This window comes from Gambusia affinis, linkage group LG04 (genome assembly GCF_019740435.1).
Source record: "Gambusia affinis linkage group LG04, SWU_Gaff_1.0, whole genome shotgun sequence".
NCBI classification, from domain to species: Eukaryota; Metazoa; Chordata; class Actinopteri; order Cyprinodontiformes; family Poeciliidae; genus Gambusia; species Gambusia affinis.
The window spans coordinates 30,714,871-30,951,168 of record NC_057871.1 but is presented as its reverse complement, the minus strand read 5'-3'; the positions used below and the strand labels follow the sequence as shown (position 1 = coordinate 30,951,168).

Genomic DNA, 236,298 nt, shown 5'->3' with positions numbered 1-236,298 from the left:
GCATTGTTTTTTTTTTTTTTTTTTTTTTTATGATTTCTGCAAAGAACATTTTCCTTTCCCTTTAGTGTAGAGTGATAACTTTCTGTGTAGATTGTTAAATAAACGTTAAATTGAGTTTTAGATAATTTATGTTTGGCTCTATGAGAACGTTTTCTTGCAGATGCAACTATTTCCACATATCTCCACAGAGACATGTACCTACCGGACACAACCTGAATGAAAATGATTTACCAACACATCTACTGGGTCACAACATGCAGGCAAAGTGGAAGAATAAATTTGATTAAAAGTTTTGGCTGTGTTGTCTGTGAAAGAATGCTTTCTAATAGTAGCTGTTTTGCCAAATGAGTACATTAAAAGAGATTGTACTTTTAAAGATTGTACTTTACAATGTAAAGTACATGATCAGACAGAGCAACTTCAGACCTTGGAAGTATTCACACCCTTATTGATAATTGAATCCAGAATGTGTCCTTGATTGTGGGTTGGCTGTGTAACATGTTGAAAGAAACTACCTGAGGCAGTCAGTCATGATTATCAATGTGAAGTTAGTTGGCCATGCAAAGTCAAAAGACATTCAAGAATTTTTAATAATGTATGAATAAATATTTAGGTTAATTTTTGTATGTTTTTGACCTGTTATATAAAATATGAAAAGAGTGGATAAGCAAAAAGTTATCAAAAAGTCAAATTTGAGCACCATTTAATTGTAGCCCTTACAATTCACAATGTCCTATTTTGTCATGCAATCCTTCAAAACATGAAAACTAGACCAGCAAGATACTTATTTCATTTAATCTCTAATGATATCTAAAATACTGAACACAACTAAAACCATAACCTCAAACCTATATGGTGGAATAGAATGAAATATAAATGAAAAGCTGTAAAATTCTTGTAAAAAGCTGTTCATACACAGAGACACACACTAGTTTTGGCCCACTTCTACAGCAATCATTTATTAAACGCATGTTATGTCCAGCATAAGGTTTTAATATAAGCAGTGAAGCAGCTCTCTGTGGTTAAAGCGTGTAAAAGCTGCTTTAAGCATTCAGCTCACATTGAGCTCTTTTAAAAATACAAATAGAACTCATTGAGTACCATTTGCAGACCTGAGGTTAGCCCCTCCGATAGAGCAACAAATCAAATGAGCCAGCAAAATGCCTCAGGGAGACTACACACATTGTTGGAACAGAACTGATGGTTTTACTTTGTGTATAAAGAAATACTTGAATAAAATACAGCCGAAAAGCTTTTTGTAATGTAGAAGCAGATTCCTTCATGTCTATAGGAACGTTGGTGTACAGCTCAGCTCACACGATCTTCAAATTCTTCATAGCAGACTCCAGGCTCTGGAAAGATATCAGTGAGGATGCAAATGTGTCAGATAATCAGAAATTAAATCTGACAATATGGCTGAGGCTTGAATGTGTGTTACCTTGACATCCCAGATGCCCATTCCTCCATCCATGCCAGTGGTACAGAATTTGGTGCACTGGTTTCTTCCTCCCTCCAGCACTGAGATTTGGCTGAAATGGAGGTTTAGAAAAATCTAAGTCTGTACACTAAAACATGATGTGATCACAACCTGCAATTTCAATCAAAGAGTTTTTAAACAGCCTCATTAGAGCAAATCACTTTGTGAATAAGACATTGAGAATGAGAAGAAGGAGGGTGCAAAATGTTATTTAATTAGGAACTCCGTGTTTTACTTTATTTGCAGTTCCCTTGCTTATTAAGGGAACTGCAAGCAAGGGAAAAGCCTGGAGGGGTTTTTACGTTTGGCTTGTAAAAACCCCTCCAGGTTTTCCCTTATCTCAGAATTTGAACACTTGGGTCTTCTGACCTGATGCTGTTCTTGTGGAGCGTGTTCAGGTCCTTGTCAGTGCTCTGAGTCTCAGAGGCTCGACGGTCCAGGTTCTTAAAGCGTTCCCTGGCACTGATGTCCTTCGAAGCTGCCTGCTTGGGAACATCCAACTTGCCACCAAATGTCAAGCTGGCATTCGCACCATCATATACATACAGCATCGGGTAACAGTCATGACCCTGAAGAAACAAAAGAATGCAAGTTTTGAAAGACAACAGACACATGAGCAGATACTATTATATTGTGACATGCTGGTTGTTTTAAGTAAACAGAAGATGAAGAATTCCAGATACAAGCAAAATTCTAAGAGGGACTTTAGCTGTTGGTTGTAACATGACAAAGTGCGGAAAAATTCAAGACATATGAATACTTTTTTGAGGTGCTGTAACCCAATTTAAATTGAGATCATGAGCTGTGCTTAAAACAAGTGCAAGGTGTGTATTGTGTTGAATACTCACAGCAGCAACTAAGCTGTTCTCAGTGATGAAGGTAACACACAGGAGAGGAAGAGTTTCCGAGCTCAGGCTGCTCACCCTATGAAAGTCAGAAAGAAGGTTAAAAGTCTAACACTGAAACAAGTGCTAGCTCCCCAGGTATACTGTCCCTCCATCTCTTACGTGCCCGTCTTTCCTCCCTCAGCTACTGACACTGTGGAATCGTGGGACGTCCAGGCCAAACGGTTGCCAGAATGAGAAAAGCACACGCTGTGCACCCAGCCGCCACCTCCACCTGATGAAGGAGCAGCACCTCCAGAACCTCCAGACTCAAACAGCACCTCCCCAAATGGCATCTTGCTGCCCCAAGGAGTGGGGCCAGGCTTCTCCTCCACCTCCTTTATGTAGGCTGAGAACACCCTGCAGAAGACAAGTTGCATTGCTCCCATCAACTCCTACAGTGCCTTCCACATTTCATGGCATCCCTGGTGAAGGTGTGTAAAGGCCTTACAAAACAATATCTACTATTACAGTACCATAAACTGTGAATTAATTGTTGATTTTTTTTATTCTAAAAGATTCAGGCATTAATTTGAATATTTTTTGCAGCTCCCTTGTGTGTCTATGGCATATTATGTGCCTATGTTGTGCTCAGACAGCCATCATGTGAGCACGAAGAGCAGCAGAAGCACAAGTCATTAAATTAGTGACTAGGAGAGGCTCAGCTTTCTGAACGTCATTGGTGAAATAAGTGAGATGAAGTCACAATAATGCAGATCATATAATATTGATGAGATGCAGCATATATTAGTGCACTTCACAGCTAATGAATAAAAAAATTTTTTATGAATATATATATATATATATATATATATATATATATATATATATATATATATATATATATATATATATATATATATATATATATATATATATATATATATAATAATATAAAATAAGATCCATAAAAGTTTTTTATATATAAGGATTGGGTCTGAGTTCCTGAGCATGAATAAACTTAAGCAACTCTGATTGAGACATCCCTGTTAGCTTTATTTAAATATAGTTTAGCTCGTTTTACATTTGGCTTGTAGAATCATGAGAAAAGCTAGCAATACCTGCATTTGAAGTCACAGGATCCAGCAGCCAGCAGCACGTTATTAGGATGCCAGTCCAGACTCAGAATAGTAGAACGGATCGGCTTCTTGATGTGCTTGCACACCCACCTAATGTAGAGACACTTAGTCCTATGTTATGCTGACTTGTATTTTTCAGATAGAATAGAGATTAATTCCATGCAACCTCACCAGTCATTTTCCTGCTCAAAATAACAGATTGAAATGAGCCTCGAACTGCTGCCAACGGCAAACTTGTTCTCCTTTGGTGACCACTTCACACAGCGAGCGGCACGGTTGATCCTCAAGATAACCAAAGTGGGCTTCCACGATCCCTCCTTCAGGGTCCATACGTAAGCGTTACGGTCAGCACCACAAGTGACGATGCGATTACTGTCTGGAGCCCAGTCAATACCTTGAAGGAAAAGAAACTATTCACATTCTGCACTTATGATAAGGTGTGCAGTTCTAATCAGAAGTAAATCAGCACAAATATATTCATTCTGAGATGGTAAGGATGTACGTGAACCTTGCAGCCAGGTTTGAATTTGAATTTAGAATGTAGAATTTAGAATTTTTACAGACCACACAGCAGCACACATGCAAATACTCTCCACCAATAATTTGTTAGTGTTATTTTTAGTGAGATATTCAATGTTTATATGTTAAAGACATCTTTAAAAGATGATGGTGATAATGAGTTGAGGTGTATGTGAAAGATTTAGTTTGGTACATGAGGAACACAGATGGTCTCACCTGTTACCTGTCCATTGTGCTCCTTCAGCTCATGGATTTTGGTCCACTTGGTTCCATCTTTCTTGTAGATGTGGACTTCATGGTTATTGGGGCACAGGGCAATCTCTAGAACACAAAACAAAGCATTTAAATGAACTATGACAACATATACTCACTGGCCATTTTATTAGGTATACCTGTTTACTTGTGTGCTAACACAGCTAGATAACTGGTTAATTGTGTGTATGCAATTGATGGCAGTTTTGCATCTAGATGTGGTGAAAATGACTTATTGAAGTTTAAACTAAGCATCAAAATTGGGAGGAAATATGGTTCAAGTGACTGAAAGTGGCACGATTGTTGCTAGATGGTCTTGTCTGAGTACTCCTAAATCTCTTCTCTTTCCAATATACACCACCTCACTGGCTCAGTTTATCTGATCACATGGCATCTCATACCATCACTATACTGACAATACTCAGCTTTATTAATCATTTTCACCTGATGACCACATGGCCCCAGGACTGTCTCCCTGGCATATTGACATGAATAAAAGCCCATCGTCTTCAACTAAAACTCTCTAAAACTACGTGCTTGTCTTCCCAGGCAAGCACATCACATACCAAAATATCAGCAACAAAAATGAATCCCTTTCACTTGCTCAATCAAAGGTGCCAAGAAACCAGTTGTCCTGATCAGTGACCAGCTTGATCTTTAAAGATCATGTTACCGCCATTGATCAGTCATGCTGTTTCACATTGTTAAACCTAAGAGAAGTCTGTCTGCGTCTAATATAACATATCAGTTAACTTGTGTCATTCCATGATGGTGAAATGACTTGCTGAGCGCTACTACAACAGCTACCTTGTTTGTCTTCAAGGACCCATTGATGACCCAGCTCTTCAGAGATCATTTTCTATTCCAGTATCTACCCTGTACGTCTCTACGATCTTTACTGCATTTTTTCCTCTTTCTGCATTCCTCCCTATGTTTTCACTATTTTTACACAGTCACCTCTGACAGAACCTGGGCTCGTCCTACTAGTAGCTTATTGTTAGCTTTGATATTAACTACACTGCTATGCAAATATTCATTTGAAAGTTTCTTTGGATAAAAGTGTTAGCCAAGATGCATAAACATAAAGAACGAGAGGATGTGCAGTGGAATAATAAATGAGCAGCTGACTGAATGCCTACAACAGAAAAACTACAGAAACACAGTGTGTCTCTTCCTGGGGGCAGCCTACACGGCAGCTTGTGAGAACACAATGTCTTTTCCTATAAACTGTGGCAAACCCCACATGTTTTAGTCTGCAGATGAGTCAGAAGTTTTTGTCTCAGAAGAAGAGTATGAGTGCTTTGTGTGCATTTTTCTTCTCTAGATGAACCAGTCCCAGGGTTAATTTTTGCAAGGTGTGTGTAAAACTAAATATACACAAGTATGACTCGATCACAGATGTCTGTTACATCCGCTTTGCTCAGAAAGCAAAACACTGGTCAAAATAGCCAAATAAGGCTTTGGTTTCCTCTAGCTAACGGTGCACAAAAGCCTCTCAGAAGTTCTCTGGCGCCACCCTCACTGCTACAGGAAACAGGAAATACCTTCTCCCACCTGGGAGCCAATCACAGGCTGTGGCTGATAGCACCAGGAGACTTTAGTGAGAGGAAGATGTACCGTTGGGTTTAATCAGTTGAACAATGAGATATATAGTTTTTAAAGCAGTCTTACGGGTCCAATCTTTGTTCCACGCATGGCAGCTAATTGGTTCCAGAAGGAAGCTATGGTACGCCATGGCCAATCAGATGCCAGAATCAGATCAGGAAGTGGGGAGAGGAACCTTGTGAACTGAAAGATTAACAGAAAAAGAGAAGTGACAATATACTCGCCTAAAAGAGGAAGCAAAGTAGTGGGAGAAAAATGTTTAAATGTCAATAATTAACAGGGATATTTGTAGTCTCCTGCAACAGACTGGTGACCTGTCCAGGGTGACACCACCTCTCGCCCAAAATGTTAGCTGGAGATAGACACCAGCACCCCTCCTGACCCCTCTAAGGGACAAGGGTGTTAGAAAATGGATGGATAGATGGATTTGTAGTCTCACACCATGTGATGATCCAAAATGGAAAATAAATAAAACTAATCCAGGTTATTATCATGGTATTGAAAACTTAGCTTGATAACCTGTTTTAATAAAATCCAGACTTTCAGAGGAATCTAAAGAACTGTACAGGTCAAGGGTATCATACGTCCCTATAGCAGATCACTCAACTCTGAGTAGAAAAAACACTAAAACAGCAATAAGACAATTCAAAATGCAACCATTTCTTTACAAGCAACAGCAGAAAGATAATGTTACATAATATAATTTCTCTGAGTACACTTATTTTTTCTTAATCTGTGCTGTCCTTGCAAAATTTGCATGGGAGTTTGTGAGTGTATGAAATGGAAAAAAGAAAAAAAGAAAATCACAGCTTACTTACCCAGAGGGAAGGACGGTGATGAATAGAGTTGCAGAGATGGTAGACAGAGGGTGAAAAAGGCAGAGGGTGCTCAGCTCGCGGACTCTGGCCAGTCAACGCGAACGCCAACGACAGAGTGAGCTCAGGAAGAGCAGAGCAGAAGCTGAAGAGAGGGGTGGAGAAGTTCAGAGGGGGAAGTGGAGGACGGTGCAGTCAAACTCAGACATGCAGGAAGTTTGTAATTTCGGGTTTTGGGTTCAACGATCTGAAGAAAAGAGAGGGTTTAATGGGAGTAAACTTCTTTTCCTTTGAAAGAATGAAGTTGAAACAGCTAATGTGGAAGCCAAAAGTAAAAAGTAAAGGCAGGAGCATGAAAACAGTTTAATTTGACACAAAATGGAGGAGGTGCAGAATGAAATGAGAGGCAAACAGCATGAAGAAAAGGGGAGGGGCGTGTAGGCATGCTACATAAAGAATTTGAAAAGGAGGAGGACTTCAATATAGAAGAAAAGAAGAAAGCATGGGGTCATTCCAACAAATAGACCGAATCAGCACACTTTGATCACCATTTTAAATTTATGCAGATACCCAAGAACTTTCTCTATCCCACCTGAATGAAGCTGTTATACATTATAAAATATATAAAAATGTATATATGTTTATATATAGATATTCATCACTTGGACACAATTATTTGTTTTACAATGACAAAAAATATCAACAATGAAATCATTTGAAACTGACAAAGAATAATATTAAATAAAACTTTACTGGAAATGCTTTTATAATGTAGTTCAACAGAATCATTTTTAAAGAACCAACAAATGAAACAGTTCTATACAAACATGATGGTACCTTTAGAAAAAAGTGAAAATAATTTGACCATAGCAATATGTTATTCTAAGGTGTGTCTTCCAATTAACATTAAAGGTGTTTTCATGCTCTGTCAGACTGTCAGCTAAAAGCAGCGGGGTTCTGGTTCAGCACAACTGTCTGCCTGACTTGTTAGGCAGACCCGTGAAGACACTATCACAGAAAAACAAAATATATCATTTGCATTATGAAAAAAAAAACAGAACACATTCCAATTAGTTAAACATTTATAGCTATGAGGCAAATTGCACTGATCTGTCACTAATATGTCAGAAATTACAGCAAGCATTTACAATACACAAGAAATAGAAAAAAGAAACACTTTAAATGTTTCAAATACTAGACAAGATGTGAAGTTTTCACTTGATGAAGGTTACCATAACTCACAAACTGAGTCACAGTTCTTAGTTTACAGCACAGATAAAATGAAACTCATTATGATCAGACTTGATGAACCAGAGATGATCTCCTTCTTTCTCCGTTGCTCCACTGGTGTCACAGTTGAAATCCCCCAGCAGAATAAATGTTGCAAGAAGTTGGGCTTCGATCAGGAATAAATAAGGGGAAACGGGGCAAACCTGTCTCACTCCTCTGGATACTGGAAATCTGGGACAGGTGCCATGCTTCAGTTTAATACAGCAGTTACCTTTCTTGTAGAGAGTCTGAAAAGATTTTCTAAAATATTGCCCAAAACCAAATTTTTCTAAGGCCCGATACATAAAGCCATGCTCTAGAGAGTCAAAAGCCTTATAAAAGTCTAAAAAGAAAATAAAGCTGTTATCATTTATTAATTCTGAAAGATTTAATAGATCCAGCACAAGCCTTAGGTTGTTTGTGATGTGTCGGTGGGAAATAAAGCCTGATTAAGATTCATCAATATTTTGTTATCAGCCTGAAATAAAACTTTACAATGTTTAATAGAGTCAATTAGTAAAGAAGCTTTTTCATCTGAGTATTTAGAGGAATAGAGATAGTTGTAAAAATTGGAAAAAAATGAACCATGGGTTTTATGGTCTGATACAATCTTGTCATTAACTTTAAGTGCATCTAAAGTATTATGAAGTTTAGATTTTTCTAAACCAAAAAAGTAGGAAGAACACTGTTCCCCTTCCTCCAACCATCTAGCTCTAGACCTGACAAATGCTTTGTATATTTCATCAAGTTTAGTTTGACATTCGGAGAGATAGGTCATCCTCATTAAGGTTACAGTTAACTCCCGCTCTCCGGGTCCGTGCCGCTCCTCGACTGAGATTTTTAGAGAATCACATAGAGGTTCTCATCAACATGATGATGTCAAACAACCTGTGTCAGGTTTTTGTTTTAGTTGCTATGGAAGCACAAGGAGTTATGTGTATGATAAGATTACTGTAAATATCAAAAGTCAATAAATGTGCATAAATTTAAGTTTAGAATTTGTCCTGTTTTCCAACTCATACATACATGTAATCTGAGCTATTACCTATGAGAATACTTGTAAACAATTAAATTAATAAAAGTATTTTTGATAAGTTTTATAAAGAGAGAAAGTACTTTTTCCAGAAGTAAGAGAACACATGAATCACATTTATAAACTGGCTCTAAGCCATCTGCTTGATCAATTTTGAACTTTGGGTGAGGAGGATCCTCTTAACCTCCTGATAAGTGGGTCTTTTTTGACCCAGTAACATTCCTCTTTAGGTCCAAAGATAATAACTTGAGTTTTGTTTTTGTTCAGCTGAAGAACGCTATGGCACTTCCTTGCACTGATTTGTTCTAAGCAACTATTCGGTGCTTGGATTGGTTCAGAGGGACCTGCTGATGGCACTCAGCTGTATAAACCCTGATGAATCCAATCTGCTATGTAGACTACAAGCACATCTTGAGGACATTAAAATCTCTATGACACTAAACTTCCTTCTTTTAGATTCTGAGACGACAGACGTTAAAAAAGTACTTGCTTAGTCAATCACTTCATCTGGATGGTATGGAAGGCCGTTTCCGCCACTTCACCATTTTATATAAAAAATAAATAAAATAAATTTTCTCATAATGAGATAGCATCTAATTATATTGAGATAGTACCTCAAAATAATGATACTATCTCAATATAATGAGATAGTATCTCAAAATAATAAGATACTGGAAATGATAAGATAATCTGGAAATAGCAAGATACTATCTCATTATTTTGAGATGAGTTAATATGTCAATATAATGAGATTGTAATATTGAGATACACCCCCTTAACTCCTCCCTGCCCCCTTTCAAACCTGTTCAGTGTTCTTTATTTCCCAAAGGTATGAAGGGATGGGGGTGGGAGGATGAATATTTCAGCTGCCTGAAATGATCTGTTCCCCTTCCATAACCAGCAAGTCTTTAACTATATTTTTTCCTCAACAATAAATCCTGAAAGTTTGAAAACATTTGCTATTATTTGCCAAAGTTAAGAGGGGGAAACCAAATTAACCACCTAAGATAATCTGTTCCCCCTTCAAACAGCATTGAACAGGGGAAGATTATTTCAGACAGGAAATAACATGATTTGTTGTTCAGACAGGAATAAACACAGTTAAAGAGTTTGTGAAAAAATAATTAGCTCCCATGTTATAGATGGAGAACAGATTTTCAGGCAGCTATAATATTTGGTTCCCCTCATAACTTTGGCAAATAAGGAGGAAATGTTACCACAATCACAGGATTTGTTGTTGATGAAGACAGGAATAAACAGTTAAATACTTGCTGGTAAAGTAATTTGTCCCTAATCAGGAACAGATTACTTCAGGTGGCTGAAATATCCATTCATCGCCTCCATGCGCTGCCCCATAACTTTGGGAAATAACTGTTTCCAAATTCTCAAAGATTGTTATGTGTGATAGCATGCAGTATGAAAAAAAGACTGATTCTCTTGGCAATTAAAAACCAACACAGGACAGTGTAATAAGTATACGTAGCCCTTTAGGGGACATGGGGACATTTGTTTCTTTTGCATTACCTCGCAAAACGTTTGCATTCCTTTACAATACTTTTGTTACCTCGCAACATTTGCTGGTCTACTATACTGTCACAAAACTAAATTTCAAATTTCAAATCTATACACATTTAAAGAGTCTCTGGTGCAAATAAACTGATTGAGAATCGATTTATTCACTGAATGTCTATTTGTGTAAGGTGGCGACGGAACTGCACATGAAAACATCCCTTAAACCATTCAGACTACCAACACAAGAGACACAATCAAAACCATCAGGTGTCACATATTATTTTTGTTAAAGGATGATCAGTTTGTTTCCAGATGTTATGAAATAAAACTTCTAAAAAAAGTTTTTAAAAATTGTTTTAGAACATCTGGCTTCAAGTCGTTACACCGTGCCCAGTACAGGGGGCGCTCATTCCGTTCTCTTAACATGCCAAGAAGCGTCACTTGTTTTAACTGACACGAATGTTTTGAGTTTATTGAGCCCCAATATTCTACATACTTTCAAGTAACAAAGTGAGAATACACAAAAAGTACCTGCTGTCAGAAAATGTACACAAATAAAGAGTGCAGTCACTTAGTTGTGTAGTGTAAATGTACTTCATCTTTATTTCATGTCAACCTCATGATCAGTTACATAGAAATCCTCCATTGATGGTTTTAGTGTGGTAGTTCAGAGCGTAGTGCTGGCCAGGCGTGACACTGCAGCTTCAACAGCTGCTCCCCTCAATCCTCCAACATCAGATCTTGTACAGGTTTTGATCAGACAACGATCAACATTTGCTCAGCATTTTAATAACCCCTGGCCTGAAGTCTAAATTGTTTTACCAACTCAGTGAGGACAAACACCTGTACAGGAGATCATGTTCAGATTGGAGTGAGATAAAATACAGTCTGGGATTTTTGGATAAAACATACCTTTTAGCGTTCATCTTTTGGTACTGGAGGTTAGAGAACATAAAAACACACATTTCACATCACGTTTAGTACGTGTCAGAGGACCTTCCCCCTTTTACACCTGGTTAACCTTTATTTAAAAGCAAAGAAAAAGAAAAAAAAAATCAGTGATCTCACACCACAGCTCAGTGTGTGTAGTGCGTGTGTGTTTGTGAGTATGTGAAGGACACGCCCAACAAGAGTGTTTAATGGTCTGATCAGTGCTTCAGCAAACACTCAATAGGGTGGTCAGTTATGTACTTTGCTGGCTGCGCCACACAGGTGGGGGAGGGGGACAGGGTTGATGACTGGGGCAGAGGGGGCAATAGGGGTGAAGCTGCAGCGACTTCATTCATTCAAAACATTTCTTCACATGATGCGGAGACCCTGGATAGAAGCTTCTAGGCTCTGAGGAGGAAAAACACAGGAGGTGGTGAGTGCTGCGTCATGAGTGGACCCACACTCAATACAGGAACGATTTTACCTTGAAGTCCCAAATTGTCATTGCTCCATCAATGCCCGTGGTGCAGAACTTGCGACAGTCCCTTTTGTCCCCCTCATAGATAGACACTTGGCTAAACAAGAACAAAGATGAAGACATGTTAAATGAGAAGAATGCTAAAGAAATGCTGTAAAAGTTCAGACCACTGAAACAGAATCGGGTTCTGTGGAGCTGTCATTACACCAGAGTTGTGGTGCGCCAGCATCGGTGGCCTACCTACTGACATGAGGGTGGCAGCCAGTTTCAGCAGTTCTCACCATTAAATAAATTCTAATAGCATTGTCATTCTCAATAAATGCTCACTTCTGACTTGATCTTCTATTCTAAATAAATGCGGAAAAGTGAAAAAGAAATGCAAAAAACAATCTTCTAGTTGTTTCCAATTTTACAATCACGGTACTAATCACTGCTATCAGGCTAAAAGTATCTCCTAAAACTGCACTTTTTCAGAAATGGAAGGGAAAAAAAGGGCTTTATTGTAGATTTATATTTATAAAATTTGGTCAGTCACATGATGTTTTTAATACTTTCAAATGAATATGTTCAATGAATGTACATAGATTTGATTTTCACAACATACAAAAAAGGAAAAGAATGAAGAAATCAGGGGTCTGCAGGAGACTGACAAATAGCTAAATTTGTTTAAAAATGAAAATCAACATATTTGCATACATTCATCATTCTAGCCTTCATTTATTTGCTAATTGTTTTGACATCTTACAAAAAACTAATTTTGTTTTCTTACCAATACCATATATTGTGCTGAATTTGTGAAATTTTTCTGCCTCTTACCTCAGGTTTCTCCTGTTTGACCGCAGTTCATTGAAATAAAATATGCAAGTGCTGAATTTGACTACAAACTTAGCATGTTGTGTGTGTGTTTAGTTGCAGACGTACGTGATGCTGTTCTGGTGCAGTGTGTCCAGGGTAGTATTGCGGTCCTCGGTGGTGGCCCTCTTGTCCATGTTCCTGAAGCGTTCCATGGCAGACATGTTCCTCTGGATGCTCTGCTTGGGGAGGTCAAGCTTCGACACAAAAGCCAGTGCTCCGCTATCATCACAGCGGAAGAGCATGGGGCAACAGTCATGCCCCTGAAGACACACACAATGCATTTTAATATTATGGCTCATGTCTGGATGGTTAAAGTGTGAATGTTTGTTTTAAACTCACCGCAGCTACTAGACAGTTCTCAGAAACAAAAATGACGCTGAGTAGAGGCAGGAACTCTGTCTTCTGCTGTGAGGGACTAAACACACACAAATTTACTTACATTCATTTTATTCTATCAAAAGAAATAATGTACTGCCATAAAAAGGAGACATCTCTGCTTTCATGATTGACATATGCATTTTTATACCTAACTCAATATTTTACACTGACCTGCATTAGCGTAGATAAATCCTCATGATTTATTAGCAACGAACACATTTTTCTCAAGACTACATTACCTGGAATAATGTTGGCTGATGCATCAAATATACTTGAAGTAAAGTAATGCAGGTTTCTCTATATGAGATGTCTCACATGTAATCTTTTTACGCTTACTCTATTCTGCCTAAAGATTTTCTGCAAATCATATCTCTCCCACCACCATCATTGGAAAGACTGCAAAACGTGTAGAAGGTTGATACCAGGTGAGAGAGAGCATGGCGACAGTCAATAAAGAAAAAAAAAAAAAAAAAAAACACTAAACAGACTCACGAGAATATTGAAGTGTTCACAAAAAGTAAATCAATCAACAAAGAACTTGCTTGTGAAAGAAGACAGATACAAAACAAGGCTAGATCAGGACTAAATGACAAAGTAACCTTTTCCAACTAATCCTGGATTGCTCTTGTTGCAATCAAAACTGCTTAAGATGTGCAAAAGCTAAGGTCTCACAGTAACATTTCAAGATAAAAAATGTTTGATATAGTTTTAAAAACTGCAGATCAGAGCTCAGCTTGAGAGACTCACAGAGACGTCAACGCGCCTTCCGCAGCATGCTACAACAAGCTAGCAGAGTCGGTCTTTATCTACATACAAATTTACTTCATGATGAACTGTTACAATTAATACAGTTGTCCAAAAGCACATAACTTGGCTTCTGTGTTCTTATCTCATAACAGGGACCAGGGGCCTCATCTATAAAGCGTGCAAACACACAAAAAATGCATGGCACCATATTTTACGCGCAAGTTGGCATGTGTAAAAATTAACGTGGCGTGAAAGTTTGCGTTAATATACGCAAACTTTTGACCTGCCGTGAAAATGTGCGGCAGCCACGCAGACTTTTTCTGTGGACAATAACAAACTACAAAGTGACAAAACTCACCTAAATACACTGAAATCTGACGACATTCAGTGTTATCTAGACCAAGAAACATCAAACCCAATGATTTCTCATTATTTTAATATTTTATTGTTTAAACGTAAACTATGAAACTGAACATTTCTCCTCAGACAATAACCTAACACACACACAAAATAAAGAAAAGAAAAGAAAAGATGTGAAAACCTCACCCGAATGCAAATAGTACATTTCCTCAGTTTTTGCCTCATAAATATATAATTGTTCTGTGTGCTGAAGCGCATGAAATGCATCTGTGGAGTAATTTCATTTTCACTAAAAATAGAAAACAGGGTTAGATCAGCAGATTAACTCCCAACAGGTTCGATTATTTTTAAGGCGATTAAAGTGTGTATAATCACAAGCTGCTGCGCAAAGGTGAGCTGCGTAATTGAGGAGCGCTTTGGCCCTGATGGGGAACATCAGCAGTGGACAGATTCAGAGGGAGCCTGTGTTCAGAGGTCATATTGATCTGCTGGGAATGTTGATGATTTATTAGCGTTTAGATTAACCCAGACTGATCATCCTGGAGCTCAGAGGAAAACTTTCAGAAAGAGCCGTTGGTTACCGGTGCAACTGCAGTCATCCTTCAGTCAGTTATTTACTCATGGGGCTTAATCAACAAATGGGATTATTAAAAAAATAATTTAACCTACTGATGGTATACATTCAGTTTTTTAATGTATTTTACATTTCAAAACTACTTTTCTAAATTATTTAGATATTTTGGGAGTTTTAGAGAAACTCCCATTTCATGGCATTGTGAAATTCTTTAGGTACAGAAACCAACAAACCTGGCAGTCTTAGAGCTGTCTACCACAGTGACAGTGCTGTCATGGCTGACCCAGGCCAGACGGTTCCCAGAGGCAGAGAAAGAGACTGAGTGGACCCATCCCCCTCCACCTGCAGGATAAGAATGCATAAAAACCTGCTGGTGTGTTTTCAGTTCAACAAACAACTGAATTAGCCTGAAGTAGGACATAGATACTGACCTGCTCCTCCAAACTCTGCTAGCACGGCCCCAAATGGCATTTTGCTGCCCCAGGGCGTGGGGCCCGGCTTTTCTTCTACCTCCTTAATGTAGGCTGAGAAGACCCTGAGGCCCGAGACGGAGCACAGAAAAGACAGTTGAGAGGAAAAAACACTTAAAAAAAGCAAAAAAGGCTGGACAGTTTTTACTTACTACAGCTTTATTTCTTAATACATTTTTTTATTTACACATATTGTACCTGCATTTGAAGTCACATGAGCCAGCAGCCAGGAGGATATTGTTGGGATGCCAATCTAGACTGAGGATGGTGGAGCGGATTGGCTTCTTTATGTGTTTGCTCACCCACCTGAGAGGAAGACAGTGATTTAAAGCAGGATTGGTAGCACTGTGCAACAGAACCCAAGTAAATGTTGGTTCATTACTGTTATTGCTCAGGAAATGTCACATTAAACAGTCACACTGTTGCTCACAGGGACCCTAAACCTTTTTCATTTTAAAATTCAATACTTTTCCCTCCTCAATTATGTTTTGCCATTTTTAAAATACTCTTAAAATTTATATGCAAATATTTTACATCAAGTTCTAGAAGTCATAAAACGATAAATGATTATCAACAATTTGCCAGTGTGATGGATATTTCATGGAGTTATTCTGACCAAGTTGGAGCAGCTGTCTAAAAATCTCAAAAACTCAAAATATGGCCTAAAATAAATGTTTTAAGTCTAGCCAATTGGTGACAACTTTAATCTTAAATTCAAAGTGATAAAAAAAATTTATTAAGTGAATGTGACCTGGTATAAGAATCCCAAATTCATCATAAAATATTGATCTAATAGAATCTGAAGGCTTAATTTTGAACTTTTAATTTTTCACCTAAGTAAGCATTTCAGCGTTTTCTGTTTTTTTTTTGTTAAACTGAAGCAGTCAGTGAAAATGGACAGAATCTCCAGTTGTCATGCAGCAAATCAATGACAATGGAAATAAGTTTAATACTAATCATTTTAAAAGTTCACTTTTGAAAAAAGGTAAAGAAAGAAGAAAGCATTTTCTAGAAACATAAGTTTCTATGCTCCTATTTTAAAAGTATCCAAACATGAAAATAATCAAATTCCATATTTTCTAGGTTGCATAGGCATGGTAGGCAAATTTATTCATATATTAAAAAACGCATTTGGAGAATGTGAAAGGTGCTGCACTGCTACTTCATTCTCACCAGTCATTCTCAGACTCAAAGTAGCAGACAGAGATGAGTCGAGCTCCACTGCCGACTGCGAACTTGTTCTCCAGCGGAGACCACTTGACGAAGGTGGCCGCCCGGTTGATCCTGAGAATGACCAGGGTGGGTTTCCAAACTCCTTCCTTCTGAGACCACACATAGGCATTTCGGTCTGCTCCACACGTCACTATACGGTCACTTTTGGGAGCCCAATCAATACCTAAGGAATAACCAATCAATGACAAATGTAAAAAAAAAAAAAAAATAAAAAACTAACAAAAACCCCCCAAAAACTTTCAAACTGCTGGTTTTGGAAAAGGGTTATATGTAAATTAAAAAAAGATTGGTAATTTATTTAAGAATACATTATGACAGTAGATATAACCAAAACAAATGCATAGTTCATTTTGTTAATTTGCATCTTCCAGAATGCATCTATGACTATTAAGGATGAATTTGAGAAATTGTCTAAAAATCAACAAATTAAATTAGTCTATTCATAATTTACTAAAACGTGAACATTATTTGCAGGCACCAATAAATTGGTCAGCTGGTAAATCTGCTCTGGTTTCCCAATTTTGGAAGCTGGGTGATCAGCTAATACCTACATGTGAAGCCAATCTTATCCACTGATCTTATTGACCACATCAAAGGTCTAAAAATCAGCCACTGTCCTCTTTAGTCTACTGTGAGAGTCTGACAGACGCACCCACCAGGTCATGTCTGCACATTCGGTATTAATAATTGTCACCACTGTTACCAACCCTGAAACTTTCTTGCTTCATTATATCTATATATTCAGACAAAAAGAAAATTGTATCAGCCAAAATCGGAATTGAAAGGTCAGGCATTTTTAAAGATCAGTGATCGGTGCAATCAATGGAAACCTAATGCTGCTGTTGAAAACAACACAAAGTCAATTGCAAAGATTAACTCTGGACTGTCAACAAGGTGTTCAATCACCCTCCAAATGTGCTTATGTATCAAATAAGAAATGATAAAAACAACAATTAAAATCATAATAGTTGATGTGTTATATTAGTTTAGCAGCCAGAAAAACTGGCTGCTTTTCTCTTAAATAAAAGCAATTTCTTGATTTCATAATTTGACATGACCAACAATATCATCTCATATGTTAAATCCATGGCAGGAAAAACTTTGATTTAAACTACTTCAAGAAATTGACATTTCTATTAAGAAAGTCCACAAGGAAAAACTCTAAAATGCCCTTTTTAATAAAATGCAGACACTGAAAGTAAAATGTTATATCTCCCTTACTGCATTGATGCCCTGAATATATTCAGAAAGGAATCAAATATAAGTCAAAAATCTCTATCAAACTAAATACAAGTTAAAGAATGTGTAAAAGAACCTACCTGTAATGTGTCCATTGTGTTCCTTCAGTTCATGAGTCTTCAACCACTGGTTGCCACTTTTCTTGTAGATATGAACTTCGTGGTTATTTGGACTGATAGCAATTTCTGAAAACAAAACAATGGAAAATTAAATAAGAACTAAAAAACCAACAGGTTACCTTGATGAAAATATATAAACCCAACCAGTTAGACCAGATTCCATTGACTACTGAAGACTGAAACCAAGCTTGTCCTAACACCTATTGTTTACCTGCAGTTACTCATTCATGCATGAAGAGCTTTTATAATGTGGAATTTGATACACAACCTAAGACAGGTGTTGGAACAAACCAAAACTTCTTTGTTAGTATTTGCTATTTTTTTAATTCGATTATATTTTCAGCCTTACGTGTCCTGTCGCGATTCCACGCGTGGCAGGTGATGGGTTCCAACAGAAACTGATGAAGTGACATCTTGTCTGGGTGTGGTCCTTAAGTGCAACTCTGCACAGTCACAAAGCAAAAACTTAGTTAGCACCTAGCGACATGGATTTCCAAGCGAACAGTTGTCCTGAACTTTGCCTTTTGGTAACACAACTCATATAAAGCTAAAAAGCTGTTATGAAATTATTATCTGTGGTTTACTTTGATTATACTTACTAGCACTTAGCTTGTATTCATTGGCTAGACATAACTTGGAGCATTGGAACGACTGTACTTAAAAAACGCAGAGTAACGTTAGCATTCAAAATTTTCCTCATATATATATAATAAGTGTTAAAGGGTAAGAGTTAGACCAAATACATTTTAACACCAGAAGCCCTGAACCCGGTTAGCTAGCCACGGCAGGGTTCGCTGGTTCTGTCCAGCCATTGCCATTAACGTTACTATACGTTACAGTTTACTATAAGCTTAGCTCAAAATTCCCTTGTTCTATTAAACCTCGCTGGGCAGTCGAAGCTTGTTTAGGTCGAGGCTTGTTTCAGTTCGCTCTCTTGTACACATTTACTGTTAGGCCTACCTTCTATGGGTTTTCAAGCACCGGTGTTTCCTTAAAGCGAGCCGCCCGCTACAACATCACATCTCGCAAGCGCGGAGGCTAACTTACCTCGTCGGTCCGGTTCTGCCTGAGTGTGCAGTTTCGATAGCCAGTGAGCTAAGTCACATAAGCTAAGGGGTAAAGGAACTAGGTTAAATCAGGAGTGGACTTGAATTCGCGGACTCTGGGCAGTCGACACGAATTCGTCCAGGAATGTTGAGGGAATGTCAAGAAGGTACAACTGGGAGCATCCGGTAGCTAACTCAGCAGCAAAACCCCTGGATACCTGGCTGACAGCTAGGTTAGCATCGTCACGCTAATGGTTACATTCAAAGTGAACAAACCCGTTTACGACGAACGTCTTTACAACACCGAGTACAGCTAACACGAAAGAGCTCCTCTTGTGGCTCGAACGGAAACATGCAAAGCGACTTTTGAGATTACCCTACACCTGAGGGCAATTTTCCTTGTATATTTTCCCAAGATAGATGGATATATAGATAAAACCACAAGGATGTGGTTTAAAAGCAGAAAGTCAAAAGTTAGGCCGCACAATATGTTGAAAATTTACAGTCAAAGCAGCATCCGTGCATGCGGTATTGATATCACAAAGAATTCCTTTATCATTATCAACCAGCCTTATGGAATATCATATTTCCCTGTGACGATTTCTGACGGATGTTTAAAGACAACTTGTTGCAAACTTTGGGAGCTATAACTTAAAATAAAACATCTCATAAGAATCTTAATTACGCAGCCCGTGAGGGACAAAGGACTGGAAATATTAACAGATAAACTTCAGTCACTCAAGAATAAAATCAGTCAATTGCTGTGCAAGGATTATAAATGTACTTTAAGTAAACTGAGCCTAGAAAATCTCTTTGTTGCAGTAGCAAATAGAAAAGCCTGCGTGGAATGGGATTATGGGTATAAAATTTGCTTAATTATACTAAACTATTAGATGTGTTGTAATTTGTCAATAAAGAAAAGCATTAAATCACTGAGGAAATGCAATAATTTTTGATGTGCCAATGTGCCACAAAATAAATATTTTAACTTGAAGTTCATTCACTTGTATATAGCCGACTTGTAAAGTATATTTTAACAACAAGGCAATCCAAACTACTTTACATGATAAAAACATAACACATCCATCTATTTTCTAACACCCTTGTCTCTAGTGGGGTAAGGAGGGGTGCTGGAGCTCATCTCCAGCAAACATTTCAGGCAACCCTGGACAGGTTGCCAGTCTGTCGCATGGCAACACAGAGACAGACAGGACAAATAACCATGCACACACACACTCACACCTAAGGAGTATTTAGAGAATACTGGAGTACTCGGAGAGAACCCATGCATGCACAGGGAGAACATGCAAACTCCATGTACATAGACCCCGGGCTGGGAATCAAACCCAGGATCTACCAACTGCACCCCCATAACACATAAAAAATTAAATAAGATAATCAAATGTGAAAAAAAACAACATGCTTTATTAAAAGATTACTTATACTGGTAGGTTGACACGTTTTTACTGGTTTGTGAATAACAAAGAAATTTGCAAGAAACTGAACAGTTACAGTCCGATGATCATTTGTTAGGATACTGATGACAATAGATCAGTTTATTTTCCATTGCTTATGATTTTATTAGCTAATGAAAAATCCAAGGAAACAATTGTGAGCTACGAGGTCGAGCTGTGTCGCACGCCAGGCCTGACCACATGCAGCTGCTGTCAAACTCAGGTCACCACAGAAGTCACTTTCAAGTGGGGACATTAGCTTTGCTCATGTGTTTTCGTTTGTGCTTTGTGGGTAAAAAAGATTCACTCAGAGCCCTAAACTTGCTGATCTCAGAAGTTTAGATAATTTTTTTAATAATCCCATTTGTTGATCAAACTCTGTCTCTCAGGTTGATTCTTGGTTGCTGTTTGATTCCTCTTTTTGTGAACCACTTGTGTAGGAATTTTTTTTAATTTTGAGTATGTGTATATATATCTATATCTATATCTATATATATATATATATATATATATATATATATATATATATATATATATATATATATATAGGAGAGAAGGCGAACAAGCTACTGCTGCTGTGCACATAAGATACAAACGAACATACATCAGTTAGTGCAGCAGGTTCTGGTCCGCTAAGGGGAAAAGAAACCAACCCTGGCCTGATCCCCAGAACCAAACATGGAGAAGCAGCATTCAGCTTCTATGCACCACACATCTGCAACAAATTACTGCAAATCACCCGAAACACTGAGTGCCTTTAACAAAAGACTAAAAACCCACCTGTTGACAGTTCCTTTTGATTTGTAGTAAATGGAACATTGATCAATATATTTGATGTGTACTGATGATTTTGATGGTATTTGACAAAATGTCACATTTGTTTGGTGACTGTACTTTGAAACCTAGGTATAAATTCAAACTAGAAAACTCTTCAGCTCACCTGCCCAGACAGTCACCTCATCATGCTCCGCCTTTACGTGATGAGAAGTTTGATGGCATCAGTCTTCTCATCTCCTCCAATCGTCAGGCTTCGCTTCCTTCATAAAGTCTGGCATCCTCTTTACACCTGCTCCTTGGTCAAGCTTCGACCCACCTCCATCCCTTCTCCACCTTCAACTCTCAAATTCTTCTGTACCTTTGACATCCTCTCCATCACCAGTGTCCAGGTAGACGTCTCTAATCCTCAACCTCTCTGACAGCGGTTACCAGCGCCACTTCTTCTGCCAGCGACCTGAGTGCCAAAGATTATTTGTCAAATAAGGTTTCTAATGCCTACTGTCTCTGTGTGTCTTTCCAGGTTGAAATATTTTTATGATGTGAAGCTCTTTGAACTACTTTGTTGCTAAAATATGCTATATAAATAAACTTGATTTGACCTGCCTCTATAAATATGCCCTCTGAAATTCTGTTGAGAAAAAAACCCCTTCGAGTCACCCTGGGTTAATGCCTACATGTGCACTGTGTGTTGTAAATGTGCTCTCCCCGACCAGACTGGAGGATTACAACTGCAGGTTTATTTTAGATCCCTGAGCCTGACAGTAATAAGACGTTTTTCTCCTTTACCTCCTCTGAGGCCATGCTCATCCCAGGAAGCGTGCAGCGCCACGCCCTCTGTGCTGCTCAGATGTAAAATGCCAGGATGTTTTTGTTGTCAGGTAGATGAGCACTGGCTGATCCCAACACTGATGCACTAGTTGCCAACTTAGCCCTGCATGGCTGAGGATGTTTCAAGATATCCTGCTTTCTTCAGTGAGCTGGTTTCCTCCTTGGTGCCCTCGTTCTTTTTCCACCAGCAGTTTTACAGCAAATCCGAGCTTCTGTCCTACTTGCTTCTGTGTGTTGCCAAAATGCCGTTCATTCCACAAGTTTCAATCACACGCTCTGTGTCAGGGCTGACTGGAGATGCATCATCTAGAAGCAGTGGAGCCACGACAAAAGTTGCAAGAGAAGGGAAAGGGAGTTCAGTCAAGGAGAGACTGGCTTTAAATTTGAAACAACTGGGCAGAAAGAGTCCTCCAAAGAGTCATCTGACCACAGCCAGAAGAATTTCTTCAGGGGAGCTGCAGACAAACAAAAGAGATCAATTGTTGCAGTCGTCTCAAACTGATAGCCCTCTTACATCAAGCTCAGGGGAGTCTCTTTCAAAGATGGAGAAGCACAAGCTTGTGAACCAAAGCTCAAAAAAGAGTGAATCGGTGGTGAAGACCAGATCTAGGAATAATGAAGAGGTGCATTTTACTCTAACACTCGCACCTGAAGCTGTTCTGCTGCTGCAGCGGAGAAACAGTGAGAGATACCATCGTTCTGCTGCCAGAAATGCTGCAGGTGGTTTCAGTGCTTCTGGAAGCACCACCGATTCTAGAAGACGGAGGCAGCAGTCAGTACCTCAGAGGAACAGCAGAGCAGCCGGTAAGAACAATCCTGATGCTCCACTGGGAGACATAAGCTCAATTGTAAAAATCTCCCTCCTTAATGAGAAACACAAGTACGACGATGTGGAGTATGAGGTCGTGGAGGACTTGGGCATTGATGAGCAGGTGGTGCTGAAGTGCACCGAATGGCTGCGTGGGTTGGAAAACACACCGTAACGGTGGCAAAGAGCTTAAACAGGACTATGAGCAGTTTGAAAAGCTTCTAAAGAGGAATTTAAATAGAAGTCTTCAAATCTATAAATCATCTCTGTGTTGGTAAATATCTGTTAAATGGTTGTATTTTTTTTTACTTTTTGCACTTATATAACATATTTAATTTACTGGAGGCAAAATTTTATGTCTGTTAGAAATTAATATCCTGTGGCAGAGGTCAGCAACCTGTACAATCCAAGAGATATTTCTGCTTTCAAACAATAGAATAGTAAAAATATTTGTACAATCTCAGTAGACATTAAAGTATCAAATTGTAAAAATACATGACATCTAAACATACTTAGTTTAATAATAATAACATAAATAATAAAAAAAAAAACTATGTTTGACAGTAACAAGAAGGAATTAATTTACTTGAACCATTGTTGTCTCTTCCTGTAAAAGTCTCATTTCTCTAATAAAAACGTTGATCATTTCTGGATTTATTTTGATAAAGTTCTAAGGACCCTAAGAGAAGGTTGCTTACATCTGTCCTATTGGTTGCCTGGAAACTGAGCTGAAATTAAGTTATGATTTTAAAATTATAGCAGGTTCTTGGAATAAAAGTTGTGGGTTATTGAAGTATGTTATTGCGTTTAATGCAGGTTTTGGGCCTTAGCAGAAATATGGCATTAAGACTAGAAAGGACTGTTCCATGGAAACCAAATAATTTCCTGTAAATACTTGATACCTTCTGTGTTTATATGAGCCAGTTACCACTACAAGCCACAGTTCTCTGAGAAAATAATCAGGCAAAATGTATGTACAGTGTAGTTTGTGATTTATCAGGTCATCTTTTCTATTTGTTTAGTTATTTTGTTGTAAAGTAGTTTGTAAACAAAATAAAATCTATCCTTCACAATGATATGCCTTTGGTGTCATCATACAAGGCAGCTGTCAGTTTGAGTATCTTTTTTCTTTGCTGTCTATTGAAATACTCTCAATCAAATTCAACTTCAAATGCCTTTACTTGTTTTCTTCCCATGACGTTTACCAATGCCAGCTGATCAAGTTGATTCATGCACCTCTTGTGATATCAGTGACCTAAACATACACAATGGAAAAGGTTTTTTTCACTGCACTATTTAAAAACATTGTATTTTGTAAAATTCATTCTCCATGGCCCCTCTGCATTTTTCTGACAATGTAAATAATAAAAAAAAAACTAATTACAAGTTCAAAGATAAGTGTTAGGGTCAACAATGCTCTCAAAGGGATGCTGTGGTGTCCTTAGTCCTTGATGTGGCTGTCACAGGTTCGATTCCTGGCCTGGTGACCTTTGCCTCATGTCTTCCCCCTTCTCTCATTACCCACTTTTCTGTCAATTCTCTATCAAATAAGGGCCACTAGAGCCAATGAAACCTTAAAAATGCTCTCAAAAGTAGTGGAGGAGTAAAGGCAAAAGAAAATGTCTAGTTTTTGTACAGATTGGATAAAAAGTTATTATGTGTAAATCAATACAAACAACACAAAAACTTTTGCATTTAATGGCAGTATAAATATAATAACAGGTTTCAAACAGAGATTTCAGACAAGGCAAAGAGAAAAAGATAATTATTGTAATTATTTAAATTGCAACTGTTGTGCGGCTCCCTTTTCTCCTTACTCCAGAATTGGCAATAAGGAATTTCAAAATACAGACCACAATATTTCATGGAGTAGAATCTTGGAAAGGAAGGTTCCACATGATTAATGAATCTCGGAAGTCATAAAAATGCAGTGATGTTGGCTTTTCAAATGAAAGTTTCAGAATAAACATTAAAATAAATGTGTCCATATTTCATTGAATAGATTGTAGATGTATTCAGAAATAGAGCTGCACCAATTATGAAAATTGTCATCCTTTCAAAATAAAGCTTAGACAATCCTTTAACAAATAGGAAGTTTCAGTATTTCATTGTTTAGAATAGATTATTCACATTGTAGGTCACAAAGTTAATTGAGCCAGTGACGAAAAGGAGATTAAATAAATTCATACAAAGTTTTTCACATAAAAATTACCAAAGAACTTCAACCAGGTATGGAAAGATATTCTATGTACCTTAAAAAAAGGCAGCAAATATTTTTCAGTCATTTTCCAGAGAAGTTCCAGCTGAAAATAGGTTTCAATCATCCAAACAAATCCAAACAAGACAGACAAAAAAATATTCATTATGCTTTTGGGCATAGTGAATGTTCCTCAATTATTAGTTTCTAGTATTTAAATTTTTACTGAAACCCATAAACATGAAATGTTTTTTCAAGACAGCGGAAGTTATTCAATTACAGTCATATTCTGATTTTTAAGACATTTGAAAAACATTCAAACTTTCTCAAAAGGTTTTTCTGAATATATATGCAAATAATACCATTTTTAAATCTGTTCTGTGTGAATTCAAGTTTTTGTGGGATCCCAAAGCTGGAAGCAAGTTCTAAGAAACCAATATAGTTTGTTTGTACCTTAGGTCGGCCATGTGTTTCACTAAAATTTGCAAATAGCTCATCACATGGATTTCCAAACTATAATTTTAAAGAGCTTTATGCAGTTTTCATATTAAAAAGGAAAGCAGGGAAAGTGTGGATTATGCACATATTTTCTTCTTTGCTGCTAATGTTAGCTCACTCCCTGTAATCAGCTTTGTGAGGAATTAGATGCTGGCTTGCCTCTTGTCAGACACTCCCTCATTCCCCTATAAGGTGTGCTAAGAATCAGCTTATCAGCTAAAGAGTCAAATGTTACAACACGTGTGTTTGTTGTGAGTGCGTCACTCAGTGTGAAATACCACGTGAGCTGTTAAACAAATGTTTTTTTCCCTTTCCAAATCTTTAACAACTAAAGACACAAGAAATAAATATATTATAGAATAAACTGAAAACATTTTTCTCTATCTGGTAAAATACCCAATAAATATAAACGAACAGACAGGTTGGCATCACTTCCATCGGTTGATTCGCAGCAGCTGCACATATGCCAGCGTCATGCAGACAGTAATGATTCCCAGCAGAGCCACCTGGTTCTGCCAGAAGCCCCACACAGAGTAGTCAATGTCCATGCTTTTCAGAAATGCCTCTCCTGGGATTCTGCAGCACAGGGAAGAGAATATTGTTTTCACTGAGAGGATGTAACTGTGGGTTGCAATCGAATCATTGCATTCACACTCACATGGTATTGTTGCTGTAGAAAATCTGGCCTTTCATCTCATTGATGTATACAGCCTAGGAAAGAAAAAATGGTTGGGCTGAATTATTACATCACCTGTCCATCTTCCCTTAAACACCTTTGATTTGTTTAGTATCTTTATTGCATACGGTTAAAGTGTGATTTTTCACATTTTCAGACATTGTAAGAACAAGCTTCAAAGTATTTTGTTGTTATTTAGTGATATAGACCTACAGAAAGTAATGCATCATTGTAAAGTCAAAGGAAATGGATGGATTTTTAACTGCTGTATGCATCTGTCCTCTGCCCCATTCCCATTTAGGAAGCTGCCTGATTAGTAAGTTGAGTTGTTTGTACATAGTTCACTCTCAGATTCTGTTTAACTATAGACTGCCTGAAGTCTTGCAGAGTATTTATGTCAGTGGTTCGGTGGAGAAAGTAGCTGTTTCGTAATTGGAAAGTTGTGGTTTCGATTCCCGCTTTCTCCCGTCATGTCACGGTGTCTGTGGGCAAGACACTTCACTCTAAGATATCCACAGCTCTCTGTATCACTGTAGGAATGTGTGTGTTTGTGAGAGTGACTGGGTAAATGGAGCTCTACAATTGAGCTTTGAGCTGTCAACGTGAGCAGAAAAGTGGTTAGACTTGCAAAGAAGGATGCTTTTTGTTCACAACATGTGAACAAGAAAAGAGCCCCTCTACACTGCTAAGGCTAATCATTTGGCACCTTCATCCTGAACAATCTCCACTGTAAAACATGGTGGTGGCAGCTTCACATATCATATTCATTTGATTAAAAGCCTAGGTATATATCAAATTGATAATTTGGGACAAGATTGGAAATTTTTGCTTTGACTGAGTTTTTGAATGTCAGTATTTAAGCTGGTAGAGATTCATTCTAAATGCTGTACTTGCAGGAAAACGTGATTCTACTAAGTATTGACTGGGTGGGGTGCTACTATGCATATGCGGGGCACACTTTTCAGATTTTCTATTTGTAAAAACAGTTTGAAACAATTTGTTTTTCTTATGTGTCACAGCTATGCATTATTTGGTGCTAGTCTAATACATTAAATCAATAAAATACAACAAAGTCTGTAGCTGTAACAAGTGAAAAATGTTAAATAGTAGGAATACTTTTGAAAAGCACCATATCTTACATTTAGTCCATAACTGAAAATACTGATCCATTTCAACCAAGACAACCAACTCAGCATGGAGTTGAGATTGACGAGAAAACCACCAAAGACCTACAACAGAAAAAGGACAAGATAAGATCAGGAGTGCCAAAGAAGAGAAATCAATCGTACTATATTCAGAAATCAATGTTAAAATGTATCCTGAACGTTTCAGTGCATATGTCCTGGAATCTTACCATCATGAAGACAAACGGGAGGGCAATCAGGATATTAGCCATTGCGAATGTAGATACACTGGCAGAGACCAGGAAAGCGAGGCCAACTCCTGCCAAGCTGACCAGAGACATGGTCAGGGCAAAGCAGAGGAAGGCCACAAAATCTGGCTTCAATCCTGAAAACAGACGAGAGCAGGTAAACAGGCAGGTTCTGCTACAAACCAACCTGAATTTTAGAAATGACAGCAAAACGTAATCAGATCCATTTATTGTAAAGAACTATAACTAAGCATCTTATCTCATATAAAAAAAATCTTTTTACCGTGGTTCAAAATGAACAGTTAATTGCATTTTCATGTAGTCGTATTAAATGTATGGGTGACTCTGTGACAGAGTCCAGTGAAGTCATACAAAATGAAAATTGTAGTCAAGGAGGGACATGTGCTTACATCACTCTTCTTGTGTTAATGGGGGTTACATTGACAGAAAGATGCCTGCAACAAACAGGTCCATGTCTATTCTGTTCAACACAATGTGAGAAGTTTAGATGCAATGAAAAGATCTCAAGACACTCAAAATTGTCCAGCAGATCCTGGAGCATGTCCCTCTGAGGACTGTTTCAGAGTTCCCACCAGCACAGGGCTGAACGTTTTGAAAGCAGGTGAGTGAGATGATCTCCAGGAACAGAGGCTTTTAGCACACCGGCCTCTAAAAGGAAAGACAACAAAGAATCCACTTCTCTGCTAGACAGACACTTAAAGGACAAACTGAAATTCTCCAGGAACAGAAGGAAGAGTCAACAGATGACTGGTGAAATGTAAATTCTCCAATGATCTCTTCTTCTAGTCTTTTAGACACCTGGAGAATCATTTTGTTTGAAGAAAAGAAAATGAACACTGCTAAAAGTTTTGAACAAGAATGATCTACAGTAAAACACTAAGTATTTTGATCATTTTCTTATAAAACGCTTTTTTTAAATAAACATAAATGCTAAAACAATAGCACAAAACATTTACATTGGTAAAACGCTTTGCTATGTCTTTGAATCCATATAAATAAGAATTTAAATGTAGAAAAAACAACTACATTTAATGACCCTAAACATTTGCAGAAGTAGATTTTTAACACAAATTCTTACTCTGAATATTCACGATTTCAAGAAAGTGGACAGATTAATAACTGGTGTATGTACTCTGTGTGTATACTTGCTCAGAAGTGAATACGTTACCCATCATGTAGTAGGCGATGGCTGAAAACACAAAGATGGGGATGATGCGGTTGGGGATGAGATCAGCAAAGATCTTGGACAGGAAGTAGACAGAGGTTCTGTAATATCCACTGGAGTTCTCATGACTGTAGATTAATAATAATAAAAATAAATATAAAATAAAATAAAGAGTTTGATTAAAATGACCTAATCTTTTTTCCAAATCTTTTGTAAACTAAAGTGTGAGTTTGTTTGTATTTTTAGTTTGCTTTGTCAATGAATGAGAATGTTAACGATAATAAAATTGTTTGTAGATGTGGTAACTAGACAGCATATTTTATAAAACTACTGATTGAGTGAATGGAATCTTCATTCTTAGCATTATAAACAACAAAAGTCTGAAGAAGAAAATAAACAGAATAACTAAAAATAAAATGAAACCTTCATACTGAGTTGGAAAAGGAGCAGGAAGAAGCCAATGCTCATCAAATCCTGCCCCCATGTGACTCACCCAGGATACACACATTATGCATTTCAGTCTAAAATATTACAGACACACCACTGTCGCCCTGGAGAATATCACTGGGCAGCATCAACTAATTGTTTGGCAAAAAGAAGAGAAAAAAAAAGCTACAAATAATACCCCTAAGCATTACTAAGGCATAGCAGCTTTACTTTGAAGAACATGTTTTTATGCTGTGGCTTCAGTGGGAAACCAGAATGGGAAGAAAATTATACCCCGATCTCAATGTCCTGAAACAATTCACATTAAACATTTTATTGCTGCTTACATGAAGATTGCTCTTTCGTTGATAAAGAGTTCGACAGCAGAAAGATTCCCAAAGACCATGTTTATGATGAGGAAGAAGAACGCACCACTCCTGATTAACGAGAGAGATGTAAAAAAACTTCACAGTGACACATCATTTCAACATGATGGCTTATTATTTATTCAATTAAATATTTAATTTTCTAGTTCGTGTTCATAATCCTTAAACTATGCAATTTTACTTCATAAACCTGTGAGGCCTTATCTCAATTTGATTATGTCCTGTTTATTTATTTACTACCAATGCCCAAAACATGCATGAAACTCATTTCATAGTCACAATAAAATCAATAAAAACCCCCCGCCATGTTTATTTTCATACCAATGAAAATAAAATTAAAATGGATCCTTCATAGTTCAGTTTACACATTGTTTACCTGTTCTGCAAACCCTCTGGCAGCGTCAGAGGCATCTGGTAGTAAATAAGTCCCACCAGAATGGCAAAAAAGATATTGAGAGCCAGCTGGGCGTACGAGGTCTGGGGATTCCTGAGAAGGTTCAGCACGGTTCTTCCACACACCACACGCATCTGTCTCACGCACACAACAGTGTTATCTTTTTATAGCCATGACTGGGTTCAATCACTAGTTATATGATAACCTCTTATCATATAACAGGTGAATGATATGTGTCATAACTTTGTTTTCATAACATCTTAATTGGTCAGAACAGAACATCGGTCGATTATTAAACTGAAGTTGTGGGTCTTTTGAATAGAAAGAAAGATGCTGTTGTGCATCAGTGAATTTCTCAAACACAGATCTGCTGACCTGATATAGGAAGGATGTGTTGTAGTTGGCTGCCTCTTCTTTTCTGTTGTCCATATCAGTAATGCTCTGGTTCATCTGATCCAGTTCCTGCATTACATTCTGGTACAGGCCAGACTCACGATGCTTCATTGCCAACCAGTTCTTGTCCTCCTCTTTGAAATTAAAGACATGAGTGCCAAGTTAAAGACAAAGTTTACATACATCCACTAATTTACAAGGAATGTCATATTTAGAGTCAATTTATCTTTTGCAACAGAGTCTTCTTAAGAAAAACAACACCAGATGAGACGAGGCTCATGTGGCAGCCACATCGAGGACTAAGGAATCCATATGTGAGTTGTGTTTTAATCTCTGTGCCATCACTGCACCCCAACTTTTAACATTTTATAACACAAAAACACAGTGGAGCAACTGGTGGTTTAAAATACGGTAATTAGTTTGACTTGTCTATTTTCTTGTTCACAATAAGATATGCTTTGAGCATAATATGACTTTGCTGTTTGGAATAAACTACCTGCAGTCTGTGGTTGCTTTATGGATGTTGCCTCTCCATTTGTGATGTCCATGAAGAAATCAGCAGGGTTGTTAAAAGGCTCAATTTGATACCCTGTCCACAAACAAGGCAGGTTTTTTAAATTATATGATATTCTCGTGCAACTTTGTTTTTTCTTTTTGCGCAGCATGTTTGTGTTTATGTTACGTACCGATGTCTGTAAAATATTCCAGGGCATGACCTGCTGCCCCTGCGTACACAATCTCCCCTTTATGCATCAGAGTGAGGTGGTCAAACTGCTTGAAGATGGAGTAGCGTGGTTGGTGGATGGAGAAGATTACAGTTTTACCTCTTCTGGACAGTCTGAAGTGTTGCCACAAAATCAAAACAGGAGACGTATGGACATTTGCTTTGTAGCAGGTGCAAATAGCAGAAAATGGTTTCTGCACTTTATCATACTGCTACATGCTGCTTCAGAATCTCATTGGTTTTATAGCATGAGAAGATGTGTTGTCAATGGGTTGATGTGTTATAACTGAGTCATACTTGTGCAGCAGACCGATGATGCAGTTTGCAGTGTTGGAATCCAGCCCTGTTGTTGGTTCATCCAGAAACAACAGAGAGGGAGAAGTTATGAGCTCCATTCCGATGCTGCACCTTTTCCTCTCCCCTCCTGACACGCCTCGCAGAAACTCAGTTCCTATCTGTGCTCATACACACAAATGCACACACTCAAAAATTGTCAGTAGATAAGGAACAACATAAAATATTTTCATGATCTTTATTTTTTTTATTTTTTGTCAAACTTTAACTTATTTGGATTTTATGTGTCAGACTTCCATAACTAAGAATCAGTTAGTTTACAAAGCTACAAATGGTGAAGTACCACATAAACTCTGGAGCATTAGAATGGTCATATTAGCAACATATGAGTTTTTCAGCCAGTGCAAAAAAAAAAGGTCAAGGGGAGACAAAATTAACACACAAATGGATTCAACTTCTCTACAGAAAATCTTAAAAATTCTCAAACTGAATAAAATGGTTTGCTCATTAGCAGGACTTTTTTCCAGAGTTTGACCATTTGCTGAAAAGATCATTTGGCCATTTAATTTGCATTGATATTTTTTCAACAAAAGCGTTTTAACATTTTCAGATAAGATCCATAGCACCCATAGAGATGCTTCGCAAAGCAATACAAATTGTGTTGTTTTTACCTAACAATTTTAGCATGATTCCATTGTATTGAAAACTGAATAAAGGTCACTGACACGCACAACTGATTAAAGTACTGTTACTAGATAGCTAAACAACTTTTGCAAGAGCTGTATTCTGGTTTCATGGCCTCATTAAAAATCACAAATCATAGACAAATCATGTTAAATGTCAAACAACACCTAGGTTAGAAAGTGCCTAAGAACATTGTTTATTCACTCATAAAGATATGTGACTTCTGGCAGTTTATTACAGCATTCTGCATAAATCTGCATAAATCATTTCATTGCTATTAAAGCCTTCAGGGAGATGTTGAAGTATTATTTCAAATGTTATTTTAAAGAAAGCTATATGTTACAAAATTTGCTTGTGCATAGAGCTCAGTACCTTAGTTTCAGCACAGTCCATAAGGCCCAGGTCTTGCAGGATGGAGTTCACTCTTTCCTGTTTATCAGCAGAGGAGTAATGCTTTGGGTTGAGACGCAGGTTGGCACTGAAGAGGAGGTTCTCCCTCACACTTAGAGTGCCCATCAGGATGTCATCCTAAAACAAAATCAAAAAGGTAACATAGGAAAACAAGCATTATTAGGTATGGAACTTTGCATGTGTCTTTTCCTACCTGTACCACATAAGCAGAGCTGAGCCTGAGTTCAGAAGTGACAGCTTTGCCGTTCACTTGGACTGCTCCTTGGCGCAGTCCAGCTGGATCTTTTCTACCTGCTATCACATCTAGAAGTCTGTGCATAGAACATAAAACTTATTTTTAGAATTTATGCTCAACTGAATTTGTAACAATGTACTTGAATGAAAACTTCTTACGATGTTTTACCACTTCCTGTGGCTCCCATGATAGCATTCATCCCTGGTCTCATGATGCCACTACAAAAACATATGCAAGTTTTATGTTTTTAAGGTGCACTTTATTAATATTATTACAATTTCACAGACAACAATATTACCCAGTTTTATATAATACATATGAATGTAACCAAACCATTTTACACCTTCCTTGAAAATATTTAACACATCAAGTGAACAGAAATAGAATATAATATATTTTTAACTCATTTAAAAAAAATAAAAGGCGACATGATAATGTTTAAATATTAATTAATTAATTAATTAATAATTTTGTGATTATCTTCTTGTATTTCTTAAAAAATACATTTCAGGCCAATAAATCAATAAAAATGAGCAACATAGACATTTTGTTATTTATTTTATAGATAGGAATAAAAAGAGCACTATAATCAACAATGTTATATAACACTGTATTATAATAATATAATATAATATAATATAATATAATATAATATAATATAATATAATATAATATAATATAATATAATATAATATAATATAATATAATATAATATAATATAATATAATATAATATAATATAATATAATATAATATAATATAATATAATATAATATAATATAAAATGTTTTTCCTCTGCCTCTCGCCCGGTGACCACTGGAGATATAGACACCACTACCCGCCTGACCCAATGGGTTAAGGGTGTAAGAAAATGGAAGGATGGATAGTATAATTTTCATATATTTACCTACTTGCTCCGTATCTGTTTTAGATGTGGGTGGAATAGAAAGCTGACTGACAGCAATGAATGTTGCTGGATTTAACCTGGACCTCATTTTTATGCAGATGGCCTAAGGATGATATTTGTTGTGATTTAAACTAGATTAAATAAATAAGATATGCAGTAAAACCAGCAAGCAAGCAAGAATAAATAGAAAAAAATAGATATAGAAATGTAAAAACAAGGATAAATTCAAATACATGAGTGACGATGCTACTAGCTTGTAAATTAACATTCTCAAATGTGAAAGATCTGGTCTTACCTTACATCTTTGAGAATATGTTTTTCAGGACCTGTCTTTCGGCAGAACTTCTTCTCTTGAACACTGTAATGCAGCCTGGTGAAAGTAACAGTCGGCCCAGGTTCCTGGAAGCAAGCTTCAATATCAGAAACTGCCTGCTCGCCCTTGGTCATCTTCACACTGCAAAGTTATCAGACAAATATGAAGGAAAAGTGCAAAATGTAGACTTAGGTTTGAAAAAGCAGCTGAAGACCAGCCTGATACAGATACTCATGCAGGATGACAAAAAGACTGTTGAGGCAGCTTGTTAAAATGTGTTACTGAGGGAGACTTTTGGACTTCCCCTTTCTTCAACCTATAGATCTGAGGCCAAACAGGGACTTGGCATCGAACTTTTCCCTCCACCTCTCAATAGTAATTACATCTAGAAGGCAATAAAGGCTGTCAGTAAAACAGTTAATGATTACAATTCTCAGTGACTGTACCTCGCTGTTTAGAAAACTAGAAACTAGAAAAGCCTTTCTAACACATTAAGATATTTCATTGATGATAGAAACTAGTGGAAAATCATAATTGAAGCTGCTCGCAAAAACACAAAGTGCCATTATGAAGAAAATATAATAAAAAAAAATATATTAAAAATTGCATAGCAAAAATCACACAAGAACAAAGAAACAAAACTGGAGTTGGTTGAACAAAAGACCTGCATATTTGGACAGAATATAACAGATAACAATCTGTGGCCATTACTGGTTAAAAATGTCTTGTATTATAATGTATTGCAATGTATTGTAAAGGTATGTGCAATCTTTTAAAGTTTTTTTATATGTACATTTGATTTGTGATGAATTAATGTGATAGAAAATAAATTTGTGTGATAGAAAAATCTAATGTACATGTGAAGTGATAAAGATAATCATAACTTTCAAAATGTTTTTAAAACTGAAAAAGCCTGACATGCTTTTGTATTCAGCCCCATTTATGCCTTAATTAATTACAATTTTAAACAATTGTTGGTGATTTTTCAAAAATATTTTCATAATGGATATTTAACAAGTCATATAAGAGATTACTTATTCATTTATCTTCATCCAGCCATCCATTTTCTAATGTCCCTAGTGGGATCAGGAGGGGTGCTGGTGCCTAAAGTTCCGGGCGAGAGGTACACCCTGGACAGGTTGCCAGCCACAGGTCAACACAGAGACAGACAGCACAAACAACCATGCACACACACACACTCACACCTAGGGAGAATTTAGAGAGACCAATTAACCTGACAGTCATGTTTTTGGACTGTGGTAGGAAGCCAGAGTACCTGGAGAGAAGCCATGCATGCAGGGAGTACTCAATGCAGAAAGTTCCCAGGCCGGGAATTGAACCCAGGACCTTCTTGCTGCAAGCCAACAGTACTACCAACTGCACTACTGTGCAGCCCTCATTTATCTCCAATTATTATTAATTTTCTATACATTGATGTTAACTATTTCTTTTATTTATGAAATATTATCTCTTCAATTAGTAAAGTGAGTACTTGAATTAACTCTCATGAAACAGTAGGTTGGCAAAAATTTTTTGAGGTAAAATATTTAAACAGATGTTATTTTAGAATATTGATGTAAAACTTTGAATAATGTTTTCCATATTAACTGGATATTTATGGATTATTGCTCTAATAATAAAAGCATGAATTTACTTGGATTTGATTTTAACTTGAAGTAGCTAATTTAAGAACTTATTTTCGGTTTTACTAAAATTATGTTATATCAGTAGTTATCTGATAAATCGTTCATTACTGGACTTTGGCATTTGAACCCCTATAGAAATCGGTCTAAAACCTTGTGTCCTGAATTTTAGTGGTTAGAGTGCCCTCTACCGTACAAAATGCTGATTGGCAGGTTATATGGCTTCTCTTGAGTAAGATCAACTTTGTTTTTCTCTGACCTTTTCGCGTTTTTGTCAGTATCCAATCAGAATTCGTCTTAGGCATAAAAGACCCGCCCGTACCACCCAATTCAGCCAATCGACTTCAGTACAGTGAGAAATGGGAGGAGCTATTTTCAGAAATTCTAAGGTGTTGTCATCCGCTTTCTTGGGTTTGGTGTTCAACGTTGGGTAGATAATATTGACAATGCGGCTCTAACAGCATTACTATTCATTGGTTTCTGTAGGTGGTGGAGGGGTGTATTATCTATTTCTCTGATACAACGTCAAAGAGAGATAGCTAAGTCATCCATAAGTCCGAGAAAACTCCACTTTGAACAGAAAGCTAACCTGTTAGCTATGGAGGAGAGGAAGGAAGAGGGAGAAGCTGAAATCCAAGAACACGGCCCCGAGCACTGGTTCTCAAAATGGGAACGACAGTGCTTGGCAGAAGCTGAACAGGACAATCCTAATGAAGAGGAAAGGGAGCAAAGTCAACAGAAACTGTGGCACCTCTTTCAGAACTCTGCTACCGCCGTCGCACAGCTTTACAAAGGTGGGCTTCACACTTACCGAAGTTCTGCTTTGGAGCTAATGCTAATCAAAGCTAATCCTAACGGTGTCTTTTGGCTGATAAGACACAAAGGGTGCTCTTAATACTAATCGCGGAATCAAATTAATTTTAACATAATATTCTTTCATGTTTTGTTTTGTGGCAATGTATTAGGTTGTTTGCCTAAATGAAGTTTAACCGTCAATATTCTGTGGTAATGTTCTCAATATCGTGACCCTGAGGATGACTGAACAGCTGCTAACGCTAGCCGCTAACAGCCGGTCACCGTGTCAGACCGTCAGACAGCCTCGATAAAATGTGTATCACAGTGACCTCGGCTGGCAGAGCTCCTAAGCGTAACGATTCTAATCCAATTATGTTTTATGTAAAAACAACGTTTAACTTAGAATTTCTAAGGCGTTCGGTCTCTCAGTTCGGACAAATGTTTTAGTCTTCGCGTCAAGTTATCTAGATTGTCAAAATGGCGATACTAAGGGAGAGGGTTGAAAACAACAGCTGTGTTGACGATCAAATGCTAAGAAAATTGTTGCAGGTTAGGTGGTGGATATTTGTCAGTTGTGACAGAGAGAGGGATTATTCTAAGGGACCAAAATGCAAATCTCCAAACAGTGCAATCAGGTTGTCTAATGACCCCCCTTGTTATTCATTGCTACCACAAAATGGCGAAGGGATTAACATAAATGTTTCCGTATTTAAGTTTATGTACATGTGAAAGTTGTGTTTCTGTCTGAATTAACTGTCGGGTTTCCCGCACAAGTGACAAATAAAGGAATAATTGAAGTAGGTATTTTAGTATAATTTTCAGAGTAGGATGATTTGAAAGAGTATTAAAAATGCTCATATCAAGATTGTGGTTTTAGATAAAAAATAGACATCAACATAATTTAAAACCAAAGTTTCTGCAGTAATTTATGTCCCTGAATTATACAGATTAAAAGCTAAGGCCAAAGACAGAATATTCACCACAAAAGTGAAGTTATATATTTTTATGAAACTTAGTTTAATTCTGTGAATGACTCTTAAAAGGGAAATGGACAGATGTAAAAACAATTTCTTAGCCAGATGTGATTAGAATTTCTCACTTAAAATGTGGAAAAGCTGATTACTGTCACCCGTAACAGCCAAGCTAAAAAATTATAATACATAAATATAAAAAGAAATTTGACTATGCATTTACGTTGCAATATTTCGAACAAATATTTTCTATTTGGTTGAAAATAAGTTTTCTATAAGAATTTTGACTACAACCCCACTCTTTCATCACCTATTTGACCACAGTGTATAAATGTGTTTGTGTTGTGATTAGAAAAGTGTGTTCTCTCATATCAAATTAATAACATTTGTCTAGAAGAGCATGAAAATATTACATAGTAGACTTAAAAAAACCCAAAAAAAACAAGTCTGCCCACTTTCTGATAAATGGAACATGGTTTTAATTACCCAAAATCTTATGAAAATCTCAGTTGTGTCCCAAACTAGACTGAAATCGAGACAAAACAAAATTCTGTTTATTAATAATTGTCAAAACTTTATCCCACAAAAAAAAATTGAAAAGCCCTTAATTCCAAATCTAAAACGCAGTGACCTGAACATCCAGTTGATTTGACAAGCTTATGTACCTGTTTACATTTATTCATTTTTATCTCTTCCAAAACTGGCTTGATCCTTTGATTATTTTGTATTGAACAAATCTTCTGGCTGAAGAGCTCAACACAACATCTAATTGCTCTTTTCTGTAACATTGTTTTAAGGTTCCCATTTGACTCCTGCATTCTTATATTATGTCTTGATTTTTATGGTAGAAAATGTTCCACACGTAGAATTTGAGTTTAAAAATCAGATGAAACTTTTTAAAGTGTGTAAATATTTAGTTTATCCATCTCATAGAATAGTTAGAATAGTTTTATTTGCATATCACATTTCACCAGCAGGGCAATTCAGTGTGTGCCAGGTAAAAACAATATGGAGGTGCAGTGGTGCTTAGCGGTGGCTCTTAATTTTGCTTCGTTGTTGACATGCTCCTTGTCAAGTGGTGAAGTCATTTGAAGCTTGTTATCTTTTGTTGTGACTACACATGGTGGAAGAACTTTTCAGTATAAGTTTACGGACTTTTATTGAGGGTGAGGGGCTTCTGGAGGCAGATGCGTTTACACCTGAAAACATGGGCCAGATAAGTTTGAAATTAATTATGTAACATCAGTCCTGTGCAAGAATGACAGCAGAATTCTGGCAAGTTGTACGGAATATATTTAGAAAGTAGAGATTTATTTGATGTCATATAAAAGTACTCAGAAATAATTTTTAATATTTTAATGGTAAAATCATACCTCTCTTGGACATCATCTGTTAAAGGGGCAGTATTATGTCAAATTGACTTTTTTGGGCTTTATGTTATATTGTTATTCGCTCATCAAAGACATACCTTGAGTGTTGCCTTGATTTTTATTTTTTATGCATGTTTCATAAATCATTTAATCTATATGGCAACTATTCAGTTGTGCAAAACACTTGGGTGGACCTAGCCCCGCCTTTAAGACGCAGCCCTCCCTCGCAAATCCCTCACTGAGCTCCATCAGACAGCAGCAATTAGCAAAAAGATAACTGGTAGCAATAACTGGTAAAAAGTGTTAAAGGATCCATGTCGTGATGACCACCCGAAGGAAGAGTTTCAGAAAGGGCAGGAGTTTTTAAAGAGACAGAGGACCAATTTCACTGCATTCTTGAAGAGTAATTTTTTGTTGATGTTTCAGGAACATGTATCAGAAAATGGGTCTTTGTTTTTTGAATGTTGATCTTCAGAACCCTTGATTATTTTTGAAAGAATTACAAGCAATAAGTCAGTGACTTGAATTGAAACTCAAGCCAATCATGCTTCTATATTTTCAATTTGTTTCTCAGGGCCGTTGGATTTATACTTTCCCTAGATGATAATTGTAATAAATGGATTTGAGGGAAGGTGAAAAGAAAAATCAGCATAAGATACTTGGTGACTCTTTTGAAATGCTCTTCACAGATCGTGTGTGCCAGCAGCAAGGTCTGTCCCTCTGGGTGCCCTTCCAGAATGCAGCCACAGCTGTCACTAACCTGTACAAAGGCAAGTAACAAATGTCTTCTTTTTTAAATTGCCTATCGTGTGTATCATGTCCAGATTTAATAAAAGCAGTAACTGTTTAATTCCATTAGAGAGTGTGGAGGCCCACCAGCGGAGCTACGACCTGGGTGTTCATTTAGGCCACCAGCGCAGGAATAAGGAGGTGATTGCATGGGTTAAAAAGCGACGAAGAACTATTAGACGGGAAGATCTCATCAGCTTCCTCTGTGGTAAAGTTCCACCTCCGCGGACAGCCCGCGCACCGCCAATAGTTGCTATGGTGTCTGCAAGTCGGCCATCACCGCCAGAGACAGACAGCTCTGTGGAAGCAGATCTGCAGCCTTTCAGAGAGGCTATAGCCCTGCATGGTGAGCGAAAATGTCACGCTCAGTGGGAAACTGTTGCTGTATGAAGTCATGTAGAGTTCTGTCTGACATTGTTGTATATATTTATTTTTCCAGGTCTGAGTGGTGCTATGGCCAGCATTTCTGTGCGCTCCGGTCCTCCAGGTTCCCCGACACACCCTGCCCAGTCTCTCAGTCGACGTAGGAATGGTCTCCACGACATGGACCTGAACACCTTCATAGCTGAGGAGATGGCGCTTCATTTAGATTCTGCTGCCACTCGTAAACGAGGCTCTGCACCCCACAGTGACGTCATCACAGACTCACCCACTCATAAACGGAACAGAATGCTGTGAACTGATCGTCCAATCCTCAGCTGTCCTCTCCTTGGTGGCCGGTCGGACAGACGATGAGGACTGATGCCTTGGCTGACCATCAAACTCTTCCTCTTTAGTTGCAATGTTACGAATAAAGAAAAGCTTGGATATTATCAGTCTGCATATTTATCTCCTTCCTTATTTTCCCACCCCATTTTCTTTTTTGTAAGAAATGTCACTCATTCTCTCCATTGTAAAGTTCATTTTATGATTTGTTTTGCCCTCAGTATTCTGATACAAGCACTCATTGCTCCTTATATCCTTAAAGTGCAGAATGTTGCATTTAAATATTTCTCATGCTTATTTTTTCTCCAAATCAGATGAACCCAATTTATGCCTTCTGTTTTCAGCTTGCATCCAACCTCTTCCTCATTCATAATCTTTTCTGCAGTGCAGGTCAGCATCGGGGTCTTCAGGAGTCTGAACTGCTGCTGCTGTTTGGCTTGACTTGAAAACGACACATAGATTTTACTCTGCTGCTGTTTTGTGTTAGCCTATTTGACAGCAGAACTGCCACTCTTACTGTATCGTACATGTCTCTGCCTTTAAGAAAGCTGCTAGAGTATCTGGTTGTGGTGCAACAGTGAGCGCGTGTGCGCACTTGTTTCCTCTGTTATTGGCAACACCCTACTGTTTACCCTTCATTTACTTACTGAAACAAGGGTTTATTGCAGCACATCGGTTGAATTCACACAAACCAGTGGGCTGATGGGATTGATGTGTTCTTAACAAAACATTCTTTGACAAAATCCCCTCATTCTCTGTTATTAGCAGTTCTACACATTAACTGCAATACCATCCATAAACAGAAATGGCCATTCAGAGTTTTTAATTCCATATGGATGCATCTTGGTTCTTGTTGCATTACAAGCAGTAACAGTGGTCAAGACTTGCATTTGACCTGCTAAATGTTTACACTTAACCCATAGATAGATCATAGTATTGTCATTATTTTTTGTTCCTTAATTTTCATGATGTGCAACACTTTCACACTCGTGATTTCAGCTTTAAACCTAGAAGGGGCCGGTGGCTGTGAGATTATATTTTGTTTAGCCAGCTCATGGAATAATGGCTGTGTTAGTTTGGCAAAAACGCTTGTTTTTTGCTGATTTCACACGCTGTTTTGTGATACAATCTTGTGTAAGCATGTAAATATGTAGGTGCAGCTATGTGGTACATATTGTAAAAAGAAGTGCTAATCCATTGGGAAGTCCTTGTACAATGATTCTAAAATAAAAGAGAATACAAATGTTTTTGTTTGTCTATTATTATAATTATTATTTCTCATCCGTTCAAAATAGACTTTGAAATTAATTTCTTAATCTTTTTTCTTAGAAAAGGCAGAAGGAGAAACTGGCTACAAAAGTGATTGCAGCTTTTAATCAATTACAGACATTTTTAAACTAATACCTTCTTTATAAACGTGGCTACTTTATTTCCCAGTTACTCTAAACAAGAACGTTTAAATAAATTTGATTACTACAGCGTTGTACAAAAAAAGTTGTAAACTGTAGTTCAGCTTTTAAACACATGATGGCGACACATACTTTATTTTAGGAAGGCAAGTATATCTGTAAAACCACTTACATATATGGTAACTGGTGTTTACTGCTGTATATTAGTCCCAGATCCCATATGTTTTTAAAAATGTTGCTTCGGAGAGGGAAATCCTAATGAAGTTAAAGTTTCAGTTTTTTAAATCTTTTTTTTTATTTATTTTTTTAATCAATTTAATTTTTATCTCATGTTCCTTTCCATTATGCTTTGTATTTTTTCAGTTGTTTAAGAGTTTCTTATGACTCATTTTGGGCATAAAAGGACACTCAAATAATAGAACTTTATTCTACCTTTTCACAGCTGACAAATTTAAACAAAGCAAAAATTCAATTTTTTCTTTAGACATATTCTTAGTGGCAATGTGTATTGAAAATAACTGTTTCTTTAGTTGAATCCACAATTATTTTGGCACATACAGTGTTGTTGCACCAATGTAATGATTTCCAGAAAGCCAGCAAAAAAACATCCATCCATCCATCCATCCATTTTCTTTACACCCTTCTTCCCTAAACGGGGTCGGGAGGGTTGCTGGTGTCTATCTCCAGCTGCGTCCCGGGCGAGAGGCGGGGTTCACCCTGGACAGGTCGCCAGTCTGTCGCAGGGCAACACAAAGACATACAAGACAAACAACACACTCACACCTAGGGAGAATTTAGAGAGCCCAATTAACCTGACAGTCATGTTTTTGGACTGTGGGAGGAAGCCGGAGAACCCGGAGAGAACCCACCATGCACAGGGAGAACATGCAAACTCCATGCAGAAAGATCCCCGGCCGGGAATCGAACCCAGGAACTTCTTGCTGCAAGGCAACAGCTCTACCAACTGCGCCACTGTGCAGCCAGCAAAAAAACATGAATAAATGAAATGCTTTATTTTCTGCTATTATACTTTTTCCTGAAGAATATCATTTTCAGATATACTTTTCAGATATAGTTTTCTAATGTCCATTTCAATTACAGTCTTTCCAGTATTGCCAAACCCTCTCCCGACAAAAAACAGCAAAAAAAAGGCATTTTTATGCCTGTCAAATAAAATATAATCTACATGTTTAAATAGGAAAAACTAATATTAACCACAACTTAAAAGAGAAAAATAAAATGGGTTATTTAGGTTGTATATTTTGCCAAGACATCACTTTATTTGTTTTATGCTCCTTTTTTATGGGTCAATACAATTCCCATTATTATACAGTTTTACACAAAAAGAAGTTGAATTAAAAATAACCAAAAGTTACTTAAGGCTAAATTCTTCATCTAAAAATTTTGTTCAAAGTACACAAAAAACTAAATAAAGATTGCTGTATATACATGCTGTATACCCGATAAAAAAGGTACCTGGCCGCATTCATCAAAGATTAGAAAAAATCTTTTTCATGAGATATTTATTTGCTACTTATTTTATTTCTTTTGTCTTTTCTAAATGTGTTGGGATTTTAATTTCTCAGTTTGGAATTAGCTCAATAATTTGTATTTTCATTCTCTTTCCTGCCAATTGCACATGCTGGGATTATTTATACACCTGTTGGCAAATCTTCAAGAATAGAAAAAATATGCAAGTGTGAAATACTATGAGATATTAATTTGAACTTAAAAAAAAAACGTTTTTAAATGCTGTGGGGGAAAAAAAACTATTACCAAGCACTGTCAGGTGAAATCACTCAATCAGGTTTATTCATATATTGTGCACAATATAGAGAGCTTGTGGGATAATCAATAATGAAGACGTTCTGGGTGAAGTGCTCTGCTAGTCTGTCCCTCCAAAACATGCGAGAGACAGACTGGTTCCCTTGCAGCTGCAGCAAAACAACTCCCAACCTTGTGTGTGTAGCCCAAATAGGTTCTTTTGGTGAGAGTTCACAAGGATTTAATATAATATGATCAGCAGATGTTAACATATAGCAATTTTCCACCACAATGCTCTAATAGCAATATTCCCAGATGCCGTTTGATGTTACCCCGTTCAGTGACTTGCACCTGACATAGTGATAACACGGCTGATGAGTAAACAGAGGTAGTATATGCTAACATCACCTAGAAAGAGTCACCAGTGAACACAGAAAAAAAATGTAATTGAGCCATTACTCCTGCTGAGGTATCCCCAGCCATTCCCAGACTAGGACCTGTGGTTTGAGAAACCATTGAGTAATGTTCCTCTTGGACTTACATCAGTGGAGAAGTAGATAATTTCTTTACTGTTGTTATTTTTATTGTGGGCTTTTGTTCTTTGTTTACAATGAGTGTTGGTGTATTGCGTGGCACAGTTGTTAGAGGCCAGACGACATACGGAGGGCAAAGACCTTGACTTGAGGTCTGAGTCCCTCCTCGGTTCATCTGCCTCATGTCTTTACCCCCTTCTTTCTACTGACCTTCAGTCAGATTACTGTAAATTTTACAGTGTAAAATAAAGGCCATTAGTGCCAAAAAAAGTTGTTTAAAAAAGATAGGTATGCATATTTACTTCAGTCTTATTGCACACTCAATATGAAACTCTAAAACCGTAACACTATTTGAATTATTTTGTGGATTTGTGTGAGCACCCTCGAGCCAGAAAAGTGGCTTGTATTCTTGACTCCTTTCTTGGTATGGTATTCTCCAAAGGCCAGGCCTCATAAAGGATTCAAATAAATACCAGTACAGGTGAACCTTCTCTGCAAGAACAACTTCCAAGTTGCCCAGTTTGAGTGAAAGGTGACACACAGTTCCACGATAAGGTAAAACTTTAGAGGTGTATAAAAAGACAGGAGTCTAACATGCGGGGGCGTGGAAGGTGCCCCCAGTTCAATGCTTCAACTATAGCTCCGTTGTTGCTGTCGTGGTTAGTGGAAAAAAAACCTTTTTTAAAAAAATAAACAAACAAGCCATATGACACTATAATTTTTTTGGCCAAAAGAGAAAAATAAATGTTTTCCCATTTCATTGTCAGCCTTTGCAGACTTTTGATCAGATCTCTGATCTGATAGCTCGTCCATTGCACACACTTTAAAAGCCCCACTCTTCGAACCTAACTGTGGTTTGACACTAAATCACAACGAGCTACCAGCAGGAACTTCAGTCAAGAAGCAAGTACAACACACTCAAAATGTCAGAGTAGAGAACATTCAGATCAACAGCCACATTTGACTCTACAAATTTTGGGTTCACCAAAGTAAAATACCCAGTTTGATCTGCCCGTCCATCACCATATAGTCGAATTGAGAGCAGCAAAATCATACAAAAGTATCTGCTCTGTCTTTTGGCTTCTAACACAGAACAGTTTTCTCTTTTGGTTTCAGACTCGAAAGGCTCCTGTTTGACGGAACGATTGAAGAGAAATAGAGTTGACCACAAGCTGCTTCACACTTCAAAAGAAGAGCTGCGTTTTTAAGCGCATGCATGTGTGTGAGGGAGGGAGAATGTGGGATAGAGTGAAAGAAAGAAGGAGACATGATGAGAAGCAACAAGTGTCTGAATGTTCCAGAAAACCCCTCGAAGATGGCCATCTGGACTGCATTCACACACACTCACAAACACAGAGACATATAGGTGTCTCCACAGACGCCGTCTGGTCTGAGGGACAGAGCTGATGGTGCAGCTTGTGAACCATTGCATGCAACATATCTATATTTCTGTTCTTATTAGGACCTTGTAATGCTTTCATTCATTCAAATATGCTATTTTGTGTCTAACCCTGAAAATGATCAATACATGTAGTGATGGGAATTACTTTCCCCTTGAAAAGTTATTCTGTTTCTATTATTTTAAGTTTAGATCAAACAAATTTTAATAGACAAGACCACCTGGAAATACAAAAAGCAGTTTACAAATGATGTTGAACTTAATAGTTTGTGCCGCCGATGGCAGCAACAACTGGCGTAAAACCGACACTAATTGTTTCACATTTTTGTGTAGCACTTTTTGATCCACTCTTCTTTGCAGAATTGGTTTAATTCAAAACCAGTTGTAGGTTTTCAAACATTAACTGGTTGTTTAATATCTTGGTGCAGCATCTTGATTGAATTTAAGACCAGACTTTGACTTGACCACTGGGAAAATTCAGTTGTGCATTTGTTTTATTCTTCAGCCCAAGTTTCTGAAATTTTATGAAGTAGCTTTCAGGATTTTCTGCTACAGAGCAGAGAATCCTGAAAGATAATGAATAGCTACTTTCAACTGATTTTAGCTTGTTCAGATTCTGAAGTTGTAAAACAACCCCAGGCCATCACACTACCACTACCATGCTCAACTGTAGGTGTGATACAGTGTCAGTTTTACCTGAATTAAAACAGTTTTTATGAACTTTATGAAGTTCAGCTTTTATCCCACTAGTCCACAGCACAGCTCTTAACTGAGACAGTGATATAATGCATGGTGCTTGAAGGGCTCTGCATGTTCAAGCCAAACGGCTGAAATCAATTCTCAGTGTCCCAGTTGCATGACAAAAATTGCATAATTTTCTTTTCACCCTAATGTCATCTGCCTCTTCTTGTCACAACCCCCCCCTGCTGAACTTTTCGACCCACTTTGCTTACAGATCTTTTGTGTGATTGGTCAGAATTATGTGGAAATATTTGTCAATACAGTAAACATCTCCTCAACTTCCAGAAGCCAGTTTTTCAGCCAGAGAGCAGAATATACAATTGTCCGAGGCTATGAGGAATTATTTAGTGTTGGACCACAACACTAAACTCTACTTGGTACTCTTCTTAATATTCCACCAACATTTTCAGTTTTTTAATAACATGGAAAATAAAATTCAATGTTGCAGCTCCTCATTTTATTTACCCTTCCTCTGAACTTGTGAACTTGTAATAGTCGGTCCAATTAACCTGATAATCATGTATTTTGGATTGTGGGAGGAACCCGGAGAGAACCCACCATGCACAGGGAGAACATGCAAACTCCATGCAGAAAGACCCTGGGCCGGGAATCGAACCCAGGACCTTCGTGCTGCAAGGCAACAGCTCTACCAACTGCACCACTGTGCATCCCACTTAGTTGGACCATGCTGGGCCATTTAGAACTGCTCCATGGGTTGTTGATTGACTCTTGCGGTAATTTTAGTATGCCAGCCATTACTACAATGATTCACCACTGTTCCATGTTTTCTTTTTTCCTACACTTGTCAAAAACTCCATTTTGTATTATTTCTAGTTTGCTTGGTTAGATATTAAATTTGTTTGACATTTAGGTGCAGCAAAAAAAAGAAGAAAACATCAGAAATTATAAGGCATAAAACTTTTTGCCATAGTTTGCCGCCCACATACAGTGGGGTAAATCATAGTTTTTGGGGTCAAAGCTATGTTTTACCGCTCCAGGACATTCTCCTTAATCCCTTAGTCTTAATTATACCAGGAGAGGTCCTAATGCATAACGATACATAAACAAGTAAATACACCACACACACGCATAATATGTCATTATTGACATTGACTTCCATTCATTATTCAGTGATTTCTAGACCCTAATGCTGACCCTAACAAAAACCTAACCTTTACCAGTACATGGTTAACCCTAAACCTAAACTAAACTTAATTCACACCTTAGTTCTAAGTCTAAAACAGCTCTTCTTCTTCTGGGATCTTTTTAGCCCCATAAGAAAAAATGGGTCCTCACCCACAGTGAAGAGTAATGGACCTTTCAAGGTGAGAGCCCCCCCCACACACATATACACAAATGTGTATTCCATCATTAAAATTGTGAGTCTGTATGAGTTTGACTGTCAGGGAGTCTTCAGTGGCAGACAGCTGCCTTTCAGTGATGCACTACTTAACTCCGATGTGCATGTGTGTCCACAAAAACGGCATAAACACAATGGGCAATGGTAATTGCTGCAGCAGCCTGTGCTAATTGATTGAGGACAGCATGCTTATGTACTAACATGCAGATTAACACATTAGCACATTAGCACATGCACGTACACAGAGGCCAATCAGGCCTCCTCATGGTGTGTCCCTGGAGAGAGAATTAGACAGGGACAGAGCAGTCAGAGATCAGGGAAGGAGATGGAGGATGAAGAGGTGCTGGAATAAAGAGGAAGAAAGGTGAAATGCTCTCTGGAGAATGGTGCTGGTTGGGGCTCTGATTTTGGTGCACACATGCTATGGTAGGTGAGCGGTGTGTAGTGTGCATAAAAACAAGGTCTGAGGGATAGTCTCTTATTTTTCTGATGTGTTTTCTTGAATTCTGCATCCTCCTTGGAAAGAGCTCCTCATCTCCTTTCTCTCAAACACACACAAACACACACAGCAGATTCTCAGAGCTCTCTGTGCACCATCGTGTATCCATCTTTCACAAAAAAAAATAAAAAATACTCACAAGCTGATCACCATAGCAACACGTTATGTTTCTTCCAGCACTATTTATCCCACCCAGAGGGGAGGGGTTGTGTGAGTAGTGTAGCTGGAGACGGGAAGCAGAGGTGGTGTGTGATGAAGGGGGTTGTGATGCAATTCCTCCCCCTCCCCTAAAAAAAGATTCAAATGGTCATAACATGAGAGGTGGCCTGCAGCTCACGTTTTTAACCACAAGGCGGCAGCAGTGCTTAGTGTAAATCAATCACAAGCAGCACAAATATGACGAGCTGTACCCCTCTGCAACTAAACACCCCACCAGCTAATTCACCTTCTCATTATAAGGTGTGCAAGCGAAAGAGTTTAGCAAAGTTTGCTAGCATCAATTTTTGTGGCAAGTGTGTGACAACCCCTGGACTGGATGTGAAAGGTTCAAAAGAGGCGTCTTCCAAAGCAATGTCAACCAGTGGGATGCTGGGTACACTTTAAAGGATGTAGGGAAAACTGATTGAAAAGGGCAAAAAAATAAAATTAATGGTAGAACAGAAAAGAGCAGGAATAATTACAAGAGTCCCTCCCCTCCCCCAAGCATAAGGATTAGATACTGTGCTGCTGGCTGCACATGAGTTTGGTCTTGATCCTGTATGCTTGTGCACAGTGTGTAATACAGTTACTGTATATGTGTGCTTTTTGGAGGGTGCTCTGGAAGCAGGTTAAGTGAGGAGTGAGTGGAAAAATGAGAGAAGTGTAGGAAGAATAGAGAATGGGATGAAAGGATGTAGGTGAGACCAGGAAGAGGGAAGGGCCTAAATCCTCTGAGCTTTAGGGACAGAACAAGAAGAAGCACAAAGAGACTAATAATGTGGGGAAGGAGAAATGTAGAGGAGAAAAACAGAAAGATGCTGTTGGCTGTGTAGGAGACATGCAGAAAGGAAGGACAGCAAAAAGATAAGTGGAGCTGAGGAGTCAAACAAGAGCGACTACTATCTGTTAGTCTGAAAACTCTGTCAACTCTTCAACTTTATTCTCCCTCACTCCACACACACCTACACACCCCAACTCACACATACACTTTCACAGTACTACTTGACCCTCTCTTCTGCACTGCTTTGTTTGTCGATTATTCTCCAGCTGAAGTGAGTTTTAGTTTTTGGCACATTATAAAATTTTCAGGAGGCTTTACCTGGCGTGACACTGTGAACTATTAGGTTTTAACAGTGGCTGACCTGTTCAGTGGCGCTCTGAGTTTGCTCTGAGTCATATGTAGCCTCTGCACGCCACTTTGCCAAGCACAAAAAGTGATTGTTTTGCGTTTGTCAAAGCAATATGAAAGTATAAATCTGACATCCCCTTCCATCAGGTTTCCATTGTGTTTTTTTAGAAATTGGAAAAATTAAACATAATTTAATAGATTCAAACATAATGTGTGAATCTATTGATTTTTTCATAATTGGTAAAGATAATGAAACATATTTAACATGGCTACAAGTACTGCCTGACAGGACTTACTTGTTTAACTATTCTTTCTTTTTTTATTTATCATATTTTGTTCATTACTTTGCATTATTCCATTTTTGTTTTTAGTGTCAAAAATATCAGTGTTTTGCTAAATGTTTTGTGTGAAAATTATTCATGTTCACAAAAGATAAATTTGATGAAAATTTAACTTTTTCTGCATCCAGGTCATGTCTGGAAACTGGGTGCACAGACACAGAAAAGAATGAACTCCAACAGCATTGACTTCCAATCATTTTTCATTCATTTCTGACTTTACTCTAAACCTAACCATTACCAGTACATGTCTAACTCTAATCTTAACTTTATACTAAACTCAGTTCACAACTTAGTCCTAAACTTAACCCCTAACTCAAAAACAGCACCTCTTGTTATGGGGCTGGGCTTTGGGACCCATAAGGAGCAGAGGGTCCCTGCAATGCAGTATTTGTTAAGAAAATTGTTCTTACACTGTATCAAATACAAAATCACATAAACCCCCGCCCCCACACACACACGCACCCACACACACGCACCCACGCACACGTACACACACACAAGAAAATAAAGGGGATTGGAAACATGTCTTTGCGACTGTCATTCTTTTAGTTCAGTTATTTTATTTTTGTGAAATTCATGCACTTCATTGTCATAAGTATTGGATTGTCTGTTTTATAAGCCCACTGTATTAACATCACATTTTTTATAAAGGTCTTTTTCTGACTCTACTGACCTTTATTTGAGAATGGTCAGACAGGAAAGTAGGTTGTGAGAGAGGGGGAAGACATGTGACAAAGGTCATCAGACTGAGGCCTCCGCACAGGGGCTGCGTGCTCCACCCCTGCTCCACTGCCGAACCTGATACCACATTCTTAATTTAAGGATATAAGTATGGGATGCGCCCACTCTTTGCAGCTACAACGATACAGCTATTCTGGAAAGGTTATCTACAGTGTTTGGAAACCTGACCGTTTTTCTTGGAGAACATTTGTGAGGTCAGGGCCTGATGTTTGATGAGAAGATCGGACTATCAGTCTTTGAAGTCTTTGTATTATTCTCTGGCAGACAGCCAGTCATGGTGGAACAGAAAGGTCAATTACAAACTTTCCAACACAAACCAGGGCATGAAATTGGCGAAAATGTCTTGTTAAGATGCAGTGTTAAATGTTTATTCCACTGGGAGAAAGGGAACAAGCCCAATTTATGAAAAACTCCGTAATTCTCTCTCCACCAAACTTGACACAATGCAGCTAGGCAAATGTTCTGGCAAGTGCCCAATACAGTCTTATTCACTGGATTTCAAGACAGAGAGGAACGATTTGTCTCTTCAGAGAACAAGTCATCAGTGTGTCAGTCCACTGGCACTTGGTGGTGTGAGGTTGGATGCAGCTGATCTGCCATGGAAAAATGTGTCATTCGTATCTCTATGCACTGTTCTTGAGCTAATATGAAGGTCACTCGACACCTGCATGTCTGTAGCCACTAGCTGAAGAATACTACACACCTCAACATCTGCTGCCTCTGCTCTGCGACTACAGCTGAGTTGCTGTTGTACTTTGTTGTGATATCACTAACAGCTGCCAAGCTAATATTTATTGAACCAGAGATATCCTATCACAATATACTGGAAGTGATTGGAACAACTAATTTTAATAATTTGGACAGGTAACAGAAAACTCTTAGTAATTCAGTAATATTTAAAACCTCTGTTTGAAAAATACAGTGAAGGTTAATGATAAGCTGCCTTGCATAGACAATAAAAGTTCAATGTAAATAAACCACTATAAACTTTAGGACAGTATCTGTTTTCACAGAGTTGCAATATTTATTTACTTGTTGATACTAATTAAAAATGTATTTATTCAGTGTAGCCACATTTTAAGACTTTCTCAAGGTGCCTGTTTTTGTCTTGATTCATACATGACAAGTAATACTTTCTTAAACTTCATTATCAATTTGTTAAAATGTAAAGTTTCCCAAGCCACTGCTGCTTACAAGAATAAGTGAAGAGTAAATGGGAACTTTAAAGCTGATAAACATTATACAATCTGCTGCTGTGATCTGGATAACCAACTAGAGGCCCCTCCTCTACTTGAATGTGTAAAAAATGAACTCCATTGGTCCACTGGTTACACTAGCTTTTTTCTAGTAAGTGTAGTTTTCCACCAGAGTCAAAATGACTCCATTAAAAAGACATTTCTGAATTTTGTAGAATGTCCCATGAAGTTATCTTTAATAACAGTTTTCTTACTGTTTTCAGAAAAACCAAGTTCCTCACAGGTTGGAAGGTTGTTTCAGTAGTTTTCCACTAATTCCTGAGATTCTTGCTTTTTACCATTGTGAAAATTTTACCACTTACCATTTTACATGGGTCAATTCCTCCATCCCCATATAAAGTAAAAAAAAAAAAATAGTAATCTAAGGAATTTCTAGATTTTAATTTAAAATAATTTACCTCCTGGGACTAATAAATATTCTTTAGCTCATTACTATTTCCACAAGTTAGATGATCTTTCAATACAAAGTTGCTCAACCTTATGCAGTGCACTGGAGAGATCTGAGCTTCCAGATGAATTAAATAGTCAAACACAGAGTTCAGGTTGGCAATAATATTCTAGATTTGATCAGAAACACAGAATCAATTTTAGAAACACATAATCAATGTGTTATATAGTGTGCTGCATGACAACTTCTCAAACAGAACTAATTATTTACCTCCTTCAGTCACAGACAGATGTGAGACAATAATTACTTAAATATGGCTAAATATGGGCATCTGTTGCTGTGGGTTTGTCAAAATGTAATAAATTGATAACATGACTGCCTTGAGTTTTATTTCTTGGTCCACTACCCTCAAATAATAAATTATTGCTGCAGCAGCCCAAGAATCACCTGGTGAACATGAATGCTCAATAAGGCTGTCCAGCTGGCATGGGAGGTATGTTAAGCTGATTTGAAATGAGGAGAATTTAGGAGTGGTGTGAGCTGAAAAGGTCCTGTTACGAAGGACCCATGGGACGTGCTCTGGGAAGCCTTAAAGGAATACTTAGAAATTCCTTTGGTAACTCAAACAGAGAAGCAAAATCATTGACATGCTTGGGCTGTTCAGGTACTACAGGGACACACACATCTTAAGCCAGATTACTGACTGAAGGAGGGGACAGAACAAATTTTATAGAGATTTCAGGGCTGCAAGTTATATAAACTTGGAGGTACTACTTAGATTTTCATGAAGCTCTGTTTTTGTCAGTGGAGGTCAGAAAGTAAGTTTATTATCAGAGAGAGGAGTTTTACCTGAAGCTTACCTTGAAATACAGATCATACAGCTCACTGGGAATCAAAAGGAATTTTTTTGTTTGGAACCACAAACAAGAAATTTCTTTTGTTTGGAAAAAATAAATCTGTTAAACACAGCTTCAAATGAGATTTCAATACCGCCTCAAAATTTTGCCTAAATATTCCAGTTCTCTTTCAGTCGGACTTTAGCAAATTCTTACACAAAGTTTTAGAGGCTTAAGGGGATTTCTGTCTTCTAGATTGAATGTGTGTCCATCTGGAAGAAAGAGATTTTGTCTTTCAATGAGACAAGACCCTTACCTTCACCCACAGCAAATTTGATGCCTAAGTGTGGAGAACATGAAATATTTTTTAAAGCAACCAGGGAATATCTCTTTAACTTATATCTAACTCTGTAGGATCCTGATAATCACTTTCATTAATCTTCATGTTTTGTGATTTGTGTGTTGCACTATTTACAATAATAGCTGTCTGAAAAAGTACTTACATACTATGATATTGTATCAAACGTAGTGTGAAATAGGTTAAAATAGTGAATGGAAATTACACTCAAAAAATGATTTACTCACAAATGTTGTGTCAAGTGGCTCCACATACCTTTTTTAAGTTATAGTGCTTAATAAACATAAATGAATTTTGCAAATAGTTGCCTTAATTTTTGAAAGTAGATAGGGCAGAATATTTTTATTAGTGTATTTTTAATGTTTTCATTTGCAAAATGGAAATACAAATGCAAATTTAACAATGTTTTCCCAGGCGAAAGAGCTTTGGCCATAACTTTTTTTGGGGGTGGTAAACTTGACCCATCAGCATCTGTTGCAACAATTGATCGTTCCTCTCCAAAACCCACAATATTCTCTCACCACGCCAAACATCAGAGGAGTTTGGGGAATTTGTTAATCCAGTGTAAATGTATTTTGTGGATTTGTAACAGCTTATCCCTGTTTTCCCTGAAGTGCCCTGTCAGAGGTGCCAGGGTCACAGCTTTGAGCTGTTTACCCTCAGTAAAACTGTGTTCCTTCACCCGGAATCAAATCAACCCAAATCCCATGGGAAGAAGTTACAGAAATGCTTCCAAAGAAAGTAACAGGGAGAAGTCATCCGGTCTTGGCTTTGATAAATATCACTAAAGTGGATGGGTAGAGGCATGGAAAATTACTTTGTACATATTTTTAGGCAGCTATCACTTCAAATGAGTCAGGGTTCTTCTTGGATTAATTCTGCATTTTTTTTTAGCTCGTATTCCTTAAACACTGTTATTTAATTTTTTTTACATTTCAGTGTTTTACTCAAAGTTGCAACTCTGATGATGAAAGATCTTTTTCCTGCTGTAAATTGTGCAGCATTTTGCACAAATTTATACCCACTTCAGATCTAAAATCCAAAAAGCCCAAATGATCTGTAATTCTTTTCCAAAAGTATTCACACCCCTTAAGCTTTTCTACATTTGCACAACAAAAATGTAGTAAATATCTGCTTTCTTTTTTGTTTGATAAGCATCAGTTGTGTGGAATATGTTCTGTGGTTTTATACCCAAGCAGTCACACTTAAATCATTTTAATTGGTGAGAACTACACAATATTTATTAAAACATATACATATACAGTATACTTTACTTTTAACCACAACTGCGGTAGCCTGCACATTCCCTTCCTATGTAATTTCATTCCATTCTATTGCTCTCCACTCCTCCACCTGGACTTTCTCCCAGTTAAGTGGATTTCTATGGTAGATTTTCTACTGGACCAATCAGCGAACAGAAGTAAAAGGTTGTGAACCATGACGTTGATCTTCTGAGGTGCTTTGGAATTGTCTGCTTGTAGTTCTAGCAATGGCAGCGGAGGAAGTGAATGAAGCCATTCAGTCTGTGTTGGTCACAATTCCAAATATTGAATCAACATTAACAGCTGCCTGGCTCAGCTTGCTACTTCTCTCTTTGCAGTGGAGGTTGGTTGTTTACAGCACAGGCAATATCCAGTAAGCTTCATAGCATCAAACTGGCTCATTACTACATACATCATGGACAAACATTAACAGCTAGGTAAAATTTAAACTTCATCACAGTCCACACCTACAGGAAGCAATGGTTTGTCAAAAGCTCAATAGCTGAAGGCTGGTTTTTTACCAGGCTACAACTGTAGTAAAATTCATAACATGTATTTACAATCTCACAACAGTAAGTCATCTACCTTGATGCTATTTGACCATTAAAGCAGCAGTACTTCTTTGAAATATCTAAAGTACAACAGGTCCTCCATATATTATGATTTAACACATCCCATAAATCATGATAAGCAACCTTGTAGCATCCTTGGTGAAAGCCATATTAATATGTTGTTGACCAGCAACAAGAGTGGAAGAAGTCACTGAACCCTCTATGCATGTAAACTACTACGGTGGATATATCAAAGCTTTTGGTTTAGCCCTGAGTTCATTTTGTTGTTGGTATCTTTAATGACTTGGTGGGGTTAGTGCCCAGTGGTAAAACAAAGCATTTTTTGTGCTGCATGAATCCACGGTACGTAAGCAAGAGTAAATTAGTGTGACATTCTTAACTCAAATATCTTCTGACCTCAAAACTCGCCAGTCGTCTGAAGGAAAGCTAACTGAAAGAGACTGGTTTTTCAGTGGCTATCGTGTTCTGATGAAAATGATCCGGAACGTAGTGCAACACTTTAACATAAGTGTTCGTGACTTATCTGTAATTCATGCATTAATAAGAGCAAGACTTGGCATGAATAAATGCATGAATTAATGCACGACATACAAAGTCATGAGGGTCCATGCTAATGAAGGAGCTTGATGTGTTAACTCTATACTTGGCACATAAAAAAGTCTTAGTTAAGATCATTAAACACAAGGGCGATACATTAATTAGCTTGTGAGGTCAAGTGAGCCCCCAGCCTTGTTTCATCAAGATACAGAAAAGAGAAGCTAACCAGTGAGACATTTTGTTCAGTTAAGTCATCATTTCTGTGATTTTGGTCAGAACTACATCTTCTCTCTGCAGGTTAAATCTATCTTAGATGTTTCTCTTTTCAGCACCGGGGAATTCCTCTACTATCAGACACCTTTTCACTTATTGATCCGTAAAGATTCCATTCTACAAATTGTAAAGCTCAAGGGATTATACAAAAATTGCCTCAGGGAATATAATGTCAAGGGTTCATTTTCAACTATGTGCCACCTCAAAGCTACTGCTTTAATGTTTTGATTTTTTAATGAACGACTGTTGAAATGTAATCTATGCTGCTCAAGCTGTTTTATTCACAAAATGGCTTTGCATGCAGAAGATTCAAACACATAGAACTTTTTCACATATTTCACAAACTTTAATGTATTTTAATTGAATTTTTATCTAACATGTTAACAAAAAGCAGTATATATCAATGCAATGTGGCAGTACAAGTTATGATTGTTGTATTAAAGGTTATGCCCTCTACAAGTTAATTAGAAGTCATCTTTCTTCCTCTACCTGGCCAAGCTGGCCAGGTAGAGGAAAAAAGATTAGCAGTTCTTCTTTGAATTCCAATTATGACTTCCATTGGTTCACTTCCTACTAAAGAGCCCCCTGTCGGTTGAAGAAAAATCCAAAGAAAAGCCGCATCGGTTCAACGCTTAGGAAAAAAGTAGCGGCTTATAGTCCAAAAAATATGGTACTAGTAACTAGTAACTTACTAGTTACTAATATAACTAGTAACTTTTATTACTAGTTGTTTTTTATTTAAAGGTTTAGTGTTCTCACCCCAGAGAGGAGGAACTTGTTCAACTGTGTGTAAGACATAACTAACCTTTCCTTGACCTCAAGCATGTTTTCACAGTTGCTTCTTTAGGAGAACTTCCTGAGGTACTCCTTAGTTGCCTCTAATTGTCTGTGTGTAGAATTTAGTTTCTGTTTCCCTTCCTTGCTATCAGGATACTCTCCCCCCTTTTGTTAAGATCACTCTCCCACATTCCATTCACTTCTTTTCCCTGCTAATAAAAGGACAAGTTCTGCAGCAGAATGGCAGAACGCAAGGAGATTGACTGTAGGAGCTGATCCTCTGTGCCTTCTCAATTCTTGCAAGAATTTGCTTGAAAACTAAGTAATGTTGTCTGTGGTTCTTTTGATATAGGTTGAGAAATACACCTGTCAATAATACTGCCCCTTTAAAAGAAAAATAAGGATAAAAGATATTACTAGGGTAGTTCCATTTCTGTTATATTTTGTGGTACAAAAGGACCCAAATGCAGACCAAATTGTAGCTGAAATTGGAGTGCTTTAATGAAATGAGAGAACTTACAGGAAAAATGTTGAAAGAGCAAGTCATCTTTCAATACTACCTTTGAGGTAGCTATATCCATAAGGGCTTCTACAAAACTATAATATTGCAAGATGAAAGTTGATCATTTTAAATTTTGATCTGTCAATTTGTTCTGCATCATTTGCAAGCCAGTTTTGTGGATGCAGCCAACACCCACTCAAACATCTGTTAAGGAGAAGCAAGCATTTATAGGTTGGCCTTTCAGAATGTTTTCCTCAAAAAATCCTAAACTTTGGGACTCAAGATTAACTCATGGGAAAAGTGATGTTTGTATTTTGTCAGTGATGATGTAAACTGATTTTCTACAGATAGGATGACAGTCTAAATTCATTCCTGGGTGACCCAAAATACCAACAGGTAATTTAACAAAATCATCACAATGTCACATTGGCAATGTCTCTGGTTAATGCTTGCTCAGAAAACTATGTGTATTTTGAAGAAAAGCTTGCCTCTGTAAACACAAATAAATCAAGCAGTTATCTGTCAGTGACAGACCACTAGCCACAAAGCATTTTGTTGCCAATAATTTCTTTAACTATAATTTATCAAAGAATACCAGATGAAACAATGGCATTGGTGATGCTTTAACTTTGGAACTGTCTTGACAGGCTTTGGTTTTGGAATTGGTTACCAGCTGGACAAATTTTTGCCAGCTAGCAACCAATAACAATCTTCTTAAAATCTGAAAACTGACCTCATTTCTCATCCCTACCCATCATCTCTAACTCTATCATCTCTACCACCTTCAAACATTATCACCTGTTTCTACATCCCTTCCATATCCAGAAACTCAGAATCATCAAGCAATCATTCAAATAAAAAGCAATACTACTCTACTGCTGCACAGGATGCTGGTATAATTATACTCAACTACTAACTAAGAAGTACGTTTTTAAATAATTGGTTGTGGTTAACTGGTTTTCATTCAGATACTATAATATAATGACAACACCTGATGAGATACACTGTAATGATTGCCAGCCTGGGCTCTTTGTGTATGGAAGTTGCATGTGTTCCCTGTTCATGTCTGTATTTTTTCCCCAAATACTCCAGCTTCCTAATTCAGTCCAAAACCATATCTGTTAGGTTAACTGTTTTAGAAGTGACCGACCACACAACCCATCAAAAACCATCAAAACAAGACAAGCCAAAAATGAGCCAGCTGAGGGACAACAGAGTCGTTGATTTATACCTGACTGGGAATCCTCTGAGTTGCTCACTGCGAACCTTCTGAATTAACAAAGACTTTGAAAAAACCCTGAGCAAAGGTCCAGTTTCTTTCAATTTTGTTGGTTGTAGCAGACATGACCTGGATGACTGAGGATATACACAGGCATGCTGTGGTATATTTTAGGGACATTAATAAACTTCCTTATTTGGTGAAAGTATTCACAGTTTACTCATAAACACTGAAGTAGTAGTGAGTTTGCAAAGGCTTCTACATTTGCATTTTGTATGTACTTACTCATGCAAAGCTAATGTAACCTAACATTAAGTTAATTTTTTCTCCACTTTTGCTCAAGGCTAAAAATATGTGTGTTCTCACTGTGGTATCATATTATCTTACTTCCTGTGACTCTGTGTGTATGAAGCTGTGTATGTGTAGGTGCACAAGGATTATGATGCAGAGTTCACTAGGGTGCTTACCTCTTATTTTGGCTTTTTTTAGGAACAGCCGTAACAGCTCTCTCTCTCTTGAATGCACACACACACGCACACGCCGAAGAGATACACACAACGTGATTACACTTCAGTGGGTAGAGAACCCTTTTAAGCAGTGCTTCCCTCTCTGTCTCCATGCTGTAGATCACTAAGATGGCGGTTGTCAGTGTCAGCAACATGAGCTGAGTGCATGTGGGCTGATGTCAGTGTTTCTGCAGCTCTTACAGGTATGATGTTATGACTCGACTGTGATGAAACAAGACTTGACGGGTCTGAAAAAGGAGGTGGGCAGCCATGGAGCTCAGAGGCCATAGAAGTCAAGTTTGTTTTTTCCTTCTGTCACACTTTGGCCCAACTATGATCTTATTATTCTAATTTGATGACTGTCACCATTCGGTCTCCCTCTTGTTCTTTTCCTGATTCTCCTTTGCGATGTTTGGCAGCCTCTCTCTGGCTTTCTTCTGCTCTCTGTATCTCTGTCTCTGTCCTCCTCCTACTGCACATGCCCCCTCACCTCTTTCCTCCTGTGGTTTGATCAGTGGGAGCAAAATCTCAGCAGGAGTATTTAAGGAAAGAGATGACCCCCCCTCTTTTAGTTTCCCTTTCTTTCCCCACTTTCTCACATTTCTCTGTGCTCGCTTTTCCTCTTCTTCCTCTTATTTTATTCTCACCTTAATATTTCTCCTTTGCTTCTCTTTCTAACAGTTTCATGCGATTTTCATGCAAAATTCCTCACAGTGTAGAGATTTTATTCAGTAACCACGCATGTATGCAGGTCTGTGCGGGGAACTTAAAGTGTTTGAAGCAAGAGCGTACAGTAGTACTGTTCACTTACACACCCGGAGAGTTGCTTCTGAATCACTCAGACTAATCTGGCCTGAAGGTGCAGCTCCAGAGACCAACCACGTCTGTGAGTAATTCTTGTGCGTTTTCTCAGAGAAATTTGAATCTGCAAAGGAAAGTAAATGCAGAAAGTAATTATTATCTATATTCTAGTTATTTGAGATCCCATGCATTAAGCAGCCTCACATTTAAAGGGACAGTTCACCATTTTTGAAATTTTTTGTTGAAATATATATTCAGTCCACTTCAGCTTATCTTCAGTGCAAATATCAATACGGCTAAAATTCAACTCATGAGAGGACCAAACTGTGTCTACGCAGTTTAATGGTTTCCTCTGACAAGTTGAGATTTTTCCAAACAATAAAGTAAAACTGAGACTGACTGAGAAAGATCAAAATTAACAGTTCAAGACGAGTTCATGCACTTTACAAGTTCTGTTTCTTACCTGCTATTTCTACAAAGTTGGTGGCCTTAACTCATCATTTTCTTTGTTGCAACATCGCCTCCTTCTCTCTTTAGGAAGGAAGGAGGCTAAAGGCTAGGGATGTCATAGAACGTCACCAGCCATGTACCATGCATTTCTATTTTTACTATCCCTCATAACAAACAGTCAACACATTTAACACATTTAAATGTTATAACAAGTTTACTGTAACATTTCTCTCTAAATGTTTGTACCTGCATTATAATCTTTGCTTTTTCTGGTGGTTTGTAAGATTTGTTGCAATTATTAGTTTTTAAAGGAAACTATGTTTGGGAAAATGACAAGCTTGATAAACATGCCTTGCTCTGAGTGATTGACAACCAGTTAAGAATTCAGAAAAACAATTCATTGGTGGAATTTCAGTCAAAAGCACATAGTTTTGATTCTTTTTTTTTTTTAAAGAAAACATCATTCAAATTAAATTCAAATTCAAAAATACTTTGTTGATAACAAAGAAAAATTAATGTTGTAACTCATTTATTTAAAGAGTTACAGTAGACAGTGATGGTTGTTGGCAGGAAAGATCTCTTGCAGCAGTCTGTATAACTGTGAATTTGAACAAGCCTCTGACTGAAGACATTCTGTTTGCCCAAGACAGTCTCATAAAGAGGATGGTCAGGGTCGTCCATAATTGTCTTGATTTTATGAAGAATCCTTCTTTGAATTATCATTTCCAGAGGTTCTACAGTTGTCCTCAGAACAGAACCAGAACAGAACCAGCCTTCTTTATCAGGGTGTTGAGCCTTTTTAGGTCTCTGACTCTGATGCTGCTGCTCCAACAGATGACAGCAGCAGAGATGACGCTCTCAACAACAGACTGATAGAAGATCTGCAGCATCTTGATGCAAACTTTGAAGGATCTTAACTTCCTCAGGAAGTCCAGTCTGCTCTGTCCCTTATTATAGACAGTTCACTGTTGCGTCTCCAGTCCAGTCTGTTGTCTAGATGAACACTGAGGTATTTATATGCCTCAACTACCTTCACTTCTTCTCCCATGATGGAAATAGGATTTGATCTAATCCTGTTGAAATCGACAATAATCTCCTTTGTTGTGTTTAGATTTAAGATGAGATGATGGTTCCCCTGGGACAGACTGGCCACCTGTCCAGGGTGAACCCCACCTCTCGCCCGGAACGTTAGCTGGGGATAGGCACCAGCAACCCTCCCGACCCCATTAGGGACAAAGGGTGGTTAGAAAATGGATGGATGGATGGATGATGGTTCCCTCCATGACACAAAGCAGTCCACCTCTCTGTACTCAGCCTATTGTCCATCTCTGATTCACCCGACAGGTGCAGAGTCATGGAGATGACAGAAGTTGGACTTGTGCTGGAAGTCTGAAGCGTACATTACTTTACCTTAAAATCAAATTTTATACCTTTCAGCAATGTTCTATTGGAGTTAGAAATTGTAGACATCATTGGACAATGTAATTCTGTTTTGAAGGAGATCTGAAGGAGATTTGAAGGAGATGATAAAAGTGTTCATAACAATCTAAAAGAGAAAGCATCGTCCTTTTGTTGTTTGGAATACTGTCATTTAATTTCTTTGCATAGCCAAGTTTTTCTACCTTGAACCACTTTTGTATTGGTACAATGGTAGAAAATATTAATTAGGTAACATTTTGCTCACTGTACCAGCAAACCCATTTTGTGGATATATTTTAAAATGTTTCAACCCAGTGCTGTAAACAGTGTAGATAAATATGTGAATAAGGGTAAACAAGGTAAGAATTTTGCTGGTTTCTGAGCGCATGGACGGTTGAAGCATTTCGTTGAAGAACTTGGAGCGTGTGGGTGTAAACAAAGGCCAAACTTCAGCCTCAGGCCTGTTTACTCCGTTCTGTTTATATCTCATGCCATTTAAAGTACACCTTCAAATGTTTCTAAAACTTATTAAATGTGTTTTTCTGTATGATTAGCTAAACTTATTGTGTTCCACATCAGCTACACTGAAATATTTCTAGTGAAGATGTTATGTCGTTGTTACATGTCACTGTGGTCTGCAAAGTAACATATTTAAACATATTATTAGAACTGAGCGTCGTTTCCCTATGCTGAGGCTCAGAACACATTACAAGACAAAATTGCTCATTAAATCTGACAAGTATTCTCATCGAGCTGCAGAATGATGCCTGACAGCTTCACACACTTCATCAAGTATTTAATGCATACTCCGTTTTATGCATGGCTGTCTGTGTGCGATGTGGATCTGTGTGTCTGTGTCTGGGTGTTAGTGCAAAGGAAGAGCTCTTGATAAAACCACCGCAATGACAGAAAACAGCAGTGCATCCTCTCAGTCTCCTCTCACTCATGCACACAGAAGAGGCCTCTGGAGTTCAGTTTGCTCTGTTGCTGAGGGCACTGAGCCTTTGTGGGGCAGTCCATTGTGGGAATGCGTAAGACCATGAAGAGCACAGAACAATGTGTAAAGGGATAAGAGGCAGAAATTGCATAAAAAAATTTGTGGAGAAGAATAAATGTGCTGTAATTTCTTAGTAGATGAATTTAGTCTAAAGAATCAATATTGTTGTAGCTAAAATTGCTTAATATGGATGAATAAAATTTGAACCAGGGGTTTCATTAGAGGACATCTGACTTACTTGGGCCATATTTGTTTTTGTGTGCGTGTGTGTGTGTGTGTGTGTGGGGTTGTTATTTTGTATCTCATATCAACCAGTCACAATTAAAACTAGCCCTTTGGATCTAGTTCAGAAAGAAACAAGAAGTAAAAGCTACCAGATCTATCAGATCAGCATACATTGTAAGATTATCATAAGAGTAGCACAAACAGCTATATCTGTCAGACAGGTATACACTGAGATTACAACATGCTTTTATTTAATCAGCAACACAACATCATGACATAGAAGTTAGATCATCATAAACTTCATGCAAACTCCATCCAGAAAGACCCCAGGTAGAGATTTGAACCCAAGACCTTCTTGCTACAAGGCAGTAGTGCTACCAACTGCAGCACTGTGGAAGTTATAGGTAAAAAGCAGAGCTCTTTGATGCTAAAAGAAACATAAGGAGCAATTTTAGGTTCCTTTACTTACATTTTGTTTCCAATTTTGGCCGTATTCCTTATGCTGCTGTTCTTGTGGGATTAACATTAGTTTCCTGTTATTCCTTTAAAAACATTGAGACTCAGTGGAGTATAGTATGTAAAGTAAAATATATGTATATATCCTAAAAATATTTTAGGAGCTGGGCTCTGGGGAACCTTTTTGTCGGTTTTTTTTTCTCATCCTTTTGTTTCTCCACCTTTTCCCATCTGTCCCTGCTTGTTTTCTTCTCTTTTTATTTGCTCATCCTAACAAGTTAGATTCACACCAATGAGGTTATAGTGGACTACAGGAGATCCAGGAGGACAATGCACCCACCTCTTACAACTCAAGAGGAGGTGGTAGAGGGATGTGGATGTCCACGATTATCACCTCAGACCTGATCTGGTCACTGAACATCGCTTTTCTGATGAGGAAGGCCAAACAAAGACTCTTCTTTCCGAGGAAGCTGAAAAGGTCTGGACTTTCTGCTCATGTTACTCAGCAACCTTGGATGGGCACAAGCTAAGAACAGGGGGCCAAACATCATTCACATTGGTCCTCAATGCAGGTACACCACAGGGCTGTCTGCTTAGTCTATTTTTACTCTGTCCACCCATGACTGTGAAGCTATCCACTCTTCTAACAAGGTTCTAAAGTTTGCTATCAGATCCACTACGGTGGTATAATCTGCAAATAATAAGACCCTGTCCAGAGAGGAGATCCAACACCTGTCCCAGTGGTGTTCACTGAACAACCTAGTGCTCAACAATTTCCCTGTCTACTGCTGGTCTCACAACCCTTCCTCTGCATTAGTAATAATCACAACAGAACAACCTGACGAAGAAGGCTGCTTCTGTTGTGGTTCTGTTCTGGATACGACGGTGGAACCTCTGAAGATGACGGTGCAAAGAAGGTGTAGCTGCTAAAATTCTGTGTTTTAGGCTACTGGTTGCTGCTGTTACTGGTAAAATTTGGTTTTCCGTGCGCTCAATCAAGATTTCTTTTGCCAATCTTCAGTTTGACTTACAATCATGAAGTCATTTATTTTCTGTAGAATGTCAATTGTCTTGCCATTTCAATTTAGAACCACATAAACCAATCAAAACCAAGCACAGTAGAAAGCGTTTGCCTCTTCCCATTAGCAACACCTGAACAGAATCCCACTTGACCTTAAATAAGTCCATCCCTTTGAGACATACTCAGAACTCAAAATGAAATACGTCCCTTGGTGCCGATAAACACAGGTAAAGATAAATAAATCCTTCCACAATGGCAATTACAAGGCTTGTTTAAATGGAGAACCATTCTCTTGGCTGAAGTGGAAGATTTTTTGTGGTCTGAATGTTTCCAGCTGAACTGGATGTCAGCCTAAATGGCAAACATAATCAATCCCTCCAGGTGGTCTCATGACTCACACTTACTTCAGTTTTTATTCAGCCCTCAATAATGTTTTTTGATTCCTCTGCGCTCCGATAAGGTTTGTAAACAAAGTACTTAAGTAGTTGTATTTTTTTAAATGTTTTTTTTTTTTTTTTTTCCAACTTACTGGGCCTGAAAACCTTAACTTTCTGGTTGTCACATTTGGAACAAACTCAGCTGTGATTACAATGGCAACTAACAACAGTGTGAAGCGTATTTAAGAAAACGGTGTTGACATACTGACTTGTTTTTTTCGAGTGGTGACCCAACATTGTTCAATAGTGTTAAGGAAGCAGACAGCCGGGTAGAATCTGAAATCTGTTCATTTATCATTATCAGTTACACCGGCGCTTTTTATGCAGTGACAAGCCAAGATATCTGCTGTGAATGAGTCTATTGAATCTGGCAAACAGCTGCTGAACCATGTTGCTCAACTCCCTTATTGTTTCTTCTGTTACTGAAAAACTCTGTACCTCTCCGACAGATGTCAGTGTGGGAGGCTGACGTCTCTCAGCAAGTCGACCCTTGTTCTTTATGCAAATCAAGCAAAGACAAAGGCTTGAAAACTGTTTGCATGAAGGATTAGCTAAAAGACTCAGACAACTGAAATCCTGTCATCCTCTTTACTGGATATTGGGGGTGGTAGCAGCCGCCCAGTTATTGCAGATAGAGCAACACAGACACTAGCTGCTTCTAATCATCAAAGCTGTGTATGCTGCAAAGCTGAGCTTTTTTACACCAATCATATTTGGTTGGCAGATCAATTAAATTGAAAATCAAAGGTGACACAGACAGGAAAGGATAAGACCATAAAGGCTTAGATTAGAGTTTTTTGATGTGGAGTCACTGCTAAAAACTGTATTCATCGTGATTAGATATTAGCTTCATTTTTGCTCAGATCACTTAACAAACCTCAACCTGCTCATGGGACAATTTGATGATTCAGAATACCAACAGCAGCAACAACGAGACCAACAACAGAACCATAGTGTAGCTGTGATGAAAATGTACATTTACTCATAATGCCCCCCCCAAAAAAATTAAAAACTGTAAAAGAGCAGTTCAGATGAGTCATCAGAAGTCCAAAATTAATATTTATAAAATCTCAGAACTCAAATTCTGTATATTCTCGTAAAGAAATGATGTTGTGTCTATGATAAAGTCAGAAAGCTATGACTCAACATCACCAGACCTACAGTCAGCATGAAGTGTCTCAAATGCCTTGGACAGTGGCAGCTTGGCTGGCTGCCCCATAATCAGCACTGTGGACAGAGACATGGAGCTACAAATGAACAAAAATCAAAAAAGATATGCAGACTTTAAGCTTATCTAGCAACATAAACGTCAGAAATTTGTTTCTTTAAATGAGATAATGGGTGCTGAATAGATGGAAGACTTCAATTGGTAATCCATACCCAGCTTGAGAAGCCAGCAGGAAACATCTATCTAGCCCAATGGATTTTTTTCTTTTATTTTTTTTACAAAAAGAAATACTTTGTGCTCCCTGCCTCCTGTTGTGCCGCCCAGTTTGCCCTTTTCTCCTAGTGTGAGACTAATTCAATACTATTTTGTACAAAGATTTTTCTTGTACACTGAACTTCCAGGCTTTTTTCCTGGCCATGTCACACTCTAAAAAGCGAGGCAGTGATGGTTAAAGAGCAGCAAAGCTCACCCCAACAAAAAAACATGAGGTTGGAACATCTTTGTGGTCAAAGCTCAATAATTCATGGCTCGGGTTAACGTGGCTGAAAGTTTGAAGCCACGTTAACTGAAAATCCTGTTTAACTGTGACAAGGGTTTAAATAAAGTGCTATTTCAATTTCATTTTCACACTTGGGAAAATGAGTTAAAAAGGGAGTTTTGGATGCAGTTCCATGAATACTAAATAAATCAAATTAGTTTCCTAAAGAAAATCAAGCTGTTTTTTATTAATTACTTTTTTAAAATCATTATCTTACTACATCCATCCATCCATCCATCCATCCATCCATCCCTCCATCCATCCATCCATCCATCCATCCATCCATCCATTTTCAAACACCCTTGTCCCTAGTGGGATCAGGAGGGTTGCTGGTGCCTATCTCCAGCTAACATTCCGGGCGAGAGGCGGGGTCACCCTGGACAGATCGCCACTCTGTTGCAGGGCTATCTTACTCAAAATACAATAATTTTATTTGCTATAACTAGTATATATTGGGTCCTAAATACAAAACAACATAAAAAATATAGCATTTTCATCATTCTTTTGACTCCTTTTTGATGGAAGAACTAGTTTTCTCATGAAAGTGAAAAGTAGAGATTATTGGTGTCATTTATATTTGGAATAATGAATTATATTGAAAACTGTTGAGAATTTATTTCTTGATCTATTCACAGATGAACCTGTAAGTATAACTTACACCATAAAATCCCTAGCGTCAAAATATCAGTGTCAGAGCATGTCAACTGTAAAAGAGTTCATCTCATAGAGTAGCATGAGATTAGAAAAATGTAACACTTGCAAAAAAAGTTAAGAGTGGCATCGCCACACAGAATATGTGGTATTGAGGTGCTCGTGGCACAGGAATCTTTTGACATGTAGATGAAATATGTCTTCTTGTGTTTTTTTTAAGGAAAAAATAACATGAGGAAAATAAGAAATGAAACTGATAGCTCTCAGCATTAATGACCAATAACTTTACTTCAAAGAATTTATATTCTATGTTTTAGTCCAATTTACCAATAAATATTAGAAATTAGGCACCAACACCACAAAAAGCTCAATTTAAACACATAATAAAAATCCTCTAAGCAGTGAAGTAACTGGCACAAATAAACTAAAACAAGACCCAAATCCAAAAATGAGACTTGAAGCGACTATAAAGAGATGCAAATTGGCTCAAATGAGACACAAACAGCATTAATTACACCCAAAATGTATAATGAGGCATAAAATGACCTAAATGAGACAGAAGAACTATAATAGTACACAAAAAGACATTCAAATTTAGTGTTACGACACAGATGAATGTAAAACAGTCAAAAAGTGACACATAGAATGAAAAGAGCAGACGTGGGTGATTAGAAGTGTAGTTTGTAGCTATTTTGTGTCACAACTGTTCTGGGTGTTTTGTTTGTGTGTGGACATGAATGTGCCTGAATTCCCGCTGTTTAAAAATCCACACATGATTACAGGATGAATAAATGAAGTAAGCTTTGAAGAGGCAAATCTGAACCCTCTAATCAGTTTCTTGGGACTTGCTTTAAAAGAAGGTAGATAGTTACGCCACTGGAAGATTCATGGTAACCATTTCATCTTAGCCTTATTACACAGTGATCCTCGGTCAACACCTCAACACAGTTACAACACAGTTACTACATGAGAAGTTAGTGTAAACCGTCCAAGTTATTGTTTGCATGATGGTGTAAATGTGCTTCTACCTTGAAGTCTGTGAAGGCCGGAGGTACCGTGGTGCTATGAGGATACTTTTGTTTAGAAGAGATGGCGATGCAGGTGAATAAGACTTTTGAGGGCTCATCATTCTAAACATACAGCTGGAACTACGGAATGGATGAGATCAAAGGTTTCCTTATGTATTTGAATGGCCCAATTAAAGTTCAGACCCAAATGCAACTTTGAATTCATGGCGAAAGTTGAACATTTCCGATCCAACTCGACTAAATTTGAGCTAGTTTGCAAAGAAGAATGGGCAAATTTTTCCATTCCAGGTATTGGAACGCTGCACAGTTACTACCCAAAAGATGTACACCACATTTCTCAGATTTATATATATATATATATATATATATATATATATATAGATTTACAATCTTCTTCCTCTTCCAATTATTCACACTTTTGTTTTTGTTTGTTACAAAAAAATGTACCAAAATGGAGAGATGTTAAAGAGCATTTGGCATTGTTCTGAGGTTTTGTTTCATACCTGAAAGAAATTATTGTAAGAAATTATTTGGATTTGAACTGTACACCACATCCAAAATATATTTGTATTCCAATAAAACTTATGTCAATCTATTCCCTTTCGGGTGAAAACAAAAATAAATTCAACATCAATGAAGAAAATTACAATAGCTATCACATTCACTTCTTTTTTTTGTTTTGCTTTTCTTTTGAACATTTTTTGAGTATTGAAAATTGTGTCCTACCTCTTTCTCAGAAGAGGCAACCTAAATTTTTTAATTATTTTTTTCTGGACTATAAAATATTTTGAAGATTTTCTTACAATGCAAGCTCATGATGAAATAGAATCGCGTTCAGAAGTGACTAAAATGTTCTTTTATAGGTTCCTGGGATGTTCTGTCAAATTTCTGTCAATTCAAAGCAATAAACAAATGAATAAATAATGTCATTACTGTCCACAATAAAGAAAGAACTAGCAAAATCATTTTTTAACCTCTAACCATAAATAACACATCAGCAATACAGAACACAGTGGATCCTTTAGAATGCCAGGACATGTCATCTCTCCTTTCAGGCACACACACATGAAGGAGCTGGCCTAGTTTGTCTGTCATGGGACCTCTATGGTTGAGGGGGAGGTGGCGAGTGGCGAGGGGACGTTGCCCGCCGGCGAGCACTTCCCTCCTGGTTAGGGCTGAGTGCTTCCTTCTCTCCTGCCTGGAGCTTCATCATTTATAGACGAGACAAAATAAAACAAACACAACAAAACGACTTGAAGTCTGAGAGCTGCGGTTCTCACATATATGGGCGCTCAACATAGAGAGGCCAACCGAGATGCAGACAGGGCAGAGTTTGTGTAAGTCCTTGTTTCTGCCTCCCAGTATTCCTCAGCAGGCAGCAGTCAGGTGGAAAGCCTCTGTTAGAACACCAACGCTGTGTCACTATTTGTAAACGGGTGGGTGGGGCGTTGGGGTTGTGATTATAAAGGTTATTAAACCTAAATTTACTCTAAATGTTTGACATCTATTCTCACAACCAGAAGTCCCCTGATTGTCATACAGCCATCATCATAACTGTGGAGCTGTTTATGTGTGCAAGTGAGAGACAGAGACTAGTTGTCATTAATCAAGTGAAAGAGTTCCACTCGATGCTCATATATGATTTATGGTTGACTATCAGAGAGGCCATGATGCTTTTGTTGCTCAAGCTGAGCTGAGTGACAGACTGCAGTGTCACACATCATCTGTCAGCCTTTACTAAAGCCAATAGAAAGGCCACCCTCAAATGAGGGGAAATGTGGATGTCCTGGGTGGTTTCTACAGCAAGACTCAAAGCCTTGCTTGTTTTACAGTTAAAATTGTTGGTTAAAATATGATTGCTGATATTATTAAATTTGGGGTATGTGAGCTAAAGACTGTCATTGTATCACCTTATGAATATGTTTCATTGTATTTTGTTGGGATGTTGTGGGAGAGGCCAACAGAAATCCCTGCACAGCTGTAAAGGTCAAGTAAAGGATACAATGTTTTCCATTTTCTTAACAAATAAAAATCAACTGGGTGTGTTATTCATATGCATTTAGCCGCTGTGAGTTAAAGGTTTTCTGAAACATTTGATCTGTAATAGCATTAGTGTGCACTACCAGTTTCATACATAATGAAACTGATTTTTTGTCTATTCAAAATAGCTCTGTCAGATTGGATGCACATGAAACATAATCATCTGATGCGAACTACAACCAATGAGCTGTTTCTGTCAGAGTCACTGAAATGTTTTATTGACAAACTAAATACAAAAATGCCAGAGCAAAAATAATGAGCACTAAGACAGTTTGCTTAATCGCTAAAGAGATGCTGCCCTTTAATCTCATTGAAAAGACGCCATTTAAAAAAAGGCTGCAAAAATTTGACACCCTGTACACAGTATTGACTGTTTTTCCTTGTGTGAGCCTAATTAATATATTTTAAAGGGCAACTGTGTTTACAGAGACTTCTTAATCCATTTTTTTTCTCTGTTTTTTGGTTTATTTATTGGATAGTTAAAATGTCTTTCAGCTCCTGTGTAATACGTTGTTTGGAAAGGCATTTTTTAATCTTTGTGAGGGTGAACTTGCATTAACTTAATATATTATACAGTAATATGACATATTATATTTATAGAAAATCTTGCCAAAACAACAATGTTATCATTTATCGTAATAATTTCTGAGACAATGTATTTCCCAGCAAAATTTGTTATTTTGACAAATTTGTGTCTTTGTTAGATGTGCAGGTGATAAAAAATCTCATGTTGTGTAAGATATTTAAGAAAGTAATATTGAAATCAATGGGCTGCACAGTGGTGCAGTTGGTAGAGCTGTTGCCTTGCAGCATGAAAGATCCTGGGTTCGATTCCAGGCCTGGGGTCTTTCTGCATGGAGTTTGCATGTTCTCCCTGTGCATGGTGGGTTCTCTCCGGGTTCTCCGGGTTCTCCGGGTTCTCCGGGTTCTCCCACAGTCCAAAAACATGACTGTCAGGTTAATTGGGCTCTCTAAATTCTCCCTAGGTATGAGTGTGTTTGTGTATATGGTTGTGTGGCCTGTATGTCTCTGTGTTGCCCTGCGACAGACTGGCGACCTGTCCAGGGTGAACCCGCCTCTCGCCCAGAACGTAGCTGGAGATAGACACCAGCAACCCTCCTGACACCATTAGGGACAAGGGTGAACAGAAAATGGATGGATGGATGGATGGATGGATATTGAAATCACACTTTATTTGGCTGTTATCTCTAAAATATGTTACTTTCCATTTTGAACACCAAACATCTCATGTCTTCCCCACAGTTTTTCACTTAGTTAAACTGCTAGAATGGATTTTATAGTCAGTATTAAAAGCCAGCACAGAGTCTTAAGGGATGGAGGAAATTTACGTCAATATGAAATCTGTTGGACCAACTGCTTCTAAACACACATGTAAGAATGAAATTACAGTGAAATCTAGTATGTGTTTAATTAATTTTGCTAAGGTTAAGGTTTTTGTTAAGGTTCTAGAAGCTCCAAACAGAGACTAGGTGTAGCTGTATCTTTGGGAATCCTGAATGTTTTACTTGTGGCTGAACTCATCGCCCTCAGTGTACAGTGAGTCTTCTTCCGGTCATCTTAAAGATGTAAAAGGTTAATTTTATCTTTCTGTAATTGGTGGGGTCACAGACGCCGTCATCTGTCAGGTGTGAGGTCTGATACATCCCAGACAATGTTGCAGTTCATCACAGATACAGAAACAAACAATCATGCTCAGAGGATAGCCTTTAAAATACTTTTGTTTATTTATGAATCACTGAATGGCTGAGCATCAGTATAAAATCAAGTGGAATTGAATAGGAAGGTAATGAGCAGGCTAATCTCAGTGAAGAAAACAGCAGATAAACAAAAGTGCTATGGGGTTGTTAGTTCTGATTTAATTTACAATGTAAATTTACTATGTTTAGTACTGCTCTAAGATCATGAATCCCAAACACAGTTAATGAAAGTGGAGAAATGACAAATTGTTCCCTGGCTTTAGACTTTGTGAGCTAATGTTCTCTGTCTTCTGGGTGTTTTTTTAAGAAATCATTTGGAAGATAACCTATAATTTAAACTTCAAAATGAAAGAGAAAAAATTCAGCAGGTGCAGTAAGAGCTCCTTCTGCCACACTACAGTGAATGCTGCAAAAAAGCTCAGAAATTGCTAAGCAATTTCACAATTTCACAAATTGCTAAGCAATTTCACTCTTAAGAGGTGAGATTTGAGTGCATCTATGTAGAGCAAATTCAGTCTTTAGAGAGCTATAAAATGCCTAAAAAATGTGTTGCTACTGTTTCAGCTAACATCTGATATCTTGAAAATGTTTTCCTCAATTTGTATTTAGCTCTATTAAAAATATTTTAATTTTACTTTTATATTTAAGCTCCTTTTGAAAAATTTCAAACAAATCCTGATGAACCTAACTATAATAATATAATTAGTGTAACCAAACTATCTTGGCAACACACTTGTAATAGTTTGTTGGTTTTTCTGATTTCTAACGTGCTTTGATAACTTCATGTTCTGTCATCAGGTTTAGTGTCTGACCACACCTGTTTCATATGATCATGTGGGTATCATGCCAAGTTCATGAATCACAGTTTCTTCATGTTTAGACCAGTGTTGTACTTTTGGAGTATTTATGTCAGCAAAGTTCATCCCGATAGATAAGTTGCTTAACAGAAACATACATTTCTATAAAAATGATCAGATCTTGGACATAATGTGAGAAAAAAGGGGTCCGAAAGTAAAGGAAATCCTTTCATCATTTTTCGCTGTTTTTGAAAGTTCTTCAGCCATTATTGTTGTAGAATCATCTGGCATAAATCCATATGAATCCCTCCACTAAGACTGAGAGAAATTTGCAAAGTTTTAAATTAAAACACGATGGGGACATACGATAGCTGTTGAGAAACACTGTTGAAGATATAACAGTTTGTTTTTTTAAAAAAAAGAAGATATCATAAGTTGACTATCAGACACCTGACAGTCTGAGATGCAGTGGCACTGTAAACAGACAGGTGAGAAACTCCGATTTTAAAAGCTACACCACAGAGATACTCTGCATACGCAGCTGAACTGTCAATCAAACATCAAATGTCAACATCTACCAAAGCCTGCAAAAAGTCCACCATCCCAGCTGTGAAAGGAGCCGTTCTGACATCCTCGACTAAAGTCTATTTGACTGTGTATCAGCTCTAAAGGCTGAGTCAGAATCAAAAGGGGATGTCTGTCCTAGCCTCTCTCCTCTGTTCCATAGATGGTTTTGACAGTAAATTGCTGTCAATATCCATCAAATCAGCACCACATACACACACCAAGCTGAGAAAAAAGGCAACATTTTCTATCCTTATTCTCAAGCTCCAAAACATAAAGGAAGACGGGAATTTCACACTGAAACACACTCAGTCTCACATAAAGTGGTTGCTGGCCATTGGAGCCCAAGAATAGATGTTCCAACTTGGAAACAGTTGATGTAACTATTATTTCTCTTCTTTTTCGATTCGTTTCTGTCCTGGTTCATGTTACACCAATCTGGTCTTTTCTCCCTCCTCCTCTGCTGCTGCTCTCTCACTTCTTTTTATTCATCTCCTCTCTCTTCTTCCTCCCCTTTCCTCTCTTATGACTAGGCTCAACTCACTCCAGTATTTTTAGTATTTGTGAGTAGGCGTTGCCAGGTCCTTATGAATTTTCATAGGTTTGTTTGGTGTGTAGGCTGCCACGCTGCTCTGTATCTCTCCCTCTTCTTCAAGCTATCTCCAGCACAGGCACACACACACATAGCATGTTTTCCTATCTTCACAAGGACTTTCCACTGACATCCATTCATTTTTCATTTGGTGCTATAGCCTAACTCTAAACCTAACCTAGCACTTCCATCCTAACCCTTACACCAATCCAAAAACAGACTTTGAGCACCATGGGGAGCAGTGGGTCCTCACATCATAGTATTTGTTGGAAAAATGGGCCTTACAACGTAAGTTATGCAAAAACACACACACACAATCACAACAGTTTAGCAATAATACAAGACTGCACACACATGCAGAAACACACGTGTTAAGTGTGTAGGCTGGCTTCTGGTTAATGAGGATGTTTGGAGTCTTGGGAAGCGCCAACAGCCTACAGCAGGCCTGTCAGAGCCAGTGCTATCACCCTCTAAGTCCTCCATCATCCACTTTTCTCCAACTTACTTGTCTTGTTTTCCTTCTGACTCTTCTTGAGCCGCGGGGTTGCTCAGATGGAGACGCTCTTAATCCAGGAAATTAATTATCTTCATTTATCTGCTTCATCTCACACCCCTAGAGTATGGCTATATGTGGTAGAGCAGCCGATCGCATGTTCATGTGTGTGCAGCCAGGAGATTTAGTCGACCTATCTGAGGGAATAGGGGCTTGTGTTTATGAATGTTAAGTCTTGCATGTTCCTGCGGGGTCAAATGTATTCTCCTCCAGTGTGTAACAGTAATTGCATTACAGCTGGGCATGTGGGGGTCTCCAAATTCTACAAATTAAATAGGAGGTAACAGCTTATGTCAAAGAGTGTGTTGTTACACTGTCCATTAGATATGAGCAGATGGATCACGTCAGGAGGAATTAGGCCGCTGTGGTCCTCACACTCTGTCTCTGAGGAAGCAACATGCACACTTACACACCTATAAACGTAACTACATATGGATACAGCCCAGTGACACTCTGCAGTAAATTCTAGGTAGGTTTTATTTCAAAGGAAACAAAAATGTAGTCGTCCTCATATCTTTGTTCCCCTCTCTCTTCTGGCTGCAGCTGGTCTATGGCTTGTGACAGATCCTCATGCCTCCCAGTGTGCAAATTATTTATTTATTTATTTTTATTTATTTTTTTTTACATAAAAACGTGTGTCTACATGCGACACTCTGCTCCCCTCTCCTGTCCCACTTCCGCTCAGATTAGAGCATCCATCTCTTGGGGGTTTTACTAGAACAGTGATCACACACTGTAATGAAGAGATCTTCATTACTGGGACAATTTTTACTTACGCAAGTCACTGTATAGCACTTTTAAAAGCACTTTATTAACAAGCACTTTTAGCGCTGCACTTTATGCATAGATTTGCACATACATAATTTGCACACAAGAAGTTTTAATTGTATTTAGTGAGTATTTAGTGGTTAGCATGTATCCTTTTGTTCTGGGCTCTGCACAGCTGCTCCTCATTGAGAAGTGAGCTGGTTCCCTGTGAAGGAAGAATACATGTTACTCAGAGCAAGAAGCTACTGGTGGATAAAAGTGAGCAAATGTTTGTGTATAATCTGTTAAGTGTGGAGTGCTAATATGAAGTGACTCTCCTGTCTTTTCTGTGTCCTCTCCAGGGTGTTTGGACAAATACTGCCCTGGGGGTCCAGACACCATTTATAGGTTCCGGGAGAGACCATTGAAAAGTGTGGGGAGATTGTTTATGGGTTTTGTGGTGTTTCATCATGGTATAATGATAATGCATAAAATATTTATAAAAGGTAAGTGGAAATGTTTGTATTTAGTAAAAGGTATTTTATTTAAATAGGTGGAGATTGGTGAATTGAGATTCCCCTGTGAATTAAAGGTGGTTTGTTCCGTCACAGCTGGGACTATTTAAGGCTGCAGTTTCACCTGTGAAATGATTATTGATGCTGTGAGAAGAATCAACAACTGCTGACCATGCCTCAACTTTTCATCATCACTGTAAAATCCAGCTGCAAAAGGCAGCTTTGTTACACACACATATATACACATATTGTTAGCACACACATGCAGCATTATGAAGACAGAGACTGCGCAACCTCTCGTTAGCTGCGCTGGCTACCATTCGATCACAGCATGTTCCTCCTGTCTGTATGTGGCCAAAAAATGGTTAAAAAACATTTCAAATGTGAACTGATTTTCAATTATTTAGCTTATGTGTATAATGTGTGTGCTGAAAAGCGATTATAAATGGAAGAAAACATATTCGAGGTGAGGCAGGCAGTTTTGTAATATTGTGATTTCTCTTCTGCAGAAAAGGAGACAGTGAGGTAGCCATACAGTAAATAAGTCAAGTACAGCAATATATTTATTGTTTTCTCCTCTCTTCTGACGTCAACATGGATGACTACATTTCTACACTTAAGCAGTTTTCTAAAGTAGGTGTTCAATTGAAGCATGATTTAAAGACAGACCAACACTGGAGCTAAAAGGTTTGCTTCAAACTATGAGACAGAAGGGCTGTTTTCAAATGGAAAGAAAAGACTGGCTTTGTGGATGTCCAGCTAGAAACTACCTTTTCTTGCCTCCTTTTCTCAAATTGTGTCAAGGATAGATAGGGGACTAATAGGATGGTCTACTGATAACATACAGCAGAAGAAAAACCTTTAGATTTCATTTGGATGCACCATTTTAGTAGTTTGTCACCTAGTTCGCCTGTTTTTTTTTTTCATTGAAACTATAATCATTCATACAGATAGTACAGTTTGATAGACACACAATGTTTAATACCAATGTGACTCCCAATGAGCTATTAGCTGCAAACATGGCATACCAATGACCAATAAACTGGCATATTGGACCAGTGACCAATAAACTGAATGATTATTGGTCATTGGTCCTGTAAAATACAGTGCACAGACAGATGGGCTTCACACTGTTGTGCAACAATAGGTTGGGTGTGGTTTTGAATCTACCTATCTAAACCAATGGTGCCCAAAGTCGGTCGCCGGCATCCTGCATGTTTTAGTTCTCTCCCTGGTCTAACGCACAGCATCAAGTGATGGCTCATTAAAAGGTTTAAGAAGAGAGAACTAACACATGCTAGATGGTGGAGGGTACCTCTGATCTAAACTAAGTGCCAAAGTTAATTATTTACAAAATTAGTAATTTTGATCAGGATTACCAAGTGTGGATACAACATGATTATCAGATCATTTTCAGTCTGTTATTTTTTATGAAGAATTTTCTGGTGATGTTTGGTATTGAATAACAATAGATAAAGGATTATGTTGATCACTGATGTTCTGCTCACATAAATGGAATAAACACAGACAACTTCTCTCCAAAATGTAATAATTTATTAACAAAAATACTCAGACTTCAAGTTAAGTAAAAGGGAAATAATAATTAAACTAATAATAACAATTAAACCTAAAGTGAAGTAGGAATGGAACAAATAAGAATAAATCTAAAAGCACTGAAATGACACAATAATATCACAGCTCAGTATGAACCAGGATTATTTTGAGGAATTTTGAATGAGGCCAAATTAGTTTTCCACTAGGATTAGTTTGCAAATATGTTGTGAACTACTAAAAAAAATGGGATAAGGAAAAAAAATGAATGAAACCACTAACCAACAGTGCCTAGGTTAAAGAGAAGGTTTGTCTGTACCTTAGCAATTCTGCTATGCTGCAAAACATATACATGTTTATAAGCATAGCAGAATCAATAATGGCGACTGCCTTACTTTTAGCTTCAGCATTAAGCATTTTCAGTTTTTTCTGTTTGCACCTGAGATAATGTGAACAATGTCTAAAGACTCGGTGAACCTATTTTATTAACGTTAATGACAAGAGGGGAAAGGAACATACAAAGAAAAAGTCAGAATCCTCAGTTCTTCCTGCTCTAGGACTGCTGTGTCTGACACAGTTCAAGCATCAACAATTCAAAAAGGCAATTTAAACCACAATAAACCTAAATTTCCCAAATTTGCCTTTCTTCGATCGATCCCATGGAAAAGAAGGCGTCCAATGGACAACAACAACAACAAACCTGTTGGCCTTGGCCAGTTCAATAAACAAGGGGAAAAAGCCATTGTACAGTGGCAGACCACTCAAGCTAGAGGCTGGGGACGTTTGTATTAGTCCGGGCAGAGTCCAGGTCTGACTAACACACATAGCATGTGTGTTGAGCTCAGGTTTGTGTTCTCCCTGGACAGAGGAGCAGAAGAACTGCTTCATCCAGGTTGTCAGACAGCTTTTCTTCTAGGTGAATGAGTAATACTAACATTATTTCTGCAGGTGATTTGAAAAGCTAGATTGAAGGTTATTTTCTGCTGGGATACAGTTACCAGTTTGACAAATGGTAGACCAATCAATTTTGAAGACAGGAATTCTCAACCAACCAGAAAAAGGATTCAGGCAGATGTCCCCCACCAGTGCAGGGGACTGTGGGAGAGAAGCTGCTCTGAGCAGCAGATGTTGGTTTAACCATGATGTCATGTGATCATGCTGAGTAAGTCCTCCTTCCTGGAAATTGTGACCGTGTTAATTCTGGGATTCAGAGTTGTAGACCTAACATAACATTTAAGTAGTAAAAACAGACTTGATAGCTAACAAAGTAGCTTAAATGTTTAGCAAGCAATTGAGCAAGAAAGAGTCAAAATATTGTATCAAGCTGAAAATATAGATTAAAATCTATTAAATCAACCAAACATATTAGTAAGCAAAATTGCTAAAAGATATTCCATTATTACTGAAGAAGAAGAAATAAATTTCTTCAAGTTGAAATGAACTTAATTTAACAAGCAAATTAGAAGGTATGGTTGATACTAAATATGCAATTTAAATAGATACATAACTGGATAAATAGATGGATAGACAGTTTAGATAGATAAATAAGACTCACACAAGTAGAAAAATGTAACCTTTACTTATTTACAGATTGTACAGAGGTACTGAGTGATAAGGTAGTATTTACAACACAACTAGTAGCTTTGAAACCCCTGAACTTATACACAGGTTTGATCCACAGCAGAGACTCACAGGACTACACACCAACACACTCCTTTCACCCAGAGCTGGAAGAATGAGTGTGAAACTAAGATCTCAGTTGGTTCTGAAATCCATACTAAGGATTCCTCAGCCAGGTGCTGTGCTGCTCACAATCCAAGCAGAAAATACAAGGTGTGGAACTCTGAACCCAAAAGGTATGTCAGTCAGGGTGGAAGGTGTGTGTGTTGGTGCGTGTAGCCCCGAGGGTCCAAACCCAGGGAGAAATCAAATGTTGCAGCAAAATAGGTACCACTGAAAACACAAGCACGTCATGCAGCAACAAAAACAAAACCCCAAAATAATCAAAATTAAAGGGCTGAAAAAAAAAAAAGTCTCTGGTGTTGGATGTACAAAACTTATTCTACATGCTTTCTTAACATGACAATAGAGACATGTCTGCGTGTGTGTGTGGGTGTGTGTGTGCGTGTGTGTGCATGTTTATGTATTTGTGTTGCATGAATAATAAAAGCCAGGTCAAATGTTGTGTGTAGGATGAAAGAAAGAATTTGTCAAAAACACAGACACATACACCCGAGTAACCTCTAATACACACATTCGCTCTTTTATACAAATGGCTTCACAAAGTGAAGCACACACTCACACACACGCACACACACTCTCACACTCAGAGGTGGAAAAGAACAGACACGTGGTGGAAGAGAACACAGTGGGTGGAATGGGGATGTTTAAACCACGCAAGCTGGGCAGTCATCAAATACGGTTCAGCTGGGTTAGTTGGAAAACTGGTTAGCTGACCCACATAGTTAACTACTATGCTAAACCATCTGTGATGACTGTACAGTGAGGTCCCAACTTGTAGCACTTTAGAGGAAGGAGTAGGGGAATAAAACGACAGATGAATGTAAAACATGCCTTTCATTTTTTAAAGCAGAATTTAAAAGTCATGTTGCATTTCAAATGAGTTCAATATTTAATACCATGTAATTCAAACAAATGAAAGAATTTCCAAACAGTTAAAACAAACCAAAATAAATCTCTGTACAGAACTATAATATTGCAACCTGATATTGTGTATATAACTCACAAAACAAACCTATTAAGATTACCAAAATAGGGGCAGCACTCAACTTTCAAAGGTGCATTTTCATTTCTCTTTTTTTTATTAAAATGTCCTAGGTTCTCTGTTTGTCACATTTGTCACTTATGTTTTCTTTAGAATTGAGTGTGGTTGTTCATGAGGGACAGAAAGCGAGAGAGAGAGAGAGAGTAGAAGAGCAAAAAAGAGAATAGAGACAGACACTCAGCTAATGGGACATCAATTCTTGTTTCTATCAAAATCCTTGTGCTGAAAAATCAATGCCCTTGCTTTTTAGGTTATGGATTTCTAAAACACTCATATGCACATTGCCAGCCTGTCGAGTGTGTGCTTGTGTGTATGTGTGCTGTTTCTGAAACAAGTCTCTTTCACGTGCCTCTCTGGGATGAAAGGCAGCACAGCGCTCTCTCCAGGCTAGGAGTACTCCAGTACCATACCAGCTACTCTAACGATAATTTTGATGACAAAAACCTGCACCTGAAGATGCACTCTGCCTAAGCGTTCACTACAAATACATTACAAAAGTCTGCAAGTCCTTATCTTGTACATAGAAAGGTATCAGAAAAGGACACTGCATCCTATGAGAAATAGTGCGGACTCTGATGATCTCTCACAACTACTGATATCAAGTGATCTCCATCAAAAATTGCTTTTTTTTTTTAACACCAAGACTGAACTTTACTCTTTTGATACTTTATCTACTCTACGGCAGGGAGCAGGGGAAGAGCAATAAGCAATAGAGAATAAACAGAAACCATCCGATTAGGAAAGCGGAAAAAGGCTCAAAGGAGAGATGAGCTCCATTAAAGTAGACAAAGGAAGAGAAAAGTGTTTGTGTTGTGTGTATTGTATGCATGATATTATAACCCTTTGTCGAATGCTAAAAACGTTTAATTCTGGAAGAGCTCTGCCCTACACCGTACCCTAAAATCAGTTAAAAAGAAATAAGAGGAAAAAGAAAACCTGTATCCAGCAAGTGACTGAGAATATTCATATTTTTCCGTATAAAAGTGTTTTTTGGTCAAACGTCTGTGTGGGTGGCAGAGATATAAAATCTACAAAGTGCACAAAGAGAAGCTATCTCATAGCTTCACACACACACACGCCCACACACACCATCACACACGCACACAACCACCTTATTCTACTAGACTACTGCGAATCTGCACATGTGCGTATATGTCATAATGTGCATGTACCTTGTGTTTGTGCGGGTATGCCTGTGCATATATGACCCTGTATAAGGAGTTTAAGTGTAACACAGGGCAGTAGGAAGCATGCAGTAAGACCTGAAGGCTAGCTAAGAGAGGAAGCAAGGATGCTGCACTTTGTCTGTTAGATTTAGAAACTCAGGAACACACACCATCATCCTGAGAGGTTCTTGTTTTTCTTCTGGTGGCCAAGTTTGGTCCACCTTTTGGAATGTTCAATTAACTGACATCAACAATAACAAACAGTCGGTAAGTTTGAGCTTTCCCGTAAAAAACAGATGCAAAATCTGTTTTTAGTTTGGGTGTGTGTGTTCGAGTGTTTGTACATCTGCAGGCAGGAGCTTCATTCTTAGATTGGTTTCCCGAACACCTTCCCACCTGCCTTCCAGTCTTTTACATAGATAGTAATTTTGATTCAAGTCAAGGATTACTTGGTAGTGAACTACTCTGTAAGCCATGCTGGCTGTGCAGTTTAGAGGCTCAGACAACAAACGTGTTAACAGGAGGAGAAATTATAGTGCAACAGGAGAGTCCTGGAGAGGAAGGGTGGGTACTGTTGGAGTGAAATGTGTATGCATGTGTACGTCTGTGTGCAATCTCAGGTAAAAGGGGATCATCTGTGACCCTTTAACTCAGAGAGGATGGGATGGGTTTGCCCGTCTTCCTAACATTTTCTTGTTTTTTTTGTTAGATCCCACTGTTGGTGTTAGATTCTGCAAACAGTGTCCCGCTTATTCCACAAGGAGTTCCATCTGTCTAGTTAAAAGTATTGTCAGTTTGTGTCCCGCTGCCCACAGCTTCCGGCTAGTACACACACCGACACACACACACACTACTCATTTTACAACTTTGCCTCCAGGTGTCCCTGTGGCCCCTTTACTGCCCTACAGAGGCTTTTCTTAAAGAAATGTATTTACTCTGTTTCACTGTTAATCCCTTTGGTCCACTGCTGAGCTCAGTCTTTCCCCCATGGATGTGTCTGCGTGTGTGTGTATCTTCATATGTTCTTAGAACCAGAGCTGCCAGGTCCAGCCACACACACCTTCTCCTTGCATGCTTGTGTGTTTGGTGAGAGTAAAGCTGTGTTATTTGTGACTCTCAGACATCAGACTCAATGCTGGGCATGCGGCGGTACAGCCGAGGCCGATTGCCGCCTGCACTCGAGGCTCGCGGTGCTGTCACATAGCTCATTGGCTGTGAGGCAGCGGGTGGAACCATGTAGGCCACCACAGGAGGGTCCTGCAGAGGGTAAAACACCTGTTGGTCAACATGACCACCATGCTGGTTGACATGATGGCTGCCGTGGTTGCCGAGAGTGAGGGACAGCTGCATCCTCTGCTTGTAGAGCTCGTGGGAGGAAGTTTTCTGCGGCATGCGGGCGGCAGCCTGGGAGGTGTTGTCTCGTTGTGCTGTGCCGGGGGCTGAATGCAGGAAGGGATTGTGTGATGGGCGATCCGGCAGAAGGCTCTTTGAGCGCCGCGGCATAGGCATTGGGATGTCCAGGCTGTGGTGGTGGGATGGGGACGGAGAGGGCGGGCTGCGGCTGCTGTATGGGCGGTCAGAGCGCATTGTGAGGACGTTGGCATAAGCCCCGTCATCCAGGGTCAGCTCCCTGTCCCGGTCCCTGTCAGGAAGGCTGAGTCCTCGCATGTGGGGGTGAGGCTGTGACTGACGCTCCGGAATGCCGTCTGGAAGCACATTCTCGTAGGAGTGCTGCCGACTCAGCTGGAGGTGTTGGGCTGATGGGGAAGCGGGCAGAGGAGACGGTGAGGATGGGGTGGGCTCAAAGTGGCTGACAAGCCCATCGCCCTCCCCCACCAGGCCAAGCTCGCTCTGTGGAAGGTAGTGAGTAAACATGTCACCACTGTGTGGGTGAGTGTGGGCGTAGTGTGAGTGCAGGTGGTCTTCACTGATGTCATACAAGTTCCCCAGGTGGGCACAGGCATCACAGCGTGCTTGAGGGGATCGAACAGTGTAGAGGCCAGAGTAACCACTGAGCTTGGTCAGGCAGGTACGACAGTGACCGGGCCTGGTGCTTTGGATTGCCGAGCCCGAACCAGGAGCTTCAAATGATCCTGCAGATTTGTCCTTTACACTAGACAAAGGAAGAAAAAAAACTATTAAAATGGAGACAATTCAACCATTGTTCAATAATTATTAGTTTACTTTTGGCAGGAACCCCTACTTGCTGTGTGTGTAGGTGCTGTATTTCTTGTCCTTCAGGGAGTGCAGGTCAGCCTCGGCGCTGTGACTGTGGTGCAGGAGGCTGGCGCTCAGCTGCATAATTGGTGCATCTGACTGGTGTGAGTGTGAGTAAGTGCTGTCAGGTGGAAAGAGGTCAGGGGGGTAACTGTGGTCATCACCTCCCCCTTGGCTGTCTCTCTGGTAGGGAGGAGCAGATTGGAGGCTGGCCTGGTCAGAGTCAATGGAGTAGATCTTAGATCCTCGACCGCCTCCTCCTGCTTCACCTCCACCTCCACCTCCGCCCCGCTTCCTTAGCTGATTGATTGGTTTAAATCCGCCCCTCGCAGCCATAGAGTCAGAATCTTTGTGCGATGGAGGTCGACTAGAACACTCGGACATGTCTGAGTGTTGCGGCTCTTCCGGCAGGTAGCGCTGGCTCTTCATCTGTGGAGCCCCAGTCCCTGAAGCTGAGGTGGGGCTCGGGCCTCCAGGGGACACCACACTTGGCTGAGTCTTCAGCGTCTCCACGCTTTTCTTCCATAATGCCCGTGGCTTTGATGCAGTGATAGCAGGCCCGGCCAGGCGGTTCTTGTCGTTATCGTTGGTGATTGACAGCTGGGACTTGTTGGGGCTGGTCTGGAGAGTTGGGGCTTTTTGTTGCCCGGGAAATGGTGCAGCATTGTTAAGATGGTTTTTATGTCGCCCGGACAATGACAGGAAAGCCTGTGGACCCGCAGCGTTGCTATAGAGACCAGGACCCTTCTGAGGCAGACTGTGGAGTGAGTTACCTAGGAGACAAAAAGACATGCTCCTCAGACAGCAGATACAACAGTTGGATGATTGCATGGATGCTTCACCAGTTAGTTGATACATTATCTCTTACCTCGGCACACAGAATACACCATCTACTGCGTTTGTAATCATGAGACATATTTAGACATTACAACTATAGACTGTAATCAACACAAGGAGAAGCTTGATGAATATCAAGTTAGATCAGGTAAGCACTCAAATAAACATATCAAATATAGACAATAGAAAAAAACATATAGATTATTTTTGCATCAAATGGTGACTCATTAAACCAATTAGTAAGCTTTTTCACATTTTGTCTCCTTGCTGCCACTAATTTATCGCTATATTATTATTAACAGAGTATTCCATATTGGGGAAGAGATTGGAAAATTGTGTTTGTTTTTCAAAATGAAAAAAAGAAAAATTGCTGTCACTGATAAATCCATATAAATTCCAGAACAACCAACTTTTTTAAATTACAAGAGCAATTTATTATTTTTGTGAAATCCAAATCTTCTGTGAAGGCCTCAGAGATCAGAGATCTGTCCAAAGCATGAGCATAATAGAAGTCATAATAAAGTTGTGAAGTTGATAAAACAGGGTCAGGTGCGAGAAATATATTTGCATGGTAACTCTTAGAGCTGCACATTACAGTTCTGTCATTATTCTGCCACACTACAACACTAAACTGAAAACAATTGTTTAATCAAAAATATAAGGCCTTCTGGCCAACTCCATGACACAAAATGGTTTTATTTGTCAAATAAAATTGGTTTAGTTTATTTGGATTGGAATTTAAAATCTGTTTAAAATTCTGCTGAATTTTAAACAGATTATAAAGTGATTCTGTTCTGCTTAAATGTAATTTTTGTAACAGTATTCAACACGTGCTGCTGTCTATCTTGGCCATGTCTCCCTTGAAAAGGAAGTTGTTGATCTGAATGGGATCTGTGTGGTTAAATAAAGGTTTAAAAAAATAAAGGTTCCCATAGTGCAGGGGTGTCAAACTCCAGTCCTCAAGGACTCAAGCTGATGTCCTACAACACTTTTTAGATGTTGTAGGACTTATAAAAGGTGTCCTACAACTTTTAGATGTGCCTCTGTTGCACCATACCTGAATAGAATAATTAGGTCATTATCAAGGCTCTGGTGAACTTATCTACACAAGGAGGAGGTAATTAAGCCATTTCATTCCAGTGTTTTGTACCTGTGGCACATTTAAAAACTGCAAGTTTGACACTTGTGCCATAAGGGGAACAAGGAGGCGGCAGCATCAGATGCTTTTTTTCAGCAGGGATATAGAAACTGTTCAGAGTTCATGGAACCTAACTCATAAAACAGGGCAGAGATTCACCTGTTAGCAAGACATTACAACAGAACACAAATAATGTTTATTGTCCCTTGGTGGGAAAAATCAGGTGTACCGCCAGCAAAGTGACAGAAAAACAGAAGCAGGCAAATTCACACAGTGTAAAAGATAGCAATGAAAAGTGTGAGATTTCAGACAGGTCAAATTTACAGCATAAATATACTGTACATGCCAGGATCACGGGTTATTTGGTGCCTGCTTTCGCACCTTATTCTTCATTCATTATCATGAAACTGAAACGTTACTTTATCAAAAGGAAATTTTTAGTCTTTTTCTTTTGATCAGTCTTTTCTAAGTGATCAGTCTTTCTCAGCAGCCCCCTGCTCCCTCTCTGTCTTCTTCGCTTTTCTCACAGCTGCACCTTGTTAGTAGTTAGTCCCAGTCCATTGTTCCTGCAATCAACCTCCCAGTGTTTAACAGCCTCTCCTCCTCCTTCACCAGTGCAGGTGATGCAGCCTGCCACCTGCATGTAACCCAGAGCCCGTTTTGTTTCCAAGTTCTTGCTTTATTATTTTTCATTAAACAATCAACTCACTGCAGCAGCCTCTTCTGCTTTTTGATCCGACTTTCATCTACAAATCATCACAGAGCAGTTTTTAAAGATAGCACAGTTTTGGTTCAAAGAACTGTGCAGCTGAGTAGGACAACCACCATGACCACAGGTGCAGCTGCAGCTGCAAAGTTTAGACTGATGGAATTTAATGTTCATCATTCATCACCCAAAAATCTGTCCAAGAGAAGAATCTCTGACAAAACTTGAAAATTGATGTTTATCGATGCGTCCCAGTCAGTCTTTCTGAGTTGGAGCTTTTAAGAAAAGAATCAGCAACTGTTGCATAATAATAATTGCATATAGAATAATTCTCTATTGAAACAGGGAGTGCGGGGGGCAAATTCAAATACATACTACACTTTATTATATCTTAAACAATTTGAATGCAATGCCTAATTTTGATTTTTATTATGAGCTACTTTGTGTTCTATCACATTTAAATTAAAAAAGGCATTGAAGTTGAGGTTTTAATGTGACAAAATGTAAAAAAAAAAAAAAAAAAAAAAAAAAATCTTCCATTCGCAAGACACTGCAAGAATGACTGGTACAGTACCTTTGCCTGGCATCATGTCTAGGATGCTGGGTTGTAGAAGGACAGTGTTGCGTTTGGGTGAAGACATTGCGATGGACTTGGCAGATTTGAGCAAGTGCAGCATGTTGGCTTGAGGACTGAAGTCCAGCTCAGGCGCCTTCTTCTTCATGTCAATGTGAACGCCGTGGATACAGCTCCATATACCCTGAGATGAGCACAGGACAGGAAATTAAAGAGAAAATGGCAGGTGAGGAAATTAGAGACAGAGGCCGACATTTGAAAAGTAAAGGTGATTCATAAATCAGTGACTTTATCCAAAGAAAGTTCAAATAACTACAGGATTCATTTCCTTGCAAGGAGAAGTACTAGACCCCTACTTTGTTTTTAAGTGGGTTTACTGGAAACCTTAACCTCATTATATTTTGTAGCATGGCAAAGGGAGATAATCACCACTTTTGTAGATGAATTACTTTCAGAAGTGCTTGATAACTAAATCTAGGGGATGATGTCACTGGAGGGGGGTCTCTGAGTGCACGGAAATGTTCTTCCTAGAGTCACTTAACCTCCAGCACCTCTGCTCAAGCAGCATGTGCACGCTGAGACAGACACACTTGGAGACACATGCACACATTTTTTTGTAAGACTCTTAATGTGTGAAATGCTGCTCGTCTGGAATAAAAGCCCTGCCTGAGACAGAGGCATCAAATATGAATAATGTAAAAGTGGTCGTTCTTACTGTGCCCATTTGTGTTTTGTGCGTACATTAAGGTTTGTATGCTTGTGCCTCAACCAGTCCATCTGTGGTTTCATCAGCTTATGGGACTTGCATACATTTAACCATTTTTAACTTGGTAGACCTGGTTGTGAGTGTGTGTGTGTGTGAGAGAGAGAGAGCATGCGGAGAAAACAAGCCTTCTGCAAAGTTTCTGCAGCCTGTAAAAGTCTGGAATTTGAGAAAGAAAAAGTAATTTTTCAGGTCAGTAAAAAAATGTATTATGATGAATGAAAATAAAAGATGGAAAATCATTTCTTTTAGACTTTATTGCTTTCTCCATGGTATAAATGTTCCATCAATTCATCTATTGCCTTTCTTGTTAAATATAGACGTGTTACTTTTTACTCAAATAGCAATTTGAGTAAAAACAATCACTTGGGAGCAACTGAACGCCTTTATTTAGGCCACCAGTGTCCAAAGTGAGTCCACAAGGGCCAGGATATAACATGTTTGGTTCAACACACCTGAATTAAATTTTGGCTCTTTATCAGGCCTCTGGCTATCACAGTCACTATCAGGGTGTTAAACCGGGAAAAAAACTAAAGGTGCGTTTCTATTGGCAAGTTAGGCTCTAACAGGTTGGGGGCAGTTTGGTTCTACACCAGGTAGTGAGCTTTTCCATTTAGGCTCTGTTGTGGGACAAGAGCAGCAGCAGCAGCTGTGGTCGACTCTCCACTGATATGTTCAGGAACATTCATTAATGGAGAACCTTCAGGTTCTGGTTCTGACGGACTACAATAAAAAGTTTTATAGAAATTCTTTGCTGGTCCAAACACAGTGATAAAGACTCAGATCAGCTGATTATTTCAGCTATTATACATATAAATATAATCACATTCTGGCACTTGTTATTAAATGTGCAACATTTCAGACTTAGGTGATGCAGTCAAAAGATGTAAACCAATAGCTACGCATGGTCTTTATTTTTGTTTTTTTATTATTTAAACTAAAAATAAAACTCACAAGCTAATATTATGTAGTCCTGGTGTTTGTCAGCACAAAACCACAACTCAAACAAACTTGAGCACAGCATCACTGTTTCTCTTCAGAACAACCAGCTGCTAGCAGCGCTGCTAAATCACAGCCGTTCTGATTCTGCTGCTAAACTTCATGCGTTCCTTGTGCTGCTCCTGATTATATTCATACTAGTTCCTTTGTCCCATCATGGGGCATGTTTGCAGTCCACAGCTAAACTATGATGTTGTTTGGAGTTTTCAGTGACTTTAATCATGATTAAATCAGCGAAGGCAGCCAGCTGTCAATCAATTCGGATCTGCCTTGCTCAGTCCGGCTGGTACCACTGCTGAAGTAGGCATGAAACTGTGAGAAGAGCCAGGCAGAACCGTAACTAACAGCTTTGAACGATTAACAGGTTGAAGTTTAAAGTGCAAGGGCCACAGCAGCTGCCAGAAAACCACACTGGGTGGCACAAACTGAGGCTACTATTTAAACAGGCTCCCCTAAATTGAACAATTTTGGACAATGCAACTGGAAAATTGTTGCCTGGCCTGGTCAGTCTCGATTTCAGCAGCGTTCGAATGGTAGTGTCAGAATTTGGTGTAAACAAGAAGGCCTGGATCCATGTGACTGAATAAATGATTCAGTCAGGTGTTGGCAGTGTAATGGTGGGTATTTTCTGGGTGCAGTTTAGGCCTCATAGCTGAGCACTGTGGCCTACCGGAATGCAGTGGCTGGCTGTCAGTTAGTTTATGACTGCAAGATGTGCATCTACAGGAGCTGCTTTTATGAACACGAGAATGAGTCAGATAACCTCTAAAGCCACCACATCTCAGTCAGAGCACCTTTGGGATGTAATGAAAAGGTAGATTTGCATCATGGATGTCCAGCTGACAAATCATTGTCATTTTATGGTGGCTGAAAATTGTTGAAGAATGTGTGACTACTTTTGGAAACTATTCCCCAAAAGATGGAGACAGTTATGGAGGCAAAAGGGGTTCCAACCCAGAGGGAGGGAAGCAGTTAGGGAGGTACTTTAATGTCCTCAAGGGGAAATTTGTCTTCAACACTGTGTGCTGAACAAAGCTTCTACCACAATTAAATACACAATAAAAGACAAAAAGGGCACAACATATTTGAGGACACGGATGTAAGAATGAGGGTTCAAAAGTTGTTGTTTTTTTAATTTATTTTAAAACAGTCTTGGAATTTTCTTTTGCTTCAGCTGCTTTGATTTTCTGTGACGAAGAAAAAAGAGAGTTAAATACTCTCAATCCCTGAGTCCCTCCCAAAAAGGAACAAACAAAACAAAAGTATTAACAGAAAGGTGGACTTGGAGAGCCGATAAAAAGAACAAAGATGTATAGCAGGGGGCCAACCCTATACAGGGCTGTCGAAGCCACTACTAGTACCAGATTAAAGCAAAACAGAATCTACTGCAAAAGAACGAATCAAAAGCAGGACAACCGGTCCCACTAGTTGTCACAATGAAATATCAAACAATCAAAGGTTAACAAAAACTACCGCATGGCAGGCTGGAGACGTCAGCTGTGGCCTACAGCCACTGGTTTTGTGTGTGTACCTCAACAGAAAACAACTCCAGTGAGAAGCAAGACAAAGGAGCGGGTCTACACACACACGGGTCAAAATCCAGCCTATATATAGCCTGACCGCTTAACGTAGTTGAATTAATTACAAAAATAAAAAAATATCCAAACTCCAAAATATATCAAAAAACAGGAAAAAAAAGTCATTTATATAAACAAAACAATCTAGAAAAATAGAGAAAAACAATCATAATGTGTCCTAAGCACATAGACCCACAATACAATAGAAAAGCACATATTGCACATTCCTGCATGCATTCCAGGAAGTAAATGAACCAGCAAATCAGACCAGAGCATCAGGAGCCTGGTCTGTATGTGCCTACTTTATTCAACAATCTGACTGATGATGGGACAAATGAAGACTGTTGCATCTACCAGCAGGGATTAAATGGCGTTTCACATTATGAGTTGAGACAGCCCCCTCTGTCTTAGGGTGTCTGATTAATTTTATTTATTGAGTCCTTTATATCTTCAATTGAAATCTCAAAGGGCTCATTCATACGCTGATGACGGCTGAAGGCTGACAGAAGCAAGACTGTATATTTTGCACCAACGCCAGAAGAGTCTTGCCCAGAGATGCAAATGACAAGGGTGGGCAGACTCCAGCAGGACACCAATTGCAAGTTGAACTCCTACCGCTGTTGCCGCTGTTGCCACTGTTGCCACCCTTGCCTGTAATGTACCTAATTACATAAATTTTAGAACTTTAGTAGTTTTGTTTCCCTTCTGTGCAATTCTTTCCATGGAGCAGCAAATTCATTTTGGTCTCAGCTGGACTCTAATCAAATAATTCTCCTCTTTACCACACACACACACACACACGCACACACACACAGAAGGAGAGAGTTTGGCAAATAAATGGTTTTCACAGCTGCAAATTCGAACAGCTACAGAGGTGGTGACCACCAGTTCACTGCAAATCAAAACAAAATCTGATGCTGTTATATTTGAAGGTAAATTCTGAGGAACCGGCTCCAGCAGTGGGAAAAGTGTTAACTGTGTGTGTTCGATTTCCTCTCACTCTGCTGATGGTGAAGAGCATGCCCGGCCTGCCAGAGCAGACACCGGTGAAGCAGTATCTCAGCCTCCAGTAGAAAAGGTGCTCTGAGATGAAGGTGAGGATGGACAGGCCCATGGCTGTAGCCAGCATGTAGAAGACTCCTGCCATGTTGTCCACATCCAGCTGACTGGACATCACCTCATTCTTTTCATTATGGCAGATCCCAGTCAGCCACTGCGCCTCCAGCTCCTCCATCTCACCTGTTGGAAAAGTATAAAAAAATAGTGTCTTAAAATGGATAAATGGCAACGATGAAAGATGAAAAATTTGGGGACAAGTAGAAAGAGTAATTAGGAATGAAGAGGATGCAACATCATATGAAAGCAAAGAGGATAAAAACAGAAAACACCGTGGGAGATAAACGGATAAATACCTCAAAATATTTTAGGATTGTTTTTCTATTCATCTTTTAAGATTTAATTATTCTCAGAAAGGTAAGACCTCTTAAACAGCATACTAATTTTTATCATAGCATAATTTTGATGAGAGTCCATCACTAACATATCTAATATGCCAGTTTAACTGCACATTTTTACACAACATGCTCACTTTAGAAGCTACTCTTGTTGTCAAGATGATAAGATTTATTTGTTCATATTAGGATAAGGCTATATATGACTTTTAAACTTTTGAAAAGATTGCTTTGTCTCAGATTCAACTACTGTAGTTTGCCAAAGCTTAGCTTTGTTTTGTCAAGTTTGTATTTCCAAAAACACCATAATGTCTAACAGAATGTTTTCTTCATTTTATCATTTTAGAGAAGCACTTTTTTTAAACTTTGTTTGTTTACCACCAACCATTAATACACTTTAGTCGCCTATAAATGGAGAAAACGTCTCATTTCATGACTCTTAACAATGTAAAGAAACCAACTATGCAAGAAAATAAAAAACTTGTATTTTTATTTAAAATTAATTTACTTATAATTAATTATTAACTAATCATCCTAAAATCTGCACTCCAAAAACAAGCTTCTACATGCACATTTGGTGAAATCACATAAGTTAGTAAGGCAGATGATCAGAGCTATTCCAACACTTCTAACTTGCCTATTGTAATAGTTGAAGTACCAAATAAACATCAATTTGCATTAGCACACATAGTGGAAGATGTTTTAGCACCACCGCAGAAGCTGATATCTCCAGTCTTCCTTATTTCTTCTCTTGGGGGTACAGCCAATAAGAGTCAACAAGTATAAATGCAGCTTCAGGTTTAGCTGCTTTGGAAGCAGGTTGCATTGCAGCATTTTCTTTATGTCATATGAAAAATAAAGCATATTAGAATACGGTGAGCACAAGCATGCACACACCTCTCAGAGAAGTGATGATAAAATAGTGTTTTAAGATGAGACCATGATAGACTTCTTATCCCTCTGATGCATGACATATTGACTATACAGACTTCCATGAGTGGGTCCTTTTGGACCCATGTTTAAATCAATGTGTTTTTATGCTACTTTTGTAATTTTGATTCAAAATAATATTTAATATAATACTTTCTGCTGTGTTTTATTTCACATAAATATTATTTCATATTTGAAATATTTTAATTTTTCCACTTTTTTAAGCATTTTTAGAAGAATTTGGAGATCATTTGTGACGATTTGTAGAACTTTTTTAAAACGAAATGACAACAGCAATGTTGGAGCAATGTCAGTGTCCATTATGTTTGTGTGTGTGTGTGTGTGTGCGTGCGTGTGTGTGTGTGTGTGGGCAGGAGGAGGGGATAGAAAGAGCACATTTCTTGAAACTAGTTATCTAACCAAGCTAGCTAACATTGCCATCTGTATTCTATTGTGCTGTGTGTATCACGCATGTGAGTGTGTATGAGCATTTATTTATCCGTCCATCCGTCTTCCGTTTATCTGGGGTCAGGTTGTGGGGTAGCAGCCTAAGAAAGGAGGCCCACAGTTTGCTCTCCCCAGCCACTTGTTCCAGCTCCTCTGGGGGAATCCCAAGGCATTCCTAGGCCAGCTGAGGAACATCGTCTCTCCAGCGTATCCTGGGTCTTCCTCTGGGTCTCCTCCCAGTGGGTCTCACCACATCTCACCAGAGAGGCAACCAGGAGGCATCCTAATCAGCCCTCCTCTTGACATGAAGGAGCAGCAGCTCTACTCTCATTCCCTCCCTGATGACTAAGCTTCTCTCTCTAAGGGACAGCCCAAACCCCCTAAAAAACTAACACTAATTTCTGCCACATGTATCTGTGACCTCATTCTTTCGGACATGACCCAAAGCTCATGATCATAGATGAAGGTAGGAACTTAGACCGGTAAATCGAGAGCTTTGCTTTTTGACTCAGCTCTCTCTTCACCTCGACAGACTGGTACAGCGCCCGCTTCACTGCAGAGGCTGCACCAATCTGTCTGTCCATCTCCTGCTCCACTTGGGGCAGGACATCCTGCCCGACCCAGAGAAGCCACTCTAATCTTTATGAGCTCATTTATTTATGCATTTATTTATATACCTATGAATTTATATTTTATTTATCATGATAATAGAAGAAAGAACTTTGAACACATTGATCAACAGCTTTTGCATGTCACTCAACACATTTTCTCTTTTGGTTTTCTCTTCCAGGGTGTCAGACACACACAGAGACACACACACACCCACAGCTAGCTTGATTAGATAACTAGTATTAACTAACTTCAAAGAAGGCTAATGGGTTGATTTGTGACAATAACACTGACACAGCACTGATGATCAACACACACACACGCACACGCACACACACCCATTTGTGAGGTGAAAATAAAGATAATAATTATATAGAAAATTTCTTGCTGTGTAAAATATTATTATTCAGGGGTGAGACTTAGGACTCAGTGTGTATGATTCACAAAAAATGTGTTCCTGACAGTCACAGCTGGTAAGAAACAAAGATTTCCATTAAATTCCAAAGGAAATGAATGCAGATCATTTTGGACCCACTCATGGAAGAATGGGGTAGTAATATAAAACATGCTATTTCTTAAAATGTGCAAAAGGTAAATTAAAAATTTGAATTGCATGATATCAATAACATGTTTGTTGGTATAAGGATAAAGACAAAGGCTGTTCATTCTAAAGACCAACAGAACCTCAAAAACCTGACTAATACATGACTAAGGATCTTACCATCTCCTATGATGCTAAGTATAGCCAGATCGACTAAACGTTTCCAATACGATCCCTTCTGAAGGGCGATCCCATAACCTGTGGTGGCAAAGATGTATCCGCTGCCGATGGTGACCAGCTTGCAGCCGTCATCTCTGCCTGCCATGTAGTTCAACACTGCAGCATCGTAAATGAAGGCGTCCAGCTTTCTGTGACAAAAACCAGCCCAAATTCAGTATGAAGTCGAAGGTTAAGAAAAACCACAATAACCATGTAAGGAAATAATAAAGAGATAAATATTAGGTAATTATTTTGAAAAGAAAACATGACTAACATTCTGAAAGAATTAATCAGGTAAAACAATCATTTTTTATTTGCTACATATTTTAGATCTAAAACTTTTTAAAATCTTCCAGTCAAAATAAAAACATATATATTCAGACCTTTGATTTAATAGTTTGCAGAATCCCGTTTTGGTGGAACTGTTGCTAATTTTTTTGAACATAAATATCAGTTCTTTCCCTTCAGTTTTTCACCATTCCCCAATCACAGAAAAGTACGTAAAGTCAACAGATCCCTCCAAATTTTGAGCAACTGCAAGGTTGTAAGTTTATTGCAAAATTTCCAAAGGATTTTCTCAAAAACACTGGGTTATGTGACTGTTAATTCCCACCTATAAGTCAAAGTATTTCTTAGCTACTCTGCTACTTCTGCTTCACTTGTTTTCAAAATACCATCTAGTTTTCTTATATGCCAACATTAATATAACTGATTATTATAAACTTTTATAGAATATACCTATACTTCTGTAGTTGGTTGTAAAATTGAATAATAAACGTTTTTCATTGATTAGGTGAAAATCACTCCCTTCAGATCTAACTGTAGTTTGAAAAAGGTCTCAGTAAAAGCGCCAGCCAGATTACTTGGGAGCTTCATATTTATAGTTGTTATATGGGCTCATATTTCTTAGGGAAATAAAATATAATACACTACATTAATTTATTAAATTTAGCTTAAAAAAACAACATAGTACATTTTGGGAAGATAGTGGTCTTATGTTTCTTGTGTACCTGAACACAAGTCCCAGATTTCCTTTCATGACAATTTTCAATACTGAAGTTGCTCACATATGACTCAGCTGAAAACTTTCATTACGTAGCTTTGATGTTGTATAACTAAGTTTGATGTGAGATTTTAGAAGCAAACATTTTGCATATGCTGTGCTATATCACTACAATCATTAATACAAAATCTAAAAGTAAAATTATGTTTAATACCCTGAAGATCAAAGCCTACACTGAAAACTAAAAACCAGCTCTGCTATTAGTGGGAGAGACAGAAGGAGAATAAATGGTAGCCAACTCCAGAGCAAATTACAGTTTTTCTGTTTTGGCTGCTTGCCTTTTTTGTACAGCAGCAGGAGTTTATAATGAGCAGTTGCAAACATGTTACTGTCAGTAACAGAAACACAGAGCAAAGCTACCTCTGTATTTTGGCACAAGTTAAAGCTGGGCACCAAGGATTTGGGTTATTCTTAAATACATGTGTTGGTTGAGAATCATACCCTGAGCTGCAGGCCGTTGTAATGTGAGAGGAGCTGACTTGATAAATTTACATTACCCTGTCTTGAGGCTGACCAATGCATCCACAACACCAGTCTGGTGGTACTTAGTCATGTACTGGTGCATATCTGGGTAGTTTTTCCGAATGTTGCGCTCGGTGCTTCCGTTGGGAACCGTCCCGAAGCGAAATGGCGGGGAGTAGGAGTGCGGCTTCTGGAACTGAAGGGAGATGAAGAATGAAAGCAAGAAAGATATGGCACTTGTTAAAAGAGACTTACACCAATGTGTGGGAGGAGTGCAGAGGGGAGAGGCAAAGATAAAAGGCGTGAGTGACACCAGGAGGAGAGAAACAAGGGAAAGGAAAAGAAGAAAAAGAAAGTTCAAGTAATAGTGGGGGCAAACATGAAGAAAATGTGAAGGAGGGAGGACAGGAATGGAGAGTGGCAAGAAGAGACAGATAAGGAAGGAAAGATAGCAGGGCGGACTCATCAGTCATCATCATTGTGTATCCAGTGTAGTGTAAGACTGGCTGGGGTTCTGCTGACACTGCCAAGCTCCGCAAACTACACACACTCTTGCCTTTGATCTGTGCAGCCTGCGTGTGTGTGCGTGGGTGTGTGTGTGTGTGTGTCTGTGCCTCTGCTGTGCTGGCAGTGATAGTGAGGTGACAGGGACGGCCAGTGGGTTTGGGCTGTGAAGCCTGAGGGCACTCCCCAGAGAGTCTTGTCTGGCCGCAGGCCTGGCATCCATTACAAGAGCAACCCTGACTGCGAATGTGTTTAGTTGCCTCTATGCAGGGGTGTATGCGTGTGTGTACCTATGTTTGTGTAAACCCACCTTTTTGTCAGACAGTCCAGTAACTTGGTCCACAAATTCTTCCTGGATCATGAAGGCGGCCAGGTTGGCAGTGTACGAGGCCAGGAAGATGACAGCAAAGAAAGCCCACACTGACACAATGAATTTACTGGTGGTGCCTTTGGGGTTCTGCACAGGCACAGAGTTGTTGAAAACCAGACCCCACAGCAGCCATATGGCCTTTCCAATGGTGAATGATGGACCATGTGGGTCTGAGAGATCAGCCGGAGCAATACAAAAAAATGGAAAAGGATTGCATGATGAGTCAAAGATAAAGGATAATGAAACACTGAACTCACAGTTTTGTCTGATGGTGTCAAAATAGCATCAGATGTCTCTTGTGTTCCAGAGGCATGGGCCAATTATTAGTATCAAGGTATATAAAAGGTTATAAATTGTTACACTTATACTAGAAGTTTCCATCTCACTGTTCTCATGGTTTAACGTTTTTTTAATCAGATGTAACTGAAGTAACCTGGAGTGACCAGTATTATCTCCATTACCTCCACCTGTTGATGCTCACTGCCTGCTAGTGGCTGAAAGAAACCAAACCTTTGTTGCAGTGTCGAGTGCAATGAATAATAAATGCACTGTGTATTTTTTTTTATCTCTACAAAGGTTTCTATGGACTTTCATTCATTTTTATTCATTTAAACAGTCTAACCCTGAGAATTACCCTAAATCTAACCATTACTCTTCCTCTAGAGCAACCACAGGTCTCTTTGTAGTTTCTTTGACTAATGCTCACTTGTCCGGCTTCCTAGTTTAACTGGGCAGCCATAAGAATGATGTCCTAAACCACCCCATAATTGTATCGTTGAGCTTGTTGAGCTTCTTTTTCTTTATGATGCTGGTAGCTCACTTATAATCTTGACAAAACTTCTGAAGTACTGTGGCCGACAGGTGCAAATGAGTAGCGAAAAGCTTAACAAGCAGCAAACTGGTGCAAAGCAGATGGCAAAAAAAGCTGCCAACAGATGTAAGAAATAAAAAACAACTGCAACAGAAAAGTGATGCAAACAGAAAGAAAATGTGGCAACAGAACATAGAAGCTAAAACGTTCAATCAACAAAACAAATGCAAACAAAAAACCCTGAAAATACAGATAAAAGGAGCAAGGGGGAGAACCGCTGCAAAAAGTAAAATCAACTGCAAAATTTTTCCACAAAATGGAAATGCTCCAGGCCACTAGGGGGAGTCAAGCAAAGTACAAGTCATATCGGACCAGACCCTCATTACAAACAGGAAGTGTAATCAATCAATCAATCAATCAATCAATCAATCAATCAATCAATCAATCAATCAATCAATCAATCAATCAATCAATCAATCAATCAATCAATCAATCAATCAATCAATGATTTATTTTTTGCTTGACTCCCCTAGTGGTCTGGAGCACTTCCATTTTGTGGAGCGAAGTTGCTGTTGTTTTTGCTGTTTGAAGCATTTCTCCCTCTTGATGCTTGTTCCTGTGACTGCAGCGTTTTTTTGTGATTGGAACATTTCTTGTGATTGCAACCTTTTTTGTCTGTAGTTATTTTGTTGATTGAAGATTTTTGCTTTTATTTTCTGTTACTGAAGCATTTTTGTTTGCAGCATTTTTCAAAGATCTGTTTTTTCGATTTTTACATCCGTTGGCAGCTCATTTCCTGCAACAGACTGGCAGCCTGCCCAGGGTGTACCTCGTGTCTCTTGTCTGGAACGTTAGCTGGAGAGAGGCACCAGCACCCCAAGGGACAAGGGTGACAATTAGAAAATGCATGGATGGATGGATGGATGGATGGATGGATGGATGGATGGATGGATGGAAGGCAGCTCATTTTGCCATTTGTACATGTTGGCCACAGTACTGATGCTCTTGAAGAACAGCTGTATTTAAACCAGGATTAAAGTCCACTTCATATATAAGTTACTTCCACTGCTTGTTCTGAATTTTGCAATATCAGCGTATTTGCTTTTATAATTTTAAATTAAAAAATTTTTAAATTAGAGTCATCATACTGAAAATTCATGTTACAGCATTGATTATATAATCGTTTTAGATGTGGAGATGCTTTATCACTACATGGGGTTTCAGTAAATAAAGTAAATATTTATGACTGACCAAGTAGTAAATAAAGTTGTAAATAACAATGAAATGCTGAGTTCAGAGGCAACATAATAGCTTCAGGTTCTATGTTTTGATGTTGTATTCAAACAAAAGTTCCTGAGAGCAGCTTCAGGATGGGGATGTCTCTTGCATGAATTGATTCAAGTCAGAGCTGTAATAGGTCACTTGTTTTGTGCTTAGGGGAAAACTTTGATTTGCCATTTTCTGCTGCTGGAAAAATTATTGGTGTGATATTCCATATGACATGTGGATGTGCATGTCTACCTTTGCCTTGGGCCAGGTTGCGGTTGAAGCCCAGTGGACTGACAAATTCAAAGAGGAAGACGGCAATGGCTGTGACAATCAGCAACATCACAAACATCATCACCCAAACTGATGCACTGAAGGGCTCTGAGGAGAGAAGGAGAAGGATACACTCAATGTTTGTGAAACTGAGTCCATAAACTGAAGAGATGTCAAAAAAAGCAACACTGTTGAGGGGGAGGGAGATACAAAAAGATGACGGAGGAGACATCAGTGAGATTCTAGGGAAGGAAGGAAAGGGAGAGAGTTAGTCACAGAGAATTTGAAGGAACACATTTCCATATTTTTCATTATTCCCTCGGATGAGAGCTGAGAGACGGAGAGGCTCAGGGCAGAGGGGGACGAAGGAGAAGAAGGAGAGACAGAGGAAGGTGAAAGAGACGAGATTCAAACTAAGTGATCTGATGTGCCACCACTATCAACATGAATGTGTGATTTATTTGTGTGCGTATGAGTCTGTGCTTGGTGTGCAGCAGGCCAGGAGTTCAGACAGCGGGATGAGTGCCAGAGCTGCTGAACCACACAATGTGTGTGTGCCTCTGTGTGTGTGTGTGTTTGCGTCACTGCATGTGTAAGTATGTAACTGCCAGGGTTAGCCAACCCTGAGAGATTGTGTGCTGAGGTGCTTCTAATATGAGTACGAGAGATACTGAACCGTCACTGATACCCTGAGCCCGACTCCACACACATACATACACACATGCATCCACACGCAAACACACGCCCGCACACAAAGCATTCAGCTCTTAACATCAACCATAAACACAGCCACAGCACATTCATTTTCCACACGACCTTTACTTTATACAAAAACATCCCAATATATTAGTGCAACATCAGAAACACGTTTTGTAATGTAATTCTGACACATGACTTGATACACAGGGACCAACACATGCACGGTCCAATACACCCCACCACAACCCCCTCACTCTCCGTCTCGCTCCAATGACAATACAAGACATTAGGCAAGCAGAACGCTTTTGGTTTCTCGTCATCTCAACAACTACAGAAGGGGAAAAAGAGGAGGAAGACGAAGCAAACATCAAGACTGCTTTGTCTAAGCTGACTTTTCAAAAAAGAGAAAAAAAAAAAACCGAAACAGCTGGCATGCTCCACTTGCTCTGCTCTGGTAGAAATATTAATGTGCTTAGGGTTTTGAGGCCCAGATGAAGTCAGAATACAAGTGGAGTTTGGCCAGCATATAGCGAGTGAATAAAATATTCCATTTCATGTTGAGGATTTTGCCACCATGTAAGCACCGCCCCATTATTGTGGCCCCAGTAGTCCTCTCAGCAGGATGTTAGACCAAGAAAAAAAAAAAAAAGTAGAAGTGGGAAAACATTTTTTATTAAAGAAAGTCAAAAAAATACCAAGAAAGGCAGAGGGCGAGACGGTCCCATTGCTGCGTGACACCATGACGCTGATGCCAGTCTCTACGAAGGGTACGGAGAAGTCGATGACCTCTGACCTTTCCTCATTGATGGTCAGTGATCCTACTGCCATGATGGCCTTCTTATACACCACCTGAAGTGTAGAAAAGTATAGATAAAATGGAAAATTAATGAACCTGTTTATTCTTAAATAAATAAATAAATAACAGCCCATGATAACACTTGGAACTAGACTGTCTTTAACTGAAGCTGTTGAACGAGAGGGACTGAATAAAGAGATGAGATAATAGAGAACATTAGATTAGGATGACAGTTGAATGAAATACTCAATATTTATGCATTCTGTAAACTTATGTCAAAATATGTTCACTTTATAATATACAGCATTTCATTAGTAATTTGGACAAATCCAAGGAAAAAAATTACAATTATTTCCCCCCACCTTTTATATATAACATAGGAAAATTAAAAACACTTTGGAAAAAATTCCTAACTTATAGGATCATAATTCTTGCATGAAAGGGAATTATTTTTATTTAATTAGTAAAATCAAGATGTCAGGGTGTACATCTCCTCTCACCCAATGAGAATTAGAGATAGGTGCCAGCCCCCTAACACTTTAAGGATACACACACTAGTCATTTCTAATCCTCGACAACAAAACTTTAATCCTTAATATACTATAAATTTCTTTACATGGGAACAATGTATATATTTTATTAAATATGAAAAATAAATAAATAAATGAAGCAGTTCTGGATTACCATGTCAAAAGGACATAAATCAACAAAGTGCTCCGGAGAAGTTCAACTTCTTAACTCATTTCACTCAACAGATGGCTACATTTAATCCGCCCGCTTCTACAATAACATCGTTGTTAATGTTTTGAAAATTTTTACCCACTAGTGATAGCTACTAAGAGCGCAAAAGTAACTGAAAAGGAGGACATTCGCTTAACTATACTGCATTGCTTCAGCAGCACCAGGATGATCTGATGTCTGAGTTCAAATCTTGAACTAACATATTTAGCTCGAAGCTAGAGCAGGTAGAGAAACAGGCAGACATAGTTTCTTTGTTAGAGAAGGCAACAGACGATCAGCTAGCCTCAAAGACTGCGCCGCTCTCCATAAAGACAATGTCAAGCAAAAGGACATAGGCACCAAGCTGCAGCAGGCAACAGAACATCCACAGCCTCTATCTGCCTGAAAACACTGAAAGTGGGCCGGCCCCCCACTCATTTCTTCTCCAACATCCTCTGCAAGCTGCTTGTGAAAGAAGTGCCCTTGTACCCACCACAGCTTGACAGAGTGCACCGCTCCCTCACAGCTAAAAGCTTGCAAGGCGTCCACCTCGCCTGGTTCACCTGCCTTGGTTCCTGACCAAAGAACTCATCATTTGGGAAGCCGAGAGGATAGGGAAGCTTGAGTATTGGTGCGTAAAGGGCTAATTTCACGGATTTACAAAATGTTAAAACGTCAAACAGAAACCTTCTCACCCAAACTTAAAATTTCATAGTCATGTTCAAGTCTTGGGAAGCAAAATAATTTGTATAGAAAACTATGCACAACTATTCTGCACATAGTATTCGATGTTTTATGACGTTTTATTCTGTTACTGACAACATAAAACCACTGACATGATTTAAAAAGATGAGCTGCTGTGCTTTCTTCCTGTGTACTCAAAAGCTTTTAATAATAAATCCTTCTCACAGACTACTATAAATGCAGAGTATCTCTGTAACTGTGTCAAATGTCTGCACCATCTTGTAACGTAATCAGGGTAAGTCAAATGGCAAACAACTAAGGTTGAATACACAGAAGCAGAGGAAGTTGTGAGAGATTTCGGCAATGATGACTCCAACGGTTCTGGGGAGGAAAGGTCTGACTCCAACGGTTCTGGGGAGGAAAGGTCTGACTGTGAAGATTTGGAGCTGGACATCCGTTCCCTCCAAGTCACCGAATGGTAATAAACAAATGTAAGTCAAACTGTAAACAAGTTTGACTTAGATACACACAGGGTTTACAGTTTGACTTATCCTGATCACAAGATGGCCAGCACCATTACAATATGGTAGTTCATCTGTTTAAATCATGTAAGTAGTTTAACTGTACTTGACACTTTAAGTCAGAAATAAATGTCATTATATTTTTGAGAAACAAAGGTGACACTACCTCTCCAACCATGCCATTCCACACATTGTTGATCTTCTTTCCATGTTTTCCGTTGGTAACCAGATAAAGATCGTACGTAAACTTGACGTTCCTGGCAATCTTCTTCAGAATGTCGATGCAGAAACCTTTGCAGCACTGTTTGATATAGGCACCTCCTCCTGATGTTGTGTTTCTGTAACAAACACAGGACAAAAAGCACACTTTTAACCAGACTTTATTTACAAAACAACATGGACGTATGCCAGAAGTAAAGATGTCTGCTTGTGACCGTCTAAGCTGATTGTGCACATCTGTCGCTTCAAACTGTAAATGTGGAAACGTGAATGCTGCTGAAAGGCAGAGAGAGACAGTGTGCTCCCTCAGTGCCAGCTAACCAAACCAGATGAAAACAGTAGGGTACTGAGCAGATGCTGCTGGCTTTAAATAGTTACAGAGCAACCAACCCACATGATTAAATAATCAGCTGTCCTTTTCTTCACTACTTCTGTTCCTTTTATCTCTTTCACTATAAACGGTTTACCTGTGTGTATTTGCAGTCACACGCACACCCCACACACACACACACACACACACACCCACTGTACATGCACAGAAATAAAACAAATATTTAAGTGAACTTTTCTGACAGTCGTCCCTGGAGAACCTGGGAGCAACGAAAGAAACTGAATTGTTGGATCAAGTGATTCTCACATTCCATTAAACCGTACCAGCCTTTTTCAAAAGCATTTCCATTAAAACTTAATTTCATTCCCATGCTGGCCATCTTTGATGTAACTTATATGGATCGTAACTCCATGACCTTTTCACGTGGCATTTTTGCTGAATCCAATCTGAGAGAAAAGCTCATGAAGAGCTGAGAGATTCACAGAGCACAGAAAACAGAGAATGATGGTGAAAGATGTGAAAGATCAAAAGATGAAAAAAAAAAACATGGAAGAAGATAATACTATGTGTTCAACATCTGTGAGTATGGAAGATCTGTGTCCCTGGGGTTCAAATGCACACGCACTGTATACATGATCTCTTCCCAGCTGGGGCCCATCAGAATCCTTATGTCACTCTGTAAACACACATTTACACATAAGTGAACATGAAGCAACAACAGCGAATTGACATTTGTTTAATTCTTGCTATGAAACATCAAAAATGCAATAAAACGGGAGAAGTGCTTATGGGCTGGAGTAACTTTTAAAACTGTGCTGTGAAAAGTATCAGCCCAGAGAGATTCCTTCTATATCTCCTCGTTACACCTTTCATTTTTGGTTTTCAAGCAATCTCAAGGTGAAGTTTTAGGCATGTGTTGGATTACTGTCCTGTTGTGTAAGCCAGACATTGTTCTTAGGGCTTTTCTGTTTCATGGTTCCAATCCATGATTTAGAAAAACATGGATTGTTCTCTCTTTGCTCAGGTGGGGTTTTCACCTTTCTTCACCAACTCTTCCTGCCTGTTGTATTTATTATTACTAAATCTACAACCACTCAGTTTGCCATTGAGGGCTAAATTTCTAGATTCAGGCCTCAATGCCACCAGGACCACACGCATGGCGTTGGTGTAACCGGTAAACTCCTGGTTGAATCATCAATTCACTCTTATAGAAATTCTGGTAGGCAGTACTTTTGTCATTATCTGGATTTGCATAAAGGCTCTAACTGTGGTTTGGATTTCTTTAGATCAGGCTAGTAGTTTTAGTTTTTTCTTAGCCTGTTGGGTTGTCAGACACGTTCTGCTTAAGTCATTTCTTTATTCTAAATGTCTGGCAGTAATCCAGCCTGTGTATGGGACAAGTAAAATTTGAGTTTACTTCACTTTTTTAAGTCCTTGAATAGTGAGCCATATGCAACTAGTGGTGGCGCCCATCACACTTTCACACAAGAACTGACACAATTAATGAGATTAAAAAAAATGTGAAAAAAATCTCAAGGTAAAGGAGATTATTTAATAGCATACATCAATAATAAAATATAAATATATATAAATGAGCTTGAGTTTATATAAATATAAACTCAAGCTAAAACTAAAATTACACTCAAGTCAGTCAATCGTGAACTTAACTCAGGCCATTAATTAATTGTTTGAAAAATGAATGAGTGTAGGGTTAAAAGAGCTCTTCAGTCTATTTGTTCATCACTTAAATAGAAAACAGTCTGCTGTCTGAAGCTGAGTGTGTAGAGCAGGGGTCTCAAACTCCAGGCCTCCAGTCCTGCAGTTTTTAGATGTACCACAGGTACAAAACGCTGGAATGAAATGGCTTCATTACCTCCACCTTGTGTAGATCAGTTCTCCAGAGCCTTAATTATTCTATTCAGGTGTGGTGCAACAGAGGCACATCTAAAAGTTGCAGGACTGCGGCCCTCGAGGCCTGGAGTTTGAGACCCCTGGTGTAGAGGATGGGTGGAATTTGAAAGGACTTTTTTGGCTTTAGACACTGACCTGGATTTGAATAGGTCCAAAATGCCTCAAATCAGCACAGGAGATTTGCTGATTTGATTTTTGTGGCTTTGATTATCTTATTAACAGATGTAATAAAACAACATTTTCATAAGAACACAATCAATCTTCAAGATTTTTGCAACACTATATGTTCCAAGTAGAAGCTTTCGTATATGTTCACAGCCAACCACACCAGGAATGCAAAAAATAAAGTGAAATCGGACAATATTTGCTCAATAAGATAAACATGAACAATAGTCATCTATTCTCAGAGGCGTTTGGAGATAAAAAGTCAATGCAGCAGCAGCAGTGTAAGGCCCCTTGTAACCTTAGGCCAGATCTGAATGTTCTTAATGATGTTGTCCCCTGCATCTGCACTCTGAATACCATAATGTACTGTCTGTGAGTGGCAGAGCGGCAGCTCAACCTGACCTGTTTCTGGGGGACAGGCTTTGAGCTAGTGTTTCTGGCAGGCTGTTATGCACAGCTGATTGCCCTTTAATCTGCAGGGTTTACATCTGGGCTTTGACAATCAGTGTACTCTGTGCACTGCATCTTGATTTCTCCAGGAAAGGTTGAACGGTTGCTGAAAGTTCATATTTCATTAAGATTTCTTTCAATACGATAAAGGTGTAAAGTGTGTAAATCATTAATAATGACAGCTATAAGTACCGTTGTATTTCATTTCAAAGCTTTTTTAAGACAAGATAAATTTTCACTGGATTTTTACACCAGACATTAAAGGAGGAACCAATGTTGTTTGTAGGTTAGCCGGTGTCGAGCAGACTGTGTACCGTACTGATGCAGTATAGTACATAAATCTTTAGTCACTCTTGTTTTTACTTTGCTTCCAAAAACACACTCACAGACAGTTTTGGATCCTGTTTTGTTGTCCTGAACAATGGCTCTCCTCAGGACTGTCAGGAGAAGACACAGTGATGATGGCTGTCTTTGAAGATTTCTACGCTGGAGTTCACTTTTTAAAAATGTGTGTGTGTGTGCATGTGTGTGGTTGTCATACTTAGAGACAGGGACACAACGAGAAAGACATGCATCATAGCAACCACTTAGTTTAGCAAGACTGTAGGCATGAACAATTAGATGACCGAGTCAGCTCACATGGGGAGTTTATTGTGCAATCAGACCCACAACGTTTTCCCAGGGAGCAATTAAACTTCTGTACAAGTCAAATCTTCACAAGCTTCTTTTTTTCTGCAAACCATCTAAATGAGCAGTTAACAACTCTCTAATTGAGGATAGTAAGTAATATGCCACATTTAGAACATTGCATGTTGCTGTATTCAGTCCACCATGAAAATGGGACTTCTGCAAATTTACCACAATTTAGCCGTCCCCCTACACTGTCAGGCAGGGAAAGGTGAGCATTAATCTAGGAAGCAGCCAAGAGACCAATAAGACTGCAGTGACCCAATGCACAGGTGGGATAATCTGTCACCAAGACAACTATGTGGTAGAGGATGTGCTGGTACAGTGAGAAGAAAACAAAACCTTTCAGCCAACATGGAGGGTTATGTGTTTCAGCCAACACATAACCCTGAACAAACCACATCTATGGGGAAACATGGGGGTAGAAGATCAGGGTTGATTAGAGTTTACTAAAAAGCACTTTATTCTGAAGCTGAGAATGAATTTAATTAGTTAGATAGATTAATAAATTTAATCTGTCTGTGATGATGTGATTGGTGTTTAGCACTGATATATAAATAAACCTTGACTTGAGTAAAAACAACCAACTTTCTAAGATTCAAAGAAAGTCAGGGGTGTTAAAAAGTACAAAAAGAAGCAGCTAATCACAGTTAATTTTTTGCAATGAACTTTAAACACACTAATTTTACAATGTAAGTTAAATCAGTTATGAATTCCTAAAACTTTTGAGATAGATAAGATCAAAGTGCAAAAAGAAGCATACGCAGTATTACATGTGGGTAACTGGTTTTTAAAACAGCTGGACCTCTGAGGTTACTGGCAACAGAAACATTCAAAGAAAATATATACTTTTTACAACAGAATATTCCAGAGTAATTCTCCTCCTGACATTTTGCTGTAGAGGAGCATCTGAGAGAGGAGTCAAGGCCAGGTGAAATAATGACAACGCTGCTGCTGGGAACTACAAGTTAAGTTGCCGCTCGTGGTGAGAGAGAATAGATCGTAGCCTGCAGACATGGCGCACAACTCCCAGAGGTGTACTGGATGCCAGAATATGGAATTTGATGTGAACGGCCACTGGCAGGCAGAGGGGAGAACATGGGCAGACAAAAAAGGAGAACTTGGAGAGGTTGACGATGGGGCAGACCACATCTAGCTTCTGAACAGAATAGTTCACGCACTCAGAGCACTGAGAGGTTCAGGAGTACAGGTGGGAAAAGATACTTTAAACATCTTTTCACTTTCTGGCCTCAGATGTGCAACAGCAGCTTTAGTGAAGCTGGATTTATACTGCTGAGTCAACTAAAATTTAGTTTTAAAGGAAGCAAAAATAGCAGAAGTCACAAAGTACACAAGTCATATAAGAACAGATCAGAATTACAATTAGCACTGTCAATTTAATCAGAAGGTTCTTGTTATTTGATCTGTGAAGTAAATCTTTAAAAGTCTGTTTAAACAGCAAAATATCAAAAATGTTTTGGAAATTCCCACCAGTTATACTTCTGAAACAAACAAAAAACAAACAAAAAACTATTTTTAAAATAACTCATTTAGATGAGCTGGATGAGTTTTCAGCTCTACTCCAGAACAACCAAACAAACCAATCAAGAACCAATCAAAACATCTGTTGACCTTGACCTTGCACAACCAAACTTTTTACAAGCAAGAATCTTTAAAAGTGACAATCTCAAACAAATTTCTACAACTTCCAGCATGTGCAGCACAAAGCACTCTACAAAGTAAAGCAGAAAGATTATATTATTAGAAATTGACACTTTTAAGGGTAAAAACCTTTGGCCAAGGGAGAGACAAAGAATTTTATAGGTCATGTCTCAATCTTCGTAGGAAAACCCCTCTAGAACGGTGTATGGGAAAAAGGGCATAATCGCACAATGATCTTTGAAATAAAACTCAGCAGGAACCTAAAAAAAGGCCTCGTCACCAAAAAAAAGAAGTAATCCTATCATGAGCAAATCCTTAAGAGTAAATTCCAAGCTAAAGACCCCTGACTTCAGGGCACATGGCTGTTCTCTCACTCAGACAAAAACTTTGGTCAGTTTGAGGATCGTGTTTCTGTCAGAACCCTGCAGATAAAATCCAACACGATCTCAGCTCCCCACCGTTCCACAGAGAGGCTGCTGAGAAACAATCACAAGGTTGTATGTTCAATTTCAGCTTCCTCTTGTCATGTGTCCATGTGCCCATGGGCAAGGCACTCAACCCTAAGTTGCTTGTGCATTGGTGAATAAATGTGTGCATTTGTGAGTTCAAACTGACTCTAGTATAAAGGGCTTTGACTGGTCAAAGTGAATGGAATAGTGCTATGTAAGTTCAGTTCATTTGGCAAGTCCAACTGCCTCCTTTTGCAAAAAAACACCCGTAATTCTGGGTTTTTTTAAAACTATTGTTATTAACCATTTGCTCATTTGTAATACCCCTCCAATTTTTTTAGTTTCTTCCCTTCCACAAGTTTGTCACCACAGTTTGTTGGAGTTCTGAGTCATTCTGCAGAGGGAATGAGCCAGAACTCCAACTCATCTGAAAGGGGCACAAGTGAGGCAGCCCATTTTGTCGGCCGCCTAAGTCACACACGCCTGTTCAGATCTTCCCACAACATCTCCACAGGACTGAGATCAGGACGTTGTGATGGCCACACCAAAACTTTTTTCTTCTTAACCCACTTTGTAACAACCACTTTGGCTGGATGCTTTGGATTATTGTCTATGTGGAATACCCATTTATATCCAATGTTGTATTTTTCTTGGCTGATGTCTTTAAATGTTGTTTTGCATAAGGTAGATACATTCTTGCATTTCTGTATTGTTGAATTAAAATGTAGGTTGCAGATTTAGGAGGTGTTTCTAATGCTTTAAAAGAAAAAGCGGTTGATTGCTGTGTAAAAACATGAAGAACACTGCAATGGGCTAAGAGAGGTAGCTTACTCTTGAGATGAATTGCAATATCCGTAAACTAGAGTGTATAATCAATAGCTACACTACTTAAAACAAAATCTATATAACTAAATTACAAAACAAAGCACTAATAAAGCTGAAGTGAAAGAAAAAATGACTACACTGTAAATTACATCTGAGCAAAAAGCAATAGGGAGAAATTCATTATCGGTTCAAGAAGAAAAAAATCCAGATCAAACTAAATGAGAACCTGTCTGTTTTGTAAATGTGTCCAACCATGGATATTTATTCCAATGAAAGCTGCATACATCTGGATATCAGTCCCCTGCATAAACAGATGGTGAGTCATTATTATATAAAATAAAAATGAGTGGGCCCAGGATAGAATACAAGATGATGAGCAAAGAGCAGCTGATTGACAATTGTGTTGTCAGACAGACTGAGATCGGTTAGAAAGGTGTGATTTCATTTCAAGGATGTTTAATACAAATATAGATGAAGAAGGACCCGCTTTAGTTTGATTGCATTTACTTTAGGAGCATTCTGTTATCACCCTCTGAAGGTGAGGTTCCTTTCAAATTGTTTAATAAAACTTTAACTTTTTTCCACATTTTACTATATTACAGCCATAAACTTTTAATAAACAAAAATCTGGAAACCATTGTAAGGACTCAGCCCCAAGAATAAAAACTTTGTGGGACAACATTTTTTTGAGGAGTGTGTGTGTGGGGGTCGGGAGGGATATATTGCTACAGCAGTGGACATCTATAGACAGACATTTTTGCATAGTTTTCTTCAAAAACAAGTTAAGCTTATACAGTTTGGATAGAGAACAAATTAAGTCTTAGCACATATGCATAACCAGATCTGGACGTTGATCAGGCCACTGTGGCACAGTGATAATGTTTCATCATCTCATTTGTATTCTCCACAGCTCTATCCCTGGTCTGTCTGCTGTAGTCCTTGGTCCACATGATGTGGTTTATTCACTGAATAAAAAGTTCAAAGGCCTCTGAACAACATCTGATGTACAGCATAAATATAGGTGGTTTACTAATAAAGCAACTTCTGAAGGTAATTGACTGGTCCAGATATATTTTGTGGAATTGGGGCCTCAATACATTTTTTCCACATTTTTATAATATATTCTATTGTTTTGGCTGGTCAAAAGAAAAACCATTTTGGAATGAATAGCTTTCTACTTGTCACATGACATTATGCGTAAAAGCTGTAGGCATGAATACTTTTTGCAAAGCACAGTCTGTAAATCTTTGCCTGAATACTTTATAAATGTGACTTTTAACTTGAGTTGTGGTTAGCTGTAGTTCACTGACATCTGGAGTGTTTGAGTACTTACAGCTTGACATGTTTACGACAGGGCACAGAGTTCCTGTTGCAGGTGCCGGTGAGGATGTCGACATTATCCACAACGACAAAAGGCTTCTCCTCCAGAGTAACGATGGAGAGGTGGTTCTCATCAGCATCTTCATCTCCATGGGCGTTATACCTCGGCCACACTGGGAACATGAGGGACAGCGTCCCGTTCTCCCAGCGGCCCATCTGTGTGCACACAAACACAATCAGACACAAGAATCCTTATCAGTCTTTTACTTTTTTATTTACAGAGGTTCTCATCACATTTAATAATAATAATAATAATAAAAAAACACTTTTATTGTTACCTTCTCCCACTTTCTTTCACTGTTCAACACAATGACAACCAATCTGGGGTTGGCCTGGTAACCATCTGGAGTAAAGGATAGATCTCGTCCTTCGTTCCACACATGCATCATGTGTCTGCAGCCCGTGGAGAGTTAGAGAGCAGAGGGAGCTGTTGTTACACATCAGTCACAGTTTGTGCACAGGAGCAGATACATTTCAAATAAAACACTAAACACTCTGTAATCGCTGCAAGAGGATCCTCTACAAATCAATGCTGTCTTCACCCACTGTGTGCATGTGTGCATGCCTCAGAGTGTGAATCTGTGTGTGAGTGGGTGGGAGGCAGAGTCAGAGGGCATACATCTCTTCCACCAACATTCTGCATTGATTCCTTCACAGATGTACGCCTGAAAGACAAGTCACTGGTGCAACGAGGGTGGCCCCACTCTCTTACTCAATACATGCGCAAACGGGCCTTTGGTGAAACCTTTATGCTTGCTAAAGTGAGCCAATGGAAGGCAGCAAAAGAGTCAGCAGTGATGTGAGACTAAGAACACACTCACTTTGGTTAAACCACTTTCAGACAGCAAGCTTGATCTGATGGTTAAAACATGATATAATAGCTTGAATTCCCAAAGGGAGAAAGATGGGCCATCTGAGGAAGTTTAAGGAGAAGACTAAATTACAAAACAGACAAGCATTTCCTCTCACATAATTCATTTTGACACTGTCAAGCATGAGTTGACGGATGATGCTTGACAACAGAAACCTCGTCTGACCAAAGCAAAAAGGACAAAAATTAGCCCCACGAACAATTTCAATTTAATGGTATTAAATAAAGAGAGTAGCTCTCCCTTCTGATTTTTATTATGACCCTTCAAGAGTTGTTGACCCTTGAAAGGTCAATCCATAAGTTGAAACATTGTGACTGAAAGTCATGAAGCATAAGAATAATTTGACTGTAGATTTGCATTAACCATGCCAGTGAAAAATATCATAATACAGGTTGTTTTTATGAGTCTTGTTTTTTTATGATGTGAAGCACTTTGGACTGCCTTGTTGATGAAATGTGCTGTACAAATAAACTTGATTGATTGCTGTAATACATTTTGAATCCAGTTTACTACATTGTTGCATATGTTGTTACATTTTGCAGGGTTAACTCCGAGTTGATACACCCTCTGTCAAGCACAAATAATTAGCTCCAGATAAACCTACGCAAATAGACATAATAGACACTTTTGCCCTCTACAATTGAAGCTGTCCCTATTATATGTTACAATGGATTCATTTATTAGTAGCATGTTGAGGTAAATATATGTTTTAATGTTTGAAAATTCCTCATAGTGCAGCAGGTGATGCCCTTGTTGCAATAAATTGCCGTGGCTGAGTATGTATTCCTGAAACATCATTACAGTTTACTCTGGGAATAAACTGTCTCCTCCTGTTTGGATAAAATCTGTTTCATCTGAACATCTGAAACTGGTGTGGTTCTAATGCAAAAGCAAAAATATTGCTTGATATATTTATATTTTTATGTCTCGGTATGCTTGTATAAGGACTTGATCCACAGCTTTGTTCTCAGGAAAAAATACAACTGTAGTCACAGTAAAAAGAGCTACACTCTTTCCTACTCCTAGAGTTTTATATTAGAATATATTAAAAATCGATCTAGACATTAGCAGATTGTAAAATCAACAACTTAAAGTGATGTTTTCTAGTCCAATGTTTCAGCTCATTGGGGTCTATAGTGCAAATATAATTATCAACACAGTTCTTTTAAGATCACAGTAATTCAGTTTAATGCATCATATTTATATAGCGCCAATTCACATCAAATGACATTTCAAAGTCATTTGAAAGGAAAAACGGTTCAATTCTCAGAACTATACAAGCAGACCACAAAGTAAAATCTAATCAAGTAGACTCATTTAGCCAGATTTACTCCTCAGGGTTGACAGGGCCTGTATAACGTTATTACTTTCTCCTCCATCATCATGTTTCTGCTCTGCTGCGATGTTTGGAATTGCTATCTTGTTTAATGATCCTGATTATGTTAAGCTTCAGCTGTTCAGATGGCCTGAAGCAGAGGACAGAATGTGGTCAACCAAATGACCCACATTGTCAGTCCTTCAGCTGGCACGAGGTGTCATGTGCTCTAATTGGTAGGTGCTATGTTTCATTTGCTCAATGAACATCGCTCCATTGTTCACACAGACAGAGCCTTGCAAACCTATAATAAACCCAAAATGATTAATACACCTGGTCTATATAGTTTTAAAGTTGAAATTTTACAGAGAGAATAAACATGTTTCTTCTCTGCATAGTTAACCATGCAGACCAATAAATCGAGCAGGCTCGCTGACGCCACCTTTTCCTGTTTGGCACTTTGCCTCCAGAAAGAGTAGAAGGGAAAAATAAAGGAGAACACAAGAAAAGAAAAAAAAATCGGTAAATAAACGGACAAAAGAGAAAAAGGAGTAGAAGAAAACGCACAGAGGACATGATTGATGGAAAAAAGTGAGTAAATAAAATAAATGAATATGAAAAAAAACTTACTGTAATTTGTTTTTAGTTAAATACGAAATATAACAACGAGAAAATGAATAATAGAAAGCTAATTAAAGAAACAATATGATTGTTTCAAAGCACAGCAAGAGCTATTTCTACTCTGTTTAAAGGTGGAGGCTTTTTTCCCCTCCTGCTCTCTTCCCTCATGTCACCTGCTGTGCTCTATGTCCTGTGCTGTCTTTTTGGGAGATTCCCTTTGCATATTTTCCGAATTGCAAATTATGGATCTGATCAGCTCGTCTCTCAACACAATTGATCAAATGTTCTCAACAAGAAAACCGGACAAAAGAGAGCCCTCTTGCCCCCATGGGACACATGGAGCTGGACACACGAAGGATTCCTGGAGGAAGCGGAAGGCTGTGCATCTGTCTGTACTGTTAGTTGAGGATGTTGAGGATGTGTGCATGACTGAATTTTTGATAACAGGATGACAAGTGTGATCAGAGGGCAAACATCTTCCTAGGTCACTGGTCCTTTGAGAAGGTTGTGAGCGGGAAATCTGGAAGCTGATAGGTTAAAAGAACCAACAAAGCTGCTGTTTCATTTGGTTAGCGTAGCCCTGCTACAAGAATAATCTTTTCCACCCATCCTTATGAATTCCAAACTGTAGATATAAATAACTTTGTCATCTCACAAAAAGTAAAGCATGAACAGCAACTTCAACATTTCCTATATTTTCCTAACATTCGCCACAAACAAAGCCTCACAGACATGTAACATTTATAACATACTTCCCTCCCTCCACTTAAGCACCCCAGTACACACATCACAAGAGACAATGCATCACATGAAACAAGGGAATGGACTATTGTCAAAGGAGTTTGTTCAATGCAATGTTAGCTGAAGGAACAAAGAAATTCTTAAAGTGGCTTTTTTCCAGTCTATAGTGCATGCAATGCGTATGGTAGCTACGTTAGTCAGGCTGTCAGTCGAAATGTGCACTATTTTAAATGTTCTGTTGAGTCTTAGTTCTTTTTATGATGCTGACAGCACAGCGAAGAAACAGGGAGAGCTGAAGATTAGAATAGATTTAGATTAGAATAGATTTAGGTTAGAATAAATTTAGGTTAGAATAGATTTAATAATGCTTTTGTAAAGTGCCATCAGGAGGCGATGTCTCCTGATGGCACTGTCTCCATCCTGTCACCTCAGTATGGAGACAACAGAACGTCCTGAAAGCAAAAGGAGCCTCAACCAAGAATTGAGTGCATTAGTGAGCATTTTATTCAGAAGCCTTTTTCTCATAAAATGTCTTTGTAGTCTATTTTGCAGAGACACTGAATGTTAAATTTTGGGAATTTGTAAGCCACAATTATCAACATTGTAACACAAATGTAACTTACATGATATACAGTATATTATACTCAATGTGTAATGAGTTTACATAATTAGTTTCACCTTCTCAAACGAGTTACAAAAGCACTAACTTACTCATGATATATGTTTTTTAGATGTAACCTGTACATTTGAGAGTCGTGGCTCTCATGCTGATTTCTGCAAAACAAAATCTATTGTGTGTTTTTCTACACTTCAGGTTAGTTTCAGTAATTTTATAGCCAGATGAAAACCAGAAAATCATTTTGTCCTGATGTGTTGTTTTTCCTTCATTATTGCAATAAAGAAGGTCTTTTATTTGTGGAAAATTACAAAAGAAAGTGCAAAAAATTTGCCGTTGTTTAAATAGCATTTCAATCAACAAGACATTGAATCTTCCTGCTTTTATTGTAAAGGTTCCGCATTTTGTTCTCTGTAGCTGTAATGCATTATGTGACCTTGGTGTGAAAACTTTTCCAAATGCATGATTGAGGAAGAGGTAAAAATTTCTCCAACAAAATTACTTTAAAGCAGCAAGAAAGGGACAGCTTATAGTTTTAGCGTTAACACCAGTTACATCACATAGACATTTTTTTTTCAGAGAATAAATCTCGTCTTCAACTTGAACTATTACACAGCTCACACATACTAAAGTCTAAGATTTTAATTCCTGTGCAGCCCGAGTGATGTCGGATCCAGCAGATTTGATAGTGTCTTTTAAATGCCAGATTATGTTGTCTTGTTTCTTCGTCTCTGTCTCACGCTGCTGATGTTCACACTCTGACAAAGATGGAATCTAGACTAATGCACGATCAGTCTCACCTCCTCCAACTCGGGGAAAGAAATCCAACCTCAAAAACCAGCTTCACTGTTTTTAACTCTTGTTGTTATTACAAAGCCTAATAACTTACTGAGACAAATGATATTGTTTTATGACATAATAAAGTTTAAGTAAGCTGCTATTAAGAGTTCTACTATATCAGCATGTCAACAACAGCCTTATTGTTGGAGGCTTAATATATATTTTAATGAACTAATAAGGAAGATGGCAAAATTGTGACTCCTATTCTAATGAGGAAGCGTATAGTTCATTCCAGATAAACAGAGCTGAGCAACATGACCCTCATGTGTTTGTTAGTTTAATATAGGCTTTGCAATGTATTATTTCACATTTTGGCCATTGCATATCTCATATTCATGAGGCAGTTACAATATCACAGAGCATAAACACAAAGACGAACAGCATGGAACAGTCCTGTGATTATGTGTTCATATTTCTACATCTTTTTCTTCTCTTACTGTCTAAAGAACCTGACGAGGACCCACAGACAGCTGCAGACACCTGTTAATGACTTATGCAAATACAGAACTGTGCAAAAATTATACACCACTACTTTACATGCATGTAGTCAGAATTTCTTTTCAAGCAGTCATCATCAAAAGTTCTCCTTACTTTTTCAAAGTTCTTTAATTCTTTACTTGTTTCAACTCATTCTCTTTCCTAATGTTGGATTCCTCCCAGAGTCCAGAAACATGATGTAGGATAATTGTTTGCTCTGAATTGTTCTTAGTTGTGGGAATGTGTGTGTAGGCGTGTGCCTGCGTGTGTGCGTGTGTTTGTGTGTCCTTGCATGGTTTTTGGTCCTGTCTGTCTCTGTGCTGCCCTGGTGACCCGTTTACCTCAGGGTGTACCCCACCTCACCAGCTCCTAAACTCTTTAAGCAATGGCTGGACAGAGATAAGTTTCGCTTTTTGACATAATTACTGAAAGAAATGAAAGTTTTTCCTGATACAGAGATTTTGGGAGATGCAGTTGTATGATGTGTTTTAACAGAGATCACAAACAAAAAGACAGTTGACTCAAGACATTTGCACAATATAGCAAACATAAAACTAACTGCTAGGAGATGTGTGCTGTCCACAGAGTTGTATAACAAAAGTAGCAAATAGAAGAAAGGTGATAAAACCTGCTATAAGACTGTGTTATTGGAAGTGCATCATGTCACGAAGCAGAATCACATCCACATCAGAAGCTGCTGAGCTCCAGTTAACACAGAGCAGCAGCAACATAAAGGTCTGCCTTTTACTGTTTTGTCTTTTAGCTAAGGAGACACAATTGGCTTCAAAAAGCTGCACACAAAAGCTGACAGTGTTAAATGTCATTAGAAATCACAGAGTTTAACACTGCTGTCATCTCAGCTTCCTTTCCAACACCATCCCTCTCATTAGAACATTAAAAGGGTTATGCAAGGCTGCTGAACACTGAGCTACAAAGACAAGCTGAGTTATGCAAGTCTGTAGACCCCGACTTACTTACACTGTGGGTTATGCTCACACATAAACCCACTCACTCACACACACACACATGCATGTTATACATACACACCCGCGCAGGGCACTAGGTGGGAGCTTTCCCGGGCTCCTGTCTGATGGCGCGCTGATGCAGCCGGCCTGGGCCTCTGGCAGATCTCCCTTCTCCCGTAGCATAGAGGAGGCCGCAATGGAAATAATGCCCACCCCGTCCCGCACCCGTGTCTCCAGTGGGTACTCCCAGTCGTCATAGGATACGGAGATCATACCCAGGGGATACACCTAAAAGGAAAACAGTGGCAAACATGTTTTCAGTTTTACTTCAATTCAGCATCGTAACCCCAATTTGTAACTTTGCTATGTATTCCTCTGAGGTGTCAAACTTTCCTCTGCTATATTAAAATAATTCATAGCTGGTAGATCCACAAGGATGAATCTTTCTTACACTGAGCATCTCCATCAGTTCATCTCTTTAAATCTTTCTTTAAATCGCCCGCCTTCTTTATTCATCTCAGTTTGTTGTTGACTCTGTACTCAGATCAAGTATAAACAATCGTCTCCAAGCCAAAGTCCAACAGTGATGTGACACTTCATGTGCCGTTTCAAAACTATGAAATTTATTAACTTTTGAACTGCGGATTATCAATGAGCTCCTTTGGTTTAAACAGAACTTGAACAAAACTTTTTTTTAGAACTGTGACAGTGACACTTTCATATTTCTACCCATGTTGGAACATTGTTTTGTTTTCATGTTTTTTATTCTATTCTTTATTTTTATTAGTCTGCTAATGGAAAGCACTTTGGTTCAGTAGTCACTGTTGTAAAGTGCTATCCAAAGAGTGTTTCATTGATTGATTCCAACATCTACCATGGGAAGAACAATTACATTCATCTGTAATAACATATGTTAAGACATGTCTTGCTTTTAAAACTGTTGTATTTGTGATTAATTTGACCTCTGAATAGAAGTGTGAATAGAACTTTTTATAGCTTTCCCATTCCCCACCTTTATATTTTCTATCAAACTCAATCCTTCATGTCATTAAGATAAGAAAACGTTTGTGCATTTTACTGAATTAGCACACTAACAACTTTTTTAAGTTGCCGGTTGCTGATATGCTCTTATTACATATCAGCATCATTGCTTTAGGTAAGCATAGATGTTGTGATTTACCTAAAATGCACAACATTTTCCCAGTTTCTGACATGGTGACATTCTTAGGTAGGTTGTGATTTTCTTAAAGCCTTTTTCTTTATCATGCTGGAATAAGTTAGGTTTCTGGAGAGTGAAAATCACCTAGTCAGCAAGTGACCACTCAGAATTATCGTCTCAATTTTACATATGTTTTTCAGGGGTGCAGCCTATTTTTTACCTTAAAATTCCATACTAATAAATTCCCAGGTTTCTTCAGTGGTTCATGTTCTGTTATACATTTCTACACTTTAAATTTGGACACAGACAGGGATGGATGGATGGATGGATGGATGGATGGATGGATGGATGGATGGATGGATGGATGGACGGATGGATGGACGGACGGATGGATGGGACTGGACTGGATAAAAAAGTTTGGAAATCCATAGATTGGTAGCAAATACTCTTTTTTCCATATTTATTCTGAATGGAAAATAAGTGAAATGTAGCACTTTTCCTGCCAATGTATAGACTCTGATTCTTTTCTAAACATATTTAACATTTGTGCAGCCCTGTATCATCATTTTCTCACCTCTATAGATTCACTGTCAGGAATTGTATTTATTTTTATGCAGGCTGGTTTCATGCTGTCTCTTTTGGCTAAGGTGTCAGAGCAACTCAGAATCTTAAAATTTCAAATATTTCCATTGACATCATCTGTGCCAAGTCTGACATACTTTCTGCTCACCTCTTGAATGCTTATTTTAGAAGTACAGTGGCAGTGGCTCCCATCACAAACAATTTAATATATTTTTTACCTTCTGTTTACTGCTTTTAGTAGCTCACATTCCTGCATCTTCTTAACTTGCAGTTTATAGTTGCATTGAAAGGCCACTGTATGTCTTCTTGTTATGGAGTTTTAGTGACAACAAGTACTGTGGCTTGATGAAAAGTGTAGTTTCTGATGTGTTTACCTCTTTAACTTATTAACCTTGTACAGTATATATCTGTATTGCCCATGAGATAATGATGTCAATGCCGATTTCTGGGAGTCAGGGCATCTAAACATGCATAGATGTTGTGACTTAGATACATTTAGTCAAAAAGTACATTTCAGGATAGATCTGGTAGTATACATGTAGCTGAATTGGTAAAAATAATGAATCATAGATGAAGACACTCAATGCAAGATATAAATCAAAATTCAGTTTTTGACCCTTTAAATTAAATTAAATTTTTAAAGGGTCAAAAAAATGTAGTGTCTAGGAATACGATATCGTACTCCTAGACACTCGAAGTACACAAAGATAGATAGATAGACAGATAGATAGATAGATAGATAGATAGATAGATAGATAGATAGATAGATAGATAGATAGATAGATAGATAGATAGATAGATAGATAGATAGATAGATAGATAGATAGATAGATAGATAGATAGATAGATAGATAGATAGATAGATAGATAGATAGATAGATAGATAGAAATTCTTTAGTCCTTTAACCAATAAGTGCTTTATATATTTTCACATATTTCCATATCATTTGGACAGAATAATTAATTTAGATTATATTTAGATAACATTTGAACATACATACTTAATATCCTGCTTTAGGGCTAAGTAAATGATTTTAGACACAAAGAAAGAGCTCAATGAATGGGAAAAATAATCATTATTGACTCCAGGAATGAAACAATAATCATCTATGTTCATGTAAAGCATCACTTGTTAGTGTTGGGCAGGGTAAACTAAAGAGAAGAAATTTGGGGAAGGAAGATAAAGTTTTAAACAGCTTGGTATCGAAATAAATCCTGTCCTGTCAAAGCGCCTGAAAGTGGCCACCTGTTTACAACATCGTGGGCTCCACTACCTCAGGGGTAAAGTCTGGATTTCCAGTGGTGAGACTTGACACAATCCAGATGTAACCGGCTCCTATTAGACCCAATGACCGAGCTTCCTCCAGGATATATCTGTCAGGGAGAGCAGATAGATTCACAGCTGAAATCTGGCAGAATGTGACAAAGAAATACAAACACTGCGGCAGAAAATGAAAGACACTCACAGTGCCTCATCCTTGGAGCAGTACAGCAGTATAACAGGACTCTGTATCCTCTTGAGGGCAATGTGTGATTTTGAGTTGGGGTCACCATCTACAGCATCTAGTGTCACAACACTCTGCAGGTCCCAGCGCACAAAGCTGTAACAAAGAAATAATACGGTGCTTAATCTGGTTCGCAACCAGGAAGAAATATTAACAATCAGATATCACACAATGCATTCCTGAAAAATGTGTTGGTATTTCTGGCTGCAGAATCCAATTAACTCTTCAACTTGTGTTGAGCAGTTAGTGCTCTGGGTTTCTTTGAAAACAATAAATCAATATGATGCAGAGATAAATGTAAATGATCACAAAACTACTTTCAAACCGTTTCCTACTTTTCTATCTAAGATAGCAAATGAAAAACGTGTTATGTAAACTAAACTAAATACTTAAAGTTATGAAGGGATTGAGTGGAACATGAAGTCTTTCAAAATCTCAACGTCAAATAGATTAATTGAACACATTCATTTAGAAGGTATTTCATTTGATTTTTGATGATTGTAATTTAGAAGTAATATAATCAAAATTAGATTAATCAGAAAATAAAAATATTGCATAGAAATGAATTGCATAGAATACTGTATATATATATATATATATATATATATATATATATATATATATATATATATATATATATATATATATATATATATATATACAGTATATGACAGTATGGTATGAAAAAGAAATTGAGCTCTTCTGCCTTCTCTAAGAGCTAACTACAAACAACCAATCAGAGCCATGAGCAGGTTTTAGCTGCTCATGGCTCTAAAACCTATTAGAGCCATGCAGCCTATTTTTTAAGGTAAAAAATAGGCACAATCTCGTGTGGTGCTGCTCGCCCCCCCCATCCCTCTTGCTCTCTGCCACGCTGCAGCTTCTTCCTTGTTACAGAGCCAGTTGTTAGCATGGCCACTGATGACAGGGGATTTTCCTGTAACAGTAAATTGTTTCTCCACCATTTTTACACTGAGCAGTGAGACAGCAGTGCTGATTGACAGCACTAAGACCCTCCTCCTGGCTTGGATTGGTGGTTTTTGGTTTATTTTTGATGTATTTGATGTATTTTAGCAAGGGAGGAGGAGAACATTGATCTTTTTACAACATAGTGGCAGTTATAACAACCATGTAAAAAACATTTTTTGCAAAAGTTATATACAGCAGCTTTATCTTTCAAATAAAATGAAGATGCAACTCTCTGAAAGCAGCCAACTTCTTTAATAAGGACTTCTTGTGGCTTACCTTCCTTGTGGTGGGTGTCAGTGATTGTTTCTTTTATTTTTCCAGTTGAAAAAATAAAAGAAATCCATTTTTGATGATATTCTAACTTACTAGAATAAGTTGTATTGTAATATATGTATTGTATAGGGTTGGATTTTATGACATCTTCTGCAATGAAATATAAAGAAAACCCCAATCAAAAGGTTGTCAAAAACCTCATTTAGATTTCTTTCTGGGTGAAAACAAATATGTGGAACAGCACTTATGAGCATACCAACAACGCAGGATTTTCAGAGTATGTGAGAGGGCTTCAGGGTGTGTTTGTACCTGTGATCCACAGTCACTTTCAGAGTGCTGATGAAGTCCTGGAAGCCGGGGAACTTGGATGTTACTATAGAAAAAACATGCCAGTCATACTCCTCCATGATTGCAAGCATGAGAAGAGCCTCCTGCTGTAAGGCTGCGCCAAACTGGAAGAAAGTGGACTTCTCGTCCTGAAAAGACACAGCAGAGAAGTCAAAAATCAGATTTTCCTTTGCAATCAGGCAGACTATAAGAAGAGCTGAGAAGGGGGAAGGAATAAGAGGAGGGAGAACTGGGAAGGAAGGGTAAAGATACAGAAAGAGTGAGAGATTCAGGCGACAAATGAGACAGCTCTGCAAGAGAGTGACTGTTGGCAGCAAGAAGGACCGTAATGGTCGGTGATAACGGCCTCATAACTCACAGGCTTAATACACTTCAGCACTCAGCAGACTTAACAAACAGCCACAGATTATCTTGAAAAGTAATTGATCCCGAGACTATCGTCATGCCAACTGACACTTAATGTGGTGCTATACTGCTAACTTGAATAAAGAAAAAAAAAAAGTACTCAAATGTTCATGACTACACATGAAATTGTGAACAATATGGATTCTGTTAATATCTCCCTCGTGAAATTACAGAATATTCTCTTTTAAACTGTTCAAAATTTCACAGCATTAATTCGCAATGCCCTCCTCGATTAAATCATTTAGTCTCAGCAATGGGAGAAATGTGAAGACGAATGTGAAAGGAAGAGGCAGCAGTGAGGACCACCGAAACCAAAGCACCTATTAAAATGGATAAAACCTGAAGTGAGTGTGAAATAAGTTGCTAATGATTGCAGGATGTGTGTTAAGTGTGATCTGAGCCTCCTCAAGACACAACAAAAAGCACCACAGTCTGACAAAGATGAAGTCTAGTGAGGAGAGAGGGAGAAGCAGAGCGGCAGAATGGGAAGGAAAATAACAGTTCCATCTATTAGACTAAGACTAACATATATGCTGCAGGGACAAAAGGAGCCTTTAGAGAAAAGAATAAAGAAACTTAAAATACAGTGTGCTTTATAAATTTCTTATGTCTTTTTAGTACGACAAAATGCTTTAGATCATCAGACCCATTTTAAAATTAGGAAAAGACTATTTAAGAATAATTATAACAAAACATTTTCAATTGTTAATCTCATTAGGGAAGCAGTCACTGAAAACTCCTAACAGCATTATAGTTTAGTCATGGACCACAGACATGCCGTCTGCTGTCAGAGAACTGCTTATGGAAAAGTGTAATTATGAGTTTTAATCATGAGCAGCACCAGGAACACGTGTTAAGTTTTGAAAGGTATGACAGTGATTTAGCAGCGCTGCTAGCAGCTGGTCTCTCTGTCGTTCTGTCGGAGGTTTGAACTCACAGTGGAAAACACTGGAAATACATAGTATTAGCGTCATGTGATGTACGTTTTATTTGGTATGTTTTGTTGTTATTATTATTTTTCATAAAGTTTATCCATGGATATTGGTTTATATCTTTTGACTGCAACACTTGAATCCAAAAAGTTGCACGTTTAAAACGAAGTGCAAGAAGGTAATTATATTTAGAGAAAAATAATCACCTGATCTTAGTCTTTATCTTTATGTTTAGAGCAGGAAAGCGAAATTCTACGATACAAAATGAATGTGGTGTTCTTAGTTTGTGTTGGATTTTGTCTCTCTCTTCCTAATGCCATACATTTATGATGCTGTTAATTTATTTCAGATCATCAAACCAATACCATCTACCACTAAATTGGAAAATTGGAACTTGCTAAATTGGAAAACATCATTACTGTATGACAGCAAGAATGATCCCATTGCACTTTGGGGTTGATTTTACTGCCATTTGAAGCTCACCAGAGTTTGCTTTAACCAAAAAGAGACCTATGATGCAGAAACTTAATAGTTTCCTTTCTGCAACATTTTCTTCAAATTCATTCTGACTTAAATTGTCAACCCTGATTTGAAGCCTTTTCCTTCTTTTCTCAAATAAAATAAGCCACAAACATAAAAAATGCCAATCAAACTAAAATAAGTAAAAACTGTTAAAAAATCCATCATCAACTATGATACTGCAAAAATTTAAAACAACCATGACACAATTTTTTGAGTCATAGTTTCTAGTTTTAAATAAGTCTAATTAGAGAACCCAACATGTTCTGCTGAATTTAATGGTCTATGTGTGCATTTTAGATGACTGCAGGTTGTTCTGTACGTGTGAAATTTTTGTCAGAACTTAATGTTTTGTCCTTTTGTCAAAACAAATTACTCAAATCCAGCTGACACAAAATATATCTGACCATTCAGAGATTTAACTTCTTTGCTGAAAAAAAGAAAGTGGCAAGGAGGAAATTACATTTCAAAATGTCCCCGTTCCATCAGTCTGTGGCTGCGGGTGTTTGTGTGACTGTATACATTTTGTGGATTTCGAAAGAAATGTTCCTCTGAGAGGCAACAAGAACTATGACACACCTGACAGGTTATAGGGAATAACCAATAAGAAAATAAATGATAAATAGCCAGTATATTGCAATTTATTTAAACAAAAAAACAGACCAACAAAACACGTCTAAATGATGTAAAAAAAATAATGATGCTTATTGGATGAATAAACAACTGTTTCTTTAGTTCATCTACTTTTTCCCAGAACCTAAAATGTAATTATATTTACACTAAAACCTTTTTTATAGACTTGTTTTGGCCCATAATTTGTCCATCAGTTAAACAAGGGAAAAGCCTGTAATCTATTTATTGTGGCATTTGTAATTTGGAAAATGTTTCTGTGAATCCACCGGATACAGCCAAAGGAGCTCTCAAAGAAAATGAACTTTTCATCCAGAACTGAAAAAAGCTAAACCAATCCATCAGAGATAGGGAGAACGTCAGCTGTGAGCAAAACAACTGTCTGCTTCATTCTGAGGAAATGTACAAGTGTGTGCAGGAATGGCTGCTTGTCTTGTTTGCCTGATTTGGCCCTGCAATGGACCGGTGACATGTCTGGCCCAACATGAAATCCATAACATGATTGAACTGGTACACTGCAAAAAATGAACTTAGGGGTTATCACATTAAAAAAAGAATATCATGTACTTTTAACTAAATAATTTTCAAGTTTCAAGTTTCAAACAAACAAGAAATTCAACAACTTCACATTTATGAAATTTATTCATGTTGAGATAACATGATTCATTATATTCAGACTGATCTTGTGCTGAAGAAAACGAGTGAGATCACGGGATAACACACGAGTTCACGCGAGACAATCGTTTTTTGTCTCAACTTGAATAATGTATTCGAGTTGAGATAATGTGATTCAATTTAGTCAGATTCATTTCCCTCCAAAGAGGATCTAGTGAGATCAGGGGATCACAAGAGATTACACGACATAACTTCAAAGCGGTTTTAGTTACACATTAAACTATAGATATTTGTTTTTCTCTGCAGGGCACTATTGGCATTTAAGAACCGTAAAAAAAGTCTTTGATTTTTTTTTAAAAATTGTCTTTGAATTAACGGAATTAAATCATGGAAAGGATTTCCACATGATTAAATAGCTTTTTATCAGCATGAAGCATGTTTGTTGAGCTAACTTAATTTTCATGAGTTAGATCAACTTAATAAGTAGTGTGAAGGTATCACTGTAACATAAGTTGGTTTCTCTGGCGTGCTGTGGTGGTGCAGTGGGTTTGCATGCCCCATGTTTGGAGGCCTTAGTGCTCGACGCAGACGTTGCTGGTTCGACTCCCGGTCCCGTCGACCTTTGCTGCATGTCCTCACCCTGTCTGCCTACTGTCTCAAAAAAATACAAGCCACTAGCACCGCAAAAACTCTTTGGAGGCAGAAAAAAAAAAGTTGGTTTCAACTATTAACCATTAATCTTAGTCAAATAAATTATTTGGTCCAAAGCATTGCAAATTAGTTGGGCTTGCTGTTTTAAATTTCATTGGGTCCAACTATAGTAAATGAGTTGAATCAACCTTAATAAATTAAATTGAGCCAACACTTAATAGAATAATCATAATAATATAAGTTGAGCCAACTCATTTTATTTACATTAGAATAACCATAATACATTAAGTTCAGCCAACACTTTTGATTTAGAATCATCCATCCATCCATCCATCCATCCATCCATCCGTCCATCCATCCGTCCATCCATCCGTCCATCCATCCGTCCATCCATCCGTCCATCCATCCATCCATTTTCTGAACAACCTTCATCCCTAATGGGGTCGGGAGGGTTGCTGGTGCCTATCTCCAACTGCGTCCCGGGCGAGAGGCGGGGTTCACCCTGGACAGGTTGCCAGTCTGTTACAGGATTTAGAATCAACCATAGAATAACCATAATAACATAAGTTGAGCCAACACAATTGATTTACATTGGAATAACCTTAATAAATTAAGTTGACCTAACACATTTGCTTTAGTAACAGAATTACATGGTGCTGAAATAAAGCAAAGTAATCAGGTGAAAATCCTTTCCATGATTTTTTTATGTTCATACAAAGAGTTATTTTTTTCAGTGTAAAGAGAACAGATAGGGAAAAGATTGTCTTTGAATTTGATGTATGTATGGCTACTTAGAGAGAATGCAAACTTCACACATAAATAACAACAAAATCTTTTAACAGCGTTTCCAGCCACCAACATCAAGCTGTGAGAGACCAGCCTTTATTTGCATATTTAAATAAGCTCATGCTCAGTAGGTGGAAGTGCAAAAACAATACACTGACAAAAAACTTAACTTGAGGACCTGCAGAAATATTCTTTTCCTCACAGAACTGCAGAGGTGCAACATACAACCATGAAATAAACACACAGACCTGTAAAAACACTAAGGTACCATCTGTGTGCAGCAAAATGAAAAACAATCCCATAGTCAGAATTTAATGATTCAGATGGATTAAAAAAAATGTGTAAACCAAATCCATATTACAGGCAACACATCTGACTCCCCTTCAAATTAAAATTAGTAATTTAAATTGGCTGGTTTCACGCCACTGACCAGGATTTTAACGATAGTCCATATTTTTTTCAATAAGGTTGATTTCCGGGATATTCTGCAAGAACATTTGCTAGCTTTGTTCATTCTGTTCCCATCAATATTATATAATTCTGACTGGATATTCCAACACTCCTCCTATTAGAAATGTTATTTCAATCTGGAGAGACTGAGAAAAAGGGCGATTAAAAGGGTTTATTGACATGAATGAATTAAAGTTCTTTGGCGCTCCGACCCCGGCGGAAGACGTTGTGCTGTGAAATGCGATGATTTTGAATGAGCATTTCCGATGCAGGGGATGCAGGGAAGTCTTCCCCTGGGAAGACAGGGATCAGTATGATGTCTGTTTGGGATCAGTACCTGAGCTTCACTCACCCTGCTATTGAAGATTTTGGGTGAATTAAAAAAAAGATTAAAGAAGTCCTTCAGACTTGTAATTTAATCCAATTTGTGGATTGCATCAGTGTAGCTGGCAGTCAAACAGACCTTGAGGATGATACTGCTACCATCATATTCACAGTAAAAGCAGGAACAGTTGTGTACAGCAATTCAGTGAAAAATGACATACATAAACATTCTAATACTGAAGCAGGTAGTTTAATAAGGGGCTGCCATTTGGTTACCATTTTCGTAGTCCATATTGATATTAATAGTTTCATTGTGGACAATATTACTGGTGCTCCAGCATATTCTCCATTTAAAAAGCCCTTGAGCCTTGGTTGGTCCTGAATTGTTCCCAAACCTCACAGTCAATTTCTATTTATCTCTGTTTATCTTTGGATCTTTTGTTCAAAACTTGGAAACTGTTGGGTTTTCAAACAGGACAATCAGCCTAAGAAATTTCTCAACTCTTATTTAATGGTCCTTTCAATCAACCTGATTAAAGCCAGTGGAAATCAACTGCTGGTAATTTAAAGTGACTCCATAAATTCTGGAAGAGTGGTCAAATATCTAGCTACATTTATTCACAAACATGTTAAGGGCTACAGTAAGCATGTGGTAGACAGACATCTCATTAAATATTAGTAGTGGTTAATAATTTAAGTTGTATGTTGTATAATCACTCAATCCTGGGAAAAACAAGATTTATGTATTTATTCCTGTGATGACTGCAGGTAAAATCCTTACTGTGGCTGTATCTCAACATTGTTTCTCACACATTTTAATTTAAAATACAATCCTGAGAATCAGAGGGCTAAGAGTATATGAAGAATTTCTAATGAAGAAGATTAAAGACTTTGAGTGAAAAAAAATCTTGCTAGTGAAGATATTAACTGATCAAGAACAAAAAAGAGAAGATGACACAGACCAGTGTCTTCTCCTCTAATCAAACGTCAAACAAGAAGCTGAAATGTATGAATATTTCAAAAATTCAAGACACACACACAAAAATGTACAGTGGATCCCCGCCTATTTGCAGTTCATGACTTTATATACAATATATACAACATTTTTATGTAAAATGTGACTCAAAGTCAAGTTATGTGCAGAAAATCCACCTATTGATGGATTTTTTTCACAGAAAAAATCTAATAATTTTAGAAGAAATTGCAGCTTGTAAAGCTAAAATACCTGGTCACAAATCTACTTAACACCATTGGCTGGCATTTGTAAAACATCCAATTCAGGAGCTGTATTTATTTTCCTTGCTGCTGATTGGCTATACTCCCAATACAGAAAATAAGACTATATATATTAGCTTCTGCTTTCATCATAAGACTGTTTCTACTGTGTGCATTAATGTGTCCATAACCCCCACAAACACCTGGAGTCCAACGTATTTCCACCTTCCAAACGACATACCAAGAGATTTACTGATGAGTCTGTGCATTAATTATACAAATACAGTAAACCTGTGTACATTTCCACAATCCTCAGGTTGCACAAACACAGCACATGCACAAACACAAAGGGCCCTAAAATATAGCTTCTCTCATGAGCCAGCAAGTCTCTGAATAATTCATCAGCCAAACCACAACAGTATCTCACTTGTTCTCTTTCTACCCCACCCCCACCCCCCATACACTTAGTTTTTCATGTCAAATTTCATTTCTGTTTGCAGCAATCAGATTATAAGAATATTAAAGTATGGTGAAAGATGTCCAGGATAATCAGGGACTACTTACACATGTTTGCGCAACAAAGGGTCACAAGACAATAGGAAGTAGAGCCTTTCTGTGGTGACAGTAGATGAGGCAGGACCATCAGCTAATACGGTGAAATGACTGATGGATGGGACCAGAATTAAATGACTTACTGAAGAGGGACAAAGAGGAGCTTGCATGCAAATGATTCGACCAGCATGGGATATGGAGGATGATGATGATGATGGTGATGAGGACAGCAATGTGCTATATTAATATTTAATGGAGTCGGTCAGATAGGATGGAGTGGCTACATTAAATGGGTCTGACACCGTATGGCCCCAAGTTGATGCTGAGTACCATTCCACTTAGGATTGCACAAAGTAAAGACAAACTTGCATGGCAAGTTCTGCGTCAACAAAACAGTGCCCACAGCTGAATTCAGGCTCCCTTTCAGTGAACTGCATGGTATGTCAGAGGTGCATATTTAGTGGTTCTCAGTATCCTCAACCCAAAATGATAAGATGACCAATGCCAAAGGTGAAAGACTAGTTTTAGGAGTTCTCCCATTCTGAGATCTAAACCCGCTCAACTAACTTAACATTTTATTGAAGTCACTTTATTTCAGGAACTGTATCACTTGGTGAAACACATTATATACATGACTTACACACAGATTGATGTTTGAAAACCTTTATTTCTGTTAATTATGATGATTTTTCACTTACAGTCAATGAAAACAAAAACTTTTCTGATTAAATCACAAAATTTTACAAAGTTCTTGAATCTAAAAGTTCCCTAATTTTCAACTTTTTCAACAGTATATCAGATTCCTGTCAGGACTCTAGAAAGTCTGCAGTGTACCATTCATTTTACCAAATGACTAACTAAGTATCTTGTTGCACACATTTGTTTTAGGCAGCACTACATTCAAAAAACCTAAACAAAATTTCATTTGTTCTGCCAATATATTTTTAAGTGTGTACAGACTTGGAGACTTTTCACAAAAAAGTTGACACAGCTAATCATTCCATCTAGTTTTTCTCCTGAATAGTATGCAATCTGTAAGCATATTTGGGAAAAAGGACTATTCTTTAGTCATATCTCATCCAAGCAAAACCAATATTAATTGGCTGAAATATAAGCATAAAATAATAAAATCCATCTTGAACTCTGGGATGCAGCTGTCTCATTAACAATGAAGGGAAGAAAGGTGGAAATCTCTACTGGACTTTTTAAAATTAACATTTAAGAAATAATCCGGAGTCTCCTTTTGAAAGATTAAAATGACATAGTGTCTAATGGAGAATATGCTCATGTGAAGTTTTTAAGGGTATTTATAGACTACTCCATTACTGTAACCATTAAAAAAGCAGTGACGTTGCAATGTTCTGGCTGGTACAGTGAGGCCATCGCCTGATTGGAGTGTAGCCCTTGGTAAATTATGTTTATTCTTCAAATGTCAACATGGCTATTGTTATAGAAGCTGCTGATGGATGCAAAACAGAATCTGAAAGACAAACGGAATAAAGTAGATGATCAGAACTATCTTTTCACAGCATTAGAAAAAAGAAAAACAAATTATATTATCCACATTAACTTTTAAGTGTCATCTACTTCTCATGCCAATGTAACTAAGTCTAATTAAAAATAGCAGGTTAGTCATTTAAGGAATAAAATGGGAGCAGGTAAAAAACATGGGTCAGTACGTCATTTAAACTGCACTATAATAGAAAAATTGATAATAAGGCACCTTTCATACTGTGACCTTATTTTCCGTGAATTCTTAGCAGCTCTTGTGCAGAGTCAAGCACTAACAAACAGCTCAAAATCCCTCAGTTAGCAAAGAATTAGTTCATGAGATCCTCTTGTAAATAAACATCTAGGGGAGGTGGAAGGGTTTTTTCCTCCAATCTCCTCATGAGGAGATTGTTGTCACTTGACAATCTCACTTCCACTCACAGTTTTTTTTTGTTTTTTTTTGTGCTGTTGTTGCAAAACATAACAAGGCATTAAATGTAAAACACCATGCCCTGTTTAAACCTCACACTTTCACTTTATGGTAATTGAAGCTCATTAAAAATGAGGGCAAAAAACTGGTTTTATGAGCACATGTTAACATCAAACATACACTCTATAAAAGCACTGAACACAGCAGAGTTTTCAGACTTCTATGATGGAGATGGAACATAAAGCATCTGCCAAGCAAAGGCTGTACCCTCAGTAGCCAAGGACCGGAGGTCCCTTAAGCACTGAAAGCTCTTCAGTTTTTCAACACACAGACCAGACCAACAAAATGCTTTGCAAGATGACAGAAAACGGTGCATGGCGCTTGCAGACATTATTTCCCAATTCTTACAGACTACTTTATTATTCAACATGGAGTGAAATCCCAGTGCTTAGGCCTGCTGTAGTATTTAACAGTCTCGGACTCCCTATGCAAACACGTAATAGCATTTAAGACAGCGCAGGACCTCGAACTTACACAGCTGGGCTCAAACAAGTGAAACATTAGGGCTCACCACCAGCTCAGACAAGCATTTAATGGACAACAGAGCATTACATGCAGTCTCTGACTCACAAAACTCACAGCTTTTCCGAGAAACCTCAGAATGTAAAATAAGTTTTGAATGCATCACATCCCACGGCGGTTAAAACATGTTTTCCATCTTTGATCAAACATTTAGTATTCCAACAGAAAGGTTTAAATTATTTTACATTATTTTACTGCCAAAGTTGCAGTTCTAAAGAGTTTAAAGTCAAAGCAGAGAATCAAAGTCAATATGATTTTATTCCTCTTCATTAACTTTCTTACCCTCATTTAAGGTTTCTGAGACAGAACAATCTTAAGTTACCTTGTACAAATCTTGAAAATAAAATCAAAAAAACTATAAACCATATATGACCCTAACATATTATATAGATATGAAAAAAATATATGTCTGTAGTAAAAAAATAAATTGTAAACTGTGTCTCTCAGGTTGGTAGTGTGTAGCTGTCGGGCAATTATTCCTTCTTGTTTGGATATTGTGTACTTGGGCAGATTTTGGACAATATTTTTTTAGAATTTTACTATTTTGCCACAATACATAACTATAGCAACATGGTGGCTTACAACAGGAAGTAGCTGATTAACATTGGAAAAGCTGAAATAATATTCCAAATGAAGTGAGACTTTGTAGAGAAGTTGAAAAGGAGGCATTGTGAAGGCAGAGCAGGAGCAAAGCAAAGAGAGATTTATGGACTTTTATGTAGACATGGCTGCAGGATTATATCCCCGACTCCAACATCTCTGTCAGGCTGCCTGACTATACGACCAGACAGACATTTAAAGAGCAGCAGGAAAAGGAAGGGAGGTGGATTAGCAGTGTTTTTGAGCAACAGACGGTGTCATCAGGACATGTTACTGTGAGGTGTCCAGACAATGAACTCTTGGAATTAAGTTTCCAACCATATTATTTAGCAAGAGAGTTAATTTGTGTCAGACAAAAATGTCTGACAGTGTTAATTTGGCAGCTGTTTACATTCCATCCTCAGCTGTTGCCAATAATAAGCCCTGTGTATATATATATATATATATATATATATATATATATATATATATATATATATATATATATATATATATATATATATATATATATATATATATGTATATATATATATATATATATATATATATATATATATATATATATATATATATATATATATATATATATATATTTCTTTAGCCATGCCTACTGGCTAAAGAAACTGACTGCCCTACATGAGCGACTGGCAGACCAAATGAACCAGCTGCTACAGAACGGGAACCACCCTGAATGGTTAACTGAAGGGCGCACAATACTGATCCAGAAGGATCCAACAAAGGGCCCGGTCCCATCTAACTACCGACCAATAACCTGTCTCTCCACAACCTGGAAGCTCATGTCAGGCATCATAGCGGCTAAGATAAGCAAACACATGGATCAATACATGAGCACGACACAGAAGGGCATCGGGGTGAATAGCAGAGGAGCCAAACACCAACTCCTTGTAGACCACACAGTTGCCAGAGACTGCAAAACCCGACACACCAACCTGTGCACGGCTTGGATTGATTACAAGAAAGCCTATGACTCAATGCCACACACTTGGATCATCGAATGCTTAGAGATGTACAACATCAACAGAACCTTGAGAACCTTCATTGCAAACTCAATGGGGCTGTGGAAGACCACCCTTGAAGCCAACTGCAAGCCACTTGCACAAGTATCCATCAAATGTGGCATATACCAAGGAGATGCGCTGTCCCCGCTACTGTTCTGCATAGGCCTGAACCCCCTCAGCCAAATCATCAACAAGACTGGCTACGGATACCGACTCAAGAATGGAGCCAACATCAGCCACCTCCTCTACATGGATGACATCAAGCTGTATGCCAAGAGCGAGCGAGACATAGACTCACTGATCCACACCACCAGGATATACAGCACGGACATTGGGATGTCATTCGGACTAGAGAAGTGTGGTCGGATGGTTACAAAGAGAGGGAAGGTCATCCGCACAGAAGGGATCTCACTCCCAGAAGGAACAATAGCAGACATAGAGGAAGGTTACAAATACCTGGGAATATCACAAACAAATGGCAACCTTGATGAGATCACAAGAAAAAGAGCCACAACCAAATACCTCCAACGAATAAGACAAGTCCTGAGAAGCCAGCTCAATGGCAAGAACAAGATCCGTGCAATAAACAGCTATGCCCTACCAGTAATCAGGTACCCTGCAGGAATAATTAGCTGGCCAAAGGAGGAGATACAGGCCACAGATGTTAATTACCGGAAACTACTAACAATGCACGGAGGGTTCCACCCCAAATCCAGCACACTGAGACTCTACACGAACCGCAAAGAAGGAGGCAGAGGACTAGTGAGTGTGAGAACCACTATCCAAGACGAGACATCCAAGATCCATAGATACATCAGGGACAAAGCCTCAACAGACAATGTGCTCAGTGAATGTCTCAAACAATGGGGAACAGAACCTGAGGTGCCGGAGGAACCATCATGGGAGGACAAGCCCCTGCATGGGATGTACCACCGCAACAATCAAGTGGCTGACATCAGAAAGTCCTACCAATGGCTGGAAAAAGCTGGACTGAAGGACAGCACAGAGGCCCTCATCATGGCCGCCCAGGAACAGGCCCTAAACACCAGAGCAATTGAGGCCCAGATCTACCACACCAGACAAGACCCAAGGTGTAGGTTGTGCAAGGAGGCCCCTGAGACAGTCCAACACATAACAGCAGGGTGCAAGATACTGGCAGGGAAAGAATACATGGAACGACACAACCAAGTGGCAGGCATAGTGTACAGAAACATCTGTGCAGAATATGGACTGGAACCCCCAAGATCAAAGTGGGAAACACCCCCGAAGGTAGTGGAGAATGACCGAGCTAAGATCCTGTGGGACTTCCAGATCCAGACAGACAAAATGGTGAGGGCGAACCAACCAGACATAGTCGTGGTGGATAAACAACAGAGGAAAGCCGTTGTGGTGGATGTGGCAATACCAAGTGACTGCAACATCAGGAAAAAGGAGCATGAAAAACTAGAGAAATACCAGGGCCTAAGGGAGGAACTGGAGAGGGCCTGGAAGGTGAAGACCACAGTGGTGCCTGTGGTCATCGGGACCCTCGGGGCAGTCACCCCCAAACTGGAACAGTGGCTACAACAGATCCCAGGAACAACATCAGACATCTCAGTCCAGAAATGTGCAGTCCTAGGCACAGCCAAGATACTGCGCAGAACCCTCAAGCTCCCAGGCCTCTGGTAGAGGACCCGAGCTAAGAGGAAGAAGAATCACCACCCGCGGTGGGTGAGAAGGGAATTTTTTTTATTTTTTATATATATATTATATATATATATATACATAAGTTTTGGTTAAACAAGCACAATTTACAGAAGTCGTGCAAAATGCAAAACCACTGAATAGTGCCACTAGGACCTGGGTGTGATTAAGATACAAATACCTGGGTTGTGTTTTTCTCCTCTCCTGTTAACATAAATCTCTCTATATTTTTCATTTTCTTACATACTGTCCTAACAGTCAGGCTTGAGTGTCTAGAGCAGTACCAATCCACATATCAACATATTACAGCCTTGCAGGTGCTCAATTCGGGATACAACAGACAAGATTCTTTTTAAAATCCAATCACTGTTTTGTGATAAGCTTATGCTCATTGATATTGTGATAGCACTGCAGGCTGCACTGACAACTCACTGCACAGACTTATGAACTCACGTTGTTTTCAAAAATCCATTAACAACACATTGCAAACAAATTGCTACCTTGAAAGAAATCCATCACACCTATGTAATATATTTTTTTCCTGACAGCAAGTCACTGGGGAATTAGATTTTTTTATGGTTTTCTTCAGATTTTGCATAAACAATCATACTTACATTCCTACTGATTGTTAAGATAAAGAAACAACTTGCAACAGAAAGGCATCTTGTCTTAACTATCCAACACATTCCTTTACTTATGTCTTTGCTAAATTGTCAGCATTTTACAAATGAACAATTGTTCAGCTGAAGTTTATCTACTTCTTACATTAATTTTGACAGTATAAATTGTAAAACTATTTACAATTCTTTTTAACTATTAACAGCAGTGAAAGGAAAACAGAAATGCCTTACGTGTCAGTTTCTATATTTCCCAGGCCTCAATAGACCTGGTAAATATTTCCCACATTAGAAGAACCACATACAATATTAACTTGTTTCAAAAATGTCTGACAAAAAATAAAGCAAAGTAAGTTCTGAATAAAATCTGTATTTAAAATAAATTATGCCAAAGTTAAGTGTTAATACTGTATGAATGTATATATAGAAATTTAAATCTATTTTGATGCAGTATCAAAGTGTGACATGATTTTTTTCTTTTATACGATAAGTTGAATCAAACCATTGAGAGACTGTGGTTCCCTAAGTTAACAGGTATATCTTTCCTCCCCCGCTTGGTCGTTTAGAAACAGCAAACTGAGAATTAAAGATTTTGTTAGTATTTCTAACTGTAGAGACTGACAAATAATGGGAGAGCAGAAAAATGTGTACACTGCACATAATCCAACAGCTGGAGGCCACTGTCACATGGTGCAATATCGACTATGACTTTCTGACTGAAAGACCACTCATCTATCCAAAGCTGGTCCTCTGACAGTCATATGTGAAGTAATCCGTGAGCAGTTGACATCTGACACAAATATGTCCTTTCTGGGTAAAAAAGTACAATTCCCTTTAAAAAGCACTTTAATCATTACATGGAGGAGAGTCTGCAGTGGAACTTGGCCATATCTGCGTCATCGGCAGCACAAAGGTCTAAAACACTGCAGCAACTGAATGAAAGGAAACACATCGAGGTATTGTATTTGTACTGTTAAAGTCTAATCCCTCACTTTGGTTGGACTTTAAAAATGTTGCTCCTACACAACTGCCCACAAACGTCAAAGAAAATACAATTATATTTTTTGCATAAAAAATAAATAGCCTATTTCAAGTTCTTATTGATTGTGATGTTTCTGTAAACTAATGAGTCACTGAGTGCATTATGTACTTTCATATTTTGACTTAGTTTTTTTTATTATTAAAATTTGATCAGTGTAATTATGTCATGTTTTATTTCTGCTCTGAGAGTGTATTTATATTTGTCTTTTTGGTTAAAAGGATGAGCATATTTTTATTATGTACTGCTACATAAAAAATGGAAGACTGCACTTTTTAACACAACTGTAAATATTTACTTAAAAATAAGTAAATAAGTAATATTGAAACACTGTCAGTCATTATTTATTGGAAAGAACTGTAGAAAGAAACGAAAATGAACAAAGTTCCTGATCATTAGGTACTGTGCACAAGATTTTACTGCTTGTAATGTTGTTTATATATATATATATATATTATATACTGCCACCACCAACAGTGCCTCATCCAGAGGATTCAAAAGCTGCTCAGAAGACAAAATATGGAGATGATATGGAATAAACACAGTCTTTCACCTATGACACCTCTTTGCCAGGAAAAATATGTATAAAGACTGAGGAAAAAAAATACACATTTTATATTTATTTTAAGTGTTTGTCATTTTACTAACGTTCATGTCCTTAGACGTGATCTGTCTGGGACTTTACTTCTCTAGCAGCAGCATATATGTAGAAAAAGCATATTATTAAAGGAAAATGTGGAATATCGTCTGTGATGTCGTTCTCAAGGTATTTAAGAACTATACAGTGATAAAATTATTTGAGTATAACCCCCAACCCTATATGTATATTATATTTGTTTATCAAACTGTACAATTCTCAGAGTGGCTCATGTTCAACACTTAGTCAAAGTCTGCTTAAACATTTTCCAAGGTGGCACTGACATCTGTTGATAAATAGCAAAGAGAGGAGGTCTTAGTTTTTAGTCCCCTTGTAAATATTGTGCGTGTTAAAAGGAATAATCCATCAGCTGTACTCCATAAATCAATTGGAACTTGGTGGGGCTGATTATGCCACGTATACTGCTGCATCAGCCTACAAAGACTCAACTAGAGTATTGTAAAGAAATGATATAATTATTCAACAGACGAAGGGGAAATCAATTTCCAGCTGAACCTCGACAAAGCACATTGTCGAGAAGGGCAGGAGTTTGGCTGCCAAGCTCCGTTGGTCAAATCTCTCCCCTGAGTTGTAGGCAATGTGTCTGTGTATGGTTGGCCCAGCCTGTCCAAGTGTCAGAATGCTGCTCACGGCAGAAGCTAATCACAACACCTGTTTAGGAGAGATTACAGCAGGATCCGCCAGAGTACTAAAAGGCCTTTGCGTTATTAAACTTGAAGTGACTGTCCAGGCTGTGACAGCCAAATGCACACGGGGATATGAACAGCCAAAGAAGAATGGATTGCATGTCCAAAATAAGATGTGTGTATGGGTGTGGGTGGGTGTGTGTGCATGCATATGTGCGTATATGCGACCTGAGCTATTTGAGCAATAATAACTATTTGACTTATGGAGCTTCAAAGAGAAAGAGATGTTAATGTTATTTCATCCCTCAACATGGGAAATAAATGACAAAGCCAGACATACTTTTCCGTCACTGTTCCTCTCTCCCCACCAGTGAATGAATTTAAAACAGCTCTAGAAGTGAGCAGGACCTTGCATCCTCCTCCCTCTGGCAGCCTTCATTGGCAAACCAAAGAATTGTCAGTTTAATATTTATAGATGAAGTTCCTGTGACTGAAAAAAAGAGAAACCACTCATTCTTTCAAATCCCCTCCCAACACAGTGATGGTGACTCTGTTGGACTTCAGAAACCTTAGGCCTGTTGCAAAAATGGCAGTATGCTGTGAGTCAGCCCCTCCTGGCTGGCTACCTCAGCATCTGTTGGTGGGCAGTGGAGAACAGGCCAAGCGCCGCAGGTACACGTTGACAACAGGACAGTCTACCAGGGTGAGGGTCAGGACACATGTGCGGTGTCACTGGATTTAAAAAGATCTGAATGGTGGAAAAACACCATGAGGTTGGAAGATGAAGGTGATCCTTTGTACTGTTGTTCTACCTGACTATAAGAAGATACAACAGTGGCTTACCTTATTTTTGATTAAAATTCATGTCTTGCGAAGGAGTTCATACCCTGTACAAATTTTTAACATTTTGTTACAAAATGTTTAACTAATAACCAATAACTTTGATTCTTACTGGAATTTGAAGCACGTGGAAGTGTCATGATTTATCTTTTTCTTTACAAGAAAACCATTGAAAACGCTGGCAGACAAGTCAAATGCTTCCAGGCCTTGTCTCTGCTTTGGTGGCCTAGAGTCTATAAATGATTGTCCACTCTTCTTTCCAAAAAGCTCAAGGACAGTCAATTTTATGACTTTGATACAGATTCTCCATTGGATTTCATGCTGAACTTTAAATAACTTTAGAAGACATAAATATGACGCCATTTAAACCCTTTTATTGCGGCTGTGTTTATGTTTCAGGTCATTGTCCTACTGGGAGGAGAACTTCCGGCACGGCCACAAATCTTTTGCAGCCTCTAACAAGTTTTGCTCTGAGTTGAGGTTCATCCGTCTTCCCATAAACTCTGATCAACTTCCCTGCAGCAGAAACACAACCATAGAGAATGACAAATGCTACACACGGCATTTTGCATGATGCCAAAACGTTAAATTTTGGTCTAAAATAATAAAGCGTCTTCCTGCAGATGTTTGCGGTGTTCTCTGCATGGTCTGTGTCAAACATTAAATGAGATCTTCTCTAACCTTCTGTTAACTTATACACTCAAACAGATATTGTTTTAGCAACTTAATGCTGCTGTAAAGGTCTTCACAAATTTCTCCAAGACCTGTCAACTGTAATTGTCAACTTCCTGGGTCTTGAGGCTGTTTATTCATTAATGTCCATTAATGTTCTTGTGGCCTTCACAGAACAGCTGTATCTATGCTGAAATGAGGTAACATCAAGGAGTGCAAGCGATGAATCATCTTCCTTCTAATGCACAGATGAAGGAGGAGCTCTCTAAAGTAAAGAAGGGGTTTAGAGATTTTTGCAGGGATTGTTTGGGGGGGAAAAAAGAAGGTAGTAAAACTACCACTAATTCAGCAGAGGAGAGAAAAATGGTTGCTGAAGGCGATTCATTCATTATATATAAGCCTTACTCAGGTTTGTGTAAGCCCTTTTATACCAAAAATACTCCCATAACAATACTGTGCACACGCTTTAGCTTTCTTTAACACAAACACATTGACAAAAGAAAAAATAAATCTTGTTACTACATTTTTTCAAATGCCAACAACAGGCTAAAACATGCAAAGCTATTCTCATCCTGCATGTGACAACTCTTATCCCCAGGTGAGTCCACTTCCTCTAGCTTCATACCACTCCTGGCCAGCCTCTACTCCCATCTTCCTTCTTTTTCCAATTGAATGGCTTTTTTCTATCACCTTTGTTCACATGACAGTCACTAGCTACTGTTACCATGGCAAATCAATGGTCAGTCTACAGATGGAAGCACATTCCTTTCTTCCTCATACAAACATACACTGATCAAACACACACTGGTCAGGGACATTCTTCTGCTTCCCACTCTAACATTACATTTCACTGGTGATGGACAGTTGATTGAGGTGAAGGTACACTGCATGAGTAAGTATAAATACATATATATATATATATATATAGTATATATATATATATGTGTGTGTGTGTGTGTGCAGGAATGTGTAGCTAGCCACAGCAGCACAGATCAAAAAGTAAATCTATTTCCTTTGCTAATTAAAAGCAGACAGCACTCTCCTAGGAAAGGAGAGCACGCTAAATGCTGGGGCATTGTGTGCTAGTTGTGATGATAACCACAATTACATAAACTATTCATCCACATACACCCCCACACACATGCACACGCAAATTACTTTTGGCAATGTGTGTATTTTATTTTATTTTTTTGATGTGCATCTTTAGTAGTTGTACACGTTTGTGTGTGTGTGTGTGTGTGTGTACTTATGGATGTATGCAGTAAGCTGTTAAGTGTCCACAGAGGGAGTTAGAGCAGCTACATGGCAGATGCTTTAAGCCAGTGGCTATTAGACAGCAGAGCAGAGATAATAGGCTGTGGCTGCCATTACCTACTATGCCCTATTAGCCAGTACCCGACCTGGAGATAAACACACAGGCGCACAACGAGACGAATCTGCACTCGCGAGCATGCATTTTTAGGTTCATTTCTGTGGGTGTGAAGAAATGCACTTAGCAGGGCGGCACTTTCGCCTGGATGGATAGATTAGAGAAGCGGGAATAGAGGAGGACTAATTTACCAGGCCTCCTATTAGTGAGGCAGATCTTTTTACATATTTGGAAGAGGACACGGAGATGTGGAAAAGTCAAGTATGGGGAAACAAGGAAGTGCTTTGTTGAGAGAAGTGCTTTAGAGTCCATGTTAGCAAGAAGATGAGCTTAGAGTAAACATGGAGGGGAGGAGTAGGAAGAGAGGAAGAACAAATTGAAAGACAAAGGAAAGAAGCTAAGCAAGAAGAAGTCTCCATGTTCAGAAGCTCACAAGCATCAAGTCTGACTGGAATCAACATTTTCTCATCAAATCCAAACTATCTAGAGTTTCTGTAACTTTGAAATATTATGCTAATTGTTAAGTTCTTACACTGTAAAACATTTGAGCCTCATTTAGCTGTGTCTACTATCTTCTACTCCTTCAGTCAAATAAATTTAGCATGTTTTAGATTTTGAACCTAAACTTACAGTAGTAAGTTGTGTTAACTTAACAACTTAACACACACTTAACACAACTTAACTTAGTAAGTTGTGTTAACTTCCACAACTTACAGTAGTTGTGTCAGTTGCGTTAACTTTTGTTAATTTTGTCAGACATTAAGAGTTGAATAAACTAGAGTTTTTAGGTAAGCACTAAAAAAAAAGACAAACGAAAAAGACAGAAGTCTGAACTGTTTCCCAGAATGCTTAGCGACATCCCGTGTTACATCGTGAGTGAGATGGAAGTGTGTTACATTGATTTGACTCTGTTGCATTATTAGGGCAAATGTTTATTTTATTGTAACTGATAACTCTGTTCACACAAAATGTTGTTGAAATTCATTACGATGTTTAATGTCATTGATTATTAAATCAGAGATTTTGTTAGTAAAATTCAAAACAAGAACTTAAGTTATTCTAAAGTAAAATAAGTAGTCATGTTAACTTTATTATGTGAGTAAAATTAATGGTGAAATGTGTGCTCTTTAACTAGCTGAGGGCGGTTTTTCCTTGAATGTTGTGAAATAATTATTGGATTAAATTGCAGCATTAAGTTAAAACTCACAATTCAAGATTAATGAACTTAAAAACCAATTTTACAAAACTTGTCTCTTGTTAAATCAACTACATGAACTTAATTTTTCAACTCAAACCAATACAATTTTGTTGTTGACTTAAATTTTCAAGGCAGCAGGTGGACTTTAATTTTCAATTTAAACCACCTTCAAATGTTTTATAGTGTAAGAACATGTTCTCAGCCCTGATTTATCATATTTATTCATATTTTTTAACGTTTAATTCAATGTGAAAGAAACTGCATTGGATTGCTTTACATTATTTAGAAAACTGATAAAGCATAATGTTAACTCACGTAATGTTACACAATGCATTAATATTATAATTCAATCTGGAGAGACTCAGACGGAGAAAAAACAGCGATTAGAGAGGTTTGTTGACTAACATAAATTTAAAGTTCTTTGGCGCTCGGGCCCCGGCTGAGGATATCGAGCTGTGAATTGCAGTAAGCTTGGATGAGCATTCCCGATGTAGGTTAGGAATGTCATCCCCCCGGGACACTGGTGGTGGAGGTCGGTGAAGGATGTGAGCCTGAAGAGCCAGGCAAGAGGAGGTGGAGAAGGGGTGGAGGAGGGTTGAGAGCAGCTGGAAAGCGGGAGAAGCCATGGATAGAGGTCCTTTTCAGCTGGGCCTGGTCGGTGATTGGACGTGACGGGGCTTGGTCCAGCGTTGATAGGTCTTGACGATGGGCGGAACGCGCCGATTGGATGATGCAGGTTGGGCTAAAGAGCCTTCCAGTTTGAATTTGCGCCTAGGCTTCATTTTTATGAATTACAACACATTGAGTGAAGGAGAAAGTGTTATTTATGAAAGTGACCAATCACTCCCTAGTGACTTTCTTTCCGTTTCAACAGTTGAAAACGTCATTAATAAAATGCTCAAAAAACGTTTACGAGTGAGCAGTTTTGTCTAAGTTTATGGAACAGTTGGTGTGCTCTGCCTCTCGCTTTCATGTTTAGGCACATAACCAGTTTCACACATAATTCTCCTGTTTACATAGCATAACAATGCTTTTCAAAGCTCAAAGCGTTTCTGAGTACAGTTCAGTGTAAGTGTTTAAAGCAGGTGTAGCATTAACCAAATATTTTCCATCATTGACAGGTTTTTGAAAAGGTGACAGAAAAATGTGAAGGTCATCTGTCATTTTCACCGGTTACACACACCTGACCGCCTGGTGCAGATGCACAGACATTTTCAACTTTTTAAGTAAAGGGAATTAAATCACATTACTATCAGTTGTTTTTCTGTATTTTTTAAATACAAGCAACTGATAAGACAGAAGTGTTAACCCTAGCTTAACAGCATCAGAATAAGCTGACATCTCTTTGTCTGCATGCATGTGCTGAGTGTGAATATGACAAACATCAAATGCCAGTTCTCTGCATCCATCTGTCAGTTCATCCACTCCTCTTTCCATCCATCTTTCCTTCACCAGTCAGTTGATGCTGAAGCTCAGCATGCAGCCAAAGAGACTGCTCCTGCTTATGTAGGGAAGTGTGCAAATCCTCTTAGGTATACAGTGCAGGAGGAAGAACAGTGAAGTGAGTCCATATTGGGGGATTAGTGATGACAACAATGGTGATTATGTTGATAAGGCACAGTTCTCTTCTCCATCCCTCCTTTTCTCCATCCTTCTTCTACATTCCTCCCTCTTTCTGCTCAACTCGCAGAAGTTTGAGCCACTGGGAGATCATTAGCAGAGGATGAAACCCCAGATCTTACTGTCCACACACACACACACACACACGCGCCCACGCACACATGCACACAAGCACGAATACATACAAAATACTCAGGGAAAGCACACAAAAGACTCACGTGTATGCAGACCTCACACGAAAATAAGAAATGGGGGCACACAGAGAGCACTTAAAATTCAAAATACATAGTGAAGGAGAGTCATAGGAGTGTACTGTTATAGTGTGTGTGCATAAATGTGTGTGTTTGCAGTTGTGGGGTGGAACCCCCAACACAGTCTGCTGAGACAGAGAAAAGAAAGAGGATTGATTGAGCACCATTTCATTTTTCAGAAAACAAAAAACTATCTGAATGCAGGGGGGAAAAAACCCTTTACTTCAACAGACTTGACAGACGTGCGTGTGTGTGTGCATGTAAACCGAGAAGCCGCCCACACATCAAAGGCTCATTCAGCGACTCAGAGCAAACCTTTCCTTTCCTACGTCCTCTCAGGCACACAAATAAAAAAAATAAAGTTGGATTCAGACTCGCATAACTTATATTCTTCTTATCCTCTCTAAACAAATTCATCAACTCACACTCTGTGCACGCGTGCAGTGCTGCAGTCAGACAAGCAGTCACATGCACACAACCATAGCCAGTCTATCCATCAGGGGTACGCTGAATAATTCAGTCTTCGGGAAGTACACAAGACTGTTAAAAGTGCATTCAGCAGTGGCCTGAGGGCCGACCTCTGTTCTAAAAGCATGATGTCACTGCCAACCTCCTTCTTGTGTCTCTCTGCTACCTTTCAGTTCATGTTTTTCCACCTTCAAAACCTTAGCTAGACTTTACACATAAGGTGCCATGTGATCTTAACAGTGTGATATTATTGACTAATACATATATATAGAAGTAAACAAACACACACACACCCACGCACGCACACACACACACATATATATATATATATATATATATATATATATATATATATATATATATATATATATATTCTAGTTCTGTTCTAGTTTTCACAATGTCAGGTCCTTTTCATATGGTGTCCCTCAGGGTTCTATCTTAGGACCAATACAGATTTGCAGGACACATGATCTCTTGGTCCTATTGTATTTAAATGTAAACTCTTTTGTTACATTTCTTCAGAAAGAACAAAGCCAGAAAAAAACAAATACCACCAAAATAATCCTGGTATAATTTAGATATTATAGTATGATGTATGTGATATGAGCAATAGAGTGAAGTCACACATATCATATCTATCACTGTATAAATAAGCTGTAATAAATAGAAATTAATTGCATCAAATGTTAATTACACCAATCACATCAGTCTGAGAATTCAGATTTTTCTCTTTGTACATCTCGTTTGTTCCCTCATGTTCTTCTCCTTCCTCCCTCTCTCCCTTTTGTTTCCTCAGGTTTTCCAGCTGTTCCGCTAATACAACGAAGCATCTTGCAGATGTAGGTCACTCTCTCAATTAAGGCAATTAGCAGCAGCCGGGTAAATTCAGACTGAGCTGCTCTCATTAAAGCAACAGGAGCTAAAGGCCTGCATCACATGGCACTTAACACTCCACTTGGCACCTGCATCCGTGTCTTTGCCAAGTGCCATTCTGCTGGTATTCACCTCCACATGCAAAAAGAGCTGGCCTGTGTAAGAAGAACTGAGCCAAACTGTTCAAACTACAACACTGCTCAACAAGACTGGAGTCACTTTTCTTTAAAGGTGCTGTCATGGATCATTTAAACAGGATGAAAAATACATCATCACAGTCCTGATGTAAAATGTCTCGAACATTTCTGGTCTAACTAGACAAAAAAAGAAAAAACCTTTAACAGCAGCACAGCTCCAGAGAGGTAATGCTTACAACTTTAGGAACAATGCTGGTTTTTGAGGTCAGAAATCTTACCGCCTTCATGTTCAATGACAATCTGCTGGCTGATACACAGGAAACCCATTATTGAGATTATAGTGGTATCTCTTCAAACTGAATTGCAACTATCAGATGACATTTGACTTGATTGTTCCCCTTTTCCAGACAAGACAGACAGAGACAAGCTCAGAAAAAGAGAGCAAGCGTACTAAACTAGCAAAATGTCAATAGCTCTTAAAATAATCAACGCAGAACCTTCAGGATTTGTGATGAGTGGATCTGCATTGTGCTGTTATTTGTCCCACAAAATTTAAGGATGTGTCAGGCCTGTAGCACCGTTGGCCATTATTAAGCAGCCTTTGTGATGCTGGGCTCTCTCCGGGTGCGTTGATTCAAGTGTTGTGCTATCTGGCCTCATACCAATAACAGCTGATTAGTGCAGGTCTGAAGAGCAATGTTCTGGGATGCATCAACATCAGCTAGCCTTGCAACACCTCTGGCCATCATTAAAGCACTGCAGCGCAGTTGGCCATTTTGTTCCATATTGTTCATTTTATTCACACACAATCACACACTGCTGGGACACAAACAATAATTGTTTAAGTTTTTTTTTTGTTTTTTTTTTTTTGCTAGTGATTAACTATTTCTTCCAAGCATGTTTGTTTTAAAAAGTATCTGTTTCAATTGCACCAGCTAGTTTCCATCATTATGATTATACTGTATTTAGAAATACTCAACAGTATGTCATCTGTGTCTTTTAATATTTTGCATAGTTTTTTTTTTTAAATCTCTGTGAAATTCCTTCAGACCTTCTGAAAGGCAGTTTTGACCCTCGAAATGCAATAATTCTGTGAAGTAAAGTACAATAATTTCTGAAAAAAGCTACAAAGTTTGAAAGAAAAGAATGGACAATTGAAATTGAAAATATGAACTGGTTTAAAGTTTGTATGTTATTCTACGTAATTTGGATATTTTTCAACATAATTTAAACACTAAGTTTGTGGCTCATGAAATGACAATTGTTAACTGAAAAGGGATACATACTGCTTCCGCTGGACTTGATAAGACTGTTTGCTCTCATACATTTAGTGCTACCTGCTTTGTAAATCTGGTACAGAAGTAAAGTGTATACCTGCTGCAAGAAATGGAGGAGACTGAACAGTATCTCGAATTCCCCTTTAAATATTAAGTACAATAGCTCTAGACTGTGTGAATATCAGCATATATTTAAATTCAGATATCAGGATCAAAGCGGAATCAGTTGTATCAGATCAGGGACGAGCGGTGAGGTTCATGACTGGTGAGGCATAGAATCCCCCAGAGTCTGACAAATCCAAAATTCAATATAGAATATATATTTTAATCTTGACCATACCTAATCATGTCTTCAAACAATATGATATCAACAAAAATAAAAGCATATTTAATAAGGTCACACTATTTTTTGTTACTTGAATGTTTTCTTTGGCTGATCTCTCTCTTTTCTGTTTAAAATTAAAAATAATGTCTGAGCTCATCTTTATTTTATATGACATCCATTATCCTTCTCCATGAACACTTCTGTCATTCTGCTATGAAAAAATGTCTGGCTTCTACTTTCCTTTCATTTTCAAAACCTGGCAGCCAAAGACAGTTGCCTTGTACAGTTCTGGTCCGTCTGTATCCCCCTCATCCCCACCCTGACTCTTTTCAGTCTTTTCAATGTGTAGAAGAAGAGCCCCTATTGCTTGTTACTAGGATCAGTACTGCCCCCTGTCAGTGAAGCACTTTCTGCCTCACTTTCACAGCCTATTTATGGCCAATCAGAAAGACTAAATATGTTACACATATTCATTAAATACATCAAACAGACTGTTAACATATATAGAAAATGTGTAATTAAACAAGTAGGTTGGCAATATAAAGAGAGACAGCAAAGGCCATGCATCAATTGCCTCCTACATTCACTTGTGTGATACTGCAGAGGTGAACCACAGCACTGCATTGCCTTATCCCAGTCTTCTTTCATGTATTTCATCAAGCAATGTGTAAATAAAGCAACTTTGACCATAAAAATGTTGAAATTACTAATAAAAAGGACAATTTATAGAAAATTCAATTGGACGAATTGATTTTCTCCTGTTTCTTCTGTTGTGGAGAGTTCTCCCTTTCCAAAACTGTGTCGTCTCAGGGTTAAATGACTGCAGGTCTGCTGCCTGTGGACATTTAAGATTTTTATTTTAGTGTGTCATTACAGCACCATCCTAATCATTTGGATATGTTATGGCTAGCACAGGGATGACTTAAGTCAAACTCAGTATGTAGAGAATAAATGAGAAAGTATTTTTAGTAAACAGTTTTTATCTGTCACATTCAAATTCAGTAATCTTCTTAGACCTTGTAATCCAAAAAAACAACTATAATTTTTCTAATATGACCTGACCAAGTGCATGATTTGCAAACACATATTTTGTATAATATTTGAAAACAGTGTAATGCTTTCTGATTGTTTGTTGACCATTAAATGAAAAAATTAAAAAGATCGCAACTGAAAAATACCAAACATATGTTAGTATAAAATGTTGTGCATGTAAGATAAAATAATCTTAGATCTGCTGTTTGGCAGTGACAAGCTGCTGCAGTATCTTTACACTATTAATCATCTTCCCCATGACTAACCCTGATGGTGTCATACAAGCACAGCCTAAGACAGGCAGTCTCATTAGACCACACACACTCACGGAAAACCCAGTTTTTTCCTTCTAAAACCTCCATATTGTACAACCTCATATCCGCTTCTCTCTTTATCCTTTTTTTATTTTATTTCTCATTCTCTGAAAACGCCTCAACCTCAACTGTAACCATATATAGTTCAATTATTCTGCAAACCCTCTCAATCTTCTTTTTCCCTCCCCTTTTCTCTTCACTTTTTGTTCCTTTCAAACATCTAATACTACTCTGATCAACTGTGTTCCTCCATTTGTCCCTTTCTCTCACTTTCACTCGCTCTTTGCTTCCCTAGTGTGTTGTCCCTCTCCTCCTCCTCTTACTCCCCCTCCTGTCTCCTGCTCCATCTCTTCCTCCGCTGTTATTGCCTCCATCATGCTCTCTCTTTCTCTTTCTCTCTGATCTGCTCTGAGAGGGTTATTTATACAGCAACAACCCACGCAGAGTGGAGAGGAGCACAGCAGAGCAGTGAAGGCAGTTTGACTTTCCAAAACGGGCATCACCTCAAAAACACAACAAAAACTCCTCTTTACTTGGTCCATCCTTCATTTCTGCATCTACATCTTTCCTCAGTTTGCTGTTTATTCTTGTTTGCAGAGGCTACATGTGCAAAAGCATTTAGTATTTCAAAAGTTCTGAAAGGATCACACATGCATTAAATGATGACAGAAAATAAAAACAAGATAGAGATTTAACAAGAACTTAAATATTTATACAACTCAATGGGAAAAAGCATATGTTCCTACAAAAGACACATTTTTGTTTTTCTTTTTAATTTTCACAACCAATAGACATTTATTTCAACGTTAACTTTGTTGTTATTTGTTTCTCGGCTATTAATTTCTTATTTTATTCAGTGAAACTGAATATTTTACAAAGTAAGAAACAGCTTTATATTGTGGTCAAATATATAAAAATATGACTCAAAGATTTTTGGAGTAATTATTAGAAAATATACTTGGACTGGCCACCTGTCCAGGGTGACTCCGCCTCTCGCCCGCTGACCGCCGGAGCTCCCCTCGCCACCTCACCAAGGATAAGCGTGTAAAATAATGGATGGATGTTTCTGTAAGGATGACAACTGGCTCTGTAGCACAGCTAGCAGCAGCAGGAAGCCCAAAAAGGAGCAGCTTAAAAACTGCTACTGTTGTAAATTTGTGGAATTTATTTGTGATGCATTTATTGATTCTTGCCATGCGGGTATAATTTTAGAAAGAAATTATTTGTTTCTTTCACATTTTTGTTTCTAGTACATCACTTTAATACTACCCATTACTAGCAAGTCATATGGTACAGCAATAAATCACAAGAAGAACTCAGCTATGAAACTAAATAAGCATATTTTCACTATTACATCCTGCCTCTCTTATATCCCTACATGAATACACACACACGCACACACACAAATATATACTATAGATATGATTGTATACATATAATTGTACACATATATACCATCACACGTGTGTGTTGTGTCCCACATGTATGCGTGGGCGTGTATGTGTATGTGAGATGTGGCATAAAATTACCATATACTGTGATGGGTAGTGATAATGATACATATACCAAAATATAATTTGTATAAAACTTACAACATAAATAAAAAAAATCACATACTAATTGAGTGAAATCTCTATATATTTATATATGTTATATACATTCTGTATATATGTAATTAGTCAAACTGACAGAACATAAAAAGTAATCCAGTGACTTAATAACTGATGATTGTCATATTGTCATAACCAGTCATATCTTTATGTATGCAAGAACTTTGTCTTTGTATAAAGCAGAGCTCTTTTCTACTGCTGCTGGTAAAAAAAAAAAAAAAACAGTGGCTTTTAAGATACTTCCCTCCTGCAATTTTATTGCTTCAGTGGCATTGTCAAGCAGATATAAAAAAATAATCTATTTTCTTCTTTTTAATGCAAAGTCTCTTCCAAGGTGACACTTCCAGTGGGAGGCATTGAAAAGATAATTTGCTGTTCTAGACAAGTAAACTGAATTTTCTTGGAACTGGCATGGCAAACAGATCGCTGCTCAGCACTGTCTAAAATTTATGTGCAAAGATTCATTTTTCTGGATAATAGAGGTGTGTGGCTCATGAAACCTTCTTTTATAAATCATCAGTGTCTTTATAACTTCTTTTTGGCATTGTCCCTGTAAAAACTACAGCACTTCAGTCAACCTCCTGGCCCCTCTTTCATTCATATGTGACAACAGCCGACAGGTATTTTAGCTCCTCCACCTGATACAGATGCTCTGCTCTTATCTGAAGAAAGCCAGTCTGTGAAAAATCCACAACCTCTGATTTAGAGGCGCTAACCCTTTTCCCAGATTCTTCACACTTGTGTGCAATTGAGGTAAAAAGCTCAATTGCACACAAGAGGTCACAGACTGATGAAACCAAAGGGACAGCACCATCTGTGATTAGGAAGGAGGATCAGGAGCCAGACGTTTTTCCACTTCGAAGCTCTATCTCCTCATAAGAAGTCCAGAAAAGGACAGCAGACAGTAAGTGATATACCAATAAATATCAGACATAGGAAACAAACAACTTTTCCATTAATCACTTAATGGGCAAATTGAATTATGATACATCAGTTTTTTTCTCATAATTTTGGGTTTGACAAATGCATCAAAATTTCATGTATTTATATATGGATCTCATACAAAACTGTGAGGACAGAACTGATGGGAAAGGCTCACCAAGACAGCAAAAACACTGAAACAGAGAGACCTAAGATAGCTAAATATGAACAATACTTAATATCTAGTGACACATACTAGGTTTGAAACAAATGCATGAATCCTGCGATCCATTGCCATCACCAAATGTTGTCCTCTTTCTAATGCTTTTCTACCCATTTCAGTGGTCCCTTGATTTGGGAGGTTAGTCCGTTCCCTGATGGTTAGTCCGTTCCTTTGGGCTACTGTTTGTCCGGTTGCTGAATGCTCTCCTCAATAGCTTGGTTGTTTTTTCTTACTGTGACTGAATTAGAACTACTCTGTGCCCTCTTTCTAAGTTTAATTTATGTCGGATTCTTGAGGCCGCTCTCTGTTTTATTTGCAAAGTCCGCCTTTTCTGCTATTTTTGCTAATAATGGATTTGTATCTTCTGATATTACATCTCTGCTTTTGGAAATGAAGTGTATTCTGAGCATTTATCCTTTTCTGAAATTATAATTTTACTCCTGCCCTCTTGAGGTATGCTGTTGATGTCCCCATAAGTGTTTCAAGGGTTTTATTTCAAATTTTCCCAGATCTACTGTTTGATGTTTCCCCAATACAACTTATTATTACTTAGTAACTCAGTGGTTTCTTTTTTCTTCTGTTTGTACAATGGTTTCAATTAACCATTGCACAAATTTTGATTAATTGGTAAACTTCACAGGTTTATTTTATTACCAGTCGACAGCGCTATGGTATTCATTTTAGGTACACCTCTAAATATGAACCAACTAAAAGTAAATTCTCCTGAAAATCGTGTGAAGGGAAATAAATGCTGTGATGAAATAGGGATTCTACTGTAATATCTTCATTTAAAACTCTTAACTCTATCAAAACATGTTTTTTGCGTGTGTGCGTGTGTGTGTGTTGAAGTCCCGAAAAAGAGAGAAAAAAACAAAACAATGTTGATCTAAATGGACATTGTCAGGTCAGAAAAATAGGAAACTAAAATCAGCCAGAAAAAGCCAGTTTGGTGCATCTCTGTCTCTAACATGCCAGCTTAGATCTCAACAACCAAACAATGTCTTCTACAGAAGATTGGTATTCTACACTGTGTGTATACCATGAATGCTCCTTTCTATTGTTTCCTATTTGCCAAGAAGGTAATAAAATAAAAACAACTACAGTTGAGCCACATATACTGTACTAACCAAACCTCAGTCCAAAAATAGGAGCCGGTCCTCCTCACACAGACTGCAATTGTCACAACTGCTACACATGAAACCTCCTTAAAACAACATGAAAGACTTTCACTTATTAATTATATTTGAGAAGACAACGTCTCCAGTGGCTGCAGCGGCCCAACTGACACATCTGGGTGTGTTTGCTATGCAATTATTAGAGCTGTCCAAACATTTGATGATTAACGGATTGCACGACTTGAAAATAAGAAAATGAACCCAAAACTGAGCAGATATATACTTTCCCTCCACCTAATTAGGGACAACCAGTTATTTTCTACTAACAGCTTCATCCAAACTTGAAAGTAGCTAATCAGTGAGCTAAACCTCTGCAAAGTAACAGGAAAAGGATGGAATGCCAAACGGCTTTCTATACAAAGGATATATCCATAAGATCCTGAACAAGATTTCTAGTCCTGAGCGAGTAACAATGATCCTTCACTGAGCAGGAATGTGCACATGATATTCCTAACTACACTGGAGGCTGCAGGCTAAACAAAATGTCACGGGAGAACAAATTCTGAGTAAGGGCTGTGCTGTTTGCTTGGACGGAACTGCTGCACATACAGAACCAGGCTCTCCAAGGCATATAATTGGCCATCACAGCTGCATGTAGCTCTATGTTAACAAATGTGTTCATCTGGTTTTGTTTTGCTACCTTCTTCTCTGCTTGCTTTTATTTCTGTCTGCTCCTCAACTCCAGTTTTCTCTGTGTGTCAGGGCCAGTTGGCGTCTTTTTCCTCTGAGGGGGAGAGAAACTTCTTAACATGGAGGAAGGGGAGTGGAACTGACACATACACGGCATGCCTCTGACACAAGCTTCACTCAAACCTTCCTTCTCTCCACCTTTTCTTTGTCTGTTTCCCACTCACACCTTCTCCTCTGCTTCACTCGGTGCCCCTCTCCCAACAGAAAGCATGACACATATGGAGCGCCAGTGCCTTGAGGCATCCGCTGCTTCTCTTTGTAGATGTCGGTGCATGTCCATAAAATGGTTAAAAAATATGATAAATCATCTATTTGTATAAATAGAGAAATAGACATTTTTTTTCTATCATGCAAAAAGGTGAAACAGATTATCCACCTAACCATGAAGGAAATATTATATATGTGTGTACATGCTGTACAAAACTCTGATAGTTTATCAGAAATTGGGCCTTTTTGTAGCTGTCAGAACTTAGCAATGTTACTGTTTTCCCCTGACAGATTTGTTTTTTAGTCATATTTAAATGTTACAGATCATCACAAAATAATTCAATTAGACAAAGATGACCTGAAATACAAACTGTCAGGATCTTGGGTTGTTTGAGTTGGTTTTGGATTTTGTTCATTTCTGTGTTCCTTAGAAACACAGCTGATCTAATCAAAGGAAATAAACTGTTTAACTTTAGTTCACACTGATAAAAACATTCTATTCTATCTACTTACAAAAATAAGGCAACTATTTGCAAAATTAATTTATGTTGATCAAGCAAGACCGTTCTTTGTTTAAAGTACTTATTTTTATGTTCCTTTGCTGGTCTGTTTGTGCTTGGGAACTCTGATGGCTTGTGGATAGAATTTGGTGTTTTCAAATACCAGATGAAACACAGTAAAGATAACAGGATTGTTTTCTGTTGTGTGGATGAATTTAAAAAGATAGGCTCTTAATACTTAAACAGACGCACGCCTCCGCAGCTCCTCGTCGACTCTGTCACCATGTCCATGATTCCCAACTTGCTCCTCAACTCTAAACTTTAAAACCAAACCTTTACACCAGTTTGTCAGCAGCAGCCTCATCCCCAGCATCCAGCAATGCCTTCAGCTGTGATCTCCAGTCTCCTGAGCTTGACTGTGGCCTCCCATTTCCTAAGTTTTGTTTCTGAGTCCAATATAGATATTTGTATCCAATATTTTTTTAACTTGGATACAGGGATGAGATTAGAACATGAAAAACAAGAGCAGAGCATTTCTAGTCTTAAAGTTCTGTAATAAAAACTATTTAAACACACTGCTCCACCTGGAGCCAACAGTGTGACTAGAGCAGTGGTTCCCAAAGAGTTTCTTCTGGCCCCCCTCAGTGATTACAATACAATCCCCCACAAAAAAGACACACACATTGTTAAACCAAACATAAACCTATACACATATTTTGTTTTGAAACGCCACTGAAGTTTATTTCACACTTCAGGTTGCAACAAAACAAACTGCAAACCATCTTTACAGTGAAACACTTTTGTAAAACAGTTTTTTTTTTTTTTTGATTCACTCTGCAATCACACTGCGTCCCACACTTTGACAATCACTGGACTAGAGGGGTCTGCACAGTGGCGCAGTTGGTAGCACTGCTGCTTTGCAGCAAGAAGGTCCTGGGTTCGATTCCCGGCCCGGGGTCTTTCTGCATGGAGTTTGCATGTTCTCCCTGTGCATGCTGGGTTCTCTGGGTTCTCTCCGGGTTTTCCGGCTTCCTCCCACAGTCCAAAAACATGACTGTCAGGTTAATTGGTCTCTCTAAATTCTCCCTAGGTGTGAGTGTGTGTGTGCATGGTTGTGTGTCCTGTATGTTTTTGTGTTGCCCTGCGACAGACTGGCGACCTGTCCAGGGTGACCCCCGCCTCTCGACCAGAACGTATCTGGAGATAGACACCAGCAACACTCCCAACTCCATTAGGGACGAAGGGTGAACAGAAAATGGATGGATGGATGGACTAGAGGGATGTAAACATAATTCTTAGGTAATATTAGGTTTCAAATATTAGTACTGATATGTGAGGTCTCCTTACCTGGCAGATGGTTTTCTATGAATCTATGGATTTGAACCTTTTGCAGTAATTGGCTTGTGGGTCAACCAAAAGCTATTAAATGATCTGAAAAGAGTTTTTCCTCTGGAGGATGCTTCCCTTTGTTCACTTCCCAATAACACCGAGTCAATCACCAGAAACTCTTGAAACAGTGGCAAGCAGAACTTTTTTGTGGTGCCTTTGTTTGAGAGGAACAAAACACAATGCAAGAACCATACTTCTTTTCTGTCACTGTCTGCTGAATCCTTATTACACAAAGTCATTTTTCATCTGCTGTTGAACATTTATGTTCTATACGAGCAAATGATTTCATCTGTACTAACACTGTCACACCTTTCATGTGGATCCCAGTTCAACTACTAACACTCAAATCTGCTCAAAAACAACAGTCAGTGTTACTTTAAAGGATGAAAACAATTGTTAGCTAAACATACCGGCAAACAGCTTTGATTTTCACGCAAGAATGAGTTTTTAATGCAGCAGATGTTTTCAGGCGTTCCAATATTTTTCTGCACCTATGTTTGCTATTCATTGTAATATTTGCATGAATTGTAAATAAAATTCTTGATAATAAATGTCAAATTAGAGAAAATGATCTCAGCACTGCTGTAATCATCCTATGTCAACAACAAAAGGGTCTGTAGTCTTCAGAAGAAATTTCACTATTTCCTGTCAGATCAAGTCTTGATATTCTTCTTAAAATCATTGGAATCAGAGACTGTTTCTTCATTCTTCATTTTTTTATCTATTTTTGAAGTATTGGATCAGGACTTGGTATAGGCTGGTACTCAAAATCAAAGGACAAACCTGATGAGGAAATCCCTATTTCGAATTGTGTTTCTATGAAAATAAGACTAAGAGGCTTAAAGCTTTTAGTCTAATTGATTGATTGATTGATTGGTTGATTGATTGATTGATATACTGTTAAGGAAGAAAGTTACTGTTAGCTTAATTTGGAAAAAAAGCTTGGTTCTCTCTTTCTTCCTATTTTCCCGGGTCCTTCCAGCGAGCAGCGTGTGCCAATCAGGAGACAACAATGCGTGATGACGTCACAGAGTTACAGCGTTTAATCCAATAGAAAACCACAATGAAGTAACAACAAAAGCTGCAAAGCAGCCAAGATACAGACTCATTACCTGAGACAGACAAAGAATAAAAACAAAGACAGAGAAAGAAAAGGCAAAGACATGTCTTTGGAGAAGGCTGATGCCAAAACGGCAGAAAATAACAGCAATCTGAATTATTATTATCATGTTCGATCTCTTATAGTGAAGGCGTTTCTCTCCTTGTTAATGTATTCGTTAAGGCGTAGCTCTGTATGACCAATCAGACGCTACCTTGGACGCCAATAAAACTTAGAACTTCCCTTAACTTCACGCAAAAGATCAAAGGCCATTTGGTCAAAGGAGCAGGGCCAGCTGCATCTTGGTCTTCCCTGCTCTGTAGCCATTTGGTTCAATAAAACCATAAAATAAGACTTCACAGATACCTGTGAACTTCGGAGTGTCTCCTTTCCAAAGTTTAACTCAGTAATTTGGTTTTAAAGAAAGATTATCTTCATCAAACCTGGTTTTGCTCATCTGCAGTCAGCATCTCAAAAGATTTAAATCTTTGCCTTATCGCATAAATCCTGAACAATTTTCTAATACTAAACAACACATTTCATTGAAACAATTTCCATTTGATTCAGATATTATCATAGATTTTTCAAATACATTCAGCATTCACCATTCTAAACTTAGATAATACACTTTGGTTAAAAACTTGCTATTAATACTTAGAAAAATGTTAATGATCTCAACATTCTATGTTGCATTTTAGTTTAAACCATGCCAGATGTGATTAAAAGACCTTTGATGTTCTGTGAACCCAACCGAGTTCTGTTTCACAGGCAATACTAATTTTATGGCCTCCTGACCTCTGATAACACAGCAGGAGGAACCTCACAGAGAGATCACAGATTTGACCTACTTCTAAATATTTACCGATAGAGTAGTTTTAGTTTCAAATCCTTTACACAAACCTGTTTAAAATTAAGAAATTTGTTCAAAATCAGACTGTTCATTATAACCTTTACATCTGGGGTAAGATTAGCTGTATTAAGCACTCCAAAATAATAATTTTCCGTAACAATACCAAAGACAATCTAGCTCACTTTTCACTATGACATAGACCAGGTAAAAATCGGCCAAAACATTTGGCCACAATTGAGCTCATGTTATCCTTCCCATTCTCCCAACCAAACTCCGGTTAAATCACAACAAAATTCCTCCTGTGAATAGTTGCATGGGCTTTTAAATGTTGAATTCATACCAGAAAAAAAGACTCGGTAATGTGGAAAATAACACAAAAGAAAAATTCATTTTGAACTAAACCCTGGGGGGATTAAACAAGAGATATAACATAAGACAGATGAAAAATTGTCAGAATCATTCTGCTCTTTGGTTATGACATTTGCTTAGCCAGAACTGTGCTGTTTTCCAGGCCTGATTCACTTAAGTGAAGGCAGCATAAATGCCTTTGAAGAAAGGAACAGAACAGCTAGAAACCAGAGTCAGCAAAAGATTATTTCAAAAGTACCAGCTCTGAGGAGAGACGTTTCTATATGTGACGTAAAGGAACACATTGTATAAAAACTGTGATTCAGAAACAGAAAAGGAGCCCAAAACAGCATCTTAATGGGTTTGTTTTTCCTTCTCCGACAAATGTAACATGATAAAATAGCCCAGCGGCCATAGAATTATTTACAGTGGAGATGACACTTGGCCGCAGTATATTAAAAAAAACCCTAGAGGAGGCTTGTGGGAGTCATGACCAGAGGCAGATTGTAGATTTCATTTAGGAAAAGTCTGCTAGACAAAAAATCGAGCTGAGAGCAGTCCAGAACAGCAGAAACTTCCAGTGAAACAAAAATATTTAGAACTGCAGCAGACACCTCTGGTGAAAAACTTTTATTAGTGTGGAACAAGGCCCATGAGACTATCAACTTCAGATTCTGAACAAAGTAGAGCATGAAGTTCAAATGCTATAAAACAACATCTATTCATTCAGTCCTAAGGCAGTCATGAAGGGAGGCATAACATACAGCAGCCTGGTTCAGTTCAAGAGAAAATGACAAAACTGCTGACGGTGTGACCACACTTTTGATCAAAAACAACAAGAATGCATTAATAAACATCAAACTTTTATATGTGATCACTAGAAATGCAAAGAAAATTGTCGACTCTAGAGATACTTTCACAAACAAACTATGTCATATTACGTTGGACGAAAACCTTCAGTACTCAGGTGAAATAAAAAACTATCCAGGGAGTTTATGAATTTTGCCAAACGCTAAATAAAGCATTGCTAGAGCATTGTCATGTGTTTTATTTTTGATGTTAGCTGGACCCTGCATTGGCTAAAGTACTTTTGGAACTTATAGCAAAAGAAATACCAGAAAACCATGTCCAATTTCTGCAACAACATGACAATATGGACATAAAAGTAGGAGGGTTTAATATTTCTACTCTTTCTATATCAAATTTAATCTACTAAACATGCATTGTCAAAACAAGTGAGTGCAAAACTTGTGAGTTTTGCACTCAAGTTTTGCACTCGAGTTTTGTAACAGTGCATTTAAGAACTGCACTGTTACAGTGCCCTGCAGAGAAAAACAAATATCTATAGATTAATGTGTAACTAACACCGCTTTGAAGTTTTTCCGAGCGCAAAACAGTTATGTCGTGTGATCTTCCATAATCTCTCATGATTCCCGGATCTCTCTAGACCATCTTCGGAGGGAAATGAATCTGGCTAAATTGAATCACATTATCTCAACTTGAATACCTTATTCAAGTTGAGACAAAAACGATTGTCTCGCGTGAATTCGTGTGATATCCTGTGATCTCACTCGGCTTCAGCACAGGATCAGTCTGAATATAATGAATCATATTATCACAACATGATTAAATTTCATAAACGTGAAGTTGATTAATTTCTTGTTTATTCAACATGATTGTATCACCTTTTTGTTTGAAACATGAAATTATTTAGTTAAAAGTACATGATATTGTTTTGTTAATGTGATAAGTTAAGTTCATTTTTTTCAGTGTATTGGTTTATGTTCTGTATATAAATGATTACCTGAAGAATGGACGCATGCAGTGGTGCTCTGTTTTGAGCTGGGAGATGAAAAACCCGCAGCAGCAGTCTGGTCGCAGTGAGGATTGCTGTGATGACAATGGCGGATCGATCATTCTTATAAGCAACTGACAAAGAGTATCAGAAACTGAGAGTACGATGAGATCCTGGGAGTCTAAGAGGCAGCTACTCAGAGATTCAAGCAGGGGAATGGCAGTGCTTCGCAGCTGCAAGGAGTCGATCACTATGGGGTGAGGTAGAGCCACTCCTCAAGCAGCTAGTAGTAAACAGCTTACAGCCATCATTTGCATATTGATAGTCTACAGCAGTGGTGCCTAACCTTTTTAGTACAGCAGACCGGTCAACCCTTCCTAAATTTTCTGCGGACCGGTGGGGTGGGGGGGTGCGCACGTTGTAAGGACCGAGACTGATGCCGACAGCATCCGGTTTAGGATTTTCAAAATAAAAGCTCCTCCAGACTCAATATATAGAAAGGACATATGTAATTACTTCTTGCGCGGCCCGGTGGTTGGGGACCACTGGTCTATATATATATATATATATATATATATATATATATATATATTCCTGAATTCCATGAGGGGAGATGTGTGAATATATATATATATATATATATATTTATATATATATATATATATATATATATATATATATATATATATATATATATATCTTTTGCATACATCGGCAGCAACTAAATCCTTTATAGGGTGTTTGTTGTGTCTGAAGAGCACTAAGCTAACATGTTTAATGTATTTGTTGCACTGGGTAGTTTTTACTGAGGTGAGAAAACTGTATTTCAGTCGTGACCTTGACTGTGTTCAGCAATTTTTCCTTTTTCACACATCTCCCCTCATGGAATTCAGGTGGAGGTGCAGAGGCAATCTCACCTCATGTTTTTTAAGTTGGGAAAGGTGCCATGGTGACTCACAAATGCTAGACAAAGTGCCACTGAGCGGGAGAGAATTGCTCCTCTGTGCACTGTTAAAAATATGATGAAAGGCCCAGGATCAAACAGTTCAGATATTATTAGGTTGCACTAATAATGAACTAGATTTACCAGCAGGTTTATTGTCCTCTAACTCTCCAGAGATCCTGTTTTATTAACATGACATCAGATGTGATCTTAATATTCAGTTAGACTTTGAGGTTCTCGGGCTCCAGGCGAGTTTAGCAGGGGGGGCATCGACTTATTTTGGAGGGGCAAAATAAATCTATGTAAATCTTATTATTATGAGAACATAATAGTTGTAACTGTTGTTTGTATGGGGTTGTGTTCTGGCAGGTTGTGATCAGTTCCTGGAATAAAGGTGGTGAACCTGCAAATATAAATAGTCAGGAGAGGAATAATGTGGCACAGGGAGAATTCACAGGGAACTAGGAAATTAATCTGACAGTGAAGCAAACTAAACGTAAGTAAACTAGGAATAACTAGATGCAAGAAAAGCAACATAAACTAGAATCACTAAGAAAAGACCGATCAGAAAAAAGACTAATCTAACCCAAATGAAAAACTAACACAAAATTTTGTTGATTGAGACTACAATCAAGTCAATCTACAAAACGTAAGACTTTAACAGATTTGGAGTAATTGCAAAGTCCTGGACCAAAAATTCTGGGATGAGCTGATATGACACATGAGCAAATAAACAGAAACACTGTTGCTACACGTTGAATCGTTCACACAAAAAGACACATGTGTGGTACACGGTGCATGGACAAGCTTTTCCCTTGAAGCTTCTTTGAAAAGGTTTTTAGAATCTTAAAATAGCAGAGTGGTCCATGAGCAAAGGGATTAAAATGAAAAAAGACAGAGCGACTCTCGAGCTGCTGTAGTGTGACATCACACAGACAAATACACCACACCACAACCCTGCCATTGCCATGGCATTGTCCTCCCCAACTGGGGCGTGAGAGAAGGAGGAGAGCAGAAGCAATGACAAGAGAAAGGGGAGCTGGGATAAGGCTGCTGAGATATGACAAAATGAAAGGGAGCAAGTAAAAAAACACAGAGGGTTGCTGTGAAATAGGGGGTCAGGAGACAGTGATGCAGAGGAGAGGGTGAGCAAATATATCAATGCTCTGACGGAGTCTAACTTCTGTGGGATGACTGCTGGACTGTGGCATGTTGGAGGCTGAGTGGTGATGAGTGCTGACATATTTGAGGGATTTGTGAAGTTATGTTTACACACCTTTACAGAAAAGTCCTGCAGAAACATTTGTGGACAGTAGGTCTAGTCAAAGTAATTCTCTTAATGTATGTGACAGTGTTGAATGAAAGCAGCATCCTGCTGTTTAGTCACACAGCACAGGCAGCCAACAGGGCACATCAACACTGCGCATACCAAACAGGTGCAGCAGCTCTGCTGAGCAGATATTGATATCATTTTTAGTGAGCAAACAACTGAGACTCAGCGCCAGCAAGGGCAGAGAAGATGAATAAAGACACAGATGGTTAGATGAGGGAATTTACTCTGCAGACAACATTTTCCAGAAAAAGATTTTTGTAACTTCAACACGGTGTCAGTGGGTCAATAGACCAAACATAAACAATCCCCCCACACAGATTAAATCTGTGGCTTTGGTAAGGGAAATTTAATAGTTGGAATAAGGTTTTGCAGTAGGTTTTTATGATCTTATTGTGATTTTATTCAGCATCACCCCTCCTTCTCTTTATGATAACCATCTCATCACCACTATCCTGGAGCTACAGAAGAGAAAGCTCTATCTCCTTCAGTTCTATGTCTTGCATTTGGTTTGATCACAGGACCCTAATGGAGTCGTAGGGATGCAGAAATCAGAGTCTGCCCATATAGAGTTCTGCATGTTGAAACAAGGACCTTTATTTCCAACAATTTTTTCAGATATTCTTTCTTTATGGCTATCATTTCTAATGCAAAAATAAGTGCTTTAGTTTGTTCTTCATTTAATAGAAGAAAACTGATGGCCATACAACTTTTGATATGTATTAAGGTATTTTAGTAAAATGTGCAGTTTCAAGAATTTATTTACAAGGAAAGAAATATACAGCTGGATAGCGTCACCATAGCAATGATAGGAAATATCATTAAAGGATAAGAGCGTGGGACCAAGAAGGAGCAGATGAAGCAGAAATAAAAATTGCCCCAACATCCATCATCTGGAAATATTAATCAGAGAAGTGACCAAGAGGCCCAGTTGAGTTGAATTGGAGAGATGCATGGTTATGGTTAGATGAGTCAAAAACTGAATGTTGGCCTGAAATAAAACTAACGCTGGATACCCAACCCCACTGTCAAACATCCACTACCTTCCAGAAGGACACTCACTAAGCATGAAACCAAAATAATAATTACATTTTTCAGAACATACACATGTGTCTGCCTGGTCAAAGTCCAGATTTAAATGCAACTGAGAATCAAAACTATGATTCACAGAAACTATCCAATCTGACAGCTTGAAGTCTCACAAAAAATAATGGGCAAAAAAATATATCTCTAGATGTGCATAGAGATATGCACAGATACCCTAAGACCCACACAAACATGCAATTATTAATGCAGCAAAAGTGGTTCTGCAAAGCAATGACTCAGAAGGGTCATGTGACATTTTTCAGATATTTTAATTAAAAATTTAGAAACCATGGATGCTTTTTCTTTGGCTTTATAACTATAGTTTGTCTGTCGCATAAAATCTCAATAAAATGCACTGATTATTGTAACTGTTAAATGACAAAAGGTTAAAAAGTTAAAAGAATTAAAAGTATTTTTTTGTAAGAAACTACATTTTCAACAGATTTATTTTAAGACTGAGCTTCTCCTTCTCAAATTTTAAAAATAGGAGTTTTTAGATTTTTTTCACCAACTTGACTAACCAGGATCAGCATGCAGTCATACCTCTACCACTTCATTCCTGTAGATGAATTTATCAGTGGCCTGCAGGTAAAACGAAACAATGGGAAAGCTACAGAATTCAGCCTATCTCTGAGGAATGCAATGCTAAGTCATGTTGAGTATATTTTGTTGTACAAAAACAGTTTAGCCGCAGAATAATTTTCTTTGCAACAACACACATAATGTCACTCAAACGAAGGAGGCATTATTTTCCTGTTATCACTGGAACCAGATGTAGCAGACACACTTTAGACTGGGGACATATTCTGACTTCTGGAAGACGATTATTATTATTTTTTTTCCATTTTTTTTAAAGATAGCATTCATTTACTTACCCTGAACTCAACGGAGTTCAGGGAACCCAAGTTGATGTAGGCATTTTGTTGAGTCAAATCACTTCTCTCAATAGTCACAGATGACACCTTGGATTAATCCCAGACAGTGCCTTGTGCCTTGCTCAGCCAGTTTTCTGGAATATGGCTGAAAATAAATAAAAGTTGTAACTTTAGCTTGACTCTCTAGCCAGAAAAGGTCATGCTCTGAGAGAGGGGCGGAAGGAAAGCCAGAACTTTTTCTGATTGGTATTGGCAAAGGGCACTTTGTACCCAAGAGTAAAAAAGTGCCAACTTCTTTTCTTTCCCTCATGAACACCACTGGAATAAGAGCTGGCTGGGATGAGCCGGAGTGATTACTGCTCTGTTAAAGCAGCTTAGGCTGTTGGAGCCGCACAGCAGCACCGCCAGGCAGGACCATGAAGACCAAGCTACTGGAAGGAGTTTTCCTTCAGCTGTCCAGATAACGGTGGACTGCTTTCATATGACACCAGGCCAACACTAAACTGAAATTTCACCACAATCTGGCCTTGTTTCTGTTTTGTTTTTAAAAAAGTAGAAATGTTGAGATCATAGCCTGCTATTTACAAAAAATGGTAAAGAAAATGATTCTAGCGCTTAATTACATGGTAATTCCTATATAGAAATGAAACATTAAAGCTACAGATGCCACAAGGATTTTTATTTCTAGACATGGCTTTTAGAAATTGTTGAGAAACTTTCAGATCACCAGTCAGGATGGAGAAGACTTCATAAATCCTTCATAAATGCAAAATTAATTTGCATTAGCAAATTAATCTTAAGGTTTGAGGGAGTCTGTTTCAAGGAATTTTGTGCTTGCTGTAAATTGTTCTGCAGTGGTCACAAAATCTGAAATAAAATGTTTTAATGAAATGTTTACTAACTTAGCTGTTTATGGGGACACAATGACGAGAAGCTGAGCTGGTTCTTTGGCAATGGAAAATCAATCCAGTCATTTTGTAAAACCAGTGAGCAACAGGCTCTACACAGACAATAAGCAATACAACTGCTTTGTTGGTAAAGTCTGGCTCCTTAGAAGCAAAGCACAAATTAATTAGGGGAAGTTTAAAACTTTTGTACAGAAATCCAAAAATAATTAGAAGTGATAAAACGTCCATCGCATGATTTTATTTTTCTAAGAAAAAAACACTCCAAGAAGTTCATATTCTGATAGAAATAAAACTGCCTGCTGCATGGGAAAGCTTTCACAATGTTGAAATGTTTGTTTGTCCAAATTAACTTATGCTGAGACAGGGACTTTCAGCAGAACATCACTCAGTGCTCTAGTGCTGTACTTTGGCTGTGTTTCCCAAACTGAAACAAGTAGTTGTAATTGTTGGAAATAAGAGACAATGAATGTCCTTAATCGAGCTACTTCTAACCAGCCAATAAAGTCAGCAATTGCTTGGCGGCTACATTGAGATGCAAAGCAAGCCACTGCATTTCTGTCAGGTAAGCAAAATATGGTTTCTATTGGATAAAGGATTAGAAGACACACTCTGCTCACTAAAGTCACCTTATGAGTGATGAGTAAAATGCTTATAATGCTAATCAATGTTGGCATTTAGTGAGGCCCTTTCTTTACAGCAGTGTTTCTCAATTTCGGTCCTCAAGCGCTGCTGCCACATGCTTTAGTTGTTTCCCTTCTGCCACACATCTGGAGTGAATCCGTGGGTGATTTAACAGGCTTCTGCGGTACTTGATGGCTGCAGAAGAGGTAATGCAATAATTCAAAGTTGCAGTTATGAATCAGAGGCACATCTAGCAGGGGGTCTGAGGACTGGGATTGAGAAGCACTGCACTCCATTTAAGACGGAGTTTCTCTGAGAAAAGCAGATACACTGAAAAAAGTGATTTTGGAGAGTGGTAAATATGATCTATACAAATCATATGAAATTTAATTTATTTTTTCAGTTAGCCAAGGAATTACAAAATAATGGGTAAATTCTACATATGCTACCCATTCGTTAACATTAAAAACCACTACATAGGAAAATACAGTAAAATATACCCCCGAATCTTAAGTCCGGTGCTCCAACATTGCGCATGCGTCAAACCGCGTTTTTGAATGAGCGGGACAGGAAACTCTGCATCCTTTACCAACGAACCGTGAGCTGAAGGTAAGCTATTTGTGAATAATACCGCGAAGGCAAATTGTAATATTTGAAATGATGAGATATTACACTTCACTTATATTCGATGTGCATCTGTGTAACATGCCATTACATGAAATCAAAGTTTGAATCTGTCCCTGGCGCCACCATGGCTGTTAACTGTCTGGACAACTGCAGGTACGTTGCAATGAAATGTGTTCGCGGTGTGCTTTTTACAAGATTAGCCAGCATGCATGACTGTGTCTGACCGCTGGTTTTAAGGTTATAGTCAACGCCAGTTTTTTGTAAGATATTGAATGGGCTGATGTTTAGGCAACACATAGACTGTAGAGGGGATAGTTCAGCTTTTGCCGAGTGTGGTTAAGGTATAATAGTCATTAAGTATCTGCAGGTCATCACGCTGCACCGAGACACAGGCAGTTGTTGTTTACCCGTTAGCTCCGTTAGCTCCCTCAACATGGCTGCTAGAGTCGGTCTCCGCCGCGGTCTGTTTAAAAACAAAATGATTCGCTCTCCAGATTACCTGCATGCATGTGTACTTGTGTCTCTGTTGTTAAAGTTTAGCGTTACTTCTCAGAGTTTTATTTTTACAATCGGGACTCTAAAGACTCATGTAAATATGACGTGTCGCACGTCTTTTCCGGTCAGTCGTCATGGAAACAGGACGCTCATCCAGCATGCTGGATGTGGACCAGAGTGGAAACAAATATGTTGTAAAATGAAAACAAAGTACCACTGTATCCCGCCTTTATGTGTGTAAACACCCACTGTTGCTGCACCAAAAATTTTTTAAGGAATTGTGTGTTCAAGTAAAACATTTTAGAATTGATTTTATATTATCTTGGGTATTGTTAAAACGTCAGTGCGTAATAAATGTTTTCAGAATCTTGTAATATTGTTTATGAAGCATATTACATCTATAAATATGACATCTATAATAATGACAATCAAAGATTACTTATTCAAATCTCTACTGAACTAAATCTCCTTTTATTTCTTTGGCAGAAGAATATTGAAGCAAACCTATTCAAATAATCTGATAAACGATTAACAACCTGTCTCAACTTATTTTCTTTCTCTGTCTCTACAGCTGAGGAAGCACACATCAAACAGCAATGGCAGTCCAGTTAAGAGTCATTTTACAAGAACACAGCATTAAGAAGTTGACACTTCCAACAGGAATTCCCAATACAGTAGACGATCTTGTTTCCATAATTACTAAAACTTTCCAATTGCATGGGGAATATGGACTACTATACCAAGACAAAGACTTTGACAATCAGTTTTTCAGTGTCACCTCAACTGCTGACTTGTATGACAAGGCCACTGTTAAAATGATCCTAAAAGAGCCTAACATCACCCTTGACCTACACCCAATATTTGAATCAGGACCATCATCTACATTGAGCTCTTTGAGTTCTGTGAGCACCCATCCTGCAAGTACTCCTGAAACAAACATCTGCCCTGAAGATCATGATTCATCCTCACAGGTGTCCGACTCCACATCGTCAGGTTCCAGCGACACCATTATTCTGCCTGATTCATGTCGCCTTGCTGCATGGCCAGTGCCATTTCAAGTACCTGAGTTTTCCAGAGACATACAACTAATCCTTGCAGAGCATGGATGCCAGCGTTAAATCAGCAATAATGCAAGAAATGTTTAAAGAAAGGTGGCCAGCATTATTCATTGAAGCTCAGGTGAGAATGTATTTATAATTTTTCCTTCCCATCAAGAAAAATTTATGTGATTACTATGAGATCTGGTCTGTCATTTAAAATTTTATTTTTGTCCTTTTATTTCCTAGATCAAGGAAGAGTTCAGACGTATCACGACAGTTTCTTTGGAGGAGACATTCATGCTAAAGCTTGATGAGTACACACCAGGTCTTATGCAGCTTATGTGTGCTAAAGGAGGGGCTGCTGGTTCCAAGATGCACCCTCTGTTGGACACTTTAAATGACGTATGTTATTTTACTTTTTTTCACAAATATGTCATTATTGATATACGTGAATTAAAAGTGAATTAATTTGTAAAGAATTGCTTTGTTGTGCACAAAGTTGAGCTCCTTACCAACTTAAACTACCCTTTGGTTTTTAAGCAATTCGGTCTTAGTGTATGCAATTCTCTCCCCACTCTCCACTAACTCTTTTTGCTACATTGTATCTCCCTACAGACACAGAGCATTGAGAAAATAAGGGATGCAGTTGTCTGCTGCCTCATTAACTACCTTGGTGAAAGACAAGAAGATCTTTTCCATGACTGCCAGGTATGTCATTGATAACAGATGATTGATTAACTCAAGGGATCCTCTCCTTTCCACTCCTTTCCTCTTTCTCCCCTTTTCCTATTATCTTCTGATCACTCCCCTCTGCTCTCCTTTAGATAAGTTGAAATGTATTGAAACAGCATCTTCAATAAAATTAAAAATGTGTATCTTTTTTGTTTCTTTCTTTTTAACATGTAGGAATGTGAGGACTACACAGACAAAACAATGAAGGTGATCGTGATGCACAACATCATGGCTGAGGAGGATCCATCAGATGTGTCGATTGTGATTGAGGGAAACCAAGTGATGGAAGGATGTGGAAGGCGAACAAAGGCATGTGTACTGCTGGTGGGACTGATATATGCCCTCAACCTTGACTATCCAAAGCAGCTCAAGAACACAGTTGAAGCTTTTCAAAAACTCTTTTTGGAACTTGATGGGGAAAAACTACTGAAGAAGGTCCACAGCCTCAAAAACAAGCTCATGCAATAGACATACATTTCCCCTCTTGTTCCAAGAGGAACTTTTTTCTGGACAGAGAGTTTTAATGGAGTCTAGTTTTATATTTTTGTTCTCTTCCCTCCTCTGCTCCACACACAGACACAGAAATATATGTACAGATGGATACACAAGTATGTTGCAGCCTCTCTCAGCCCACTCCATTGTTCTCTGATTTCTCCACATTGACAGAAATGGAAAAGCAATAGAAACTGGCCAGTCTGGTCAATACCACTGACTGAATCCTGAAGAATTTTGAACTCACCCTCCCCATTTGTTTGTTTCTTTTATTCTCATCCTGTCTCTGAGAGTGAGAGCAAGCACAGAAACTAAAGGATGTTGATTTTCTGATCTGTCTTTATCCAGATGTTTGATACTGTACACACAGAAACAATCTTGTAGTTTGTGTGTGGGTTTTGTGGCTTTTAAAATAGAGTAAAGGGCCTCTGAAAGTGTTGTTTGCATTGACCAATTATCCAGAAAGAACATTTGAAGCCATTAGCTTAGTGAGTTATAAAACGGGTTTATTCATTGAAATGTTGTGTGAAGGTGTGTACTGCACTTTATTCATTTTTGGATAATTTAGTGTATTATTGCTGCATATAAACAAGGCAGTTCAGTTATTTGTTGTGTATAAATACACCTGCAGATTGCAGATTTGCTCAGTCACTGTTGTGTGAGGCTGAAGAAACACAAGTAAGAGTTTAGATACAAGAAAATCTTCATGTGATTGGACATCCCTTGCACCTCTGCTCTGATCACCTCACTTCTCCTTTTCTCTGATCTACTCCTTTATTATTGAGCAGTCTGGATGTCCTAAAACAAGGATATGTTTTATTGTCCAACATTACTGAAACAGCATTTGAAGTTGTTAGGTTATAACACAGGTTCATTATTTGAAATGTTGTGTGACACAGTTGTGCTGCAGTTTATTCTGTGTTTTTGTTTTTGACGACTTCATGTATTAAAAACATTGAGAAGGTGTATGATCTGAATGTCTTTTTTGGGGGTACATGTTACCTTCTCTGAATAAGTAATGGTTATTAACTGATTTTAATTAACTTTGATTTGTAATTATCAGGTATTACCTACTAGCAAACAAGAAAAAGTTTTACCTAATTTAACTGAGTAAGTAGCTGTTGAATATATACATAAATATTGGGTAAATTTTACCCAATTTCTTTAAGTATTTCATATATTTTTTGTTCAGTTAATTTATACTCAATATATGGAATTGAATCTACCCCAACAGAGTAGATGCAAATTGTTACCTCACATTTATTAGGTAAATTCTATAGGTTACTTTTTTCAGTGTAGCTGCAACCTACAGAATATTTTAAATGTTTTGAGGGATTTATTCAGCAGTTTACAGACAATTTATGAATGCATGTACATATTCCAACTGTTAGATTCAGCAGTGTGTACAGGAGTGTCTCTTCTTTCCCTAGTGATTATTGATGTTGCAGCTTTAGTGATAAGAGCACATATGATTGCAAATTATTTAAAGAGGCATCTGAAGGATACTTAGCCAGAATTTGCAATTTTCACACATTTAAGTAATTGATATAATACATTTCAGGTGGTTTTCTTCCAGACAGATCATTAGTGAATATAGATGTTTCTTTAAATAATGGCACAGTTTGATGAAAGTTTGTTTAAGAAGCAAGGTTCAGAAACATTATCACACGCTGAACTAAAGAGCAGTGATACTGTTCCTTTAAGAAAAAGCAGTCCAAATGGAAAGTTGATGATGAAGTCTGCCTGAAAGGCCAAAATAACTTCACAAAAAAACCCCAACAAAAGAAGCAGTGAGGCTGCACATCTTGTACTAGTTACAAACGTCAGAAACAACATTATTTTTGATCTTGAGTAAAATACGTTTATTGAGATCCTGTCACAAAATCATTACTCATTTGAAAACAGCTGACGTAACCCTGATTGGATAGAAACCAGATAAAGTACTGACTGTCTTGGATGTTTTAACCATTTTTGCTTTTACAAATCTGTCATGATCAACAAATTTGGCTTTGTTAAAAAAAATAAAATAAATAAAAATAAAATCTCTCTAATGTCAAAAGGAAAAACATTTCTCTACAAATGGAGATCACCTGAGTGCAGTGAGTGTGTCTCAAGTGATTGTAATATAGTGACACCTGAGTCTGTGGGTCCAAGTGGTTAATCAGTATTCTTGGCTACAATTACAGCACAAAGACAAAAGAACACTCCAAACAAATCAGTGAACACATTATTTGAAAAATACAAGACAGGGAATAGATACAAAAAAATCTTTAAGGCATAGAACATTCCTCACAAAGAAGAATAGAATGGATGCTAAGTTACCATGACTACAAGCTTCAACAGCTGAGTTAGAAAGACCCTCCAGAGAACAGCTGTTGCCGGGTTATTCACCAGTCAAAGCTTTACAGCAGAGTGGTGGGAAGTCGCTGGTGAAGGAAAGTCATGTTGATACTCAAATAGAGTATCAACATGTGCAGTGTTTGCACACTGCACATCACCACAAACACACCATCCCCACTGTGAACCCATGTGATGGCAGCACTATGGCCTTGGAAGGCTTGTCAAGTTAGAAGGTGAAATGAATGCAGCAACATAAAGGGAACTCCTGGATGACAATTTGTTTCCATCTGCAAGAGAACTATGTCTTCTGAAAACATTTATTTTCCAGAAAGACGATGACCTGAAGCTGCAGCTACACAGAAGGATTGAAGACAACAAGGCGGATGTTCTGGATGGCCCAGTCAAAGCCCAGATCTCAACTGGATACAGTTTGTGGCAGCACTTGAACAGGACTACTCACTGCCGATTCCTACACAACCTCACACAGCTCAAAATGTTTTAAAAGGAAGAATGAAGAACTCATTACTTAACACTGAGTTGTCTAGATGTACAAGCCTGACTGGAACCTGTCCACACAGACTGCAACCAAACATGCATCTAAATACTGACTTGAAGGTGGTGAATATTTATGTAATCACCTATTTTATGTTAAATACGTTGATTCAACTAGGGTTAATTTGAACAAATAAGATTGAACTTTGACATTAAATGGGCATTTTGTAGATTTTACTAAGGAGGGAGGTGGGTCAAAAAAGCACCTTTTGTTTATCATGATTATTACGTAAAAGCAATAAAGGGTTAAAAAAAACTCCTAGGGATAAAGGCTGAATACTTTTTCTAAGCATTGTATGACAAAACTGGTATTAAAAAAAAGCAAGTGTCTGGTATTTTAAGACCTCTTTGCGTCATTATTGCTGAATATTTCTGGTATGTACTGATGCATCTCAAAGAAGAAGTTATTTTTAACCAAAAATGTTTTCATCAAAATTGCATTGCTGTCAGCAGGGACTCATGCTTTCCAGACACAGACAATGGCAAATACAGCAGGATGTTTATTAATTTTTTTCTTTTTGTTATTTCTGCATCACTGTTCTGTTTGTGTTTGTTTTGTATGGCTGTGCTTCGAGAGGCCATGTTGGATTAGGTTTACTGCTGCATTTAATCTTTCATATGTTAGCCAGTTTGTTATAGTTAATCTTGTCTTCTGCTTCCCCTACATATTCACACTTGTCAAGTACATCTATCTCCAGTTATACTTGAGCCAGTGGTTTCTGGATTCATAGTTTCTAATACATTTTATGTTTCTGGCATCATGATGAATATATTTTTTTTCTGCTCTTTGTCTCCAAAGCATTGGTCTTTTCACTGTCTGAGGTTTAAGTACACACTCTACCATTTAGTCAAATTTGGGAGATTTGGAGTAAATATTTACATAGTTACATTTTTGTTATACTTTTTGTTTGTTTTTATCTTGTTTGATTTGTAAAATAAATAGAATAAAACATTCACGGGGTGAATACTTTTAACATGCCCTTTACCTGTTTTTTTTTTTAAATAGAAAATTTGGTAACACTTTATTTGAAGTGGTGTGCATAAGACTGACATGAGACATTCATAAACATAACGCTTGTCATGAACATGAAGGAATTTTCATAAATGTTTATGACTATTGTCATGAAGTGTTATTTGGTAAATAATGATAATATTAATGCAAAGTTGACACTGTTACTCTTAATGAAGTGTCAGGTTCAACTTCATTCAAAGAAAGAAGAGGAAGACAATTGATAGAGATTTTACACTCGAGCGGACAGCGAGGCTGAAGACGTATCCATCTCAGTCTTTGAACCCACACTCTAATGTTTCTGTTTCCTGTTCTGACTTTTATTTTCTTGAGGGCAGTCCCTAGCTTACAGTGATTGGTTCCTAGGTTACAGTGATTTACAGCTTATTTATACAGGGGAGGGGGAAAACAAAATACCCAGCGGCAAAACACAAAGTCAATCAACCATCTGTTCTGGACATTGAAGTGTCCCTCTCAATATGCAGCTGATTCCTCCAGCGTGGGTCCCATGACCCAAAGATTAACAACTCTTACTTCCTCTAGTTAGTCAGCCAGTGGTCACTATGGCTCCAGCCTGCTTCTAATTTGACACACTTCCTGCTGCTAACATCACTGAAAGGCACATACATTTTAGGAGTGGACATAGATTCTCACAATTGTAAGTATTTATATTTGTAATTAACATAAAAACCTATCAATTCCCCCCTGTTAATACAATTTTAAATACTTAAGATCCCCTTCAGAAGCCAAACATTTTTACTGTCAGATGAAAATGCTAAGTAAAACACATGTAATCATTTACTGTTCTAGATACATTTCAAACAAGCAAACATTCTTCACAGCGTCATCTTCATCAAGTTGTTGTTTTTTTGGGGTTTTTTTTTTAACAGGGGTACTTGTGGGTTCTGCTATTTTCCATAAGGGAAATTACTACATCCATTTCTTTTATCAAAGAATGCAGACTTTGAATGAGATGACATCGACCTGACACCAGAACAACTGCAATACTGCTATGACAAAACAGATTCAGAGGAAACCAGAGTGCAATATTTTCCAAAGGCATCATTCGTTCGTCCATTCCACTCTGCATCTGAGTGGATTCTCCACCGCTCATTTACAACTGTGGCTGCTATCGTGTCAGAATAAATGTGAAACTGCTTCTCCAAGCAGTCGCACACTTCTTCATATAGCCAACAGCGTCAAGGGCATTCCATTCTAGATTGCAATGACAGAGATTATAGCACTTGTCATGCACGGCCTTATATACTGCCTGTTCCACGTTCCTCACCTTTCTGCACATTTATGATGGATGAAATTCATTCAATTTACGTTTTATTATTTTCTAGTACATACCAACACATGGAAAATTCAGAAACGCTGTTACCACCTGCTTCACAAAAATTATCAACACAGTTCAATGTTAAAATTTTGTTTTAATGTTGAGTATATTCAGTAGTTCCTCAAATTTCTAAAGCACATTTTATCATGAAGCTTAGCATTAGAAGTTTTAGCATTTACCAAATAATGCAAAATTGGCACTTTTAATGGACTTTTAGTGCAACTTTGCTTTAAAAGTGTGATAAAGGGGTGCTGTGGTGGCGTAGGGGTTAAGCACAGTCTAAATATGGAGGCCTTAGTCCTCGACTCAGCCGTCGGAGGTTTAATTCCCGTCCTGGTGACCTTTGCCGCATGTCTTCCCCCGTCTGTCATCACCCTCTTTCCTGTTAATTTACTATCAAATACTAGAGCCAATAAAACCATTAAATAAAGTGTTATTTACCAAATGACACTTCATGACAACATTTATGGACAATCCTTCATGTTCATGACAGATGTTATGTCAAGTTTATGTCAGCCTTATGCACATCCCTTCAAATAAAGTGTCACCAAAAATGTAACTTCTTGCGATTCTGCTAAAAGTTGAATATATTAAAGGCTTTGTTCATATTTTTACCAGGTGCCCCATTAACTTTGAAGTGTTGTAAGTGATGATCTCTAACCAGTAAGGCACCCCTTAGTTTAGCACTAGGACCCGATGTTCCCTCCAGTGCAGATGAAAAGCTTTTCAGTGTGAATATATCGGAATAACATTTCCATATGTATCCTGTAATACACACAGTGATGGAAAGGTGCAAAAAAGTATATTTTCTAGACATTTAATCAAAGCAGGGCTCAAGTTGTTGGACAACAGTGTTTGAAAGAGAAGAAATAAATACTGAACAGCAACTGTTAACAGCTGCCGCTCTGCAGAGAAACCAGGCTGTTTGTCCTTCCAGATGTTGGCTGTGAATATGGAGGTTCAGTCATTTCTTAGTAAAAGATGGAATTTTTACTGTGTTGTGGAGGACCTTTGCAAATTTAACACATTTCTCTGTGGAAACAGATCTTTTAAAAATTTTTGTTAGGTCATAGCTGCTGTAGCTTCTGCATAGAAAAACCGAATTATCTCAGACATGCCACCGGTTCCGTTTGCTCTGCTCCTCAGCTGAGCTAGAAGGAGTTAGATCTCAAGACCTGTGATGAAAACGCAGCTAGAGAATGACAGCCAGTATCAGAACCGAGGGCTGGAGTCTGTTCTTCTTTATTGTCACTACAATAACTGCATCATCCAAGCTAGTAACTTTATTTTTCTCATAAACCACGTTAAGAGAAATGTCATTAATGTCATTCGATCTCACTTCATAAGATTTGATGGCTAGGGAGAATTTCTAAAACTGACTTGCAGATCATTTTGTATGCTAACTACCTGAGAATAACAGCCGCAGATAAAATAAGCCAGGAGGTAAAGACAATTAATAGACAGTACATGGAGAGAGACAGACAGAAAAAGAGAGATACAGACAGAAAAGGTAGCAGAGGGGAATAAATTAGAAGTGAAAGCATTAAAGGAGTTTGGGAGTGAATGACGCAGCAGTGTGTCTTCTGCGAGTGACAGCAGGTGAGGGGAGCAGGTGTAAAATATTAAAGTAGTTCAGCAGAAAACCTCGGCAAATGGCCCTACCAATATGGGACATCCCGAGCTGGGACACACAGCCTCTCCAAACCACACACACCCCTACATACACACACATCCAACTACGCAGACACAGAGTGGCATCCTGCCATGGAGGTAGAGCAAAGCAGAAAGAACATTCATGTTTAATTAACAACCCTCCATTTCAGCATGTTAGTGTTCTTATGCTACATACTGTGACCCCCTACCCTTCCCCAACACACACACTAAGAACTGGGAAGTAAAGAGAAGAGAATAAGAGTGCTGGCGGAGGAAGAGCGAGCGCATATGGGGATGGGGAAAAGCCAACAACATGTCTTAGTTCCCAGAGTGGTCTCTTGGCAATGTAAGAACAGCATTCCCAGCTAATCTAGCTCATCTCTCGGGTTTCCATGTGCTTATTTTTCTTGTCCATACCACATTCATTCCCTGAAGCGAATTAAGAGCACATCATCCAGTCCTTTGTATACAATTATTCACTGTTATGCACTAAAATGCATAAGAGTGTGCTCTTTTACAGTGAAAACAAAGTTTCACTGGAAGAGAGCGAAAGGTAGACGTTGCAAGAAGTCAGATCAAAGAGTTAAAGCTCTCCTGCTGATGAACTTGTGGAAATGAAGACAGCAGTCCCAGTAAGGCAGGTGAGGCAGAGCCCCTCACTTGTCATCATGGAAAAACAATATATAATGAGAAAATAATTTATATTGCTATGTTCACCCTGTGATTTGTACTATAAAGAACCTATTTTTCATTTATCTTAACCAATTCTGATTAATCTTTTCTCAAAATCACTGATTTTTTGCATTTTCCCATTCAAATGCTCGAAGCCGGTGAGGCAGCAGCGAGTTGAGCCTCAGCTGGGATTAATGAAAAAGCAGAAGCACAATTACAAATTACGAAAGCACTACAACATTAATGAACCACAAATACAAGTTGCAAAAAACACAACAACATTAACGAAGCACTACAACATTGACAAAATGGAAAGAGTATGTCCCAGTTGGAGACCTTAGAGATCGCTGGATGGACGACAGTTCTTTTGAACCAGAGGTTATCGCTTGGCCCGTTGTTGCAATACGTTATAGCGTCCACCATATTGAAAGTGGCTTATCTACCAGCAAGTTAATACAAGTAAATGGACCGAACTTCGTAAAGTGCCATTCTGTGGAGCAAGTTAATGAATGCCACTGACACAATCTCACACTCATTATTATATGTAGGAATGAAAAAAAACAAAATAAAAACAAAGGACAATGTGTCCAAGCTTGATTGAGTTAACGGAATTATTCTACTGCAGCTGCGTGGCTATGCATCACATGTAAAAGAATAGTCTTTTTGCCCTCCAGTTTTGTCCGCATAACTGGATTTGTAAATATGATTATGATTAAGTCAATGCCTCACCAGCTATGAACCTCACCATATATACCTTCCAAAAAGAGAAGAAAATAAAAAGCAGAAAATGTGGAGCAGTAAAGTGACATCATGTTTGAGGTATTTCAAAAAATATATCATGAATATTTAAATTTTTTGGCTGTCTCACCCACCCCTGGCATGAACATAATAAAGAATAACCAGAGTTATTGTTAAGTTAGGTAAGGTAGTTTATCCCTGGGTAAAACTGCAATAACAAGACAAATAAAAATATTGATAACTAAATTTGTTCAAATTCTGCATAAAAACACTAAGACTAAACTACATTTTTTAAAAGGGTTTTACCTCTTTAAATAGAAATATATTTTTTTTTTTAAATAAAGGCTTTCTTGAGTAAGGTTCTGTCTTCACAGTATTTATCAGTTTTCAGGGGGAACCCGCAGTGTCTGTTTCTGTTTATGTGATTCACAGTGATGGGTCTAAGGCTTGCTGAATAGCTGATAAAAATGACAACTGGAGAAAGCCTTTACTTGAAATATGTCATAATCATGACAGTTAAGTTTGCATTTTGGCAGCTTAACGCTGCTTTAACACCAAGTATTTCACACTTGTTCCGCCCGCCTCCGTGTGCTGTATGTCCATTATTTTAGAGCACTGAGCCACTTGCTTGAATCTTAAACTGAATTGTAAATCTTCTTTCTGGGCAGCATCCCCTTTCATTGCAGATATTGTGCTCCTTGTGAAGAAACCTGTCTAGAAAATTACTAAACACAGCTTAAATTCTAAATGTACCTTGGGAGGAGTATGAATTGATGCTGCTTAAGTATAAAATTGATTTGAAAGAATCTTAAATGAATGTGGCTACAGAGAGTGAACTGGCTGCAGGCTCCTAACAATGCCTTGTTTTTTTGTTAGTTCACAATAACAAAAGCGAATTATTCAAGTTCTCTCTCCTGATACTACTGATCTTATCAGAGCAGAAAGCAGGTATAAAAGTAGCATTTATGCAGCCCAGACATAATATATTGAGGCATTTTGTCTTCAGAGCAAATTATGTTTGTTGGTGTAAGGCTGTTATGTTGTGTAAGTTTTCACAACACTAATGCCTAAATGTGTTTGATGCTGTGAAATTAGAAGGGAGCTAATAGAGCTGCTGAAAAGCGCTGAGACATTGTTCATTGTGGTGCTGTCGCCATCACAGTTTGAGTGTCAAATACGACACATGTGGCAACCTCACTGAAAATCCTCATGGCCTCTGTAACTGAGCTTGTGTTTGGCACAGAGACTGTGACACGTTATTACATCTGATGAGTCTATTCAATGTTTTAATCAGACAATCTGCAGAAGAATAAAGGCCACAGCTCTGAATAATGATTCATTTCTTCAGCATTGTTTTAAGCAAACATCCCCAACTGTTTCTGATTAAAGGTGTATTAAACTTAATTAAAAATTCACAATCGGGAATCAGACAAATTTTTCCATTTAAAATCTTTGTTACAGCTAAACCTGGCTGGGAGAGGAGATTCCAGGGTTTCTATTTCCAGAAACTGGGATTCCATTTACTACAGTATGAGAACAGAAAAACAAACTACTGCTGTATTCAAAAAGGTATTAATGTCTTTCTTACAAAATAAAATAAAATGAAACTTACCATATGTCATAACCATGACACCACTACGCATTTTCCACTTAAGACCAGGTGGGTATTGTCCCCTCACAATTTTTTCTCTTTAAGTGAATCCCCTGTGCAACCAAGAGAAAAGCTTATAATGTCTATTTGATGATTTACTGTCTCGCTATGATTCGTTACCTCTCTGGAAGTTGGCTGATTTTGCCCTTACTTTAAAACGGACATAAAAAATGGTTTTATTTCCAGGACAGGCCCACAGGAACAGTTGTACAGGCTGGTTAGTTACCGGCCACAAACAGTGGCGCCTCTCTACTGCAAGCTGCCAAAAAAGACCATACACTTGTACTTTTGGCCACTGAGCAGTTCAATTAGAGCAGTAGGGGGTTAAGTACCTTGTTTAATGGCATATTAACAGCACAGATTAAGGACAAGACAGACATCTTTTATTTAGTTCTTCTGTCATTGTTCTCAGTAGGAAGTTCAAGCCACTGACCTTCAAGCTGCCACTGCAGTCCCCAAACCTTCAAACTCACTCCCACCTCTCTCCCCCGCTTTCTGTTTTACTTCTTATCTTTTCTCACACATACACATACACACGCATACACACCAGTGCCTGATCCCCAGTCAGTTTCAACTTCAAAAGACTGCTGTGTTGCAGCAGTTATTGGTTCCTGTGTTTTGTCTTTTGTGCCCTGAGAGATTTAAAAGCTAAACAACCAGTTGTGTTTTTATCAAAGCTTCTTCAGTTTGTCTGTCAGTCAGCAAGGTCTACAGTCAGTACCATGGGGAAAATTCAGATAAGAGAGAAATCTGTGCACCCCTGACTTTGTGCTGAGTATCAACTAAAACAAAACAAAGCCCAAATAATAAAGTTCATATTTATTTGCTATCTATCTATCTATCTATCTATCTATCTATCTATCTATCTATCTATCTATCTATCTATCTATCTATCTATCTATCTATCTATCTATCTATCTATCTATCTATCTATCTATCTATCTATCTATCTATCTATCTATCTATCTATCTATCTATCTATCTATCTATCTATCTATCTATCTATCTATCTATCTATCTATCTATCTATCTATCTATCTATCTATCTATCTATCTATCATACACAAATGACACATCACAGATGTGTGTTAATCCAAATTCTAAACATTTTGAACACAAAAAAGGTTAAGGTATTTGTTTGTAGGTGACTCACCTTATCAGCCATTATCATAGAGGAGCCTCCATGAACACCCAAAACTGGAAGCTGTGTCTGAACAGACAGGAAGTCTAGGATCTGGGCGATGGCCTCCTGATCGGTGCCATCAGCAAACACAAGGCCATGGAGACCTTCCCGAGACAAAAGCCCACAAACCTGAGACAGAGTGAATAAACCCAAGTTTTAACCAAAGGAGTTTACACATGCCAGGACTGCACAATATTTCTTTCTTTCTTCCTTTGTTTCTTTCTTTCTTCCTCTCTTTCTTTCTTTCTTTCTTCCATCATCCATCCATCCATCCATCCATCCTTCCATCCATCCATCTATTCATCCATCCATCCATCCTTCCATCCATTCATCCATCCTTCCATCCATCCATCCATCCATCTGTCCATGCATCAATCCATCTTCTGTTCTTTATTCTGAGCTGGGTCGCAGGGGTAACAGCCTAAGAACTGAGGCCCAGACTTCCCTTTCCCCGGTCACTTGTTCTAGTTCCTCTGGGGGAATCCTAAGGTGTTCCCAGGCCAGCCATGAAATATGGTCCCTCCAGCATGTCCTGGGTCTTACCCGGGGCCTCCTCAGGGTCGGACATGCCTGAAACACCTCAAAGGGAGGCGTCCAGGAATCACCCTAGCCAGATGCCTGAGCCACTATAACTGGCTCCTTTCAACGTGAAGGAGAAGCAGCTCTACTCTGAGTCCCTGAGTTCAACAGTTCAGTAATCTGTAATTAATCTGTAATTAATTAAGTAATGGGTAATCTAAACTGTTGATTCTGGTCCACCATCTGGTGGACCAGAATGTCCTTGGAGCCACGCTGAATCCTTTTTCATGGCCAATCCAAACTCCTCCCATGCCCAAGTTTTTGCCTCAGGAACCACCTGATAACTAGCTATTTGGACTGCCGGTACCCATCAGCTGCTTCCGGGTCCCACAGGCCAAAAAGGCCCACTCTTCAGCCTGACAGCATTGCTCACCGAAGGTGTCCACCAATGGGTTCAAGGGTTACCACTGTGACAGACACTCACAACCTTGCGGCCACAGCTCCACTAAGCTGCCTCGACATTGAAGGCACAGAGCATGGTTCACTCACACTCAATGTCCTCCACCTTTCCCGGAACATGCTCAAAGTTCTGCCAGAGAGGGGAGTTAAAGCTCCGTCTCACACGAGGCTCTGCCAGACATTCCCAGCAGACCCTCACAAAACATTTGGGCCTGCCAAGTCTGACCGGCATCCTCCCCCAACTCACCACTAGATAGTGGTCAGTAGACAGCTCCACCCTTCTCTTCACCCGAATGACCAAGAAGTGGTCGTAGATCCAATGACATGATGACAATGACAATCATCAAATTGTGGCCTAGGGTGTTCTGGTGCCAAGTCCACATATAGACACCCTTATGCCTGAACATGGTGTTGTCCATAACAAGCACAGAAGTCCAACAACAGACCATCACTCAAGTTCAGATCGTGTTCAGATCAGGGGAGCCTGATCTGAACCATGCCCCTCCAGGGTTCACTGTCATTGCTCATGTAAGCGTTGAAATTTCCCAGCAGGACAAGGGAGTCCCCAGGAGGGGCACTCTACAGTACCTCTCCAAGGATCCCATAAAGGGTGGGTAATCTGAACTGTTGTTTGGCATGTAAGCAGAAACAACAGTTAGAATCTGTCTCCCCACCAACATACAGGCACCAAGACGGGGGGCAACAAATATGCCCACTCCTGCCTTACACCTTTCACCATGGGCAACTGCAGAGTGGAAGTATGTCCAGCCCCTCTCAAGGAGACTGGCTCCAGAACCAGAGCTATGTATTGAGGTAAGACTGACTATTTGTAGCTGGAACTTCTCAACCTCACACACTAGCTCAGGCTCCTTCCCCACCTGAGAGGTGACATTCCACTTCCCAAGAGCCAGCTTCAGCAACCGAGGATCGGATCGCCTGTGTCCCCTCTCCCGGCCACCACCTATCCCACACAGCACCTGACCCCTTTTGCCCATCCCACAGGTGGTGAACACATGGGAAGGGGGACCCATGTCTCCTCTTCGGACTGAACCTGGCCAGGCTCCATGGGTAAAAGCCCAGCCACCAGGCACTCGCCAACGCGCCCCAGCTCCAGGCCTGATTTGTGATTACCACAGAACAACAGAAGGGGACCCCATTGAACTTTTGTTAGTTTTAAGTCTAAAACGTTATTTTGTTGCCTAAGGGTGTCAGAAGGTTTGTTGGCATATGTGTAATTCCTTAAAATACTGACGAATGTAAACCATTCTCACCTCGATGATTACAGACTTTGGGTCTGTCTGGTTGATCTTCAGGATGAACACAGAGGTTTCAAGTGGATCATCAGGGCGTTGAGGAGGCTGAAGGATCTGGTCAGCTACTGGGCGTGTCTGGCCTAGAATCACACCCACCTTGAGTTTTGGAGGCTTTTGAGATGCAACAGGCATCATGACTGAGAAGAGTAGGACCAAGGTCCAGCCCACTACACCCATCATACCCTACAGAAGACAGAAAAGCAAATGGGAAAAATGAAATCAGTACTTTTGTCCTGAAAAAACAGTGGCGTTAAATGAAAATCCTGAATTTATATGATTTGTGTTCTTCAAATCATTTGAGAAACTCTGGAAAATATGGAAGAAAATATAAAAAACAGACTTAGAAATTAACAAGATTTCCTTGAAGAAAAATCTATCTGAACATTTTAATAATTTTTGAGCTAACAATGATCATCCACGCGCCATCTGAAGGGAAATCTCGTTGTAGTGTCTGTCAAACCATGAGGTACAGCCAATATTTAAAAGAACTGTTTTATCATTATTTTTATTAATGCTAAGTGCCAGTGCAACAAGAAACTGTTGCATGGAATATTGCCTCAGTTTTTAACACTCCAGTGTTGCCTTTTAGAAAATAAGGTAATTGGTCTGCGGAGGCTTGCTTGGTGTCAGAGCTGGAGAAAACTAGATGGGAGGTTATGTCCCACTAGTTCAGAAGAATTTCATTTTGTCTGGAAAGACAGTCTCACAACACACATTAAGGTCTTTTGTAGTGCTAGGAAAGCATATTTGTTATTAGAAGAGAAAAAGAAAAACACAACGTTGCTTTTTTAGTGCTATTTTCAGGCCAGTAAAGCAGTTAAGGCTTCACAAGCTCCCTCATAAAAAGGAAAATGTTTTCATTAGTGACAAAATTCCATACACAATTTGTGTAATGCATAGCTATTTTCATACCTTTCCTTGAGAAGACTACATCTATTTTGATAGGGGGGTTTTGTATGAAAAAAGTGGCAAGACCAATTAAGTTTGTGAGTGTTTGAACAAAAATAATGTGTGGAAGACATAAGTATTTGGAAAAAAGTATTGCCAGTTTTCCTAACAGGAAAGAAGGTTCCTTTATAGTTATTTAAAGGGTGCAACTGCAAAAGCTACATGAATTAAAAGAACACAACTAACATTGTTTATATTAATCTGCTAAGATTAATATTTCATGTCCAGCAAGTAACCTCACCTTTTAGTTATGTCCTAGAGATCTCCATTTGAGTCTTTGAGGTGTTCCAAAAGATATTTTCTGATTTTAATTTATATATTTTTATTTAGAAACTATTTTTCATCATAAAAATAGTTTTTTGTTCTGCATGATTCCATGCGTCAATTAATAGTACCAAAAACACACCAACTTCCAGTACCAATAAGGACAAGGTAACCAAGTCTAAATCTAAAAAAATAAAAGTTCAAATACAAAAGAGTCATCAACAATCTGCTGAGGTATTTGCAAACCTGTGGTCTCGTGTACTCACAAAACATGCTTTTACCTGCCATGAACCCATGCAAACTTTTTCAGTGGACAATAGTAAGCTAAGCACCAAAACTCACCTAAATACACTAAAATCTGACTTCATGCAGTGTCTTTTAGCTGAAGGAGCATCAAATACATTGTGTTTGAAAAATGTAATGATTTATTGTTTAAACTGAACCACCTTTATAGCTATACATTCCATACAGACACAAAATAAATAAATAAATATAATAACACTGAACTATGGGAAAATCACTATCAGATGTAAATAGTAAATTTCTTCTGCATTTAGAAGTAAATACGGATTGGTCTGTGCGACATAATGTAGAAAATTAATCTAAATATTGAGAGGCACTTTTTGTTCTCACAGAAAAGAAAACCGGGTCAGATCAGCAGGTCGGGTTTGATGATTCCTAAGATGGAAAAGTATGTCTCTAAATATGAAAAACATGAAAAATATGAAAAATAGACAGCTATTTATGTCTCTAAATAGCTGAGCAAAGGTGTGTGTAATGTTGTCACCTTCGGGTCTGCTTTAGAATGTTGCCAATGGAAGGATTCAGAAACCATAATGATCTGCAGGGATGTGTTGGTGATGGTTTATTATCCCCAGCCTTAAAGAAGGAGCCATGCGTTAAGAGTAACAGTGCATTTGGAGCTGCTGCCAGGTCAGACAGTCATCCCTCAACGTGTCTTTATGAATAGAAAGCATTTTAATTTAGTAAATGTGCAACTTCAATATGCAATAGTTTCTAATTAATGCAGTGGCACGGTGGCCTTGTCCAACACATGCTTCCTCTTTGTGAAATAACTCTTGTTTGCCTTCAAACTCTAGCTGTTTAAAAAGTATTACCACTTGGATTAATCAACACTATTTTTTGCTTTTGTCTTGTTCTTATTTTTTTGCTATAAAGTTTATAAAGTTATAAAGTTTTTTTTGTTGTTGTTGAGGTGACCTTGTGTGCCATGAAAGGCACTTTTTAAATAAAATATGTTAATATTATTATTATTAGAATTGCTTGTATTACTTCAAGCAGGGACAGTTGCCATGGTTATTTGGAAATGTGGTGGGCGTCTTCTGGGTATTTATACCAATTCACATATGTCTTTATGGGTGGGGAGAGGACGATCCATGTGGCACCAGCAGCTGTGCTCCATCTCACTGAATTTGGGATGTATAAATGAAAGTTGTGCAGCCAAATGTGTGCGCACTGCTTCACACATATTTTTGTGCATTGCACTTTTCAAAATTTATCCCTACAAAGCTGCGCATTCTTTTACATATGAGACCCCCGGTTAGCAACTACAAGAAATGTCATACTAAGCTTAAAAGAAAAGTAGAATGATAAAATTTGAATTTTGTAAATAATTCCAACTCAACATGTAGTATACGGAAGAGGATTAGGGCCACTGAAAAAAAAAAATTCAGACTTTATTCTCAGAATTCGGACTTTAAAGTCAGAATTCTTTTTTTTTTTTTTTTTTTCCTAATCCTCTTCTGTATGTAGTATGCACTGCTTATGCAGAACTTAGGAATTGTGACTTTTAAGAAAACCTCCAGGATCTCTTACAGCATAATTTACGGTAGTCATAGAAGAAATCCATGAGTTTTGAGGGCAAGTCTTGAAAGGCTTTGAACCGACTCCCCAGGTTTCTTCGATGGTCTTGAAGTTAACTTGATATATAAACTCAATTATGAGGTCAAGTGTCACGTACAAAAGCAAAAATTAACAATAAGATAAGCATAAGATGAAGCAGGAAATATACTGCCCTATTTCTACCTTTTACTTTTTAGATAAGTTAACATCAAAAAGACTGACCATTTTAAGATGAAGGTTAAACTTAACTTTCTCTGTTAAACCTCTTATTGGGCTTCATGTTATGCCCTGAATCGCTCTTCCAGTGTCTGCCTTTATTTGAACATAATCTATGCCTGCAGGCAATGTGCACAGTAAAGTGCCAGCGATTAATGGATAAAATAACCCTGAAATAAATGTAATCTGATTTTACCTCATTCGCGGGGTGTAGAGGGGAAAGTTTCCACATTGCTGAAGGCACACAAGTGTCTGCATCAATCAATAGCATTTACTGTAATGAAAAAAAAAGTGTGTCTTTCAGTGGCATCTACTAAACGGAGTACCAGTCTAACTCAGAGGAGACTGAGCAGGAGTTCCCAGTTTCAACACACTTTCTGTTACCTTTCTCTGTAATGAGAGCAGATCTGAAAAGCGGCAGATGAGTAGAGGAAATGCAGTGTGAAATGCCTGGGGCTGAATGGGAGCTAATGAAACCATGATGTGAATGCTACATTGCATCTCAGCCAATTTTTACACCACCACAGTCCAGCAGAGCTGAAAAAGCACCCCAGGAGGAAACATCCCATATTCAAAATTAAGTTACTTCTTCCAGATTTCTTCATCTTCCAGCTTCTTTCTTTTTATCCATGCATCCATACAGCACCTGCATATCTTTCTCTGGGAAATCTCCTGGTGTGTGTGTATGAGTGTTGTTTTTTTTAATACTGTGTTTCCAGTTGAATGAGTGTGTGTATGATCCAAGCCATCTTACACCCTGTCTAATCAGGTCAATAAGAAAAGTCAGTGTGTTTCAGTGTGCTCTATCTGCCCTGGTGCCCACAAAGTAGCCTTTAGCTCCAGCAGCACTTAGCATACGCTGTTAGATCACACAAAGCTGCAGTCCTGACTGAAAGAGTTAGTGTCAGTTTTTACTAAACAGGACATGAACTTTTTCAGGAGTCAGCCTCAGCACTAACACTGCCAGGAAGCAAAGTGTGCTGTGCCATGGTTTGTAAAATGGTCAGGTATCAACAAGGGTTACAGCTAATGACAACCAAGCAGTAAGTTGCTGAGATAATTATAATCTTATCCCAATTAAAAAAGATTTTTAATTGGGAATCCTATTTTATGGGCTGTACATTCATGTAGAAATCAGTAAACCTGAGTGTTCCTGACAAGAACTGACACCCTCCACACAGAGGGTAAACCATAAAAGGTGACAGCTAAAAAAAATTCTTCGAGATTATTTCCTTTGCAACAAAGTTTTGCATCAAAGTATGTTAATGTCAAAGTGAAAATGATTTTTTTATTTAATGATATAATGCAAATAAAGATATGCAACATAAGATAAATGATTGTATAAATATTCACCCTCTTTAAAGTGGCTGACCTAATTCAACAATGATCCAGCCAACTAGTGCTTGTAGTCTCAATAAGTGGAATGGAAATCACCTGAGTGCAGTGAGTGTGTCTGAAGTGACACACTTGGCTCTGGAAGGTCCAGTCACTGGGTTATCAGTGTTTCTGGCTACAATTACAACATGAAGACTAAACAATACCCCAAGCAATTCAAAGAAAATATTATTGAAATGTAAAAGTAGGAGGATAAATACAAAAAAAAAAAAAAAATCTCTCAGGCACTGAACATCCTCGAATTTCAGTAAAATTCACCACCTGGAAATGAGATAAATACAGCATGTGTTTTTGTTTTTTTTTTGTTGATTTTTTTTTTGGCCTAGATCAGGCCATCTTCACCAACTGAGGCAAACAGGACACTAGTGAGAGAGCACTAGGTCACCATGACTACCCTGAAAAGCTTACAAGTTCCAGCATCTGAGGTGAAAGATAATCAGCATGTAACAACTTTTGTCTGGGTTCTTCATTAGTCAAACTTTTTCTTGAAAGTGACGATGAGAAAACTTCCGTTGAAGAAACCTCAAGATGCCATGGTCAAAAGCAAGGAAGGTATTTGGTGTGATGAGACCAAAGTAGAGCTTTTTGGCAGAAAAAACTCTTATATTTGGCACACACCAAACACTGCACATTACCACAAAATAAGCAAAATAAAAAGAAATCATGCAGAACTTTTTTTTTTACCTACAAGATGCCTAAACCTGCACCAAAATAATTTAAGGACAAAAATGATGGATGTTCTGGAGTGGTCAAGTCAAAGCCCAGACTTCTATCTAATCAAGAATTTGTGGCAGAACTTAAAAAGTGCTGTTCATGGCTAATGCCCATGAAACATGAGAGAGCTTGAGCAATTTTGAATGGAAGGATTAGAATTAGGATTAGGGTTTGGGTTAGTGGAGTAAAATTGCAATGTCCAGATCTGCAAGTCTGACTGAGACCTGTCCAAACAGACTTTATGTCATTATTGTCATTATTTTGTAGAATTCTGTTTTCACTTAGAGATTAAAACGTTTCTTTGTTTTTTCATTTTACATTTTTTATGTCAAAAAAGTCCAATTTTGTTGATCATTATTCATTTGTAAAAGCAATTAAAGGGTTAAATTTCCAATAGTGTGAATACTTTTTATAGACACAATGTTACTGAGACCTTCAGTTATAGTTCTCAGACTCCACACTCGTTTGAATTCACTTGAAACAAGCAAAGCATGATTATTTTTCTCCTCTGAAGTTAAATCTAAATCTATAAAAACTGAAAATTGTGCCTCTATCAAAGCAAGAGACAACAACCCAAATGCTCAAGTGGGAGTCAGCACTAAGTGGCCCTCAAGCCGCTTTAATGACAATGATTAAACATTGTGTTGTTAACACAACCCAGGGTGAGTTTTTTGAATTTAAGCACATCTTTTGCTTTAGCTATGTTGCCCCTAAGTCTTATTAAATTAAATCATGTGGGTGTAATTGCTTAAATCTATCAGCCCACAATTTTATTCTTTCATTCATAGCCAATCAAGCAGCCTCAGTGTCGAAAGATGCCAGCACAAATTATGATCTTACTATAATTTTTTTTTTTACTATATATGGCATCTTAAAGTCATACTCTAGTCCAGATCTTTCTTTACTCTTTGCACTGTTGTCTTGCTTTTCAATGACAATACACATCTTCAAATAAATGATCAGATCAGATACTTGTGTATCGCATGGTGTGGCATGCACAATTTAATCAACAACTTTGAGTTAAATATATATGACACATATGTGCCCCTTCTATGCAAGTCATGCAACTGTAACTGATATGTTGAAGCCATATTAATGTTAGTTAGTCTCATGCTATGCAGGGCATAGCAATGGTTTACTCTCCTCTGTAAGAGACTTAGTATCACAAGCTGCTTTGTGATTTATTATATAAGGATCTCACTTGGGGGCAGTCAAGGTATATAAAGAATCAGCAGTTTCAGAAACACTCAGACCAACTCATTCTGGCACCAAGACCCATGATGGGTTCAAAGTCACATTAATCCACTATCTTCCACATTCTGATTCTGGGTTAGAACCTCAGCAAGTCATAATCAATCTGTCCACATGTCTAAATGTTTTGAATTGTAGTCAGAGGCTTCTTCAGATTCACTGTAATACAGACTGCTACAAGAGTTTTTTCCATCCAACAGCCATCACTATCGACAACAATTCTGAAGAATTTGAATTAATATGAGTAGCAACATTTAATTTTCCTTTGAGATCAGTAAAGTATTTTTGAACTTGAATTTAATTTGAATTGCTGTAATGAAGCCTAGGCACAAATTAAAACTGGAAGACTCTTTCTATCCCCACCGGCACGCTCTAATTGGAGTGTCCCGCCTACCGTCGACGACCTATCACGCTGGACCAAGCCACGTCACGTCCAATCACTGACCAAGTTCCAGCTGATAAGGACCTCCATCCATGGTGTCCTTCGCTCTCCAGCCAAGCTCAACCCACCACCACCATTTCTCCTCCATTCGCCCGGTCCTTAGGTCCGCAACCTTCTCCAACCTCCACCACCAGTGAGGGCCCTGGAGGATGTCATTCCTATCAGCATTGGGAATGCTCATCCGAAGCTTATCGCAAATGTTGCGATAATTGATATCCCCAGCCAGGGCCCAAGCGCCAAAGATTTTAATTTCTGTATGTCAATGAACTCTTCTGATTGTCTTCTTTTCTCCGTCTGAGTCTCTCCAGATTGAAATGTGATCGGCTGATTCACTTCAATGTTTCACTTGCTGGCAGACATTCTTTGCCTTTCTGTTTTAGTTCACAGATGGTCTGTTTTAGGACCATCTTTACTCTGTTATATTTTGTAATTTGATCTACCATTATCTGCATAGCATCATTTTAAGCACTTTTTCAGCCTTTGTCATGGTGGGGTAGCTGGAATGTTACAGACGTTTTCGAAAATGTATGCTTTTTTTTCATAAAAAAGGCATTGCATAAAGTCAAACAATACATTAACAACAAAGACATAAAGAACTCACCCATGGTGTTGAATAATGAAGCAGTAAATCATATCATCTTTGTTATTATTTCTACCATAGCACAGCCACTATTGCAGAAAACTTTAATTGCATCTTTCTCCCACCCTTTCTGCTGATAATGCTTTGAATACAGTTTTTAGTCATACAATGTTCATCAGTTTTTGTTTTATTTTCTTCACAGATTAGTTAGTTATTCAGCAAAAATCTCATTCCCAAACTCCAAGAGGAAGAATCCGAATTATTTATGTACATATTTTACTGGTAATCTGCATGAAATTTGTGTCTGACTTACAGAAGTAGCAGCTAATTATCAGAAACTGGGACTCTGTTGTAGGTACATTCTGAACAGAAGCAAGATCTGCAAATCTCTGACCTCAAATGGGAATGAGGTAAGACTTTAAGATTACTGTCACATGAAGAAAACCTTAAGTAGTCAAACTAAATTGTTGCTTCTCTAATCATTTACTGAGGTCTTGATAACATGCAGTGAATATTGCTTTAGCTCAACCTCATCTTGTTTTATCATTCAGCATAAAACTCAATTAAAATACAGCAAAACACTCAGTTTAAAGTGCATTCTCACTCATACTCTATGAGTTTTCAGTTTTCATGAATAGTAACAAAAAGGAACATAATCTATCTAGATCACCTGTGTTTGTAGAATAATTTACTTAATAATGGTGTGTAAGGGTATTCATAGCTCATTCATACTACAATTTTCTAACATTTTATAATTTTACACCTGTAGTAAACATCCAGTTAGATATTTTACCATTGGTATATATTTTTTTTCCGCTATGATTGAAAACCAAACTTTCCAAACAGGAAAAATATGGTCACTGATATCAAACACACACAACACACAAGAAAAATGTAGCAACATACACATTTTGATGTTACAAGTACAAACGTCAGTGTACTTGTTGGGGATTTTATGTGATATGGGCATTTACGAAATGTAAACATGAATGGTGTCAGATTTCAGCAGTTGTAGGATTTCTCTTTTATCTTTAGTAAAAGACCATGAGTCATTTCTCTAACTGGCATTAGACTCTCACTTTTGTTTAGGTTGTATTTACTCACAGGGGTCTGCAGTTCTCTTGGCAGTCACGTATATATTTGTACCATAGCAGAGTTCACTTGCTGAACTGAGACTTAGGCTTTTAGGGGGGCCAGAGTTTGCCGTTTTTGGTCCGAATCCAAATTTGATTACACAGTCACACCTTCCCTAACAAAACCGGACTTTCTAGATAAATAAACAAGTTTAATTAAAGCAGACTAAATGGGGAATGCACCCATAGTTACATTTATTTTGTTCATAGCTTTCTAAAGGAAGTGAACTAAATATGAATGAAGCCACACATTTAAGATCTTTATTTGTAAGTTAAAACAAAAGAAATGTTGTTCCTTTTCTTCCTCTTTAGTGAGATAGTTTGTGTTTATCACATTAAGTATCTGTACAGTGCGTTTTACTATACATACTCACACGCACACATAGGGATAGCGATAAAGGTGTGGGGGTTTATAAGTTAAGATTTGACAAAATGGAAACCAGCAATGATGATGATATCGTTACTGTGCTTGACGATAGCAATATGGTAAATGGGCTGAAGCTAGAAAGTGTTTTTTCAGTTTCGCTGACCACTTAAAGTGCTTAATATTAGAGCCACATTCACCCATTCACACTCACAAACACACATTTATACACCAATGAGCAAATCATTGGTGTATAAATGATTCCTTTCACATTGACGTGAAAGGAGGAAGCCGAAAACAAATCTACAACCTTCCGATTGCAAGACGACTTCATAATATAAATTATGTTCATTTGTAATGTGTTCAAACAGTGAGCTTACACAGAGAACAGTTCAGTGGGAAGAACAGTCAAGTGATTTGGCTGTTTGTAAAGAGCCAGAGTGTTCTAAAGTTATGAAGAGACTTGGCCACCCACCTTTATTGTTTCTCAGCTTTATTTGGCTCCAATAGTGCTGTGAGGAGCTCACCATGCTCTGCACTTTCTCATCCAGTCTGTTATAAGCTGTGTGTCTACTGGGAAAAAGAATTGGAAATACTTGCAGATGGAGGCGCAACATCTTTGGCAGCATGTTTCAGAATATATAGCTAGCTTTCTGGCTTCTTTTTTTTTTTTTTTTTTTTGTAAACTAAAAAGCAATTTAACATTTTCCATTTGTGTGTGTAGCTTGTTCAGGTACTTGCATTTTACTTTAAAAATCCAAAACGGAACTGGTGATGATCTACCACAGCAGCAAGACAGAAACACTAGTATGTGACAGATATCACCTGTGGTTGTTCGCAACGTCACCTGCTGTTATGAAACATATAAACAAAAACATGAAGGTAATGCAGAAGAGGGAGCTGAGGAACAGATTTTGTAAGAGAACATTTTGCTAACAGTTGGGAGATTTATATTTTTTGGGTGCAGAGAATAAACAATTCTACATAAATGCTCCTGACTTGCTCCAAACTCCGTAGAGACAATGCATGAAAGACAGATTGTGTTAAAGCTGTGAAAATACACCACTTAGGTTGGATATGCTCACTTGTATGTTTTATGGTTTTTGCTATATAGAGACCTTGGCGCAACATTAGTTAGATGTGTCTTACATGGAGACAAAATCTAACAGATGAGTAAATCTGAAATACACAAACAGAATCCACTTTTGTGAGCCTTAAAAAATGATGAGACTGACTGCAGCTGCACTGTGTTTCAGCACAGTAGGAACAAAGTGCTGAAAGTCGGGAATAAAAGAAAACATTAAAAGCAAAATACAACATCAAAATAAAATGACAAAGCTAAATCCAACCTATTATCAAAAGTTTCACACCATATAAAAAAAAAAAACCTAAACCGTAAGTTTAAATAATGTAGTACAAAAAGCCGACCGAAAACATTCACAGAGAGAAAGCTTTTTTGGTTTTGCCATCAGAATTTCATGACAGCGTGAATATCTACCTTGGCAACAGATGGCAATAGATCCATATTTTAATTAAGACTTGGGCCTTTAGATAATGTGTTCTTAAACTTTTGATCAACTGATGAAACAATCCATTTCACTTTAATTGTTGTTTGCATTAAATTGTTAACTCTTTTTTTGTCTCCCTTCCATTTATTCATTTTGTATTTAGAATCATCTTAAGATCCAACAGTGCAAGAAGTGAAGTCTTGCCATTTTATTTAACTGGTCTTAAAAGTTTGATCAGGAGTGTATCCATTATATCTGAGATGTCATCAGAGTGATACTCTCATCTAGAAATATAAGGGGAGTCCTCGTAACTAGGGTTCTTCAGAATCTTCCTCCAAATCTATCAAAAATTGTCAATGCCACAAACCCAGCCTAATTACAAACACAGCAGAAATATCAAACAAAATTTGGCATTTTATAAAACTCTAGAGTGGAAATCCATACTTTATTACTCTGATTTTACTGTAATAATTAGTAAATATCAGGAGAAACTGCTCCTATATAAAAGTCAATGTATTGATACTTGCCATCCTTAAACAGGAAACATTACAGGCTCCAAATGCAGGAGAAAATCTGAACATTGTTAGGTTGAAAAGATATTAATACATCGTTTTTGTGGAGATCACAGATAAGATCTCATGAAAAGAGAAACACTCTTTATTTTGTTAGTGATAAATTACGTTGGATTAATGGCAATAAACCACTAATAAACCAGGTGCTGCTTCAAATTAACATCTGAATCATTGAACATACCTATATGTATAGTAATTACAGCAAGTGCTTTGCTCCGCCAGTTATGAAAAATTCACTTCATAAATAAAATAAAGAAGGATAAGAAGAATGACATTTTCTCTCTCCACAATCAGCCACCAAAACCAAGAACTTTGACCGACAGCTGCTGACAGATCCGCATGAAACCAGTGATGCTCGGAGCGGCTGAGAGTCATGAAACAATGGCACAAATCAGAGCATTGGACTTTGCTCCCAGCGTTTGGGTCACTTACTTGAAAAATCTAATCAGTTATCCACTGACCATTGCTCACTGCAAAAGTAATTACAAGACGAACGGCTTCAAATCATCCACTACTAAATATTGCATCTTTTGAATTAAAAATTAGCAGAAAAGAAAACATGGTTTTGTGTTTTTATGTTTCTTTGTGTTCAGGATGTTTATTGAAACTGTTTTTTTTTTTTTAATTACACTGTTATTCCAACATTAAGGCTATTAAAAACGCACTGGAAAACTGACAAAGCAAGTCGAGCCCCAGCATGACACACTCTTGTTGACATATCTCTACATATATGGTATAGTATGAACATATGAATATCTACATATGTCAACAGGAGTGGTATTGAGTTGTACAACACCACTACCAAGTTCATCCCATTCTTCTAACTATGAAGATTGTTCTTTAAACTTTTAGAGTATACTTACCAGCTCCTGAAAATCTGAAATTAAAACGTTACACAATTTAAAATATTTTAATTTATCTCTCCTGAAACCATTGTACCAAATTTAATGGCATTGATATTTTCAATAAACAAATGTTACATTTCTCTATCTCTGTCTGTATTTAGATGTTAGCATTTAGGGGGCTCCTGAAGGGGCTCCTGGGGGCCTTAAGAAGGATTTAACAGATAAATATCAAATAATTGATATTTATTTTAAGATTTGTTGTTGTTAAGACTCTATAGTTGTGGGTTTAAGTATTGTTGGCAAAGTCTTCCAGTAACATAACTACCCAGTAATATTTTTACATTTTCTGTCAATTTAACATCTTTTAATACAAAAACATGGTGGACCGCCTCGGCGCCCAAAAACCCCGAGCTTAGCAAGTTTTCTGGGGGAAATCCTGCTCAGAGTACAGATGTAGCTCCCCCAAATCATAAAATAAAATCACCTAATGTGATTCAAGCCTCTGATTGGGATTGTATTTCCCTTCAGGCAGTGGAATACCTGGGGATAACCAAGAAGGAGCTCAAGAGTGTTGGTGCAGAGATGGATGTCTTAGATTCACTCCTGAACTCATCTAAACACACATTAAGTGGAGGGGAGGAAGGAAAGAAAGAATGTCATGCATGTCAAAAAATCTTTCTTTCTCCGTCTGAGTCTCTCCAGGTCCAGATTGAAATGCTTGTTGTCTTATTTCAAACAGATGTAAAGAAATTACACCTATTTATCTGTATAAGGATGTGAAACTCTTAACAGCATGACAGACTCTTTTCACATGCAATTTTCAAGAATATGGGAAAATGTTTCCACTTTTGAATCATGAGAAATGTTTGTGACTAATCTGTGTGGGAACAAATGTCATGAAAATCATAAAATGTTCTTCTGTTATTCAAAACAACACAAAGTCCAGACTTAAAACATCAGTGGTTCGTGACAAATAAATTAAGCAGCACAGTGTCACTATAACGTGTCATTAGATGCTATGTTGATTTAACTTGTAATTTATTGAAATCTGCTGTTCCACAAGGAAATATGCTTAATCTGGTCTAGGGAACATGTAAGACATTATATCACTGAGTGAACCACTTTATTCTGTGGACGTGGTGAGCAGAAATAACTGGTGAGTCACATCATTTAAGACTTTGCCAATACATTTTAGAAAAAGGTGAATCCATCCCCTCTTATAGGCATTGTAACTTCTTTCAAACTGAATTGCTGTGTGCATTCAGATTTTTTACCCTTTTCATTTCTTCACTCTCGTATTTAGGAGAATATTAAGTATTATGGAGGCCAAATTAATATAATTTATTTGCTTTTCAGGATACAAACTATCCGTCTGACATTCTTCCACACTCATGGCGAAGATTGCTGACTTCATACTTGTCCATCAAATAGTCACTGACATCGTCCACAGGGAGTGTAAGCAGCAAATAGTCTTTGCTAAAGAAGCTGGCTGTTGAAAAAAAAAGGGTTTTAATAAAGTATAACAACTTGTTTATCAAAATCAGGTCCAGGAGGGAAATCCTAACATCCCGCTGCCAGTGATAAGCTCAAGTTCATTTTGGGGTTTAACCTAATGCACTCCCAGGCCAGAAATGAAAATGAGTTGAAATTATGTTTTTGTAAAATGCCTTAAGATGACATTTGTTGTGAATTGGATTGAAGAGATACATACTCCCTCCCAGGTGTTCTGGGTTTGTCTCAGGCTTTCTCTTCTCTTTCTCTAAGGCTAATCTTGACCACCATTAGCAGACACCTGTATCCAGGATGTCATTAGTTTGGCCTTGAATCTCATTTCATGACCCATACGTGATGATGGGAGTACAGACAGACAGTATGTTAGGTAGCTCTTTCTTCACTACTGGATACCGGTATTGACGTCTCTCCGCAAAGCTGGACAACAAAGACAGTGACGAGTAAACCTGCACTTGACATTCTGAGTGACGTTAAACACAGACACTTTGATGAAAACCTTCACTGGTTTCTTCACAGCCATCAGATACTGAACAAGACTTTGAAAAGGATGTGTCCTGAGGTGATGACTTTTCAAAAAGGGTTCCAATCATGTTTTAGATCATCTCAATTTGTAGAGAAAAGGTAGAAAAAGGTTGAGCAGAGCTAAATAAAAATAAAAAATGCTTTTATTTTATGATAAAAGAAAAAAATCCTCTAAGGTAATTTGATGACTAACATAAAATTTCCCCTTAGTACACCATATTTAATATAGATTTTCTCTATCATCTTGTCATCTGACTCCTTCCTACAGTTCAGAGTTTTTGTGTATGAAATATGCTTTTGAAATAAAACTGATTAATTAAAATCAACTTGTTAGACATGGAGAAAACCCAACAGATTAAAAACACCAAACACACCCGTGTTACAAAAACACTAAACAGTATGCTGAAATGAGACTGAGCCCTCCTTAAGAATTTATAATGCAAATTTTCAAGCTCTTAATTATTCAAAGGACCTGAAACATTAAAATGACACAGGGCGCTTTCAGACAATGGCTGATAAGTCTTGTTAGACAATCTGATGTAATGATAAAATAAATTAAATTTTAACTAAAAAAAATGGGGTTTGTTCTCTTTTTTATGCATGAGAAGCATGCCACTCTCTTGAACAATCTATTATTGATGGGACTGAAGAGATACAGTATATAAACCCATTTGATCCATCGTATAAAGACTATATTTTGCAACAAATTTCTGAGGAAATAATCTCGATACATGGATTTTTGCTATTATTTTACATTACATTGAGTTAAAGAATAGCAAAGTAACAAATGTAGTGAAATTCAATGCCTTGTTAAAGTATGAGTACCTCTTCCATTTTTACAGCTCTGGTTGCATGTGTAGGGTCATCCTGGTGGAAGGTGAACCTCTGACCTAGTCTTTCATTTGGTGCAGTTCCCACTACTCTATGTCAACTGATGCATATTGAGATATATGTATATATATATATATATATATATATATATATATATGGTATATCTTCTACTGGCTAACCGCAGTAACGCTTGTTGATTATGTAACCGGCCGGCATCAAAACAGAGCAAGCGGGAAGCAGCGTGGCTGAGAACCGGATCAGTCCAACCCTCGCATGTATTCCACTTTTAAAGAACTGAACTATTCCTTTAAGAATTTATTTCATCATTGTAAAAAAAAAGCTTTTTTTTGCTGAGTTTGTTTAATAGAAGAATCTATCACAACCTAAAACGCATTGAAATTTGATATGTTTTTTAACAAAATGACCGAAAGCTAGACAGTGAGAAAGTATAAATTAAACAATCGAATGACAAAACCCATGTAAAAAAGAGTGAATCTGACAGAATTCTGATTTTAATATACTGTTAACAAAATTAAGCTGTGTTATTAAAGTATTGCAGTGTTTCAATGTTTTGTAATTTTTTTCAGCTGCTACTATTTCGCTTTAAATGATGTTTGTGCCTCAAATAAAGAACAAACAAAGAGCAAAGAGTTTGCTTGCACATATCTACATAGATTCAACTTCTGTGTCATCAAAAGCTTAGTCGTGCCAGGGTTTGAGATTATTTTTTAAGTATTTTTAAGATGGATGTCTTAGAAGATTCACATTTTAAAGCAATTTGGCAAAAACAGCCTGAAGTTGTGGGAGTATGAGAAAACAGCATAAACATGTTATTGTTGGAGGTATTAATGGTGAAAAAAAATGGAAGATTATGTCCAAATCTTATAAAGGCAACGAGTTGCCTTTATAAGATTTAAACCACTCAGAATTTGTTTTTGAAAGAAATAATACCCTGTGTTTAGAAACATAATATTAGCGATCATTTAAAAGAAAGCCTAATAGGTTGCAGAGATTAGGTTGTTTCACCTTCTCAGTATTGTGACTTTTTCTCTTTCTAATTTCCCCAGCAAAAGTTCTGTTCTTGATGTGACACTTTCACATTTTTTTGCAGCCATTGGACAAAAGGCAGGGTACACCCTGGACATATTCCCATTCCATCACAACTCATTTCAAAGTTTATAATAATTTTAAAACATTCTTTTATGTAATGAAAATAGGACTTTGAGTCAGACTCCTAACATATCAAATCACACATAGTGGCACTGCCTATAAATCTGGCTTGGTGAACAGAAAACACATTGTATTCTTGAAAGTATATATATTTTTGAGGATATGTCCAATGATTTTATGGCTGCATAAAAAATTATGTACAGAACATCTTTGCTATGAAGTTCATCTATGTAGAAAATGCAGTTTGGGTCTCTGAATGTAAACAGGTGACAAGACTGGAGAAGTGCCCACCTACTAAAAATGGTTTCCTCCTTCAAAAAATTGGCTTCCTGGGTTTCAGAAAAAGAACAACTCGAATCTAATGAAAGTTCATCCCACAGCTCATATCCATAGATTGAGCAGCAGCTCAACACTCAGATTCCAGACACAAGTATGGTGTGATTACAGTGCTTATGAGAGGTGTTAACCTCCCTTCCCCTGATAGCATTCTGTATGCAGCATTGATATTATTTTATTATTATAAAAAAATAATACTAACTGCATAAAGACCTACCAAGTTCTAGTGGACTGACAGATAGCATTCTTAGAACTAGAAAATTCCTGAAGAAATTTAACAGGGGCCTGCCAAAGTGTGTCGGTTGGTTTGGACCCAGCCTTCTAATGCTAAAAATTAGCATCAATGCTTAGCTTAGCTAAAAAATTATAAAGTAGTATGTGGAGAATAACAAGAACATTGAATAACATGGACCTGCAACATTCAGTATGTTAAAATTAATGCATAAGCTAAAATTAGTCAAAATGCTAATGTTAACATGAATGCTGTCAGTAGCATGTGGGTTAGCATGTTGTCTTACATTCACTTCCTCCATTGAGTATATTAAGCATAGCTAATGTATAAGAAATATCTAAAATGCTTTTGTTAGGGAAAAGGCTCATAGTGGGAGGAAGTGAAACGCTAATATTTGTGCTAATGCTAATGCATTGCTTTGCTACGCACAAACCTGAGAGGTAAAGATAATGCAGGCTAATATTATTGTAGCACCTATGGCTGTGCACTAACCTGAGGGGGATCTTGAGGCTTTTATTTTGAAATTTACAGTAAGCTTCATTTCAAAGGCCAAACTAATGCCATGTGTAACAGTGGCTGGGTTAAATCAGTTATAAAAAGCCCAAACATTCTGTAGTTCTAACATTCAGCCTCCTTCTGGAGAAACTCAAGACTTCGTCCATCATTGTAGTTTTTTATCTGCCGACTCAGCCCTCCTCTGTAGTGACAGAGTTATAAAATTATTCAAACAAAATTATTTATTTGTAGCTCTTCTCCAAGCAGGCAACATTTCTTGTCAAATTTTACAACAACAGCAGCAGCAAATGCCTGTAAGTTACATTTAATTTTACTTTTAAGATCTTTTTAAGTCAAGTATGATTCAAAGTTTTAAGCCTGATAGAATGACGAAAAACCTACTTAACTTAATGGTTTTAATAAACCATTGTCAATCTAAACTTAATATTTAATTATTAAATCCCTGTTTTAATCCCCAGCCTCCTGAAATATAAACTTCCAACATCCATCATGATTATTCATTCGCCTCCATTGATTAAGTGACTCAATTGCACAGGGTTAATAGTTTGAGTCATGCAGGACTGACCTAACCGTTTCCATAGCAATGACCAGAAGCAAGATATTCCCCCAGAACTACAGTGAGGTCATTCTTGCTATGACATCTTCTATGACATAGACCTACGTCATAGATCAAAGAACTTCTAGAGTTTTGAATGCTTTCATCTCTAAACATTAGGTATTAGACTAGCGGCTCTTTTACAGTTAGCAGTGTTTTGGAACGACTATAGCATGGAGAAAGTTTTAGCTACCTTTTTCTTCCCATTGAGTTTTGCCACAGGGTATTTGATAACAACAGGAGTGAGGAAAGTTGTTAATCATCTGCTTCCTCGTGTAGAATTCGAGACCAGTAACTATCGGGACGAGTGCACACAGTACGAAGAATTTGATGACTCTCTTTTCAGACCTTCTCTGGCTGGAGAAGGTCGCTCTGAGGAAATCATCTGCTCTCAGAACGAGAGCACCATCTCTCCTCCAGCTGGGAGGATTCCCTGGATTCTCCAGCTGGAGAAGATTCAGCAGAAGTTTGTAGAGAGTTTTCTTGTAGTTTGCTCTGTGAAGGCGACAGTTCAGCACCATAATTTAACTACTGCTGAACTCCAACGGCTAGCAAAAAATTACAGATACAGGACAGGACATTCAATTTTACCAGGCTGTGACCTCTGCAACGAGGAGAAGAGACGTCGAGCTCAAATGACCAAAAGTCAGCGCAGACATCAGGATAAAAAGCGTTGCTGCATTTTATGTTGAAGCACAGCCTGTTCCTTCCGTCACGCTCCTGATTTTAGTACGACAGGTTTGCATGTTCTCCATGATTGGGTTCTCTCCGGGTACTCCAGCTTCCTCCCAAAGTACAAAAAAGATTTTGTGCACATTAGATCAGTGGTGGGAAGTAACGAAGTACGCATACTTCGTTACTGTACTTAAGTACAATCTTCATGGATCTGTACTTTACTTAAGTATATTTAATAATGGATACTTTCAACTTTTACTCCACTACATTTTACGGTAAGTATCTGTACTTTCTGCTTCACTATATTTCTACAAAACCGTCACGTTAGCCGTTACATCCAAGTCGCATTGCGCTTTTTTTTGTTAAAATGTGAAGGAGTTACGAACAGGGTGAGAACAGTCATGGTGCTTCTTCTGCTTGGTTGCTTCTTGCTTGTTGCAGCTTGGACAGTATTCATAGTTGAGCGTTGTTTACCATTGGGGCTTTGCCTTCATTTCTATGTTTAATGGAGCAGACAGTTGTGGTGTCTGACATGGGTGATATGGGCAAACGTCCAGGGCGGTATCTTTTAGGGATGGTAGGAAACCACAGCGGATTGTGCCACAGAGATGGAAGCAAAGCAGAATGAAGAAGAGTTTGAATTGATAATGATACTGGTTAAATTTATTTCAGCTCTAAGTATTTAATATCTAGGTGTTTTTATGGGAATGTGGATTTTTCAAATCAATTTGAGAAACAATATTGAAAGGTGCATTTAATTTTATTTTATTGTGCCATGTACTGGTCTTGGTCTTGACTTGGTCTCAGGTTAGGTGGTTTTGACTACAACACTGCTATGTGGCTCCTTGGTTGCATGTTCTCCCTCATCCACCTTCTTTCCATCCCCTTTCTGTTAGATTTCTTTCAAAATAAATGCCATTAGTGGCAAGAAAATGAAGTTTATGCTATGTGAGGACAGGAGACAAAATGTTTCCATCCCTGGAATTATGATGTATAGAATCACAAATCTAAATCTAAACTGTCACAGAGAGTAAACACAATAAAAACATGCTTTATCTGTGGCATTGTTCATTAAAATGGCACATATTTCATGTATTAAAATTAAATACGATAGGTACCGTAATGCATTCAGGAAGTACTTTTACTTTTAATACTTAAGTATTTTTAAAAGCCAGTACCTTTATACTTTTACTCAAGTAACTATGTTAATGTGGTACTTTTACTTCTACAGGAGTACATTTTTGTCTGTGTATTTATACTTTTACTTAAGTACATTTATTTAGTACTTTCTCCAACACTGCCATTGAGTATTTTAAAGTAAGTGTATCAGCTTAAATTAACCAAAATACTAATGTTAGCATGAATGATGTCAGCAGCATGTGGGCCATTGCTAGCATGTTGTCTGTACTTTACTTACTCCATTCAATTTACTAATCATGGCTAGTAAGTAAGAAAATAGCTAAAAGCTTATTTAAGGTAAAAGGCTAATGCTAATGAACTGTTCCCTAACCTGAGAGAAAAAGATAATACAAGCTAATATTGCACCACTACTAACCTTAAGGGGATATGGAGGCTTTTATTTTGAAATTTGCAGAAGGCTTCATATTAAATGTCCACACTAATCCAATGTGTAAGAGTGCTTTGGATGAACCAGTCACATAAAGCCAAAAAGAGCAATTACACAATGTAAAAATTGTCAGGGCTTTTATTTTGAAATTTTGCATAAGCTTCATTTCAAAGGGCCAAACTAATACCAGGTGTAACAGTGATGTCTTATATCGGTTTTGTGATGCTCAAAAGAGCAATTATCAGATGTAAAAATTGTCAAGGCTTTTATTTTGAAATTTTCAGTAAGCTTCATTTCAAAGGTCCAAACTAATACCATGTGTAACAGTGATTGGGTTAAATCATTTCTATAATGCTCAAAACATAATTAGTTCTAAAGGCTTGTTCAGTACTTGCCTGTGTTGCAAAGTGAGTGAGATGGAAGTGTGTTACATTGATCTGAGTATTGTGTTATTAATGTTCCAAAAGAATTTTATTGTTAACTTAAATTGCATTTTCACAGCAGCAGGTGGACTTACATTTTCAAGTTAAACGACCTTCAAATGTTTTACAGTGCAATTGAGTTTAGTGTTGGAAATATAATTTCTTAGCTGTAACATGTTGCTGCTTTCTCACCCAGATCTGATTTTCTTTCACTTTTTTTGTACAGTTTCAGACAAGATATAAATGTAATTATGAAAAGCTACAAGCCTAAACACAACTACAATGAAGCATTGCAAAAATGCAGCTATTTGCCCTTTACAGTGTAACCTTTAAACTAATTGATTGTGGCTGTCACACAGAACCCAGGAAATGTTACCGCCACTAAAGTGGCACAGGTGTTTTGCAGCAAAGCCTAACATTATTACATAAGGCACATTTAGCAAAAACTAATTACCCATTTAGCCATAACAGAGTAAACAGAGTACAGGTTCAACAATAACAGAAGACTCTGTCGCCACTGCACTGTGAATGCTTTGTAAACCGTAAATGAGAATACTGCACTGGGCATAGCCCTTAGAGAGCATTATTGGTACTCTAAGTTCGAAGATTCTCAACTATACTGTTCAAAAAAAGACAAATGTATTTAGCAGAATAAAGGGAAAAATGTAGAATTCCTATGTTAGCAAAAATCTGTAACATTTGATAAGTGCTAAGCTCGACTGGATATTTATTTTGTGAAATATTTAATTTGTGAAATGAACACTAAGTTTTTTTTTTGTTGTTGTTTTTTTACGAGCTGGATCTGATTGCAGTTCTTTCTGCTAACATATGCTATTTGCTATTTGGCCTTCATTTATCAAACATGATTATAAAAAAAATGCATATGTTTGAATGTTAGCCTAGGATTATCTCAAATCATTCATGCAGAGTCTCAGATCATTTATGCTAGTTTATGTCGCAATGGATTTCTTCAGCAAATTATATTTTGCACAACCTCATGCAAGATCAAATTCAGTAGAGGACGATCTCAGGTGAGATGTTGTTTGTTTTTTATATTATGTTAGTGTTTTTTCTTCATTAATTTACTCAAAAGATTGAGGCAATTGATTGCAGGGAGTTCCATAGACTTCATGATATGTGTTTGGAGGAGTCAACATAATCTGGCAGACCTAACCAGAAAAAGAAGACGCATGCTTGTCTATTTTCCCAGAATGAGACACTAAAAAAATTACTTGTCTTCTGTGACAAGAAATAACTGAAATTGAATTTATGATTTCTCATGAAGCTGATGCCTAAAACAATATTGATGTAGGAATTTTGACTGTTTGCAAGTAATAATTATAGTTCATAGAGAAAATTGGATTCTAAACTGTCATGAATAGTCCATAAAAAGATTTAAACAACTTGTGGCTTCAAATTTCTTGTGCAAAGTAGCAATAATTTTCTGCATGGAATAAATTTGTTTATGCAAAGTAACGCGTCAGTGAATTTTATCTTTCAAGGCATGTAATTATGAAGCTGTGTGAATATTTAGAACTATATTTAAGGAGGGAAACTCCAAAGCCATAACAGTTTAGAAAGGATGCAAACATTTGGAAATCAGAGGGTTAGAAGAAGACACAGTATGGCTGGGCAATATGGTAAAAAAATCCTATCTCAATAAAATATCTCTTATTAGTCAACATTGATATATATCATGATATAAAACAAATCCCTACTTTTGTCAATCTTTAGTGTTTCTTGTTACAATTAATTGATATGAGGACAGTTATTTTTCATATAAAAAATAACTTTTAAAAGTTCAACGTGACAAAACATCATACAACTGCTTTGAAAAAATAAAAGAGGCAAATCTTAACCTAAAATCCTCAAGCAATACTGGAGAACAGAACAAAAGTTTACATTCTTGTCTTAATGTCAACTAAGTGGAATAGGCATTGAAAGTAGGACTGTCAACGTTAGCATGTTAAAGCAGCCTATTAATGTCAAGATAAACTATTATGCTTCCTAGAAAAAAACTAGGATAGGTCTGTAAACAATATAGCCTACAGACTCAGAATGATTTCACTTTGAGTGAAATCATTCTGAGTTATTGAGATTTCACTCGAACTAAATGTGACATTCAGACCGGGTTTTTAAATGCATGGTGAGTGGCCACATCGATCCTAACTAACTATACTGTATCCGAATAAACACAGAGAAGTTAGCTAAGAACTTATTAGGACAATTTTCTTGTGATATATTTTTTTATATGATCTCCATTGTACTGCAACAGGATGTTTATGACGATTGCAGACAGACAGAGGAAGCTGGGGAGCGAGTGAGAGGCCGATATATAATTGATGCAACACTGTTTATTAATTGGCCAAACAAGTAATTATGAGAGTCTTTTCACATATTGTTATTAAAACAAGAAATCCAGCTAGAACAACTTTGAACCTCTACAGTACAGCTACCTGTGCCAAAAAAGAAATATTAAAGCAGATGATACACACTCAGTAGCTGGATATTTCTTTAGATGTAAAATGTATTCTCCTCTCTTTACAGAGGGAAACTTAAGTTAAATCTTAGAGTCCTTTTTTATGGCCTGTTCTTTGTTGTATTCTTGGGAAATGGCAGATATTTAATTTGAAATGGTCCTCAGAGGGTCTGCACAGTGGCGCAGTTGGTAGAGCTGTTGCCTTGCAGCAAGAAGATCCTGGGTTCGATTCCCGGCCCGGGGTCTTTCTGCATGGAGTTTGCATGTTCTCCCTGTGCATGAGTGGGTTCTCTCCGGGTTCTCCGGCTTCCTCCCACAGTCCAAAAACATGACTGTCAGGTTAATTGGTCTCTCTAAATTCTCCCTAGGTGTGAGTGTGTGTGTGAATGGTTGTTTGTCTTGTATGTCTTTGTGTTGCCCTGCGACAGACTGGCGACCTGTCCAGGGTGTACCCCACCTCTCGCCCGGAACGCAGCTGGAGATAGACACCAGCAACCCTCCCGACCCCATTAGGGAAGAAGGGTGTAAGAAAATGGATGGATGGTCCTCAGAGGCTGTAAGTGGTACTACTCATGGCTGAGACTCCCTGGTCTCTGCGATGTCTTTTTGTTCAGAAAAAGTCCATCTTGAAAATGAATGTCTTTATTATTCTTGAGACCCCTTCACAGTTCTCCATCTTCATTAGTTATTGTGTATAAAATAAAATCAATTCACATATGAGCAGCTGGTTGCTGGTGATGTATATTTATATTGTTTAGCTAGCATAGGCCTGCAGTAATGATTCTGACCGCCCCGGGCAGATTGGGCTCCTAGCAACACACAAATACTGAAATTTGATTGGATAGTAATGCAGCTAACTACAAGTTCCAGTCATAACTCTGGGAAGAAAAAGCAGGATTTGATGCAAACGTTCATGAGATTAAGTCATTGTGTTTCTGTATAGAGATTTTTTTTTTTTTCAACTATTTATTTAACTTTGAGTTAACCAGGTAGCCCTGCGACAGACTGGCGACCTGTCCAGGGTGAACCCCGCCTCTCGCCCGGAATGTAGCTGGAGATAGGCACCAGCAACCCTCCCAACCCCATTAGGGACAAGGGTGACCAGAAAATGGATGGATGGATGGATTAACCAGGTAGTCACCATTGAGATTATGTTGCTGCCTATCATTGCCAGGTCTGCCTTAAAATGAGATTTTTTTTTTTAAGGAAAACCTGGCAATGATAGGCAGCAACATAAAACAAAACAGTTACAAACATTAACATATATCTATATCTATAGATATATAGATATAGATATATATAGATATATAGATATAGATATATAGCTATAATTTTAACAATATTGAGATGCACCAGTGTGTTGCTAAATATTCCTCCACCAGAAGATGACAAGTGATTTGAGGTATCCAGGGCAGGGTCCACAAAAAAAAAAAACACCCAACAATCAATGGAGCATTAAGGATCTATTGTCTGGAAGTCATAATTTAATGGCTGATATATATATTTACATTATCTGTGTGTGGGTGTGGGTGGGTGTTTGGATACATTAAGGCACCCTTTAACCCTTTTTCCTCTGGCAAAGTGATAAAGGCATCATAAAAGGTAGCAGAAAAAGTACCTTATGTTGCTGGAAATATCCTCCCCCTGAAAACCACATGTTGTGTTTAATACTAATCAAGCTAATTCACAACCATGTTATTCAAACAGACCCAGCAGGGGAGTTACAATCCAAAATGAAAACTCCACCATCTTGAAAGCTGGAAGCTCTAAATAGATGAAAGTGACATCAAAAGAAAAAATATCTGTGTGCATTTCCTTTTATAACAATAACTACTGACTCTAGCCTTTTAGCCTTTACAATCATCTTAGATAGAGCTTTTTTTTCATTTCTCCAAATATAAATGCTGAGACACCCAAACAAAATTCTCACCAAGCTCTGCTGTTCCATCCAGCTAGAATCTGTTAAGTGTCAGACATTTTTTGACTCCTCTCTGCTACAAAACTCCTTCAGCCTCTGTAGCTCAATTACCTTAATTCCAGTGACAAGGAGTAGCGGATTTTATGAAATAGTTCCGATAATCCCAAAATGTGTTTTCAGTCAGGCAAAAGGGACTTTAACAAATGTGAAATATTTCACCAGGGAGCAACTGCAGTCCAAAACAATCATTAAAATGGCTGCAAGCTGGACCTACTTCATTAAGTGGATGGAGAGACATCTATCGAAATAAATGTGTCGCTCCTGGTTACTAGACTTCCTAATAAGAAATTGTTTCCTACTACAATGACTCTAAAGTTGTGAGCATTGACACAATAGAAAAATATAAACCTTCTTGTATTCTGTAGGGGGAATAATTTATGCACTTCCATTAAGTTGTTTGCCTGGAGGGGCATTACTGTTATATGGGTGTGGGATTGTTGTAAACGGTGGAATCATTGTAAAACATGAAACTTCAACAATGTTTAATGAGAATATGGTGCACATATTTTATTAGAACATTTGATGGACTAGTTACAATTTGCACATACATACAAGCTTTTACATACTTCACATACATTGTTGTAACTCACTAACTGAGTTGACCAATACAAGTCCACCAAGAAGATCTAGGAAGGATTCCAGTATTTTCAGTTCAAATAAACAATTTTTTAAGAACAAGTTATTCAAGAGTCTGGAAGGAGATCCAAACTGTCATCCATCCATCCATCCATCCATTTTCCTACTCCCTTCTCCCATTTTGCTCAGAAGGGGTGCTGGTGCCTACCTCCAGCTGTTCTGACAAACAAGAAACCATAAAAGGGTAAATCGTACAATGAACTGGAAGTTGTAGAAACACCAGTGTCACTGTCCAGATTGAAGTCAATTTAGCATTAACATTGATTAAGGCTGCATTCAGGTTTGTTCTGTGAGATGTGGAGGCGGACCAAAGTGAACTCTGGTCTGCCTAAAATTCTCGGTTTAAGTGAGCCCTGGTGCGGATCAAATGCATTTGTGAAAGCAAAGTGCACTGGAGTCTGGAAGTGGACAATAGCCTAGGTCATTCTGAGTAGTTTTGCAATCAAAACAAGTCTAGCACTACATGGCTCATTGTGTTTTGCGAAAACCAAAAAAAGTCTTAAAGTGTGTCCATGGTAAGGATCACTGGACGTCAGCCATCACATCAATGTGTTTCTATGGTAAAATGGTACATTAATTTCTATTCTCTGAGCTACAGTGTAGGGACTTTAGAATCGAGTTGATGTGCTCTATCTTCCTGGTTCTATTGAGAACACCAGCATCAGTTTTCTGGATCAGCTGAAGCTGTCTGATCGATTTGTTAGGCAGACCTGTGAAAATAGTATTTCAGTAATCAATGTAAGTAAAGACAAACATATGAGTATCTCTAGTTCTTGCTGAGACATTAGTCCTTTAATCCTGAAATATTCTTCAGACTATTAATTGTCTTAACTGTCTCTGAGTCCATCACTACACCCAAATTTCAGGCCGGATCAGTAGTTTCTAGTTGTAATGATTTATAAGAGACACGTATTTGAGCCTGTGTGGATTACTTCTTGCAATCCGATCTTGTTTTTTTTTTTAAGTTCATTGACGTTGTTTGTCATAAAGTAATTCTGCCCTGGCAAAAGAACAGCTCCAATTAATATTTAAAGGCACCAAATCAATACAACATTCGTGTTCCTCATGACAAGTGATAATCAACCTTTTGAAATATTTACATATTCAATCTAATGTACAGTAGTTCTTTTTAAACGGCAAAATTACAGTTGCTGCGTTCAGATCAATATTAAATCACTGAGACCTTCACATGTTTTTTCAGGCCTGACTTTTTGTCAATACAGGTCAATAAAAGTCATAAACCTGCCTTAAACTTTTATCACTGCTGTCCATAGAACCAAACTGTATCAATTATGGTGTTCTTTCAAGCCAAGGATTTATGTGACCAAGAGGAGAAAGGTATGAAATATTGTATCTTAAATATGATCTCAAAATCTTCTAAACAGTTAATGTAGTATAATAAGATGGCATTAATTTAAATACATTTATAAAAATGTAAGGAATTATGGGATAATTTAAACCCTGCAGCTGATGCTTACGTCTGCACTGGAGCCAGTGGGGTTGAAACTGCTATGACAAATATGTTGTTGAAATTAAAAATATGAAATGCAAATTTATGCTCAAGATGCATAGAAGGCAGTTTCTTGGTTACAGGCCTATTAAGCTTGTCGTGTATCTAAATCCACCATGAAACCACCAGTCAAGCAGGATGAAGATTATCCTGATTTTCAGTATTAGGAGGTATCCTTCTTTGGATCGTCAAAAACGCTGATAATTTTCAGACTCACTCCAAGCCTGTGTACTGATTTATGCTCAAATCTAAATCCTGACCTGAGCAGCAAGTATATCATTTATCAGGAGTAAAAATCCATTTTCTTTAGATTTACTCTAATGCGATTACTTAAATCTTTTTCCATAAACGCTGTGAGGGTGTGTGATGGAACTGGATACCACTTCTTTAAAATCTAGAGCCAATCAAAAGACTTTAGAACCATTAAAAATTCAAGAAAGCACTGTGTGCCGTATATTATAATTTAATCATAAAGAGAAATGCAGGTCAAAGCAGTAACAGTCAGGGGCAGAGCAAGCTGCACTCACAAATGCTGCTGAATAAACCATAATCATTATTTTATACATTTTCTTACACTAAAAAGCTCAATAAATAGAGCTCAAAGGTATAATTTAGGCTCAGAGTCATGGTGTAGACTTCAGATATGCAGTACCAGCAAAAAGTAAAAAAAAAAAAAAAACTCACTAAGGACAGTACTGTCATGTTAATTATGTGCCTTTAAGGATCCATTTGAAGACACTCGTTTTTTACGGTGTGATAATTATGCAGTGAGCAACTTAGAGAAATTTTAAAAACAACAATAGCTTGCAAGTTTCGATCTATTGCCAATTTCCTCTAATTCACATTATGTCAAATTTTTAAATAGGTCCAAAAATATATACATCCAACCCCATGAAGGTATTTCAGAGATTTTAATCTCAACTGGGCTGCACTATATGTTATGAATATATCGTTGTCGCAAAATCAGTGTGCGTAGTGTTCATATCACAAAGGACAGCTTGGTGTGCAATAATTGTTGGCTATTATATTCAAAGTGTTCTCAACTTTTATTTTATGCCAGTGTAATATTTAGCCTGTTGTACAGAGTCTTGCGACAGCAGATGCTCACACCAGACACAAAGGACATTGCCAAAATGCTAAAGGTCACAGAGTGATGAAAACACACAGTAACCTTGATACTGTCATCACAATATTTACCAATATTATTGCCATCACAAGGTTTTCTAATATTGTGCAGCTCTCAAACAAACCACACTTTTTTCAGCCCTGAACAACCTTTTTGCATATTTCTGGATATTTATTCAATTCATATTTGATTCAATTCAGTTAAATGTATTTATGTAGCACCAGTTCACAACAAATGTCATTTCAAGACAGTTTGCAAAAAAAAAATTTAAATTCAATCGCACACACTTTCCATTTGATCCTAGTTATAAAACAGTACAATATGCTGTTTTCCACTGCGACAGACTGGCGACCTGTCCAGGGTGACATCGCCTCTCACCCTGAACGCTAGCTGGAGATAGGCACCAGCAACCCTCCCGACCCCACTAGGGACAAGAGTGCTAGAAAATGGATGGATGAATGGATGGACAGACGGATGGATGGATACTGTGTTCCATCTCCTTCTGCACCACTCTCCACTCCACCTATATAAACACACCCACCATGTGGTCGGTCTAACCAGTCATGAGGAGAAAGACTGTTGTATTTCATGCATACCGCCAATAATTTTAAGGATGCCTATTGGTCACCCAAAAAACAATAAAAACCTGGACATTATCATCAGTCAGTTAAATCCCCTCGGATGCCACAGACCCAACTATGTTGTTAGCACTTAGCACTCATCAAAAACTCACAGGCAGAAGAGAGAACATTGCGCAACATAAATAATAACCCTCCTGGAACACCGTGCGCTAAACAGTAAAGCAATTTAACAAAGTTTCAAGATAGATCATTTGCCTCAAGGAATTTTAATAATTGAGGTACTCAAATCATTTGAGGAATTGTCACAGCCCTATTGCTGATGATAGCAATCTACAGATTGCTACCACAGCTGCCTGCAGCAGTCTGACAGGAGCAAGGCAGCCATAACACACCATCAACACATCTGACCACCAGCAAGCAAGGTGGGTGAAGTGTCTTGCCCAAGGACACAAATGACCGGTTACAGACAGAATAATGAAAAGAAGGGATTATCTTGAAATTCTTCAACTTCACTGCAAACGAAGAACTTGTTGGTTGGAACTTGAATCATACTGGATGCTTCCTCAAAAAAGTGATACCCAATGCACATAAAATAATGTTTGGACTGTACAATTCAAATTAACACCAAGCTTCTGGAATGCCCTTGACCTCAACCCAAGAACAATGTGGGTTGTTTTTGGGTTTTAAACAGCGGGGCATCTGCCAGACACCAGCCAGCTGAATGGAGCTCTGCCAGTTCCACCAAGAAGAATGGTCAAATCTCCAGCCAGGTCTAGGCCAGAATCTTGAGGACCCAGTTATTGTTTTGGACATAGTTTCCCACCTACTCAGGTCCCCTTAAAAAGAACAGTTGAAATGTATCAGGTAGTGAAAGCCAAACATTTCTCTGACATTCATCAGTGTGGAGAGATTTAAATGTTTGTAGGTTGATGAGTATGAAACAGGCAGAAAATCATAAGGTTTTGTATCTCCTACCTGCTCATTTTTGAACACATTATGCAAAATTGTATGTTATGATTATTTGCTTTTTTTTCAGTTTTTACTTTTTGTCTATCTGAAATAAATAGATAAATTCATCAGTGTATTTGAACTTCTCACAGACACACTCAGGCTTTATCTTCTTGCTTAGAAACTGAACAAGGCCGACCTGTCTGTTCTGCAAGGAATTTTCAATTTAGTAAGAGTATCAAGCACTAATAATGTCTTGAGGCTTGAAGCTATTCTACTGCATCTAGAAACATATCCTCAACAGTCATCTTCATTATAAAATGATCTGTTTAAAAAAAACTGCGCTAGTCAAACCCCACTTAATATCACCAGGGCTCACTAAGTCATTAAATGAGACCACCAACTGTGTTTTGATTAAATGATTAAATAGCACACATTTATAATAGGCTTTTATGTTATTAACTTCTGTCTAAAACTGCAACATCACACATCACTATACAGAAGATTAGCGGGGGTCAGACTACTCATTATAATATGTCACTCAGTGCTTTTTATGGGTAATTGCAGGGGAAAGGAAAATGTGAACCCTCATTGTCATCTTCTCGAGTGGCATTTGACCTGCTGTTGTAAGTACAAAGAAAGGCGCTGCATGACATCAGTTTTTACATTCATCCAGCAGTAAAGGAATAAGCAACTGAGGGCAACACCAAACCAAGTTTTCTTGACTAGTGTGTTTTGCATCAGGATTATGTGCAGCAACAAAACAAAGAGAAAGTAGTTTAGTTGATTGTGACAAAATAACCACTTCACTTAATGATGACAAGTAAAGGCTGTGTGAGAGAATTAAAGATGTTCTCAGTTTTGGAACATTTGTTCTTTCTATATGAAGAATAAAATAAAAAAGTAGGATTAGTCACTGTAGCTCTTATAAATATCAGGAACTGCAAATACAGGAAGGTGTAGGGAACTCTTAATGTAGTGATGGCATAATTCACCCTTGGGAATCCTATTTGTACAACGTGTTGCTTTCCATGTTGGCAAATTATTATTTTTTTTTTTTATTTTCTCAGCTAAAGGTCACTCTTATTTTCAGAGAGACTTCCTGGTTTGGGAGAGGTGATGGATAAAAACTGGTTATAGTCGATGTTTCAACTATAACCACTTACTTATTATTAAGTAAAGTCAAAAAGAGAAAAGAAGCAGTAGAATTATATTTTTTGTATCCACCACACTGGTGACAAGGACATTTCTCTCCTGGATACATGAATTCACACCTACACAGTTGTAAATGTCTGTGGGGCTTTTTCAGAATATTATAAGTGAAGGTCCATGTTCCTATTTTGTCTTCATTCTCCTACTTAGATCAAATCTTTTTAACTACATACTATGCATTGAGAAAAGAGTCATTGTTTAATTTCTTTTTAACAATGACTTAAAAGAAATTTATTTTTATAATTTTTTATGCATTTCATTACATATAAACAGCATAGCATCCCCACTGTGTGAAGTTGGTCAGAGTTGATGGAAGCATGAATAGATCTACATACCATGCAGGTCTAGAAGAAAAAACAGTTAGAGGCTGGAAATGACTTGAGACTGGAGGAATTTTATCTTACAGAAGGACATTGACCCCAAAGAAAATACAGCCAGAGCAAAAACAGGATGGTTAAAATCATTCAGACTTATCATGTGTTAGAAACGCCCTGTCAAAATTCAAATCTACAGTCAATTGGGAATTTGTGGAGGACGTAATGTAAGCTGCACTGGAAAAAATGAACTTAGGGGGTTATCACATTAACAAAAGAATATCATGTACTTTTAACTACATAATTTAATGTTTCAAACAAAAAGGTGATACAATCATGTTGGATAAACATGAAATTCAACAACTTCACGTTTATGAAGTTTAATCATGTTGAGATAATATGATTCATTATATTCAGAATTATCTTGTGCTGAAGAAAACGAGTGAGATCACGGGATATCACACGAGTTCGTGCGAGACAATGGTTTTTTTGTCAATTTAGTCAGATTCATTTCCCTCCGAAGAGGGTCTAGCAAGATCAGGGGATCACGAGAGATTATGGAAGATCACGCGACATAACTTCAAAGCGGTTTTAGTTACACATTAAACTATAGATATTTGTTTTTCTCTGCAGGGCACTATTGGCATTTAAGAACTGTAAAAAAAGTTTTTGACTTTTTAAAAAAACTGTCTTTAAATTAACGTAATTAAATCATGGAAAGGATTTCCACACGATTAAATAGCTTTCTTTCAGCATGAAGCATGTTTGTTGTTGAACTAACTTAATTTTCATGAGTTGGATCAACTTTTTTTTTTTCTTTACCCCTCCAGGGGGTCTTTTTGTGGGCTCTAGTGTCCCTTTTTACACAAGTAGGCTGACAGGAAGGGGGAAGGAGAGGGAAAAAGACATCCGGCAATTGTCCGGGAGTCGAACCCGCGCCGGCCGCGCCGAGGACTCAAGGCCTCCAAATATGGGTTGTACGATCCCCTGCGCCACCACGGCACGCCCAAGTTGGATCAACTTAATAAGTAGTGTGAAGGTATCACTGTAACATAAGTTGGTTTCTCGGGCGTGCTGTGGTGGTGCAGGGGGTTAGCATCCTACACGTTTGGAGGCCTTAGTCCTCAATGTGGACATCGTTGGTTTGACTCCCAGTCCCAGCGACCTCTGCCGCATGTCCTCACCCTGTCTGCCTACTGTCTCAAAAATATACGAGCCGCTAGTGCCGCAAAATCTCTTCAGAAAAAAAAAGTTGGTTTCAACTAAATTGCCATTAATCTTTGTCAAGTAAATTATTTGGTCCAAGGCATTGTAAATTAGTTGGCCTGGCTCTTTTAAATTACATTGGGTCCAACTATAGTAAATGAGTTGAATTAACCTTAATAAATTAAGTTGAGGCAACACATTTGCTTTAAATTGGAATAACCATAATAAATTAAGTTGAGCCAACACTTAATAGAATAACCATAATTAAATAAGTTGAGCCAACACGTTTGATTTAGAATCAACCATAGAATAACCATAATAACAAAAGTTGAGCCAATTCATTTTATTTAAATTAGAATAACAATAATAAATTAAGTTGACTTAACGCATTTGCTTTAAATAGGAGTAACAGAATTACATGGTGCTGAAATAAAGCAAAGTAATCAGGTGAAAATCCTTTCCATGATTTTTTTATGTTCATCCAAAGAGTTATTTTTTTCAGTGTGTTGTCTTTCAGATTTTGATTTGCAAAGTGATACAATAAATAAAACTATGCTCTACTTTCTTTAACAATTATTTTTATTAACAACTGTGCTATCACAAAAAAAAAATCCTAATAGAATGCGTTGAGATTTGTCCTAATTTGACAAAATGGAAAACAGTAGAATGGGGTTTGGATACTTTTTGTGCCACTGCAAAATCACAGTGAGCCTTAATGTTTCAGCATCTTGCAACAAAAGTTAATTGTTTGAAAGAGTTAAAAACTCCCTCATGTATTTTTCAAGAGCGCTTTTGCATGACTGCACTCTGAATCTACATTGCTGGCATATGTAGATTTTAGGCTAATTCTGGACTCAGACTATAAATGTTTTTACACAGTATTAAAATCCCAAACACAAAAACTAGGGTGGCACAAATGCTTGACTTTTACAGCCTGTTTTCTGCAAGAACTCTCTCTCTATTCCTACATGCAGATGCCCTTTAAACACAATTTTACAACAAATCTGCTTAGATGGTTTTTTGTTGTTATTTATTTTTATTATTTTATACCATATACCATCTGTATTGATCTAGTGTCAGTAATAAATCTATATATATTTTCAAAGCTGTGTAACAAGATATAAAAGTCCATTTAAAACTGGCAAACCCAGCTTTACAAATGGCAATAGTGACAAACCATTCTGGCTCCCAGGGAATCTACCTGCTCTACCAACAGCGGCCCTGCCTCAGTGAACAGCTCAGTGAGATACTTCTCGACATATTGCTTCAAGACTACGTCATGGGGAAGCCACAAAAAAAAGAGCCTGGCACTATACAGTATGCATGACATCACTGAAAATTTTGCTTCCTTCTAAGATGTGTTTCAGCGGCTGCTTAACAGCAGAGCACAGCAATGCTCTGTGGAGTGATAACAGCAAGCAGAAAGTGAACAGGCAAAAAGTAGGCCTGACTTACGAAAACACAGTTGAGGTTTTAGAGGTGCAATGACGTCACAGCCAGAAATATTTAAAGAACTGATCTCCTTTTGTAACATCTGCACAATTCAAGAAAACAGACTACTACAGAGCAAATTGTCAGTCTCCCTTCAGCTCTCTTTGAAATGGTGGGATGAATGGTAATTTATCCTAAATGAGCAGTACCAGCAATATGTGCCTCCCTAAGAATGCTGCCCTGACCACGTGCGCCATTTATTTACAGAAGGAGATTTATGGGATTCATGGCCAACCTGTATATATTCTCTTGACAGATTCAAATGGTGTTGGAACCTTCTCACATGCAACATCTGTGTGCATGAATGCATGCGTGCGTGGGTGTGTGTGTGTGTGTGTGTGTGCGTGTGGGCGTGTGTGTGTGCGTGTGTGTGTGTGTGTGTGTAAAGCCTTCAGAAAGCTTTGTGACTTAGATCTGGCATGTAAAAGAAAAACGGAGGACAACGCAATAAATTGTGTTTCCACAACGTGACTGCATTCAAAAGCCTGAAAACTGCAATTTGAGATATGAATTCATTACACGGCTTTTTCATCCTCAGCAGCAGCAAAAGGTTGGTTGATGAAAGGGGTATATTGTGGTGCCACAGCGCCCCTTAGCGGCGAGCAGAGGAGACGATTTTTTTTTTCACCAGTTATTTCTTTACCTTCGGTGTCACAAAGAAGCGTGGCAGCTGCTGCAGGGTCGGGGCTGTGGACGTTTTACACCTTCTTCTTCTGATTCCGAGCGTGGAATGTTGCTGCTGGGTTGTGCTCCTGTAGTGTGAGGGCCCGCGCAGGGGGCCGCGGAGACCTGTAGGTTTGCTGGCATTTTGGTTTCTTCTCACGGCATCAGTGAAACCAGAGGAAAAGTGTTGAAACTTGGTCTGGAAAAATCAAGAGGAGACCAAATATTTATGAAAGCTGCGGCTTTGGGAAGACATGTTGATCTGAGCTTTTTTGTGGTCGCATTCAATCCACTATTTTTAAAAGGCCAGTTTCACCAGACTTCTCCTCTGTAGGCATTTTACAAGATAAAACATAGAGATGAGCTAAATCCCATTAAATTTCTAATGCCAGTTGGTAAAAAGTTGTCAATCTAAGGAAGGCCAGTCGATTGCATCGAGTCATTCCCACACATTCCTCATGACTCAAGCTGTTTGGTTTGCAGCCTAAAAAGCTTACATCGGGTGCGCATATCGGTGCGTTTCTGCGCACATGTGCCTATATATTTGTTGATGTTGTGCGGCTCTTTCTAAGGGGAGATTACTGGATGGAACGCGCGGCTCGAGTGACGAAAACGTTTACATTTAAAGATGGAATGGTGAGCGACACGTTAGAGGGGAGCAATGTTTCTGCCCGCGAGAAACACACACGGGGAGAGAAAGAGGGTGGGTGTGTGTGTTTGCGCGCGCTCGCGTGGGTGCGTGTGTGTGTGTGTGTAGGTGTGCGTGTGTGTGTGAGTGTGTAAAAATGAGAGTGGAAAAACAGCCTGTGGCTCCTCAGTGAATATTCCCCTCACGCTCCTCTCCTTCTATGTAGGGCATGCAGCAGGTTGTGTGTCGAGGACTCGGACGAACGACAGAGCGAACCTGCCGCTATGCTCCACTTTGAGAGGGAAGGCGAAAGAAATTAGGCTAAATGGAAACCGCCGGGCAAAGCAGTCGCCAAACATTCAAAGACAGGAGTTAATAACTAATAATAATAATAATAATAATAATAATAATAATAATAATAATAATAATAATAATAATAATAATAATAATAAAAGACAACTCAAATCTTCTCACCCCATTCCCGTGACACATCTCTCCAGGCGGCCAGGTGGAGATGACATTGCAGCCTGTTACTCCATTCGGGTGGGAATAACACACGTCTCCCTCGTCAGATTAATCCATCCATTTCTTCTCCGTCCAGAAGGGCACCATAAAACTGCTAAATCCACCTGTCTGGTTCTGAAGACCTGCCGCCCCCCCACCCCCCCTCCGCCGCTGCCGCCACCTCTCTCACTCCTCTCCTCCGGTAAGGTAGTGAAAGCCTTTCCTGTACGGCTGAGGCGTCAGAAGCGGTCCATTTAGCCGAAGCCGTTTGACGCGCGGCTGTCAGTCAGACCCCAGAACAGCGCTTGTTTTTTTGGGGATCTCCAGCGGCAGCCCCGCGCGTTCCGCAGTGAGAGGGCTCGTGGACAGGTCCGCGCGCGCCTCCTCCTCCACCTCCTCTCCTCTCCTGTCCTCCTCCGTTTCCTCCTCCTTCTTCTTGCGCCTCTCTCCGGTTTCTTAGAGACTGAAGGGGGGATTCCGTCACAAATAACATCAAAACACACAGAGAGGGAGAAGGATGAAGAGAAAACAATCCACGCGCACTCTCTCCCTCTCTCCTTTCACTCTTGCCTCCGCTCTCTCTCTTTCTCCCTGCTTTTCCCTCAGAGCTAAGCTCGCCTAACAATTTAAAACAAGTTTAAAACGGGTCGAGTTATTTTTTTATTTTATATTGTAGGCTTCTCTGCATGCGCGACAGAGGAGATTCTCGGCGTCCCGGCGGAGAGAAATGAGGGAAATGTTCTCCGGCAGTCTCTTTACCCCCGCAGCCCGCCCACGCTTCGCTGGCTGGAGGTACTTACACATCAGCCTGGTTAATTAAACATATACTGGGGGTAGAGGGGTTCTGGCGATGGGCGCAGACTTTCATCTTCCCGTTGTGAATGAGAAAATATAGACTAGATCTATGTAGTCAACAGTGTCAGTGGCGCCTCTAGAGAGTTTTGCACAGGGCAGATGGGGCCGTTAATATAAGTAAATTACATGGAAAATGTGAACATTACATGAGTGATTAAAAACCTGCTACAATAGCATAAAAATTCCCAGTTTTCTTCCCAAAGATGGTAAGCCATAAAAATAATGCAAAGTAAGCTGACTGATCATACAGTGACTGCATCTGAGCATATTATTGGAAAGTTGAGTGGAAGGAGAAACTATGGCAAAGAAAAGTTGCACTATCAACATAGGTAGTCACAAGATTGCACAAGACAAGGTGCAGACGGTGGCTGGATCTTCGTCACATGGACACATTGAGGACGGAGTTACAGCTGTGCCACTTTGTGTTTATCCCATCCTGCCCACACTGATCAAAGTACCAGTACCTGCCTTAATGACCACTATCAGTGTGTTTTATTGGCTAGCAATACTTTCTGACCTAAACTCCATTGAGAGGAAAAAGTGGACCAGACTGAAAATGTTACTTAAAATGTTACACTGTCTGAAAGATGCTTCACTGTGACTTTGCGTTAGCTGTAAGCCATACCCAGGTGGAAAATAAATATTCCATCCATTTTCTAACACCCTTGTCCCTAGTGGGGTCAGGAGGGGTGCTGGTGCCTATCTCCTGCTAACGTTCCAGGCGAAAGGCGGGGTACACCCTAGACAGGTGATCAGTTGCAGGGAAACACAGAGCTAGACAGGACAAACAACCACACACACACACACACACACACACCCTCACACCTAGAGAGAATTTAGAGAGACCAATCAACTTGACAGTTATATTTTTGGACTGTGGGAGGAAGCCAGAGTACCCGGAGAGAACCCTCGCATGCACAGGGAGAACATTCAGACTCCATGCAGTGATGATCAACAGAATATTCCCAGTCACTGCACCACTGTACTTTGCAGAAACCTACCAAAAAGAACAATAGAGCAATTAAACATAGAAAGCACTTATATTTTAAAGAGTGCAGAAAGACGGCAAAGAAAAATTTAAAACGTTGTGGAGTTGCTATGTATGTGGCATCATCAGAACTGGTGTGACAATGATTGAGACCGGATGCCTGGAGTGAAAAAACATTTCTGGGTTATTTCTTTGCCTGTTTATGTTGGAAGTAAAAAATATAGTCAGCAATATCATAGAATCAGTTGATGTTGGCATTAACTATGAAGCTGTTTTAAGTGTGGACTTAAGGGAGACGAACTACCTTAAAAGCTTTCCATCCATGATCAGAACACGTTGATCCTTGCAGGGTGGTGATGGGGGGCTGGTGGTGCCCATCTCCAGCAGTCCTCAGATGAGAGGCAGAGTTTTACCCTGGACAGGTCACCAGTCCATCACAGGGCCCTGAAAGCTAACAACAAATAAAATGTTTGAAAGAGAAGTGGTAGAATACCAAGGGGAATAAATTCTGTCAAATTATTTTCAATATTTTTCCAAATTTTGACATGTTAAGCATTTAACATACGTATTAAATGTTTAAGACATTTGTTGAGCACTTAGTGTTGGAAACACACCAGTTTTTGCTGTTGTTAGAAATGTAGCCAGCTGCTCAGTGTAAAAAAAAAAAAAAAGCTTTTCACCATCAACAGGATGCGGAGGTTCATCCTCAGAACTGATTGGTGTCTTTAAGTTTTCTAACACCTGATCTCTAGCTTCCTCTTTCATCTTAATTTGCTTAGACAGCAAAAATATATTGAAGACAAAAATAATGAACGAGTTATAACAACAGCCTCACAATATCAAAGTCTCTTTGGCATACAGAGCTTAACTAAACCCAGCTAAGTTTATAAAGAAAACTATATTAAGTCTTAACACAGTTATAACAAGCATAAAAATCACCAAAAATGGCTAACAATTTATATATGTATTGCACTGTTTATAATTAAATTAAGATAATAAGCATTTTGAAACAAAATTACCACTGATGCAGTTGTTTCTTACTCATTCAGCTGCATGTTGGCGCAAGACGTAACCGACAGCATCCGGTTTAGGATTTTCAAAATAAAAGCTCCTCCAGACTCAATACATAGAACGGTCATATTTAATTATTTCTTGCACGGCCCGGTACCAATTGGTCCACGGACCGCTAGCGGTGGGGCGGTGGTTGGGGACCATTTCACATGTAGCCTACATCTGAAAATGGGTTGGGTAAAGATAGCTTCCCTGTTTTAATTAAAAAACTAAAACACAGATCATATTTGAGAGATGTAAAATTGAAGATACCTGCTACATTTAGTGTTAAGGATAACTATTGTTTTTGTTGTAGAACCTCTGTCACTAAATTGTAATGTCTGATGTTTTGAGGTATGAACGCATTATTAATTACTTTGTTAAGCAACATTATATTAAGTTCTACTATAAGAATTCTTTTTATTATTATTATTATTTCCTTGCCATTTTAACAAAATAGTACAAATTTGAAAAAATATTCTTCTTTAGCCTAAAGTATACACAGAGATCTAATTTAAAATGTACTAAAGTTTCAGAATATTTAGTAGTTTACTTTTAAAGTAAGCTTTAAGTGAATTTCAAAAAGATTTTTTTGAGCATATATTTTAAAACATAGGCAAAATATTTTAAAAGCCTTTGCTTCATTGGTACACTTGAGCAAATACATATTTGCTCAAGTATATTTTATACTTACATATTTTTAATTAAATAAAGGCCTATATCTTAAAAGTGTATTTTGGTACAATTATATTTAAGTGTGTTTAAAGTCAATGTCAAAATTGGTACAAGCATGCTGTTAGTATAATTCGTATATGTTTATATGTAGTAATACTTAGTACTTAAAATGTACGCAAATGTAAGTATGTTTTAAATATACAAAAGTTGTTTGGGGTTTTTCACTCGGGTCATCTAAATGAACAGGTACTACAAGTAATTAATTTATATATACATTTCACAATTTGAACTGCATATTGGGGAAAAAAATACAATTATTTGTTAATATCTATCAAGATGCACCTGTGTGTGATTCTGGTGTGACTGGAACACTGCCAGGCTTGAGAAACAAGCGCAATAATGGACAATATAAATTTATATTTTAGCTTTTTTTCCCCCCTTTAAAATTAAGTTAAGAAAAGGCCTGGCTGATGCCATGCACTCTACTACAACAATTCGCACACTTATTCCTATTTTTCTGCCTTAAAGAAATGTATCTTGACTGCGCATAAAAACTGACGCGTTCTTCTTTTCTGTCCTCGTGGGCTTCTTTCTCTTGTTGTCGCTTCTCCGAGCGAGTATCGCCTATTCTCGGAAAATGAGGTCGCACGGGGCGGTTAGGCGCGCGTGCACAACACCCAAGCCAAACCCGCGCGCGTGCGTGCGTTCCCGGCGACGATAGTGTCAAGCTGTTGTGTGCGCTCGCGCTCCCCGGTGACGCCTGTCTCCGCGTCAAACGAGCGCCGCTCGTTCGCGCCTCCGCTCCTCTTCAACTGCGCATTGAGAAAAAAAAAAAAATCAATATCTGTTGTAACCTAATCTGGCTGTCCCCCGTGTGGAACGCCGCGCGGTCCTTCTGCACAATTACTGAGCGGAAACGTTTATTGCTATGTTTCGTCATGAAGTTTTCGGGGGGTTTAAGGCTCCACGGATAAGGGAAAACAGAGTCGACGCTTGTGAATTATACAGTCTCAATTAAACATAATTAACAGATGAAAACTGCAGCGCTGGGGGTCCTCGGGGAGCGCTGACAACCCCGTCCTTCCCCCGCTCCCTCCCTCTGCCTCCCTCTCTCTCCGCATCTCCCCAAGTGTTGCCTTGTGGTCCCATTGCAGACAGATGGTGAAGATAGCCTACTGCAAGGGGTCATGTTGGCCGACTGGGACTGGATGTCATAAGCTGAATTTCCCTCAGAGGCAAGAAACAAGACAGCATAAGCAGATCAAAGGGCTTGTTATTAAGGAGCAATTCACTGCCCTCTTCTTCCCTCTCGGCTTTCTCCTCCTTCTATCCCTAGAATAAAAATCTCCACCTGTTGAGGTCCTCTATCCTCCTCCAGATCCGCAGCCTCCCAGGCTTGGAATGAAAGAGATGCATGATTGCATAATGTCGGCATAAAAGAGAGGGAGAACGACCACACTGAGTGGATAATGGTTTATTTTTCTTCTTCAGAAAAAAAAAAATAATGGTTCTAAAACATAAAAGAAACAGATAGCTGCGACAGGCCAGAGAAACCACACCCCCTCCCCCGTCAGGATGACTTTAGAGTATTAACGACTTTCATTCTGAAGCTCTTCTTCACCAAAAATGAGTCCCTGTAGAGTCTGGTTGAGGTTGTCTTATTCTATATTTAAACACAAAGCTGTTGCCAGGGAAATAAAATCATACATGTGCAGGGCCTTCATAAATAAGCTTTTAGAAGCTGTGCTTTTATTAATTACATTGAAGGATATGCGTCCCCACAGACCTCCCTCTAGTAATTTGTGGGACATGACCTTTCTTGGGGTGCCACATGTGCAGACTTCTTCACATCTCTCTCTGTCTCTCTAAACATTCTATCGTCATTGAATAGTGATCTGTTCTGTCTGCATTGTGTGATTTTTTTTTTTTATTGCATTTTGTGAACTGAGGAAGTGTCGGTGGTTGGGAGTGAGGTGGGCTGGAACCATCTGAACATGTCTGTTTTATTATAATAGATTTATAAGTGGCGGCCTCAGTCACTATGAATCTTTCATGGATCACTAGCTGTCAGAGGAGAAGCTACCTTAGACATATCAAGCTGCAGAGACAAAGATGGACAAACATGCAGACGGATCAGTTCAGGTTGGGATGGGCCTCCAACACCTCGCCGAGCTGCTTTACCTCTTCATTTCCTCTGTCTAATTAAATTCAGCAAGCCTTCGTGCTAAAAGCTCAAAGTGGAATGTGATTATAGAATATTTGAAAACACGAGAGAGTCATTATCACTGTGCAGCGTGTCAACAGTGTGCTAACTATTTTGTTATTACTCTGTATAATTATTAAAGTGGAAAGCTCATTTCACTATTATTGTTGGGCTAATAGTCAAAAGCCTGGCACTCTGCTGTTCCTGGAATGAATCAGACAACAGGAAAATGAGTCTAATTAAAACATCTCCAGCTACGCAACCAGCGAGCAAGCAAAGAAGCCAACTGATAAGAAAAGAAAAGTTAACAAATAAACAGATAAACTACAGGGGAGATAGCATGATTACACAAGCCTGACAAAAAAAGAGAGATGTATCTGATTATGTAATTTTTGTATCCATGGGAACTGGGTTTTTCAGTGTCACCACTTTTTTGTTATGTCAGAGGCGCAACCCAGAAACACATGTCATGGTTTTCTATTGGTACTGATGGACAAGCCGCATCCATTTATATACAACTGACTGCATTGACTGCACAATCTCAGCCACACATTCAGAGCTGTGGCTCTTCCTCATTGATTAATCCCTGCAGCAGTCCATTCAGGGCTCAACTAATGTGGAGTTTACTCTAAAGATACTCTGACAATAGGAAACGGAAACCTACTCTACAAAATACTGTAACTCTTAATGTCCCTTTGAAACTTATGTTTGCATTGTAGATACAGTTTTTCCACGAGTGTGAACTCCAAGTTTCATTCTTGTTGAGAATGGAACTATAGTTTTGGTAGATCTCTAATGAAAAATATAGTTTACTAGCTACTTTACAAAACTTTAGTTACCTTTGGTTGTTCTTCCTAACGCCCCTGCATGAGATAAAGTGGAGCATCAGACTGGTGATACATATTATATAACTTATACTAATCATCTATTTATACTAATCATAAGCCCCAATCACCTCAACTGACTCGTTGCAATGGGGTAATAATCCAGTTAGAAGAAACCTGTCATACATTGAGACAGAACAAATTACCTCAAAACCATAAATGTTTCTTTTTTCATTGCAGTAATTTGTTTAGGTTTGAAAATACTGCACTGAGGATCATCAGTAAGGTTATTCTTTTTTTTTTTTTTTTTTTTTTTTTTTTTAAGGAGAGCTGTATTTTATTTTTAAACCTTTAAAATCAGTGACTGTATCTAACCTTAAAAAGGCAGCATTATATGAAATTGTCTTTTTTGAGCTCTGCATCATGTTATAATTTGATTCCCTCATCAAAACATACCTAGAGTATGGATATGACTTTTACATATATATGTTATATCAAGTTTAAGAAGTCCTTTAGTCTTCAGCTGTGCAAAACACCTGGGTGGACTTAGTACGGCCTTCAAGGCACAGCTCCTCCTCAGAGTTGGACTTTGAGTTTATATGTATGTATGTATGTATGTATGTATGTATGTATGTATGTATGTATGTATGTATGTATGTATGTATGTATGTATGTATGTATGTATACAAGAAATTGTCCCCACTGTGCATTTTGAATCTGAAGCTTACATCCAGTTGAGTGTCCTTCCCACACCAGCAACTCTGTGCAAACTTTTTGCATTGTAGGTCAAAATCGTCAGAACCACAAAAACAATTTTTAATTTTTAAAGAGATATCTTACTTTTTCTTGACTATCAAAGGCCATAAATAGACTTGCCAGCCTAGACTAACCCCCCGCCCCACACACACACACACACACACACACACCCGAGCTTTATATGCTGTCATATAAAGACAGCAAACGTCTTTATATGATTGTCAGACTAACATAATAAAAATGCATGATTCATTTTAAAAGCTGCAGCTGGTGGGGAGCTGGTTGGTAAAGAAAGTAGGTGGGCTGCGTTCAGCATAATGACTGCAGCAAGAGCTCAGATGAGAGGCAAGCCTACAGGACTGATTTGTTTTTTTTTACACAATGAACATTCCTCACTTTGGTCTCAGTTGAGGCACCACCCCTGCTAGAGCACATGGCTTTATATAGACTCAGCAAATGAATCATCTCATCAATAAATGGAATCTGAAGCAACTGAGATCTGGTATTTACTGAGTTCCAGACATTATTTACAGCTGCACTGGCTTGTCTCCCTCAGATTCTCCACCTTTTCTTGCTCTGTGGGAGCCTGGATGACCTGGAATGTTCTCCCACAGACGGCCCCACAGACGGCCCCACTTCCAGCTGGAGAGGTAGTGCTCGGATCTTGGTCAAGATTTGGCCACTCTTTATTTTGGAGAAAAGCCAACCATTTAATTTTATAGGCATTTCTGAGAATCACTTCTCTCAAAAACTGATGGGTGATTACCTCCTGTCATAATTCTGATCACAGAAAAAAAATAATTAATGAATGCATGAGCCAAATCAATTAGTAAGGAGTGATGCACTGCTTCCTATTTCACCCGACTTCATCAGCAATTATCGTTAGCTTCAAAAGGTCAGTGAAAATCTAAATAATTAACCATAAGGAATAACTTAGAAAGCTTAAGATCTCTTGAGAATCCAGTCTTCATAAAAATCAGTTATCTTCACTTTCCTTTACTAATGTGCATGAATTGTATGTACCTTTTATTTTCATAAGGTATGTATTTGCAGGAAGTGGTGCTCAGTTGCTTCAATTTTCTCATTTCTTCATAAATTCCATGCAGATTAAGAACTTAAATGTTTTGTTTTTTCTCAGGGAAAAGCATAACACAGCACAAACACTCACAGGCAGACGTCAGAGGTGTGGCGGTTAGAGGAACTCAGGTGTGAATCTTGGTCCCACAGGACTGTGATTTTTAAAATCTCAGTGTTCACTTGATGTCTATGGCTGATGTAAAATGGTTAAAAATGTAAAAATGTAAATACATAAAAGAAATGGTGCACATCATTCTGAGCCCACCATCCCAGTGATAGCACATGTTTGGTAGCAGCATCATGCTGTGAAATGTTTTCCGCTGGGCAGAAGGAGGAACTGCATAGGGGATGTGACTATGGACGCGCGCTGGGTCCTTCTAATGGATGTCCCCAGCTGCAGCGCCTGGGCGGTGCATTGCACTGAATGGTTGCCATTGGAGATCTGACAATGTCTCAAAAGCGTTTTGATGAGAGAATGAGTCATCATGTACATGGCATTATAAGATATTACGCTCAAACCTAAACAGTTGATGGTGATAAAAACACCAAATAAAGACTTTTACTTCTTAAATAATCTGCCCTTTGTTTGTTGTTGGACAGTGGGATTAGATCAGACTCTTTCTACATTGAGTTTGTCTTGTGTCATTTCTCCATGTCAATGTTACTTGTGCCGCCCCCAGATGGTATGGTGCCCTCATCTGAGCCCCAGATGAGGATCACTGCTCATATTCATGTGAGACATGTTTTAGTACAAGCATTTACAATACTTATTTATTTATAATATTTGAATCAGGACATTGTGGGCAAGAGTGCTAATAACTGCCACTATTTAGTCCACAAACACAACAAGAAGCAGAGAAACAAAAACTCCAGAAAATATAGATGATCTGAAGGATAGTTTGTAGATCAAACTGTTGAAACAAGGAAGACAAAACAATATTAAAAGAGTAAGGGAGAGAAACAAGAATAATATAAAGAAAAGGAGAAATTAAAATCTGGACAGAGAACTGAAGTTAAAGAAAACCAAAGTGATGTAAGGAAAATCTAATTAAGGATAGTGTTTGAATTTTGAGGCCTCTGAGATTGAAATGGGCAAAAAGCTTTTTCCACGTCGGATGAGGCTGCCTCAAACAGAGTTTAACCATGGACAGACAGACAGACAGATGGACAGAATATAATGGAGCACCACAACTTTAGATAGCGCCACAGCAACTGTTTCATCTTGCTTCTAGGACAAATTGGCATATTTAACAAAAAAAAACATTTCTCTATTATTAATATTCTTTTCTTAAGATTTGATAAAGACACGATTCCAGCTTGAAAAAGCAGTTGTCGCTCTGCCAATCACAGTAATGACATGGAGGTCACAGTCTGCCTGTGCTGCTGTAGCACCGGCTGGCAGAAACAGAGGAGCAGCGATGACACAGCCTCCTCAATATGATCCTTCTTATGATGCATCCTGGAACACACAAAACACAAAATCCTGAAATCCAGTGGCTATGGAGAAACATAGCGTCTCACAAAATATTTATAAATCTTGAGTTTTTTTTATGTTTTGACAACCACAAACTACAATGATTGAACTACAATGAGGTTACATGGTTTCATCTGAGCAGAGCCCATCCCTCCACATGTTCGCTCTCTCCACTAAATGGTTTGCAGCAAAGACAAAACCTCATTTGGCGTTGTTTCAGCTTTCCTCTGGCTACTCCTTCAAAAAGGCCAGCTTTGTAGAGTTCCAACTACCGGTAGTAGTTATCTCTTGTCATAATTATGCAGAATATATCAAGCTTCATATTTCAAATCTGTACATTTTACTAAAACGCCTACATTCAAATAAAAGCTGAAAGTCAGACAGTTTGTTTTCATATATGTTAAAAAAACTGAAATAACAATCTTTCCACCAGAAAAAAAAAAAAACCTTAAGCAGAAACACCAAAATCCTTGGGCATATTGGTGTTTGGGTAACATCTGCTATTAGGAACCTTGGGATAACTACTGACTCAAGTTTATGTTAGTTTGAAAATTCTGTCTTTGTTTCCATCATTTGAAAAACATTGGCAGACTTGGTTTAACTGTTTCTCAGTCTGAAATTAAAGTTTTAATTAATGCTTTTGCTTTGTTTCATCTGGATTCTTGTTATAGATTCTAAGCAAAACTTCCCCAGGCTGGATGAAGTCTGCTGTGTATAGGCTCCTGACCAAATCTTTCATATTCTCTCATGTGACCAAGCAGCTGATAGAAAATGGCTCCAAGTAGATTAATGGGAGCATTTCAAGAATCTGGTTTTGACTTAGTGAGCTCTTTGTGAGCAGATAAGCAGCATAGTAGGTGCAACCTTCACAAATACGCAGAACATATTTTGATAATCAGAAAGTGAAAATGCTGGGAGGAGGACATGAAACTGCATTGATCACCCGCAATGTTCTTGCGTCTGTGTTTGGCACATTTGAAAGGCAAGTGGAAACTGGCATGAACAAAATGTCTGCAGTAACTGCAAGAAGGGATCAGGGATCAAAGACAGAGCAGAATGGACTTCCTGAGGAAGAGAAGATCTTTAAAGGTTTGCAGCAAGACGCTGCAGATCTTCTGTCAGTCTGTTGTTGAGAGCATCATCTCTGCTGCTGTCATCTGTTGGAGCAGCAGCATCAGAGGCTTCTTCAGATTTGCTGTAATGCAGACTGCTACAAGAGATCTTTTCTGCCAACAACCACCACTATCTGTAATAACTCTTTGAAGAATCTGAACTGAAATGAGTTAAATCGATGTTAAATTTCTATTTGGAATCAAAGTGTTTTTCAATTCAAATTTGAAACTAAAAAGTCCTAACAGAGGATCAGAACAGCTGTTTAGAGCCTTATTCTGACAGAGTTTTAAATGTTTTAGCTGTTGTTATAACGCTTTGAGATACTCAACTATAAAATACATAACTACATAATTACTTTTTATATTATTACAATAATAACTCCATGGTTTTCAGACTCATCTTTCTCGTAGGGTCACTCTGCTCTTAGACATTCTCCTTGTTTGACAGCCAGATGCAAAATTCTCATTTAAAAGGAGAGCCTGCACCACTTCTGCAACGGTTCATATAATCTAGATCACTCGCAACGTGCTCTCTAATTGCAAATACTTTTGTTGTTTTCTGTACAAGTCATTTAGCACTACATATTTGGAAACCTAAGACGAGCCCCACAGTTTCAAACTACTCTGATCAGAAAGTTGACTGTCTAACTTTTTCTTGGTTTTGTTTCTAAGCTCTAAAAACTCAAAGATAGATCAGCAATCTTTTAAAGAAAAGTTTATTGTTTTTTTCTGATCTACTATTGTAGAATCACCTCAAGAAAAAAATATATATTCAGTTTGTGAAAATTTGGAGGGGAAAAAATTACAATTACTGCACTGACTGTAATTAGCCCCCCAGAAATTGATATCTCTACTGGCAAATCGTATTTATTTATTCAAATATTTCAAGCCTACCCTTCTTCAAGAGATGACTTCACCATAACTGCAGTGTTATAATGGTTGGTTATAGTGGCGGTCAGTCCATGGCTGTGTCAAATTGTCTTACTGTTTAACGTTCTGCTGACCGTACTCTGACATAAGGTTGCAAGATAGTATTTCTGTTCTTTCAAAGGCTTGTGTAAAACTGCAGTATGTAACTTTTACAAAGAATATCTTTTTATATATTTGTTGAAACTGTCACACTGTCCTGACAATACGGTATGTGACGGATAATCTGTGAAAATACTGAGCTCCTCTGATTCTCCCAGTGCTATCTAGAAACAAGCGTGGTATGGCTACCTGTGATGGTGGATAAAGGGTTTTCCTGTAGCAGTAAGTTGTTTCTCCACCATTAGCACATTTATCAATGAGAATATTGACTGACAGCGCTACGACCTCCTGTCTCTGATTGGTTGTTTTTGGTCGGGAGCAGTGCATTTCTTCAGAGAGCAATATCAGCTCTTGAGGCAGGTTGAGAAGATTAATCTTCTTACAGATTATCTGCCACATGGCATACAGTCACAGCATGGTGACAAGTTTAACAAATATGTAAAAAACAAAAATATTCTTTATAAAAGCTATGTAGTGCATCTTTAAATCTCCCAAAACCTTACAAAATAATGTGCCATGATTTTATGAAAACAAGCTTAAAGGGTCAGTATTATGTATTTTTCAGGCACATAGTGTCATATAACTCAATCAAGTATATGTACCTTAAGTTATTATAAAAACGCTATACATGTCAAATATGACTAAAAACAAATTTGACTTTGTAATTTAACACCTTGAAATTGGTCCTCTGTCTCTTTAAAAACTCCTGCTCTTTCTGAAACTCTCCCTTCAGGCAGTCTTCATAACATGGCTCCTTTTTTAATCCTTTAGCAATGTTTTTACAAGTGCTACACTGAAAAGTAGATCCTATGAGCTCAGAAAATGGGAAGCTCCAACAAGCTTTTGTTAATTTCTGCTGGCTAGTCTGAAGGAGCTGAGTGGGGGCATGCAGGGGAAGCTGCTCTGTGAGGCAGAAGCTTGGAAATTGCAGCTCTGAGAAGGAGCTGCACAGCCGAATGGTCGCCATCAATGTAAGGTTGACACAGAACAAGACACTCCATCACTGAAAGAGAAACATGCCAACTGTGGAACATGTTGGCGGCAACATTATGAGCTGAGGTTAATTTTATTCAGATGGAGCTGAATTTCTGAACAGTTCCTAATACAGACAGTTTGGGCTCACCATTTTCAAATGACTGGTAGAAAGCAAGAAGCCAAAGAGTTATTCAATTTTTCATCATCACAGGAACTCCAAGCATATATTCAAAACAATAAAAACATCAGCTCATAGGAAACAAAAATATTATTGCATTATTTTCCCCATTTTTAAATATGCTTTTTTTTAATTACACAAACCTGACATTTCATCAGGAGGGTGATGACTTTTGAAGAGCCGCTGTACACACAAAACTGTCCAAAAAGGAGCAAACAATTTTGTGGCTAATCGAAGCTCTGCAGTTTAACCAAGCAACTGGCACACTTTTAATGCTGTTAATGTTATAGCCAAACCAAATTAAGTCTAGTCCACAAAACCAATTAAAATATCTCATCTTGAGGCAGTGAGTTTTTATTGCTTTTCTAACATCAAAGCTGGAGGCTGCATCACAAACCTGACTAGGAATAGGGGAAAAAACAACGTCATTGTGACACTGAAGCATTTTTACATGTCATACAAACACTACTTCTTTCAAAGGAGGGTATAGCAATATCGTATGAAGCATCACTAAAGGAAATAGAAACGTGTTGGAACCTATTAACTGTTTCAACAAACTGAACTGAGGATGTTACATTTTGAACAGAATGATTGTTGGCTTTCAGGATCTGCCTCTCTGATATGAAACTTCCGACAAGCATGTGAACCTGCAAGGGCTTTCTGCTGAACTATCCCACTCTATCAGTGTATTTTTAGGTCCCCCTTGAACACTTAAAAGCCACAAGTGCACTTGTTTCTGCTGTTTTCTATTAACAATGATGACTGTGAAAAACCACTTACAATCATTTCAATCAAGGGAGCAGCTTGATTGAAGCTGGGGAGTTTGGTGTTGTTGAATAAACAGGCTGCAGCTTTGCAGGAGTTTATCTGAGGGGATAACTCCCCAGTTATGGGGATGAATCCAACAATGAGACGATAACACGAGCACCCAGTTCGCTCATTAGCCAACTGCTGATTGTGTTTCTATCTTGATGGTCTGAAACTGGAATCAGCATAATAGGTTAATAAAGAGAAACAATCAGTTGTTGCTACTCTGGGGATAAGAAAAGATTGTTGTTTTTTTGTGTTTGTTTCTCTGGGAAGAAGAAGAAAAAGAGAGAATCAAAGCAACACTCCAGGTATGTTTATGATGAAGGAATAACATTGCAACATGATGTAAAACTCAAAACTGTTTGAGTTTGAGCAGAATCCTGTGCTGCTTTACAAATACTAGATGAGGTAATTACGAAAGTACAAAACGAAGAACTTTCAGCTGAGCCAGAAGCATTGGTGGAAGGTTAGACTGCCAGGAACATTTTACATCAATCAGGCAATTTCATACCAGATTAGCTGATGCTTCTCTTTTGTGCCACCCTTGGCAACAGCAACTGACATCAAGCATTTGTAATAAAGTAGCAATAAGTCTTTAAATATATATATGTATATATATGTGTGTGTGTGTTTCTTATCATTACCATTTTCACCTCTGTCATATTACTACACTGTAAAACATCTGAGCACCATTTAGCTGTGTCTATTATCTTCTGCTCTTTAATGTCAAAAGAATTTAGCGAGTTTTAGATTTTGAACCTAAATGTGAGTTGGTGAAAGATAAGCTTACAAAAGTTGTGTTAACTTTTATTATTTTTGTCAAACCTCCAAGAGTTGAATAAACTAGAGTTTTTAGGTTAGCATTTCTTTTTTGTGAAGAAAAAGACACAAAATGAGTTTTCTTCTACATTGAAGAGCCACTCCTCTCTTCCTGAGATATTTCCCAGAGTGACTCTTGAGCGTCATTAAGGCAAATGTTTACTTTGATCCAGTTGTCAGTTTGCTAAGTTTGAAGATAATGTCCTATTCACAGAAACTGTTACTGAGCAGAATTCATTGTGATATTCAATAAAATTCATTGTTTGGTCATAAAATTTGAAACAAGAATTTAAAGTACTATAAAGTAGAAAGAGTGGTTATTTTAACTTCATATTGTGTGTATATATACAAATAAAAAACAGATTTTTAAGTGTTTTTGATTTGTTAGGTAATTCAACCATCAGATTGAGCAAAATGTTATTACATCTATTTAGCTTTAAAGAATTTCAGAAACCCCTGATCAATCCTCCAGCTTCTTAGAAAAAATACATCTTTAGAAATGTGGACTGCTGAACCTTTTGCTACCACATTTCTTCCTTCCACTCAATCATCCGTTAATATGCTTGTACCTTTGGAAACATCCAGCTTCTGCAGAATGACCTTTTGTGTCTTACCCTCCTTCTGAAGGCTTCCAATGACTGTTTTCTGGACAGTCATTGGCTCTCTATTCTGAAGTCTACAAAACAGAAACAAAGTCAGTTGAAGATGTCCAATTAAGCACATCTCTACTCCAAGGAAAATTATCTGAGTCATGTTTTTGGACAAATGATACAATAAACACACCCTGAACTCTCATCTGGGAAGCAGCAAAAGCGAAAAGGGAGAATAATTTCATACTCCACCATTCAAAAAATAAAAATTAACTAAATTTAGCAAATGTCCTGAAGAATAAATGAAACGTTACTCAATTCTTTTTCAGCTAATCCCACAGAACACACAATAACAGAATTATGAAGTGGACACCAAAATTCAACTCAGCAGCATCAGAAAAGTCACAATCCATTTTACAAAACTACAATAAGAACACAATAAGTCAGCAAATATTTAGATCTCACCTCACTCAGTTAATACATGGACAGGGAACATAATGAAAGATCCACTGGCAATAAATAACACCTTCAGACAGTTTCATTATGAATTATATGACAGTAATAAGGAAAATAATTTAAAGAAAGCTTGTAACCCAAGAAAACAAAATTGCTAGACCTCCTCAATGGAGCAACAATCAGTAATACATCATTAAAACTATTTGAATATTTCATTAACATATATTCTACATTATTTCAAACAGCATGTCAATGCTGGTGAGTAAATGCCAGCAGAATGATCAACATACCAGGAAATAAGAAAGGAAAAGGGGAAGAAAATGATTCTTTTATTCCCCTTCTTACCAAAATATTCACGAGTGATTCAAGATGAACTAAAACCAGAAATGTTGAAAAAAGAAATCATGGTAAGATTTCAAGATGCCAAGAGAAAGAGCAAGTGGTGAATTTAATCTCCAAAATGCAAATGTATTTGTCTGCATTCCTGCTCTCCTTGCTGGTATTTGGTTATTTTAGAGAGGAAAAACTACATCATGAAGCAGTTGAACAATTAGTCATATTATGTTCACAGGCGACACCGCAGCATATGCTGTAATCTGTTAGAGTGGTGAGTGAACAAGTGAATGTGTCAGGCCTAAATCAAGTGAACTAACTCCAGCTGTTCCTTAATCTTATCTCTCACTCCTTCCAGTTGTTTCTTGAAAAACAAAAACATGATTATTTATACATTTCTCACAGAGGTTGAGGTTCCACATAGTGATGTGAGACAGGAAGTGTACGTAAGGAGGCGACAGCTGAGATGATGCTCCTAAAAGTTAAACATTCTACTGCTATTAACTTTTAACTTAAAAAGTACTAATACAACAGTTTCTTAGGTTCTTTTTGTGCATTTTGCTCTGTCTTCTCAAACCCCCATACGGTTGTGTCAGATGGCCACGTTTTCCTCTCCTCTGTCACCAATGCTTGCTTAGTGAGAGATTGCTGTAAAGTCAATAACACAGTGCCAGCAGTTGGCTAGCATTACTACATACTCATCCAGGTGGAGTGGGTGGTGCAAGAGAATAACTTGCACCACCCACTCTGCTTGCCTTACATACATTTTTTTAAAACTAATTGAATAATGAACTGGATTTAATGGACTGGCTGATATCTGGAATATATGTATGATTGAAATGAATTGTCTTGTTTTTTAAAGTACCTTGAGGGTACCTTGTACGTTAGAGCTATTTATTCAATTGAATTGAATTCAAACTAAAACTCACAAAGGTCCACAAATTTCTTTCTGACATCTTGACAGTGTAGGTAAATCTGAGGCTTCGTCTCTATTTGCATGTTTGTGAATGTGCAGATTACTTGGGTTATCCCCATGTGAGTTAAAGTCAGTAAGCCAAAGAAATGAGTTTTGTTGTGAAGAGCAAGGAGTTCAATCGTTATTTTTTCTGCAGTATCATGGCACAGGATGGATGTTATAACTGATTATCACCTTTCATAATCAGTTAGTCTTATGTTTGCAATTTTGTATTTCCCCTAAGAATTTTTTTTTTACTTCACTTGAGGACAACATACCAATATCCCGGCTGTCTGCTCAAAAAAAAAAAAGACTCACTGGACTTTAGTTGCAAATTCATCAAAAGAAGAATCTGTTTTAGCCATGAAGTTTAATTCAAGCCAACAGCTGTCCTGCATTGACTTCAGCAGAACTTTGCTGCATGAAAGCAATTTAAAAAGCCAAATGAATATTCAAAGAGACTACATATTCTGAAACACTTTTTTTTAAATCAAATCTCTTGGAATTTTGATTCTCTCGTTGAGGGGAAAAACAACTAGATGCTGTGGTTAATTACTTTAGGTAAAAGTGCAGAGGGAAAGTTTGGACAGCATTGAGTTACTTATTCAATACCACCATCTGTCTGATTCCTCTGACCAGCTGATTTAAAACCAAATAAACACAACACTGCCATGTGTCTGGCCCTTAATTCAACTGCTGCACTCCTTTCTCTCCCTGTGTTGTGTAACTATGCAGTTGAAATGAGATTTTTACATACATGAAATAAAAAGACACAAACATCTTTTGTTTTCACTGTGTGAAGTTAAATCAAACCACACATCTCCTGTTATCTGAGAGCAGCGGCTTGGAGGCCTAACAAACTAGTACCCTACCCAAGGGTTTAAAAGCCAGTCCAGTCTGTCTGTAAGTCACCACAGGATGAAATGACTGCCTCTGACACAATTCAAAACTCAAATTTCTGGCAGCATTGAGACAGATGTTGAACAACTGTGGTTCTGAAAGTTATTCTTATCGTGATCCCTGTGGGTCTTAAGCCATCATTTCTGTGTCTTCCAACAACTTCAGAATAGCTCACCTTAAATCAGTGTTTCTCGATTTTCTTCAGGCTGAGTACCACTCTGACCTCAACCCTATTGAGAATCTTTGGAGTTTCCTCAAGCAGAAGATCTGAGGGTGGAATGCAGTTCATATGAAACCAGCAGCTCTGGGAAGGTTTTCTGACATCCTGCAAAGAAATTTAAGCAGAAATCTTTCACAAACTCAGAAGTTCAATGGATCAAGAATTGTGCTGTGATATCAAAGAAGGTTCTATGTTAACATGTAACTCAGTCTGTTAAGATGTTTTTGATTGAAATAGCTTTTGATTTTAGTACATGTGAACACTTAATGCTGCACATTAAAGAATGACAGTTTGAAGTTCTTTATAATCCATAAAATGTTTAGAAAATCTGCTGTGTATAATAATTTGGAACAGTGTATTTTGAGTTTTTTATTTTTGAAAAAAAAACCTGTTCTCATGGGGAGCTTTGTTCAGTAAAATTAGATTTATACTGTAACATTTCATGACTTGAAAATTATACCGACCATCATTTGCATTGACCATTTAAAACAATCTGAGAAAATATCACTTGCATAATAATTTGGAATTGGGTGCATTCAGACTGCAGTGTGAACACAGCCTATGTTCTCATCGATGACATCATAAAGGTTTAAAGAGATTATTATTATCAGTGGAAATACAAGAATTCTCAGTTTGCTTCTCAACTTGGTTGGAGGTAGATCGATTCCAGAGAGACGACTTCAAAGTGACTTTACAAACCAGTTTAACTGTACACCAAGTCAAGAGGATTTTTGCCTTTGATGGGACCTTGGATTTCTTGTTACGAAGGCAGTTGAAAAGTTGTTAGGATATAGAATAAGAGACGTTTTAGTAGAGAGATCTGAGGACGAGAGATCAAAATACTTTGCTTTTGACATTGAACCCTGGAGACCAAAAGGACATGGAAGATTCCTCTAAGAATGAGAAAGTTACCATCAAAACCACAACTATGGATTTGACAGTAAAGGCATCAGAAGATTTTGTTGCTTTTGAAAGTGTCAATGTTCCTCATGACCAAATGGACCTGGATGTGTTTGCTTGCTCACAGGTTTGCAAGTTATCTTTACAACCACGGTTAACTCTTTGCCAACACAGATATTACAAAAAAGTGTCTTTACCAGTCTTCCCAAAAACATAACAGACCTGGATGTGAAACCAAACTGTGACAGAGAGGAAATTGTGAAAAACTTTGAAGAAATCTCTTAAGATTCATCACCAGAAGAAAACTCACAAGATGAAA

The 236,298-nt window shown here is 38.2% G+C and overlaps 6 protein-coding genes across 7 annotated transcripts; 2 read left to right on the top strand and 4 right to left on the bottom strand.

Moving 5' to 3' along the window:
• Positions 1 to 932: 932 nt before the first annotated feature.
• Positions 933 to 7,027, bottom strand: arpc1b (actin related protein 2/3 complex, subunit 1B). The gene is made up of 10 exons (XM_044113130.1): positions 6,635 to 7,027; positions 5,883 to 5,999; positions 4,176 to 4,280; positions 3,612 to 3,834; positions 3,423 to 3,530; positions 2,485 to 2,721; positions 2,326 to 2,401; positions 1,847 to 2,046; positions 1,439 to 1,529; positions 933 to 1,352 (listed from the first exon to the last, which is right to left on the bottom strand). Exons 2-10 carry the CDS (start codon positions 5,944 to 5,946, stop codon positions 1,314 to 1,316), a joined length of 1,143 nt encoding a protein of 380 aa, XP_043969065.1. The 5' UTR covers positions 5,947 to 5,999; positions 6,635 to 7,027; the 3' UTR covers positions 933 to 1,313.
• Positions 7,028 to 11,020: 3,993 nt separating this feature from the next.
• Positions 11,021 to 19,213, bottom strand: arpc1a (actin related protein 2/3 complex, subunit 1A). The gene is made up of 11 exons (XM_044113129.1): positions 18,876 to 19,213; positions 18,178 to 18,271; positions 17,790 to 17,894; positions 16,411 to 16,633; positions 15,436 to 15,543; positions 15,199 to 15,302; positions 15,001 to 15,109; positions 13,048 to 13,123; positions 12,775 to 12,968; positions 11,860 to 11,950; positions 11,021 to 11,783 (listed from the first exon to the last, which is right to left on the bottom strand). The coding sequence occupies exons 2-11, from the start codon at positions 18,239 to 18,241 to the stop codon at positions 11,745 to 11,747; spliced, it is 1,113 nt and encodes a 370-aa protein (XP_043969064.1). The 5' UTR covers positions 18,242 to 18,271; positions 18,876 to 19,213; the 3' UTR covers positions 11,021 to 11,744.
• A 5,233-nt stretch (positions 19,214 to 24,446) lies between these two features.
• abcg2b (ATP-binding cassette, sub-family G (WHITE), member 2b) lies at positions 24,447 to 34,058 on the bottom strand. Its single transcript, XM_044113128.1, has 15 exons — positions 33,819 to 34,058; positions 32,776 to 32,835; positions 32,576 to 32,693; positions 32,344 to 32,499; positions 31,291 to 31,448; positions 30,956 to 31,107; positions 30,766 to 30,858; positions 30,252 to 30,403; positions 29,859 to 30,010; positions 29,444 to 29,533; positions 28,674 to 28,798; positions 27,467 to 27,621; positions 27,252 to 27,341; positions 26,095 to 26,147; positions 24,447 to 26,012 (listed from the first exon to the last, which is right to left on the bottom strand). The coding sequence occupies exons 1-15, from the start codon at positions 33,968 to 33,970 to the stop codon at positions 25,865 to 25,867; spliced, it is 1,854 nt and encodes a 617-aa protein (XP_043969063.1). The 5' UTR covers positions 33,971 to 34,058; the 3' UTR covers positions 24,447 to 25,864.
• A 1,629-nt stretch (positions 34,059 to 35,687) lies between these two features.
• On the top strand, positions 35,688 to 41,356 carry zgc:77849 (UPF0472 protein C16orf72 homolog). 2 transcript variants are annotated; one of them, XM_044113125.1, is made up of 5 exons: positions 35,800 to 35,868; positions 35,966 to 36,273; positions 39,305 to 39,385; positions 39,475 to 39,750; positions 39,844 to 41,356. In XM_044113125.1, exons 2-5 carry the CDS (start codon positions 36,078 to 36,080, stop codon positions 40,080 to 40,082), a joined length of 792 nt encoding a protein of 263 aa, XP_043969060.1. In that variant the 5' UTR covers positions 35,800 to 35,868; positions 35,966 to 36,077; the 3' UTR covers positions 40,083 to 41,356. The 2 variants fall into 2 exon arrangements, with proteins under 2 accessions (XP_043969062.1, XP_043969060.1); XM_044113127.1 differs by having other exon boundaries at positions 35,688 to 36,273.
• Positions 41,357 to 76,970: 35,614 nt separating this feature from the next.
• grin2ab (glutamate receptor, ionotropic, N-methyl D-aspartate 2A, b) lies at positions 76,971 to 216,937 on the bottom strand. Its single transcript, XM_044113123.1, has 20 exons — positions 216,771 to 216,937; positions 215,649 to 215,867; positions 181,010 to 181,234; positions 178,731 to 178,889; positions 121,429 to 121,595; positions 119,839 to 119,973; positions 119,647 to 119,746; positions 116,714 to 116,919; positions 110,463 to 110,577; positions 110,138 to 110,340; positions 102,272 to 102,443; positions 100,080 to 100,233; positions 98,668 to 98,793; positions 96,276 to 96,505; positions 95,497 to 95,657; positions 93,898 to 94,085; positions 90,740 to 90,978; positions 86,401 to 86,584; positions 83,132 to 83,918; positions 76,971 to 83,041 (listed from the first exon to the last, which is right to left on the bottom strand). The coding sequence occupies exons 1-20, from the start codon at positions 216,786 to 216,788 to the stop codon at positions 82,045 to 82,047; spliced, it is 4,785 nt and encodes a 1,594-aa protein (XP_043969058.1). The 5' UTR covers positions 216,789 to 216,937; the 3' UTR covers positions 76,971 to 82,044.
• LOC122828994 lies at positions 166,466 to 168,917 on the top strand. Its single transcript, XM_044113124.1, has 4 exons — positions 166,466 to 166,538; positions 166,646 to 166,801; positions 167,015 to 167,107; positions 167,306 to 168,917. Exons 1-4 carry the CDS (start codon positions 166,488 to 166,490, stop codon positions 167,597 to 167,599), a joined length of 594 nt encoding a protein of 197 aa, XP_043969059.1. The 5' UTR covers positions 166,466 to 166,487; the 3' UTR covers positions 167,600 to 168,917.
• Positions 216,938 to 236,298: the final 19,361 nt, after the last annotated feature.

Bases quoted from the DNA above. Each gene is read 5' to 3' on its own strand.
- zgc:77849 (XM_044113127.1), top strand. From the start codon at position 36,078: ATGGAGGAGAGGAAGGAAGAGGGAGAAGCTGAAATCCAAGAACACGGC. The intron at 39,386-39,474 runs GCAAGTAACAAA...TAATTCCATTAG, and splicing joins TGTCACTAACCTGTACAAAG to AGAGTGTGGAGGCCCACCAG. The intron at 39,751-39,843 runs GTGAGCGAAAAT...TTATTTTTCCAG, and splicing joins AGAGGCTATAGCCCTGCATG to GTCTGAGTGGTGCTATGGCC.
- grin2ab (XM_044113123.1), bottom strand. The intron at 110,341-110,462 runs GTAACAATAAAA...GTGTGCACACAG, and splicing joins GTGAAAGAAAGTGGGAGAAG to ATGGGCCGCTGGGAGAACGG. The intron at 83,919-86,400 runs GTACTGTACCAG...TTTGTCTCCTAG, and splicing joins AGACATGATGCCAGGCAAAG to GTAACTCACTCCACAGTCTG.
- LOC122828994 (XM_044113124.1), top strand. From the start codon at position 166,488: ATGCAAGAAATGTTTAAAGAAAGGTGGCCAGCATTATTCATTGAAGCT. The intron at 166,539-166,645 runs GTGAGAATGTAT...TTTATTTCCTAG, and splicing joins CATTATTCATTGAAGCTCAG to ATCAAGGAAGAGTTCAGACG. The intron at 166,802-167,014 runs GTATGTTATTTT...ATCTCCCTACAG, and splicing joins TGTTGGACACTTTAAATGAC to ACACAGAGCATTGAGAAAAT.
- arpc1a (XM_044113129.1), bottom strand. From the start codon at position 18,241: ATGTCACTTCATCAGTTTCTGTTGGAACCCATCACCTGCCACGCGTGG. The intron at 17,895-18,177 runs GTAAGGCTGAAA...TTTTGTTTTCAG, and splicing joins GTGGAATCGCGACAGGACAC to AAATTGCTATCAGTCCAAAT. The intron at 11,784-11,859 runs GTAAAATCGTTC...TTTCCTCCTCAG, and splicing joins TGACAATTTGGGACTTCAAG to AGCCTAGAAGCTTCTATCCA.
- abcg2b (XM_044113128.1), bottom strand. From the start codon at position 33,970: ATGACCAAGGGCGAGCAGGCAGTTTCTGATATTGAAGCTTGCTTCCAG. The intron at 31,449-32,343 runs GTACTGAGCTCT...GTATGAGCACAG, and splicing joins TGGACTGTGCTGAAACTAAG to ATAGGAACTGAGTTTCTGCG. The intron at 30,404-30,765 runs GTAGTTTATTCC...TTAATTTCAAAG, and splicing joins AAAGCAACCACAGACTGCAG to AGGAGGACAAGAACTGGTTG.
- arpc1b (XM_044113130.1), bottom strand. From the start codon at position 5,946: ATGGCGTACCATAGCTTCCTTCTGGAACCAATTAGCTGCCATGCGTGG. The intron at 3,835-4,175 runs GTGAGACCATCT...TTTTCCTTCAAG, and splicing joins GCACAATGGACAGGTAACAG to GTATTGACTGGGCTCCAGAC. The intron at 1,530-1,846 runs GTCAGAAGACCC...CCTCCATTTCAG, and splicing joins CTCCACAAGAACAGCATCAG to CCAAATCTCAGTGCTGGAGG.